Raw genomic sequence first — 219364 nt, 5'->3', positions numbered from 1 at the left:
AAGAAAATCATTATACAACATCATATTTCAAGTACACATGGTATATAAAAGGCTGTGATGATGTTATACTCCCAGATCGGGCGCAAGAGGCAAATTTTCCTTTTGATTACATTGGATTTTACCATGAAATATCACAAAAAAAGTCACAAATTTTGAACCGGATCATTTCTATTATTAATTAGACTCAAGAACTCGCTGTATTACAAAAAAAAGTCTACATTTTAATTATATTTATTTAGTTTGCCCGTCATCAGTCGTAAAAATATACCCTATAGAATGATGTGATGAACACTTTATAATATCTGTACCATTGACACTTATTCTGATGTTTTTGTTGGATATATCTACCTCTAGACTATTTTATTTTTAAGCACATCTTTTTTTAACTTTTATATTATTATTATTCAGTGTTTTATGTTGCACTTATCACAGAAAAAAGTCCCTAGTTCGGCCCGAGCCCATACAAGGTTAGAGTTAGGGTTATTTTTCACCATATGCACGTATTCCATTGTGAATATTTGTTATAAGATTTGCCTTTTTCCCCACGTTTATCATTATTTACATTTTGGACAATATCTACAACTAATTCAAAATGTGTCTTCCAAAGTCTCACGTCATTAACTTGAAATCATGGAGAAATAAAAAAAAAAAAAACAGCACTTTTAACAATAGCTACTTTTGTCCGCTTTATCAACTCGGCAGGCCATATGTATTGATTGCTATATAATCTGCCAACACCAGAAGGACTGGGATCACTCTTGGTCTGGGGAATAAATGTCGGGCCAGTGGCACTCAAATGGGGGGAATCTGACAGATACACAGAGATTAGCTGATATCCAGACGCACACATGCACGCCGGAGAGGGTCTGGATGGGGCCCTCGGAGGGGTGATAAGGGTGGGCGTGGGCGCATGATGAGGCCCACTCACCGACGCATTGTTCTGCTAAAAGGGGCGGATCTCCCCTGCGTTGGTGGTTATGGAGCGGCTGTGGAGGAGCGGGGAGAGGGTAATCATTATTGCATGTGACAGTGGTGACCTGACAGCTGGGCCCAGTACTGCTCCACTGCTTGTTGGACAACAGACTTCGGGCTCCGACATATAAGAGGGGCTGTGTTCTCATTCAAACGCACAAATAGTTTATTGATGGGTTTTGCTTGTTGGTTAGAGCGGGACAATGGTCTTAACAAATGCATGCAAGCTGCTGGTGTTATTAAAATGTACTTTGGGTTTGTCAGTCACAGTCTGCGCCTTATGTTGTACAAGTTAACGTAGTACCCGCAGACTGTTTTTAGTATTTGCATGCAGTCTGGGGAGCATAGCACAGCGTGTACGGTGTCATAAAACTCAAAGGGTTTTTTTTAAGTATACAGTTTCACAATGAAGTAAGATGGATCGGATGGGGTTTGATACATCAGAATACATTAACCACAATTTAACGATAAGATGCTGATGATGTCGTACACATAATTTTCACATATTCCCAAATCTACTACCTTGTTTAGAGACACAGGGGGCATTCATACTTGCGCGTACACAACATCGAAATAGGGACATGGTAAATTGTCACATTTTTATATAGCGTTTTTCCACTTTCAAAGCGATTTACATCAAGAAACATCCACATACATCAATGTAAACAGATACTGGGCATGGTGGGTTAAGTGTCTTGCGCAATGACACAACAACAGCATTGATTCGTGGCAGCTAGAACCGCCAACCTTTGAGTCAGTGGATCTGGCCGCTCAACCGATGACGTTTAAATCGAGAGCGAAGTTCAAACTGCCAATCTCCACTAGACAAACACTCTGCTACTCTCCTCTGTCGCCACACAACTGCACTAAAACCAGAACTAAACCAGGAATGGGACCACACCAAGTCTTCTTTGGGGGGTAGGCCCAAATCAGGACCGAAATAGGACACGTTTGAATGCAGTCTTTTTCTTGTTTTCTTCATCCGTGTGTCTCCAGTAGAGGAGGCCTGAGCTCCTCCTTGTTAGTACAGCTGCCTCAGACCAGCAGCAGGAACAGCTGGAAGGAGCAGAGTCTCAGTGGGTAAGGACTGCTGTAAGTGATACGAGTCTGATCACTGCTGTGGAGGGAGGCAAGGGCACCAGCGCTGGCTACTACTACTGGGGACTTTTTACTGTCTCTGCTACACTCAACTTATAAAATATTTTGGAGATAACGGCTGTGTAATGTTACCAAACACAGAATCGCAAGTGAAACGCTGCTTGATTTAGTATTTGAATGTTTTGCTTTTATCGTGATTTTAATGATGGTAATAAAAGCAGCAGCTGTAGTAGTAGTAGTAGTAGTAGTAGTACAAGTAGTAACAGTAATATTAAAGGACAGTGGGGGCGACATTAGCTCAGTTGGTAGAGTGTTTGTCCTCTGATCTGAAAGTTAGTGGTGCAAATCCTAACTCACAAGATGGCGGTGCGATTCTAGCTCCTACGGATGAATGCTGTCGTTGTGTCCTTGGGCAAGACACTTGTGCCTTTCCTTGCCCTCAGTGTCTGCATACACAGGCGTATGAATGTGTGTGAAACTGTGACCATTTACCAAAGACTCAGCATTCATTCAACACTTTCTAACTCACATTATGTTACGGCAAGCCCCATGTCCTGACTGACTCTGTTCTCTTCCTGATTGTGTTTGTTTCTTCCCCTCCCTCTTCTCTTCTCGCTCTCCTCCCTCTCCCCTCTCTCCTCTCTCTTCTCTTCCCTGCTGTCACCTCACACAGTCTGGCAGCATCAACCTAGCTTGCATTTTAATTTGGCCCTGAAGTTACTTATTTCATTATTGATCATCCGTAATGCTGAATCAATGTTCATCTTGTTACATGGGCCCATACCCGTGTAATACAGTGATAGTGAGGCCCAGAGTTACTCATTCCCTTTACAAAGTGACTTTACCGTAAAATCAATGCCTTGTGTTACTGATACAGGGAAAACTGCAGCAGATGGGGCAAAAAGGAGTGGGCCGACAGGAAGCAGAAACACACCTTGAGTGCAAATTTGCTCCATAAAAGCACTTTAAGATCACAATACATGCTGATGTCATCGTTCTTCTGAGTACTAGCTGTTAAGGTAAAAGCGTATATACAACATTATTATGGATTTTTCAACTTCAATTCATACTCAACATAAAAGGTTACCTGGACAAAATACAAATTGTGCTATGTCCTACAAATATAGTAAGGAAAAATGAAACCACTTTTTACAGTCTGGTTAATGGTGGATATAGGGCAGTATTATCAGTTGTACTAAAAGAAGTAGTAGTAACAGTAATAATAGTAGTATCTGTGGTAGTAATTGTTCCAGATGCCCTTCCTGTCTTAATTTATCCTGGCTTGTGAGCAGCACAAAGACACTGGCTGATGACCCCTTGTGGTTGCATTAATTATAACAGCTTGTTCCTCTTTTTTAATTTGATATAAAGTGTCAAACCTGTTCACATAAATAAATAGATTTTACCACATTGATCAAATCACGGTCTCTTAATTCCAAATTGTAAACTTTTGTATCATCTTGTGTTACACCTCATCCAATAAATGAATGCATTGACACTGGCACTGCACTTGGCAAGGAACAAGCGGGCCTTCACATTTGGAGGAGCAGCCTCTGACCTGTACATAATGAGCCATTGTAAAATATTTAAGGTAATGTGTTAATCCCAGCTGTCATAACCTACTTTAATAAGTTGCACTCCATTGACTGTTAATTTGTTTCCAAATGATGTGAGCTCCAAAATGTTTCACTTTGCCACTTGCGCAAATCAAACTTTTGGCCTGGTCTATCTATTTATTATGCATGAATGGCTTGGTGTAATGCAATTAAAATTATACCATTAAAATTATCCGAACACTGAAAAAAAATTAAACTTCAAATGTATTTTCAAAGTACACTTGCTGCTGCTGCTAAGAACAATTAATTTCAGAAACTAATTCATTTATTGGATTAAGCCTCGCTGTTCTTTAAACACCCAGATTTATTGGCCCTTTATTTCACCCTAATGGGACATGAGTTTGACAGAGCATATTTGGAGACTGAATGTGTTGCGCAGCAGTTAGTTTCTGGGTTAACCACGCATTTAAGTTTTAAACCCGCTGAGAAACATTGCTGATTAACAACATTAGTGATGTATATTCCCCAGCAGCTCAGATTCATTTTGGATGTAATAACTTTCTTTAATACCAAAAGTTATTTGGAAAAACTTCTCTTGGAGTTGATAATAACTTATTTTCCATTTGTTGAAAGTGTGTTGGGCTGTAAGTGGTCAGGTGTTTGTCACTGTCAGCATAAAAGCATGGAGCAGACTGTGCGTAATCTATCAGAAAACTTATATGTGGCGCATATCTCTTAGTGCCAAACTGGTTTAGCGTGATGTATTAACTAATTATTCTCTCTCTAAACACACAATGTTTATTAGCCACTTAGAGGTTGATTTCACGTGTGATTAAATATCCGATTTTTTTTTCTTATTCCTGTCAGTGTGGCGGTGTGTGGAGACGATCCAAACGTGTAATTTGAAGAGCCTCCGTTTGAAGCCTTTGATCTGACGTGTTTTGCAGAGACTCCGGTTCATCATTTGGAGACGTGTCGCTGGTGCCCTGTGTATTGCATAAGGAACTACTGTTGAGCGATAGGCCGTGTATGTTTGCTTAGGGAGAACGTGAAATTGTGAAAAAAAATCTGCATAATTAGAGTCTGAGAAGTTTTTACCGCTGCTTTTACGCACAAACATGGAAAACAGCTGTGCGTAATAATAATAATAATAATAATAATAATAATAATAATAATAATAATAATAATAATAATAATAATAATAATAATAATAATAAGAGGTGATGAGGGGTGCGCGTGTGTGCGGAAGTCAAGCAGAGGTTGCTGTTTACTGAGAAGAGCAGGAGGCAGCACGTCTTAATGCTTTTATGGCTCAGGCAGTTTCCCGCGTCGGTGTGAAAGTGATTGGTGGCAATAAATCAGCCATAGGAGGGGTTTGTGTGCGCGGTGGGGCCAAACAGACGTGGTCAGGGGGATGAGACACGTGTCCATCCCTGCGCGCCGGTTTGGAGGACTGCAGGGGCCAAAAGGCTGCGGTGTAGCTCCTTTTTCTCCTCAATATATAAACTTTGCAATGTTCTTTGTTTGTCCTGCGCTTCCTAAATGCTAAACTGTACTGATGGAAGTTGTGTGTCTGGGCTCTGGACCCCTCTCTGTTTGTAGGTCGACGGCATGCGCGCGCGTTCGAGCATGTGCGCCTCTGCTATTGACTATGTAGGCTGGTGATTACCATTCCGGTCGGATGGCACCAGCGAGCCGATGTAATTAATAACCCCATAATCCGGGTTAGGGTGGATGTCGAGGCAGAACACACACAGATCCAGGGCAGGACTTTGACAGAAACAAGGCATATAGTTCTGTATATGAAATTATAGTTATTATTATCCCTCCCAGACAATGATAACTATCTGCTCCAAAAGAAGATTAAAGGTTTAGACAAGTTGAGAGTTCCTGGAAAACCGGAGCGCATTATCCTAAGTGTGAGTGCGATTGGTGAGATTTGGTGTCGCCCTCAATATTGTTTTTAATACTTACGCCACGTCCACACATAAGAGCGTTAAGTAAGAAGGAGTTGTTTTGCAAATGATTAGCAAAACAAATGTTGATATAAAAGTGGGTTGCAATGGCATTATGGTTGTCTTCTACATGGTTTTATTTATTGATTCTTGGAAATTTCATTAGAGTGTTGTCAAGATTAATCCGCATTATTTTTATTATAATTCCAGGTTCTATCATATTATTATTATTATTATTATTATTATTATTATTATTATTATTATTATTATTATTATTATTATTATTATTATTATTACAGTCTTGATCTCGTTTCACATCGTGTTTAATAAATATCTTCAATAAACATTCGTCCCGTGGTGAGATGCTCCATTGTTTATTGGAGCACGTATCAGCGCAGCGCCTCTCACTTGAGTCCTGCTTTTACATAATGCTCCAATCATTGGTGGTTTCTTTGATGCCAAATGGCTACGCGACGCAGCACGTTTGATGTCTTTAATTAGGAAAACCAGAATCATTTTCATGGCTCTGTAAAAGCCATAACACCTCACAGCGACACAAGGAAATGTCAGGACTGCATTCAGCATAACATGGCAAGGCTTCAAATAATCTCACTTCAAAATTAAAAAAATGATTTAAATAATAATAAATTCATATATTATTGAAATCAAAACATCTAACATTTATTAGTAACGTTTTCTTTAAGCGAATAAAAATGAACAAACTTTAAAACTGTTATGGGCTGTAGGCTGCTCATCGTGAAATCAAGGTAATAATCTTCAGTCCTAAAACGCACAGGCCTGTCTCCCAAAACCAAAGGATAATTGTGGTATAAGGCTCGGGCTGTATGAATAAATACACTTGCCGGGCATAAAATGAGATTTGAAACCTAATTCAGAAGTGAGCTGACGACGACGGCGCACTTCTGCTCCAGAGAGGGAGAGAGAGAGCGAGAGGGAGAGAGAGAGGGAAAGAGGGAGGAGAGAGAGCTGTTTGGTGTGTGGTGTGTGAGAGGGGTGAGATTTGAGAAATGGGAGGGGCTTCTAAACGACTAGAAATGTCAATCTGAGCAAGGGAGTCCCAATAATCTAAAGCAATCTGTAAGGACCTGACCTTAGTCCATCCAGATCAATAGGGAAGTGAGGCTGGCAAGAAGAAGAGGAAGAAATAAGGGGCGCAACCGGATCGTTTACACTGGCCGTTCCAGAGGAAATATAGACTTGTCTCGCGCGCACCTTTTGTTGCCCACATGCGCTCACTTTAGGCGAAAGTGGATATCGAGGCAATTCTATTGCTTTGTGTGAGTGCAGCAGACTTTACCTCTACTACCGACAGCCATGTCCTTTCCTCAGCTGGGATATCAGTATATCCGGCCAATATACCCGCCGGAGCGCCAAGGACTTCCCAGCAACGCCAGGACCGGGACAGAGTTGAGTCCGTCTGGTGCGCTCTCGAACGTCCTCTCCAGTATGTACGGATCTCCATTCGCAGCCGCGGCGCAGGGCTATGGAGCCTTTCTCCCTTACTCCAGCGATATATCTATCTTCAACCAGCTGGTAAGATCATTTCTTCACATGTATTTTCTTAAAGGTTCGCGCAATAGAAGTTTTTAAAGTAAACATTTGTCGTGCTCTTGGTGAAAGTTTTTCAGCCTCGAGTCTAAAACTTTCACAGACCTGTGAACTTTGTCATAAATTCGTTCGTTAAGAAAGTTGGTAAAAGTGATTCAGTAAGATTGTTGTTCACTTTAAAACATAATTTACATAGGTATTTTGTTTTAAAATTGCCAATATTTTTTTTCTTTTCTAAACACATTACTCTCGCAGGAGTGCGGTAAAAGTTTGTAGTGCCAGAGTTTTAGAACAGTGTGTAAATAAATGTCCAAATAAACAGTTATCTACTTGATTTTAATGTTTTAACTTACTTTGTAAATATCTGACGCTCAATGTGCACATTGTTCCTTTTTGCAGGGTGCTCAGTATGAGCTCAAAGACAGTCCCGGAGTGCAGCACCCAGGCTTCGCCCACCATCACCCTGCCTTCTACCCCTACGGCCAGTACCAGTTTGGGGATCCGTCCAGACCCAAGAACGCGACGAGGGAGAGCACCAGCACCCTGAAGGCCTGGCTCAGTGAGCACCGCAAAAACCCCTATCCCACTAAAGGAGAGAAGATCATGCTGGCCATCATCACCAAGATGACCCTCACACAAGTGTCCACCTGGTTCGCCAACGCCAGGAGGAGACTCAAGAAGGAGAACAAGATGACTTGGGCTCCCCGGAACCGAACCGATGAAGACGGTAATGTTTACTCCAGTGACCACGAAGGGGAGGAGGGGGACAAGAGGGAGGACGAAGAGGAGATCGACCTGGAGAACATTGACACAGAGAACATCGAAAATAAGGACGACTTGGATGACCAGGACGACCTGCACTCTGAACTCAAGCTGGACGGGAGAAGTGACTCTGAGATTTCTGATGGCTTTGAGGATTTACAAGGGCCTGAGCAGAGGTTTCTAAAAGCTATGGGCAAAGACAGTAAAGTCGTGGACCGAGAGCACTTCCACAGTCACCACCACCACCATCACCCCTCACTGGACATTAAAACGGCCCAGTCCAACGGGGAGCCGTTAAAACTGAACGCGGTGTCTGCAGGCTCCCCTCCCTCAGAGAATAACGCGGCCCCGGCTGCCCAGAAACCAAAGATCTGGTCTTTGGCAGAGACAGCCACGGCTCCTGACAATCCACGCAAATCCCCACCACAAATAAACGGAGCTAACTCCGCTGGGCCCGCGGCGCAGACCATAATCGCCCCTCACAGACTCATTTCTTCTTGTCCCGTTGGGAAAATTCAGAACTGGACAAACCGAGCGTTCTCCGCGCATCAGCTGGCTTTACTGAACTCTAACCACTATCTGGGACTGGCAAACCAGGCCACAGCCACAGGCCTGGCCCTGTACAGCAGCAGGCAAACGGAGGACAAGAGCCATAGTCCAGAGACTCCAGTCACAGGTACCTGTCCCCGACACTGAGACGTGCATGTAGAATCAGCCCAAACAAAGACGCTACCCCACTGCTTGTCACTCATTATTTTAGAGCCCTTTTTGACTGACTATGGATTGTGTCTGTCTAGGCCACACAGAAGACCAGTATTACAGTGTTACTGCTTACAATGTGTGTGCGTGCGTGTGCGTGAGTGCGGATGTCTGTCAAACCAATTCAGCGCTTTTTACGCATTCAAACAACGTTGGTTGAGGAAGAAGCTGAGGCCCATATCTGTTTTTATTTTATGATTCACATATTACAATGCAAGTGTAAAATCCTCTCCAACCCTAATCTGGTTTTATTTATTTATATTTTTTCTACAAAATAATTAATTCATTACCACTGTTTCTGATAGATCTAGTGCCTTTATGGAGAGAAATTGTAAAAAACAAAAAACAAAAACTTTTTTACGCAGTAGAAAAAGTGCAAGACACTGTCAGTGAATTATGCTGGGAATTTGTTTCTTTTGGAGCCATATTATTTGATTATTTCTTATTGTATTTTCAAACGCCATTTTTGCCCAGCTTTTATTTCCTTGCGTTTTTTTTTTTTTTCCAGGCCTGTGTTATTCGTTTGTGGTCATGCAAATTAGTTGGATGCATATTCTAAAAGCAAGTGTCTCTTTTCTATCTCTTTGTGTTGAAGCTCTTGATGCGGCTATTATTAGTACAGTGTTTTCTTTAGATCTCATTTGATTCCAGGCCTCGAAACAGCGCTGGCTCTAGTCTTTTTTTTTCTTTTTTTTTTTCTTTCCTCTCCTCCACAACCCCACGTGCCCATATGATTCGCCCCTTTCATTTGAATATGGAATGTAAAATAACTATAAACATCTGTGTATACTGACATTGTAAGCATGTCCCGTGTAAAACTGCTAATGTAATAATGTATGAACTGTAGTCTGTGAGTTTCCCCTTTTCCTTTTCATTTTTGTAAGTTCTGTGAGGAATTGATGTTCAAACGTTTTGTATATAAAGTTGAGAATATGTACATACTTGTGAACCAAATTGTACAAAGTCTATATTTTGGCTAATAAATGAACTGCTGCAACTTTAAGACGAACTTGTTTTTCCCATGTGCTGTTTTTTTGGGGGGGATTTGTGCCTTTTCCTTCCTGATTTTTACCTTTTTTTTTATTTTTAGCCACTGTGAAAACATTTTTACGCTTTTGTCAATCCTAATCCAACAATAATTAGGCTATAAATATTTATGACTAATCAACCACAATTACCCAAACGCTTCTTCAGCAGGTCGTTAGTTTATCCTTAGAGTCAGGAGTGCGCACGTTTATTTCTCTTAAACAAAATAAAAGCGCGCAGTTTCGAGAGTATTAGTGTAATGAATGACTTGCTGGGGAATCACTGAGGCTCGGTCACAGCGGTTTGACTTGATCCTGAAGATGGATTTTTGGCTTTGTAGAAACGCAACTCCCACATCTCCTCATGCGCAATTTGTAGCGTCTTTTCCCTTCACGTACATCACATGCCTCCTCTCCTCCTCCTCCTCTCCTCTCCGCGCGCTTTAATTGTAATGTATAGCCACCGCGTATTTAATAACCCCGTAATTTATTTGGTTTCTCCCTCTGTGATGTTATCATATGCACTGCGCTTATCACAGGAACTTAATGTAAAGTTTGTGTTGGAGCTCCCTCTACAGTCCCCGCGCGTCACACTGCTCCCCTCCACATCCACACCAGAGCTGGGGGTTATTCGTTTCTTTACTTGTTCTCACTCTGGCTCAAACTGGTAATGTCTTTGTTGAATTTACGCAAATAATGTTTTTTTGTATTGAAGATGTTTATGGGAATAGTTGAAGATTACAGACGGGTTGTTAAAATTGTCCATCAGTAAATTTATAAGAAGAAAGTCTGAATTGAGGCCATATAAAACCGTGGAAGGATATGAACAAAATGTATATGCAGACTATACAAGTATTGCAACAAAATATATATAGATATCTGTAGGTTAAAGTATGAAGGCCATTTGAGTTCAATAGAGTTTATTGTGTTATGCTGCATGTTGGGCCTATATAAGAGACACAGTATAGGAAAAAAAAAGAAAGAAAAAAAAAGATTTTTTTTTTAGCACACACACACGCACGCACTCACGCACGCACACACACGCACACGGAGAATTTAGGAGTAAAATCTTTGAAAATGCAATCACAGCCCAATTAGGAGAGAGAAATAAAATATCGTTTTGGTTTGTAAATAAACTTTTATTCATTAAGAAGTTTTTATTTATTTTTATTTTATTATGTATTTATTTTTATCCTTTTTTTTTTCTTTTTTTTTTTTTTTTTTTAAACAAATTTAGCAAAGGTCTGGTGGCAAAATGTCGCCCATTACCCAGTCCATGTTAGCCCTGCAGAAAAGGCGCTAAAGCGCGTGTGTAAATGCGGCTGGAGCTGCGCGCGCCTGGCCGCCTGTTCTCTCTCTGAGGCTGGGATCGGCGCTAAAACAAACCCCAGCCCCTGCAGCCGCGGGAACACTCCGGAGCAGTTCGCTGCTCTTCTCACTGTGTTGCCTTCCTGTCTAATCAATTATCTGCCTTCAGAGCCTCATCTAACTGCGTCATGCATATTAATAAGTGCAATCAGCCAGCTGCTTGATGTTAGACCAGTCTTTTTCTTTGCACTCTCTCACCCTGCTATGTTTTTAAAAATGATTATTCGTGGAGGGAAATGCCCTTAAATGACCAAGATTACACAATTGCTAAAAGGAATGAAAATTGACACTGACAGATTAAAGATAAAAACATCACAAATGTTTGAAAGAGAAGCGTTGTCTTGAACTGTAAAAATGGTGCGTAAAAGGACGCGAGGGACGCATTTTCTCAAGCACCATTCACAGGATGTTTTGTTTGATGGGACAAAACTACCATAAAGGGGGCATGAGTTAAACTACACCGAAGGGACAGTTGTTGTGTGTGCGTGGAGCACGTTCGTGCGTCACTGAGTGGAGCGCAGGGTCTCGCCTCTGATCACTGCATGAAATTACGGATTAAAATGGCTCGGCAGAAACAAAGTAATCACGCCTGCTTATGTCGCCTTACGTGTCCAACCTGCTCCCTGATGCAAAGAGTAAGTGGAATGCATTAGCTAACATTTCGTTCAGAGCGACACGCGCGCGCGCACGAGGGGCCGTGTGAGCGCAGGGTGTGGTGCATGTCCTTCTCGCTTAAGTGCATTAGTTCTAACTAATGGGCAACAGGCAGCATCGAGGCCAGTTTTTGTTTTGAAGTGAATATCAATTGGGATCACAAATCTTAGGTCAGTTTCAAAACAAGTGTACGCCTTTAGTCATTAAAGGCTTTCAAGAGTCGATTGTTTTAATGCTTTGTCAACAGTGATCATTTAAAACTCCAAAGTTTTTAAAAACTTTTTTATATATTATATTGGAGAATATGGTGATTCACTTGTGTACACACATGCTGGTGTATGTGAGATATATTTTCAGAACATTTCTTTTATATTTTTTGAAATAGCAAATTCATTTTTGACACAAAAAAGAAGAAGAAAAAAACTTTTGGTTCCACCATAATCTGTCAGAAAGCAAAGTATTCCTACTCTTTTTCCCTTCTCAAGACCAGAGCCAATGGAGCCATCAGAGAAGCAAATAAGAGGAGTAAATAAACACAAGAGTGTCCTATTGGTCAGTGCTGGCCTGTGAAAGAGCCCCATGAAAAAGGGTCAGTCGTGTTTTCACCTCATCCTGGGCCTTCTGTCAGACCCACCTCCTCCTACTCTGTATTCGGCTTCTCTTTTCTCTCTCTCCCCTTTTTACCCCCACGGTGGACATTGTACCCCTTCCCTCCTCCCCTCGCACCGGGACAAGCAAATGTCACCTCTTTTGTGCATGTAGTCACGGGCTCAGAAGTGGCCCACTGTCTTTGTGCGCTGGACTAATCCTTTTATGAGCCACTGTTGACTGCGCCCCTCAGTATCCCATACAACCCAGAACGTGCACGGGGTTGTGTTAGCACGAGGATGGGCTGGAGATATGGGAACCAGTGTCATCAAACACCACACCGCCATATGCGAGCTCGCGAATAAACAGGAAAAGCAGCATGTTTTGGTCAAAGCTGTGCAACTTCGTCCATGTTTTATAGCACATTCATTATTCAAGCTAAGTGCAGCATGTTAAAGAATAGCCAGGGTGGATAGGGGAGAGGAGAGCTGTTGGACAAAAGGCCCAGAAGGAGTGACATTCTTTGGGTTAGGAGCGGGAGAGAGGGAGAGCACTGATTTCATGGCTTTTGTTGATGGAGGATACAGAGGGGAATTCTTTTAGTAGACGCGCAAAGGCAACAAGTGGAGAAGGGGGCGACAGGCTGACAGGCCAAAGGGAGCAGAGGCGTTGGTAGGTTGGAGTGTTTTGCTTTCTTTTTGCCATTCACTCAGCTGAAAGATTGTCCCAGCATTGTTCCCTTAGTTGCTTCAGACAGAGCCGAGTTACAGGACAATTATGGAAATGCAGCTTTGAAGGCAGGCATGGTTTCCATTCAGAAGAAAACAAAAGGTGTTTTTTGTTTTGTTTTGTTTTGTTTTTTGTTTTTTTTGTCAATACACATTTTTATAATACCATATATTTTAATAAAAGATTACTGTTCGTGATTTATAATGTAGAGTTCGTGAAGACAGTTGGAAAGTTAGAGTCTCAGCTCAAACTACACTCTATGTAACTTTTCTGATTGTCTCCATGAAGCTGTTACTGATTTTCCCAGAATGTTCAATAGTGTGGCATTAAACAAATCTCTGTACACGGAGACGACGTCACCAAGTTGCACGTCGGATCTGCAGAGAGGCGAATCGTCTCACAATAGAATGCATGCTTTTAGTGGTGTGTATATAGGCAAAAAAAAAAAAAAAAAGGGGGATTAAATGCAACATAGATGATTTTAATGTCTGTGGTGGTCCTTGATGTGAGCAGTAAAGTTAAATAGTGCACCTTTAAAGTGTGTAATTAAGTATATATATGTCAAAAAGTTGAAAAAAAAAAAAAAAAAAGTGGTCCGATATTGTCATTACTGTTAATCGATTTTCATTTAAAATTTTGAACTGATAAATTGTGTTTGGTAAAGTGTTGCCTTCTATTTCCTCCACCAGCTGTGTTACTTAACCGTACGCCCCCCACAGTCTCCACACCCTCCTTCTCTATGCACACGTCACTAGCAGAGACCCAGCAAACCATCAGCACTCGGCTCGTGGGGCTTTGTACATTAGTCAGCGGTGTAGCACAGAATTTCGCCACCTCGTGTGAACTAATAAGACACATTTTCTCCGTCTTCTGAGAGGATCGCAGTGGAGTGATGGCTCGACATCAGCCGACACAGCGGAGGCCTTGTACAACACCAGTGCCTTTACACTCGGAGCATATCTGACAAATGCCAGTGCTCCCACTTTCACCCATCACTGATAATGAGACGGACATATTTGGGACAGTTTCAATATTTGGACAGACTTCATACATGACGAAGGGTCTGTTCTTCTCCACTCAAAGACGTGTTGGAACAGTGGATACTACTGAATTCTGGGGTTTTATTATGTGTTTAGATTTGATTCATAGGTTTTACTGGACAGGGTAGATGTGAGTGCGTGTGAAATGGGGTGGAGAGAGGGGAGAGACATTCAACAATAACAATAAAAATGCACAATTATAATTAACAAAAAAAAAGAATTGTTAATGTAAGTTTATTTTAATTTCACTTGGGCTTTTGTTGATAAAAAAGAAAAAAATATATATATAATTTCTGTAACTTATAACAATTTCTTCCACTTGTCGGCGGTATGTCAACAATTTTCTTCTTGGGGATGAATAAAAGTAATTCTGATTTGGAGTATACGTTATAAGTTTTAGCAGTAGTACTTCCACATGTAATAATTCAAGCTGAAATATTTTCCTCTTCATGATCAAACATATTCATTAGAAGCAACAGACTCCTACATAAGTAGACACAGTGCTCTGTCCAACTCTACTTGTGAGAACTAGTTCGGAGAAGTGAATAAATCCTTCCTCTGTGGAACACTGTCAAACCAGTCCTTTCTTACATGTCCCATGAATACATTAGCGAGCTGCGGGCTGATTGATTAGAGACCCTCTCCAGAGGCTGAGCCCATGAACCCACTCCCTCGGCGTGATTAATAGACTTTATTAACAGGCCCTTCTCCTTTTTAATAATGCTAATGTAAAGTTAGCTGTAGGCATGGGCAGAGCAATCTCACAATTATCACTGTCCCTCTTTAGAAGCAGCGCACTTTCACAATACCCAAGTGGTTAAATCCATCGCCTCCCCTTCAGTAGCTACAGTTTCATATAGTGTTTTCACTTTTGTGCCAACATGAAACTCTATAAAAAGTCTAATGTCTTTAACTTACTGAGCTCTCTCTTGGGTAATATGAGAGGCAAGATTGATTTAGTTTCCACTCGCAGTTTACAGCTAAATGAAATTGAATCAAAATCCATGACGCGTCTTTAATAGGCCAGGGGATAAAAGTAATGGCAGCATGAGTTTGCACCTGATGCCTACACATAGAACCAAAATAAACAGCATCACTTTCAGTCATACTTTCCATATAAAGTCATCATTCACACGAACATATCCAGTTTGATACTTACATTACACATTACCTCAGTCGTATCGCAGAAGGTGAGTCACTAGATACTGAGGAATGATAATAGTTTAATGGAAGTCACTGGAGTCATAGCAAAGGTTTCTGTATTTGATTTTACTTTTTTTTTTTTTTTGCTGATACTAGAAATAGTCTAGACGCAGTAATGAAAGGGATACAGAAGAATTACACGTAGTAAAGAATATTTTTGGACGTAACTCTGATCTGAACATGATATTTTAATGATAAGTTAATTCAGCGTCACCGATTTTGCGTAAAAATGTACATAAGCATTTTGGAAAACAGTATCAATATAGTAATAGTTTGACTGACCTCTGATTTTAAGCGTGATTTTTAAATAATAGTGCTATATTATGAGCTAATTGCAAGCCAAAAATATGCTTTATCACACAATTCTTTCTTTCTGCCCTTCTATCTGTACCTATTACACTTATATTTAGAAGCAAACTGAAACAGAACGCACTGAAATAATGTAAAACTTTTGAATCAGTGTCGAAGAGAAGGCAATTCAAAAATCCTCTATACACATATCTGCACATTTATCCAACAGGAAATCCACAATTGTTTAGTCACTCACCGGCCCTGCATTCTTATCACCCAAACACCGGAACAACAGACTCTTACCACCACTAGACACGGCTGTTCCAACTTATCAGGGGGCTATATTTCACAACAGCCCAGTCCCCGTAGCCATTTATTCAAACACGGATAGTTCAGATAGGGCTATTCACACTGCGGCCACACTCCCGCATGCCCCAGACAGGTTTTGTTTGCTCTGCTTCTCCAAACCAGACACGAGCTGTATATGACATCATCCGACAAGCCGAGTGCTGCTCACGGCGGCTGTAAAGCGGGGGAGAGTGGTCGATAACAGCAGGTGAGAGGGCTGTGCGCTGTAATGATGATGCGTACCAGTGTCCAAGTTGTAAACCCCAGCTATTGATTCTGCTCAGGTCAACCGGGTAGGCGCGAGAATCAGCCGTCCCGGGAAGTTTACCGCTCTGAGTGCAGGGGAGGTGTCACGTGGATGATATAAACTTAAATACATGCTTTAAAACTTAGTAAATACATTGGTGGAGTAGAGTATGAACATAATCGTAATAGCAGGCCTCTTTATTGTTATTCTTTATATTAGGGATAGTAGCAAAATGTTGTTTATGATCTTTTTTTTTTACATTTCCCACATGTTAGTGCCATATGAACCATCTCGCACTCTGAGGATTTAAGGGACCGTCTTCCTGCTCGTGCCCAGAGTCAGGACTAAACATGGAGGATCAGCGTTTCCGTTTTATGCAGCTAAAACCTGGAAATGTCTTCCTAAAGATGTGAGACAGACCTCTACTTTGACAATGTTTAAATCCAGACTCCGTTTAGCTGTGCATATGACTAAAATCTCTTCTCTATAATGTTAACTTTACGATGATTATTTATGTTTTCATTTGTTGCATTGTGATTTTAATGTCTTTCTTCTTCTGTAAAGCACTTTCTTTCTCAATTTCTTTGTGTACAACTTGTGCTGTACAAATAAACTTGCCTCGGCTTGTCTAATTAAAATGTACTGGCAACATTGTGAGTAACTTTATCAAGTGTTGTCTGTGTAATCCCTCAGTCATCCGGGTGTGAGCCGTAGCAAAAGAAAAAAAAATCGGTTCTGTTGACTGGGCAAAAGTTTTAGAGTGAAGACGAATTTTTCAGATTTTTTCTTTTGCTGTTTGTCAATTGTTTTTTTTTCAGTTTTTTGTTGTTTTTTTTTTACCTTTGTCTGAACCTGGGTGTGTTTTGTTTCTGTATAATTCAGACCATGTACTATTTTTGGACAAATATAATAGTTATGATTGATTTATTTCCTTTTTTTTGTGTAAATTCATTGAAAAAAACATTGTCCAGATACGTTTAGATCTACTACCGCTGGACGAATGAGCGATTACGATGACATTAGTTTAAATCTATCGCGTGAGATCTTTTTTACTTACACAATTTCTGCAATCACGTCAAAAGAAAAGTCAAGTAGTATAGCGTAAATAATGTCTTTGTCATGGATCTGACAGTGAAGAGTGGCAAGCTTCCTGTTTTCCGTGAGCACTTTCACTGGTCCGAGAGGAGAGGGCCCCTGTCTAAAGTAGTGTCATTAGATAAACTTGTTGTCAGGTGCATTGTCGGGCTCCACAGGCACGACTCCCCGCAGACATATAATGGTATAGCCATGCAAATGAGAGCGCACCACTGTGTCAATGTGGCAGGGCATTTGTGTGCATCCAGGCCAGCATTTTGTAGGCATTTGTCAGAGAAAGGGGAGTTATTCACCAGTGGAATGAGACTGTTGTAAGGAGAAATTGCTTGAAAACGTTGAGAAATAGCAGATTATTTATGAGCAGTGAATCTGAAACTATTACATTTAAAGCGCATTTAGGTTAGACTACTAATTTCTAATATATAAAGTCATACACAGTTGGTCATTTCCCCCACGTAGCCAGTTTGTGAGTGTAAGACAACCAGAAGTGCAGCGCGCAGAGGCTATATACTTCCAGTCCAGAGAAGTGCCTTTTCTATCCGAGCGTCCCAGGAGTGGAACACTGCCCTCGGAAAAATCTGAGAGCTCGCCTCTTACCAAAACATCTCAAAACATGGTTCATAGAAAATCAGACCTGACATTAACCCACTGAATCTGACTTGTCTTCAACTTCACCTTACTGCTTTTTTTTTAATCATTGTCTGTCTGTTTTAATGTAGTTCTTTAAATAGGTTTTCAATTAGATTTTTTGTGTAATTGTGTGATGCTGCTACTGTACACTGTTTTTTTAACTATAGGCCTTAATGTATTGTCCTGCTCTCACTGTATTATTATGTTGTCTAACTGTATTGTTTTTTGGTAGATTATTTTAACATCTGTTCAGGGACAACAGGGGAAAAAATTGACTTTTGGGCAATTCTGATATATTTGGAGTTATGTTGATCAATGTACACTGTCCCCGTCAAGTAAATACAATAAATCATTTCACTAACTATGGTTAATATAATTTTTTTCTCTCTATTTTTGGTGAAATTTGACGGGTTGGACACAGCAGCAGGTATAACATGTGTTACCTAGCAACCATAATGTAAACAATGGCCATAACATGTATAAAATGAACAATAAAAATAAATGACAACACCTTTAGTTTGTTAAATAAATGTTTTAACTGCTAGAAAAATGCCTTCCTTATGTGTAAATTGTCTTTATATTTTGGGTGAAGTTTTCTGTGTTTCTGTCCATTTTAAAACTCAACTTCCTGTATAGTTGTACTTTTTTTTGTTCTTTTCAACGTTTTCCCCACAAACTACCATTTGACTTTAAAACTTTAAAAATATATTCACCACAGGTACTTTCCCACCAAACCAAGTAATAATAAAAACATAAAATTCTGCCTTATTCTTCACCTGCTTCATTTACTTCATCTGTCAAATGTAAATAGTATGGGCTGGGTTTGTGTATTGGACTATATGACAGGATCTTTATGTTTATTTTCGACATTTTATGAACTGCATACAGTAATCCACAAATGACATACTAATAAAATATGAACAAATGGATGAGTCAAATTGCACACTATTATATACATTATTATTCATGCAGTAGCACTAGTCCAATACAATTATAGGAGTATTTGTTTTACAACGACAGGAGCTGATAATTACAGGGATCAAGCTAAACTCCAATCAATGCAATGTAATTATACAGGATTTTTAGTGCTGATGCCACATTTCCATGTTTTATTTATGGCAAACGAAGAATTACAACTCGTCCTTTGTGCGCAGGGAAAACAATACTTCCCATCCGCACAATATGAAAAGTCAGAGCTCTCGTCGGGGGAACAGGAAGTAGGAAGTGGGCGCTTGTGGCTCACGAGGCAGTGAAGTGGCTGAACAAGCTCGCCATTCAGGCTCAATGGGACCCACCACCTCCAGCTGTGTAGGGCTCCCTGCCTGTGGAGGACGGGGGCACAATGAAGTGGCACTCTTGCAAATAGTGAAGGGGTGTGCCCGCCCACTTCACCCCGCCCACCGCTCTGTTGTTATGCTAAGACCCCAAGCACTCAATGGAACTCTGCCCCTATTCAAATATATACACACAAACATGGCCGCCGCAGAGAGCTCGCTCCAGCGGTGACACTTTTGGATTCATCAGTTGTTTTATTTTTTTAATTGCATTTTTTGGATGATAGATTGTAGTGGCGCAAATAAATAAATAAATAGAAAATAATTAAATACATAAATAAATAAATAGAAAATAATTAAATACATAAATAAAAAAATAAAAAAATAAATAGCAATAAATAAAAAATAAATAAATAATAAATACATATAAATAAATACATACATAATAATTAAATACATAAATAAAAAAATAAATAAATAGCAATAAATAAAATAATAATAATAATAATAATAATAATAATAATAATAATAATAATAATAATAATAATAATAAATACATATAAATAAATAAATACATAATAATTAAATACATAAATAAAAAAACAAAAAAATAAATAGCAATAAATAAAAAATAAATAAATAAATAATAAATACATATAAATAAATAAATACATAAAATGAATAAATAACTAACTAGCAAGTTTTTAGTATGATTTTAGAATGATTTTTGTTTATTGCTATATCAAGATTTTATTTAATTTTTTTTAAGATTTACAAAAATATTTTAGTCAACAAGTATACACAGTATTCCTAGATCATTATTTGTCAGTTACCAAAGAATTACTTCTAAATGTGTAATATTTGACGCACTTACCCCATAGCATATCCCCATAGCAACTGTTTTGCGGTTAGTTTATTAAACGGCGCCATGCTTTGGAACGCAGCTATTCTGGTCACTAACACTAAAGAAATATAACAGGCGAACCCCTGCTTGTGCACGTGGCTCTTGTCAAAAGAGTAAAACCAACTGGGAAAATTTACATAGCTCATTCAGATCTGTGAATATACGCCCAGTTAGCTAATAACTTGAGGGCAAACGCTGTGGACCCGGGATCTCCCATGGGCCTCATCACGCCGAAGCACACCCAGCCTTCATCTCCAAAAGAGCACGCGAACAGCCATATCTAATGCCATTTTACAGGTAGATAGAGCGGGAGATTGGGGAGTAATTGGAAGTAATAACAGATAGCTCTCTTTCAATCCCACAGGACTTCCTCTTCTCCTGCTAATTCCCCCAAGATCTCTCTCCCTCCTCCTCCCTCCTCCCTCCGCTACCACCGCCGCCATATTTGCTGTCTTGCCGGTGAAATATACAGTGGGTGAACTTTGACCTTTGTTCTTCTCTTTTCCCCCCCGAAGGTTAGTGGTCAGCTTTACATACACAGATGAGGTCCGGAAATGATAAGACAAACACTGCAGGAGAGGTAAGGTCAGTGGAGTTAAACCAACAGCTAGAATGACACTTAATTGGCCGGAGGGTAGTGTAACTGTCATCTATCTCCCCATGGGCTGACTGGGGAAGACTTCTGCCGGCTGCCTCTGCTCCGATCTCCAGAGCCTTTCTCTCCCCACACACACACATACAGACGCACGCACAGACACACACTCCTCCGTCTCCTCGCAGTTCAACCAGTGGACATCATGGGAAAACATAATAATTAAAACATCTCCAATTTGATTATTACTTCATCATTATTGTTTATATTGTCGGCGATGCGTAATAAAAGAGCGGTGAGGAGATGAATGTCCAAGTGAATTACAGGCATATGCGGCCGGGGAGCTTGGACACAAATCAGCTGGCAGAGCTAAAAGGTCTTCCCTGCTAATTGCTTATATCCTAGCAGCAGTGAGAGGCGTCCAGCAGCTGTGCGGTGGGCCGGCGTAGAGTGAGGGAGAGAGGGAGTGAAAGAGGGGAAGAAGAAACATAAGTGAGAGAGACAGAGGGAGTGGAAGAGGGGAAGAAGACACATAAGACGCGTGTTACCGACCATCCAAGCGCAGCTCTAATGACTTGTTTAGTTCAGTGTGTCAGAAACGGTGACATGTAAAGGGTGGCACGGGGAGGCCGGGATGAAATGTAGCACATCTGTGTGAGGGAGACAAGGGCCGGAGAGGGGGACGTCCCTCTGGGCCTGGATGTGCTCAAATGAATTGTCATAGAGGTGATCTGTCACTAAACCTTCCCCAAATTATCAGTGCTTTGTATTTCCCATTGCTTAAGTTGATGTAAAAATGGAAAAGCTGCAAAGCAATATAAAATAGCAATAAAATGGAGAGTCTGATGAAGACATATGAACATATGAGTATATGAGTATTTGTTCACGAATAGATTTTTGTACAACAAATATATATAATTACTTTGTACCAAAATTTCATAAAAGATGAAATCTCATAAAAGTATATGACTTCACTGAGTAACACACAAATTAACTTAAAAAAAACTCTTTAAATTACCATATTAATATATTGATCTACTGTATCTTTTGTATTTGGATATCAAGGTCTATTTTTTACGTTCTTTTAACGCATGTCCTTATTTTTATTTTATTTGGTCATAGTTTATATTCTTATTCTTTGCTTAATGTTGCAGCACACTGCTGAAGTAAGTTCCTAGTTTGTGAATTTTATTCACTGACACTGGCAATAAAACTGATTCTGACTGATGTTCTGGGTGATGCTAACGTCTTCATTTTACCCCAACTGATGAGTTTTTTATAAAATACAATTTTGGGATAGACAGGAAAAAAGGCTTCTTATTTGGAATGTCGTCACTTTATCTGTTTTTCCTCAGTTCAAAGAGCCTGTGCTCACACACACAGGACTCAGGACAGTATATAAAAACCTGTCTCTTAGATAAGTGTGGTGAAAATGAGCACACTGGTCAGAGACAGATTGATGGATCCAGCAGGAGTTGTCTGTCTGATTTCTCGGGGTGTGAAAACACAGAGACATAGGCGCTGTGCGTGTGGGAGATAATAGGCTTTTCTCCACGCCACTCAGCGCTCCAGTGGCACACAGCTGGCACACAGCTGGCCCCAACTGCCCAGCCCCAACCACTGCTCCCCGTTCTGACACCCACCCCCTACTGGAATTTGGACATGCACAGTAAAGGAATATGAGGGAAACCGGCTGAGGCAGAAAAAACATTAGTGTTAATGGGAGAGAGGAAGGATAAAGTTATGACGGGCCCATTGCTCTTAGATCCATGAGGGCTGAGGGAGGGGCGGATCAGTCAGTGACGGACAGGTGCTCCTCAGGCTCCTTTGTGCACACAGAGCCAGTGGGATTAGATGTGTATTTTCACAGCAGTTTTCACCACCGCTTATATCAACCAGATCTGAACTACAAACAAAACAATGAGATCTCTAGACATAAACGCGACATAGATGAAGATTATCATGAAAAACTCAATTTGTTTCAGTAGTGAAATGCATAGCTTTCGCACAGGAGGAAGCCAAGATTCTTCTGGATTAAGGTTTAGAGTTAATACGAGTGGAAACTTAATTCAATGTTCTCTTAAATTTAATATGGCATACATTCAAATCCCCAAGACGACATAAAGTAAGTAAAACTGTGTGTTCTATTTCTTTATTAAAGCCACTGTAACTGATTTTTACTGCTTTAAAACTAGTTCATGTGGTCCAAAGTTTCTCACTTACCTTATGTACTCCGGGCATTCTAATTATTCACCACAATGAGTTTATAAGTGCTTTGCAACCTTCCAAGACCAGAGCGGAGTTTTCCATCATGGTAAAGCTAATAACTGGCATGCTAAAACAATAACAATAATGAAAAAAAGACAAAAAAAACACTATAATTAGAAGCAGACAGTACACAGTTGACTTATTTTGACCTCAAGAGCTGTTTATATCTTTACTGAGGCAATGCGACTGCTAAATTACATGGGAAAATATTAGGTACAGACCGTAGACTGTATAAAGACGAGGACTAAAAGAGTTTGGCTTTGTCTGTTATTTATGTTCATATCTTGATCTACGGACACAATGGTGAAATAAAAATACCAGGATCAAGTAGAGCAGGTCAATACAAACATTTTAAGACCAAAATGACAAGGCTCACTGCAGTAGTTACAGAAAGAACGGTGATAATTTTTCAGTATAAAGTGAATTGGAGCCAGAGTCAATAGAGCCGGAAGTGCGCCCACGTACAGATCCTTTATCTGCTTTTTTTTTTTAGAGAATAAGAATTTATGAAATGTTTACAACCCAAACAGAGCTAAAATGAAAAACTAAAAACCGACGCTTCAATAACGGTAAAGTAAAGTATGTTATTCGTGAGATTTATACATTTTCGATTTAAAGCGTGTAATGCTTTGCTGACCCTTGACCATTTTGTTTGGGTGGAAATACTGAATTGTTGACAGGGCAACGATTGTGCAGGTTTAGATCTCTGGACATATCAAAAGAAATCAGAGAAAAAGTAGATTTCTTTGCATGTGTATACAGTAGACACAGTGGTTTTAAAAACAGTTGGATGTAGAAAAGCACATCCAGATGACTAGAGCACAACAATGTCAGAGAAACTTTTCACCCTGAGTGACACAAGCAACAGCAGTTTATACAGAGCTATAATCTAAATCGAGATGACTCCATGCCGAGCTACAAATTAAATAAAGCCCAAATCTGGATTCAATTATCATGGTTTCCAATGCCTCCATTTCGGCAACATTGAAATGGCAAAATAAACACGAGCGTCGCTGTATCAAACAAAAGTCTGACCAGTGTTAGTTTTGTGGGAATGCTCAGAAAATGAAAAGCTCTCGCGGTAAACACAACTTCTTACTGAAAACTGTGAGTTGCAGCAAATGTTTTGTGAGTGTAGTAATTGTTGATGTGTACATGTGTTTGTACATGTGTGCTAATTAAGCCTGACAGACTGTTGATGGCATTCGACGAGTCCTTCAGCAGCGAGACCGACAATGAACAAAATATGGATGAAGAATTATGACACTTTGCCTGACTTTTTCCAAATAAATACGTCTAATTGATTTCATGTTTGGCCCCTTTTTATTTATTTGGGGTTTTGGGAAACTGTTCAGGCCTTGTGGGATCACTAAATTTATAGGTGAGCTCCTAATGTCCTCAGTATGCCTTGAGTTCATTTTAAGGTTAAGCGCTACGATGCTGTTCTTGTGTCCTTTGGCAAGACGCTTCACCCATCCCATTTTGGCGGTGGTTGGAGCATCTGTGGAGCTGATGGCGCAGATTGGCAGCCACGCTTTAGGCAGACATGGCTATATAAAAATATCTTACTACGTGCAAGTATTGAGAGAATGAGCTTGAAAAGTGATATAAAACTAGTGAATTATTATGATTTATATTGCACGTGAGTACCGACCTTGAATGCTTAATCCATTAATACTTGTAAGCAGACCAACATTTTTACCACAATTGCACAAACAGTATGGAACTGTTATTCTTTTCAGAGTGCTATAAATATAAAACCAAATAAAAGTACATTTAGACAAGCTGCTAATAAGACGTCTATTTGAAGTGCTTGGCTAAACACATCATCTTCTAAGAGCCATCATAAACCTGTTTTAAATATACGCACTGGAGCCAGAAACACCAAATACAAGACTTATCACTTCTTCTAATCCACACACAGACACACACACACACACACACACACACATGCACGTCTTCTAGCCTCCCTGCAGCTCCAGTCTCACCTCATCCACTCCTGGCTAACACAAACCTGCTCTTATGTGGTTCCCCTCTCCTCCAGCGGGCCGTCCACACCGCCCAGACGCAGCCGCCATCCCGGGCCGCTTTCTCCCCATCTCCAACCGCGCGCACGCCACGATTTATTAGCCTCTTCAACCAGAATGTAATTTTCACCATGTTAGTTTTGGTGAGTTTTTTCTCCTGGTTTTAGGAATAGAGGGTCCACTCTATCCAACAGCAATAGTCCAAACCCACAGCGGCAGCTAAGTGATTTATTGGCTTCTTTTTATTGAGGTGAAAGAGAATGTGAAAGAAACACAAGTTAGAATAACAGCAGAAGTGAGAGTGAGTGTGAGGCATAACGATAACACACATGGAGCTGCTTAAAAATCACTTTAATGGCAAATGATTTTGGAAGTACGCTTTTTAAAATATTACATAACCAAATATGGCTCCCTTTTCACCAAGTGAGGAATATTTCTAGGATTTAAATTTATAGTTTCTATTCATTTGACAACTGAATTTAATGTTGAACTACTACTGGGGAAGTAAACAGTATAAACTTACCGCTTAAAAGAGGTATTATGCAAAGTCGACTTTTTGGAGCTTTCTACCATGTTATAATGTTCCCTCATCAAAAAACATGATTGAAGAGGTTTACATGTCATCCATGCATGTTTGAATAATATCGTGATCTTTTTGTCCAGGCACTTTTCGAACCCTCATTATGGTTGGCAGTATGGGCCTGTATGAAGCCCAGCCCACAAGCTCACGTCACCCATGCTCCATCCATCCATTTTCTTCCGCTTAACCAGGGCCAGCAGTCTAAGCAGGGACTCCCAGACTTCCCTCACCCCGGACACGTCCTCCAGCTCCTCCGGTGGGACGCCAAGGCGTTCCCAGACCAGCCAAGAGACATACTCCCTCCTGCCTCCTGGTGGGACATTTTTTTTTATAAATATTCAAAAAGCAGAATTAAAAAAACAAAAAAAAAACTGTAAACTATGACTTCACAAACCTGATGCGATGTGTAGTACTTTAATTTGCATAATGCCTGCCGATTGTCTCGTGTGATGCCATTCGGAGCGGGGATTTGGGCTGAATTCAATGGAACTAAAACAGGCTAACATTGGGGATGGGTTTTCAGTACGTGAGGTGTTTTTTCTAATGCTTCCCTGACAGGTATGTTTTGTCAACAAAGAAATCGAGTTGAAAGTAGTCCAGAGCAGCTTCTTGTGGATTAACCGCTACTATCCCTTATTTAAATACACTGTCCTGCCAAGCTCTGTCTACTGTTCGCCTTGATAACTCACAAACGCCGTCTTTCATGTGAGTCCAACTTTTATAATGTTCTCCAGATCCTTAGACGTTTGTAGCCCTCACTTGGCACATCCCCAGGGCAGATAATGGTTTCCATGTAGAGGACCGTGATGCAAGAGACAGATACCGCGAACCAAAAGAGCATGGTTCAAACTATGGCAGGGCGAGTCAGTGCACCTTATAAAAGTTTGGAAATTACATGTAATCGATGTGATGTGCCGTTCTGTGGCCATAAACCAGAGACTACACAGAGACAGCTCATGAGTCATAAGATTTCAAAGAGGGAGAAGATTGTCTGATGGCGAATGTGAGGTGGAAAAGACAGAATATGAGACAGAGTTGTGAGCAAATTATATGGAGAGGAGATAAAAATCCCACTGTGAATGGCTTTGGAGAGACAGATGTCGGGAGTGAATAATAAATGGACCGGTGCAGTTTCACAACATGATGTGAGATAGGCGCGTCTTAATCCAGGACAGTGGCGGTGACTCACAGTGATCTTTGCCCCACCAGAACCTCCAGGCTGTCCCTTCACGCCCCCTTGTGAGGACATGTGACTATACAGGGGTGATATACGCGGGGTCGCACCGCTCCGAGAACCAGTGTCCCTCCCTTATGACTGACCAGAGCTAAATATACACATTCTAGCAGGCACTTGATTACCGCATCATCCACTGGTCAGAGGTGTGCCAAAGATGTCAGAAGGTTATTATATCTGTGCTTTATACGTTTGAAATAGAGATGCTTAGTATGATGGAAAACACATGAAAATATCGAAAATGGTATTTTTGAAGGGTGAATGTAGTTTTCATCGCATGATTCACACATCTTTCTACGCAATGAAGTAATTACGTATTGATAGGTTATGTTCATGTTCTTGAATTTGATGATGTCATGATTTCAGATAAACAACTGTTTTTTTTAACTCACTGAGACTGAGACTCACTGTGTTTGAAAATATCGACCAAGCTTGTGATCTATGAATGTTTACTCTATTATTTGTTATGGATTGACCCCACAAACTTTCCATATTAGTTTTATGGCCTAAAGTCTTTTCAACTAAACAGTAGCATCTTAGAGGTTGAATACAGACACCAATTTATGAAGATGTTGTGAAAAAAAAATTTACCTTTTGTGTTTTTGCTGACAGAGAAGATGTTAAACTTTGTACCAGTTCCTGTTTCATATAGATGGGCCCAGTAATTAAACCCCAGGTAAACCGGGGCAGAACATCCACAATCTGACAATTAAAAGACAAACTCTATAGAATTCTGACATGTCCTCCAGCTCAGCGTTAAACTCTCGACAAACACTGTAGATTGTTGTGATGAACGCAACCAAACCAGTGCCAGTTTGGTTTCATTCTATATGTATGGAAGCAAGTTACAGAAACATGTGTTTTGTCTGAAGGCCCATATACACTCTATCAGCCACAGTGAATAGTGTTAACGTGGGTAACATATCCAAGTGCGTTATTGCATATGTACTTGAATGTTAGTAAAAAGTCACTTCTGTGCAGTATCCTTTTGAGATAGTCTAAAAGGTCTTGAAAGCTTAGACACATGAACGCACAAACACAATTACATTTAGACATATAAACAGACATTCTCCGCAGAGCGCCCTCAATCTTCTTATTTGTGCAAATCTAATCAAATCATTTTCTCAATAGCAATAAAGCACTCTTTATTTTGCTTGGCTGGGCACCCGTCCCATATCCTCCCCTCTGTATCCCACTCATGGCCCTCCAACCGTACCGCAGCGGGATCAGCTTTCCCCCCAATCCCACTGAAGCCATGCCATGTCGGCTGGAGACAATCAGCACAAACGCTCCTTAGTTATTCCTGCTTCTTTTCAAAAGCCCCAAATTCAATTTATGGACACATTTATTACCATGTCTGTCAGGGACTAAAAGGGACTTCCATAATCAGGAGCACATATCTGATCTGGTCACAGCAGGCCGCTCCACTTGGCCACAATGCGCTCTATTACACGCTCTGAGCCAGCTGATCCTCACAAGAGAGGGAAAACAAGAGCAAACAAAGGACTAGGTAGTTAGACATGGGAATGGGGAATAGCATGTAACATTTTCAAAAAACTGATCAGATTTTGGAGTAAGCCATAGGGAAACATCAGCGAGAGCAAAGGCTTCTACCATGTAAAGGAGGATCGCATAGCAGAGAAATACATCTATCCCAATGGCACGCTCTGCACTTTTACAAGTTATTGGAAACATAAGTGCGATGTTTGTGTTCTATAATGATGTTTCTGACTGTCTCATAGGAGCATATAGACTTGGAGAAGTTGCTGTGGATGTTTTCATTGTTTGAAGTTTTTCTTTGACGATGTCAAAATTCCCAAATCCACTTTTAACTCGACTAACAGACTAACAGAGAGAAGTTTGTCCAGAGCCAGCTAAAACAACACTGAGGCTTGAGCGATTTACTATCCCTGCTCTGCTTGTGAAACACTGATTCTAATGAGGAGTCTTGCAGGCAGCGTGTCAGTCAGTCAGCCGGGGAACACAGGGGCACGGAGTGGACCGAGAGCCAATGATTGAAGGCTTTAGTCTAGTGGTGTGTTATGGGACAAGCACATGCGTATATATATATACCCACAAACCACAGCCCCCAATCGTTGGTTCAGTACTGGGACAGAGTGTCACTGATGCCTGAAAGCCACTGTTAACATAGGCTTGTGTCTGGGCAGGCAGCTTTCCCCTAGAGAGATGCACACCTTATACTGCACCATAAATCAATAGACATTCACTAAGGTTGACTTAACCCCTTAACGCTGCAGCAAAAAAACAAAAAAAAAGGGAAAAATAAACTCCCCTAGAGTGCGCTCTGAGAATCGAAGTGTGTCTGTCATTAGCCAAAATATGACATGTTAGCACAGCACATTTATGGGTGTTGAGGGCTGTGTGAATTCTCTATGAAAAAACCCTGTCTGTTTGCTTTCCAGGCTAATTAGGAAGGCTATCACTGGACACTCTCTCAGGTAATGTTCTGGACACATGCCACCACTACCAGATTTCATCATGTTTTACCCACAACTGCAGCGCCACTGGAAAAATGTGCAAGGAAACAAAAAAAACAAAAAAAAAATGAAATTGCCTGCTTGTCCCAAGTGTTAGTCTTGGATGTAGTCACTGCACTGGGGCTTAGGGGCTCCTCACACTAGTGCCAGGATTCTTAAAATGCAGTAACTGATATGTACCTTTTTTCCCTCCCTTAAACAGCGTGAAATGTTCTGTTATTAAAATAAGAGCAAATCCCGCCGGAATGTTTTACACGCTTACTACGTGTACGTCAAGGTGTGATACGACACCAGTGAATTGTGGCTTGAATTTGGACTTGGGGAATTTGGTATTACAGAGGAGAGACAGGCAAGGACGGTAGCTGTAATTCATATTCAGGTTTGTTAGAATATGAACACAAGCTTTTTATTTGAACATAAACCATTCTGCCCCCTACAGCTTAAAGCAAGACACTGCTGTTTTGTTTTTTTGTTTTTTTTGGGGGGGTTGTATTTTTTTTTAGCCAGTTTGCTCTTTCATACATACTCCAAACATTGTAGTCTGGTATTTAACAAAAGTTTGACGGACTTTACAGAATAATTTTTTGATTTCAAATATAAAGCCTGATTTGATCAAAGTCTTAACTCCAGAATATTGATTTTTTACACCAGTTTTCAGCAAGATATCCAAAATCCCCTCTGTATTTTTGCATTAATATGTCAAGCAGGACATTTGAACGTGGCTATATACATTTTTTCAGATTTATATGTCCCAAACACCCAAAATTATCTATTTATAAATGATGAAAAACTTGTAAATACAGAATAACTTTCAAATCAATACTCCCTTGCACTGTCTCGCTTAAAAAACTGTATTGTCCTGTAATCGTCATAAATGCCAGCATGATGAATAAAACAGTATCAACAATCCTACAGCAAGGAACTGAATAGAAAAGATTAATGCGTGTGTGTGTCTACAAGGAGCAGGCTAAAAGCATCCCTAGCATCTGCGCTAACAGTGGGCGGACATGGCGCACTAATCGCCTGTGTTGGTTCGTGTTTGAGGTCCGGGACGTCCAGCCGGCTCTGTGACAGCTGCACGTTCTAGCAAATCTGAACCAGCAACTGCAGACTGATGACAAATGCTCTGTTTGGAGACGAGACGCTTCCCTTCTTTTGCTCTGGCGTGTTTTAAAGGGATCATAAGACTGGATGTACTAATGGGAGAAAGGGAGCGGCAATTAGAGATGCAGACCATGTTGGCCTCAGTGATTTCCAAAGCACTTAAAATGTGTAATAAATGATCAAATGAGACAAGTCCTTTTAAGCGTGCAGTCAAATTGTGTTTTCCTCAGAAGCAAGCAGTAATAAGAGAGCACGGCTTTGATTTGGCGCTCGCTACACACGCAGAATTTCGGTGAACTTGTGGTGGTGGAACACAGCTCAGAGCACGCAGACCATTTCAACCTGGAAAGAGTTAGACGGACATGAAAGAAAAGTATTAGTAGGCTTTATTGAATGAGTTATCTTTGGCGCTCAGACCCCGACAGAAGACATTTCGATGAAGGGCGTGCCGGTTACATGGCGTTTAGGAGATGTCTTCGGCACTGGGGTCTGGACTTTGGAGGTGGTTAAGGTGAGGCTGAGGCGGGACGATGAAGCGAGGGGGTGCTGGGGAGGTGGTGGGACGCGGCACAAACTTAAGCAGCCGTGGGGTTTAAATACTGGGCGCTGGGGAGGAGTAAAAGGAGGCGGTAATGAAGGCTGAGGAGCATGTAAGCTGTGGAGAAGTGATGGGTAAATGCTGAATTTACACTAGCTTCATTAATATATTTACTTCAGTACACCTTTTTTAAATAATATTTTACTTCTTGGGGTAGTTTTCAGACACCATACCTTTACTCCTACTTGAGGATGTAAAGCAACAGTACTCTTACTTGAAGTTTCGGTTACTCTTCCCTCTATAATTCTAGACATCATACACAATATCACGACATTAACTGGTTAGAACATTTGTGTTTCTTGTGCTGCTCCTTCAGATATGATTTATGTACTTTTGCTGTGGACTATTATTTGAAAATGCCTGATTATTTCCTTTTTTTCCAATTGCGTTGACTTCAAATTCATAAATCAGGTGTTATGTCCAGACAGCTACTCTTACATGTTACGCTTACTTGAGTAGTAGTTTCCCCAAATACTTTCTTTATACTTCACAGTACTTAAATTGAGTAGTCCAGTTACTGCATATGGCTGGTTGCAACAGACGATCTGTCAAGGTGTGATTGATTGGCTGTGCGGAAAATAGAAAGCAAGTCGATAAATAAAATACAAAAAATAAAAATCTGAGTGTAAACAAGTCAAAGCAGAAAGGAAGAGAAGAAATTCTTTGGTCAAGGCTGGAGTCAAATCATTTTAAACGGATCAGTTTTTTTCCACTGTAATCTATAGCCATGTGTAGAGTTGTGTCTATCCATTTGTGTTATAAGTTACACACATCCTAGACATGTCACAAAAAGGTTTATTCTGATAAGAGTTGATCCAGCATGCACATGCCACTGAAAACCCCTTTTTATGGCAATAAACAACAAAAAATAAAAGCAAACAAAGAAAAGCACTAGTCTAGAGCAAGAAACACAAATAAACAAATGTTTTAATATCTCTATATCAATAACTACATCTTAATTAGCCTTAATAAAGAATGAACAAAGACTTTCATAATGATTAATTCATGATAAAGTGTGTGTGTGTGTGTGTGTGTGTATATATATATATATATATATATATATATATATATATATATATATATATATATATATATATATATATATATATATACACATACACACACTCTCCACATACTACACCACATAGCGCACATATGACATTCCTCAGTCATTCCAAGGGACCAGACCACTTCCTCTCCATATTACTGCATGTGTGTGTTCCCGGCAGAAGATGTCACTGCCGCAGATTGCTTTACAGGGATCACAGGGACATCTGTTAGGAAATGGAATAACAAAACTCCAGCACGTTTTTACATGTTCAACAGAATTCAATTAAAAAGTGATTAGTGCGCGAATTAGTGGACCAGCTTAGTACAGCGTAGCATATTTGGGGCCTACTATCCACCAGTGTGGTCAGGTTACTGCAAGGATTACTCTTAACAGGATGACCTTTGACTCCAGGACAGGTGCCCATGGAAAGGATGGGGGACAGTTCATGTCACTATTCCGTTTGGGATTCACAGGCTTTCCGATTTACTTCATGCCATTCCCACTTTGTAATCACACTTGCAAGCATGCACATACTTGGAATGCTTCACTAATGGAGGACATGTACTAGGATTGCAAGAGGTCCAAGGTATGCTCAGTTGTATTATTTTCACGGTTTCATTTATGCTATTGTGGATCTTACAAAATGTCCCTTATCACATGCATTTAAATTGTATTCTCTAGTACAGTGCAATATCCACAGTGATGAAAGGTGGACATGTACATTTGAAGGGAGCTCTAGTATTGTTTAAAGGGGGTCATATTATATAAACTCCCTTGTGTTAGCTTGTAACTATGTTTTAACAGTCTTCCCTTTGCAGTAGCTTCTCATGCATGTTTGAGTAATCCTAGATTGTCCTGCAAAATTTCTGTTTTCACCTACCCCTTATCCCTGCCCACTTCTCTGTACTTACTTGTGACTATTGAAAAGATTCAGACGCTATGTCAAACAACAGGATTCAGACATGTCACATAGTCATTTTCAGTAATAAAAACTATGAAAAGGATGTTTAAATAGGATGTTTTAGTCAATATTGTGCACTACAATGATCAAAATGTAAAATAATGATCTAGGTTTGTTATAGTTTTATAGTTTAAACCCACAGAATTATGTTTACTTTTAATGTCACATTCTGCTGAAATGTTAAACGTGTTCATATTTAACTTTTTTCCCGAACTAGTTCAAAAATTAAACTAAATGTGGCTTATCAGACTTAAATGGCTGAGTTGTGTGTATGCCTTGTGAGATAAACATACAATTTCAGAGCTCACCATAAACTCTACATGCATTGAAACATGTGGTAAAGATAAAGGCTGAACTCTGTCCTGTTATTACGCGCTGGGTCAAACATAAAACAGTATTCAGCTCTGTGTAAAAAGGTGATTTTCATATCGTAATACCCCGTGCCTAAATGACAGGGCCGACTCTGCTTGTTCATCACACAAAATGCTTTATTTCACCAGAATGACTGTGTAAAACAGATGTATGTAAACACGAATACAAGACAATCATAACCCCAGCTGCTTTCATTCCCCACTGTTTACTATGGTTATGCCCTCCAGACTAAATAGGCCTGTTTGTCTTTACCATGCACTACACAGCACCCCATCCCCAGACCAGTACTTATGCAGCATGTGGAATAAACAGCTTTTCCCCAGTGGACAGAGTGTGGGACCATGGGTGAGTTCACGGCTGGTGGAGAGGTGACTGGAGGTCTTAGCGGATGAGCCTTATCTAGTCCAAAACAGTGGCACAGCATGGATGTCCCAACACTTGTTTTACTACACATATTTGTTACTGGATAATCACTGTGGTCTACATTCCATGCTTGGCTGAGTTTAAATTATGTTAAGACATAAGGCAGCGGGTAGGAACTGCATGTAGTTAAACCTAATACAGTTTGTGACCAAGCCTGGAGGTTCATGATACTAGCATCCAATGATTTCACAGTTTCAGGACCAGTGATATCTCTTTGACAGACATCGTAGACTGGTCTTTTTCAGTAACACCTTGTTTTATATGTTTCTGCCATAAATTGGAAAATGGAAGTAAAAAAACAAAAACAACTCAGATTACATTATTGTTTGGAAATGGTCTAATTAGACGTCGACAGTGCAACTTTGTAATTTAGAGTAAAACGTCACTAAACTATTGCAAATACTTTCCTTAAAAAGACCTCCACCACATGCTTGTTTTCACCAACCAGCCTTACTTATCAGACATATCCTAAAGTATAACTACTGTAACTTGGTAGTCTGTTTATGAAGGACAGTAAATACACCAGACCACTGGGAGTGAAATTCCCTAATTTAGGGATCATGACCTGTTTTCAGAAGTGCATTATCTCTGGAAGAAAGCTTGGCCGCTGCAGAATCAATTAAAAGAGCCAGAGAGAATGGAAGGATTAAGAAAACTACTGCGAGTGCACACAAGATAAGGCTGTTTGAAATCCTCATTTATCTGATAAAATGATTATCCTCCAAAGTGGTCGAGGTAGCCATTAAAAACAATAGCAGCAGATTATATGTGGCTACAAAGTTTACTGTTAAATGCCGAAGCTCATTGATTGTACTGTGACAAATATGCCTAATGAAAACAAACTGAAAAATGTTTTATATTGGACTTAAAATTCTCTTTTGATGGAAAAAATCTGTGTGGCATTTAAAGCAATTGTCTCAGATTACAAACCATATGAAGGCACTGAAATGTGATTAATCACCCGTTTGAGTTTAATATCCATTTAATATCAGACAGATTTAGTCTTATTCTTTATCAACACAAGCAGACCACTCAAGCTTAGCAGAAAATCTATACACGCAGCACAGTGCGGAATGTCGCCATGTCCTTTTAGATCCATTAATCACTCACCGAAGAGGCAACAAATGAAATGGCAAACACAAAGAAAGCATCATGGATAAAATTCAGCAAGTGTTTGTTTTGCTTTGATAGATCAAATCAATAGTTTCTAACATATGCTCAATCCACATTTGGGCAATGTGTTTTGTTCCAGTACAGATATATTGTAAAAGCAGCATTCAGGGTCAAAATAAGACCGCTGTGTGAACGACACTGTTAGAAGGCTAGGAGCTTTTCCGGTGATGGCAACATTATGTTCTGGCCACTGAAAGTGCCTGTGAAAAGTGCTTATGAACTCACTGCAGTGAATAATTAGAATTCTATGAATACATTAGGAGGGAATAATAACTTTGGACTGCAAACTGTTTTTAAGACAGTAAAAATCTGGCACAGCACCTTTGACATATATGTCCTTTTACTGCCCTCAGTACTTGATATATTCAATCATTAGATTTAGCTATAGCCCAAACTTTGTCCACCATATTGTTTTCCTACTAAACAGCATTGTATTGCAACATTTTTTTCAACAGTGTCTACTGCAGTGAACAAAACCTTTCATGATTTCAGAAATAATTCATGAGCTGGATGTTGGCATTGTGATCATCTTTTGACGTTCATCTTAGTTTATCGGGCTTTTGATTTGGCGGTGCATGGCTGGCCGTCGGAAGCCGCAGTGGGGCGGAGAGGTGAGGAGAAGAGCTTTGTACTGAGGTGAGGCTGACACTCTCTTTATCTCCTGCTGTCAGACAATATTCTGTTTGATCCAAAACTGCACATTTCAACAACTCTAGTTAAATGGCCACAACCTGCTATCTAACGGCTCGCTTTTCAACTCTCACAATACTTGAAAGTGACGTTGAACTGGCTTATGAAATGGTGTGTTTAGTTCAATACTATATACGTATATCAGCAATATGAGTAAAATGAAAATAAAGGCGACAAAATTAGTAGTTAACACAGTGAAACGTAAAGTGTAATTTTGAAAGATGTCTAACAAAGCTTAGCCATAACATATACCTAAATAATAAATTATGCATTTTTTCACACTATGGGTGGTATAAATTGTAAGTTTAGCACCTCGACCATTGCCTCACATGTGTCTATCAAAAGGTGTTCACTGAGTGGCTGTCGCTATGACGATATTGCTCCTCATTTGCATAAAGTTGACTTCACTTCAACTCTGCTACTTTCAGGTCGCTTGGATAGCTCCGCTCTCCTCTCCCCTTCTTGTAGTCTCCTCCCTGATCCAGCAGCATAGGAAATGAATGTGAGGTTAAAGTTGGTAAAATGTCTTGCCCAAGAACACAACAACAGCATGTAGTGGTCAGAGCCAGGATTGAAAAGTCAGTCCTTGGGTTTCTGGATGAACGCTCTAACCACCAAGCCACCACCGCCCCAAGAAAGTACATTAACATACATCTGAACTATTTTATATCACGACAACATAATATTGATCTTTTTTGCCTTTTACTAGACAGAGACAGTCAAGCAGACACCAATTCAACGAGAAAGACAAGGAACAGCATTGAGCAAATCCGACTGCACCAGGAATCAAACAAGCTCATGTTATACTCGACTAGGTGAACCGCAGTGTGCCCCCGAAGTCCTCATTTACGCTTTTCAAAACTCATGCCCTCCTTCACACTTCCACCTTAACTCTCGGATACCGGATCTAGACTGAACTAATAGAGACTTGAGTGTCATCCGGGTTATAGACACAGTCCCCACAAGATCACAAATCTCCCACACATTACACATGTTACATTTGCTTGCACATAAATTGATGGGACACTTCTAACACATCTATATATAGACATGTATCTGTATGTAGTGCAAATGGTAACACTTTGGCCTTAGTCACATGTATACCTCCAGCTAGCTTCGTAATGAGTACCATTCTTTACCTATGCTTCTTTCTTTTTGGTCCTTTTAAGGGATGGGTGTCTTTTAGCGGCTCACATCACAGACTCATACAAAATGCAATTAAAACGGATGTGCTGCACTGGTTCTGTGTGGGGAGAGAGAGCGGTGTAAAAAAAAATAGAGCGGAAAAGGAGAGGACGTGAACGAGTGAGACGTGACGAAGAGAAAGAAAGCTCTAAGTATGCAGGGGGAATGTACAGCAGCACCTCTCCTTCAAAACCACCACTGATACCGTTGTCTATTGATCTTTATTACAATAGCGGCAAGCTGTAAAATGTTTGATGGTTTTGTACAGATCTTAGTCCCCCTCATTCATAATTACTGCTACACATGTAGAACCAAGGGCAACTTCAGAAGGGGCACTGTTTGAAAAGCCGCTGCCAGACTGTAGGGATGATGAGAAATCTCAGTGGGGCCTCGCGGTAGCTCCGAGCCCTAAGGCTATCATTCCTCCTGTCAAACACCTGCAGCAACTTAAGTTTTACAAAGATAAAATTATGGAGTTGATTTTTAAATAAAAAATGAGACCAATGTCTGTTACTTTGTACATAAAGAAACTCAAACTTGTGATTTTCAGCTTTTAACAGACAGAAAGTGGATACAGGTGTAAACAAAATACTGTGTGAGTGAGTTCATGAGTGGCTCAGCTTTAAGCGGGGAACGGTCTAAATAATAGAGACCGTCCAGCTTGAATTTCACTATAGTTTTTTTTAGTTTTAATCATCAATTTATACTGTGTTTTTGGTATTTTTTTTTTTTTTTAAAGTGAAGTTTGGTTTGATTTGAGCTGTTTCTATCAGAGAATACTTTATCCTTTGCATCCTCTCTCAAAAACATTACTATTTTTATGACATCTGTACATGTTTCTGCAACCTAGTTATTCTCAATTCTTGATTCCACTCACAATAACTGAAAAAAACAACAACAAACAAAACACTTACTGTACACTTAACAATAAATTAAACCCAATCTCAGTCATCTCAATAATCTAGTGGGTTGCATGACATTTCACTTTTGGCCAGTCAAACAATATTAAACAAATAACTGCTATTTTTAATGTTGGTCGTTACTACAACATTTTATTGTGTAGCCTATTTACCACTGTAAAAGCCAAACAGCTGTACAACTTGCTCAGGCCTTGCTGGTATTCTGGGACAAAAAGTACAGAACACCCCAGGACCCCCGGGCTGGCCTTGGCTTTGCCTCTTTCCTCTCTTGTCAAATTTTAATGTGCTCTCTAAGTGGAAGCCATGGGAGCAAGAGAACAAAGCGTAGGGCGACAAGTGAACCAGCCAACAAACAAGTTTCAGTGACATTTTAGAAGAGCAACGAACAAAGGCAAAAGGGTAAAATATGGGGCAATGTCGCGATAGATAAAAACACATATTTACACAAACCGCTTATTATACACATACACACGGGGACGCAGAATAGGCATACAAAAGAAGACGGAAACAATGTCCTGGTGAGAATATTGTTGTTCCTACCAGCCTTGAACAGGCAGAGGAGACCAAAAGTGGCACAGCCTAAATAATGTATCAAGTTCTTTTTAGCTGTGCAGTTATAAAGAGAAGGACTGTTTTTGATCTTCATGCATTGTTTAGCAAGTAAATTATATTATTCCACTGCAATAAAATGAATAATAACAGTTCCAAAACATACACTGACATAACAATCCTATTAAAAGTCGGTGCATATAATAGTTAGCAGTGATCTTGCAAGGGTCCCGATACTATCCCTTGCGGTACACCACAAACAGAAACCCAAAGCTCTCGTGTCACTGTGCAGCCTGCCACTGATTAACATTTAACAGCCAGGAATACTTTTGTCCAGGAAGAGAGCAGCAAACTTTGAGCTCTTGAAAGAGTGCGAAAGACGAAGGGGGTTAAAATAGAAAAAAACAGAAAAGGGTATGATCGGAGCCGTATACAGGAAGCATTTTCACATAGCATGTCATGTATAACTTATGAAGTCCTGACAGAGCTGCGTGCACATTCTCCATTCCCTTTGGCTGTCTCTGGCTGGCAGTCCGCACATGCCAGGGATGAACAACTTGCTCTCCCCCCTGTCCCTTCGTCTATTCAGGTACTTCCATATCTCTCGAGGTTGCAGTTATATGGAAGTGGCAGCTGGAGTTGTCCGGAGTTGGAACACTACAGGGGCAGTCGGGTGTCTTATCGCTGACCCAGTGCCCCACGACTAGTTGCCCAGTTGCTTTACCTTGTGTTTAGACATTCTGACAGAACTTGCAAAACCACTAGAAACCAGGGAATCCTTATCTGACACACACAACCTCCTGACTGCATTTACATCCCCCCCATTTCACCTGTCTGTTTTTTTTCCAGTTTTTTTTTTTCTAGTTTTGTGCTTCTTTATCCCTCTTCCATGACTTTTCCAGCTCCCCTCCTTCAACCCTGCTCTCTCTCATTCTGTCATGTATCCCTCCCTGTCTCTCCTTCCTGTGTCTTTTGAGATTCAATAAGAACCCCGGAGGCAGGAGAGAGAAATACATAGGGGGCTGTAAAAACATCTATAGCTTTATTTACAAAGGACCCAGGTATTGCCCGGCGTTAAATCCGGGGGAAATGATTTATTTTCCGCCCGTGTGTGGCACTGATCCCCGAGGCGTAACTCAAGCAGTGGACCGGCTTGGTGCCTGCAATTTACGGTGGCTGCAGAGGCTCATAAAGGAAGAATGGATTAATCTAGAACATGACATAAACAATACAACTCTGACAGCCCTATTAAAAGCTGCGCTACTCAGCATCAATTTTTTTATTCTCTTTTTATGTGACATAGTGGGAGGTTCAGGCTATGCTCTAAAGCTGGAAAACTGACCGGAATTGTCAGAGTTTGTTGTTGTGATTCCCAGAGTATCGAATTTGGGAAGGGGAGGTCCAGAGTCCATCTACATATAGCTCCTGGACCTTTGCACTGTTTAGCCGTCAGACATCACCACACGTATCAGATGAACCAGGTCCAAGCTCCCACATCGCTCGTTAGGCTGGGCCAAAAAGGTTTCCCGTCCCAGCGCTGGTGGCCTCTTCGTTTCCGAGAGTTGGCTATGTTTTGGGAATGCGCTTGCTTACTTTCTCTTGGCATTGACGTCCATCTTTAAATGCTGTTGAAGTTTGTTGGAGGAAACATGACATGAATGTGATATGCGATAGGGATAGAACACGGCCTTCAGCTGCTCCCTGACCCCACAAATGAAGAGGTCACTTAGCATCTTCAGTGACCCACAATGGCACATGCAGTTTGTCATATTATAAGGTCATCTTCTGGCAGGGACAGGTGCACGCTAATCCATGCAAAACACCCAGGCACGAAACATCCATCTAGGTTTTTAACACTTTTAGAACAAGCATTTCCCCGACAGCCCCCTGCAGTTACGAAACAGAAGTCTGAAGACAAGAGTAACTAATTTATTCTCTGCAACGGATGAAAGCGTCAGAAGCAAGAGGAGAAGAAGAACAGCCCTGAAATTGAAATCAATAAGTTCATTAGACTGCACACTCTGTTCACACTGCGCCCTGTGCTTGCCTTGCAGACAGACACAACAGCAACAACAAAAACAGGGCTGCAACACGGCTTGACCTATGTCCACTGGCCAAGCATTCCATTTATTTAGCCCTTATCGCAGGCCTGATCTGAAGAGGCAGCTACACACTGATAACACCCCAGGATAATAGCAAGACCAGACAGAGCCTGACCAAAGGAAGACAGCCTGCAGAAAAAGAGAAAGGCAAAGAAAACTGAAGCATTGGGGATCTTCTGACGTTCATTTCTCTATACACACAGACAATGGTGAAATGTGAGAGCTTCTTATAGGAAACTTTTATAGGGGTTGTTTTTTGCTGCCACTCCTCTTGTTTGAGTCTGTAATTTAGCGGATCCCCATCAATAAGTGAGAGCTTTGTGGATGCACGGCCTGACAGTTAACAAGACCCAGGCTCTATCTCCAACAGACAGAATAACAAATGCTGTTGTCTGTGCATGCACATTGAACAAACTGTGAATACACCTCATCACTCATGCGCCAGTTCAGTGTTGTCAGGGCTTCCGTTCAACACATTGTACAAAATGAGTGTGCTACAGGCAACTGTAGAAAGTTTTACCATTCCGGTGACCCAAATAATGTTTCTGCGTGTACAGTAATCATCTCTGGAGGCCCGCAGGCTTGCAAAGATCAGTAAAGCTGATGTCTACCTCCACCTAACAGCTCCCATTATAGCTCTAGTCCAAAGCCCTGCAGCCTGTCCCAGTCAGATTTTACTGCTGACTTATAACAAAGTGTTAGCATACTGCATATTCTCTCAGTGACATGCGCATATACACACTTGCAAAGGCACAAATTGTTCTCGACCCAAGCTCAACCTGCTGCGCCGGAGGAGGCCAAACCTGTCTTCAAGGGCGCCGTTATCACACTCCCATTGCCCTTTTCACCTGCAGATTACAGCACAGAGCTAAGTGGTCTGGCTAGACCAAGATTCTATCTCCATTCACACAAATAAGACAGAAATGGATTTATATTAAATCTAAAAAAGAAAATCTTATTCAATGTCTTATCATAATACTTATGGAATTGTGCCATTTTCTTTAGTCTTTTTGTTTCTCATAGAAATGTATTCTATCCGGAAGCTTGGGGAGTTACTATCCCATGGGGTTTCTGGGAACACAAACACTCGACTGCAGTTGGCAATCCACTGTGTGCGCTAAAGAGTTCAACAGAAGCCAAAACATTTGTTACGCACTCATTTCATTTCCTGGTAGAAACATTCAGACCTGCAAGGCAAATGTGAGAACACACGTTTACATAGGAAAGCACAAAGGAAACCAAGTGTCAAAATTTTCCCTTAAGTGAAACAAGAGCGGTTCAGGAACTTTGGGATGAAGGCTACTGGCAGAGTGGAGGGAATTAACTCTTAATGGAAGGTAGAAGCATGCTCTGCATACAGCAGAGTAAAAGAGTGGTTAGACTGTGTGCCCTGTGGCTAACACTCAGGTGAAATCTGTCTCATCAGGAGCTAATGCGGCATTGGAAGTGAAACATGTTTGACTGGACACTAAACCTGTGCCCGCTGGCATCAGGTGCAAGCGTAATGAGTGAATGTAAAGCATATTTCACCTAATACTCTTTGCTGAGCTCGTACCTTTCACCTGACAGTCCTGAATTTCCCAAGATGGCACAAGGATCGTACATTCTCTACTCAAGGTTTCTTGCTGAGAGCACAGCTGAGGTTTATTCAACATTATACGGACTACATAGGAGAATGTCCAGAGGCGTTTCAAAGCTTATCCATATTTAAGGCCTGGAACTTACTGGCAGGGCTTTGCCCCGGGCACACAACTCAGCCTTATATATGAGTATACAGAAGACGAGCCGGTCCAGAGGCCACTGTTGACCATTTATTTATGAAGTCAAAGCTCTGTGGCAACATGCTCTCCACTCTCAAACACCTTAAAACACTTATATCCAAGCTGAATTTTTCATCTCAGTATTGCTGCACCTTTGGAGTCACTTTCCAAGGCATGAGGAGAGGCAAAGAACAGAGGGCGGCAGGAGGAGGGAGAGGACAGTGCAGGTGATGCAAGAGCCCGTCAAAGTAAACAGGTAGAGCTGAGGAGGGAGAGGGCTGCAGGCTGCCTCCTGCAAGGTCACAACAAGGATACCATTAGTATTCTTCAACACAATGCATTGGGTCTCCACTTTCATTCTTACAGTAAACTATTGTTCAAATACAAATAAAATACACTTAAGTCAATGATTACTATGTAAACTAACCCATTAGTGCCAAGGCACCATTACTCATTTTTAATATGCAGTGAAGTTAGAAATGCCCTAAAATGTAAATTTGGCTTGGAGGTCTGGTAAGCCTCTTTCTATTCAACTTTTTTATCCAGCGTCTTTACAGCTCTCTCTTTCATTTTGATCCGTCTATCCTTGGTGTGTGTGCAAGAGCAGAGGCAACTGGCAGGTGGCTGTGTGCACAGGTATTGAGGCCTATGAAATATTTACCAAAGCAATAATGACTCCCTGGACAGAATGAGTGAAGGAAAAAGGCAGGGAAAGGTAGAAGGGGGATCAGGAGAGAGGAGAAGGGGAGAGTGAAGACTGGCTGACATTCTTTTTTCTGTCAGAAGTGAGCATGAACAAAGACCAAGGCAGAGGCAGACCTGAGACTTTCCAACTTCACTGGTTCCCTAAGCACAGAATAAAGATTAGCAGTGTCACATGATAGGACTTCAATATCAAAGTGCTGACAGTAATGATAACAAATTGAGAATAAAGTGCAAACGGTGACACCTGATCCATTTTTATGACCTTTTGAAGAATTCACAAAAGAGAAGAAAAGTGGTCTCACAGCGAGCTCTCGGAAATCAAATACAAAAACAACCTGTTGAAGTCAAATCCACCTAAATATCCAAAAAGTACCTCACCTTCATGTGAACCTCATTTTGCATTTTCCCAGAGGTTGAACGTGAGTAATTATGTCACGTGTCATGTACCGAAGCTTCTGTTACATGCAACGTATAATGTAAATACTGGCTTGAAGGCAACTGAGCCCAGGATCAGTTCTTAAAGCTGCACTATATGGCATGGTATAAATGAATAAACCTTTAATTTATTTAATTACAGCCATTTTTATTTCCAAAGATACTCGGTTCCATGGTGTAGCCTGTTTATCTCCTTGGTGAGTGCTTAGTTTTTTGCCATTTTGTGGAAAATTCCAGGCAAAACAGCAACACCTCCATGGAGAAAAGAATGTTTTGGACCCTTCACCTTTAAAGTACATAATGACCCTTTAATATTTTACGTCAAGAGCCACAGAAAATATTTGACAACGCTCAGTATTAAAGTCATATCGAAATAAAATTTGAACTAGAGATATACCAGGCAGTAGCTTATAAAGTTGTGGATTATGCTTGATAAATACAAAATAATGACTTGATAATGAAAAAAAAGGCCTGATGTACTACTACATACTCGCACCACAGTTTGAGAAACACTATAGTTTAACAATTTCAGGTGGCACATGTGCATCTATCTATCAATCTAGAAAAAACAAAAAAACTTTAAACCTCTTTAGTTAAAGGGAAAAGGCAGTGCTGAATAAAACATAGTCTGCAGCTCAAACACACACACACACACACACACTCACTCACACAGACTCCGTGTAACACAAGCCTCTACAGGGCAGATGCAGAGTCCAACTTCTAGGACGAGTGGCCCTGCGGCGCCTCTTTAATGCTGCCTCTTCTCTTGTTTGCAGAGAGCCGCTCGGCATCACACTGCGGGCCAGTTTGATCCGGACAGCCAGCAGAGTGGGCCTCAGATGAGACAGGGGGAAAGGAAACTCCACCGCCGCGCTGCTGTTTTCTCTTCATACCACTGGCAGGATGCTGGGCTGGCTCAGAACAACAGTGAGTCGTCTGTGAGAGCATGCAGGCCCTGGGTGAGGGAAGGATGGAAGGAAAGGAGCAGCTCAGAACAGCGGAGGCAGGGGGTCTATGTGGATGTGTCTACAGTGGGATACAGCCACATGATACGGAGCAAGGGTTGGGACAAACAAACATGAACCTTGCATCATCTGATTCGCTGTGAGACCTCCGCTGTTACTGGTACAGAAGGACAGAAAGGACTACTACTAAAACTTTGACTTAGAGGATCAAGGAAAGTGCACAAGTTACTGTATGGGATGGTTGTTGTGCTTTGCTTTGACAGGGATTTTCAACTATGGCTTTGACTCTTCAGATTCAATTTATTATAATAGACTATAAGTAAGTCATTATTTCATATTTTGTTCACTATATGTTGCATTATTAAGCTCAAATGGCTTAAGAATAGAAACAGGTGCACTGACGTTATGTTAAAAACTGTAGAACTTCACAGACATGATGCTAATGTAGTGGCATTTCACCTTAATAAGCAGCAGATTTTTTTATTTGATTGTTGAAAATGGCTGCCCATATGTGTGAGTGACAGTAGCCCAATTGGTAGCATGTTTGTCCACATATTCGAAGGTTGGTGGTTTGAATCCCCACTCTCGACGTAAACACAGTGCAACTTCAGCTTCCAGAGATGACTGCTGTCGTTTTGTCCTTGGGCAAGACACTTAACCTGCCTTATCCCCACTGTTTGGTGTAGATCCATGCAGGATTGTTCAAACAGAATCGATCTAAATAATAAAAAAGTACCACAAACGATAATACGTGCAACAACTTTATACAGTATAATTATGATTTCTTTGTGTACATTTACATTTCTGTTCAGAACGAATCTAATGCAGTAACTGAAAACATTTTACAATCACCTGAGACAGACAACAGTACCACAATTTACTCATAACAAGCCAAAATCCCCCTTTTTCTGGAGGGATGTGACTTGACTCTGTTTGGACGATTTATGTCAAAGTGCAGCATGTGTCCAAAACATGACACAGCCTGTGTACTCCCTGAAGCGAGAGGCTACACTTCCTGCTCTACCCGCCTGACACACTGGACAGCTGACCTTTGACCCACGGTTTCACCTGAGTCTCGGGGCAGCTCCACTGTCCGCTCTGTGCTCCGGGGGGTCACGGAGGGTCAGTGGGGGGCAGCGTTGACACAGCAGTCCTGTGTTATGCTGAGCTATGAGAGTGTCCACCACATCAGCATCATGCCTTCACTCCGGAAACAAGTGTCACACCAAAATGGGCTCTGGGGAGATCTGAGAGCAGAAGATGGATGTGTAAGGGAGGTCCAATATTTATTTGACTTAAACGCTGACAATAACAGTGATAACGTTAATATTGCTTTGGTTATACATAGTGTAATCTATAATATAGCTTAGATCATGGAAATACTTAATGAAATACAAATATATGTTGTTGTTTTAATACTACTATACACATTTTTAGTACAGTATTAGTACAAAGTAGTAACCTGTTAACACCGAATTATGAATATTTCTCCTCACAAATGATTGAGATTTATATGCAGTTATGTGATGTTGATAGGAGTTAAAGTTGCCACGTTTTATTGAGTTTTTATACAGTTAAATCCTAATTTTCATTGTTTAATTCATCAATACCAGTCCATTGATTAGAACATGTATCAGATATAAGACGTTTATTACTATTATTAATGCCAAATGATGAGAAATTGCAATTCAGACATTTGATAAAACACACATTGTCGCACATCCGCACTCACAAAAAACGAACAACTAACAAACAACTACAAGACCTTAACCTGACCTACACACATCTTACAGAACAACAGAACGAACGCATGAACAAGAAGAAGAGGATGTGAGTGGAAAATCCATGCAGCCCAAGTGCAACTGCATTAAGTCTGATGAGCGATGTTAAACAACAACTGGACCGGCGGGCAATTATCATGATTGGAGTGCTATTCCCTTTGAGAGTCATCACAGAGAGAGAGAGAGGGAGGGAGAGAAAGAGAGGGAGACGGTATCCCACCTTCTCGCAGTGTTCACATGGGTCCAAAACTCATTACCATGCGTGCTTTTACAGGCCTGGCCACAGCAGTCGATGCTCTCCACTTTATTTATTAGTAAATAGAGACAGATGGCAATGAGAAGGTGGTATTGACTAGCCATTGCATTTTAAACAGGAATCAATGGGAGGGGTGGGGCACGGGGAAGAGGGGCATTAACGCACTAATATAGTCTTATGAAATGAGTTGTAGCCTTAATGTGTCATCTAAAGCTTTAGGCGTTTCCCCAATTTAACCAATACACAGCAGTAGTTTTGGTTTTGTTGCTAATGACGTGAAAGTTGATGATATGCAAGGTTCGACAGCTGTCATTACATTTAAAAGATGAAGCGATAGCCCATTGATCCCATTGATTAGTTTTACAAGTGGGTCAATTTGAAAGTGACAGGACGGCATAAGTAGCGGAGGCGAGTTGGAAATACACCCAGATACACACCATTAAACACAGAATTCGTCATCGCTGTCTTAGCTAAGAAACATGGGATGGGTGTTGCTTGCGTTAACGACGATTTGTTGGTGAGGATGTGGCTAATGTAAATCCAGTTGCGATCATAGTACTAGCAGTGAAGTAGCAAAATACACACCAAAAATACATACTCGGAACATTAATTTTGTGTAACTGTATTCTGGTACAATTTTTTTTTTTCATTTGGTGGTGTTCAGACTACAGTTACTTTAATAAAACCAGTGGAATAACACTTTCACTCTTCTTTTTTCTTATTTTCTTAATGGTGTTTTCTTATTTTCTTAATGGTGTGTTGATGATTGTGCTGAAGCCTTTTCAGTCACAATCATACGGACAAAATATATATCAACAATGGGGGCACTGGTTTTGGTGAGTCCTTGTGCGTTTTTCTTTTTTAGATTAGTGATAAATAAATGCATCACAAATGTAGCAACAAACATAAAGCTTTTTTTTGTTTTTTGTTCTTAAAATGCAGTACTCTGATTGGACAGCTAGAAGTGTTTTGAGGAAGCCACAACGTTATAATAAGCTTTATAATTATGAATGATTAGTTAGCTGATCCTTCACGTTTCCTGGACTTGCACAACCCGCACCATTGCAAGATCAGACCAGCACCTTTGCAGAGGTCTCTTTTTTTTACCAACATGGTCTGACAGTGTGTACAAGCTACAGTCCGCCAGCCCGCTCTCCTCTCCCTCTCCTTCATAACCTCTCTGCCCTCTGCATGGGGAGCAGGTGGGCTTCCTTAAACCACCCACCACAGAGGCAATTAAGACATTAACCTGGATACTGCCTGGTGAATACACGAGAGATACACTGGATAGAGCAAAGCCATACAAGCAGAGCACCAGAAGACAAGAGTCAAAAGTAGAATCTGTTCATCCATAGAAAGGCGCGGAGCTGTGGTGCCGAGCGAGACTGGAAAATGGATGTGAGCAGAGTGTACACAACCGTCCCCTCCATAGTAAGAAGGTCACCGGTACTCTCAGAGGACTCCCTTAAATAAAGTCCCCTATCCTGCACTTTTCTGGGCAAACAACCTCCTCTGCTCTTTATTAACTAAATATGAGGGGACTTTGACCAAGGGGACAAAAATTCAATATTTTCCCCCCACCAAATATTTAAACCAAGCAAATAAACAGACAAATAAATAGATCTCCTCTGCCAGGGGAGACGAGGCCAGGCGGTCCCCTGGATGTAATTTGACGGCCCACTTACTTGGAAGACCAGAGCCCAGTGCAACTCAGACACTCATTTGAAGAGCTGTCAATCACAGGGCAGCAGCAGCAAGGTTGGCGTGGAGATGGGAATATCTTTAAGTATTTGTGTGTGCATATGTGGGGGCTGTTTAATGTGGACCCGCTAGATTTTCAGCACCAAGGTTAGAGAGGATAAGGTGACGTATGCATCCCACCATCTGATTTGTTTACTGTTTAAATCTTGACTTCTATTGCTTCATATTAAACAACTAAAATGTGTTTAAACTGTATTGTTATTATTTAATACAAGAGGTGGCAGCAACAAGAGGCCACCAGTCAGTTGGTGCTATAAATATGATTAAATGAGAGGGTAAAGAAGGACTCAAATAGGATCCAAATCATAAACCATGGCTTTAATTCAAAATCATTTTCTTATAGTTTTAAATGTGTTTCAAAGGCCCACAGTGTAAAGCGTTTGAGTCGCTTGAAGATCGAAAAGAGATTAAAAAAAAAAAAAAAAAAGCTCCATGGTTTTAGTTTTTTATTTCCAGGTCACATGCCACCTCCAGAAAGTTGCGTAGTGTTGCTTTAATATGAAACATTTAATAGGATATGGAGATATACGCCTCAGGGAAGTGCTCAAAAAGAGTTTCTGTATTTGATTATTGCAAAAAGCACTGATTTATCTCAAAAAATAAACCAATGTGAATGCAAATGCTCCTTAGTTCTTTGTTACGCATCAAGAGTGGTACATCCAAGGAGTTTGAACAAAAGACAAACACCTTATCAGAGAATCTATTTTGTAATACTTGACTAGTTATGTAAACTTCCTTTTCACAGTATTTTGATGTCTTTGTTCCTGTTCCTCTCTTATCATTCCACATGCAAACAAACTCCTTCCTCCTCTCCTCGTCTCCCTCTGCCCCTCTAAACCAGACTGATGCTGGCCTAAGCCTCTGCTCCATCCTGCTGGGTAAAGCCGTGGTGAGAGACTGGCGATATCAAAAAGTCTTTTCATCCATTTTAGATGAGATGCAGATGACTCAATTATGCTTGGCCTGACATCAAGACCACTTGGCGGAGGAGCTGCTAACGCTGGAAAACGATCCATTTAATCCCACTGATATGAATGGCAGCGCACTAACTGGGCACGCAACGGTAAGAGGGGGAGACAGGTGCACGGGAAGATGCTTCAGAACTGCAGAGGAGAAACAGGACTGATTATGTGGCAACAATGTAGAGCAACAGGGAAGTAGCTATTAGCAGTTTTAATGTTGCTACGCTAGTTGTAAGAGTCTCGTAACCAGTCAAGAGTCATTTGGTACATGGATATTTGTACATTTCCGAACCAATGCCAGAGTGTGTGTGACTCAGAGCAATGTATCTGTCACCTAGAAACATGAAGCTGAAACTCACGAATGAATAGTAAGTGCACAGAGATTGTTCATGGCTTGAAAAGAGAAACAAAAGTATTTATTACCAGTCATTCTTAATTGAGAGAGTTTTATTGTAGTAGTTGCATGCCTGTCATAAAACACTGGTGTTTGTCATGTACATTTGGATAAAAAAAAAGATTAAAATTTGAAATAGGTCAAGCACTAAACTGGTGGTGAATGAGTGTTGGTGATATCCTGCTGGACAAATGCTCTCTCAGACGGTTATCAGAGCCAGAGTTCTGGTCTGACCCACTAACATGCTCCACATTTGATCAGAAGTGTGTTTAATCTATCCGCCCTCATCTCCCATTGGACTTTTCCTCTCTTCTCTACACACTATACCATGCTATACACTGCGCTCTGCTGTCAGCATCAACATCAGTTTCAGTATTTTTTCCCAATTCTTGGTGAACCGAGGCTGGTGAACATGCCAGCAGTGATCAGGCTGCTAACAGACATGGCAGTTGCTAGCCACATATTCTGGACTTTCCGAAATCAAATAGTGCTTTTGTTTTGTTGCCTCGTGACTGTAAGCCTTCATAAAATTAGATATAATTGTATAAGTCTAATTGCTCTTTGTAATATTGACGCACATTTGGATATAACCAATGAAGGGCGCACACAGTGACACGTGCACAATGAACAATTACACCTCTCATGGCTTAGTGATTCATGCTAGCACAATTTGGCAACAGACAACTGATCCACTTTTTAGTATCGTTAAGATCTAAGTATTTATCTGCAAGACTATTATTTCTGATTTCTGCTCTGCAAAATTTGAAAGATTTTGTTTTGATCACAATAACTTCAGGCTTTATATGGACAACTATTATTTACTAAATGTGTTTTATTATACTTTTTTAACAATAATGCATTAATCTTCTGTTTTCCGTGGGCCTTCTAGTTGTGTGTATTTGTCGTTCACTCCCCAAGTTACATTTAAATGTGCCCTATATATATTTTCTTGTGAGGAATCTCCAATGAGATGTTATTGCTGTGCCAAAGATACTCCACAGTATGGCATTATACCAACCCATCCTTCAATTAAAGACATTTTTACAGCTATAAATTATTTGCGAAAAACATGCATTCATACTGTGAGTGGGGTCACCTCTTCACAGATCTGACCTGTTAGTTGGCTTAGTGGCTTAACTTGCCATCTATCCATCCAGCCAGCCATTTTCTTCCAATTATCCAGGGCCGCAGTCTAAGCAGGGACTCCCAGACTTCCCTTCACCAAAGAAACTTCATCTAACTCCTCCGGTGGAACCCCAAAGCGTTCCCAGGCCAGCCAAGAGGCATAGTCACTCCAACGTGTCCTGCGTCTTCCCTGGACATGCCTGCAACACCTCCCCAGGGAGCTGTCCAGGAGGCTTCCAGAACAGAAGCCCAAACCACCTCAGCTGGCTCCTCTTGACTTGGAGGAGCAGTGGCTCTACTCTAAATTCCTCCAGTGTGACTGTGGTGCTCACCCTATTTCTAAGGGAGTGCCCAGCCACCCTGTGGAGGAAACTACTTTTGTTGTATTTGCAATCTTGTCTTTTCGATCATTACCCAAACCTCATGACCATAGGTGAGCATAGGAATGTAGACTGACCTATCATATTGCCAACGACCTCAATCCTCCAGCTTGGGTGATGCATGAATCTGACTCTAAATCCTCAGTCTGTGCTTCCTCATTGGAAGACCGTGGGATTGAGGAGAACCTAAAAGTATTCCCACTTCCCTCACACAACATCCCCAGTGAAGGTGAACAGCTTTCCACCAGCACTGTAAACAGTGTTGGTGAAGCACTTCTTCCCTCTCATGAGGTGCCGGATGGTTTCAAAGAATTTTTTTGAGGCCAACCGATAGTGCTCTGTTGTTGCCCACATGTGCATTGAAGTCCCCCACTAGAAAAACGGTGGGTGCATTGTTTAGTACCCCTCCCAGGGACTCCAAGAAGGCTGGGTACTCTGCACTGCTGTTTGGCCCAAAGGCCGACACAGCAGTGCAGAGTACTCAAAGACGCAACCCTCTCATTCACTGAAGTGAACTCCAACATGCAGCGGCTGAGCTGTGGGGCAATAGGTAAGCCCACACCAGAGAGAGAGTCCAACCCCTCTCAAGGAGCTGAGTTCCAGAGCCTAAGATGTGCATGGAGGTGAGGCCGACTATATCTTGTTGGTAATGCTCAACGTACTGCCCTCAACCTCGCCTTTGTTTGCCACCCAAATCTCTGACACTTGTCACATGGGGCTTTTGAACTGCTCTCAGTCCTTAGTCCTTAGACCTAGAACCTGTTTGCCATCGGTGACCCTACCAGGGACATGGTTAACGAGCGCCCCATTTGCTTGTCTTCATGGAAATTGATACATTTAATGCCATACTGTAGAACATTCTAGGCAAAGCAATAACATCTCCATGAAGATACGCAGATGAACCATCCATCTGAAAGTTACACAGCGTACCTTTAGGGATAGAGGCCCAACATAGAACATACGTCTTTTTTTTTCTTTTTTTTTTACAACATTATAGAACAAAACAGTTATTTGTATTCTGATAATTACTAGGCAAAAGTGTCATCCAACTTTCTATTACACACACAAAATTGAAGGCATGTTTGTGTGATATATTTCTCACCTTTTAAAGACAAAGACTGAATTATACACATTGAGTGAAATTATACCTTTGCAGTGTATAATTTAGAGCAATGACTGTTGAAGCTGCCTGGTATTTACACGACTGTGGAACTTTTGCTGCGTGTCTCTTTATGACCTCTGCTGCAATTATCAGTTGCAAAACATTAGGGCTGGTGTTGCTTCACATGTAGTCAATCAAGTTGGTGTTTTGTCAGTGCCAGCTGACAAAGAGCTCGTCTGTGTAACTTGACAAATGAGTTGGGCCCATCCCACTGCTAACAGCCTCCCCTGAGCGCTGATGCTATCTCACAGCTCCTCAGCAGCTTCTACAATTACCACTGCATGGCTTAGGGGCCCCGGGGCCTCTAACACCGGCTCTGCACTCAAGAGCAGGCGCGCACATCCACGCAGATCCATTTGTACAAACAGGGTTTACATGTGTGTTTTACATGTGCTGTACTGTCGGAAAAAGAAAAGGGTTTTGAAAGAAATGTTGGTATTTTAAGTGGGCGTGCGCATTTTTTCTTGATGTAGTTGAGCAAAACTTGTTGTCTCCATGCAATACTAATATACTGTGAAAGCAGCTGTGCACTGTCTGTAAAGTGTTTTATCTTCAGAGTCAGGAAGTGCCCCGTTAGTATGCTAGTTGTTGTTAGGATTATGGTGATGCTCAAACTCTGCTCTGCCCTTTGAAAAACAGTACAAATCAGGTCAGTGCCTTTAAAGTATCCTACTGTAAATTGTTACGGAGGAAGATATAAATGTACACAGTTAAAATTCAAACAAAAAAATAGATGTGTACTGAGATTGAGGTACCACAATTCTTCCAGTTCTAGGCACCGAGTCATAAAATACTTCAAAATGTTTAATCATTTGTAATAAGTAATATTTGTACATTTGTTTGAACACACTCAATATTTTCCCACTTAGCTTAACTAGGGCTCAATAGTCTAAAGGGGATAACTGTGAGTACAAGCATTTCCATCTGGACACCTGTAATGAAAATGAGAAAATCGGATAAATCAGATTGCACACATAAAAATATAAACCCAATTTCCATTTAAGTGGCTATAAACAGTATGGCACACTTACCTATAGCTTATATAGCCACATAGTGTCACATTTGACTGATCCATGACCCCAAACCGATACCTTTTCGCAGCACACACCTGGTTATTTTATCTCCCTGAGCTCCTATTGTTGGTCTAATTGAGGGTGGCTGGGCTGGCTGTCTGCAGGTTGACCCCATCCAGAACAATGCATACCTGTGGCTCTCTCCAGCTCTGTGTCATTGTCTCCTCAAGTGGGGCCCTTTTCAACAGCGCACCCCGAGGGAAGAGCACGGCGTCCGTCATCCATCACTCAGTCACCGGGCCGCTACAGGAAGTGGTTAACTCGGTCAACCTCTGCCTCGAAGGTCAGGTGCGCATAGGGTGGAGGAATTTTGGAGGGACGTAAAAATATAATATAGGGCATCAGTTTGTCTAAATCGGTAAAATACCTCAATCGATCATGTCATCTGTCATTGGGACATACAAGCTGTTTGCTCCGGTCTGCTCTTTGCTGCTTTCAAGATGGATAGGCAAATTGATCATGAGTCGATGCAAAATACCTTCTTGTCAAAACAAAGTGAGGTCATTTCAAAGGAAAAAAAGGTTGCAAATTACCTTTCTTAGTTTTAATAAAATGTATTACATGTATTGTTTTAGTTACCTTCGCAGCAGATCGTGTCGCTGCGTCTTGTCTACTCATTTAATCAGTTTTAATATCAAACACTGTGATACTTGGGTGTCTACATTGCTCATATATATGCTTGTATGTGTTACACTTATAGGCCCTGTACCTGATTTATGTCTATGTTTCTGTGCAAAATGTCTCGTCTTGCCCTTATACAGTATATATATATATTGTATCAGCAGTTCCTGGGGTTAAAATAAGACTGCTGCAAACTGTCTGCATCTAATTATAAAGCGTTATATTGTTTGAGTAGTACGACGTGTGAAATGAGCCTGCTTGTTAGCTTCTGTAATGCCAAAACTCCTCTTTGGCTTTGAAAATTGTGAAACGAGATTATAAACTCATTGTTGTGAATAATTAGAATGCTTTGAATTAAGTGGAGTAAAAAGTCTGGACCCCTGCAAACAGTTTAAAATGAAATAAAACAGTAAAAATCAGGTACAGAGCCTTTAAAAGACTCCACGACGAGAATCAAATCATGCATTTTGACTATCGATGTTTGTACAACCACAAAGCAGTCAACATTTTGTTCAGTACATCAACACTATCGCAGTGAAAACGCTGACACGTGGCATGTTGGAGAAGATTTTTGTTTTTATTTTACTGCCATTCCTATTGCTTACAACAGACGAGCTGGGGCACAGGGAGCACAGACGGATTCAAACTGTTTTAACGCTACTGCCAATCTACAAACAAATCTCAGACAGCAAACAACAGACGCAGCAAAGAAGAACAGCATTTGGCAACCATTAACATTTTGAAAAAAGAACTGTGAAGTAAAAAGGTTCATTCTGCATTTTTAATAGTAAACAGTGTCTCTGCTTCATCATGAACTAGATAGAGGAAGGGAAATCAAACAAGGAGGGCTGCTACACTGCTTTGACGTTGGCCCCCTTTTTCCACCCTTTTTAGCTTCTTCTTTGAAAGTGGATTTTGTCTGAAGCGCCGGATCCTTCTCTCTCCCTCTCTCTCTCCCTCTCACTGTCTCTCACATGGCCTGCAGCATTACAGGGGCGCGTGGTACTCTACACACTTTAATAGTAATTAAAAGCGATAGAACAGCTGTAATTATGAAAAACGGCGGCTGTGTTCTGGGTCATTCTATCAGTACTGCTTTCATCCCAGCAGAGGCAGAGGGACCCACGCTTGCTAGTCTCCCTTTTTCCCCCCCATATGCACATCTTCAAGAACAAACAACTGGCAGGCTGCCTACAGGCCTCTAACACACTATCGCACTCACACACAAACACGCACACACTCACACACATGTTGGGTGTACATACTTCTTGGGAACATTACATAGACTTACATTCATTTCCTGGAGACCGATCCTAACCTAACCATAGTTACTACTTAGCCTTTTATTTTTAACTCATAAATGAGCTTTAAACCCTGTTGTTTTACGTCACTGGGACCAGATTTTTGTGAGGCAGGTTCACACGAATTGACAGTATCCAAATTTTGTCCCCGCAATGTAATAAATACCCACCCACTGTATTCCGGCAAATGTGAAAGTGAGCTCCGCCACATGGGACACATTTACACATACACACAGGATGAAACTAAAAACAATGATAGTTACACGCCATAAAAACCATAAAACGTCACATTCTTCATAAAATCTATTTGTTGACATTCATAACTTTCTTATCGTAGCTTACTTTGGTCTCTTCAGTCGCGTTCTACCTCCGAACACAATGAATAGAAATACATTATACACAATGAAGTAATGGAAGAGAGCAAAAACGCAGTCTATATCTTTGTATGATATTATAACACTATGAAGAAATCTGAAAAGTATATATGCACGTACGATACTGTGTGAGAATGACTCAATCTACTGATAAAAGCGTCTCTGGGTTACATGAGCATGAGTACACTGAAATAAATACACAATGTATGCTAACACTGAAATGCGGGGTTTGTTATACTAGCTTGATACACTTGACTGGTAGCATATGTTACTGAAGCACTAGTGTGATAATATTGTGATACTTGTAGTACTGTGAGTATAAGGCTGGGTCAGGTTTAGGTGAGAGGGACTGTATACTGTAAGTGAAGCTGTATGCAGATGGTGTTGCGAGATGCCCCGGTGTCAAGATACATCCATGGTCAGATCATGTTGGTGCTGTTAGTGGTCTCTTCCCTCCATTTCATTGGGGCCATTCACAAAAGCTGGTGGGTTACTTCAAAACACCTGGGATACATCACATCCTGTACAAAAAAAACAACACAAAAACAATACATGGTTTAATATTGTTGCTAGATAGACTGAAATTGATGTGGAAAATATAACTTAAAAGTCATATAGTGATAAAATAGTTCTAAGGGCAACGTCTCATAATAATGCAGTGTAGGTACATCACTTTCTCAGGGGGGAGACAAACATTTCTCCACAGGAATTTTGTAATAGTTAAGAGATAACTTGTGCCTCTATAAGTGTTGACATGATACTAAAATTTAAAACTCGATTTCAACACAAAATAATAATATTTGTTCATGATACAATGTGGTCTTTCACTACTCTGATAAAACTCAAAATGAAACTGTTCAGGAAAGGTCAAATTGTATCCAATCTAATGTATGTGATTTTTTTCTGTATTGATAGGTGACAGGAGTATCTAGTTTCAATACTAGTTTTAGTATCAATATGATTTACTATACTTTTGAGAACTCTAGTATCTATAGGTAAGTCCTGTTCTTTTGGCCATTAAACAAAACCAAAAATAACCATTAGATTTTTTGCTCATAAACATTTGACCATTACTGTGGGAGATTAATGGGACATTAAGGTAAGGTAGGGAAAGCAAATCTATCATATATTTAATATGGTTCAGTCATTGATATAAAATGATCTGTATGCATTTCATCATCTGAGTGAAATGCATTAAAGGTCAAACCCCGTCCAGTTGCCAGTTTCATGTGACACACAATAAACACAAACAGCTTCTAAATTGGGGCCACCTCCAGAGCAGCGACTCCACTCTGTTGATGATGTCCGCCAGATCAAAAGGCAGAGGCATGCTGGGGTCATCCACTCCCCAGAAAGGCCGGTCCACGGGGGCTTCCTCAGGGGGCAATGTCTGGGCCAGTGTCGAGTGGCACCTGAGGCGACAGGACACAGGAAACAAGCAGCCATTAACTCGTCCAACTCATAAATCCAGCAGGTAGACAGCCACTGCTCTGTTCGCATGTGGGTGAGTGTTAGGATGCCCTCAAAACACCCATCTCCGGGCATGTGGCCCGATAACCAAAGAGAAATGTCAAGGCATGCATGCTACATAATAGATGAAATATAATAAGGCCATAAATAAATCTGTCTGCTGTCGATCAGTTTACACCACATAGTGACCTTTAACCTGGGGTCAGCCGTGGCATGCCCTAATACAGTCGCAGCTGCGTCCAGGCTTTTCAGCTCTGTGGGATGGATAACTTAATTAATAGCATTTTTAAAAGGGTGGTATTTGTCATGGCATTATCAAGTATTTGACACAATCCAACCTTCGGCAATATCATCACAAAGTCACAAACTGCATTGTATTCACTAAACAGCGGCCTGATGACTAATTTTGGGGAAAAGTGTTTTAGAAATGAAAGGATTTACTGTTGCTTATAAAATGCCTAATTTAACAGTTACAAAATCAAAATATTTTTGATGTAGTCTTATTCAGTAGTGACCTCTAAAATCCCCTAAAAAACAAAAAACAAAAAAACTCCAATATTATAATCAGAATAATTACAATTAAATTAGTATGATCATAATGAAGAATAGATAATAACGATGTGAATAGGTGATGTAACCACTCTTAAAAGTGGGTCACATAAGTTGTACCACCCACACACTGGCTTCAACCTAATTATATTTGATGTTAATCATAAGTCTTGGTATTTTAATAATACATCATCAAATTCTTGGAACTTGACTACGTAAATGCTACCAAGCATTTAGTTTGCGTTCTTTGACTTTACTTTGTAGTGTATCTATGCAGTGACACCTGCATCAGTAGTTAGTCCACTGATGCAGGTGTCACTGATGAAGTTGACTCTAAATAGTAGACTTGAGAACTTGTGACCAATTCCTAAAACACACAGTAGGCATGTTTGACCAGCAGCCAGACGACGTTTGTTTCTGTTGCATTTTACAACACCTAATGATGTTGGATGCAATTAGAGCCTGAGGTGATGAGAGTGTGCACCTCGTATAACTTGCTTCATAAAAGTCCAGCCCTTTAAACCTGAGGACTTTGTTTGTTCATGTCATTGCAATGGTGGTTCTTTATCACTTGAATACATTTAAAGCAAAACTAATTATTGATTCGGCCAAATCTGCAAAGTAATGTTGATTGATTAAATTAAACAACTTCTACATTGTTTGAGTCCTTATTATATGGCATATCAGTTTCAAATTAATTGTATTGTAGACTTGGGTTCACTTGCTGAATACCCGGTCTGTGCGCTCTTTATGTCTAAAGTGGTAATTAAGTATTGTATTCAGTGAAGAGGAGAGACTGACTAACAGCTTGTTCCCAAACACAAACAGCTGCAAAACGATCAAGTTAATAGCTGTGATATCACGTCTTTGATGAATGCCTCATTCATCTCAGGCACTCGCTCGGCCACACACAAGATGATTTCACAACAGTAACACTCCTCTTAGCTGGAAGCACTATAAAGCCTACAGACACCTGCGTTTGATGTCATAGTCTGATTTTGATATGATTAATAACACAGAGCCGGTTGATTTGTACAGTGTTTGGAAGCCCATAGACCTCCATGCCACATCTTTTGTCAAACCAGTGTAAATATTTACTGCAGTGACTTGGTGTCATAGTAAATCTGCCCCCACCCCTCTCACTCTTGACAGATGGGGGTGACCCTTGACCCCAGAGGTGCAAGAGGGGAGAGCTTGAAGATGGCATTTATATGTTTTGTGAGGTGCGGTAACTCAAGAATTTCCCTTCAACCGCAAAGTCATGAACAAGTCCTTAAAAAGACCACCAGCCACCTGACGGAAAAAGTATGGGTAGTAATAAAGACACTTTTTTTTTAAACTTCTACTGAGTAAAGTGTACCTTTTAAAGTGACAACACTCTTTAAGTGCAATATTTGAATATTCACACAGAAAGCATCACCAGTAGCAAAAAATTGACCAATATACGTGTAGCTATATTTGTTTTCTCCAACATATTGTTTATGTCAGTCATCCAGGAGGGACCCAAAATATTAAAAGGTAAAAAACCAAAAAAACAACTTTTTTCCCGTTGACTTGAACCTTATTTTTTTGTTTACTTACTTGAAATGTTTTGAGTTTTTGACAGTTAAGGTCAGTGGTAAAGCATACTAAACATACCAAACAGTTTATCAGTAACAGTAATTTGAACAAATACTTTACTGTAGTACATTACTATGGTCTGGCATTTTGTCCGATGCTGTAAATTAGACCTAATAGAAGACCCACAGGTCATGCATGGACGACATGTGTTGCCAGGGAACAACTATGGCTGCCACACTGTGGTGGTTATATATTTCCAAGGCTCTTAATGTTTGACCAGCTCTCAGGCTAAGTGCAGCGTTTGGGTGCAGTTAGCCCCCTTAAAGAGCTACTGCATTACGCTTAGTGAGGAGCAGCATTAACATCACCAGTTCCAATATATCTTGTGCGCTCTGGATCCGGGCCTGATAATAGCATCTGTTAACATGCACTAAGTACCATTATGTAGCACATCACTTCATAAATAATACGATTAAGCGACCTTGGGGCTTTGCGACGAGCCGTGTGTTTAAATGTTCTCATCATTTATTTAGGCTGCGAATTAAAGGAAGCAGCACTTCAGAAGAGCAGGAGGACATGACTGGAATACATATCAAGAGGAGAGTGCAAGTGAGCAAAATACATGCTTAACTGACCCAGACACATTCACGTCTGTGGGAGCAATACATAAAACATAATGTCACTTTAGATAAATATCATGTTTGTGTTTCCTTCTACCACAATTCACTCATTATCTAAGAAAACCACACAAATCCACCTTCCACAAAACCTTCACAAATCCATTCTTAAGTTCCAGATACCAGTTAAGTGCATTGTCTTGCTCAAGGACACAAAAGCAGTATCTTCTTCACTTATTTGAATCAACTGACCGGAGAATTACAGCTATGTCGCATAACCATTAGACCACATGAAGCTGACCGAATAATCAGAATACAGTGTGTGCCAGTTATTAGAGAACAAGGCTGTGCATCAGCTCAGCAGTACACACAAAACTATACTTGTAGAACTGAATCAGTGGAGGTAATTCAGAACACACTTTTACAGAGCCTACTGCTGTTCACCAAGTAACGCTCCCTGACTGCTAAAATGGAACCAAACAAAAAGTCAATATCGAGGCGAGGTTCCTTAAGCTCTCTGGGGCTCTGACTAAATTTTCAGTATAAGCTACAATGGCGTACAAACAAGGCTCACCAAAAGATTTTCCCATGGCTGAACAGTCCACCTTAAAGTTAAGGTCAAAGACAAAGAGGTGTGAGGAGAGGAGGAGGTGGGGGTGAGGTGAAGAGGGAGAAAATGTGTTTGTGAGTCCAAGCTGTTCCAATGGATTAACCCGAGACAGATATGGGCCTAACTATCCCATCTGGCGCTCGGTCAAGTGAGATTGGCAATACAATCACTCATTTCAATTTGCCCTGAAACCTTATAGCTCGGCAGGCCCCCACTTAAATGGTATGCTAATGTGAAAGGTATCTAGGATTCTATCGCCTGTATTCCACTGAGGCCTTTTCTTCCACACAGCACAGAGCACTTGAACTGCAGCTCCACGGCCCTGGCGCAATAAGGGCCTGAGCCCCCTTTGCGCTCAAACTAACCACTTTAGCTAAAGTGAGTGTTAATTATGGACAGGCAAAGCAGTCAATAAAAGGTTAATGTAAAAGTCAAAGGATAAATTCCTTTAAGCATTGCATCATTCCACCATCTCTGCGACCAACACGCTGCTCGCAGGTCTCCTAATCAATACGTTTTACTGTAATGCGCTCCCCATCGATTTCCAACCCCCCCTCTGCTGCAGTCTGGGCTTCATCACTTGGTTAAAGAAAGGAAAGAGAGGCGGGGGCTTTAGAGAGAGAGAGACTGGTAAATAAAATGATTAACCTCGGTTTCACATTGTTGTTCCACTCTTAGTCTCCATCTGAGAGGCTTGTTAGGAGGGTGCAGTGTGGTCTAATATCACTGCGGCCATCGCCAACATCGCAATCATCAGCATCATCACCCCACTCAATGGGCCGGCCACTTTGTAATTGTATGGCTGTACACTCAAGCAGGGCCATACATTAAAAGGCCCTCTGCTCTTAACAGGGTGGAAATCCGCCTAATAGACAACATCAGTGCTTCCGACTCATGCAATTACACTGATAAATGCACAATTGTGTCAGGCCAAGTGAAAAAGAATCCCGACGCAGATAAGAGAAAACACTTATTGCATTATTGCTGCAGAGGTCGTTTGTAACCACAGGGGGAGTGGTGAGCATGGATCATCTTTTGGCTGGGGCGGGGTCCTAAGCTAAATTTTAAGTGTACTACTTTATCTTTGTTTAGTTTTTTAGTTTTTTTTTTTTTTTGTTTTAATTATCCGTACCTTATATCAGTATGTAAATTTGCCAAACAAGTACAATTTCAACTGTGCATTTTGTATTGTAAGTACTATATTACTAGTTATCTAATAGTGGTGGGTTGCAGAAGTGTTAACAATCACCATGTAACCAAACTGACTGCATAAACACAACTCTAATGGTATTGAAATGATTTAAGGATTTAAAGTAAACAAGCATCTACTTTAAAAAGTATGCAAACAACTTTTTAATATGAGTACAATAAACAGTACACATTATCTCAACAATCTCGTGGAACATGTTGGTCTGTCAGTTAGTCATTGTGTGTTTGCATAAAACATCCACACTACTTTACATAAAATTGAGTCATTAACAAAATATGTGCCAAACCCAATGTTCAAACAAGAAAATCAAATCTAATGTGTAATTATCCGATGATATGCGTAAATCACAAATCCCTGTCAGTTTAATAACGTATTATGTATGTCTGTCTTAATCAAGCCAAACAAAATAGCTGTGATCCTTTTCTTCCTCGTTGCTTCATGTGACTCTCCGGTAACCCTGTGCAGGTGTGAATCTTTATGGTTTTGGCAACTGGAGTGCCCCCGATAGCTGAGAATGCAATCAAACAAGTCATGAAAAAACAGGCATGTGTCACATAAATCAGCATGGCCCTAAAGGTAAAGCCGACCGTCAAGTCTCAAACAGAGGTAAGCAGCGGCTAACTGTGTTATACTTTAAGTGCTCTGAGGAATGAGCAGGTATGAGAACATGCGTGCCATACTGTTATATAAAGCTCAATTTGTACATTATGTCTTGAATTTATGTTTTAGCACTGTGACTGGTGTAGTAGCTCAGCCACAAGAGCTCACAAGCCAGTGCATGCTTTGTGCTGGTCCCAACCCTGGATTAAAATGCAAATGACAAAAACAACATGGCATCAAAGCGGAGGAAAGTCAGAGCTGCCAAAAGGTACATGAAAAGCGTTAATTGCTACTAAATATTTCTCGTTAAAGTCAAGTGCCATTTATTAAAAAAAATCTAGAACAACCTAAAAGTGCACCACTAGGGCCAAGTTACAGGTCAGATCTGTGTAGAGGCGATCCCACTCACAGATGAAACCATGTTTGATTGAACAAAGACAAAGTTTAATGCCTTATTGTGTAAGATTCTAGCCATGGAGACAATCAGGTAGCAGAAACTCCACCGGAAAAGCTACATAGTGCAGCTTAAAAAAATTACATAATAAAGTAAAAAATAAGTATATGTTTTGTGTAAGTAACTGTGAAAATAAAAGACACTGTAAGAAGTTTAAGACTTAATTTTAAACCAGAACACTTGTGCTTGTCGTCCTTTAAAAGACTTAGCAGTACCTCAGATGTGTGCTTGTTAGCCCCCAGCTCCCATTATCTCGATCATTGCCACATTGAGCGATAAATTTCAAGTGGTGCAGAATGTGGGCCAGCCAGAAAGCGTGGGTCGGGCCGCTCTGTACTCATTTCTCCAGGATCAATCAAACACTATTGTGTCTGCAGACGGCTGCTGACTCTACACTTTGCGAGTGTGTGAGGTGGGCAATGTGGAGAGAGAACCAGAGGAGGGGGGTGGACTTCAAATGCATGACATATGTTCCTTTCATTTTGATTCCCTCTAAGGAGCCTTGGCTAATAAAACTAACATCTGATGCACTCTTTTTTTTCTACATGTAATTAATGGTTCGGCAAAACCACAAAAAATGCATTATTATGAAAAGAGAGGAGATGGGCTGTGCGTAGGACTTTGAACACTTCCCCCACGTGCCACCACCACAAGTCTGCTGCAGGAAACAATGATCCTGCACAGAACCAGGCTTTACCTTTGGGTGGTGTAGGGACCTCCTTTAATACTGTGAGGTCTCCCTTTAGCCAGCTGTAGTCTGGCTCCTCATTAAACCACATGAAACAAATAGGGCCCATTATGGCGTTTACAGCCAGTTGGGAAAGCATGAATGAGTGAGTGGTTGTATATAGTGCACTCTAAAGTTAGTCTAGCTGATCACAGATGTAGCAGCTTTGTCATACCTGCCTGAAGGTTTCATGTGGCTAAGTGTGTCTTCTTGTGCAAGGCGGTCCAGGTGTAACCCAAAAAACACACAAAGGTAGGTTGCTTCTAAATAGGCCTCATAATTGGGGGTCGTAAAACACTATAGCACTTTGGAAGTGCAAAGGAGTCACGGCCCTGGCTTCAAGCTTCTGCTGTCAAAAATCCAGGTGGATGTCCATTAGGTGCTTAACAGTGTAACAAATTACCCAACACCGTGAGGCTGGTCCTTCAGCACCTCAGGCAATGGACGGAATGTGGCCTTATGTCAACACAGGCGCAAAATTTACAACCCGACAACTATAGCTTAAACGTAATCAGGCTCTAATAAAAAAGGCAGGTAAAAGAATAAACACAAAGAGCCCTGCTGGCCATTTTAGCCTTCCAACAGTGTGCTGTACAGACATATCCCGCCCTCCGGCTCTGGCCCGGTGCAAAAAGTGTGTATGTTTGAGAAAGGGTGAGCAGGAAATCAAAGAGAAGCAGTTACAATTTGTGTGAAGGCTGCAGGCATTGAGCACTTTGGGTGTCTGAGAAGCTTGGCCCTACAGCGACTTGTGACAGGTTTCAGCTAGCTCGCCCAAGCACCTGGCTGGAAGAAGGAAGGTACGAACTGCAAAACTATAAATGAAGATGAGTAAACAGATATCACACCCAGAGACATATTGTGCTTTGATGAGGATAGCTCTGAATTCAGCATGTTTAGGGATATATAATGTTGTAATTTCGTAAAGAAATCAAGACGTTTGTGTAATCTCTGTCATCCAGGTATGATCCATAGTAAAACAAAAATATAAAATCTGTTAACTGGATAAAAAGTTGTAGGTGTGACGACGTTTTCACTGCTTCTACAAGTAAGAAGCAGCTTGGATGAGCAGTGAAACGTCTTCGGAAGGCGAAGCTAATCAAGGTTGATTTGAAAGTTATGATAGTTATCGATCCACAAGGGACATTACTCGGACACTTACCTTATTTGACACAACTACTTTAATTATGCTACTTTTATTTTATTTTGTAATTTGTATTTATTACCATATTTCCTTTTGGCTCTTGGTTATTATTTTGTAATGTATGATCAACTCTGTCCAAGCATTTCCCCTGTGGATCAATAAAGTTGGTCCATTAAGTCTAAGTCTAAGTTATGACTGGTGGCAATATACTTGTAAAGCCCTGGCAAGCACAATTTTAATAGCTGTAAGAGAGTCAGGAAGATGAACTGAGAAAGCTAGATGAGTGGTGAAATGTGTTCACTCTAAAAAACTTTTGTCCAACTGCTCAGAATTCAACCTTCTTTTGCCATTTAAGGAGATGATTATTGTGACACTAACTCCTCATACCAAGAAAATGTCAGGTCACCACAGTGAAAACTTCATGTTCTAGGTGAAAACATTTATTTATCCTCCCCCTACCCCCTTCTGGGCAACTCTACAATGGTACAGTAACACACATGATGGATGAGACTAGACTGGACCGCTATACAAACAGGCCACTGCGGCGACACCTGACCCCAGCCATGCAGTAAGGTCGATGCACGTGGGCATGGTTCCAAGCTGACTTCAGGTGACAATGGAGGGTCAAACCAGCTGCTCTAATAATAGCCTAGTGTAACTTCTCGCGGCTGCTTACAGGTCACTGTGCTGCAGGGGATGTAGTGTCAAGTTTGCAGGCCTTGTAAATAAACTGCTGCAAAACAGATATTAGGTCCACAGATTAGTTTGATAACCTGTTTAGCAAGAAACTTACATATCTCAGCAATGAATTAAATATGGAAACAATTGTCACATATGCATGCGACCTGAAATTATCAATGGGTGAATGAAACTTAATGAGGCCAAGGTAAATAGGTAAATAAAGCAGAAAACACAAGTCAGTAAGTAAAACTGTATTATCCGATCTCCTTTAGTGCAACTGTTTCAAAATGTGATCATTTTAAGCACATAACCTTAATCGTAGTAATTAAATGTGTGTAAAACTATGACAGACTATTTTCACAATTGCCTTAGTTTATTTAGTCATTTTTTAGCACAAAAAAGTACAAAGCTATCAATTATCCCACATCTCCTAAACAAGACAAACCCAACTTATGATTCATTTTGTGTAATTAAATTAATTTGTATTTATTTATTTGTATATTCACATTTTCGAGAGTAAACCAGAAAAAGTTCCCAGGCTGAATGAATAGGTACAGTCAGCCAAAGGCCTTTGTTGGGCTTCAGCACCAGTAAGATGCACATGCACTCATGCATACTATTGTGTGCTCATGCCAGAGAAGTGCTTTCTGCCAGGTGTTTGAACTTCTGCATCACCTGCTGCTCCCGCTGCGTGAACACCAGTTTTGTTTCACCCTATTAAGTAAATAGTGTAATTAAAGGGCCTGGGTATTTAAAATGCTGTGAACAGGCAGCAATTTGTTTGGAGGAGCAGTCAAGCTAGGCCCTGAGGCAGTGCACTGAACAGGATGCAGAGAGTAAAGCCAGCCAGGAACACACTCCAACATTGTGTGCTAACTACATACATTTTGTACCAGCCTGTTCACTTACTTCAACTGTGTTTGTGTAGGTGTGTGAATCAATCATTAAACAATGTTCTTTATCTTGGAAAAAATCTGTTTGTTGTTGAACAGGTACTTAATAGTGATGTGTTTGTATTGCCAATATGAAACTTTGATGTCATAACTGTCATAACACCTGCATATTACAACTGTTTTAAAAGACAGCACTGTGAGTGCACTCAAACACACTCCAACGTGGGATTGTGATAAAACAAGGGGCACTGTAAGAGGTCACAGAGGTGTTTTGCTCAAAGAAACCAAGAAGAAAAGTCTATTGTCAGCAAAAGTGAAGTTCTCAACCCCACTATGTCTCTTCATTATTGTGTCTGTGCAAACATCCCTCCATACACCACCTATCCCAGTCAATTCTGTGCCGTCACTGTTGATCCCGGGTCAGCTGTGGGAAAAAGAGGGGATAACCTCTTTCTGAGCAGCAGAGAGGCCCAGATGGCTCTGCAAAAGCTCTGATCCAAAAACTAGCTTACAACTCAATCGCCGCGGCAATATCTGCGAGTCCACAGTTTAACCCTCCCTGGTGTCAGCCAAGGTCACAGACGCAGACTGGAGAGGCGAGAGAAGCCAGGAGAGGAGTGCAGCCAGAGGAGAAGGAATTAGACCCGGGCTGAGTGGCCCTCATCTGGCTAAGCCTGGTAAGTAGCAAGACTAACAGGCTGAGGCATGGTGTTTTGGGTTAGCACACACACTGCTTCTCTGCACACAATAGACATACATAAGGAGGCAGGCACACACACAGGAAGTTGGAGGGCTACAGATGGCATGCCCTGGGCCTGCTGACTGGGGCTCTCACAGAGCTCGTCTTAGATCCACATCCACTAGAGGCTTCAGGAGCTGGGAGTGGAGGACAAAGAGTACAAGAACACCCTGCTCCTACCATTTTAGGTTCACATAAACGTGGCACTATTTGTCTAAGTGTCCATACATGTCCAAACCAATATTATGTCCAAACACATTTAAGAGAGCTCGCTATAAACACACTGTCATGACCAGTTGAGAGGCACGAGTCCCTCAGCTGTGATTCCGCCTGACTTCTGCTTCAGTCTGACGGTCAGGACACAGGCAGTGTGAGGACAACAAACTGTGAGTACAGGAAGAGACAGAAAATCATTCACAAGCTTGCCTTTATGAATGTTTGATGAGAGAAAGTGGGGGTTTGAAGGTCCCTTTTGCCCCTGGTTAAATCAGAGCAGGGTGTGTGATGTGTGTGCCTGTGTGTGTGTGCGTGTGTGTGTATGCGCGCGCGCACGTGTGTGTGTGTGTGTGTGTGTGTGATTGCTTCCTAACAGAGGTGGATGTGACCAGGATTTAGACTAGACCCAGACTAACGCAAAGTGCACAGCCAGATATATTTCCAAGCGAGCAATTAGTCCCTGCCTCCCTGTTCATGTTTCAAGTAAGCACAATTATAAAATGAACTCTTGAAATCAGGGTGGTGACGCACATTATTACTATTTTTTGTACAAATTGAATGGATTGTAAATATTTAATTACGCAGCTGGGAACAGTTCATTATACCCCCATTAATCAATCAATCAATGCCACACTTGCAGCACTTAACACATGCATGACATGACATAACATGCAGTATTCCAGGAGCGCCTTGTATGTGGTGATTGTAATGAATTAATTATGCATTTACGTTTGTATTTTTTGTGATGTTTAACCTATATTAAATATTGTAAGGCAGATGATTAGATTATGAGTTATACGTCAAAAATCATTAGATATCTCGTGCTTTAAACTTGTTTAAAACATATATATATACATATATATATATATATATATACACACATATATATATATATATATACACACATATATATATATATATATATATATATATATATATATATATATATATATATATATATATATATGCACACACACACATATGTTTTAAACAAGTTTACGTAAGAACATTTTAGAAAATAATATGATGATTACCTTGATTTTTTTTTATTACTGAAAGTAATTACATCATGTATTTTAGACATAGTTAATTATGGGGTTAATGACAGCTTGTTTCAAAGCAATGATGCATGAATGTAGATATTGAATAACCCTTTTCATAGAACCGGTTTTATTTATGTATGACAATAACTCATGTTACAGGCAATAGCGTCCATTCTTTCCTTTGAAAGCAAACTAGATAAACCTATAATAAAAATTCTGGCATTTGGCCATGACAAATGAGATGTAGCTATGTGGGAGCAACAAACAAGAGGATGACTTGTGTTATGTTGTTGTACTGAGCAAGATTCTAATTAACCATCATAAAGTATGCTTCAGTGTCATTCAAAAGGACTTGTGACATGTTGGAGCGTGGGAAGTTGTATTACACCCACACCCAGTGTCTGTTCATTGTTCTGCCTTCACACCTGTTCTGGCTTCGGACACATTAAAAGGATGGCGGTGACTCATTGTGGCTTGTTTTAATTAAAAAAATACAAGACAAGTTACAGCAAACCCTCTTTTACATCTGTGAAACTGCTCCTTAATAGATGTCAAGCAGGTGCCAATTTCGCCTCAACACGACTTGGCTTATGTTACGAAACAAGCAAAGCAGCATACTAGCTTTATCTCATCTGCCACTTGTGACAGGAGTGAATCCTGAGCAGCCCGTCGGAAATTCACCTCATGTTAATGTTCACAATGAGGCGTTTTGATGAAGACCTTTCATCCAACTGTCAGCTAAGCCAGAGATACCACTGAATGACTTATGATCAAATATCACTACTGTCTTAGTCTGATCAAGAGTTGCCCTGGTTCTCATTTACATCTGTCAGGTTCAAACTTTTACACTTCACTACACAGGTGGATCAAATACAGAAAAGTACAGGCACAAGTTCAAATCTCTGCACTAATCTACTTTATGCTTAAGTAACACCCAATACTTCAGATTGGGAAATTGCAGTGAAGAGTTGACTGACACCTTAAGTTGCTTTCACACTGTTTGTAGATGTGTACTTCTGCACATGTGCCAAATTTGGGCTTCCTGCTGCCTTAGGAGAAGACCATGAAGTGCTTTGCCAGTTCTTTCTAGGGTAAGAGTGAGTCTAACAGTGCCCCCTGATGGCTCATCCATACTTTATATCCGACTGACAAGGTATGAGGCGGACATGTTTGCCAAGGACAGTGTTGAAGTAACTGAATACATGTACCCAGAATACCTCTTCAGAATACAAATTATGAGTAACTGTATTCTGGTACAGTTACTTTTTCATTTGGTGGTACTCAGAATACAAGTACTTTTGTTTTCTCCTCCAATGAAATATAAATAAATGCATAATAAATAATGAAACAAACGGAAGCTGTTTTTAATCAATTTGTTGTGTCTTTACCCCACAATTCCAATGTAACTTGACGTATAAGTATTCTGTGTATTCAGAATACACTACTGTGATTGGTCCATGTAATGGAATACACAAAATTACAAAATACATTTTAATGCAGGCATTGCATTTAGTAATCTGTGGCAATAAATTTCCAAAGTATTCTTCCCATCACTGGCCAAGGAAGCTGCATCCCCTGACATCAAGTAGAAGCATTGTCCAGTCTTTGTCAGACAGAGGGAGGTGAAAAGAGTAGTACTTAGCACAGCAACTAACCTGTGGTCAAATCAATAGAGTCTGAGTAGCAGAAGAGTGCTGTGTGCTGGGGGGGTGGCTGGCGGGCCAACCCCTGGCCCTCTGCCCCCCGGCCTGCTCCTGGGGGGAACCTGAATGTCTCATCAGCCTCCATCTCTTCTGCTTCACTGTCCATCCCATGACTGGAGAGTGGTTTGCACACACAAGCGTTCAAAAAGACAACATGTACAAGTGCATGGCTTTGATGGATAAGGGCTCAGAATGTCTTAAAACAACACAAGTTTAAGAAACATTTTATTGTAGCACACCCATGCATATGCAAAAGTGCAAGTTAACAGATGCTTTCCTGAGGTTATGCATAGTCACACATAAGGGGAAATACGTGAATCAATTGCTACTGACCAACACAGTATTTATAAATAGGAAAAGACCAAATCCTCTTCCTTCATTTCTCCTCTGTCACTACTGCCCTCATGCTTTCAATCACGGTTAACATCACAGGACATGAAGTGGGGTGGGATGGGAGGAGGCAAAGCACAGCCCTGCTGTACAATGCACTAGTCTGGCAGCTGCTGGCTCTGACATTTGAGGCCATGGGGACCTTGTTGAAAGAGCAGATGCTCACTGATGTACAGGCACAGGAACACGGCAACAACACAAGTGGCTGAGGCAGAAAAAATCTGCACTAACATATGACAGGAAAGAACAAGGGGATAAAGCTAAAGATGGCTGCCCCGCACTGAGAATTGACCGAGACATAAGCAGGGACACTTCTGTTGATGGACATGGCACACTGATCTGCTTAGTTAATTAAGACATCACTATTTGTCAAATGGTGAACACAGGAGGCTTTCGGAAAGACATTTGTTTTTAGATTTCTCTAATATTTTTTACACTGTAGTTCAAAGTGTTACTAAATTTCAAAATCCAATTCCAAGGACAAGAGAAAAAGAAAGGATATAGAGATAAAGATAGGCGTATTAACAGACAAAAGACTTGAAACACTAGACTGAGAATGCAAAGTGAGAGCTTGACTATTGCATGGTGCATCTCCGGCATAGAGAAATGAGTTTCCACAAAAGAGCTGCAGGCTTCGTTATGGAAATGGGTGGCTGGCAGCGAGTTCAGCTGACTGTAAACAGGATCTTGGTAAGGCATATAGCCCCTGGTGAGGCCCTTAGAGCCAGGCCTCACTCATAGAGTAGTTCTGAGTTGCAGCACTCCCACGGTCCCTCCTTCTAACGCTGGGTTCCGTTGCTTAAACCTGCCCAAACTACACTCGTGAGTAATTTATGAAGCCAGGCGGGGGTGGTGGCGGAAGCAGTATGTGCACATCCTGACACCCAATACATGACATGTTCCACGTGTCTTTGCACTGAACTACAAAGAGCCCTTTTGTCTCTACAAAAAAGAAGCAACAGTGAAAAGTAGTAGAGGCATTTACTGCCTGTGTATCTGTATGCAAACTGTGATCCCGGGAACATCGTCTTTGCTAAACATCTTCATTGTGGTACAAGATTAGTACGAATACTAACCACAGTGGCAAAACAGGAGAATATATGTAGCACCATACACCACTGATGTGGCACTTTCCAAATTGCTTAAAGTGAAAGTGACCTTTCTTATTCAGATAACTTTGACTGTATGTGTGGCTTAGCAGAACTTGGTGCCTCTGGAGTGCACAGGCGGCTCACTCTGACATCTCTTTTCTCCTGCTAATAGCTGTTGCTGGGACAATTAGGCCTGCATTATGTTTTCCTTGCTGCAAAACAAAGTGTGGTGGCGTAATGCAAGGTCTTACACAAATGTAAACAACTTCATCTTGTGTCTGAAATATGTGTCACAACAATTGTTCCAAGCGGCCCATGGACACAGGCGAGCCGGGTTGAAGGAGTCCTTCCTAATTAATGAGATAGTGAGAGAGCCGGTGAAAGAGACCAACTCTCTTCTCCAGAGGTCTCCTTCAAACAAACACTGCCTACGGGACACCATTGTTTGGATTGAAGCATCATGGGTAGCCTTATTTACAGATTTTAATTGCTCTGGTGATCTGAGGGTAAAACACCCTGTCGTAATCACCCCACAATAGAATTGTTCCTCATTCAGACAATTGTAATAAAATGCTCTACAGAGTCAGGGGGAAAAATAAGAATATGAAAGAGTGAAAGATGAAATGAAATTATATAAAAGTAACACAAAAATCTAGAAAAATATATATGTTTTTAATGGAAATTTTCTTTGGTGCAAAGCATTAATCCAAGCAGGCAGAGAGCAGGGATAAGGATGGCACTGTTGTCCAAGGAAATGATTGCTCTCCCATCTCAAAGTGACAACCATGAGAAGCTCCACTGTGCCTAGACCTCCGGAGCGGAACCACACAGGAGACATTCACTGCAGTCCTCACACACAGAACAACTCACCTCCACTACTGAGGAGCTGGGTCACCTACACAGATTAGTGTCAGGATGGGCAGGAGTATGAACGTGGCTCTGTCAGTCTTGTACATGAGAGCAGCCACTGGAAGAGCTTTTACATTACATATAATCAGGAATGTTTCTAGAGTGATATAACTAGTAGAATATGGTAATTTATAGCTGCTAAAACAAGGAGTGGTGCATAGTTGTGTAAAGGCCTAAAGGAATTGCCTTTCATACAAGCCAAGAATTAGTCATTTTAATAGCGAAACTACATTAATGAACATTACCCCAAGATCATGCCACAAAAACCTCCACAGCCTTAGTGAAAAAAACAATAATAAATTCCTGAGCTGGGTAACCTTATATCTACAGTTAAAAAGTTGTTTATGTTTACCTTTGCTAAAATAATAAGTATAGCAGCTACACTATCAAGCCAAAATATAATGTGATTTATTCTACTTAAATCTGCCATATTCCGTCCCATTAATATGCCTGCTGATAAAGGTAACACAAACACCCTGTGCATCAAAGGTGCATAAAAAATTAATCAGCCAATCAGCTGGCAATTATTCACTTTAATCTCCTGGAGGCAGCCAATGGGGAAGTGCCTCTGGTGATGATGGCCTGGAAGGTATTTTTGCCTTGGGTTTTAGCACATTCTACAGTCCAAACACTTACTTTGCATTATGCTCTGCTCAGGCTTAAATTAAGTAAGGCAAACTTTCTTAACTCAATAACTTTTTTTTTTATTTGACAATATAGCTCTACAATATTGGTCTGGTGGATCCATTTTGTCTCTGGTTCTCTATAGATTTTTAAAGAACACTGAATGGGATATTGATGTAGTATATAGAGTGGGCCAATGATTACTTTTATGCAACACAACACAGTTAAATAATGGTTGTTTTTTGCTTTGTATATCTTTGTGTGACCATTTTAATTGTCAACCGCCTCCTTGCCTATTTAAACATTTTGACCTTTTTCCAGCCATTTATTTTAACTTTCCTTCCACCACCATAAAGTTCACAGCTATTTGCTTTTGAGTTAAAAGTTTTTCTAGGTTTGGGATTAGCACAAAACTATCTTTACACTGCCCCATGTGTAATGACAAATTACTAATAGAGGTCTTCATTTACAAAACCCCATTTATTGTTCAATTACACTGCATCAAAACCCAAATAGAATGTTCCTTCCTGTGTGCCATGATGGATAGGCGGTGCACAGCTGACAGCCTCCTTAGCTGCTCCGTCGAGTGTATAACCAGAAACATTAGCAAGCATCCACACCCAAGGACCCCATCAAAGACGAGGGTATTTAGCCCGCTGTCTGGGGAAACGCACATGGACAGATGTACGTACACGTGTGTCTGAAACTGGCACGCACACACTGGTTTTATTGGCACATGTGCACATCGACAGACTGTAGGTGTACTAAAACATATATATGGATGTACACTTTGATATGGCCGCAATAACACGCACACACAAGCACACAAACCAGGGCGGGTAAGTCAATAGTGCTGATTTTCCTTGTCAGCTCCTGGGCAGGCACTGGTTTAAAGAGACATCAATCTGTGATGTCAGCACTTACCTAATGAACCTGCTCGGATCGATGGCTGCACTGGTCCACTGCAGCCTGTCTCCACTAGCCGGCCTGCTGCTTTTATGTGTGCGCGCTGACACTTCTGGGATCTATACCGCACCAGGCCGCGGCAAGCACAAGTGTATCCAAGTGTGCACGTACCCGGAAGACATGGGGACATTGATTGTGTACTACGTGGTTGTGATCACCTACTTATTCACTGGCTTAGTTGTAATACTTTGGACTGAATTGTATTTACTAACAGTATTTACTAACTGGGATGGGTCCTACACTGGTGAGGAGTGACAGAAAAAGTAAAAGATTAACTCATATAATTGTTTTTTTTGTATTTCTAATGTTACTACTTCCTTACTTTATCATTCAGCAGAAAACACAGAGTTAAGTTTAAACAACAATATACTGCCAAAGCCCCGGTTTGGTGATGGTGACAGTGAACGTGTAGCAGTGGAAGATGCTGCACAATTGGATTAGTTCCATTTGCTTTGATCAGCCCGGCCCTGTCCCATCTCACATGTGACACTTCAAATGCAAGCGCCTTCCTCTGCCACTTAATTGACCAGAATAAACATATTATATTGTGATAAGTGTCACGATTGTAATAAATTGTTTGCCGTGACTGACACAAATCACAGCATTAGCTCTGCCTTTCTTATCTGGGGCCTCCTCGCGCCTCCTCAATAAACAAGCTGGTAGACAGGAGAGCAGAGGACGGGGCATGGGGAGATAGCACGGAGAGCAGAGCTGGATTGATGGTGGCTGAGGAGAAAAGAGTGCTGTAAACGTGATAGAAGGTTTTACCCACTTAACCATTCAAAAAGTCATCTTCCTCCATCAGCGCCCCACTCTGCGCGCCATGAGAAACATTATCTTTCCACAGGAACTATCACTCACAAAGGACTCCCCTCAGAGCAGCACGCCACTGCTCATTTCAAACCCAGTACACTGCATTTCTGACATCTTTGCATCGCCTCTTTACCTCCGTGTCCCCTGGTAGTACGATGGTAAATGTAAGAGACAAAAATATTGTTGAAAAAAGAGGATAATATGGTGGCTTTCCGTTGTGTATATGTGTAGATTTAAAGGGAGGATGGTGGACTAAAAGCAGAGCTGATGGCTGGGGGGAGGATGCAGGGAGTCTGACGTGTTAATCAGTGAATCAGCGTCCATCCACTAATGTCTGCCACTGTAAATAAGGCTTCCTCTCCTGCAGTCACATACGCTGCCTTTCCAGCCCATTAGGCGCGAGCTGGTGGGCTGAGGCGGTCCTGTGCTCGCTGGAGACTCATTTACGTGTCTATAGGCATCTGTGGCTGGTGATAGGGAGCCCATGTGAAATTAATGGGACTGTGGGTGCTGCCAGTCCTCCAGCTCCTCTGCCGCTCTCACACACACACATACACTAACAGTATTTACAGAGCCTAATCATACGCATGTACGCTTGGGTGCGTGCTGGCTCACCTACATATGTGCACACAGACACACACATGCACTGTTTTTATGCATGCTGGGTAAACTAACCTTTGCCATAAAGATTTAGCAGCTTTATTAGTTTAGGAAATGGCTGTAATTAAGGATAATTCATAATGGCTGCTTCTCCCCTCTCAAAGGTATTAAGAAGACCAGCCTAATTTAACCAGCCTGCATTTGGGCACTAAGGCAATAAACTAGTTGAAGTCAGTCTTGAACAGGCACAGACAGTATGGGCAATAGTTCAAATGTGCCCATAATATTTCATACTGTGGATTAGTGCTTAGTGTCCAGTAAATACTGTGGTAATCTCTCACAGAGTTTCGCCTTGAGTATTACATATCCCCAGTGTATTCTGTGCTATACATGATAACCTCATAACCTTCACTAACAGCAGAGGCAGGTCACACTCTGCAGCTCTGTGTATGAGGACTCTTTTGCTGTTTTCATTTTCACCACCAGAGGTGAGACATGCAACCACACAGCGAGATCAATAAACTATAGGTGTCGTCACATCTTACGGCACATTATCACTGATGAATAAAATAGCACAAATCTCCTATCTCCCAAAGAGTATGTTTGCTGCTGATACACACACATTAACACATATTGAGATATGGCATATAACTCACATGATGAAATCAAATGTTAAATTGCCTTATTGAACAGAAATAAGACACTGTAAATGTCCACTCCTAGTGTAACAACTTTGAGCAGTGAAGATGCACTGACCCTCTGCACTATACAAAAAAGAAGCAGGAGCTTAATGAAACTGCCGATCAATTATAGAGCTGAAACCTGTCCAAAAAGTGATTTCCACACTGTCCGCTGCATCTTCCACACCATTATTGATTACTTTGGCTTGTAACGTTTTCTGTTAATTCTGTTCACCCACACAAAATCTATATGTGTGCATTTCAAAGCAGGCATTTGAGCTGAGCCCAAGCTGCCTCAGCTCCACAGGCCAGACAATCACTGTCAATCTACCTAATGACCATGTGTCTGCTGATGCATGCTAGTGAACCGCTCCAGCCCCTGGGTCTAACATGAAGCAGAATCAAGAGCATCCACGGCTTCTTACAGTGTTGAAAGTAGATGTAACCCCCCTGCTGCAGCTTTCCCAATGTGTTTCACTTCTCCTGAACTTTAGTTACATCAAAGGGAATGGGACCCTTAAGTAGAAATAGTACAGATCAACCTGGGGTAAGTCACATAAGGATGCACTGAGAAAGTTGAATGATAGACTATTCTGTTAGTGTGATTCTTTGGCTGATGGAAGGCTGTTTTTAACAATGTATGTGCAAAGGTTCCATGAAGAAGGAGCAAAGAGCAGGAAGAAAGTTGCAAGTCTTAACGTAGAGTGTGCAACCTCAGCTGTGTCCAGTACACCAGCCCCAGGATGTATGAGATTGAATCAGACCATGCTGCTTCGCTCGGGTGTTTCGCCGGCAAAATAAATGACAAGGCATGTGCTGCCGAAGAAACAGCCAGGGCCACCCAAAGGTGTGACCTCACTGATGAGATGAAAGTCAGTCCGGAGCTGCCAGGTGCACTATTAAAGTCCAGACATAGGACAGGAGATGGAGAGAAAGAACGGGATAGAGGGAGCCCAGTGTCACTTATCAAATTCCTCCTAGTACATGGTAACAGGGGTCAGGGGAAGAGAAGCATGGGGGCAGAGTGTAAAGCTGAGTGAAAACACAGCGCCACTCTAATACCTTTCATAAAGAGAAAAGCCTCCTCATACAGCTGCCATGATTAAATATAACCTGAGTGCTGGAGAGGTAACCCTGCCTTCACCCCTACGAGGCCCAAGTTTGTGTGTACACTCTGATGGGGTGAGGAGGCTAAAAGCAATTTGTGGAGAACTTGTTGGGTGAGTGGAGTTTTTGGTGTCGTGGTGGGTGGGGGTGAGGTGGGTGCTGGGTGTTCACATCTTGGCCCGCAGCTCCCCCTAACACCAGCCACAGAGCGCTTAATGTGAGAGACTGCTGCTCACGGGAAATTAGTGCTGTCATCAGCAGCTGCAAGAACTTAGGTAGAAGACTATGTAACTTTTACCTGAAAAGACAGGTCGACAAAATTTAAAGTGCATTTAATTCCAGTGCGCATCCTTGTGAAAAATGTTAGATAATATATAAGTAAATTTAGGAATAAACCTTTGGAATTGGCATACATATTAACATTTAAATGTTAGTGTTGTAAGTCATAGATAATAGATTCCAAGCATTTGCCACAAAATGTACCATTTCCATAGATTATGCAAAGAAGAATGTAATTAAACAGCGAAAAAGTAATGTTTATACAGGGTTCTTAAACATACATTAAATCAATAAAATAAAAAAGGAATAAAAAAGATAAATCAACACGGTGCCGTCCAAAGGCCAGTGAACCTCCTGATGCCTTCTTACAGGTCAAAGAACATAGATCAATAAAACAAACTAGAAATGCAAATATTTATCTGAGAATCTTCCACCCTCCAAGCAGAGGCATGACAAAAGCAATAGCACACGGCTAATATTCTGATGTGAAAGGCCAATACCTTACAATAACCTTATTTCATATGTGCCTATGCAGCCCTCTGAGATCGGCAGAAATTGGGCCATCAGTGTCACGGCGAGCCCCTGTGTGGAGCCTTGTTTCTTGATCTAATAGAAGGTAATGATCCAGAGAGCGGGCCCAGGCGCTCCTCCAGCACAGAGCAGGCCTCTGGGGGCTACTCCACCCCTGACAGAGCCACTGCTTGTGGCAGTGCAATAAGAATAAACACATGCAGGCGGGGAGTCTATTTGGTGGAGAGTGATGGCTAGCTTGTTGCTTATCCAGGCCCAATAAATCTCCATACAGGGCCGAGAGATGAGCAGCGCTTATCTCATCAGCCACGACTGATGCCTCTGACCGCACGCTGTCGCTCCAACCCCTGATTTATCACAAACAGGGAGGGGAGCAGTTCCCCGCCACTGTATGCTAAAACTAAGCAAGAGCATGGGCTACGAGATACAGCTGGGACGTAAAGAAGCACAGGGAAAATAGAATAAAAAAGAGGGATGAAGAAAGAGACATACTGAAAAGCATAGGGCAGAGGCAGATAATGCAGAAATATAGAGAGCAAACAGAAAGGCTTTCAAGGGAAAACAGCCAGGCTTTGGCATGAGGCGGGTGCAATAAACTAAAAATAAAAACTCACAAATCCAGAGAGGAGGAGAGGGCAGCACAGGGTAAATGTCACCGTGCCCGTGTCAGAGCCAGGCCGATTGCACTTGACGGCTGGATTCTGTGGGATTCAGCGGTCTTTTAAAGGCAGTGAGCTGCACCATTTAAAAATAGGCCAAATGCATCTTTCATATTGCAATACATGCCCTTCAGTGCTCGTATGCCACAGGATCACATGCTCAACATCTGTCTACACTCTCAAAGATGATGCCCAAGATCACAGTTCATTTAGGTTGAACAAAGAACAGCTGCAAAAGAAACACACTTTGTGATTGTTGTTAGGTCATCTGTTTCTTCATGTAATTATAATTCACATTTTTGTTGTGTCAGAAGAATGTTATCAAAAGTGTTCATATACCTTAAATCTGAAAATGTCCTACTTATTTACTTGCAGTGATGCAACAGACATGAAACATGAAAATGGATGTTTTTAAGGACTGAAAAGGAGCAAAAACCCTGTGAGACAATGCTAAAACACATTCTTTAGTTTTACCAAACTAAAAACAACTAGACCTGCCAAGTTTAAAAATAATTATTGTTTCAATTCAATTCATTTAATGAATGAAAGGAAAATCCACTTGAGGATTCACCTAAGACAGTGGATTATGCTATGAAAACAAGTGTACAGATCAGAGTAGGAGAGGATAAAGTGTGTGTGTGTGTGTTCGGTGGTTAAGATAGTGATGACAGGCTTTGTCATAGGAGGATGAAGCCGGAACAGGTCTTAAAGAATGACGTCAATATGACTGTCACCCATGGGTTGCCGGGAGTCAACGACAGCTAACTGGAGCTGCGTCGGTCTCTGGCTCTTTCCATCTTGTGGCCATATGAATTAGTGTGGTGAGGGCGCAGGATGGGGCGAGTGGGGTGAGGGCGCAGGATGGAGGGGGTGGAGGGGAGGATGTGGAGTGACGGAGAACAGACGGGTCTAATATTCTCATCAGTCTTCGCTCGGTGCTCGCTGGTGAGGAGCGTGGCCCAGGGCACTCAGCGGGCCTAGCCAGCCGCTTCGCAGACCCGGCAAATATTCCTAAACTTCAATTTTTCATATTTCCCTGTATGCATAAGGAGATGAAAAATCATCCTATCATTTGTATTGTCTGACTGAGGTTATACACAAATATTAGTTTATCTAGCGCACCTAAGATTGCCTCCCTAAGCAAGACGGATTGGTCTTTCAGAGAGGGCAATATTCCCCGGGAACATATTCAGTCCATCTTTTATGTGCTGCAATTCACACAGCAGCAGGTGAATTCCATCTGCAAACAGGCCTGATAACGCTGAGCACTCAGTAGAGACACAGCTCATTATACACAATTCGCTTTAATTGCCACACAATTTACAGACTAAAATGTATTGTTTTTTAAAACTTGACATCTAATGCAATATTCCTTCTTCACAGTTTATGGACACTTACCAAAAAGTAATATTAAAACAAAACAAGCTGAACAATCAATTTGAGTGGAGAGAAACAAAATAGCTCCTCAGATTGATTTCTGTTATATTGCATGAAGTACTGAGTGTCTGTTTTCTGAGCAGACAGAGAGAGGGGGGGAGAGAATGGGGAAAATGACACGAAGAGAAGCTGTGGAAAGGAGTTCTGGGTCAGAAATCACCAAGTCATTATTCACCACTCAACCATGTGTAAAACTCATTAGACAATGCATAATGCCTTTAATCAAATCAATAGCACAAGCAACTTGAGAGTGAAAGGACTCATCCAAACTTCCATATAGCATGGAGAATTTCTCGTTTACTTATAAGACAGGGGAATTACACCCAAAATGGCTCTAATTGTGCTCTGCCGTGGATCAATATTGTGTTGAGAAAAGGAAAAACAATAGAAGCAAGAATATAAACAAGTAGAGATACACTTACACAATTCAGTAAAGAAGCAGGTTTAACATAAGGAGTGACAAAAGTTCTGTTAAAATTCAACAAAAAACTGTCATATTACCAAATAACTTAGACCGAGATAATAGTATCTGTGTGTGTAAGCATTACCAAACAAATGTAGTGTACAATGACAATATGGTTGTCCCTGTGAGTGTGGAGGTGCTGACAGTCTATAAGCGCTGGGGCAGGAGTGTGAGGGTAATTAGGCGAGTGGAGGTACAGATGTTGAGTTGTGGAGGAGCCTTACTGGGACACCAAGAGGCACTGGAGCACACATAACCTGCATCTGCCTCCTTCTGCCAGCTCTAAGTACCTTTCTTTGTTAAGCTACGGATCTTCATTTTTTACTGGTGACAGGCAATGTTATTTCCCTTATTTTGTGGCATCTGGTGAGGCTGGCTGTATAAGGAGGGAAACGTGCTAACACACACACACACGCATGGTGCACTTTAATTAATTGCGGAAAGATTACATGGTCTTCCAACCGTGTAGTTTGTCATCAGAGCCCATTACACACTTCTATTAGATGTTTCTTCACAGTGTCAAGTGTAATTTGAAGGAGAGTCTTGGTGGAAGATCTCTAACTACAGTACCAGGCCTAATCGGGGCCACTAAGGTTCATCTGAGCTTCGGAAAAAAAATAACAAACTCTGCCACACCTCAATTAGCAGAAAGCAATGTGTAAACAAGTAAATCTTATTGGAGCTATGCCTATTTCATGGTGTGTCAGTCACTCATGCGCCTGACATGGAGCACTGGTAGTTTCCGGGCCCAGAGCTGGTCGGCCTCGTTTGCTCCGGTGCTATTGCTCTTCATTTCTTTGGGAGAAGCTTTATTTTCATTGCCAAGCAATGAAGTGTCTTTGTATGACTGCAGAGCACAGCACAATCAATCTTACAGCAGCAGAGTTAACAGGACAGAAACCAATGCAGCCGTTATTCGGCACAGAACATTACCAGTGTATGGACTCATTATTCATCAGAGGCTCCATTAGACACCACTCACTAGGCTGCCACACTGGATACACTGCACACAGACAGACTGCCAGTAAAGGCTGGGTTACATGAAAACAATACTGTCACACCAATGTGGATTCATAGACTACATTTTCCACTATTACCATAATACTGTTTTTCTTCATCTGTTATCACATAAATCTAACCATACTGACCAAACACTATGCATAATTTGTGCGGGAGATGTTAAAAGATGAAAGGCTAACTGCTATGTGCTTAAGCATTTTAGATAAGTGTACATTGGGGAACATACAGCTGTAATGTGGTTCCTGGTTTACTCTAAAATTCGCTGCAAAGCTGTCACCATTTTGCAGGCACATTCCTGCATTGGCCACCATGTGCCCACAGAGAAATGTGTGTGACAGACTGTGCGCCTTCCTGTGCTGCCACCGCACTCGCTAAAGGAACTAATGACACAGCAGTTAATGGTCAACATTAGGGAGGAAGAAATAATAGGCTATAATCCATACATCAGCCTCGTAACCTCCAGCTCTAATTGGCCACACATACTGAGTAAACTGAGAGAAATGCACATGACTCCAGTTGCTGCGTCACATTGAAGCTTTTACAATATCAGACTGCTGTAAAATTGTGGTTTGGGAGACAGACAGGGGGAGCTGGCTGCTGAGCTTAACCAAGGTGGCAACACAGCACACATGACACGTCCCCTACACAAGTGTGGCCTTCATCCTCCTCCTCTTCTTCACTGTCACCAATGCCAGTGTACCCTTGCCATGGCTGCCACGGAACGGGACAGCTGCTCGCCAGAACGACGCACACGCACAGAGCTGGTGGGCCACAGACAGTGGGCTCGTGGTAATTGGGCTTTCTCACTTCGACAGTCAACAACAAGCAATGGCACATTCCTGTCTTGCCACAACGGCGGTTAAAAATGGCATAATAAAAGACAGCGCAAACAAACATCCCCATGGACCCCCGGGTGCAGCGTCGAGCTAGTTGCAAAACAGGCATTAAACAGGACCACTAGGGAACACCCGACCAGAGCGCAGGGCTGGGAAAACAGGAAGTACAACCGCAAACAGGAAGTGACACAAGGAGTTGTTGGTTTGTAAATGTGAAGATGCTAATGACAGCTGAAAAGAGGCACTCAGGGCAGGCACTGTTTACAAGTGCCTGCCCTGAATGTAAAACTTAAATGAAAAGGAAATTCAATCATTTCTTCGTTATCAACTTCCAGGCTTGTTTTTATACCCCGTTGGTTTATTGTGAAGGTCTAATTTTAGATGTGTATTTATTTTTCTACTGTTACAACCATCCGATGCGTCCTCATTCTTCTTTTCTGTCCCACTTACATTTTTGTTTATCTCTTACCCCAAATGTTTCCTGTCAAACTTTGAATCTACTTTTCATCTTAAACAGAATTCTGAAGTGAGAGAATGCAGACAGTCAATACCTTTTAAATGTTCTTTTTCTTCAAAGAACATGGGGGGGTGTTGATGTCTGCTAACTTCACCTCTACTTTCAGTTGAACCTGCAATCACTGCCATGTCTATCTCTACCTTAAACATTGCTTAACAAGAAAAATATGCCAATATGCCGCAAAGGCTTTCATTTGAGCAAAGAAATTAAACAAGGTGCTCCGAGCAATGTTGTAAATTACCACAAGGAATGTGCAACTGGGGCAGACACAAAGAACTCATCACATCATTTCCCTCAATAGCTGAGCACTCATAATTTGTAGCGTTTTAGAAATATTTATTCTTTTTCAACCTGTTCTTTTGTCCCAGTGGCCTCTTGTGGCCTTGGGGTGTAGCGCTTATCTGATTACTGTGTCATGTCAGAGATTTGTCACAAAGCCATAACATACACTTTGGCTTCCCAGAGAAGCAGAGGCAGCTCCTCGGCAAGTGAAGACATGGCCCCACACACCCGCCAGTGTACTGCCAGACAGAAACACTTAAATGCCACTGTCTCAGTCGAGCTTTCTGTGTTTCACACAAAGTAGATGGAAGTATGTTTAAGACATGTCAATCTCACATGCACAAAGTAAAGACTTCTGCATTTTTAGAATACAGTAAGCATAGTTAACAGTCTGCGGTTTCAAATACTGAATATTTCCTTTGATTTATCGGTCGTTTTTATTATGTCCTAGTTTTTTTCTCAGTATTTTTTGTCTTACTTCCTGTGTGTTCAGTGCCTGACCCTGGTATTAACCCTACGTTCTTCCCTGTCCTATGTCTCCATCTGTAGCTATATTGTTGTACTCCACTTCTTCCTTATTTGAATGTTTTGTGACATTCATGTTGCTCGAGTCTATAGGGACAACTGGCACAAAAACAAATAAAATATAATATTACATATAAGGAGCGTAGTTACTGAAAATACAATGCCACTAAATTAATAACTGTGTGGGCAACTAGTTTCTAACATAAATATTCAACACAAATTTTACATTTGCAGTTGGGAATATAATTGTAAACAAAACTAAGCATACGCAACTTAATTAACCCTTGATAAATATACTAACATTTTCGGCTGCTACAAAGGCATGACAAATGAATATCCAGTTTTTAATTTGTAGCCAAACAACACTCAGAGCTGCACCTTTGCACAACACATTTATTACATCAACACAGAACCAATTTCAACCAAAGAACACTGGTCTGCTCCGTACACTGACCACTGCAATAACCCAGCATCTCCATCACGCCTGCTAATGACATCAAGACATTACTCTACACAACTGAACCGTGTTTGTGGTGCTTTGGCTGGTTGTTCATTTTGAGTCTAGTTTGCTCCAGAGGCAGGACTGGGGCCCAAACAGGTCCTAATACCTGGCTTCCACCACCTCACGCCTGGAGGTGCTGTCAGCCCAATGACTGATGTGCCGCACCTGATGGCTCTATCTCAAACAAGCATCTCGGAAACCTCATCAGAGCTCTTACTGAATCGTGATTAATTCCCTCCAACGTTGCTGACAGACAAGGCGCTTCATCTGTCCCTGCTTTACTTGCCTGGTTGGCCCCCGAGCGAAAAAACAGAAGATGGAGCGATACAGGCAGCAGGAGAGGTAGGAGAAGCTTTAGCTGCTGGTAAAACAAACAATATCTAGCACAAGAGCTCTGTAAAAAGAAAGGAAAAACAAAGACTTGAGTGATGTATTGGTAAACCTTTCATTTGAACAAAGGGAGTACTGTGAAACCAGCTCAGGAACTCAGTGTAGGAGACAGAATAATGTTAAGTTAAAGAAGGATGACAAGATGAGAGCAGGAGGCAAAATGAGCCAATGGCAGAGGGAGAACAAAGGGATTATGGAGGAGACGTGACAAGACACAAGTGTGTGATTTTGTGTAAGGAAGACACAATCAGTGCATTGCCCCTTTTTACACAAGGTGGTGACAGGAGGCGTGCAGTGGACAGCTAACAGTACAGGGCGTTTAAATATTTAAGGTTCATTATGTTTTTTTACATTATCATTTAATTACTTATACTATATTACTATATTATTTTTATTTTACATTTGTCACCAATCTTGTTTGTTATGTTAATGTGTGATATGTGAATGTCAAAAAAAAAAAAAAAAAAAAAAAAAAAAAAATTCATAATTACTTGTTATATAAATAAATGACCTGTTATAATGGCTATAGCTCATTATAATGTTTTTGTATAGTTACTTTGACGGATCACAAAAACTGTTTATATCAAATTTACATAATTAAAAATATGTCTCAAAACTGTGGTTTATATTTTCTAATTATAAGTGTTTGTGTCTGGCTAATGATTTCTGGACAGTCATGTTTGAATGCTGATATTACACACATCCCCGTGCTGTGGTGCTGGGTCTATAAGGCTGAAATGGAGAAACGCTGAATCGATGGTAGCTGCTTTAGCCCTGTCATCACTGATATCATAAGAAAGCACTAATTGACTTACTGCAACCCCTGGAACAACTCTGACCAGAGGGCTAATGTAGCATAATCGTATGTGCTTACTTCCCCTGGACTTTCTCCTTTCACAGTCCGAGTTAATCGATTGTAAACTGCGGCTGGGGTCACAGCAACCCACAACTTCACAGCTGACCCTTCCACACCCCAAGGCAGGCCCTTAATGGAGCCACGTTCTCTGGAAATCAATACTCAAACTGGGCACGAATCACTATACGAGCCTCCAATCCTGATGGGATCTGACAACAGGGCTTGTGTTGAACGTCTAAATACAAGAGGCAGCGTCTAATATTTATAGCTTATAGCTTTGGTGTTTCCCCTCCTCCACTGGGCAAAATAAATCATTCCAAAAAAGGATATTTGTAGCTTTACAAAAACGAACAATGCAACATCACGGTGCAACCTTCCAAAAATAAGACGCTTCCTCCAACTTACTTATGTTTCAACATGGCGTGCGCTGGAAAACACATCAGCTACAAGCTAATCTAGTCTATTGAGACGACTAAGCCTGAGTGCCGCATGAGGAACAGGCTGAAAGACAACACAGGCTAAAAGCAATAACGGCGCCACTTTAATTCCTCCTCACCTTGGGAGGACCTGTTTGAGTGGCTATGTCCCGTTAAGATTAATTTCTGCCTAATACTAATTGGTCCTTGGGCTGGTGCGGCCCTGGGGAGCTGGCTCCCTTTGGTCCACTCTCGCTGGGGCTCGCTGCCATTGGAGGGGTGCTGATGAGCTGGCGTTTTTATCAGCCACAACATTCCGCCAGAGCTCCCCCAGGGCCCTGCACAAGCTATAATTAAGTCTCACACAATCCATAATTGCTGTGTTTACAATTACAGTAGGAGAGCAACACATAGCCACAGGAAGAAAGAGATAGAAGAGGGAGTGTGAAAGAACCTCGCCTGGCCGCACATGAAAAGGTACAAAATTCATATTAAAATCTCTTTTCTGCCGCCCCATCTCACTTCATTTTGCCTTAATAAGCTCTCATGGCTGTTTGGCGGGGGTTTGGCCCATCACTTATTTATTTTTCTCAGATAGCCCTATTAATTTTCCCCTGGCCTGGAGATGTGGACTGGATCTCAAGTCCCCTGGGTGCTCCTCCAAGGAAGAGCCGTAAATGACCCAAATAAAGGGTACTTTTGAAGGCTGCTGAGAGGCGCCGGCACTATTAAAACTAAATGAAGTGTTTATTAGCCGTGCCGACAGCGCTCTAAACACTGCCAGATCAAGGGCAGTTACAGTTAATGTGTGTCTCCAAAGCATTGGCTGTTTGTTTAGCCTCGCCTATGGGCCCCAAAGAGCTAGAGGACACACTTTTCCATGCTTCTTATCCATGCATTTTTCTCTTCTGTGCTGCATGCTATTCACACACCTTGTCCCCCCTCATCTCCCTATTTCTATCTATTACTTTTTCCACATCGCTGCAAAACGTTTCCTGTCTATCCAGTGCAGGGAAAAGCCTTTATTTTGTGGTGAATCTTGGATCGCAAAGCCACGCAGTGAGGTTAATGTAAGGTAGGTGTGACAGCGGGAAAGCAAACCAATTGAAAGTAAAAAAGAAAAAAAAACTTTGAGGTGCTGTGTGTCTGCTGTCTTTTGGTTTGACTATGGAAAAGGGGCCTATTACACAAACTGTACCAACACAGCCTGTGGCTGGGCAGGAGACTCTCTGATGGGGGACCAAAACGCTCCCTTTAAGGCTTTGATTGCTCCGTATTCTGAAAATTCCCCCTTAAAAGTTTCCTCTCCCTCTAATTACATTCCTTATTTCATTCCCGCTTTGAGACGAACTGCCAGAGAGACGCTTTTGGAGAAGAAGAGAAAAGCTCAGTTTCACTTTGTTATTTTTTATAAGGTTTGATTTTGTAATGAAAAAAGAAAGCCGCAATTGCATGAAATGAGCAATAAACTGTCCATTTATCTTCTTTATATTTCCCTCTAATAAGCAGAGTTATTATACACACGACATGGAACAGACACGTCCATTCACACAAGCATTTTTCACCGCATCTGTGCTACCTGAAGGGACTCTACAGCAGTCTCTCAAACAGCAGCCTCAAATCAACTAACTGTTATTTTCTCATTAACTCAGACTTCACCATTTTTTTTAAGTATAAATTTCCTCTTCGTAGATGTGGGAGTGAGAATAATGACACTCATTTGGAGCCGAATTAAAAGTTCAAACAATGAAAAGTAGAGAAAACTTTCACATGCCACCTCAAAACATATTCTTCCACAGAAATCTCTAATTATTTTTTATAACCCCAAGCAGTTCATGGTTAATATCACAGTCGCTCGCCTATCAACTGTTGGGCTGACACCGTTTAAGGCAGACTTCTCGCCCTATTTCTCCTCGCACACTTTACTTTCGCTAGTTCCAGCGACTGCTAAACAAATGAAGTCCCTTTACCGAAATGCTAGCTTTGGTATGAAGATTGATGTTGGACACGGAGCACTTGTGAAGAGGGAGAGCTTGCAGTAACTATCCACAGTGATTATCCTTGCCCATTAATAGCAGCCGATAGAATGTCACAATCAGGGATGTGCATAATTAATCAGTGGTTAGTCTTTGCACCCTCCTCCCCACGCTCCCCAGTTCCCCTTCTCCTCTGGGCTATTTTCAATGTAAAACAGGGTTAGGGACAATTCCAGCAGTGTAACTAAATGCACCGCCCAAAGCTTACAAGGCGATGCGAGTCCTGCTATTGACGAAACATCACACACTGGTAATGAACATAGTGAGGGATCGGACTTAATGGTAATTTCTTAATTTTTTATTTGTTATCACACTCCTGCACCTCTGCAATTAACATTTGAGCATGCTATTATGGAAATCATGCACTAGGTGATAATGCGGTTGAGTGTTGCTCTCGTGATTTGACTTGGCAGTTATTACCTCTGCTGCCATTTGATTGTTTGTTGTGCTGTTGTAAAAAAAAAAAATAAAAAAATGCTTAAAAATATTTGGGGGGAGGGATAGTGGAAAGTCGATTGATTAATGATCTAAGTTTTGTGAATACATTTTAAGTTTCACAAAGGTAACTCCTGCTACAATATATTTAAAATAAATAAATAAATAAAAACAAATAAATACATTAATAATAATAATAATAATAATAATAATAATGATATATTATTATTATTATTATTATTATTATTAATGTATTTATTTGTTTTTATTTATTTATTTATTTTAAATATATTGTAGCAGGAGTTACCTTTGTGAAACTTAAAATGTATTCACAAAACTTAGATCATTAATCAATCGACTTTCCACTATCCCTCCCCCCAAATATTTTTAAGCATTTTTTTATTTTTTTTTTACAACAGCACAACAAACAATCAAATGGCAGCAGAGGTAATAACTGCCAAGTCAAATCACGAGAGCAACACTCAACCGCATTATCACCTAGTGCATGATTTCCATAATAGCATGCTCAAATGTTAATTGCAGAGGTGCAGGAGTGTGATAACAAATAAAAAATTAAGAAATTACCATTAAGTCCGATCCCTCACTATGTTCATTACCAGTGTGTGATGTTTCGTCAATAGCAGGACTCGCATCGCCTTGTAAGCTTTGGGCGGTGCATTTAGTTACACTGCTGGGAATTGTCCCTAACCCTGTTTTACATTGAAAATAGCCCAGAGGAGAAGGGGAACTGGGGAGCGTGGGGAGGAGGGTGCAAAGACTAACCACTGATTAATTATGCACATCCCTGATTGTGACATTCTATCGGCTGCTATTAATGGGCAAGGATAATCACTGTGGATAGTTACTGCAAGCTCTCCCTCTTCACAAGTGCTCCGTGTCCAACATCAATCTTCATACCAAAGCTAGCATTTCGGTAAAGGGACTTCATTTGTTTAGCAGTCGCTGGAACTAGCGAAAGTAAAGTGTGCGAGGAGAAATAGGGCGAGAAGTCTGCCTTAAACGGTGTCAGCCCAACAGTTGATAGGCGAGCGACTGTGATATTAACCATGAACTGCTTGGGGTTATAAAAAATAATTAGAGATTTCTGTGGAAGAATATGTTTTGAGGTGGCATGTGAAAGTTTTCTCTACTTTTCATTGTTTGAACTTTTAATTCGGCTCCAAATGAGTGTCATTATTCTCACTCCCACATCTACGAAGAGGAAATTTATACTTAAAAAAAATGGTGAAGTCTGAGTTAATGAGAAAATAACAGTTAGTTGATTTGAGGCTGCTGTTTGAGAGACTGCTGTAGAGTCCCTTCAGGTAGCACAGATGCGGTGAAAAATGCTTGTGTGAATGGACGTGTCTTTCCATGTCGTGTGTATAATAACTCTGCTTATTAGAGGGAAATATAAAGAAGATAAATGGACAGTTTATTGCTCATTTCATGCAATTGCGGCTTTCTTTTTTCATTACAAAATCAAACCTTATAAAAAATAACAAAGTGAAACTGAGCTTTTCTCTTCTTCTCCAAAAGCGTCTCTCTGGCAGTTCGTCTCAAAGCGGGAATGAAATAAGGAATGTAATTAGAGGGAGAGGAAACTTTTAAGGGGGAATTTTCAGAATACGGAGCAATCAAAGCCTTAAAGGGAGCGTTTTGGTCCCCCATCAGAGAGTCTCCTGCCCAGCCACAGGCTGTGTTGGTACAGTTTGTGTAATAGGCCCCTTTTCCATAGTCAAACCAAAAGACAGCAGACACACAGCACCTCAAAGTTTTTTTTTTTTTTTACTTTCAATTGGTTTGCTTTCCCGCTGTCACACCTACCTTACATTAACCTCACTGCGTGGCTTTGCGATCCAAGATTCACCACAAAATAAAGGCTTTTCCCTGCACTGGATAGACAGGAAACGTTTTGCAGCGATGTGGAAAAAGTAATAGATAGAAATAGGGAGATGAGGGGGGACAAGGTGTGTGAATAGCATGCAGCACAGAAGAGAAAAATGCATGGATAAGAAGCATGGAAAAGTGTGTCCTCTAGCTCTTTGGGGCCCATAGGCGAGGCTAAACAAACAGCCAATGCTTTGGAGACACACATTAACTGTAACTGCCCTTGATCTGGCAGTGTTTAGAGCGCTGTCGGCACGGCTAATAACACTTCATTTAGTTTTAATAGTGCCGGCGCCTCTCAGCAGCCTTCAAAAGTACCCTTTATTTGGGTCATTTACGGCTCTTCCTTGGAGGAGCACCCAGGGGACTTGAGATCCAGTCCACATCTCCAGGCCAGGGGAAAATTAATAGGGCTATCTGAGAAAAATAAATAAGTGATGGGCCAAACCCCCGCCAAACAGCCATGAGAGCTTATTAAGGCAAAATGAAGTGAGATGGGGCGGCAGAAAAGAGATTTTAATATGAATTTTGTACCTTTTCATGTGCGGCCAGGCGAGGTTCTTTCACACTCCCTCTTCTATCTCTTTCTTCCTGTGGCTATGTGTTGCTCTCCTACTGTAATTGTAAACACAGCAATTATGGATTGTGTGAGACTTAATTATAGCTTGTGCAGGGCCCTGGGGAGCTCTGGCGGAATGTTGTGGCTGATAAAAACGCCAGCTCATCAGCACCCCTCCAATGGCAGCGAGCCCCAGCGAGAGTGGACCAAAGGGAGCCAGCTCCCCAGGGCCGCACCAGCCCAAGGACCAATTAGTATTAGGCAGAAATTAATCTTAACGGGACATAGCCACTCAAACAGGTCCTCCCAAGGTGAGGAGGAATTAAAGTGGCGCCGTTATTGCTTTTAGCCTGTGTTGTCTTTCAGCCTGTTCCTCATGCGGCACTCAGGCTTAGTCGTCTCAATAGACTAGATTAGCTTGTAGCTGATGTGTTTTCCAGCGCACGCCATGTTGAAACATAAGTAAGTTGGAGGAAGCGTCTTATTTTTGGAAGGTTGCACCGTGATGTTGCATTGTTCGTTTTTGTAAAGCTACAAATATCCTTTTTTGGAATGATTTATTTTGCCCAGTGGAGGAGGGGAAACACCAAAGCTATAAGCTATAAATATTAGACGCTGCCTCTTGTATTTAGACGTTCAACACAAGCCCTGTTGTCAGATCCCATCAGGATTGGAGGCTCGTATAGTGATTCGTGCCCAGTTTGAGTATTGATTTCCAGAGAACGTGGCTCCATTAAGGGCCTGCCTTGGGGTGTGGAAGGGTCAGCTGTGAAGTTGTGGGTTGCTGTGACCCCAGCCGCAGTTTACAATCGATTAACTCGGACTGTGAAAGGAGAAAGTCCAGGGGAAGTAAGCACATACGATTATGCTACATTAGCCCTCTGGTCAGAGTTGTTCCAGGGGTTGCAGTAAGTCAATTAGTGCTTTCTTATGATATCAGTGATGACAGGGCTAAAGCAGCTACCATCGATTCAGCGTTTCTCCATTTCAGCCTTATAGACCCAGCACCACAGCACGGGGATGTGTGTAATATCAGCATTCAAACATGACTGTCCAGAAATCATTAGCCAGACACAAACACTTATAATTAGAAATATAAACCACAGTTTTGAGACATATTTTTAATTATGTAAATTTGATATAAACAGTTTTTGTGATCCGTCAAAGTAACTATACAAAAACATTATAATGAGCTATAGCCATTATAACAGGTCATTTATTTATATAACAAGTAATTATGATTTTTTTTTTTTTTTTTTGACATTCACATATCACACATTAACATAACAAACAAGATTGGTGACAAATGTACAATAAAAATAATATAGTAATATAGTATAAGTAATTAATGATAATGTAAAAACATAATGAACCTTAAATATTTAAACGCCCTGTACTGTTAGCTGTCCACTGCACGCCTCCTGTCACCACCTTGTGTAAAAAGGGGCAATGCACTGATTGTGTCTTCCTTACACAAAATCACACACTTGTGTCTTGTCACGTCTCCTCCATAATCCCTTTGTTCTCCCTCTGCCATTGGCTCATTTTGCCTCCTGCTCTCATCTTGTCATCCTTCTTTAACTTAACATTATTCTGTCTCCTACACTGAGTTCCTGAGCTGGTTTCACAGTACTCCCTTTGTTCAAATGAAAGGTTTACCAATACATCACTCAAGTCTTTGTTTTTCCTTTCTTTTTACAGAGCTCTTGTGCTAGATATTGTTTGTTTTACCAGCAGCTAAAGCTTCTCCTACCTCTCCTGCTGCCTGTATCGCTCCATCTTCTGTTTTTTCGCTCGGGGGCCAACCAGGCAAGTAAAGCAGGGACAGATGAAGCGCCTTGTCTGTCAGCAACGTTGGAGGGAATTAATCACGATTCAGTAAGAGCTCTGATGAGGTTTCCGAGATGCTTGTTTGAGATAGAGCCATCAGGTGCGGCACATCAGTCATTGGGCTGACAGCACCTCCAGGCGTGAGGTGGTGGAAGCCAGGTATTAGGACCTGTTTGGGCCCCAGTCCTGCCTCTGGAGCAAACTAGACTCAAAATGAACAACCAGCCAAAGCACCACAAACACGGTTCAGTTGTGTAGAGTAATGTCTTGATGTCATTAGCAGGCGTGATGGAGATGCTGGGTTATTGCAGTGGTCAGTGTACGGAGCAGACCAGTGTTCTTTGGTTGAAATTGGTTCTGTGTTGATGTAATAAATGTGTTGTGCAAAGGTGCAGCTCTGAGTGTTGTTTGGCTACAAATTAAAAACTGGATATTCATTTGTCATGCCTTTGTAGCAGCCTAAAATGTTAGTATATTTATCAAGGGTTAATTAAGTTGCGTATGCCTAGTTTTGTTTACAATTATATTCCCAACTGCAAATGTAAAATTTGTGTTGAATATTTATGTTAGAAACTAGTTGCCCACACAGTTATTAATTTAGTGGCATTGTATTTTCAGTAACTACGCTCCTTATATGTAATATTATATTTTATTTGTTTTTGTGCCAGTTGTCCCTATAGACTCGAGCAACATGAATGTCACAAAACATTCAAATAAGGAAGAAGTGGAGTACAACAATATAGCTACAGATGGAGACATAGGACAGGGAAGAACGTAGGGTTAATACCAGGGTCAGGCACTGAACACACAGGAAGTAAGACAAAAAATACTGAGAAAAAAACTAGGACATAATAAAAACGACCGATAAATCAAAGGAAATATTCAGTATTTGAAACCGCAGACTGTTAACTATGCTTACTGTATTCTAAAAATGCAGAAGTCTTTACTTTGTGCATGTGAGATTGACATGTCTTAAACATACTTCCATCTACTTTGTGTGAAACACAGAAAGCTCGACTGAGACAGTGGCATTTAAGTGTTTCTGTCTGGCAGTACACTGGCGGGTGTGTGGGGCCATGTCTTCACTTGCCGAGGAGCTGCCTCTGCTTCTCTGGAAGCCAAAGTGTATGTTATGGCTTTGTGACAAATCTCTGACATGACACAGTAATCAGATAAGCGCTACACCCCAAGGCCACAAGAGGCCACTGGGACAAAAGAACAGGTTGAAAAAGAATAAATATTTCTAAAACGCTACAAATTATGAGTGCTCAGCTATTGAGGGAAATGATGTGATGAGTTCTTTGTGTCTGCCCCAGTTGCACATTCCTTGTGGTAATTTACAACATTGCTCGGAGCACCTTGTTTAATTTCTTTGCTCAAATGAAAGCCTTTGCGGCATATTGGCATATTTTTCTTGTTAAGCAATGTTTAAGGTAGAGATAGACATGGCAGTGATTGCAGGTTCAACTGAAAGTAGAGGTGAAGTTAGCAGACATCAACACCCCCCATGTTCTTTGAAGAAAAAGAATTTAAAAGGTATTGACTGTCTGCATTCTCTCACTTCAGAATTCTGTTTAAGATGAAAAGTAGATTCAAAGTTTGACAGGAAACATTTGGGGTAAGAGATAAACAAAAATGTAAGTGGGACAGAAAAGAAGAATGAGGACGCATCGGATGGTTGTAACAGTAGAAAAATAAATACACATCTAAAATTAGACCTTCACAATAAACCAACGGGGTATAAAAACAAGCCTGGAAGTTGATAACGAAGAAATGATTGAATTTCCTTTTCATTTAAGTTTTACATTCAGGGCAGGCACTGTTTACAAGTGCCTGCCCTGAATGTAAAACTTAAATGAAAAGGAAATTCAATCATTTCTTCGTTATCAACTTCCAGGCTTGTTTTTATACCCCGTTGGTTTATTGTGAAGGTCTAATTTTAGATGTGTATTTATTTTTCTACTGTTACAACCATCCGATGCGTCCTCATTCTTCTTTTCTGTCCCACTTACATTTTTGTTTATCTCTTACCCCAAATGTTTCCTGTCAAACTTTGAATCTACTTTTCATCTTAAACAGAATTCTGAAGTGAGAGAATGCAGACAGTCAATACCTTTTAAATGTTCTTTTTCTTCAAAGAACATGGGGGGGTGTTGATGTCTGCTAACTTCACCTCTACTTTCAGTTGAACCTGCAATCACTGCCATGTCTATCTCTACCTTAAACATTGCTTAACAAGAAAAATATGCCAATATGCCGCAAAGGCTTTCATTTGAGCAAAGAAATTAAACAAGGTGCTCCGAGCAATGTTGTAAATTACCACAAGGAATGTGCAACTGGGGCAGACACAAAGAACTCATCACATCATTCCCTCAATAGCTGAGCACTCATAATTTGTAGCGTTTTAGAAATATTTATTCTTTTTCAACCTGTTCTTTTGTCCCAGTGGCCTCTTGTGGCCTTGGGGTGTAGCGCTTATCTGATTACTGTGTCATGTCAGAGATTTGTCACAAAGCCATAACATACACTTTGGCTTCCCAGAGAAGCAGAGGCAGCTCCTCGGCAAGTGAAGACATGGCCCCACACACCCGCCAGTGTACTGCCAGACAGAAACACTTAAATGCCACTGTCTCAGTCGAGCTTTCTGTGTTTCACACAAAGTAGATGGAAGTATGTTTAAGACATGTCAATCTCACATGCACAAAGTAAAGACTTCTGCATTTTTAGAATACAGTAAGCATAGTTAACAGTCTGCGGTTTCAAATACTGAATATTTCCTTTGATTTATCGGTCGTTTTTATTATGTCCTAGTTTTTTTCTCAAGTATTTTTGTCTTACTTCCTGTGGTGTTCAGTGCCTGACCCTGGTATTAACCCTACGTTCTTCCCTGTCCTATGTCTCCATCTGTAGCTATATTGTTGTACTCCCACTTCTTCCTTATTGAATGTTTTGTGACATTCATGTTGCCTCGAGTCTATAGGGACAACTGGCACAAAAACAAATAAAATATAATATTACATATAAGGAGCGTAGTTACTGAAAATACAATGCCACTAAATTAATAACTGTGTGGGCAACTAGTTTCTAACATAAATATTCAACACAAATTTTACATTTGCAGTTGGGAATATAATTGTAAACAAAACTAAGCATACGCAACTTAATTAACCCTTGATAAATATACTAACATTTTCGGCTGCTACAAAGGCATGACAAATGAATATCCAGTTTTTAATTTGTAGCCAAACAACACTCAGAGCTGCACCTTTGCACAACACATTTATTACATCAACACAGAACCAATTTCAACCAAAGAACACTGGTCTGCTCCGTACACTGACCACTGCAATAACCCAGCATCTCCATCACGCCTGCTAATGACATCAAGACATTACTCTACACAACTGAACCGTGTTTGTGGTGCTTTGGCTGGTTGTTCATTTTGAGTCTAGTTTGCTCCAGAGGCAGGACTGGGGCCCAAACAGGTCCTAATACCTGGCTTCCACCACCTCACGCCTGGAGGTGCTGTCAGCCCAATGACTGATGTGCCGCACCTGATGGCTCTATCTCAAACAAGCATCTCGGAAACCTCATCAGAGCTCTTACTGAATCGTGATTAATTCCCTCCAACGTTGCTGACAGACAAGGCGCTTCATCTGTCCCTGCTTTACTTGCCTGGTTGGCCCCCGAGCGAAAAAAACAGAAGATGGAGCGATACAGGCAGCAGGAGAGGTAGGAGAAGCTTTAGCTGCTGGTAAAACAAACAATATCTAGCACAAGAGCTCTGTAAAAAGAAAGGAAAAACAAAGACTTGAGTGATGTATTGGTAAACCTTTCATTTGAACAAAGGGAGTACTGTGAAACCAGCTCAGGAACTCAGTGTAGGAGACAGAATAATGTTAAGTTAAAGAAGGATGACAAGATGAGAGCAGGAGGCAAAATGAGCCAATGGCAGAGGGAGAACAAAGGGATTATGGAGGAGACGTGACAAGACACAAGTGTGTGATTTTGTGTAAGGAAGACACAATCAGTGCATTGCCCCTTTTTACACAAGGTGGTGACAGGAGGCGTGCAGTGGACAGCTAACAGTACAGGGCGTTTAAATATTTAAGGTTCATTATGTTTTTTTACATTATCATTTAATTACTTATACTATATTACTATATTATTTTTATTTTACATTTGTCACCAATCTTGTTTGTTATGTTAATGTGTGATATGTGAATGTCAAAAAAAAAAAAAAAAAAAAAAAAAAAAAAATTCATAATTACTTGTTATATAAATAAATGACCTGTTATAATGGCTATAGCTCATTATAATGTTTTTGTATAGTTACTTTGACGGATCACAAAAACTGTTTATATCAAATTTACATAATTAAAAATATGTCTCAAAACTGTGGTTTATATTTTCTAATTATAAGTGTTTGTGTCTGGCTAATGATTTCTGGACAGTCATGTTTGAATGCTGATATTACACACATCCCCGTGCTGTGGTGCTGGGTCTATAAGGCTGAAATGGAGAAACGCTGAATCGATGGTAGCTGCTTTAGCCCTGTCATCACTGATATCATAAGAAAGCACTAATTGACTTACTGCAACCCCTGGAACAACTCTGACCAGAGGGCTAATGTAGCATAATCGTATGTGCTTACTTCCCCTGGACTTTCTCCTTTCACAGTCCGAGTTAATCGATTGTAAACTGCGGCTGGGGTCACAGCAACCCACAACTTCACAGCTGACCCTTCCACACCCCAAGGCAGGCCCTTAATGGAGCCACGTTCTCTGGAAATCAATACTCAAACTGGGCACGAATCACTATACGAGCCTCCAATCCTGATGGGATCTGACAACAGGGCTTGTGTTGAACGTCTAAATACAAGAGGCAGCGTCTAATATTTATAGCTTATAGCTTTGGTGTTTCCCCTCCTCCACTGGGCAAAATAAATCATTCCAAAAAAGGATATTTGTAGCTTTACAAAAACGAACAATGCAACATCACGGTGCAACCTTCCAAAAATAAGACGCTTCCTCCAACTTACTTATGTTTCAACATGGCGTGCGCTGGAAAACACATCAGCTACAAGCTAATCTAGTCTATTGAGACGACTAAGCCTGAGTGCCGCATGAGGAACAGGCTGAAAGACAACACAGGCTAAAAGCAATAACGGCGCCACTTTAATTCCTCCTCACCTTGGGAGGACCTGTTTGAGTGGCTATGTCCCGTTAAGATTAATTTCTGCCTAATACTAATTGGTCCTTGGGCTGGTGCGGCCCTGGGGAGCTGGCTCCCTTTGGTCCACTCTCGCTGGGGCTCGCTGCCATTGGAGGGGTGCTGATGAGCTGGCGTTTTTATCAGCCACAACATTCCGCCAGAGCTCCCCCAGGGCCCTGCACAAGCTATAATTAAGTCTCACACAATCCATAATTGCTGTGTTTACAATTACAGTAGGAGAGCAACACATAGCCACAGGAAGAAAGAGATAGAAGAGGGAGTGTGAAAGAACCTCGCCTGGCCGCACATGAAAAGGTACAAAATTCATATTAAAATCTCTTTTCTGCCGCCCCATCTCACTTCATTTTGCCTTAATAAGCTCTCATGGCTGTTTGGCGGGGGTTTGGCCCATCACTTATTTATTTTTCTCAGATAGCCCTATTAATTTTCCCCTGGCCTGGAGATGTGGACTGGATCTCAAGTCCCCTGGGTGCTCCTCCAAGGAAGAGCCGTAAATGACCCAAATAAAGGGTACTTTTGAAGGCTGCTGAGAGGCGCCGGCACTATTAAAACTAAATGAAGTGTTTATTAGCCGTGCCGACAGCGCTCTAAACACTGCCAGATCAAGGGCAGTTACAGTTAATGTGTGTCTCCAAAGCATTGGCTGTTTGTTTAGCCTCGCCTATGGGCCCCAAAGAGCTAGAGGACACACTTTTCCATGCTTCTTATCCATGCATTTTTCTCTTCTGTGCTGCATGCTATTCACACACCTTGTCCCCCCTCATCTCCCTATTTCTATCTATTACTTTTTCCACATCGCTGCAAAACGTTTCCTGTCTATCCAGTGCAGGGAAAAGCCTTTATTTTGTGGTGAATCTTGGATCGCAAAGCCACGCAGTGAGGTTAATGTAAGGTAGGTGTGACAGCGGGAAAGCAAACCAATTGAAAGTAAAAAAGAAAAAAAAACTTTGAGGTGCTGTGTGTCTGCTGTCTTTTGGTTTGACTATGGAAAAGGGGCCTATTACACAAACTGTACCAACACAGCCTGTGGCTGGGCAGGAGACTCTCTGATGGGGGACCAAAACGCTCCCTTTAAGGCTTTGATTGCTCCGTATTCTGAAAATTCCCCCTTAAAAGTTTCCTCTCCCTCTAATTACATTCCTTATTTCATTCCCGCTTTGAGACGAACTGCCAGAGAGACGCTTTTGGAGAAGAAGAGAAAAGCTCAGTTTCACTTTGTTATTTTTTATAAGGTTTGATTTTGTAATGAAAAAAGAAAGCCGCAATTGCATGAAATGAGCAATAAACTGTCCATTTATCTTCTTTATATTTCCCTCTAATAAGCAGAGTTATTATACACACGACATGGAACAGACACGTCCATTCACACAAGCATTTTTCACCGCATCTGTGCTACCTGAAGGGACTCTACAGCAGTCTCTCAAACAGCAGCCTCAAATCAACTAACTGTTATTTTCTCATTAACTCAGACTTCACCATTTTTTTTAAGTATAAATTTCCTCTTCGTAGATGTGGGAGTGAGAATAATGACACTCATTTGGAGCCGAATTAAAAGTTCAAACAATGAAAAGTAGAGAAAACTTTCACATGCCACCTCAAAACATATTCTTCCACAGAAATCTCTAATTATTTTTTATAACCCCAAGCAGTTCATGGTTAATATCACAGTCGCTCGCCTATCAACTGTTGGGCTGACACCGTTTAAGGCAGACTTCTCGCCCTATTTCTCCTCGCACACTTTACTTTCGCTAGTTCCAGCGACTGCTAAACAAATGAAGTCCCTTTACCGAAATGCTAGCTTTGGTATGAAGATTGATGTTGGACACGGAGCACTTGTGAAGAGGGAGAGCTTGCAGTAACTATCCACAGTGATTATCCTTGCCCATTAATAGCAGCCGATAGAATGTCACAATCAGGGATGTGCATAATTAATCAGTGGTTAGTCTTTGCACCCTCCTCCCCACGCTCCCCAGTTCCCCTTCTCCTCTGGGCTATTTTCAATGTAAAACAGGGTTAGGGACAATTCCCAGCAGTGTAACTAAATGCACCGCCCAAAGCTTACAAGGCGATGCGAGTCCTGCTATTGACGAAACATCACACACTGGTAATGAACATAGTGAGGGATCGGACTTAATGGTAATTTCTTAATTTTTTATTTGTTATCACACTCCTGCACCTCTGCAATTAACATTTGAGCATGCTATTATGGAAATCATGCACTAGGTGATAATGCGGTTGAGTGTTGCTCTCGTGATTTGACTTGGCAGTTATTACCTCTGCTGCCATTTGATTGTTTGTTGTGCTGTTGTAAAAAAAAAAATAAAAAAATGCTTAAAAATATTTGGGGGGAGGGATAGTGGAAAGTCGATTGATTAATGATCTAAGTTTTGTGAATACATTTTAAGTTTCACAAAGGTAACTCCTGCTACAATATATTTAAAATAAATAAATAAATAAAAACAAATAAATACATTAATAATAATAATAATAATAATAATAATGATAATTATTATTATTATTATTATTATTATTATTATTATTATTATTATTGTTATTATTATTGTTATTATTATTATTATTATTATTATTGTTATTGTTATTGTTATTGTTATTATTATTATTTCCCTGCAGAACTACCAGTTGTGAAATACTATGTAATATAATTTGTGTTCTTATTAGAGACATGTTGGTGACAGATAATGTATACTGAACTGTGTGGGATTACCAATAAATGCACTTTCAAGTATATTTTGTGACATAATCATTTTAATTTTTGGGTATGACAAAAAAGCTGAAAAAAAATTCCATATTTTAATCACGTTTCTAATGAGAACACCATGATTTTGTGATCTTGTGCTATATTCATTTTTTCTCTGGTATCAAAACAAAAGCCCTTCAGGCAACGCACAAAGATGGTGAGGAAATTCACGCAAACCTGAGTCTCTTTTTCTATTCTTTGTAACTTCACCTGTCCTGGTCTAACACCCTGTTTGTAGATTACTATCAAAGCATTCCTCTCACTTCATTTGACCTTCCTCCTCACAAGCAAACCTCATGGCTGATTCTCTTCACAGCCAAACAACACTGTCAAACCGAAACCCACGCTGACTTTCAAACTTTTCCTCCAGCATACACAAGAATTTCTGCTTGCTGGTCCTCGAGAGATCCGGGCCTTTCCATCAATGCCAAAAAGCCCAAACCATGGAGCTGTGGTTTCGAGACTGTGATTTATATAAGTTATTACAGCCCATTACGGAACAAAAACAGGACAAAAACCCACTTCACAACAGAAGCTGGCCAAACAATGGGACCACAGTGGTGAGCGCTGGCATATGGGTGGGTGAAGTCCAGAACACGCCGCAGCCGCCACTCAACACACATTGTCTTTAATCTAATTCTACACATGGTTTCGTTTCAATCCGAATCAAAAGCTCTCATGTTAACAAACCATAACAGATCTCCCTTAATCCGCCTGGCAACAAAAGATGGATGCTAGAGACACTCTGCCTCTCCGTCCCTGGAATCACTGCTCATTTGCATACAAAACACTCGCTGGAGGTAAGGGCATATATTAAAGCCATTATTTTGTGTTGTGATTCCATACGCGAGGAAAAAAGTTAGCATAATTGTATTGAAAGCTATGTGAAATGGAAGCGCACTATCCAAGAGCAACTTAGTAAATCCTTCCTGTTGCTGTTGGCTATCCACACTTCTGTGTTCACATGATAATGCAGGGGTAGACAAATGAGGGCACACCAAGAAGAAGAGCGACTGTGGTCCTTCAAAAGCTCGCTAGCTTTGTCACTTCTAATCCTGCTCAACTAAAGTATGTGTCCTCTACAAAACTACTGTAGCAACCGGCATATGTTCTCCCGAAATGTACTATGCAATAATGATTGATCAAAGGCTTCAAAATGGAGGCTGTGCGATTGTCACTTGCATCTGAAATGAGAATATAAATAAACAAGCAGCAATCAAATATGACTCCAAACGCTCGTCTGTCATTGTGGACGTTGATAACTGACTATTACTGTTGTAAAAAATGAGCTGTGTTGTAGTGCGGAAAAGTGACATCTTTGGATGTTCTCCCAAAGTCCAAATGAAACATCAACGCTATGAAGGAAAAAAAGGCCCATGTGATTTGTTTTCCTGCGGCAAAACACAAATACCAGAGCTCAGATTGACAAGAGTGGTTGGGGCATGTTGCTTCTTCAAGGATTAAAGATTTCACTTAACTATCATAATCATAGTGTTAAAACAGGCTGGTGGAACGTGCACTGTCTCCAAAGCCACAGTCGGGGGAATTAGTCAGTGCTAATGTGGCCACTTTGCTAGATCAAACGGTGGGAAGGGCAACAGGGCTGGGTAATAAGGATCCACAGGCATGTCAGTGCAGGAGGTCTGATTTGCACAATCTTCATAGCCCAGTGCTAACAGTAATGATGAGAACCTGACTTGTACATCTGTTCATGACAGCCACCTCGGGCAAAATACGCAAAGCTTGAATCAAAACATAATTCATTATGTTGATGTGCTGCTTTTTTAACATTTTACAACCTGCTCCACTCTTCTTTCCTTTTTTAAGCTGATGTGACATTTGTGGTGATTTTATCTCACCTGGTCTGACTTGCTGGACCCTGTTGGATCCCAGGTGTGCCTCTAGGGGCTTTACCTCACACCTGTGTGCTCAACAAGACCCAAGCTGTCCATGTATCTGCCTCCTAGTGGCTTGGAATGGCAAGCACCTAAGCATAAAAAACATGCACAATAGCTCTCATCAAATGTGTACATAAGGCCACGAATAGATGCTTTTATCATGTGGCACATTAGGCCTGCCCCGTTCATATGTGTGAAAGTAGTCCCTCAAAGGTGTTCATGTGTGAGCAGCCCTGTCACCAGCATAAACACACACACAAGGCAGCTGGGTGTAAACTGCATGCGAGTCTAGTGTAATGAGGACTGATGGCTTATGCCTGCTGTATATTCCAGAAGGGTGTCTTCTGACAGCTTTGGGAGCCGATAAAGTAATAACTAATAATGTGCAGATAGCAGCGCCACTGTGTGACAACTGTGCTAACGCTGAGAGTGCGAGGGAGCGATAGATAGAATGAAAGAAAGAGTGAGAAGAGATGAGAAGAAAGGTGGGGGCCGATGCTGTTGGGGGCTTCCTTTCAAGTTTCAAACACAACCTCCGGTGATGGATTCAAACCTAATTCACTAGCTCCAATAAACACACAGGCAGAAAGAGAATACATAAACTGTTTAACAATCACTCACTTTGAAAAAAAGAAAAGAACAGGGGGGAAAGGGAAGGTATCCATGTGGTATTGCTTTTTTATAATCCGTCAAAACTATAAACAGAAATTGAAATAAGAAGAGAGATAGGTGTGTGCAAAGAAGCACCAGGGACAGAGGCTGCTCTCTTTTCCAGCACAAGTGAGTGATCCTCCTCAGAATACAACATGGAGACTCCTCCATAAATCATAGTGGCCACTGCTGGGAGCCTGCAGAGTACAGTGGCAGGAGCCTGCTCCTTAACTCCAGCTCCTTTACTGTTACTGTGTGTTCCTCTGCAGTAGTACAGGACTACAGCAGCTGCCCCGCTGGCAGGTCACACTCAACTTCACCAGCACTTTGGCTTCACTGGAACTACTTACGTATACTTTTACCTGGATGCCCTCCAATATGGTACACATATCAGATTCTGTAAATATCTCATGGTGCTGTCATTAATTTCCACACTCAGTACAATTATATACAATGTAATAATCTATGCATACACATATTGGATCCAAAAGTTCCATATGTGGCTCAGTCAAAGCTCCTGGCAAGAATCTCACAGCCCATTTGAGAAGACACTAAGTAGTCTTGAGCCATGCGTGCCATCCATGCAAGCTGCCAGGCCAGACTTGGCCCTGGTGTTAATCTATTTATTTGCAGATCTGTACAGCTGCAATATCAACTTTGATCAACTTTACTTTTCAAAGTGAAAAGTCATGACAGGAGGTAGGAGAAACAAATGAGTGAGGAAAAAAGTAGGGAAAATGAAGCTTGAAGGAGCATGGTTATATTTCAAGAGGTAAACCACAGGTTGGGTCTGGTGTAGCACGGCTGATCCGTCTTTCCCTTTGTGTGATTGGGTCTCTCATTAGGAGCCAGGCCCTGAAACTGGAGCCCACACTAATGCCCTGCCATGTTTAGAAAAGCACAGAAACCATTTGGCTATAATAGTAACCTTTTCAAAAACAAACCTCTGAAATGAAAGAGGGTCTGAATTGCAAGAACCGACAGGCGATTATTTTGAAAAGGAGGCAGGGGAGCCATGACCATGAAAAATCATAAACTGCAATAGAAAATTGAGCCTGGCATGTCGCATGCACCACCAAATCCCCTCCTGCCATGAATGCCCACTCCTCTGCCTTGTATCTTTCCCCCATTGTTGCGATGGCTGTCTGTGTGAACCTGACTGTAGTGTAGAATATTTTGAGGTGTAACATGTACTCACCGGCCCTTCATTCTGCACTGATGCTGTTACATGATAATTAGCCTTCTCTGAGGTTTACTAGTAATTTATTATTACTGCTTTTTCCAGTTATGACCCACTCTTTATACAAGTGAACTTGTTTAGCCTGAAGCTAAAGACGAAGCATGTATCCTCAACTCTTTTTGACACACTAGAAGGGGATTTTCCATGTATTTGGCAGAGGAAAAAATTTGTTCTTACAACACAGATGTCCACTTGTTTAAACTTGTCCTAATCAGCCTAACGAGCATTAGTCTGTTGTGTCCATGTACCTGTGTGGATGCTAATGGTGGACATACCTGTTCAAAAAACTGAGCTGATGGCAAAGTCAAGAGGTAACTGGGTCTGAGGTCAGAGGTGTGGAGTGCAGACCTAGCCTGAGTTCAGAGCTCGGAGCTCGGGGCGACAGGCTATCAAGCCAAGAAGGCCACCCTGTTAAAGAGCAGCAGCCTGGGCCCCAGGGGCCCCTGTGACAGCTCCCATGACACAGGCAGCGCTGTGGAACACAGCTAATGTACCCTGGGGGCCGGCTGTGGAGAAAAAACACACCAGGACACCTGTGTTTGAAGCTGTAATTTGTCTTCTCTCATGTTCAAGGTGTTTTATGAGAGCAAAAGGACAAGGTGAAACTACGAACAAAACAAGCAAGCCCATGTTCCCTACCAAGCAGCTTTATTCTAAACGTGGTTGTTCCATGCTGTTAATTGTGATAATTGTCCGTGTAGCTGTGGACTCAGACTAGACCTATAAAGTCTACAATAGCAGGTCATCTGTACAAGGCCCAGGCCCTGAAATGTCTGAAAACACGAGCTGGGGAAAGTTTATGGGAGTACTTTAGAGTTGTCAAAGTCAGTGCAGATCTATGTGCATGCATGAGCGTGTATGGCTTGGGGTGTCTGGTGATCCCTGCCTCTTCCTGTATATTTGATGCTGCAGTATTAGTTAGGGTCCCTCCCAGAGGCAGTGACTACACTAGCTCTTGAGAAGACGCTCATCAGTGCCATGCTTTCAAAGGCAGCTTTAGCCAGTGCTATTCAAAGCAATCAGCCCAGTCAGGGTCTTCCCATCCAGCCCAAATCCCTTCATGGCTATCAGAAGAACTGAGCTGGGCCTGCTAAGGGCAAGGCACAGCTGGGGAGAAAGATTTACACATAAGGAAATGTTAAAAGGCCGTGACACGTTCTTATTTATGCCCCATCCTCACCCTCCGACCCCCACTCAAAAATAAAAATACCAAAAATAAAAATATATACAAATGCACATATTCTTTAAAAAAGTTATAGATGAGTATTTTCTACTTCATGATTTCAGTAGGAAATGCAGCCTATACCTTACTTAAAGTAATAATAATAAAATAAGACCAATAGTTTTGATACAGTACAGAAAAAGGTTCTACTTTGTTCTATGTCTTCTTGAAAGGAAAGCTACAACTTCAAATCTGATGAGTAAAAGCTGCTGTGATTCTGAACAGTATTTATCATACCATAATTGATGTGTTGGGGGACACTGGATTGCCTGGTTTTGAGTATGTACAGTGTGTTTGTGCGAGTGTGTGTCAGTGTAACGGGGAGTTCACAGTAAGCTGATTTTACCCATGAGAAACAATACAAGAAGGCTCAGAAGTATGTCAGAGCGCCCTCATATCTGCATAGTGGGAGCACACGAGGTACAGAGTGCAGGGAGGAGGTCAGCCAATTTTCTATCTGCATCCAAATCTGGTGGTTGTCTGTGTTTTGCTGTGATAAAATGCATAACAAAAGCTCTTCTTACGAAACCTTGAGCCAATCATGGTACGCATCAGGAGGCATTTCAAGTTTGAGGTTTGTTCTGTGTTTACTAAACAACTTCAAGATTCAAAGTTTACGGTGGTTTACAATAAAAGTAAAAGAAAAAGTAGTTCCAGAAAACGATTCTAGCTTATTTTATTTATTTATATATTTTGAAATCAAACAAAAATTTCAAATAATTATTACAAAAACGAAAGTATTTGATAAACTATTAAATCTGGCTCAAAATATATTAAACAAATTAAAAGTTAGGTATAAATTTTGTGGGGGTTTTTTCTGACGCAGACAAAACGCTTTCAGACAATGCATACTGATGTGGTTTTGGCAGGGCACATCATGTCTGTTTCTTGTTGTTTCTTGCCGTCTATGGAAGTCTTAAAATATTCAAGCCAATAGTTAGGAAACAAATAGTTGTACTTTAATCACAGTAAAATAAAATATATGGAGTGATTGAAATACATGTTTAAGATGTGATAGACGGTAAGTCCCTTCCGAGTTTCACCAGAGCCAAGGCCAGCGTCCCATTCCTCAGCTGCACCAAGAAGAGGAACTCCATTGTGCCATGGAATAGTTTACGGCTATGAATCATAATAATGCATAAACATGGCAAAAGAACAGAGGACACCTTGACCTAACACAGGACAGGGGAAGGGAAGAGCTCACACAGGAAGGAGGTTATTGGCCCAAACTATAAAACAACTACGTGCAGAGGAGTCAAAAGGAGTTCTCAAAATCCTACTACTCAAACTTCAGAACATTGGCGCTTTCAAGGCCCGGACAGTGGGGATATTAGGAAGGTAAAGGGCCTATTGAGTGCCGGGCTATCTTGCCCTGGCACTTAATCAAAGGGATTAAAGCCTGGGAAGCCGAGCCCACAGGTTATCCTCCAGGAAGCATACCAAGTAGTTATCAAAAAACACAGCAGTTCAAAGCATTTTAATTCTTGCATATTAGACGAGTTCTGGTCATGGCCTGCAGGCTGGTTTCTGTGTTTCAAAAATGATCATATTCACCGGACAAGGTTTTAACAGTTACTTTGCAATATTATGATGACCACCAAAAGCGAAGGCAAAAAGCTAACGGTCTAACTGACATGCACTCATTACACTGCAGGAATGAATCTAAAAGTCGAGATCCGCTGTGTGTAGTGGCATTTAGCATCCATCTCACCAGAGTTGCCAGTTTTGTTCAAACATAAGCGCATGTTGTGGTGGATAAGACATGTCAATCTGGTTATTGCTCATTCAGTAGCTTTAATGTGGCTGGTTTGGGCAGAAAAGAGTCCCAAAGTACAATGTGACTGACAGAATTGTATCTATATTTTTTTTATTTTGTTAACACATTAAAATTAGCATTACCAAACGGTTTGAAAAAGCACTCTGACACGACCTGTCTTGATTCATCCTCTAGAGTCTAAAGTAGTAGCTATGGAAGTGTGGTAGCAGACCAGAGCAAAGTAGGATCAGGCAGGAAGCATAAGGCTCGCTTTGTAGCAGCAGTTTAGCTCTTTAGACACATGCACGGCGTGTAAGGGATCAGTGTGATGTGTTTGCTGAGATTCCCTCTGACAGTCATAATTGAGCCAGCACAGGGTCAGTGGTTTGAAGCTTAATGTGAAGAGTTTGAAAGTGAAGTCATCTGACAAATATCATGACTGTTCCAAAGTTGCAGTGGTTTCTTCAAAGTAGGAACAGACTCACAATTGCACCAAAAGCTAACTAGCAAGATTCGATTTAGCGGCCGAACAGCGTGGAGTAAAAATTTCCAACTACAAAAATAAGTATGAACGTGTACAAAGTATTTTAATGGAAGGTCGCCGAGGCTAAACATGTAAAATGAAGTTAGTAAAAAAGATACTTAAAAGCACATCTATAGGTCAGTGTTGATGAAATCAGACTTGTAGCGCATTAGCAGGTTCATTACCGAAGCATCAAACCTGCCAGAGACTTGCGTATATGGCTTCAATAGACAAACTCCATCTGTCTGAGGTTAGGACCATTGGAAACAGATGGCTCTTTAATTGTACTTTTTGTCCAAATCGCTAAATAGCTACTTGGGAAAGAAGCTAAAATAACATACAAACAACAGCAACTACGATAACAACTGTGACTGGAATGGCATGAGTACAGTAAGAGATCAAAAACATAAGGCGAACAAATTATATTCTTTTGAAAGGGGATCCCCATACCAATACTGGGGCCCATATTGATTTACTCTGCAATTTCGTGTACCATGCCAGGTTCACAATTTCTGTCAAGCAGGAGGTCCAGCAAATAGCTCTCATCAGATCTTTTTTTTTTTCCAAAACATAAAAGATTGATATCATGCTTCTTTTCAGACAAAAGAATAATTGAGGAAGGGATGAAATTGCTATTTGGAGAAAGGAGGCGCAGCAAGTGGAAAAAGATATCTAGGCCCTAGAGTTAGTTTAATAAAACATAATGGGAAAATGTTGCGGAAAGGGCACGTCTAAGATGAAAACGGTGCACCTTTAGTAAAAAACAATCTAGTCTGTCCTATTAGATTGTTCAAATTTAATCTTAGCTAAATGTGCCGATAGTGTAAAACAAATCTGGCTTGGGTGCCGAATCGGAGATGACAAGAAAAGTGAGTAACTCTAAATTAAGTTAACATTAAAGGGACACAAAGTTTTTCAGTTCGCTTTTGGGCAATAACAAGGAAAATACTTCCTTTTCACAAGTAGTGCCAGCAGTGTACTATATGTGAATAGGTTCTCTGTGCTAAAATGCGCACGATTTCCAACCATGGACAAAAAGGGAAGAACAGATGCAGGCTTTTTTTTCATATTTCAGTCCAAATCACATCAAGGTATAAACACTGAGCCCAGAGCACATCTCCTATTCTTTTTCAAAGTAAGTCCTGCTGTTCCATTTCAAATACCTTGGGGTTATGGGTCATAATGCTGCCTTCCAGCTTCAGAACACGTTTATTCAGGCATCCTACTGTAAATAGGGGGAGATTCAACATCAAATATCGCTATTCCCCATGCTGGCCCTTTCGTCTGTTCTGAGCCGATGTGTGCTTTTGGCTAACAAAGTAATGTTTTCTCCTCTTCTCTTACCAGACTCGGAATACCAAGTGGCGGAATAATTGAAGCGAAAGTGTGCGAGCGGAGTTGTGTTTGGTGTCACAATGCATTAGAAAGAATCCCAAACAAGAAATAGCGATGAAAGCAGTTGAGTTGGCAAAATATCCTAAACCTAAAGATAGCATAAAGGCAATATATGTCAGGGAATTAAATTAGTGTTCCCCTTATGTTATGGCTCACAGCTTCTATAGGCCATTAAAGTGGTAATAAATGTGTTATAAAGATCTTACAAGCCCCTTAGGCCATTAAGGGCTGAGCTCCAGAGCTGTTTACGAGATTGTTTATTACAGCCACAGCTTATCGTCATTTACCATGTGGAGGTGGCTAAAATGAGGCCTATAAATAGCATGGTGGCTGGCACAAGGGCAGGCCGCGACTGTCACAAGTGTGTCCATGTCAAGGTGCGGCAAAGAGACAGAGAGGGGACAGGCCGAAGGTAGTGAGACAGGTGGCTTTGTACTGTCTGCGTCGACCTCATGCACTATCCACTGCTATGCTGACAGGAACGGACTCTACCAGGTGACCCCGGACCCCCTAATAGAGATAAATATAGAGATAGGGTTTCAAGCAAGGATATGAGTGCTGGTGCTCCAGAATATATTATTTGTTGTTTAGATGAACCTAGTATTGCCTATAATCACAAGTTTATTAGTAATAGTGCTGGTTAAGGAAATTGATTAGTTTTGGTTTGATTATGTCCTGGATTCAGCTAAGATTTTGTAGAATTATGGGTTGATTTTGTGCTATTCCATATTGTAGTTTTTAGTAGTAGTAGTGATTTGGTTTTGGAAAATGTTACTTGTAGTGATTTGTGGTAAAAGATTCTGATGTTTACGATGGGCTTCCATCTAAAGGGCTCTGTTTATAACCAGAAAATGGAAACTATTCTGTGATATTTTGTTGTTTTTTTCATCATTTTAGGCAACAATCGATTATAGCTTGTCTTTGCATGCGATCGATGCGACTCAAATGATATTCAGTATGGGTTTTGGCATATGGGAAACCTATTTAAAAAGCCTTGTCTATAATGCAGAAGCACTTTTTGGAGTCGTGTTTACGGAAATACTCCTCCCACTCACAATTCACACACATGGTTTGGATCATTTTGTGAGACATACCGACTGTAAATTATTCAGTCACTCATCTTCGACATTGCGCCACATTTAACAAACACTATACATATTCGCATAGAAAGAGACAGTAGTGTGGCCTGTACAAGGGTACCTCCACATCGCCGCGGTTAGTCCCTTTGGAGCGGCTGTGAATCCTATTATCTAGCCGTCAGAACCTGTCGGATGTCTTTCCCTGTGCCATGGCTTCTTTGTTCACGGGGAATTCGATGTACACCACACGTCCATTTAGAAGCTGCCTCCGCTGTGTACTTTAATGGGCCCGCGGGCTTTGAGCGTCGCAAGCAGAGGAAAACACAGTTCAATTTTCTTTCGCAAGTGCACAAGACAAGCTTCACCACTGTACCGGGCCCCATGCATAATTCACTGCAGTTGATGTGTGTCTTAAACGCTGCTGAAATATACATGGCGTCATATGCAAATTTGGCAGCGCTGTACTTGCTAAACAGACAACAAGAGAATAGCATGCCACAAAGACAGCTCCAATCTGGACACACGCGGTTTGTACTACCGAGTGTTAGCCCTGTAATTTCCCCCTCGGTGTGGTGGAGGCGGAGGCTGTGCACAGGGCCGTGTTGGGAAATGTGTTACTTGCGCTGTTCTTAAATGTCCCAGTTTTGCCCAGGGCTATTTAAATTGTTTATAAAGTCACACAATGTTATAAAAATACAAGTGGTGTTATGTTTAATAGAGAATATTCTACGCTACGGTGGTGTGGATGGTGTAGTGTGACTTTAGGTACCAGGATCATATGGTGGATGATTAGAAACTGAAAATAACAAAAGATGACTTGAGAGACGAGGATGATGGAAGTAGCTAAAATGGTAAAATATGTTACGGTTCCTCCACCTTGTCTGTTGTGAAGTAACTTGAACAGTCAATACAGTAGAAGCATCGCACCATATCATATATTAAAGGAAGGAACATAAGCTCGGTAGCTGAATATCTTGTAATGCATTCAACTCTTACACAAAGGTCAGCAAAATGTCCCTCACTGACTTTCCCATTCAATCATCCTTTTACAATATGGCCATGAGCATATGTATGTCTGTAATTCTAGCGAAGGATGTTGATGAGGGAAAGAAGAGGACAGATTGCTGGTGTCAGGTTTTATAAATGAGGAAGAAAATGTCTTTATTGTAGGTCCATGCAGACCCCCACTCCAGTCTTGAGTGGTCCCTCCTGGAGATGATCCGTATATATATGTGGGTGTGTGTGGGTTTTGGGCCAGGCGCTGGCTCAGTCTGGTTCCCAGCAGAGTGTCTTTAACAGGGCCTTCCCGCCGGGCTGCCAGCCTGTATCCTCCCCTAACGGGACAACAGCCCAGCTGACACTCCCACAGCCCTGCCAACACAAGCCATGCCTCCGACCCACAATCTGCTGCCCTCATCCTGATGAAAGGAGGGTGGGGAGTCATTACAAAAGAAAACAGCAGAGACAATGAGCAAGAATGAACAACATATTCCAGCCTTTAACTAAACAGCTATCTACAATGAGCAGACACACTGCTGTCATGCTAAACACAAGTCTTGTGCATTTATACATATTTATATCAAGACCACCATGGTGTACTGGGTGTGCAAAACATTGACATCAAGTAAAGATATGCATACAATCTAAAGGGGAAATTACTTTTCTTTCAAGAACTCAGTGACTTCAAGTAAATAGAAGAGTGAAACATTCTACTCTTACAAGATGATTTCATTTCAAAAGATATAGTTTCACCTTTTCCAATAATAATTCGTAAACTGAACCTGAAGGGTCATGTGAGCTGATCTGATGTAATTAAGTTATTAACATGCTGAATCCATTGGGTCTTAATTTATTGTCTCTTTTTTATTTGTTTTAAAATTCCCACCTTGTGTTGTTTTCTATTTTACTGTACTTAGATGCTCCTTGTAAAGCACCTGGTGTTTATCTGTGAAAAGCGCTTCATACATTTTTTACATCAATAGACTATTACAACAACAAAACAATATTTAAGTCAACATTATGTATCAGGACAAGAAGTTAATATTTCTGAACATAACCCGTTTATAAAAAACATGAGAGCAGTATGGTAGAGTCAATGCGTTGATACCTAAGCTGCCTTTCGTGTGGCTGCCAGGGCTGCGGTGTCACTGATGTTGGCTGGTGTCGAACAGTGTGTTAACAGGATGTGTAATGTGGTGCGCCAGGGTTGGGTGGCAGCACTGTAGGCTAACAGTAGGGCAGTTATCATGAAGCACTTATGTAGCTGCTCTGCTGGGCCAGTCTAATTACAGGAGAACAGCGTGCACCAGTCTGGGCCTCCAAATGGCACCATATGTTTTCCCAGACTAACCGGCTGAATAAATGCCATTTACCCATTCAGGGTGCGCTACGCTCGATGTCTGGAAATCAGTCACTCAGTCTTGTATAAAACCATTGAAACTCCGGAGCAGCCCGCCACCCACTCCATCCAGATCACTCAGCTGACCTGTGATTTAGCATGCTCACCCCTCCATGTATTCTTCTACAGCTTCCTGTCCTGTTTAACCATTCACTAACGCTATTGGAAATGTACAAGGATGTGCATAATGGAACGTAGTGTTCTGCTCCAGCCACATTAGTTAACCAATAAAGTTAGTCACAAATGTCTTTTTATTGTAAGTCAACCAACCAAATGAGAGGGTGTTTTTTTTTTGTTGTTTTTTTTTAAGTAAAGTAGAGAGTGAGAGTATCTGTATTAAATCCTGGAGAAAATAGTAGTTATTGTAATTATAGTAATATGATAATTACAGAAAATTCAGTGTTAAGGATTGTTTTATACAATTGCCATGTGCACGTTATACTCCATGTGTCATATTGCATAACCTTAACTGTGACAATTCAAAATGGAGTTAAAATGAAATTTGTAATCATGTTTCAATCTGTTGTGCTTTTCCATTAATTTAGGAGAAATCAGTATGTTCCCCACCAGCCGACTCTAGTAAACAGCAATTACAGAGTCACTGATAACACGAACATAATTCTTTTGGTAGCAAAAAGCTGACAACATTTGTATCATGACCTCTTTTTCTGAAAGCTCTCAGTATCATCATTAGATAGACCTATCACATTTCATCAGTTTGTTAATGAGAAGAACCCAGGCAGAGGCTCACAGATGCCTATCGAGGGCACTAAACAAAGAGCCAATGTAAGTAAATATGGACTGTAATTAGTATGACAAGGCTGAAAAAACAGATAACACGCCGCAGCCGCCTAAAGGCCGACTCTTTCACACATACGCTGGCACAGATGGGCACACACTTACACACAAACAGAACAAGTCAACTGTTTTAATCAGCCTGCAATACAACATAATGAGGAGCCACTAAGCCTCAGATATCAGCCGCCATAGGCCACTTGCTGGTGCCTTTGAGGAGGTGATTTTCACTTCTCTCTTTACTAGATTAACACCATAACAAATATGCATTCACAACAAAACCTGAAAAGTATATTACTTTAGGAAGATGATACCACAAGGATTGGAAGTTATGAACAATCACAACATAATTTACAGTACGAAAATATTTATAAATTAAAAGATGATCGTGATAAACTACATGCCAATAAATAAAATGAATGGAACACCCCACATACTCAAACACAATCTCATGTAACATCATATTGGCAGAATGTACACACTTTGACACACAGACTGCACCTGGGCCAGCCACCGCACAACTAATCACATGAAACTGTCAGTCAGGTACAGGCAGACTAGTTTCCACAGAACAACAGGTATGTTGGAATTTAGATCTGATCATCCAGGTGTGATGTATAGAGTGTGTGCAGGTGCGCTGTCTTTGGCCTCCATGCACAGGTCTCACCTCTCCAGGGGGCACACGCAGTCATAGCCTCCAGCGGGAGAAGCGACTTAAAAACATCCCACTGCCCTTGTCTTAAACAATGTGCTTTGACCGGACAATGGACATGAGAAGAACGTGGGCCATACTAACTGTTAGTTCTTCAACTGTCTGTAGTTTACAGAAAATTAAGACATTTATTGAGCTTAATGTCTAAAATATTTACACAAAAATAAATTAAAAAGCCAAAGGGGATGTGCAATGTATCCAACCTCTTACCTGAGTTTACTCAAGCCTGTGTTGCATTATCTACAATAAATGATGTTGTTAGCTGCAGTCTTGCATCTGAAATATGCTGCTACAATTATTCTAATGCCAGGATGCCAAATGCCAGTGCTACCAAATGCTGCTGTCAACCCAGGGGTTTAATTAGTTTGGCACGTGTGCCACTTATAATCACCTGCCATTACCAGTTCTGGCTGCATCTGCTTACACGTCTGTCACTGGAGAACAGACTGTGAATGCAAGTAGACTTAGGCTAGGACACTGCGGGTGACTGAATATGTGAGATAACAATACAGCTGACCAAAAACAGCTTCAGCATGAAACCCACGGGTTATTTGAATTCATAGATTGGAAAATATAGAGCAAAAAAGTAAGAGAAGGAAAAAGAAACAAAACATATTTCTGACACAGTTTAGCCAAAGTAATGAGTGACCAAACCAAGACATGTTTATTAATGCACAGGCGTGCCCGTGTCCGCCTATATGGATACACTGTGAACACAGAGGGGAGCAGGGCTTCATAATGTCAAACTGCATTGTGAATAGAGCTACACCGCAGGCTGAATACATCGCATTGTGATTTCATGAGATCTGGAAAAGAAACTTCAGGGCGGCTGGTGTTTCTTTGCCCAAATTGGAAGGAATCGAAGTTAAAAGTGAACCGTTCACTCCCCGTGGCAAAGAAGTGGCTACCTCTAGGGCTAAAGGTGAAGGAGCAGGATTGTAGGATTGCCTGAACACTACATGAGGATCTACAATAAAGAAATGTCTAATAGTCGTGTATAATGGCAGCTCAGACATCACATCTAGAGCAGTACAAAAGCTCTAACTCTCACTATTATTCCATGGAAGTTCCATACCAGGCTTTCAATGCAGCGCCGCCTAAAAACATCTGTCTGGGACTTGTGTGGCTACACTAATTACAAATATCTGCAGTAATCCTGCACCGATAAGAGAGTCATTACTCCAGCAGACATTTATCACTATGGGATTGATGACCCATTTCACACACAGTCTTTGTACAGGGAAGTGAAAAACGCTGATATTCTTTTTATCCCATAGCACTGCTGAAACCATCCCATTCGTCAGAACACAAGCTAGTTAGACTTGTAATTAACAGCTATGGACTTTGGCCCTAATAGAATTTTTGAGGAAAACTAGAGATTGAGGAGGACGAGGAAGGGTCTGGAGGGTTTAGTGTGTTTTTCTGTCTTACTAATTGACATCCGGAAAAGCAGTCGGATGTGAAAGTGCCACAGTAGCACTACGGCAGACCTTTTGCTATTCTATTCTTCATTTGTATATAGCATGGCATCTTAAAGACACTAAGGCCCACCACTTTATGGTAATAATCTGACACATATTCAGTCTAACTCCTGGGTCAAATATAAAAAAATGCACACGCTTAAGTTCATAAGTTAGTTCTCGCGCTTTTTCAGTTGAACATCCACCCACCCGCACAGCTGCCGAGCGGAGTAGCAGATGATCGCAGTAGGTAGCAGCTAAAGGTCTGGCCACCTGCCGGCCACGTCCCATTTCTGTAGCAGTAATGAACAGAGACAGCTTGGGGACCGCCCTGTGAGTATTTCCCCCCTCCTGGTTCTTCCTGCTTCGGGGCAGAGCTGAGGGCCCGAGGGTGACAGAAAGGACCAGAGATGTTCCCTACACTGACAGGTGGGTCTTACCTGGCCAAGTAGCGGTACACAGGGGCCCGGTGACTCGCAAGGGGCACACAAAATGAATGTCACCATACACAATGATGAGCTGTATATACAAGCACACTGTAAGTACTCACACATGTTCCTGTACCATATGCATAGTACAATGCGTACGCACGCGCACACCCCCACACCCCCACACACACACCCCCACACACACTGACTGAGTGTAATTCCCATTCCTGCACAAGCCCGGTGACAGGAGCAGCTGCGGCCACTACGGCAGACAGATGAAATTTTCATAACTATCTCCTCCAACTTCCATTCTCACCTTCAGGATAATTTATGACCTACCTGCCAGCGTTGAAAAGACAATATGCTGGCTATAAAATTAAGTGTTGTAGTGGCGTAGATTATAATTAACACAAGAGCAAGAGGAAGATGCGTGTAATATCTGAAGTGGGCTAGGCAGAGGTTAAGAGAGTGTAGCTGGTACCAGGTGCTGTGTATGAAAGATCACAGAGGAAACAGTTTAGAGACTGCATGCAAATATACACAAATATACAACATTGTGTAGACCCAAAATACCAATATCCCATATATACATTAATCAGTTTTACACACAGGACATATATAGCCTTTGGCTATAATCCAGTGTGTACTTTCATGTGGAATCATGCCTGTTCATTAACATGCATTGTCCCAACCAAATAAATAAATACAAAATAAACATATCGATGGAAAGTGACTGCATTTGACTACACTATTTGTAAAGATGTGAAATGTCTATCGGCAGGACCTATTCTGTGTGCCCTCTCTCTGCAGTTGTAATGCTTGTCACACATCAACTCAATCATGCATCCACATCCACCCAATCAGCACACTGGGATGTCAGCTTGACCAGAAAGAATGTCCCTGGTTTCATGACTTACCAGTAAAACAGGCCCAAACTTGGAGCCATAATGTTTTTCCAAACACAAATCATGTTTCCATATTAAGAAAGCCACCATTTAATGGGCATCTGTCAATGCAACAAGTGTGTTTAAATGTCTGCGGGACATTTAATGACACTATTTTTCTCCTCAGTGCCATGTGGCCCTGACAAGGCCTTACTGTGAAATCATAAAAAGTATCTATTAAAACCTGTAACCAATAGGATGCAGTGGTGACTCACTTAAGGAAAATGAGAAAGTTTAACAGTGAATGTGATACTGATTTGTGCCAGCCTCTCATTCCCACACCCAACCACAAAACGAGAAAGAGCTTGTACCTCAGTGGTTAATTACTGACATGCTGAGAACCAAACAAGGCAGAAGTGAGTATTTACATGGGAACAACTCGTTAGAGCTGTAAGTGTAAGGTAAAGTAAAAGTGTAATCGTTTGTCTTGTCCAAAGTGCATTCCTGCAGAAAAGACATAGCCGGATGTATGTTCCAGCGTAGAAGCAAAGAGGACACAGCAGCTGTGAGGTACGTCTGAGGTCAGGGAATGTCATGCATAACTGACTGATTGCTAAACAGGGGTGGATGCATGAGAGAGCTATTCATAATTTATAATCAAGAAGACACAAACACACACCTCACAAACACCCAGGCCACAGGCTATCTAACTGCACTGTGGAACACGTCGCAGGACCACACAGACATGTTTGAGATAAAGACAGACAAATTAGACGACACTGTCTAAGGCTAACCACTGAACTTCGGCTAATTACAAGCTGGCCAGCGATCAAAGAGACAGATTACATGTCCTTATTTGTTTTCTTGTCCTGAGTCCTGCACTGGGTAAACACTCTGATGTTGATGGTTGTTAAAATGGTGGTACCGGAAAAACATAAATGACAAAAGTCCCAGCTACCACACAGGTGTTTCTAGCACTTTCATGAACAAGCCCTGAGGTAAGAGAAACAAGGGCACAGCAAGCAAATATTGGCAGACAATGCAGGCCACGGCAAGCGGACTTTGCTTCCAAAACACAGAGTGACTGTTGTGGGGTGATGATGAGGCAAATGTGGGGCCACTGCCTGAGAGATCTGATGAACCAGTCACCTCAGGTTACATCTTACAGCGCACATACCCACCTCCTGCCCACCTGCATCATGCGGGTTTATGATAACAGGCAGAGAGACACTTGCAAGCTAACATTATTAAAACACATAGATTTTTACCTCGTACCACTCCAAAAACTATGCGCCAGAGCCCACAGAATGCATAAGATGACCAGCCAATGTATTCTCCCATTTACTGACAGGGTAACAGTTGGTGAGAAACCAGGTCAGGACTGAACCCAGAGCTGAAAATGATGGCCATCAATGAGAGGAGCTCATTGGTTGTGATTTGGAGGTCACATTAAACAAGGCTGTGCTTTGTCTATATTTGAGCATTACATCGACAACATGACGCTGACAATCTTTCCCGTCCCATCTGGGACAGCTGACCCCTTTTGTCCACTAACTTCTGGGTACACCCATGTGTTGGAATGGGGGTGGGGTCTGTCAGAGACAACACAAAAGAATGATCACCACCCCCAGAATGAAATGCAAGGTCCCTCTCTTTTTCTGTGCGTCTCTATGCATCTCCACAGGGGTGCAACTGGTGGTTGACAGCATTGGTGAGGTCATTCTTGGTAATACAAGCTTCAGCCTAAACATGCTGGCCTGCACTGGCCTTTGCTGACCCTGGGTTTTGATGACAGCCTGGGTCTTTTGTGCAACAGTGCCCTGTCCAGGTGAGGACGAGAAAGGATGACAATAGAAGGAAGCATAAAGGCCAGGCGGGCTGGGAGAGAGGCCAGGCAGGTCAAAGGTCAGGCTGGACAGTTGAGTGATGAGTGCAACTGTTGACTCCCTGTCCAAGGGCTCAGTCTGCCATGTCAGCTGATGTTGTCTTTGTCTTGGGATAAAGCCTTCACTAAGTCACAACAAGCTGGAAAAAGTCATAAACAGAGGCAACAGATGTAGCATGACACATGCAGCCAGTGTACAACTATTCAAGAGACACTGCTACGAAAGTGAAGGACAATTAGCAAATGAGAAAGATCTTTAAAAAGCAATCAGACTAATGCTTAGCCATTTGGAGCAAGAAAAGCTTCCTTAATAGAGAGGCTGATCTGACAGAGCATTCTTATACTTCAAATACCAACTTTTGAGTTTATTTTTGTGAATCTTGTATCATTTATCAAATCGGCTTGATATATATTTCACAAGCTCTATACCCTTTAAAACTTAAAATCTGCACTCTTCCTAATGATACCTATAGATCTTGAATCACACATCCCCAAGGTGTCCAACCATTTGCTAAGCCAAGGGGTCAATAGCTGCCTACTCTCCTACCAGCCCACATTGAGAGATGGGAAGACAGACTCAGGCCAGCCAGGCACAAAGCCCCGCTTTGGGTCATAAACATCTCAGTCTGCCCCCTCCTCTTTTCTCCTCCACAGAGGTGAGCCGGGTTTGCACTCTGTTAATCTTTCACTACAGGTCTGCCCGCTTTTCAAAACCCATCCACGAGAGAACAGAAGAGAGGAATGAAAGAGGGGTAGTAAAGGACAGGAGTGGATAAAAGAGCAGGAAGAAAAAGCCATAGAGGGCCAGATGGGCACCTTCACAGTCCATTTATCAAACCCAATGTGGCCATCCCCTCCCCTTCCCACTGCTCTCATGTCCTAAACCCCCATGTAATTCTGTAATGATTTTCATTATCATATAATGACCTTACAAAGCCTACAGCAGTTTGCATGGTCAGTACAAAACTCACAGCTGTTCCCTTCAGTGTTTGCTCGCCGCCTGTGACAAAGCTTTTTTGGGGCTTTTTAGATGGTCAGTGCAGGGGCCGCTTCACTGGTTAATGTCAGAATAAGGTCAACTCAACAACACGTTTCTCTGCAAAGTAAAATGCATCACACACAGAACCATGTTGCATCTGAGTGGGTTCACATTTATTAGTGAGTCTAGCAGTTTTTGAAATTTTTTAGATTTGATACATGCAGAGTATCAGGTATATAATAAGTATAAAGTAAAATTCATGTTATGCATATTTTATATGCAAAACAAAAGCTATGGACCGTCTGTTCCCTGGTGGTTGTGCTGCTCTCCTCAGTCTACACTATGTGGCTTAACTCCGCAATAGACCAATCTCCAAACACATAATAATTCATCTATTTCCATGGTACTCACGAGGCGTATACCGAAGGGACACAGAGGGCAGCATCTATCAAAGACTGTGCGTTGTGCATCGGGAAAACCCAGTTACCAGAAAAGCTCATAAGAATAAAAAAGCTCTCATAACTTTGTTGGACTGAATGAATGGACTGCTGCAGCGTGCAGGGGAGTCGCAGCATCATTCACTCTGAGTGCCTATAAGTCAGAGTGAAAAAAACACTGGTCAACAGGTCCAATTTCTCTTCTCTTCTGTGCTCTTGCTAGTGTTAAAATGCCCCAGAGGTAGGAGCAGCAGCAGGCAGAGCCACGTTCCAGTGCACAGCTTTAACCGGTGTTTAAGAAACAAAAGTCAGCTAGAAATGTAATCAATCAGTGCTGCTTGTTTATGTTTATGTGCCGCAAGCTAGAGTCATCAATCATGCGTCCTTTATTTTTTATTTTCCACGCTTTTGCGAGTATTATGTGTGGAATGAGGACCATAGAAAAGAGAGTGTATAATGATAAAAGCTTGCCTGTTGCATATTGGAAGGAAACCTAATTAGGATGCCGGTTATAAAAAGGGAGAAAATGAATCAGCAAATTAATTTGTTTTTCGAGAGCTTTTATGAAAATAAAGGATTAGATGCATTTCACTGAAGTTAAATGAAACACAAATTAAATTCAGCCATATATTATTGCCTATAATCCAAACAAATCCTTTTATGCAAACAACATCACTAACCACAAACTGACTAAACAACTAAGACATTATATTTCTCTTAGTTTCAGATCAATCCTCATCATCTGTTGAATACATCCAATCAATATCAGTGTGTCTCACTTAACATTACATAGCGCCATGTGTTTAGTTTTGTTTAATGCTATCTGTTGACAGCCACTTGACAGTATGACCCTTGCTTCTTTGTGAGAAGGGACGCTGGAGGCTTGGCCAGACATTTTGTGTGTGTTTAAAGGAGAGGGGAGATATTGGGAGCAGCTGGAGTTCAAACACATTGTGTGAGACATTTGCCCCCCTCCCAAACTAATCTAATCAGTCTTTCACTGCTGATAGGGTAAAGGTCTGTCTGCCCGTTGACAAACTCAGCATTTCCTCTGAACATCGGAGCATCTAAGGGAGGGCTCTGCTCCATCTCTGGTTAAACATGTCTAGTAGGTGGTACCATTGCATTGTGGGTGGTGGAAGATAGCAGGAGGGTGTATGTCTATAGGGTGCAATGGTTTGTAGCTTTCAGCACCTGGAGCTGGAATGTACTATCAGGGCTAGGCCTACATCAGAGCTGAAGTGGTGGAGGACATCCACACAGCAAAGCAAGGTATGTGGAAAAACAGTGTTTACAAGACTCATCTGGCTGGACTGCACCGGGGTCAGCCGAGGGTGAGAACAGAGGGGCGCCATGGAACAAAACAATAACACGTACGTCCAAGAGAAGACTCCATTCTGCCCTAATCACTTGCAGCTTTCTCCCTTGTACAATGTGAGCATATGTGACACAGAGGTCAAAACTGTTGATAGTGAAACATGTGGATTTACATACATTTCATTTTGTGACTTTTCTTCTGGAGCTGAAGCAGAGCTGATGAGAGAAAGAACAGCTAAAATAACACAGAATGTTAGTGTGAGGCCCGCCTTACTTTATCTGCATGGATGGCTTATGTTCTCATCTTTGCCCTCTCAGTCCTTATCAGGGAGGAAGGAAGTGACCATGCTTATCCAAAACACACGTGTCTTTGTGATAGCTGTGATAGCTGCCAGGCCCATGGACCACAAACAAACACAAAGCAGGCCAAAGCATACCAGTATTTTCAGTAAGACTGCATCACACCAACAATAAAGTTGATTTAAAGATCTTGTGCAATAATGAGGGATTACACCAACTGATAACGGTATTTGTAGTGTCCATACAAAGTCAGGTGTCAAGAACAGTAAAATGGACAGTGTTACTGTTGAAACTATAAACCTTGCACTATGAAACTTTTCTGCTGTAGATTGGCCACCTGCTTCTCTCCAAGGAGATATTGTTGTTTTGCCTAACCCTGTCTATCTGTCTATCTGTCTATCTGTCTATCTATCTATCTATCTATCTATCTATCTATCTATAAAACACTTGTAATGGAATAAATGCTGGATTGCTATATTTAGTGCCAAACAGCAGAATATTCCAGGCAAAGCAATATAATCTCTATGGGGGCAAGCAGATAGCAGACCATCCACCAGAAAAGTTACATATGCACCTTTAACTTTCTTCATGTGACTTTTCATTTTTTGAGCAGAGCTGGGGTGAGGTCTAAAAGTGTAGCTGTTATAGTTTCATGTCTGTTAAACAATAAAGTACAGGATGTTCAGTGGAAGGAAGAGTAGCTGGTACAATGTGTTACCTGTCTCTCCATGTCTGTCTTTGCTGGTGTCTGTCTGTCAAGGCCGACAGTAAGGTTTCCGCCATGTCCCTCCGGTTGTCCTCTGCTCTTCCATCATCCTCTACCATCGCCAGAAACAGCTTTGTCTAAAAAAAAATCATAAAATGAAAATTTGTGGTTAAAAATGTGTTTTAAGATGCCATCTTGATACATGTTGGACAATATCATAAACATTAGGAGCCAGCTGAAATTAATGGATATGTCAGTTTGAGTGAGTCTGACAACTTTTGAAATGACGAGGGGTCACACAGGTACATCACAACCACAACAGTTCAGGTCTTGATATCTTCCCAGTCTAGTTAGCGAGTGAGTGGTTAGTGCCAGGAACTGCTGGTGCTCATGGTACAGTGCCAGGGGACCCATCTTCAAATCGAGAGCGACAGGTTTTCTCAAGAATGGTGAAGTAAATGAACACATGTAACAAAAATATATATTCAGTATATTGATGTTTGTGTTCAGAATACAGTTATTCAAAGGAAAACATTGGGGCACTGGTAAATGGTCACATTTTTGTATAGTGCTTTTCCACCTTGAGGCTTTACATCAAGGAACTACTCACCTGTGCACACAAACACTCATACACCAGTGCACGCAGATACTGAAGGCACGGTGGGTCAAGTGCATTGCTCAATGACACAACGACAGCATTCATATGTAGGAGCTGGAATTGGACCGCCACTCTACCAATGATGTTTATGTTGAGAGCGGGATTCGAACCGCCAACCTTCGAATCAGTAGATCAACTGAGCTACCGTCACCCAATTTTTCTTTTGAAACGGAATACATTTTAATGCAGGTATTTAATATTTTGTAACTAAAAACATGGTCATAGTATTCATCCCAACGCTATCATGAGTACCTAGCAGAAGGATAAGCCTAATTTACATGTTTAAAGATGATGGATGAACACGCAGAGAGAAGCCCTTACCTGAACCAAGAATCTGTGAGCCTTTAGCTGTGAGAGAAGAGAGCTAGTCACTCAGCTCTCATGCCAACAGTAACTGCCATCCATGAGTTTCTATCTGCATTTTGAAGATTTCCCTGCTCGGAGACTATTATAACATCCCTGGGACGGCGACATACAGTAAGTCTAGTATAAAGTCAGTTTCACATCAGCGGACGGGCAAATTACCAAATATTAGAGTGTGAGTCAATTAATCACGTCCTGCACAGCGCGGTGTAATGTGTGAGTATCCCCCTGTTGAACATGAATTACAGGCCGGCTTAAAGTGTGACGTGGCACATCAGCCCTAATCTGAGACATCCTGGCAAACCCTACCCTCCAGTCCTCCCCAGCCTCTATAAGCTGTTGAGAGGAAGTCAAATGAAAAAGGCTCTGGCAGTCCAAATTAAATGCAACGCTGTCAGCCGCCCTCAAATCCCTCTTTTCCCCCTCGCCGTCTCTGTCTTCGTCTTCTCCTCCGCCCTTCACACAGGCTCTCTCCCTCTGAATATCCTTAAATGCACCCCTCCTCCTTCTGGCTGCATGCATCTGAGGAGTGATGGATGTGGAGCTATGACGGACTCTGACGCCTTGTTAAGAGCAGTCTCTTCCTGTCACAACCACCAGTCAAGAACGTTCATTTCTCGCCATTAACAGTCACCCACCCTGGCGCTGCATCCCCCCTCCTCCCATGCACGCTATTTCAAAACAGAGAAAAAATACACAGTGTAAGGCGATCTTCATTTCTTCTTCCTCTTTTTAAATCTCTTTCTCTGACAATCCACCTGTCTGTCTTAATTCATGTGAAGATAAGTCTGATTGGCTGTGTGTGTTTTTAAAGGAGAGCGGTCTGATTTGCAGACAGAGTAATATGCTTACTTCCACCAGCACACACAGGAAATGTAAAAAATATGTGGCAGCGTGTGACTGATTACACCTGACTCTGAGGAGACACCAAAGATTACAGTGACCAGGAGGAAGCAGGGCAGGATACACTCCCTATGAGAACTGTAGCTTTCGCTTTAGATCAAACTCCATCCTCTCTGGGTGACTGACAGGCTTAGGAAGTAGCAGAAAGTGTGTTGAGTGTATAGCACCAGCTCGGTCTGAGAGAGCTGCCATGCTAGCTGTGTAACTGGTGTGGACGGCCTACTGCTCCACATTCAACATGGACCAAAGTCAATGACTTTTGTGCCTCTTAATGACGGTGCCCTGCACTGTTGGATTTTTGGTGGTCTGGACATTTGGGTTAACCGTGTTAAGACAATAGAGACACAGGAATATTGTCATATTTCATGGTTGAAGATGGCATAATGCTAGCATAAAGAGGCTTTGGTTTGGTACAGAGAAAGATATCAAAAACGGTGAAGAGTGTTACACTTCCTAAAACACAAGAGTTTCCAGGTGCCTTCTTCAGAACTTCTTGACAAAATGTTGAATCTATTTGGCGGCCCAGTACTGCTGTATTGTGCTCTGGGCAACACTGGACCAGCTGTAACACTTGTGCTGTCCAATCAATATAACAGCATAGAGCAGATCCAAGACAATAGCACAATTTTCAATAACAGACAATAACAGAATTATCAAATAAGAAAAAAAAAACTTTAAAAAGTCAAATATGCAGCAGGAATCATTTATTTATTAGTGACGATCAGAAAACAATAAGTGTTTTGTGTGTTGGAGAAAACAGAATCCTTTGAAAGTAGTGTTGTGAGAATATTCACACCAAACATCCCATATGCGTGTGTGTTCAGACCGTGTGTATGACCTTCTGTTTAAAGAGCTGGTGCTGAGAGAATCCTTCAGGTTTAGCCTGGGGCTGATCCCCAGGCCTTTTCGACTCCCCACTGGTTGTTTACTGGTCAGGCCATGCCTCGTCCACATCACAGCCCTTTATCTCTGAGCCTGTGTTATTACTAATCAGGCTCCTTTTTTCCATTTATTTACACCTTGATGACAATAGCTGTCTGCGGCCTACTCCTCTCTCATCGCGTGCTGACCACAGATGTCCCTCTGACCTTAGCTGCAGAGGTGAGGAAGGGGACAAAGAGGACCTCAAGAAGGCCTTGTAATAAATTGATTTTTTGTAAATTTATTACATCCACAAAGGGGGTTGTGTTTGGATTTTCATTAGTTGTGGGATTGTTGGTTACTTTGTGTGAGTACTGAGCAGAATTTGAATAATATTTAAAAGATCCTGGATTCACTACAGGGTAAAAACAAAACAAACAAAAAGAAAAACAAGCTATACAACATTTTCTTTGCTGTATATAAGAAATACATCATATATTTTTGTCATATATTAAAAATTATATAAATTTTATATTATTTTGTGATATAGTTATAATATGTCATCTCTTTTAGCTGCAAATGCAATATTCCCAAAAGCAAGACACAGACCAAAACTGCAAGCAGGGCATTAGAATATTGTTATTGTGCTATTGCATTTTTAGACAGGGTCATTGCATATTGCATGTTTACCAAATGTCATCTCCAGCACACAGGTCATGTTAACATTTCCAGCAGTGTGCTGTGCATAGGCAGCGCAGGTAAACAAGAATTCACCTCGGCTGAGGGCTATTTTGCCTGGTGGAGAGTCGGACTGATGACTGCCTTCCAAAAGTGAAGACTGGCTCGAAGGCAGCCCGGGGCGTCTCACTAACACCTCGAGCCAGCACTGTATCTTAACACCAACAAGCATCTGTCCATTCAATCACACAACTACATGTCACTCATTCAACACTGGAAGAGCCTGCGATGCTTACTCTTTGCGATTCACTGCACATCACATGAAACTTTACCGAATAGCTGTCACACCGATCACATAACAGCAGAAGAATGAGCTCAAAGGCAGAAGGTTAAAAAAGGATGCAGAAGTTGAAGTTTTACACTCCATAAATGGAGCTACGAGCTGCCCACCAGAGTGTCTCAGAAACAGTTAACACCCCATGAAATGCCTGCGCTGACTTCAGACTGGGACGTTTGGTGGGCCCAGAGCACTCTTAAGCTCTCTGGCACTCACTTACACAGACTGGAGGCAGCAATCATAGACCAATGCCAAATTTACCTCACCTTATAAAGCATTTTACCACCAATGACTTATTTCAGTGCTTTATATGATGTTGCCAAAAAAGGGTGTGGTAAACAATCTGACCACTGGACGGTGGTAATTTGGCCTGTTCCAAGTTGGTACTTTTTTACCTCGCTGAAAGCCTGACGGTTCCTGTTGGCCAGAAGTGCATATAGTACCTTAATTTAATGCTTTTAGCTTCTGGAAACCACCAAAGTTTAAGATAAATGATCAAAGGAAGTCATTTGGATGATTTTTTTTTAATTTTGCACCATGTAATTTCTCTGGTGAATGGTCCGCCACCTGCTTTTCTCCAAGTAGATATCTGGAATGTTCCTCTGTATTGTATTGCATTTACACTGTCTTCATTGAAACGAGCAGGTAATTCCTTCAAGCCTAGTTATAAGTCATATCTGTGGAGAGGCGCCCCTTAGAAGAATGCATATTTTTTTGTATTTTAGGCAATAACACACCTGTTACTGAATTAAGCAAAGGTAGTAAAGTTTAATGTCATACTGTTGAACATTCTAGTCATGTAATGATGTACTAATATCCATGGAAACCAGTTAAAATGCACAGTGCCGCTTTAAGTTGAGAAGTTTCAGCTAACCATCCAGAAGCCATTATCAATCTGAAAGTACTAGTCAGAAGAACTATATCTTCACTAAGATAGAGAAGTGAAGACAATTTAATCATATTAATATGTGGTATTCAACCTTCACCAGTTTCTCTTGTAAATGTTCTGCCAGTTCCATTGCTCTGTAAAGTTTGCCAAACTCTGTCTCACCTCGGACTCACTTCTAATACAAGAAACCAATATGAGTTTGACCAGGATTAGAAAAAAGGCACACTATGCTGGAGGTAATGGATAGTTTCTGCTCAGTGATATAAACAACTGGGGAGCTATGATTGTGTCAGGACTACTTTCAGTCTGGAACAATGTATTAGTGTTCCAAGTTACTTTGCTTCAGTGGGGGGACTCAAAGCTGCAGCAAAAAATATATTAGCCCTAGAAGAAATAGACCCAGACAGCTTTCACTTCTGACATCACACATGGAATCATAAAATGTGTTTATATATAAGTGTGTGTGTTTGCTTTTCCACCTTGACTGCAGCCATACAATTATAAATGTCTTTACCAGTTAATAATTTAATCCTTTTGGGCAATTTGAAACTAAAGACATTGTATCTCGCACGCAATACTTCCTTTGCGCATTCCTTTGACTAACCCTTTGTAAGCTCCAATTTAAGGGTCCATTACAAATGTTTTTACAGCATGTCTTTTACCATAAGTGTCATAAAAAGTCAATAAAAATATTTCATGCTGAAATTTTTACAGTATTAATTACCGGCATAACATTAGTTATGGCTGCTGTAAATGGGCTATAAAATCTATAAAGTCTGCTACAAGGATGTCTCGAGATCAATAATGTGCAGAAAATAAACAAATGACTTCAAGTTTCTTACAAAGACGTACAGATTGGTCCCTCTATGTGCTGTGTTTAGGTTAATGTGCTCTCGTCATCTCCGTGGTGATACAAATGTAGGCCTTTTGCTGCCAGCTTGACCCTTGCAAGGTCACGAGCCCCATCAATTATGTCAACCACTAAAATGGGCTTCAGCACGCAAAGCAGATTATATGGAGTGTAAAACATTAGAAAAATGTGTCTGCAACATCAGAGTAACATAGCTGAAGTGACAAAGGAGTGGAGGGGCCAGGACACTCCCAAAAAGGGAAGACTCCTGACAAGTGATTTTGTTTGAAGGTATTGTAACAACTCAAGTGGGCAGGGATGCTTTCTATGGGCCCTGATGGCACTCCATCTTCTGGCCAGAATACAAGCTAGATAGAAGGAAAATATGCTTTCCAGAGGGTCAAATGAAGCAGAAGTCAAAGGCCTTTGTTGGGATTCCCTTTGGTGGTGAGAAGAAAAGGCAAATCTGTTGTTGGATGGTAGTCCAATAGGCTCACAAATATCACATAAGGATTCACTGGCCAATTCCTCGTAAAAGCTTTTGACCCTGTCCAAGCATGAAGAGTGTAGATTGGGTTAGTACGTTCTTAGACTGCATTAGCCCTGCAGTTGGCTGGGTCATGGGATTTATATATAAAATAAACCTGAGCAGACCTCTCCAAGCTCTGGCATGAATGCACCACCATCCATCACAGGGAGCTTTGAGAGGCTCTTTTGCCTAATTCAGGACAATGAAGACGGAGCGGACAGACATGTTTGTGATGGGCGTGACACCCAAGCACCTTTCTGAGGCCCTTTCACTGCCTCAGTTTATGAAAAGCGAGTCGAGATTCAAGCCTGATCACAGATAGTGATCTGGGTCTCACTCTCCTGCCACTAAAAGCTTTTTGCTGACTGGGCCAATGCCAGTACTTTTTCACTCCAAAAACTTGACTTTCAGGAGTTAGCACACCGTGCCACACGACAAAAATGCTAAACCAATAAAAATGCTTTTCAATCTACAAAGGGAAATGTTGTTTTAGAAGAATGATATTGCTGCCATATGCTGAGAGGTGTGTAAGATTTTGCCATTAAGCAAATATGAAAAAAGAAAGTGGCAAAGTAAAAACTGAAGATTGACCAATAAATAACATCGAATGAAGTCAGAAGACAATGTGTTCAGTATAGTAACATAACATTAACATCAGAATTCACTGGCTCAAATAACTGCTATGTGTAGAGGAGGGATTTGAGATTTACCGGTGGAACTATGTACTATGTCTAAGTTCAAGTTACAAAGTGTATATTATTATGAAATCCATTTGTGTGTGCGTTTTCTACCTTTTATCTAAGCTGTAGAGAATTCACATAACTTGTGCAATAAAAATGAGAAAAGGTGATGCCATATGCTTATGACAGTATAGAGTACACTGAGATTGTAAATGTGGCAATGCTAATGGGTTGTTATGTGTCTTTGAATCCGGGGGTTATGCAATAAGGAACCCAAGCAATTATTTTAGTTAAGATGTGAATCATCTGAGAATGGTGATTAAGCCCTGTTATTACTGTTGTCATCTGAAGTTAGCGAAGAATAAATAGCCCTTGAGTCTCAAAGCACACCTGACTTCCACTACATTAACAGTGTAGTGTCCCCCCCTGCGTGAGCGCTCCCCACCCAGGGAGTCTGATGAGTGCTGCTAAGAGGTGTTTATGAGACTGTTAGCCAGGAGAGGATGCCGCCCTGCAGCTCTCGCCCAAATAAAAGAGCCATTTATTACATCCAACATGACCCTCTCATTACACACAAATAGGAATTAATGAGCGCTATATCTGGCACTCCCAGCGGAACAAGGCGGAGTTTGCTAAAGGACTAGCGTTAATTACACTGTCCTACATCTCACCCATTTAACACCACCCATCAGATGCACTATCTAAGGAAAGGAAGAGTGGAAGTGTGTCTGCAAGGATGCTCACTTGCTTCACCACAACGAAGCCTAAACACGCTTCATTTTATTTTATAACTTCATTCTGCTTATATGCTAATCCTATCAGTCAGGGTGTATTGACACTTGGCAATCATTACTGTTCCAGATCCAATTTGACCTATAAGTTTATTAGATTGAAGGGTGAGAGCTTATTAAAGTACGCTTTAGCATACTTACTGTTCTTTCTACACTTCATTACTGTTCATTCATTGGATGCATGAATTATTCCAATTTAATGACTAATTGCAGGAAGTTTAACACAGTTCCTGGATTTGTAAAGATTATTTTGCTAACTACTTTGTTCGAAATGAGGGCGGAGACTAAACATGAAATCAGTTAAAGCATTTAAAACATGCTTTATGAAATGCAAACTAGTACTGTTGACATTGTATTGATGTGAAAAGATGAGTGCGAGTTCACAACACGCCCTAGAACACAAAGCTGCCCTGTAAATTATCAAGTACAGTATGTATTAAAGGAGGGATTTACAGTGTCTATTCTGATGTTGTCAAATCCATCAAAACTACTCATGACCACAGTTATAGCTGTGCAAGGTGCCATTAAGTGATTAGAACCATGACAGGTGCAAGTAGGCCAAACCACAAAATCAAACAGCTCAATGTAATTAACTTTTTTTTTTCATAATATTTCAGAAACCATTAAAAGTTATTACTAAACAACATTCAAATGAGATGCTGATCCTTTTCTTATCTCTTTCTGTTCCACCTGTTTACAAACCTGTTGTTACGAACATCTCTTTATCACCAGCCCTTTTATTCAGGGACTATCAAGCATCAAACAATTTTACAGTGTCTTTCCTTCAGGATTAACCTAGTTTATCTCCTTGGTGTTTACAAAGAAGGTTTTAATGCGTTTGTCACTCAAGTGATTGTGACGAATTAGTGAAGGAGTTGGGGTATTACGCACATCATTCGTGGGGGGAAAATAAATCTTGATGTCTTTATATTGTTGTCATCATTTTGGTTCATGCGCTGCACAGCTTAATTTTATTTTAGAGATGTGAATGGTAAATGGTCACAGTCTTATACAGCGCTTTTCCACCTTCAAGGCACTCAAAGCGCTTTACATCAAGGAGCCACCCACCCATTCATAAACACGAGGTGGGTTAAGTGTCATCTGTGGGAGCTGGAATCGCACCGCCAACCTGTGAGTTAGTGCATCTGACTGCTCTGCCAATGATGTTTACGTAGAGCGCGGGATTCGAACCGCCAACCTTTGGATCAGAGGATGAACATTCTACGGACTGAGCTACTGTCACACGTCATGTTTTTTTTTGTTTTTTTTTTAAAACAACCATTTATTCAACACATACTGCAGCTATGTTTACAGATTTTTTTTTTCTTTTTTTAATATATATCGGTAATACTTATAACAAATTATGGATGTTAGCATTGCTCTACTTATGACCACAAAGCAACCTAAACCATACAGTATAAAAAACCCTGAATACAAGTAGTAGTATTCTTTTTTACGTCATTTTGACTTAATTCTGACATATCATTGCTTATATTTCTAAAGTACTTTTACTTAACTTGATCTGTTTTTATTTAACTTGATCTACCACAGATTTTTACTCACCGAATCACTGTAATACCACGCAACAATTGCTACTTCCACCTACGCACGTTTCTGATGAAAGACCTGCACTTATAGATTTAATATTCAGTGTGATCATCTGGTAGCGAAACATATACATCGAAGAGGTTGTTTTCTTCGCTTCTCGAGTCTGATCATTGTCATAATTTCCTCTGTCTTCCTCTTTTCCTCCCGCTCTGACACGATTGCCTGCGAGAGTAAACAATTACACCTGGATCAAAGTGTTGTTATAATTATACGTCAGGAGCCGGTTAGCGCTAATGTCTGTAGTCAGCCGCAGGAGGGGCGGACTTTGCTGCGAGATGCTCTTGAAATCTCGCTTTCATCTTTTTATACTTTTCCCCACCATCAAGGCACTTTTCCAGGCGCACGCTACTTCTTTGCATCTTCTCTGAGTGTTGGTATGACACAGGAAGAAGCTAGGCCCCGCAGCTAACCCCCGCCGTCCGCTCTGAATGCGATTAAGCCGAGCAGTGATTAATCTGGGTTGCCCCATAATTCCTTTTTACCACTTTAATGGATGTTATCTCCCCTCCTCTGAAGCCTTATCTTGCTGATCGGGGCCAAGGATGAGAGAGAAAGAGAGAAATAGCGAAAGGGGAATAGCTCTGAGTGGTGAAGATGCGAGGGGGGATCAAGCCAAATCCATACAGGGGTAAGTAAATGAATAAATAAGTAAATAAGTGAGTAAATAAATAAACGTGGGGATTGAGGGAGCGGCTAAGAGGATAAAGCAGATCAGTCTCTGTAAAGTGCTCATTTGTTTTCTAAGAAGACGAGAGAAGCCGCCTTCAAAGCGAGCTGATACTGTAAGAAAAAAACGCTGTCAACACAAACAAAATAAATTATCCAAACCGGTGTCAATAAATGCTATCCCGCCCCCGTTTTTGTGAAGGTGTAAGCCAAGCTGACAGTTGTGAACAATAACAATATAGTGTATGTTTGTGAGATGAGCTAATAGCAGTGACGTCAAGCTGCAGTATTGTTTTATTGGTGGTTTACACGGTGTAGCCATAGGGCGGACAGAAAGTCAATGATGGCTAAGTTCCTGTAATATGCTCCAAATTTAATCATCCCCTGGTCTAAACAAGTCAGCGCTGGTCTATTGTTACGGTGAACACGCTGTACCTCTCTACACCTTAGCTCGCAAGACAATGACTTACATCCTGTGATTGAGAAATAATTACACACATACACTATATGATGAATCGTTTTAATCATTTCCAATGAGAAAGTGCTCCGCCAGGAATTGCGTTAAAGAAGAAAAGATGAGCTGGTGAAGGGCATTGTGCTCCAACAGACAGTAATGTATAGTAAAACACTATCAACTCTGACAACAAGAGCAATTACAAGCAATTGTGTGTGCATCTGCTGTACGTGTCTGACACTGTGTATTCTCGGCTGTCTCCTGTGCAACCTGGGAGACATTTAGCGAGATAAACTTTTTTTAAATGGCAAAACTTCACTAAGATTTTTTTGGTGCATTTTCTAGTCAAATTAGAGATTGGGCAGCAATGTTTTTTTCATAGCTGATGCAGGTATCGATTGTTTGTAACACAGAAAAAAAGGTTCTGCCGATATTTCTGGGCCAATATGTAGGGACAGTTTTGATTATATTCCCAAAATTATAGAATTAAGAGGTACTACAAACTCATCCTCAAACCTATTTTACTGCAGTGGATAGAACAGAAGTGTCTCATCTCAAGTATAGACTCATTATCTCGTCTACAACAAAGTGACAATGTTCCAATATTGTCATTAGTTTTCAATAATGTCTTTTTTCAGCTTCAGTGGCCCTTGTAACTCTCTAATCAAAACACACTTATTTATTAGCCCAGCAGTCATACATTTGTAAGTCCTGTGCTGAGGAGTGACAGGGTTAAAGCTGTTGGTAGCTCTTTGTCCCATGCCGGCGAGCGTGATGTTGTGGAGAGATTCTGTCATAGACAAACCTCAGTGGGATTCCATTCACAGGCGCTGTACACCTTTAGGTACAAAGCTGCAGGCTGCATTGGCTCCAGGTAACATAAACGCTCCCTTCAAGCCACTGCGTATCTGCCCGTGAAAATTCTCTAAAGGGCTTTAAGCATTTAAGCACAACACTATCAGGCACTGCCGAAAAATTCAGCTTACCCTGTTCAATGGGGACTTCAAAGAGAATTGCAAAATACCTTCGCACGGCTACACTTTCTCCCCATCGCTGTCGCCTCGCAGTCCTATTCATTTTATATTTCAAAACACAAGCGGCGGCATAATGTGAAATGTATCATCATCTGTATATTTCCTTTTTAAATGAATAATAACAATAATCTTTGGGTAATTTCGTTTTCACACAGTTTTTCTTAAATAGGAAGCGCATGCAAGCCACAGGTAAACAAGGCCGTGCAATAATGAACGTGTGGATTAGGCCTTTATCTATCCCCTGTGATAATAAAAAAAAAAAAAAAAACTGGTTACAGCTCGTATTGACTGTCAGCGAAGGCTAAACTAGTGTGTGGTTATGCATTTACTTTTTCTATTCACACTGTGGACAAACTGCACGGCACTACCCCCAGTGCACAATCCAGCGCAGCAGTTGTGTGTGCCAATTGCTTCCACAGAGAATATAATAAATCTATAAGCCTATTTGCATGGTATAGACTTAAAAATGCAAAACAATATGATGCATAAACATTGTGTGATTGAAAATAAGAGCATAATAAATGGTTTCATAATGAGCAATAAAAGGGGGTCTTTAAACAGTTTACTGCTTAGTTCACAGTTATAATTAATCTGGCTTCCATGTGTGCATATAAAGTGGGTATAAAATTGCCAGGGTATGTGAGTAAAGCAGCGAGCGGAGGAGAGGAAATATGCTGGTAAACTTATTCGACATGATTCAGCTGTGGCCTTTTTGCCGGCAAACTGCCCTTTTTCTCCTCTAATCTAATCAATATGGCAAGCTCCCCAAATAATACATTACAAAAAATGCTCCCTGAAATTATTTACAGTGAAGCACACACCAGAAACCATAACATTTATTATGTTTTACAAAGCCATCAAATAAGTGGAGAGGGGATTAATTGCCCCAGCCCGACCTTAAAATAATTATTTTGAGCGGTGCAACTCTAAACTCCAATGAAATTGATACACTTTGATAATTAGATTCTTGGCACTGACCCGCTGAAGTCAATAAAGGTTATTAAGGCCAATTGCTGTCTAAACGCATTACGGGCAGGGTAAACTGTCCGTCGGAGGCCCCTGCTACTCCAACGCCAATATGATAATCCATTCTCCGTCCTGGGGGTTTCTTCCCTAGCGCCTGTGTCTCCACTCTGCCATACAAAACCAGATTGGATTCGCTTAACCTTTCCAGGACTTTGATCAAATGCGCTCACAAGGCAATAACATTTACATTGACCCCCCAGCCCAACACACACAAGCCTCTTCACCCTCCCACCTCCTCGTGCACCTCCTCATGTGTGTCTACAGTCTGTCCCTACTGCGCACGCCCCTCCCTCTCCCCTCGAAGCCACTCTTCACACGCCAGGTCAATAACCTAATCAGCTATCGATGGCACCGGGCTAGTCAGTGTATGATTGCAGTGCAGCCCTCCACAGCAGCCCCAGAGTGTTCCTGCAGACTCTTATTAAAGTGAGAGAAGAAGATGAAATGGTCACTAAGCGCATCCCGGCAAGACCCCGCCTCTATTATAAATCAGAGAGCCCACAATTTGTCACACAATGAGGAAGAAATAATATGTCATAGCGTAAATGTGTAGGTATATGACCAAACCATAGGAAAACACAAAGTGACAGGCCGGGTGCACATAGGAGAGGGAGACACGGCCCTGAGACTACTTCCTGTTTTGTACATCTTGAAGTATACAAATGTATTCATGTGTGCCGATGCCGTTTATTATGAAAGTAGATTAATTTCCTTGATATGCGTTGAAAAGGTTTCCATCGAGGAGGCACGTTCTGCTGTCAAATGAGGAGGAAACTGTGCAGGAGAACAAGAGAAAGAAGAAACATAAAGAGAAAGGGAAAAAGCCAGGGAGAGACGGAGTGCATTGAAATCTCTTTGCATCCACGCTAGCTTTTGAAGTCGCGAGATGAGCGGCTACAGAAGTCAGAAAAGTGACAAATTAGGGAAAGAGCTGTACTGTGCAAGCGGCGCGGCTAAATCAATTAAAGTCAAGGCGAGTGCATACATTAACATCAATAGCGCCTGCACAGACACTCATACAACACAGGATGGGTGAAAAAAAAAAGACTGCAAGGCCCACCGCTGTCGTCCTCCCCACCGCATCGAAGAGATAAAAAATACCACACCGGTATTTAAAATATTCTGCATAAAAACCAAGGCTCTAAGTCTATTGTCAGTCAGGAGGAAGCTATTCATTGTTGCTAGTTTAAAGAAATGTCACCAGTGTATGATCATGGTGATAGCAGTGTCCTAGGGGAAAGTGAAGCGGCAAGATGGAGGCTTCTAAACAGACTTCAGCACCCACGATCGCCAGGGAGAGAAGACCCTTAAAGGTAAAGCCTGTACACAGACCCTATACATACAGACAAATTATTCAGAAGCCCTTTGTTTAAAATCAGCCATCATGCCCGTTATGGTGAGAGAGACAGAGCAAGTGGACCTATTTTGTCCAAGATATTCATTTATTTATTTGATGCATTTTATCAGAATGTCATTCAAATGGAAGGGTGAGCATTTGCATGACAACAGGCTGAGCTGAAGAGAGGCAGCCCCAGGGAGCGGTATCCATAAACAGGAGCTTGCCCCCCCATCCCTCAATATTCCTTCAACAAACTAACAAATGCATACATAGGCCTGCGCATCCCATACCGCTCTGTGCTAAATATGACAACTACGACTTGCTGTTAATATTACTATTTTGGCAGGAAAAGACAATGTGTTTTTTATTGCTACAGTCTCACGCATAGTAAAACATTGTGTAATTTTATAAACTCTATTGAAGACACGTATTTTATTATTTTTAAAATACCCACCATAAAATCAGATTCGACAAATAAAAAATGGCGCTGGTATTAAAATAAACTCTGCAAGCGAGAAAAGAAAATCGAATGAAAATAAACCGCATATGCACTTAGCGGGTCACTGATATTTCCCTGAATTATTCTGTCAGTTGCCAGTCTCAAAATGTAAAATATGAGAGAATATAGATGTAATAATAAAATCTGAATGCTTAAAAGTAATCATAGGAATTGTGTTTTAATTTAACAATGGCCCAGTAGCCTGAGCTATCTAAAGCAATGAGAGGAAAAAAAAAATCTATAAGTCACATCTCTGAAGTGCTTTGGCTGTGGTCGATGCATGTATGTAAATATTGCTTGTGAGAGCAATAATGCTGCCTTTCATCACAATAGTGAATCATTATATTTATGCATCCGCTTGTGTTATTATTTTTGAGCGGGTTCGATATGCATTTGTGCGCAGGGAAACAGTTGCTTTTGATGCTATTTGAATAATTGAGTTGGGTATAAATCAATAGCAGATATAATGTATGGTTCAATTTGGTTTAATAACAGCAAAGTGTATTTTCAATAAAGCATTTTGTGGTTTCTATCTAATAACTTATTGGAAGCATTGAGCAATGTACCAAATTAGTTTTAGTAAACAATATAATTCACAAATTGTAGTGCACACACATTAAAAAACATCATTCAGCTATAAACAGTGTGTCATTATATGTTCATAACTGCAGGTAAATAAATAACAAAATATCTTAGTTGGTATAGTTAAAATATTAAGAAACATGTATTATTACCAATGCATTTAAAACAAACTTCACTCTCTGTGCTATTCAAAAACATTCTTCAATATTCTTATTTCACTATACATTTTAAACATAATATAAATCTAGTCTTTATGGGCCCAGGTATTTGATTATACAGTAAGGTTGGCCTATTAGAAAGTGATGACAGGTCGAGAAAAAGACCTCACATTTCACCACTGCCCTTTTCTAAATACAGGTCCGAATTGCACACTTCATCGAGGGCCTTAAGGTGGAGCCGGAGATGAGTTTGAACCCCCCTGTTCTGCACACACACACGCACACACACACACACACACAGTCCCATATAGTCAGGCTGCTGTAGTGCGCGGAGAGGAGAGAGTGAGCCAGCCGCGCAGTGCACTTCTCCTCTAGCCTCCTGTCTTTATCCCCGCCTGAGCATTAGATGTGATTACTGCTCAGCGGCCGACACTGACAGAGACAGAGAGCTCCCAGAGACAGCGGGAGCAGGGCCCGACCAACGGCATGGAGGGAAAAGCCAGCAAGAGAGGGAGAGATGAGAGACGCGAGCCTACACAGTGATGCAAGAGTGCCCCCTGCTGTTTTCCAAAGGCCTCCATAGACATACTCTTTGGAAAGACAGGGAAGTACAGTGTGTCTGTGACTAAGGTATCATAATAATCTGTCTTCTATGACTGATTTCTTTATAGTGGTGTCGGACTAATAGCTGCGTGCCTGCATTCCTTGTAATAAAGGTTGTATGAGGCTTCAATTAAAAAGTATGACACACTCTGAGCTTGATAATGTGTTACGGCAAGAACTTAGACAATATATCAAGTCATTTTAAAGAGCTATTTTGCTCAAGGGGAGATTTTTGGCCAGTAGATCATTAGGTAGTTTGTATAAGAGGCACAAGTAAAAGCACGTTAAAAATAAGTCTGGGATTTAAATAATGTCATTTGTCTTACTTCAAAGCGTGAAGGAATTTTATATAATAGTGTAACCTGGAAATTACAGCGTTTGAACAAAATAACATGTGTAGCCCTAATATGTCTATGTCTGTGTACACCGTGTCTGAGGTGGCCTACCATGGTTTCCATAAGCCTCCAGTCATTCTCCAGCTGCTCCATGGGTCCGCTCCACCAGCTGCAGAAGCGAGTGTAGCGCCTGCCCTGGAACCAGTACTGCCGCAGCCACTCAAACTCTACCTGTGTGCACAAGAACAGTTTACTCAATGAAATATTATTATTGTACTTTACATCTTAAATTACAAATTACATAAAAACAAATGAATGTATGCTTTTAAAGTGTTTTTTTTTATTTATTTTTTTGCTTTTGAAGATCTCTTTGTTTCTTTCATTCTATATTTGTTCAGTAAGTTTTAGTTTAGATTTACATATTTAATTTTAATTTTTCATTTTATTTTTCAGTGAACTCATGGTTATTATTTTAATGCATGTTTATGTGAAAATGTTAACAATATAATAAATAAAAATGACTTTTATGTATTATCATCATTTTAAATACATCAAATATCAATACGCAATATAAAATACACAGAAAATTTCAACATCTGTTTCAGCATAATGAATGAATAAAGTTGGTCAGCTCACTAACAGCAGTTAACCAAAGTCCTTACACAGATCTGGTTGTCTCAGACAGAGCACACCTGAAAACTCCGCCCTCTTCTACTTCGCCTCATCCTCATCCCTCCCTTTCTGTGCCTTTCCCTGCTCCGTCTGGAAATGACAGTCTCTACTGCTGAGCCGCTCCTCCGCTGGGAGTGTTTTTGTTTCCTGTGCTTTTGAAGTGCTGATTTAATCCTCGCAAGGAAGCCTCATGTAGCCAGGTGTGGCCTATCTCGTCGCTAAGTGCGTCTTTGCGTCTGCATGTTTATGTTGATGCCATAGCACTAGCATGCGTATGAGTGTATCTGTCTGCACAGGTGTGTGATCCCTTTGTTGGCGTCTGCGTACCTCTGCCACTGTGACTCTGTGTGTCAAAGATTGCCCCAATTGCCGCCACCAAGAAACTAAAGCCTGTAGTCGCCCACCCCCAAAACGTCCTACAAAGCATCTTCCACCCAAAACAATGCCTGCTGTATTTCTGCCTGACGTAGACAACTGTACAACACAGAATCCACTTGCATAAAGGGGTTCATATCAAGAAAGGACAAAGGCAGCTATTGTTGTTTTCTGAAAACTATTTTGTTTACTGCAAGAAACAAAGCAGAGCAAATCCCTTCTGGAGCTGCCGAAATGTCACAACAAGGTTCAAGCATGTGTTCTAAACATTATGCCATTGTTGTTTGGTGTTATTATTTTTACTGAACACAATCCTGACAAAAAATATCAGTCTACTTTTCAGTTTACTTTTATCACATGCTTTACTAAATATTAACTGAATTTAAAAAAGTATATAACTGAACATAGTAAAATCCTTATTCCAGTGTTTGATTAGTAGAGATTACGTGTATTATGTATATGCACTGTTCTGGTTAACACTATTGAACACAGCACAAAATATATCACAGCACAAAAGATATTATAAAATATGCCATAACTTGTCTTTATTAGATTGTTAGTACATTTTAATGTCATTAAGTAGCTTCCAGCTCTTTAGTTGACACAAACTGAAAAACAGCCTCAATAGTGGCAGCCATGGGTACACAGAATCCTCCTGCCATTTGCTTTCAAATGCTCTGATCACAGCGGGGATGACATGCAAGGACTGGGGCATGTCAGGAAAAATACACAGCCAGTGGCAGTGCTCAGCAGCCCCTCAGTCACTCCATACAAGCCACCCTTCAAAGAAATGTCATCCTTTATGGTCCCTTCAATACTCACCAAATCCACTCCCCTTCGATCACTACAGCTCAAACACACAACAAAGAGCGGAGCGCCGATATCGGACATCCCCTTCCCCTCTCTCTGTCCCTCCTACTATCCCTCTGATTGTCCGCCTGTCCTTTAGTGACGAGAATCTGACCTGTGTCTCCACTTTAAGTTGACATGGCTGCCTGTCCCCTACTGTGCAGCGATACAGCCAACCCAAAGCAAGCTACAGAGGAGTGCAGCCACTGTGGCATTTGGAGCCCGGCCACCCAGCTGTGAGTTACCAAGAGAGGAACCCAAAGTAAATGCCATCTTATTCCTGCAGACAGATCGAATACAGGTGCGAAAAAGAGTGTGGTTGTTAGGGCTAGTTTTTCTCTTAGAAGGCATGGGTGAGTGAGAGAGAAGCTAGTGGCTCCCCTGTGGCACTTGCTGTCATCCCTACAGGTGATGGACATACTAACTACACATTAGGCCCACATTAGACGCCCGGCCACCCGCCATGGCAACTCTGGAGTTAAAGCAAGCAACAACGTTTTCTCCATTTAATGAGGCACATTTTTTCCAAACCTCCACAGTATTCCCACAGCGGGTCAAATCAATTTCCGGACCAGAGCCCTGAGGTGGGAACTGATGAGAATAGGATCGATCCCACTCTGCCCTCCTCTGTTTACTTTTTCTCTCACTTCAGTCTGGAAAAGTAGTCCCCCAGACTCACTGTAAAAACTGAACATTTACACTCATGAAACTGCCACTGTGGAGTACACATAAGCAAACACTATTAAGAACACATTATGGTTCTTTTTCTTCAGATGTCAAAGAATGCTATTGGTTTACAATCCATCACATGAATCACACAAGGCATAAGACATCTAATTAACCTCTTATTTGTCACATGCATATAGTAAAAAGGTATAATAATGTCATATTCTCTATTTCTGCTATGTACATTTTGACACTATTTTCCACCATCACATTTAGAACAATAACTAAAGCTAATTTCCACATTCATATAAAGTACTGTATTTATACACTGTGCCTTCTACAAATGTCAAATAAATGTTGATTTTCTTGCCATTCTATTTAATGTTTTGTTTTGTTTTTACTGTAGACAAAGTGCATGTGTTGGGAGATTCACAGAGATTACAGTGGCATCTGAGACTAAAACAGCTAGTGCTCTGAAGACAGATCTGGGAGCCTGGGGAGATACGGTGCCCTCGAAAACAGGACACTACAAGGTCAGACGCTACTGTTTCCCCACAGTTTACTTTCAGTCTGAACATGTGGGAAAAGCGTCCCTCCCTTCAATATTTACTGTTGGGGACTAGCATCATTAGAGGGGTCCCTGAGGGCACTCTGTCACACACCCACCTGGGAAGTGGCACAGTGGCTTTAAATGAGACAAGACATTTGCGTCTGGTATTAGCATTTCAAAGGCAAACATGCACATGGGGGCCACGTGGTAATGCTATGGCACGCCCCTCCATCCTCCACCTAGGACGGGGGGCCACATTAAAAAGAAGGCTGTGAGGGACTGTGCTTAACAAACAGGTGGGATCAGGACTTTTCCTCTTTCTTGAGGATGACTCCCATCACCTGCTACTTTTCTGCTACTTCTTCAAACCCTCTTCCTTAGAAGGCAATGCTCATCTTCATCATCGTCAGACCTGCCCACATCCTGTGACAAGTGTCACACTCTTCCTCCTCCTTCCTCCTGCCATTGCACCAGGTTGCACTGCATCCATGGCACGTCACCAGGTGCAATCTGGCTGTTTAGCACTTCTTAAGGAATGGCCCATAAGGTGGTGTTCAGGTCAGCCTGCTCGTGCGTCTCAGGCTTGTTCACTTCTTGGTTGTCCATGTCAAACACGACCTGCGCAATGTGCACCCGCCAAGCACCAAAGTGGGCCGCCATCATAAATAACTCCACCAACAATACATCATTAAGTGGGTGTTCGTTCTCATGGGCAACTCAAAACAAATGGCCACATCGATCATTGCGAGTGCCAGGTAGGGTAAGCTTGCACCCCAGAGAGCCCCCCTCCTACTTAAACACTTGCGCATACATACGCACACCTGCTCTTTTATAAATAGCAAATAAATAAAGCAGGTCTTATGTGATCCAAACCAATATGCAAGCCTAGCTGGAAGTGTGCTCCTCCTGACACTACTTCCCTTATTATTGGGTGGTTTTGAATAATTAATATGGTGTACAACCTTTAAACAACCTTACGTCAGGCTCATCTGTCATGGATCCCCGCTGTGGGTCTGGGTGCTGGCATCATCCAAGATGTGCGCTGTGAGCCCAAGGGTGCAAAGGGGAGAGGGGAAGTGGTACATTAACTGTTGGCCTGTGGCAAGCCAGCACAGGGGGCTGGTTACGGCCTTCGTGTTGCTCTTTTTTAACCTCCCTCTATCCCTCAGAATCCCAAGCCAGCATCACTCATTGTTGTGTGTGAAAAGGGGTTTGTGAATGGAGCAGGTCATGACTCCATCTTTAGATAACATATGGAGAGGCTATTGCCTTACAATCCATCACAGGCCAGGACAAATTAGAGCAACCTGGACTTCATATTGGAGGCATTACCAGGATAACAACAACCATGTAGGTAAAGAGAGGGAATGAGTTTGAAATCTTCCATTTATAGAAGAAGCTTGCTACAAAGAGACTAGAAAAACTTGTGTATAATGGTTAACAATTACTGTAAAAGAAAAAAAAGTCCTGTGGAACTTAATAGCTTCCTTTGTTTTGATGAAAACATAATTAAGTTAATAATGGAAGAAATATAAAACAAAGTCCAACCAGTAAAACAATGCCATTTGTTTCATATGATTGGACTATGTGCTGCAAACTTGTAGTCTATTTAAAAATACATTCACGTCCAATGACACATGTAGAGTCACAGGTGAAGTTGTTGGCTTGTGTATGTACCTCATTGTGAATCTCCTCACAGTGTTGCAGAGTAGTGGGCAGAAGGGCCAGCAGGCTGTGGGAGCCTGTCTCTGGGTCTGTGCACAGGTTGGACAGGGCCTCCTGACACCGCGTCTGGATGTAGGCCAGCGTCCCTCTTGAACACTGGTGTGAAGAAACAAACTTTTTTTTACTGGCTGTGTATGATTAAACTCTCAGTACAAATATAACTGAGCTTTTTAACAATTGCATGCTTTATGGATTTGTTATATTGCTGTTTATGTGTGGGGATTTTGACCTGCATGAATCTATAAGGAACTGTGTTATATTATATTATTATAGTTTGTACATATACAATAAAGCAGTTTCATTTATTCAAAACTCACAATGTTTTATGTTTTACCAATGTTAAATTTGCCACAGATGGCTGTTTTACTACTAGGTTTTGACCTCATTACAAAGGCCAAATGACCAGACAGCATGCTGGCCTCTTCTAGACATGTTGGTTTCTCACCTCGGCCACTCTGTGTGTGGAGCTGAAACGAGCCGTGTCTCCAGCAAGGACACAGTGCTGATGGGTGGTGTTCAGGTCATCTGGTAAACAAAGCAAGAAAAATAATATCAAGCACAAGGAAATAGTAATAATTTGAATCTAAAGACAGATGAAACGTGGGGCGTGAATGAATATGACAACTAAGTCATCTTGTACTCCCAGACAGATTGCACTCGGTCCAGTCTTGATTCAAATAGACTGAGCTGCATTGTACCATAATTTTAATTACCAAACAAAACCAGATAGTGCTCAATCTGTCAAGATGGAGGACCCACACCAGCAAACATTTGTCCAATATCACAGGGGCTTTACACAGAGGCCTTACTGCTGTTTCCAGTGTATCCCTCCATGTGTTTCTTTGTGTGTATAGATGTTTCGCAGCCCTGCCATTATTTGCCTCATACCAATAATTAATTTAGCCATGACAGGGCTGTCATTCACAGCACATGTGCATATTTACACCCGCCTTGAGCAAGAGTACACTGGCTAATGCCTGTGATTTGAAAGTCAAACAGCCAAATGCTTTGGAAGGAAGATATTATTGTTTGGTGGAAGGGAAAAAAGATGGTGACAAACAAAACAACTTGCCGGTGTTTTCTTCACCCTGATGAGATTGTGAAGGATTACGTCTCTGGGCAGAATTACTCTGCGTCTTTAAAACTGTTTATATCCAATAACAAATTATCTCCATCAATCTGCTCTTTTCTTGGCGCGTCTGATGCGTCAGTGAGATCAGGAGGGAGTAGAGGCAAACTCGATAACTGTAATAAATATTTATCTTTCTTTCAACCCCTGCGCCTGCTGCCACTTGTCCTCCTTTTCCAGGAAGCAGGCTTTTAAATATATTGGGTCAACTCTTTTCCTCAATCCCCCTGTGCATTCGGAGCTGGAAATCAGATTATTGAACAGGCCTGGTGTCAAGACTTGCATTGTTCTTTTTTAACCAGTGAAATTCCATTTGGGTGGAAATGATGGTGATTCAATTTGCCTCCAGCAGCTCAGACATTAGCAGTTCAAAGGGGCAGTCAGCGACAAAATGTGGTAAAAAGACATTATGGTGCGTGTGGTTATATGCTATTGTACTTTCCGTCTAATACCACAAAACTACTTATGATGGGCTGTATGTCACTGGGATACAGGTGCAATGTATCCTGCTTTAGTGTTATGTCTTCAAGTCAGGACATGAAAAACTGCTTGGCTCAACGCAAAACGCTGCTTATAGTGCTCTAAAAGGGTAAACATCCTTTCATAAAGCATTGCATCCAGTTAGGAAGCGCTCAAGAAATAGCACCGCTTTTCCAAGAATTGGTAAGTTATAGTATTGACAATATTAATCGTGTTATTTTTCTGGGACAGGACTGTCTAATGTCTATGTGCAAGCATGTATTTAATATAATCTGTAAGAAAATTGTGAGCTGAATACAAGCTAAATCTTAATCAATGGTCTGTGTAAAAAGAGGCAGTAGTAAAGGATTATGTATCTTAGTATCATATAGTAGGTCAATCTCCTGTGTATAAGATGCTATTACTAAAAGAAAACCAAAGAAGAAAAAATATTTATTTACTAGATGAATTCTGACATGAATGAATATATAATGTACTGAGTAATTTGAATTTATTTTAACATTATTTGTTAAAAATAAATCTGAAACAGCTCAAACGATTCTGTTTAGCCGCACATATGACTGAGAGGTTCTGTTCAGCTGTGCATGACTGAATGTTTTTTTTTATTCTCAACTCTTCTCTTTTCATGCAAATTTTATGATGATTACTTATTATTATTATTATTATTATTATTATTATTATTATTATTATTATTATTATTATTATTGCGATTTTAATGTTTCTTATTCTGTAAAGCACTTTGAGTTAGAGTATTAAATATAAACTTGCCTTGCCTTATATTAACATTTTGCTTTTATTTAAATTGGTCAAAAATATTGTTTCTGTGACAGTTCGCTATCCTCCCATTTGTAAAAACCATAAAAGCTGTCCTTAAAAGAACAAGTCTAACACCCGATTAACTTCATAACTTCTTATCCATCTGAACATTTCCAGCTGCTGTAGGCTGTGGATACATGCCCTCACACTTTGACCCTCTTTATGCTTCCTCATTATTTTGTCTAAGAGGGGTGTCTATCACTGCCGTCCAAAGCATTAAACTATGATTTACACTCCTGTGACTGGTCATTTGTTCTCTTAGTCAGCACTGGGTCAAAACTTCAAAAACATAACATTTTCCTAACCTCTCCACACGTCATTACACGGGACCTTAAAGTTGCTAAAAAAGTGTCTCTCTTGCGCACAGCTCACTCAGACACATCATCACTATTTTTCCATCAATTTCGGTCAAATACCAAGCCGATGTGGTGTTAAGTGAGGCAAAAATACAAAAGGCAATGGGAGTAGGCAAAAGTACAAGAAAGTGTATGGAGGGCACATGGAGGGCTGGAGCATTTACAATTCTATGGGCTTGGAATTGCTTTTGGAATTGAAATAGTCCATAAATGTTGCACCTTATCATTTTTATTAATTACATTTTTTATTTTTTTTTATTTTTTTAACAAATTTTAAGGATTCAACTGACAGAGAATACCCTTTTGGACAGTTTTTGTTTGTTGTGGAAAGGTTCAGTATCTACAGAGATATTAACCATATATATCTGAATTTGGTAGCAAACTCAAAATTTTACTGAAGTATTCTGACCTGCCCGCCAACTCAACTTTAAATAGAGCGCAGGATTGCATTTTCACTTGATAGTAATTTCAGTTAGCCAAACCAATGGAGATTCCAATATTCTGACTTCATATGGCCCAAACCTATTGAAGAAGTGCATGCATTGATCTTGTTTGTGTGGTTTTATTACCTCTCATATAATAACAGTCCCCGGACTCGAGCGGCAGTATTAGGCCTGGGGTGTGGATGTCCCAGGCAACTTTCAGCCCGATTCTCCAGAAGGTCCTCTCGCTGCTGCTTCCTTCGCTGCTCTCACCTGTCAATCACAAAGCACCCAACTCACTGCAAACTGTGTGATCTACATTTAAATTCATATTTCAGTCATAGAAAGTATACATTTTGTCCAACTTTTTGCAACACAAAGCAAATACTAATACATTTTGTACTTTCTGTTGTAATGCAATAGGATTAAGTGCTCTCCAGATAAACACGCGCAACACCACTGACCTTTACAGAAAAAAAAAAAAAACATCAATATCAAATATGTAGCACTTTAAATAGTAAAAGGTGTTATGATTTAATCCACACCACTTTTACAATGGTGAGAAGATGTCTGCCATTGTCTGAGTAAAAATCACTTAGCAGAGCAAATGGAATCTGTGTTCTTGTGATCACATTGGCTGTAAGTACAGGATCTTTATGCTATCATTATGCTGTGCAAGTAGAAAGAGTCAGATAAAAGCCCTTGATATTATTTAGAGTGTATTATTGGTCAGCTGGTCTGCTCTGATATTCCTGTCTCTGTAACCGCCTTCTCTGCTCTCCTTTCCCCTTCCATTCTTACAAGGCACAGGGAGAAAACAAGATTTGGCTCGGCTGGCCAACACCCTTCAGAAAAATCAATACTAAAGTCTTTCTGGGCCTCTCTGCCCCACAGCTGCCTTTTCCTTTGCTCAGCACGGATAAATAGTAACTTAATTTCCAGCCATTGTGCACTGAGAGCCGGCTAATGACAGCACTCCCTCAGGCCTCAGGAATGGTGGAGGATCATCGCGGTGCCGGAAAACTCTCATTCAAGGCAGATTCCTTTAGATGAGAACAACCCGTTTCACTACAACAGTCTGAGGTCCAGGAATAGGGCTCAAAAACAGCATCTTCATTTCTGGATTAAGATTTAACACTAGGTTTCAGTTCACAATAATATCAGACAGTGTAAGAAACGTGAGGCAAAGATGTAATAGTTTGAGCTTAGTTCTGTGCTGTCCTCTTTCTGAAGTTGTAGGGTCGCACAAACCTAAAAAAGACACAGCTGTTCAGAGCGGCAAGGTGCGATAGCCTAGTGTTTGAAGCTTGTGTTCACAGGGTCAGAGTTGAAACAGTCTAGAACAAATCACTGAAACAGACCTAAAAAGCAGGTGTTTCTGGTTAGAAAGTCCGAATGAACAAAGTCCAGCTGTGAAGTGTTGAGCAGGAATGGGATGTCAAAGCAGTTGACACTGCACCTGCACAGTACAGACTTTATACAACTTGCACCTTTTAGTAATCTCTGAAGTGCCCATTTTGTGAGAACATCACAAAAAAGTTAGGCATGTAACGTGGGTGTTTAAAACCACGTAAGAATGGTTAATGCTGAATGCATTCCCATGAATATTTTCTGTGACACTAATCCAATATAGAACTGAGCTTTGAAAAGTGAAATCTTTACCACCTTTCTGAGGTTCATTTGTTTTGTTAGTTGTGTATTCTCTAAACAGTTCTCCTCCAAAGTTCTCTCGAAGAATGTCTGCTCCTACTCAAATGCTTTATCATCTCCATCGGCAAATACTATCAGCCTCTTGAAAGAGCGCACGCTCCATAATTAGCAGACATCGCATTACACTACAGTCTAGGAACAGTTATCAAAGCCAGGCTCATTATTCCATATCAGATAATTGCACATCGATCATTTCTTGGGGAAAAGATTTGAGATGAGATTGCAAGTGTGATAAGGTCTGTTTATTAGGCTACGCTATTGAGCATGTGTTAAGAGCTCACATCCAAACGTCTGTGATCTCCCTTAGCAACGTTGATGATAAGGCTGTCAGCAGCAAGCTGGTAGTGACATTTGATAATACCCTGACACTATCACATAGATGGATCTGATGACGCCTCACCAGGGGCCATGTCTACAGATGCCACACTGCTGCTGCAGGGCCAAGATGCACAAGGTTAAACACATCTGATCTGCCATAAAACAAATGAGATCACTTGATGGGATATTGATGTGAGGCAAAGCAGAATATTAATTTGAAAGTGTTACCACCCATATTAATGATCTAAGTTAAATTCACAGTCAAAATACATTTTAATGGGCCTATGAATGGATATTGGTTCTGTTGTTTATAGCTACTTACCTTTCTGATCAGGACAGCAGCTAAAGCTATAAACAGCCACCGGAGAATGAGTGACAAGGTTCTCGTCGTGGTGCCACCCAACTGCCATTTTCCCCATGCCATAGTAAGGCTCCTCCTTCAGCTGGCTCATAGCAGCTGGGTCCATATAGTTTAGTAAGGTCACATTGAACTGGACTGGGCCAGAGCACAGAACTGGTGAGCTGGGTGGAGAACACCTACTTTCCCGATTCTCTTTATCTTCAATGTGATAATCTGACAGGCTGTGCTTGAGCTGGGCCACTGGTTTTTCACTGTCCTCTAGTCCCATTGGCTTAGGGTCTGAACCACAAATGGTCTTGGGCACCCATGTAGGACACTTAGCTTCACTGTGTGAACTAATACTTGTTTCAGATTGTTTGATTTGTGAGGATGACTCTCCCTCCTCACTGCTGTTTTTAGAGCCTGTCTCCCATTCGCCCTCTGCTTTTGTCCCAGAGCAGCCCTCATCACTGTGTTTGGACTCTAAGTCCCACTCTTCGCTGTGCTTGGACTCAGTGTCTCCTTCCTCACTCTGTCTGGACTCAGAGTCCACTCCTTCACTGTTCTTGGAGTCTTCACTGTCCCCCTCGTCACCTTGTTTCACTTCTGTGTTCACAGCTTTTGCACCTTGTACGAGTCTGTCTCCTTCTTTGAGCTGAGACACATCGGAACAAAAAAAGTTATTCAGTTCCCATAATGCCTTGCATGCAGCCCTGAAATCTGGGTCACAACAGGTCTCTCCTTTGAGTTCATTGTCTTCACTATGCCAGGGAATGGCAAACAGTCGTGTGTCCAGATAACGGTAGGTATGTCCTGGCTCTCCCAGCAGAGCTCGGGACACAGCAGTGAAAACATCCCTGTCCCGCACACGCACCAGATCTCTCAGGAGAGAGCCTTTCTTCCTCAGTGTTAGGAAGGCCGCCTCCACTTTAGCATGGAGGTCAACAGGAAGTGAACAAGATCTCCTTAAAACAAGTCCAGTGTAGCTGGAGTCCCACTGCAAAAGAAATAATCATTATAACATCAACGGTACAGATGAACCATTAGGATGTGGATCCACTCACCAGCTGCTGAAAGCCTCGCTCAGTAGGTCCCAAAAAAGGGATCTTCTGGTCTCCCAACTCCTGCAGAAGCCTCCGCCTCTTTAGACAGCAACACAGACAAATACAAAATATAATTGATTTCAGATTTTTACACAAAAGCTGAATTTGTTAAAACATTTTCAGATATTGTTTTAGACATTTGTTAGAATTTCAACACATATTAAAAACTTTTTTGTATATATTAAACATATTTTACTTTTAAGTCTATCATTTGAGGTTGTTTGTTTTTGTTTTTTTTAGAGAGCATGTTATATTGACAGTAGAAAAGCCATCCAAAACTACCCCTAGAACCACCATGGTGCACGCTGACTTCTCGTATTTTTATGATTTTGAGCAGGCTGCCGAAGGGTTCCGCACAACCTTATAAAAGATGCCCTGTGCCATACAAAGCTCCTCTAATAAACCTGTCAACCTGGTGGTGGGATCAAAGTGGCTTTCATTGGGCTGCATTCCATTCCGACCTGTAAATCCAATGGCAACTGGCATAAAACTATATGCCCAAATAAATTTCACAACTGTTTCCCCTCACTATTTCCACACGCCCTCCCTGTTGTTCCTCATGTCAAACGGCTATGTGCATAATTCATAAAAGACATCTTAAAGAATTAAACTTGCTGATCTCCATGGACAATTAAAACATTCATAAGTTTATAACAATGTTGCAATGGCTGTAGGCATGTCTATTTTCTATAGTCACAACACACAATTCTCCACCCCAATAGTCCATATATGCAGAAGGAAGAATGAAAACCAAAATATGCCGCTTTATAGTGAAATAAAATGCGCCCTTAATAACATTAAAGTGAAAGTATAAACAAGGTAAACGAGCTCGGCACCTAAAAAGGGTGACTAGACGCAAGGCAGTGATACAGAAAAGCAAGTAAAAGAAGTTGGGACGGCGTGTGATGTGAGGCAGTTTGGCGAATTTACCTTTAGGGATAAATCTTTACCTTAGGCTAAACAACACAACACCTGCTGAAAGTTTTCTTAAAGGATGCACATGAGTGTACAGGCCTCTCCAAGTTATTCTGGAACAAACAAAAACAGACTTGCAGACAGTTGGAATCTGAAAAACAAAACAACATACACTATTCATGGCCAGACTGCACTCAAAGGCAGTTGGAAAGAAAATTGACAAGCTGACACATTCACTGGTGTCGAATTCCGACTTATGACAGAAGCTGGAGATATCAAGGTGAGGCTCTGGGCTAGTGGTGTAGAAGAAGGCAGACGGGTTTTCATCGGGGTTTGTGTGTTTTTGTATCCGCCGTGAGTGTGTCCAAGTCCGCCTACATAGATATAGGTTTATTAGGATCGGCTTTATTCGCAATGTCAGAAGCGCAACTACATAGACAGGTGAAATGCCCATCTGAAAAAAAAAAAAAAAAAGAGAGAGAGAGAGAAAACGCACAAGCTAGCAAGCTCAAGATGATGTTTCAACCCCTATCGCACACAGCCAGCCTTGTCACACACATGTCAAATGCATCAAGCAACTCCAAAATTCCACTAGAAAAAAAGAAAGACAAGGAGTTACCGGAGCCCTCAGAGGAAGATGGACTCTTGCTGTATTATGCGACTTTATCCCTGTCTGCACCTGATTTGTGAAGGGAAAAAAAAAAAAAAATCACTTTCCACGCAAACCCTAGAAATGAGATTACCAATCCCATAATAATGCAGATGCTTGGTGGTCGCTGCGGCAACCATCTGCGCTGAGTGATATATCTGATGCTTTCTCTCCCTCGGTCTATTCCTTGATAGGATTATTCCATCAGCCACACTGTTTATCACAGAAAACATATTTGTTAGAATAGGAACCAATTGCCGAGCTTTGATCAAGCCTCTAAGAGATATCAAACTGAGCAGGATGTAGTTATTAATTTAATTTAATTCTCCATCTGTGACAGTTCAGTGGACACATTCTTCAAAGTGTGAGTAGATTAGTGTCCAGTGCTTAACATCAATGGCTGAAAATATCCAGATAAGTTGACCAGTTAGGGGGATAAATACATGGCCCTAGAGAAAACTGCTGGAAGTAGGTGTTATATGAACAATAATTAAACAAGAACAGAAATAAAAAAAGGCAGTACATTTGTAGAAAAACTGTAATTTAACCTAAAAACAATAGGCCTAATAGAGAAGGTCCATAACAGACTTTTATGTGTGGTTAGTTCTAGAAACACAGACATTAATTGCTACTAAAACTTGTACCGAATATGGATACTCTTTTCAGCAGACAACAAAACATTGTCTTGATATTTTTCAGAAGTAATATGACCACATAAAATGATAGAAACTACAATAATTCTCTATTTAAAATGACATAGTATAGTTATAATTATGATATTCAGATGGTAAAGGACCCAGGATTTCACCAGACCAGCATACTTCTTATCGTAAAAGGAAAGTTATTTATTGATTTTCGTGCTATCAGAATTGGTTTTGAGTACTGAGGTTTTTCCTGGTATTGAAAGTGGAAAAGTTTGCATCATGACAACACAAGTTCATTCCACAACAAAAATATATCACTGTTCTTTCAAACGTTTTGTCATATCTACAAAAATGCCATAAATCCAGATTGTAGACGGGCCCTGGGCAGGCCTGGGTGACGTGATGAAAGATAGCTGTGTAATAGAGTTTTGAAAACCACTGGTACTTGTATGACACCTGGTTCCGAACTGGTCCACCCTGCGCATAAGTGATGGTGAGTCAACAGTTTTGACAAGCCCTCTGTAAAACGTCCGGCTCAAAAAGAGTGAAAAGAGGTGCACATCAAAGCTGCTTCCGTCCTGGTGTATTTGGCACAGGGTCGCCAAATCTGATAGGCCTGTGAGAAGAATTACAAAGAAAAGCAAAAAGTTTCCATTAAAGCTTAAGTAACCAAAGTTTTTTTGTTGTGTTTTTTTATCCTACATTATTACATTTTGTTTTTTCTCTCTAAAGTGTAACATTTTATATATAGCAAACAGCAAAAAACATGTTCTAATCCTGTGTTAGTGGTCAAAAACTAATGTATGTGACGAAAGATTTGGATTGATTAAAATCTATTCATTCTATTTTCTTGGTTTGAAAATCGACCCCAGCTTCAATTGAGGCTCAAGGATCCAAAGAAGCATTTAAATAAAATTAATAAATAAAAATGTAGGAAAAAAAAATCTTTTAATTGGAAGTTAGGAAAAGGTTACGTATTATGCCACTTAATATGCATGTGACACCACCACAATGTGATGATTAACCATTTGTCACTGCTGTTATTTCATTTGAGGCAACTTGTGAAATTCTTTTTGTTTAGTACAAGCTGAGAGATTTTGTGACTATGTGTGATGGCTTACTAGGCGGACTGGTCAATGCTTTACTGGAATGTGTGGGAGTTAAAGCAGCCGCTGGTAATATGTAACTCTTGGACAACAACATGAATATGAACAAGTCAACAAGTACCGGTAATGTGTTTGTGAACTCTAATTATCTTACTTTTGCCTTGGCTTTAATATTGCTGTTTGTGCGTCTCCTATCCCATTTTTATTACGTATGAACGTGGCATCTCTGGAAATACAATATGGTGCAATCGAAAAGATCAGGCATAGTTAAATTACATGGCTACAAAATCCATAAACTTAAGACAGCCTTAGGTAAGCTGCGTGACAAATGATAGGCAGACTGCAGGCCTTTTAATTGTGCTTAAAGGCTGAAGGCTGCACTGTTCATTTCAGCTTGTGACATGCTGGATGCTAACATGATCCTTTATATTGAAATATTTACATCGATCAATGAGAACAAGTGCTCATTCATAAAAGCAGCAGTTTGTTTGTTAGTTTTTTTGGGGGTTTTTTGTCTTTTGTGTTTTTTGTATTTTTGTTTATTTTTACGTACTTGGACTCTGAATTTCAGTGCATTTAGTTTACATATGCCATTTGAAAGGTGTGATGACAGAAAATCTCCTATAACCTTTTTATATTTATTCATTGGTGCCACATTCTTACCCAATTTCACAAGTTGGAATTGGATATTACAATATAAACATCTTGGGACAATGCCATTTGCCTGACTACATTTGGTGGTGTGCTAGGACCCTTTTTTCCTTAACTGTTATTTTGCAGCCAGGCCATAATGTTTCCATTAGGATTATGTCGATCGAGAAAAGCTTTTTAGTTTTCACCTTCAAATTACAACATGAGCTTTCATGGGGTCAGCTGCTTTCCATGTGGAATGGCCAGTTTTAATGCTGGCTCATTCCCTTGATATTCAGACGAGGTCTGGTTCACTCAGGGGAAAAAAGAGAGGGGTGCTAAAGGAGAGGGGAAAGAGAGTGTTGATTGAAAGACTGTGATTAGCAGTTTTCAACGGGGGCGCCAGGGCCACTGAGTTGTTCTAACAGGGTTGTCGCGTCTCGAGGTGCAGTCAAGGAGAAGTCAGTGCTTTAAAATGCTCTCCTGATTTCTCTATTCCCCCTCCCATGCTCACTGACTCTCACCGCCAGCCACACTCTCCTGCCCCTCCAAAAAAATCAATATAGCTGTGCAAAGTGCAGTTAGGCCCACGGGGAGGGACAGCTAACTGTAAGGGGCAAAATGCAGCGCTTACAAGGAGAACAAGAAGCGTCCTACAGGCTTGTCCCACAGGCAGTGTCAAGGACAGACCTGAGACCAAAGGACTGAGGGTTCCAGATTGGCCTCATCATGCAGCTCTCCTCCTCTCGCTGCTGCCTCTGGATGGCTTGGCGGCCCAGTGGGGCAGAAGAGATCGATAAGCAGGTGGAGCGTTTAAAATCCTCAGCTCCAGAGACTGCTGTTACGCTCCTCAGAGCACGGTGGAGCAACACATCGCTCAGCTGAGCCGTCACATGAATACTATTTGTCCAGTGGTTGGGCCTGGCCATTGAAAGGTTTACAATTTGTGACAATAAAAATTCAATAGCACTTAGCTGTACAGAGTGTACGAGGGTGTCCAGACAGCCTTCACATCTGCTTTGCTATTGGCTCAACTTTACCACAAACACACAAGACTACGCATTAAAAAGAGACATTGAGGTGTCTTTGTCAACAGTGGTGTTTCTCATTTCCATACAGTAGGCTTGAAGAGAAATCCTGTAAAAGATATGGGTGATGTATGCAAGGAGGATTTGAGTGCTGCCATGTGTCTCCTTGTATGAGTGACTGATCACAACTGAAGTGGCTTGTGTCTCTAATCCAGTACCACTGTACGACAGTGCAAAGACCCGGCTCTGTGTATCTCAGCACGGACTGATCAAGCCCATCATATGACAAGCAACTTCTCCAAATGATGATGATTTCCCAGTTCCTGTCCTTCCCGCTCCATATTAGATCATCTCCTGACACCAGTGAGTCTGGTACTTCATGGGGGATAAGGATAATGTGCAATCCAAGCCCAGAGGTTTGGAGACAAGAGAAAACTGAAGAGCTAAGGCTGGGTATTCTGCTGCATTGGCTGACATCGTAGAAATGATCACAACTGTATACTTAACATTGGATATGATCCATTACAGTGGATGACAAAACACTTCCAGTGTCACTTCCATAAAGAGGATGGCCCAAAAGATTAGTTTTCCAGGATCCATCTCAGTCTACCACAATATCCTGAGTTAAAAAAAATCATGTTATGTCTCTGGCCCGCTAAATCTACTGTCTTATGTGGATTGTTAGCAATATTTAAATATTAACTTGCTGAGCACTACTTAGGCTTTATTATAATCCACTGTAAAAAAAAAAAAAAAACATATTGCGGCTCAAAATTGTGGTCAAACATCTAGGACAGGTCTAAATCTATCTCCAGAAGCCTTTGACCCAGATAATCTGGCATTATGAAGTGACCTCGGATTAATATTCAATTGATTTGGGACTGTTTCCACATCTGTCAGGCTCCAGAAATCAAGAAGCAGATAACTTTTCAGTTATGAACATTTGCGGTGATGCATCCTAAAAGGAAATATACTAGATTAGAAAATAAAGACTAATCCTCTTTTCACTCCCCCAATAGCTGGATTGGTGACAGATTAACATGCTGCAGGTTTGCAAAACTAGCCATTTGAAAATGTAATTGCCGGTGGCAGAGCAGATGCAGGTCTAGTTAATAATAAACTTTGAAGTCAGAAATTGTAATGAACTGTCCAGGAGAGTTGAAAAGCTGTCCAAAAGTCCTGTTAATTCTTACAAGGTTTACAGGTCAAATCCTGGGTAGACCATGTTCTGCAGCATTTAACAGCTGGCAAGAACGGAGGTGAATGCATTATGTGCTGCCCTCATCCTATAAAATATAACACCCTGACATGTGCAGCGTACTTAGCACAGTGGGGAGAGGGAGAGGAAAATGGTGAGGTGAAGTGAAGCAAGTATCTGATAACATGATGTCCAAGTGCCACCTAGTGACAGATATCAAGTCTCTCTGGACATTTGAAAAATACAAGAGCAGACGTATTTCTTTCCAAGCCTGTCAAGTTGTATCCATATATTTTATGTAACAGGCAACCAACTAAATTCTAATCAAACAAACAATCTCATCTGCTTAAGTGAGTTTGTTGGCTTGTCGGAGGTGGCCTGTAACACTGCGGCCCTTGGCCTCTGGGCTCCTAGGTCCCCTCCCCTCATTAGCCCAAGTATAAATCACACTCTGCCAGTGCCCAGAGGTGAGAGGGATGAGAGTGGAGGTGAGCTTGAAATAATGCTTATGTCACGGCGGGTCAGCCCTCCATTATGGTCGTTTCAAAAACTATTAATCTTTCTTGTAGTCACTGGCCTAGAAATAATTACTTCATCTAACCCATGTAATACAGCATGACCAGCAGTCGAGCCTGGTCAATTTGAAGCTGAGGAGGCAAAGATAGAGAGAGTGAAAGCACAGGGTAGTGGGGGGTGGAATGGAGAGGAGGGCCACAAATTACCAGGTCCTGTCTTGTGCTGCCGGGTGACTGATGTTCTGCTCACTTCAGCTGTGGCCTTTTACACTCGTAACACTGATTTAGATAGATACATACACACGCTGTAAGAGCCACATCATGTCTAGGCACACATGTATGTACACATATTAATGTATGATTACACACACAGTGGGTGGGACGCCAGCAAATCACATCATTTATAAGTCGCCCCGAGCCCCAGTTACAACATTCATTTATAACAGCTATTAGGGCTACTTCTATTATAAGGCTGGGCAAATTCTTAGTTACTCTCCACCTCATAATAAAACCAAGGCTTCATCATTATTATTAATCACTCAGTGTTGCAACACTAAACAACTTTCCTGAGTTCACTTGTACTAATATTCTGCAACAGACACTGCTTTATGCACATAAGAGAAAATTGTCAAAAATGTGGTTTGTTTGTTGCATCATAGATCAGATTAAGCCAGTTGTAGATGGTTGCATAAGAAAACCATTAAAATGAAAAATGGTTGTTTCTAATGTGCTTTGGAATGACTGAGCTGAATAGATTTGCATGTCAAAATATTTTGACAGCATCTTGTAGTGACAAAGATTTCACAATAGCTTTTACATTCCTCAACACTATCGTTTAAACACATTTATTTACAATAAAATGATAACAACAATTCCTCAGGTTGTATTCCTGCATTGCCTACAAACTGTCATACTATTTTGATGAAAAACAAGGCTATAGTATGTTGGCCGAACAAAATAAATGCAACCGTTGGTGAAAACCCACTAACAGCATAGAGCTGCAAACTCAGCCCCTCTGAACGTCACAGGAAGTATGAATGGAGTGACACAAATAAATGCAGCCCTCCAGTGGCTGTCACAGCTGGCATTGCAGGTGCAAATTTAATTAGTCAAGGTGAAGTCCCCCCTTGTTGTCTGAGATGAGGGGGTCCTCACTATGTGCGACTGTAAACACGCATTATATCCTAATCAGGTGTCACAGCACTGTTTGATCAGCCCGCAAAAACTTGTCACGAATTCCCGGCAGAGAGTGGGCCGAGGGGTAGAACAAAGGGAAAGAGCTGTCAGGAGAAACAGGGAGGTGCTGGTGATGCCAGTACCTCTGGATGAAGAGAGTTTGCCCATTAGCAGTCTCTGTCGCCTAGCATCCTCCAACTCTATTCTCTCCCACTACCACTTTTTTATACCATGAACAGTTCAACTTACCATTCCTCAGGAGCAAGCTCTGTATCTGTAACTCCACTCTGCAGGAGTCTCAACCTCAACTGTGTCTGCCATTTGAAGCATTCATAAAGAAGCCCAATTTATCAGAACAAACAACTTCAGAATAGCAATTAGAGTTAGGCGATATCCTCAACAAGATCAAAATTGTTGTTTTTTTTGTTTTGTTTTTGTTTAATAAGAATAAGGTTGCAAATCTTTTTAAAAAAAATAGCTAATTTTTCCTTTTGTGTTTAATTTTACAGCTCATTCACATGTTCGTGGGATGAACAAAAACAATAATATATATACATGTCTAGTCAATGTACCCCGCACTAAATAACAGAGACTGTCCAATAAGCATTCTTTTGCAGCCACTTCTTCCAAAACAACCAGATGTGGTTCAAATGATCATTTGCACTAACATGCCAATACATAGTTCACATTTCCGTTAGGTGCACTTGAATACATTAGCAAAATGAACCTCATAAGAACTTGCTGCAACTGACAAGCCCCAATCTTAGACTACCATGGAAATGGAGAATACAGCCGTACAAAGAGCAGCACAGAGTGATTTTTTAAAACCTAAACAGTGATACATAAATTAATTAAAGGACAAAAAACAAGTAGAGAATTCAAGTTGAAACATCTGTCAGCGACTTAGCTTCCTAGCGTAATACCAGTGTTAGAACATTTATACCCTTGAAGTTAATGATCCCCTCTTTAATTGACAGTCAAGGAAAGCGGCAGCAGCAGCATCCTGCCAAGACGTCGATAAGAGCCCCCTTCCCTCCCTAAAAAAGAAAAAAAAAAAACAGTTTAAAGAACCTTGGCACTAATCCCTATTGTCATCCCAGCACAGCAGAAGGACTTACAAACAGAGATAAGTGAAGTGAGGCTGTCTATTCCTCTGGAGTTATGGGGACAGGCGAGCCGCTATGTGCCTCAAATCAGTCACTCAGATTAGCCCGATCCCTCTGTGCTGTCACTCAGTGGAGACACAGCCTTGTCAACGCATTTACATGAGTCCATATCATACGTGACAATGCCCCATATAAATATATATATGACAATACATGCCGGGAAGGGGGCCACTTGTCTGCAGATAGGAGTACATTAGACAGGCTGTTGTTGGATTAAGCTCATGAAGTTAGCTTTGTTTCATGTCACCTCTCTGAGGTCCCAACAAGTTTAAGAAGTTGTACCAGCGCTGCACAGAGAAATGCGACTTACACATTTGGTTTTGTTTTTGACATTTGACAAGACAAGACTCCGCCTCCACCTTGCAACATTAGAAGAACAAAGAGAAAACAACTGTCAGGCTAAGTTTATACTAACATTACCATAACCAACACGATTAGACTACTTTTTTTTTTCTTTTCTTTTTAAAAAAACTCCAAGCTAAAATAAAGCACCTCAGCGAACATGTTTTCAGTATATACTATGGGATCCCACAAAGTTTACAAAGTGAACCTGTGTACTGGCTATTCCTGAAAGACTTTGACTCAGTGGCCCCAAAAGGCACCTTAAAACTAACAGAATGCTGACTACTTCTTATGCTTCCGTGACTTATTTTGCTTCAAACTGTTCCGCAACAAATGACAGTGGATGCCTTCTACATAGCAGGGCCAGGGCAAGCATGACACATGGGCTGACAGCTGAACCCTCTGAGTCCCTACCCCCTTTACCCCTGCCATGGCATACCCGCACATACACCCAGTGCTACGCTAACATCCCTGACAAGACCGCTCGGCAAACCTCTCTAACCCTTCTTTGAGTGTGTGTGTGTATTTGTCTCATCCTCACCTCAGCGCAGACAAAGCTCAATTCAAGACCTTTTTAGCCAAGCAAGTGGATGTGACCCAGTGCCCCCAAGTCAGGTTCATCTGAATAAACAGACAGGGGATGGGAAATCTGCCTACATTATGATAGAAGAAGAGACGGTACGATTCAGCCAGGGGGCTCCTTTTCTATGCACGTTTGATCAAGTGCTTGACAGCGCCGGTAGATGGAATTACGGACTGTTGAACAAAAACTTGTGGAATGGGCATGCGGGGTTCTGTATGTGTGTATGGACAGGTTGGTTTTTCCTGGCCTGACAGTGCTGGATTGTGACAAGCCTGCCGCACCACACCACCGCAAGTACAACTCGCACCGGCAGCCTTTGCAGCCCATCACTCAGGCTAGCCGAGCCAAGTGCCGTGAGAAGAGGTCAGACGTGGAGGAAGATGAGAGGGAGGTGTTGGTCAGGGGTTAAGTGTAGAGAAGACAGCAATGAAAGGCAACTGTCATGCACCAGTGCTTGCCCAAGAGCACCTGTCTCCAGAAGAACATGCAAAGTGTGCCGGTCACGTCCTAGAAATACCCGCACTTTTTGTTCCATAGACACACGGCAACAGCGAGACAAGCTCTTAGGAAAGGGCCGCTGCAGAGGCATCGCCAGTCTGACAGCATGCCAGTCAAGCTGTCGTTGGCTCGTTCGCATATGCAAAGAAAACTTAGGCAGATGAAGAAGAAAAAACACCACACACAAGGATGGGGGGGGGGGGGTTGGCAAAGGAATCACTGAGACATGAACAAACTGAAGTTCTTAAGAAATATGCGGCAAAGGCTCGGACTACAGCTACGAAACCACCAAACTTTTCAAAATTTCAACAGCTTCTGACTAACCTACCTACCTAATTAACAACAGATCAATCAACACCCTCCCGCAACATCTATGAAACAAACAATAAAATGACTTAAAATCCGTTGTGCTATTTACATACTTTAAATATCTGCATTTCCAATACCTTTTAAAACCCTCAAACGCAATAGGTCTCCAATACCAATGAGTAATTTAGTGAAGAAAGCTACTGTTTATAGAAAATTACCTACAACGTTCAAATTAACAGTTACTATTTACAGACGCTTGTGAATGTGATCCCATGCAGGTTTCTGAATGAAGGGTTTTGGACATTTCATGAAAAACAGATGTTGGGCAACACCGTGGCAGTAGGCACTTTGCTTTTTATTGGCAAGGTGAGTCATAACAAGCGAAAATAAATTCACAAATAAACAGCATAGAAACGTGTCTGTTGCAGGTGGCTCGGCATGCTTACAATACTTGGCTGAATTAGAACCAACTACTGTAGCGGTGACATATTGGAAGAGATAGCTCGAGTGCAATGCAAGTTTAATATATTTTGTTTTGCTGTTTTGCAGAAACCGTTGTAAGGATTGAGTCCACATCACACACGGCCAACGCAATACCAAACAAACAGAAATATGACCGCCTGGATCCCAGGCTTGAGTGCTTAATGAATCCCCTGGAGGTATGAGGTGAGAGGGTCAATCCCATGTTTATTCAGCATGAGTCCAATGAGCCACCACCATCTATTGATCCAACTGATTATTCTATGTCTCTCCTGTGACGAGACACGTGCATGACAGATGAACCAACACTTGGACAGGTCACATTGGTTGTAATCTCATTGAATGTGACGGCTGATCTGGTCGGCCTGTTTGCTCGATCCACACCGCGGCCTTGTTTGCAAAAAACAGTGACATCTGCGGATAATGCCTCAACACTAATATGGGCTACTCACTGGGCTGTCACACACGTTAGCTGTCAAGAGCTGTTGGGGCAACTCTAGTGACTGCTGCCATCAGAAAAAGAAAAAGAACGCGTATGGTGGTAAATAAATGGGATTACTTATTGGGAGTAAAGCAGTGTAATGGAAAACGCTTGTATTTCGTCAAATATCTTGCAAAAAAGAGCCTTTGACAACTTAACTTAACACAAATAAGGAAAAAATAATTGGAGCATGGACTAATGAAATGCAAAAAAGCTACAATCCACTGTATTTTCACAGAAGCACACTCACAAATGTCACAATAACAACCTTTGAACTGGGTTAAATAGCAACAGAAAATATACAAAAGAAACATATATTGAATACCACTACATTTGTCATTCAGTGCACGATAAATTCAGTTGAATGCCAGGACTAACACATCAACTATGCACATGAGCTATAGAGCTGCACAATAGGAGAAAAATTATGCTACATTTGATAACTATGTGAATGACAACAATATTGCAATATTTGTTTTCATCTTTACATTTGTATTTTTGACACAGTAAGTTCAGTAAAGAAAGGATGATTTATGACTAAAATTAGGACAAAAGAAAATTAAGTGACTAACCATGAACAGTCCGGTATAAAAATCAATTGTAGCTACGCCTGCCATGATAACTAATTTTGCAGTGCGATATATTGCTTAAGAAAATATAGAGGATAAATGATACTATTGAAACTAATTTGTCCCACTGACACAATAACCCTGAAGCAGAACTACCCCCCCAAAATAATACTCTAAATGTAGAATATTGTTAAAACCATGAGCTGCAAATAACAGAAATGAAACACTTTAGTAGTTATTTTACATATACTGAGTCATACTGAGAAGTTATCCATTAAACACAGTCAAATCAGGAAAATAATGCAAAATTCCACACTAGTACAAAGAAAATGTACACACGATAAATACTGACCCCCAAGTATTCTCATTCAAAGTATCATTCACTGAATGATCAGCCAATATAGTAATCACCGTACTAGCAGGCATAATTGTAATCCTATTTGAAAATTGTCATCATCTGGTCTATACAGACTCTAAAACAAATACCTTTTTTTCTAGAACAAACACAATGGCATTATTAAGTCTAAATACCAAAAATGCAGTTCATTTGTAAATATTATCTATTTAGAAGCCTAATAATGTATTTTAAAAATCCCAATGTACAACACAAATAATAGCCGACTAGTCAGCTACTAAAATAATAGTTATAGCAGCCCCACATTTAAACTGTCACTGTCAGGTATAGAAAACCATAGAGAAACTACTGCAGTATATTTAGTTTCTTACAATATAGATTATTGCATTGGCAAATATCGCAATATCAATAATTATGCGATATATTGTGCAGCCCAATGAGCTATTTATCTAATGTAGAAGAAAAGCTCAAGCCAACTAATCAGCCCCCCACTGAAGCTTTCATAGCAGATCAATGAACGACCCGGGGCTCTGGGCCTGTGCTATATTACACACCAAAACTTCATATTCATTCATTGATTTTACTTTTCAGAATAGTATATCACTGAACTCCAATGGGAACAAAAATAACAGAGGGCTGAGGTCAACCCTTGTGGAAGGATGTTTGCACAATATTGATGGCGCGTGCAAAAAGAAATGACTAAATATGTGGATCAATAGCTGGTTTCCCTAGCCACGACAGGTTGTTTCAGATGGATATATATAAATACATCTTTATAGCTATAGCTAACAAACAGTGTTAAATACTCCCCTGAAGGTAAACTCTTTGATTAGAGAAGGCCAGAGGTGACTGAAGCAGTCTCTGGATGCATCAGTGCTATTTGCAGTAGCTGGGGGACACTAATGCCCAAAGAACCCATGACCAGCAGGTCACAATGCTACATATATATCTATTTCCTGCATTAGATAAGTTAAGAGGTTGCTATTTTTGTTTTATTCTTGATAAATAAATACACTGCAGTAGTCTCTTCAGAATGAGACAATGTGTAAGTAGACAATGTGTAAACATCTTTGGCATAGCAGTGATTAAAAGCAAGAGGCCATGTGTGAATTGGGCATCTGGCTACAGCAGCTAATGTCCAAGGTTGTCTTGCCTTATTTACAACAAAACACAATTAGTGAGAACAACAGCCAACCTAACAGCTTCCACTGCACCACTACAGCCAGTAGGGCCATAAAGAGGGAGGAACCACATCATTGCCTGCTCCTTAATTAAATGAAAGCTGTTAGCTTCATTTGCTTCCTTATTTTACACATTGGAGAGGCCAACCCACCACTGAAGACCTCCCAGACGCCATCCCTGCTTGGCCTTAAATCATGAGAGGATAAACGGCTCGGCAGGTCCCTGCTGGACACCCAGCAGCCGCCCGGCGGCTAGACCAGAACAGAGCATGTGGTGGATTGACACCTTCCCAGCGATAAGTAATTCTGTAGAGGATTAGCAGCATGATAGCCTGATCAATACTGTGTGCTCAAGCCATTAGGAATGCAGTGAGGAAATGACCCCCTCCGGTAATAAAGCAGGGCATCTGGGTTCTCCTTCATTTGCCAGCTCCATTAGTGTAATGGTATCATTATCTGCCATAGCCGTATTTTCTGAGCTCATGCTTTTCCACAGCTCCACCAGCGGGGGTCTGATGAAGCTGTGTGCGCCCATGCCGAGTGTTCCCTTTTCTGCCATTCTATTCAGAGGCGAGGTGTAATTCTAGCTCTGCCTGAGCTTATGTGCTACCCTGCCTTAGGTATCGATAGCCTTGTTTTATGTCAGTACCCAACACTATTTCTCCATTATTGGCTCATTAATAGAGCAAGCAGCATGTAGCTTTGGTTAAAAGGGAGAAAGTGATGGCCAGTAAAGTGTAAAGTTGCTTACTGTGCTAAATGTGAGACCCCCCCTCTCACAAAAACACTGGGCCAGACATGACCGGACGTCAACATTAGTTGCCATAAATCGTTTCCTCTACACTAACTCACAAGCTAACATTTTGTGGGGGAGAATTGATTAACCATGACTGGATGTGTGGCCACATAATCAGCTTTTACTCCGCTAGTTGTTAATGTAACAGAAATGCCAGGGGAAACACAAACCATTTTAATGAGTGCTCAGAAATGAAATACCCTAAACAGCTTGCACAATGTGCCACAACCAGCGCAAACCAATGAGGCTGATCTAAGCAATGAGCTGGGCTGAGCTTGAGACCTCACAACATCTGGTGACCCTGTGTGATCATTACTTACCCTGCCACTCACACACACTCGCTCACTTCCTGTTTGGACACAGCTCTTCATACTTGTCATCGCGGCACAAATGGCAGTCCAGCATCAAAGACGACACTAAACTTGGGATTAGGGGACATGGCCAGAGTCGTTTTCACTCTGCCAAAGCTTAGGTAGACATTCGACCATTTGTTAAACATGATACAAGTTAAATATAGTTGAGCATGCATTGCATTCTGATTCTGTCTTCTTCTATAAACACTGGCATCCACCTAGTACAAAATTTGGTGCACAGTATGGTACCCCTACAACTGTGCATGCATTGCAACATTTCAGGACATTTTTTAACCATTATTTCACAGAATGCTTGTTATTGTACATTTGCTATGTGCTCATCTTATTATTGAACTAAAGAAAAAGGAAGCTAGCCCATTAGGTGTGTGCCGCTGTGCCTGAGAGCCCGAGGGCCAGCTGGAATGAGTTCTATCTCTGAGCTGCTCATCTGGCTGCCATGACTGCTTTCATAAACAGGAGGAACCACGTCCTACATAGTTTCACTGCTGTCTAACATGATCCAAACACATGTGCCACAGCAGACAGCATCCAAGCCAGGAGATAAGAAGAGGCAGAGAGGCAGACAGATAGACAAATGGATGACTAGAAGGGAAAGCAGCTCAGGACGCCTTGAGCTCAAGAGCAATCCCTCTCTTCCTTTTTCTTACTGTCCACAAACAGAAAGTCTCTGGTGTTTAGCATATGAAAGCTACATTAAGCCCAGGTCAGCACGGAAAACACCGCCAGTCTTCATAGGTTATGAAAGCACACATCTGTCTTTGAATCACAGATAAAATCTCTACTCTGTCTTTTTTTTAAATGGGATTTTTGTCTATTTACACAGCAATAATCAAAAATATGACAAAGTAGTAGGCAATTTTATTTATATGCTTTCATTAACATGCTTATAAAATAATTTGATAATACCAATATTTTCTAAGATCTGTTGCCCATAGTTTATAGATATACTCTTGTTGTTTACAGATTGAACGGGTTCAAGAGTTACTGTACTTGCCTGTCATGAATACCTAATCAGGCCTACAATTATTTACCATTTGTTCTCTGTAGGTCATAGTGCATTTTGTCCCAATAACGCAATGGTGAGAAGGCCCTAGTGGCTATGACGTTTTAGCAAAAAAATTGAACTTTTTTTTTTTTTTATCACAATTTTGTATTTTTACAAAATTACCTCAAAATTAACGTAAATATGAGTATCCAATCAGATTTGATGGTTTGATGATTATTTTGGGGGTTACACATTCACAAATGTCCTCTGTTTTCCTTTGGGTCTTCTTTTTACATGCTGCTGGCCCTAGGGTTAAAACTGACCAATCAGATTGTATCTTTGCAGTTGATTGACAGGCAGACAACAGCACTGGTGCATCGGTTTAGTCCCGCCCAGTCCAGCTGTGTGCTCAGCACTGGGCCTGGTCCTGTCCTGCCATCACTGCACAGGCCACCAGTTGGCGTCAGATTGTTTGTTTGGTTGAGTGACTAACACTATGTTAGTCTGTTTCACTTTTGGTGGAGTTTGAAAAAACAAAAGACTGAATATGCTTTCATTTGGACTTAATTTTTGGACAAATAATGGGATTATTTTTCAGTTGATGTTTGTTACCTACCTAAATTTGTTGCAATTAAACGTTCAGAAAAGCACTTAAAACAATCAGGCTACTAGTTAAGGATTTACTGGCACTCAGACCTCACAGAGCACAGAATGAACTGTTGGATTCATGGATCCACACTTTCACGGTTGGATTACACATCAGATGGTGACATGTAGCCAGTACATGTGAAAGTACTCGTCTGTTGAAGACAGCAGCAGTTAGTGAGGTCCTGGTGTTATGTGGTTTATGCGCAGTAACTTGGATCATAGCTTAATGAGAAAGCATAAAGTTAAAACGTGTCCATTACAGTTGTTTCCAGTTGTTGACGGTGATGTGCTTGCGCGTTCTGTCTCTGCGTATGAACTCGTGTGGTCGTAGTTAGTGTCGTCAACAAAAGTACAAAATACTTCAGCACTTCAGCACTGCATGTCCTGCATGCATTAAACTATATTGTCTCAGGCCTGTCTCCTCCGCAGCTCCGCAGGTGAGCGCACATCTACAGGCCTGCGGATAGTTCTGTCTGTAAATATGAGAAGCTGCCCCTGGTCTCGAGGCCACGGTCACCACTGTGACGTGTTATTTTTCCCCCACATTGAGCTAGTACACATTTAAGCAAACAAACTTTCAGCCACAGCCACCCCCTGGCAGATAAACTTACTTGACCCTGTGAGTTTCCTACATCCTCAGCAGACCTGCCCGTTGTTATGGAGACAACTGTCATTAACAGCACGCGCCGCGGCTGTGCTGCTGCTGCCCGGGCACCTGGCCAAATCTTACATGAAAATCATCACTGTTGTGGCCTATTACAGACTCATTAACTATCTTTATTAGTTTGAAATAACATAGAAACCACTACATCTCCGACCTGCGAAGCATGACTGCTGTTTACTTTCTATGTAGCTACATTTAAACTAATTTAGTCATTAGCTATTTTTTGCCTGGTCGCAGTCAGTGCACAAAGACGACACCGTGTACTTCATCCTATCGCACAATCATAAGGGAATAAACCCCGTTATATGACAACATACATATTTGTCCATTATTGTACACTGAAGGGGGAAGATGGAAAACACAATAAAGGAAAGAGGCAAGGTGAAGTGTGCGCTGATTCGCAGCTTCGCAGCTTTGCAGCCTTCAGATCGCAGCCAGCAGCATCACATTTGGAACATTAGATATTCATTGAGCGACACGGGCTTAGAAATAAACCAGAGCTAACGGAGAAAAACGCTATCAATACCTTTCTTCTCTTCTCCCCCTCACTGTCACCCGATCTTTTCATGTTCCTGGAGTTGTGTTTACACTGCATCGCATTCACAGGCGGTGATGCTGGTCGTTGTAGTGTGCAAATAAAATAAAACGCATTTTTTCATCCATTGTACTCAGGATTATGCATATCACATACACAGTGAGCTCTTGTGGTTGGCATTTATGCATTGTTTAACGATAAAAAACAAAATCTGTCCGATTTACAAAAGGGTAAGCGATAAAATGAAACAAAAAGACTGCACATCCCATAGTGCTCCGCGGCAGTAGGCGGGAGCTCTGACGTCACATCAGCTGGAAACTGACAGATTTGCAAAGCACAGTGCGCACTGAGCGCAAACACACGGGTACGCTTTAATAACATAATTATATTGTTTTCTAAGTTTATGAAGGAGTTTCCATGCGTAATAAATTAACTATGTAAGAACTAAAAATGTTTATAGGCCCCTAAATTTTTACCAATCATTGTCCGTGTGAAAGGAGTAGCCTATCAGTAAAAGGAGTTTTTAAATCTACACACACGTTTTAGAAACATGTGTTGAACATTGATATTCCTTGTGCTTTATCCCTTTTCTAAATCAAAAGCAGTGGAACTTTCATCTTTGATGTGTAAAAGTACCAATACTTTAAACACGCTCCAGTTCAAGTTCTGCCAACCCTCTTTCAACTCTTGCATGCATCTCAAATCCAGGTGTTATTCGGACTGTGTGGGCTTCTCCAATGTCAGCCCCCTTTGGTTCGCTCCTGATCATGAAAGTATGCCATAATGTAGGTACACAGATTGCTAACATGTTTTGAATTTTGCTGAATTATACTCTTTCCATTGTTCCAGTGATTTTCACGGATGGCGCAGTGGCAGTATGAGGCTATGGCGTAAAAACAGATTTCTTTCTTCCAAAACACCTGTTACATGTTACTACACTTTGATCAGTGTCGTCATTAGTTCCCTTTGTAATCGCTTTTCTTTGATGGTAGAGCTGACCCAAGTAAGCTGGCTGGGCACCATGTTTTAACGCACATTTCCTTTTACCTGTCTTGTAAAATGCTCAAAAGCTCTCCTCCGCTTTCAAAGATGGCCATGTCTCCGGCATCCTTTACTAATAAACAGATGGGGTTCCTTTTGATTCCTATTTATAACATACATTTCCTTTACCCTGTCCTGTCCTTTCAAGGTGGAAATATGCTTGAAATATATCCTTGTGATCAGTTTCTGAAAACTAAATCCATATGCACTTGCTCTTTTTCCTCACAACCATATGGAAGCCTATAGCACCTTTTAATGTTACAAGCAAAGAGGAAAGTCTTATGGCATTGTAAATTATTTCTTTGTTTTATCTTATAATGTCAAAATGTGCCTTTATGTGGCATCCATCACCCTATCCCATCATTACTTTGTTCCGTATGTGCCAAACGATCATCCGCATATTTCTGTTGTCAATCATTTTTATGGAGAACATTTGAAAGAACAAAGTGTTGGGTTGGGTTTTTCAGATCTGGTGTTCTCTCAGAGTGAACATAATGTATTAGATCTTTTATGGCAGCCAGATTTGCCTAGCTTGTCCTACATGCTTGTTTAAAGACTCTATAGGTGGCCCTTGTCTGGATTTGTGTCAAAGTTATAATGTGCATGATGTACCGTGCAGATGGGCACTATTAGTTTTTTTGTTCAATAGAAATTTAAAGTAGTTTTCGAGTATTTGGAATCACTAGGCTAAGTCTGTACTGTTGCCTCTATAATTTTCTGTAACTTTCTAAAATTCAGGAAATAGTACTTCAGTTTTTGTAGACTAAATCACAAACTTAGCCCAAAATAACAAAAAAAGTTCAGCATATTTGAATTATTTTTGAGGTATAGACGATTAAGCAAAGTTATTATATACTGCTTTGTTTCTAGTCTAACTTCATATCTACGCTGCTGTTTCAATAGTTGTACAGAATATTGATGCTTTTATATTGCAGTGTTTCCTATTAAACAAAACCAGCTCTTTAGTGACCATAATTCGCATGTGCTTTCTGTCAATCACCGTGATAGGAAGCATGTTGTACCAAAAGTATTCCTTGGATGTTTGAAGCTTGATAGTCACATCTGAGGATCTGTGAACACTCAGGCCTAATACATGGAGAGAAGCCAATTACCTATCCTAGCAATACTTTACAGTGTCATTTTTCCTGTAAAACTCTGAAGCTTGCATCTCCTTTGACCTTTGACCTACTCGGCTTAGTAGGTCAAAAAAGGGAAAAAAAAGTACACTTGTCATGTAGCCATTTATTCTACAGCACGGTCGAATATGTTTATGCTTACCGTAGCCGCATGTTTTCTTTTAATATTTTGCATAGCTTCAACCCAGGATGACCCACTAGACAAGGACTCTCTCTGTGATACAATGGGCCGTGAAAAAAAGCTTGGAGTAGAATAGAAAAATGAAGGGGACACATTGCCAGAATGTGATAGAGCAAAAGAGGACAGAGACTATTTTATTGTGGTTGTATTAAACCCAGAGCCAGCAGCCTTGCAATAATTTCCTCTCAGTGCATCAAACTATTGTACGGCCTAGAAAATCCAAAATACAAGAGACAGATCACTTTCTGAAAAGTGTTATAGTTTGGGAATGTATTTGATTGAATTTTTGTGTTATCGGTTAAAGCTGTGGATACTACTGCAAAAGTGATAAACCACAATGCTTTGTCCTGTTCCACACATGGCTACAATAAGGATGGTAATTGTTTATATCCAGAAATGGAAAAAAGTCATGTGTACTGAATAAAAAGTACTAAAGGCCTGTAGACTGTGACGGTTTCTACACAACTTGCTGCACAACTACTACTTCTTGAATGAATGTTAAAGATGCAGCAGGTAACGTTTCTGTTTAGGGGTCCACCGCCTTATCGCATGGACTTATTTGTCTATAATGTGCCGCAGTACAACATTAAACTCTATTTACCTTTATTGTGTTATGGCTGCTTTGTTAGTTAAAAATACCTTCGAAATGCAATCTGTGTGCAGGGTCGCCTCATCACAGATCGGACCTGTAACTCGGCCCGTTGGCGTCTCCTGATGAAGATAAAAAAGTTTGAGATTCTAGGTAAATAATAGGTAAATAATAACATCTTCTAGGTAAAGCAATAACATCTTGAGAGATAAGCAGGTTGCGGACCCTCTCCCAGTAAGCTATGTAGTGCACCTTTATACAAATTATTGAATGTTCTATGATTCTATGGTGTCTGTTTGATACAATCCATACCAAACACAAAATTCTTCTTCACTAAGTTTAAAAATACAGCCATTGCGGACATCCAACCCTTTCTTTAAGCAGACAAACTCTTCCATTTTATTTCTATTATATGAGCAGATGGCACAAGTATGTACCCCTTCTCTGCTCGCTAACCCTTAATGCTTAGCCCTGAGGAAACTGTTATTTGTCAGTGCTATAAAGCAGATTGCTGCCCAATGGTTCCAATTAACATCAAAGAGTGCTTCACAGGCAGTAATAGTTATATCAAAACCTGAACTGTATTATTAAGGCTATGCTTCCCTCCTGAAGATTATGGCTTTTGTTGAAGAAGGGGTTTTCTTTCTCTGAGTTTCCATCCCATATGCTCCGCTGACAAAGTTACGCTGTGTGGCTTTGAAGCGCCCCCACATTAGGCTCAAGTCTTTCTGTATGACTGGGATACCTGCTTGTCTTAACACCCAATGGCCTATAGTCACGGTAATAAAAAGGTGCGACTACAAGAGCGATAGTAAAGATTAAAGTGCAGTTTGCTGAGTGGGTACAATGGGAAATGGCTTTTTAAATATTTCCAGGTGTGGGTATTTTAAGACCGCATCAATGCATATGTAAGCATGATGTGTATTTTATGACTCTAGTAAAATCGGTGTAAAATGGCCAAATTACTAAAATGTTGAATGCATTTAAATCATAAATCGATTTGAGTTTAAATAAAAATGAGCGAGCTAGAACATTAATAACAAAAACATACAATCGCTTGATCTGATTTTCATTCAAATTTTGTAGATATGACTTGATTTTTACTCCAACAACAGAATATAGGTGGAAGCTGTGATCTGTTTTTTTTTTTTAAAGGAAAAAATGTCTAATATTTACTCATATTCAGGCGCAAACCCATACTACTCTTTATTTTGCATAGGCATTGAGAATATCCAGTATAAATCTTTCACTTCTTTCGCAACCTTTCATAAAATGTATATTCTAAAATCCACACTTTAGACTCAATGTATGGTCGAATCATTTGGCCAAGTCAAAACCACAGAGGTCTCTTATAAAGTGTTTGAATAGTATGGACATTATGAGATACAAGTTGATTAAGCAGCAATAAAGGGTTATACAGCACCACAGGAAAAGGCTTTGGTGAGCGAGCGAGCGGCCTTATAGTCTAGAATGTAGTACACCCTTTCAAATGGAATAACTTCCAGACTTTGAGCGCAGGAAGCCCTTTTTTACTTTTGCTGTGTTTTCAATACCATGATCACCGCTCACTTTTATTGGAAACCTATTAAAAATGAGCCTTTGACATATACAAAGCACCCCTGTTTAAATTGCACGCACAAAGACATTATAAAACTCAATACGGAAGCACGTGTGTGTCCCGTATCCCACTGAGGTGACCCGGTTTCAGTGAAAGCCTGCGTACTATCCCTCACCACCGCGTCGCAGATTAATGGCACATTTGTTCAGCATGAGACGATCACTCAAAGCTGGACTTAACTTTAAGTTTCCAGCGTTTGAAAGATACTGATTTGTCAAAATAGTCTGTGATCTAAAGAAGAAGGGAGGGTGCGTGTGGCCCGGCCTGACCCTGAGCTCCCCGTCTCCACCTGCTCCACTCGGACCAGTGTTTATAAAGTGCCAACTCGTCTCATTAGTGCTCCCATTAGCCCGGAGTTATGGCCGCGGTGTAGATCAAACCAGCAGCCGGCGGAGAACAATGGACGAACGGGCATTATGATATGTAAGAGTTGAACTATTATTTGAAGGGAGCACTTTGATGCAAACTGTTTCATATTAGTGGTGTTTTATATAGGCTTTTCTTCTTCAACTTTAATGTGCATGTTTTCCCCTTGAGTCAGTGTTGCCAGTTTTTTTTTTTTTTTTTCCTTTTTTTGTCGGACTTATGTGACCAGTTGCTCAGTTTTAGTGGAACATAAGGCATTTGTTAAACTGAGCAAATAAGGGACATCAAACGACGTCATGTACTCGTTCCGTCAAATAGGACACAAACTATTCAAATGAAAGTCAGATTTTATTGGTTTTCAGATACAAAACTGCATAATGTTTGTATTTGTCTTTTGAGATATGTAGTGAATACAGTAAAATGAAAAAAAGTGACTCGGAGAAACCAGAAATCGACCCCAAAGTTTCTACGGAGAGAGAAAAAGCACAGCAAATATGTAACGTTTCTTTGGGGAGGGGGGGTCCAAAACCTGCTCGACTCCATGGAGATGTTATTGTTATGTCTCGAATGTTCCATAGTATGATGTTAAACTCATCTACCGTGCATGCAGTTTCATTATGAGTGTTTTTATTGCTCAAAAATACCTTGAAAAAGCATTTTTTACTGGAAGCGGGGTCACCTTTCCACAGATCTGGCTTGCGAATTGATCTTATCACATCCTCTACTTTTGTACGTTACATGTTGTACCTTTAAATCATGTCCCAAACTTTTTGAATCGTGATTAATTATGCCATTTGGTTCAGATTTTTGTTAAAACGATCAGAATAATACAGTAATATAACCACTTGTAACAGACAGCCTCAACCTTTAGAGAACACCCAAACCCAGCCGAAGTGTTTATTAATTCATGCACATTTTTCCTGCTCTCTGAATGAGCCGACATTAGCGAGCATGCCTCTGATGACAGATGTATTTAACACACTCTGAAAAGTATAAATCACACTCCACGGTCCTCAATCGGAGCTTCTCGTATCCACACCGAGGCCGCCGTCACCTCTAATTACCCAGCCGCTAACTGAATGGCAGCTCGGTGTATAATAGAACACTTTATAGCACCTCGATTTAAAAGGTTAAACTCAGATTTTGTTGAATGAGCGTAACATAAATTCTGTCTGCTTTGGTTTCCGTCTTGCGTTTCTCGACTTTAAAAGTGTTTTTCTTTTCCACGAGTGGGAATGAGGTGCAAAAGAGTGAAGCAGGCCCGTCCTGAAACATTGGCTTTTATATAGATGAACTGTTTGCATTTCAAGTCTAAACTTTCTTAAACCACACTGCCCCTGTTAAACTTGGCATAGTCCTATTTGAAGACTTTCCCGGATGATTCTGTTCCATCCACTGCCTTGACTGAGATGTGCTGCTATAGGTTAGTGAAGTGGGATGAATTAGATTAGCTGTTATTAGAGTTCTGCTGTAATGTGTCTATAATTCTGTAAGCTGTATTGAAAAGAATTGGATGCAGTGCCACATGTGTTTGCATGTCTGTTTGGTTTGGCTACAAACTGACAGCGGCTTCTGGTTATCCAGAACCTATTAGATGCTTTGATCCCAAATGGGTCTTGTTTTCATTTGCTGAAAATAGTGTTCTGTATTTATCCTGCGGTGCATGGATCGGACCCCTGTGATTTGTTCTTATGTGTTAAATATGATGTTTCGCCAGCCCTTTTCAAGCAAAGAGATCTGTCATTCTCCAGGCTCTCATTAAAGTCATCAATAACAGTCTTCTATTATGATTTTGTTTTAATGATTAGCTGTTTCCATGGCAGTGACACTGGTAGTATAATTCATTAGTGTCTCTTCATTGATCACTGAGATTGTTTGTGTCATTACTGATGTTTTGGTGATGTTAGCATGTCGCACTAACATCCTGACCTCCGACGATGTGTGTAACATCCGTCACACTTTTACCACACACCTTGAGTTAATATGTTCCATGCAGCACCAGCACAAAGGCGCCTGTAAACTATAGTCTACAACTATAGAACAATTCTGCAAATGATGTTGTTTTGCGCATACGGTTTAGACGAATAATAAAGATCGTGAGCTGGAGCCAGGACAAGCTTCTGACAATATGGAGGGAAAAGAAAAGGACCACAGCTTTTTTACACATGTAGATCATACGAGTGATCCAGCCAAGTCCCTTTTTCAACAGAGTGTCAAAGGCTGCTCTGGACCACATCCCAAGCTCTTTGCTTGTTTGTCTTTTGTAAAAAAGGACAACTAGCCCAGCAGTGCCAAAGCACCCCAGGCTCTTTGATATGTGAACGCCTAACAGTGGGACAGCTTCACGCTCAGCTGGGACGCAGATGTGTGTGTGAGTGTGTAGGGAGGCCGCTGTCTGAACCCAGCACAGATTAGTGACTTCTATTTTATTCCTAATAAATAAAGCCCAGTGCATGCTGGGCTATGTGTGAGAGGAAAATAACATGCCACTAGTCAACCAGAAGCAGGTGGTAAGGCTTGGTGGCTCCAAAGCCTGAAGCCCTTATCATAAAACAACTGCACTTTTAACTTTAATTGCAGTTGTGGATATATTTTGGGGTTTTGGTTAGAAGTGTTTTATTACAGCAGACTGGAATCAAAGCAACAGAAATATAATTATGTTAAAAACAGGCAACAATTTTGTTGTAGTGAAGGGTGGCCAAGTTTGAAGGCAAAGTCTTTGATAAGCATACCGCCACATGGAACCAAAAAGGGAAAATGACCTGTTTTGTACATAAAATGTACAATGTGTATTGTGGACTAAATCAAAACATATGGTATTTTTGCGCTGTTAATTTAAATCTTCACAATCAAACATCATCTATATTTACTACGTTTTACTGAATTTGTTTAGTTTATTAAATCCTTAATTTCTTATCTTACATATATGAATATAACCTCACTATGCAACTGTTTGTGTATAGAGCTCTTCACAGTTGTACAGCAGCAGTGGTCACACACACTAGTGTCTCGTCACATTTGAATCCTGGACTACAGTGTGGTGTATCGACGTGTTTGTGAAAGGGCAGGTCTGCAGCTCTCCTCAGAACATCGTGGGGGAGATTGTGATGAAAGCAGGCCAGAATGAGATGACACACCCTGTCTTCATAATTCACTGCTTCATCATGAACAGAGGCATTAGACCACGGCCATCTTTTTCTACTGAAGAATAGTACAGTACCGCTCCTACAGCCTAGCCTGGTTTCCTCTATCAGAATGACATTGTCTCCTCAGGTGTCTCACTTTCACATCTGACCAGGCTGGAGGCTTGTCAGACCTTCATCCAGAGCACCAGATGAGGACACAGTTGTTTATTATTATTATTATTATTATTATTATTATTATTATTATTATTATTATTATTATTATTATTATTATTATTATTATTATTATTATTATTATTATTATTATTATTATTATTATTATTATTATTATTATTATTATTATTATTTTATTTTTTTTTATTTATTTATTTATTTTTATTTATTTTTATTTATTTTATTTTTTTTCAGAATGTTTTTTTCTGTTAAATTGTGTCATTCAGTTAAATTATGTTTACCGTGCACTTAAAATAATTGTTAATTTTTGAGACAATTAAACAATTTAAAAACTGATTAATAATAATGTAATGCTGATATTTATGGTTATTCATTGTTATTATGAACTATATTTAATACATTCAGTTATCCGTATGATAGTGAAGGTTTAAACGTTTATAAGCATTGAATCCCACAAGCTTCCGGCATAATCACTTACACAATCTGCTAATAAAATATATTCACATGTAGATTTTTTGTACATTTTTATTTTTATTTTTTTCTTCTATTGACGTGTGGTCTAATTTCATAAAAGAATTTGTTGACATTTTGACCTTATTTTGACCTTTTGTTACCCCTGACCCCGGATTCACACGTATAAATTAACAAACAATTAAACCAAAGCAGCGTCAGTCCCAAAGCTAAACCGCAAACGCATCAGACACCATCTTTAGGCCTTTCCCATAACCCTGTGCTCTTGGTAATTAGTCAGCGACTGGAGATAAAGAATGTGATTGGGATTGGAAAACAACATGGGGATTGCAGACTGCGGTTTGGAGCGGCAGATTCCTCAGGGAGACACAAGTCTGTCACAAAGGAAAGGCTTGATTTAAAGACGTTGATACAGTAAATTACTCTTCTCCCAGAGACAGTGCAAGAGTTTTTAATTGCAAACATGAAATTACAGGCTGGGAAAGTGTGGCGTGTTCCAGTCTTTCTATACCTGGGTAGACATGCAGCTGCAGCTTTTATGTGTCAGCGTCATCCAGATGAAAGTTAACATTTGTGACAATATCAAGTGTAAAACCCACAGCTCAAGGGCAACAACTAAGAAGTACTAACTCTATATATCATCAAGTAATCTAATACTAGGTGTCGTATTACTAACCAAAAGAATGCTTTGATCGGGCCTTTAAGACAATTAAAATATACAGTTTTAAGTACTTCTTAAATGTAAAATGAATTCATCTCTCAAACTATGCCCAGATGTGACTTTATGTTTGTTATATTTGTAATATCGTTATCAATATTGTCAACGTATTTGCTAGTAAAATCACACTTACATACTTTATTTCTTTACTTTAAATTTATTCAAGTAAGATTTATTTATTTGATAGCATATGGCACTTAAATTCAATCTCAAATATTGATTTATCCAGCCTTCATAATTAGTAGCTTAACATTTCTTTGCTGTTTTAGCACTTCCTCTCATTCAGTTTACTAATTGTGAACTACCCTTCACCAGAATAGTGTTCTTTGGTTTTCACAGCAGTTGTACAAATCTCAGCGGCACCAAACAGATTTGTGTCTCCATATTGGGCTGACTAATGGTTACCACTCCTTAAGTTTGTGGACGGATGTGTGATTCTATGGCACTTTAACCCCAGTGTTCTGATGTGTGTGACTGGGCTGCACATGTGTAGTACCCGGGTGCAAACGAGCGGCACTGCTCTGAACGTGTGCGCTGCGTGTTGTGGACGGAGTACAAGTATGTAATGACAAACAAACAAACAACGAGTACAGTTCTGCTGGCTGCCGCTTTAGCCTCAGCAATGTTGTAATTAGAAGTGGATGAGAATGTGGGACAACTGAGCCTTTAACCATAACCAAACATTTCTCTTAGGGAGAGGATTACAGGCAGAAATTCAATGCGGTTTGCTCAAGCCTATTCTGTGTGCCACATGTTGGGGATGCTTTGGCCAGAGGTTCCCAGTCCTCTCCTCTCCCGATGGCCGTTTATCTGTGCCCCAGATGTGAAGCATGGTCACCTTCCACCCATCAAATGACTCAACCTCTATGAGAATGCCTGCAAGTGTGTGTGCACCCTGTAATGCTACTATCCTCCAGTCAATGCTGCCTCCTACTGGCAGGGGAGCAAACTGACTTCACTGACGCATAGGCTATATTTGTTAAGAGACATATAAAGTTAAATATATGGTTTACTTATGATTTAACAACATAATTCATATGTCAGGGGCACTAAAACACTCCTTTATTACGTTTCCCATGGCAAATCTCAACCTAGAAGTTAAATAAACGTTAACAAGGAGGTGTAAATCCAATGTTGCCTCATGCCTGTGTTTCCCTCATGTCACAAAATGAATGATTTTTGGGTTGCAGCTGGAGCTAAAACTAGACCGCCGCGATGCATGAATGAGTGTCAGGCTTTGAGTCCTCTACCACCGTGTCCTGGCATGGAGAGCACAACTGAGGAACTTGTAAACAGTCAACCATAATCATATGTATACCCTTAGCGGAGACATGATTAATCTAATCCCCGCCTGTCTGAAAAGCCCAGAAAATGCCTGTCTTCTGGAAAGTCATGCTTCATCTTGTGAATAAACACCGTAATTGCTGTGAACAGATAGAGTAAAAGAGATTTATCCAATTTACTAAGTTGATCGGGTTACACTGAAGCCGTGCTGCGTTTAAGTGTCTGAAATGTGCAGCTTGGGGATTACTGATATCTGTTAACTCCTGCCCCTTCTCTGATTCCACTACACATCTCACATTGACCTCTGTGCATCCTTTTCAAAAGACACATATCAAATTCTGCTTTAATTGGTTGCAATAAAACAACACAAAGCCCACTTTGTTTTCCAAGAGCGTGTTCCAAATAAGGCAGTGCTGCTGCACCCTTAGCCACGAGTGGGCTCAGTGGGGGACAGAGGGCTAGAGTTGAGTTTGGGCCTGACCCGGTACATTCCTTTGGTCGGCGGTGTCCTCCGCAGCGTCCCGGGGGTTCGGTCAGGTGGGAGTCGCTCCATATCTCTACAGCAGTACTTAGTAAGAGGGGCTTTCATTGTGGACAGAATGGTTTGCTCAGCAGCCTGTTGCTTTGGTTTGTTTGGAGCTGCGGTCCTCTCTGGAATATGTAACTGAATTCTTTTCCCTGTCCCACAATCAGAGTTTGTTGCCAGCTTCTCTGGCAATGAGGCCCTGAATGAGGGCCAGTCCTCCTGCTCATCCCACAGAGCCTTTCATGTTCCCAAACCGCAGCCTGAGCGAGGCGCCTCGGTTTCAACAGCAGCAGACCAGCATATGTTTGCCTAATTCCTGAGACATGATGACAGTGGTCTCCCAGCCACGAAAAGACAGCACAACTTTTTCTATTCCCCCTACGCTTTAATTATTATTTTCTGCTCTTGATAACTTCCAATAGTTACACACCACATGTTTTCTCATTACATATGTTTTTATTCTTTTTTATGAGCAACCCCTCAACCCACACCCTTAAACTTTTCCTCCATTTCGGTCACCCTTCTCTTCCCACAATGCTTTGCTAAGTAGCGCGTGACCCTACAACTGGAACAAGCGGCGGGGAGGTTTTTCATTGCCCAGCAGGAGATGGAATTATGGTTGGTTATTACCCACAAGTGTTAGGTGTTAGAGAGGATCACAGAGCTGCGAGGTGGACACAGTGGTCCCGCCACAGGTCACAGCCGCTCACACAAACCAGGCTGAGCTCATAAAGACTGCTGTTGGAAAACTGCACCCAGCTATGCACTTGCCGATGCCCTCTTGAACTCAGATTCACACGAACTGGCGCCATTGTCTAGGGACGCACGCTAATTTAACAATTTCATAAAATACAGAGCGCTCAAATTAAACTCCCTCTATGTCTGTATACAGTAGTGGAGGAGGTCACACAGCAGGTTACTGTTTGGGTCGGATCTACTCACGCAAGCCAAGAATAGATTGCAATATAAACATGGATTTCACTACACAGTTCTATTTTATCCTTCTCATTTATTTTGTATTAAATTGCCCACTTCCATTGTTTCCTTGTTTAAAATTCTGGTATAATTTTAGAGTTCGGGCTGTAAATAGTTTATTTTTCACCATCAAATCAAAATCTGAATAACAAAATAAATAAATATACGGTTATATATATATGGGACTTTTCCCATGCAAAATATATAATTTCTTGTTTGAAATTGTTAATCGGTACAGCAACGGTCCTATTTTTGTATATTTCTGTATACACACTGAAGTGGTGTTCTGACCTCCGCCTCACACCGTCTGGCGCCTGTAGTAGCATACACAGTTATGAAGTTTGTCTTTGGTGTCTGTTGAGGTTTTATTGATGCTGTGATGATCAGACAAGCCACAAGGAGCACTACCTCTATCTACTGTGTAATCTCCCCTTTCTGGTTTATTAAGCACAGTCTTTTTGCTGGTAAGGTGAAACAGCGTGCCGCAAATCCGTCACAGAGCTTGAAGGGGGCTTGTGTGCAGCCAAAAGAAATAAGCAAAGGAATCATAGTGAAAATAATGTGAATTTAGTGGCACATAATGGGGTCGCTTTGAAGGGAAGGCATTCATTTTTTGCAGCAGTTATCAGTAGCCCTGTTCCTTCTACCCGCAGGCCAGTCTTTTGGGAGCTAAGACTCTTTGGCTCGCATCGACCGCCTGTGGCTGTCATTGCATGTGTTGAGTTTCACCGCGAGTTTCCTATGGCTTACTGTGGCCCGGCTTTCTTCTCAGATGGCGTGTGACACACTCTTATCCCCGGCAAATCTGTGCCATCCGCGCTGCCAAGTCAAACAAGCCTCCGTATATTGCTGATGTCCAACCCAATATCTTTAGGCCGCTTCAGAGGTTTTGCTTTTTCATTTCTTCATGTACAAATGGGACCAGACTTCCAAATAGTCAATCATTAAATTCTCAGCACTGCTCAGCCGAAACATTCAAAGTTTATTTTATTCCTGCGTGTACAGACAGCCGCAATACAATTTTAGCAGCCGCGCCAGAAGCCATGTGTATTTTAACACGGTGACCATATGTGGCACCCTGACCTCTTTCATAAACACAAGAGCCAGCAGTGTACCAATGGGCTGCTTTCACCCGATTAGGGAAGGAAAAAAGAGGGTGGTACCGGGTGCTTTACGACGGGGCACACACAATAGACGTCATGTTGGAGCCGTTTCCCTTTTGAGGAACAGGGTCCAGCACGTTCTTGTAGCAACAAAGCCAAAAGACTTCATCCGTCTGTTCACCAGAAGGTTGACAGAACTGAAAAGGATTCGCTGTCCTTAAACTGTCAGGCAAAATCCAATCCTTCAGGCACATCCAGATATATTGGACTTTTTGGGCTCCAAGTCTGGCCAGGGTGTGCTTTGTACTCCAGTCTTGGCCAGCAAACAGTGGATTAGTGGAACAATTAGCTCTGGTGAATAAAGCGTTCCCTCCCGTAACAGCAGATGATCGCTCTGTATGTTAAAGGCACTTTGATGGATGTGGGTGGCCTGGATGGAGTACTGGTTACTCAAAGCAGAGCCATGGGCCTCTAGGGGCCTATCATGGCCGCGGTCCTTACCTGCAGGTATCAGGTGTAGTAAGCGCTTTCGGGAAGGCGGGGCTGGCTGTAATTACACATGCATTTGAAGGGAGAGGGCCTCTGTGGGTAATGAGGTTTGAGGATGCAGGTCTCTCAGAGGGTGGTCCCGAATGCTGCCCTTGCTCCTGTGTCCATGCCTGCTCACGCGAGTCGCCCTGGGCCCCTCTGTCCCCTCCTCTGTCCCCTCTCCGGACAATTGGTCCAAGCTTCATCAGGGTCCTGGAAGTGGCGCCCACCCCACAGTCCCAGCCAAGCGGTCTCCCAAAGCTGCCTCCAGGCATTTCATCACATTACATCAGATCAAAAGCAATAAGCTAATTACAGACGACTGTGGGCATACAAGCAGTAAATACAGAATCAACATAATTGATTTAATCCTCTCAATGCTAAGTGAAAACCTTATCAATACCCAAGTCTAAATTACAGCCTTGTTTTCCAAGCCAACGCTGACTATTGGATAAATTAGTAGATCACATGAAGTCTATTCAACCAAACTAAACTCTAGTGACACCGGTGCAGTTCATTCAAAATGCTTGGCTAAATGGAAAGTGTGTAATTTCAGTCCTCAGTGCCGTGCCCCTGCCGTACACATTCAAACTTAGTTGTTGTGTTTGTTCTTCTGTTTTCTAGTGCTCTGAAGAGATTTTTGACCACTTTCCTCCATCATTCATTGCAGCTACGAAGACATCGAAAGTGGGGGTGTGACGATGTTTTATGCATGCCTCAATATGCATCTTAAAAGCAGAAGCATTAGGAACGATAGTGAAAATGCAAAAGGTTTTCGTCAACGTTTACTAATTCATGACGCGCTCGAGAAAAGCTGCGTTATTTTAGAGCAATTCCATGTTATCATTGGAGAAGCTCAACCACAGAAGTCATTTTCCACCCGAGGACATGCGCTTTAATGACAGTTTGAGGTGATGCTCCTGGAACGGAGATGCTGCCTCTATGTTCACAACACATGCAATACCAAAGAAGAGGGCGAGGACTGTGCCGTGTGGATAGCTGCAGCCACATCATGATCCTATGTTTTTATAATACAACATTTTTGTACTGAGGTCCTAAAAGGAATAAGAGATATTTCTGTAGCTGTAGTGAAGGGACAAACAAAATCAAATCATGACAAAAGGTTAATAAATCTTACAAATATAGGCCTATAATAATGTTCTTTTTAACTGAATGGATAGCATCTGCTGCAGGTTTAAATACAATGGTCTAAGATGGCCCCTGTGAAGTCAAGTGGCCACTAACATGTATTATACTAAATAGTTGGTTGCTGTCTACCATCTGTCACGCACTGTAAAATCTATTTGTCAGCTTTATTATTATGAGTATGTAAGATTTGTTTGTGCCTTCATTTAGAGCTAGTCTAGTCTGACCTCTCATAAGTCACACATCTCCTCTCCAGTATTGTGTGCAACAGTTACTGTGGCCTCTTCATGAACCGTGAGCCTCTCGTCTGTGCAGGCAGTACAAGTCAGCCATCTATTGGACACCAGTAGAATGTGTGCGCTATGTTGTTTTCAAAAGATTAGGACTTAAAATTGGTGTGAGCATATCCAAGCTACCATTTTATTGAATATGTTGGTCTCATTAGTTTTTATGACTTTGCTGCAAATAAACTTCTTTTTTTATTTTAGTTTTCCTCATTTTTTTAACTGTATGAGCCAAAGGTGAAGAAAATCTATGGTTTACATTTAAGCTACATTTATTCTATAAAATCAGAAAGTCATTTTTTTGGAATAGCTTGTCTCATGACGTAACTATTACTTCACTATATTGCACAAGCTTCAACTTCCACTGTCCACATATCCACATATCCCCTGCAGTGAATTCTCACGATATTTGTAATACTTTTTTTTTTTTTTTTTTTGTCTTTTTTATGTCAAGTAATTTTATTTTTAGCCTATAAATAAACGGAATAAAATACATTTCTTCTCACCACTAGTTTGGTATCTAGAGAACAGCTGTGTCACTTTGAGTCCAAATTGACCAAAACAGCCCTTTGTTTTCAGTTGAGGACACATTGTTCCTAACTGCTTCCATGTGGCTTCACTCTGCATGGATCTAAAGACCAAGGTGGCAACAGATGATAATGCAAATAAAACGTGTGGCACTTAAATCAAATCTAATGTCGCGCTGTTTGAAATGGCTCGTCATCACTTGGCCAGCTTTGTGTGGCTGTGCATCCGCTGGAATGGTCCGGAGAGCGTGCGGTGATAAACTTACACTTATGGTAATGTTTGCATGAGCTCCTGATGGATGAGCGCCGCTTGTGTTGCACGGCTCTTTAAAAAGGACTTTGCCTATGTGTGCGCCCGGACCCGCAGCCACAGTAGCAGGTGTTTAATGCAGCCATTTTGGTTATTCAACACATGAGTCCATTATAACCGCTGAGCCGTGAGAAGAATGGGGGAAGGAGGGCTGCTTCCCTTAAATGGAATCTTTAATTTCACAGGCCTCTTGATATCCCTCCGTCGTCGCAATTGTGTAACAGAAAGGAGGAATCAAGGCTTTTGAAAGCACATTAAGCAGAAAGCAATTAACCAACACACAGTAGTTAATTTTTGTATTAATACTTCAACAGCTGGTGCAGATTGCTTCCTCATTGTTATCTCCGCTCCAGCTGTTCTTCCACCGACAAGAACATTATAGAGGATTTGTCCGTAATAAAGTGGCTCCATATATAGACACCTCGCTGAGAAACAGACCCGTGGGGAGAGTGGATTTACATTTAAAGAAAGTTGGAGAAAAACCCACATCTTTTCAATACCCCGCTGGTCCCCGCCTCTTTTAGAGACTATAGCTCCAATGGGAGAGCTTTCAAAAGCCCTTTTTCCTTGTCTAGTAAGTGTTGGCACCAGTGTACATTTCAGAGTTCTTTAGTGACATCCTCCACAGATGTGCTCCTCCAAGGGAAATTTGTTATATAGTGAATTGAGAACCAAAGGCGAGGCCCAGGAACATTTGATTAATACGCATACATATGGTTTCGCTGGGCTCAATTGACTGAGCATATCTGTGTTCTCTTCCACGAAGCCAGAAGGCACAGGGATAAAGAATAAAATTAAGGGACTTTTATGTTTCTCTGGGCAACAGATTTCCATATTCGTAGGATAATGGGCTCTGTCTCTGGGAACCAAATGTGGCAGCGGATGGGGCTATGGGGTCCCTGGTCACTGTCAAAACAAACCAAGAACCAGTTGCCAGCAGTGCCACATTTTTCTTCTTAAGCCAGCACGACAAACCACAGGACAAGCACTCATGGTTGCCACATAATGCCACATGCTTGCTTGAATAATTGAGCACTCAGAAATATTTACAGAAGCATCCGAAGATGTAACATAATATTGTTCCCAACTGTTTTCTATATATGTGACACAGTATATAGTTATTTGTATTTATTTATCCAGTCATTCCACTCATTTATTTTTATAATAGATTTCAAATACATGAAAATCATCGTTTGGGCATCTGTTGTCATCACATAAAAAGGCATCATTATAATTAAAAAATCTGTTTTTGTTTTGTCCCAGTGACAATCGTCTGCATAGTTGCCATTTTTACAGCGCGGAATTAGTGGGAAACATTATGAGTCATTAAAACGAGAATTTGCTCTTAATTTATTTATTATTTGGTCTGTTTGTCATTCGGTTGAGGCTACTACATTGTTGCTTAAGCATGTGAGAAATAATCACAGAAACACTAAGTAAATAACAGAACAATGGAGATGTTTTGTTTTTTATTGTTATTCAAATCACATGTTGCCTTGGTCTGTTAAAGTAATCTTTCAATATTTATGTGTAAGTGTATGTTTGTATAATGTTCATGCGTGCGTTACAAAGTACGACACCCACACTTTCTTTAGTTTTGCAGATAAAGCTGTGCTGTCTGTTATGCATATGCTGGCGAGATTTATTGGTGACAGGTTACCCGATTTCACCCTGCAACTTCAAATCAAAACACATTCTTTCACTTAAACAGACACAGACGCAACAAAATCTCCCCAACACCTCACCTCAATATTGTGTTTTGAGCGGCTGGGCTCTTCTCCACTGCTCACGTTTGTCTGGTAATGCACTTGTAGTTGGATTATTCAGAAACTCATTCCCGCCTTGGCCACGCAAAAGCCTGCCACGGCGGCCATTGCTTTCATAAGTCCAGAATGAGACCCCGGGGAGCCAGGTGTTGCTTCCTCATAGTTCTTTCAGGATGAAGGAGGTGGCAATGGAAGGACTGGAAGACATTAAGGTCTCGGCGAAATCGTGAGTGAACCGATGGGCCAGCTGCTAAGGATGACAGGGAAGAATATAATGTAAAGAGGGGACCTTTAAAAGTATATGAGCGTATTATTAACTGATTTAGAAGTTGATTTTTACATCTGTACTTTTCCAGACATCTGTTTAAGTTGTACACTCGAAATTATTGGTTTACGCATTAACACAGCTATGTCTCTCTATGTCTATCAGTTTAAATTGAAATATTTTAATTGCTACAGCCATGCATTGTTAGAAATTTATCTGAAATATCTTAACAAATCTTTAGCATCACATGATATGCAACCCAACGTGGAATACACAAAAAGCCCTATTTATCCTATTTATTTATGTATTTATTTTAATTTTTTACACGGTTTGATCATTTAAAATTCTTCATTATTCACTGATTTAATGAAAGACTTAACACTTTTTTTTTATTATTATTATTTGTCAAATTAAATAATAAAGGTAATAACTTTTTCTCAGCTATATTCTAGATACCTCTCATGAGATGTAGTAAAATTGCCACTGTTTGAGCCACACACACTGTTTTAAGACTCGGTGACCCTCCGTCTTTTTCGTAATTCCCGAGTGTTGTATTAACACTTTATAGGCCTATATCCATGTCTATGTGAGCCCAGGCCGAACATGCCAAAGCAATCTGGCCTTTTTTGTACTCTGTCAGCAGCTTCCATTGTACTTTTTCCATGACTGCCTTTATTCTCCCACCATGTTTCCTGACTTCTCTGTGATCACCTGTGATATAGTAATAGAGCACAGATCCTTTGATGGCTTAAAACAACTGCCAACATCATGATTATATACCACGCCTGGTCATGAGGAGACAGACGGCAAGAAAGTTCACATTTTGTTCTAAAAAGCTTTCCTTTGATTTTTCCATTTCAAAGTCTAGTATCATACAAATATGCCGGGCAAAGATTATACCACCCCTCCTATTTTTCCTCTGTTTTGTACATGTTGCACTCATCATTGAGAGCCGAGTGTGTCCGTAATAACTTGCACATGTCCCACTTTTGTCTTTGCGGTTTTCATTTGGCTATAAATTGAAGGTAGGACACTTTTTTTCTGGGTCTCTTTGGGTGATGTGTACGACAGGTTTAAATGGGTGTAATTTCACTTTGAAGCAATTGTGTGAGCCATTAAATGGTGCCAGTTTGCTGAATATTGCTGGTGGGTTTTGGAGCGGCACGAGGGCACTCCGACTTGCCGTACTTCAAGTTCGGCAACCCAGAAAAAAGACATCTGGCAGCCATTCCGCGGAGGAGTCTACGGTGCCAACACGCACACATTAGGCGACAGACCAACTGCTCTCAAAGCTACGGTCTAACACACGGAGCGCATGGCGACCACAATCAAAACCTTTCAGGCAAACTTCAGCTTTTTGCACTTTAATTCGCGTCATGTTCCTCAAAAGATTTCCCCTTCTTTGACGCCAGTGCTCTCTACGGAGAAACTGATCCTTATTGAATTATGAAGGAAGCATTCACAACCATGTAGCTTAGCCACTCTCAAATCCGCTGTGGTTGGCAAAAAAGAGGATGGTTAATTTGTACATTAGGGAGAATAGGGATGATTCGGTGAGTGGCATGTTGTCAATGTGCACTCTCCCAACAACCCCAAAACCCTGTTTTTCCCTGGTACATCAGATTTACAGCTTAACCGCCATCCCACATGTTCCATTAGTATCTTGACTTTCTGTACATTCATCATTATTAGGATAGTTTTGTACCCAGAACATAAATAGTTATGAATTATTGAATAATAAATGTCTGAAATCATGACCCCAGACCAATCCAATCCCAATCTCAGACCAATCCTTTCATTTTTTTTTCTAATGTCTTCTTGAGTGTGATCATTATCCTCCCAACATTGATTTATTTCAATATATAGTCCAAGCATTTTTTTTTTTTTTTTTTTTCAAACAACACATACACACAAGCGTTGGCTCAATTAAAAAATGCAAATATTTGTAAGGTTAGTATCTACAATTAACTGATTGTAAATTCCTACTGCTCCTTCTGGTGAGACAACATTTGATCTTGATAGAAGATCTAATTTCACGCTAAAACTAAAACATCTTGAAGTAAGCTTTGACCTCAGGGAAAGGCAAACGTTGTGGCTTTGCAGAGATTTAACAGTTGTCATGAAAATATTCAGATGAAACCGTGCATCTGGCGGTCAGACATCAATGCTACAACATCACAAGGACCGTGCCGAAGTGCCAATAACTATGGTGACTCATTCTGATACACATCTGTGTTATAAAATAAAAGTGTGGTCATGCTTGTGGATCGACATGGTACAGTAAATATCAGTTATGCAAAGACGCCATATTTTCACCCTAATATAACTTGAAAACAGCTGCAAAATATTGGTGCCATATATCTAAACCAGGGGCACATGTTTTAAAATGTGTAAATGGTGTAAGTGCTAACTCCAATGGGAAATAATCAGGCACAGACAAATTAAATGACCTCTGAATCATTCATCTTTCGCTGTGTTATCTAGAGCTGGCCAGATGAGACACATCAGTCCCTTCAACATGTCTTCCCCTTGCGCCTCCCGATGGAACATGCCTGCAACCCCACTCCAGGTACAGATCAAGGAGCATTGTTTTTACTCCTCACCTGGGCCCGGTCACCGTAGGGAAGATGATTTTGTGTAAAAAGTGAAGTAGGATCACAGCTCAGTCTGTCTTTACTACACGCATCCAAGTTCATTTTTGCAGATGCACAAACTTCCTGTGAATCTCATGCTCCATCCTTGACTTTCTCCACTTGAGATTTCTAGCCTGATTAAGCCAACAAAACAACAGAAGTCAATAGAACCTGTTGAAATAAGCTATCTCCATGACTGCAATGAAATGTTAGTCTTAAAGGGTCCTACCTTTTGCCAAAGTGTGTTCTGTTATACGCAATTAGAAAGAGTCACTGTGAGAAACTGGTAATCAATAGCTTTCCCCTTTTCACTTTAATCAGGTTGCAGTGCTTTTTATTTGCTTGTTTGTTGCAGAGATACCGTACGTAACCACACAACTCATTTCTCCTGGTTTGATTCAGCATTTTTGTGTTCCCAGAGGAATTCTCTAATGACAGTCACAATTTGGAGCCATAATGCAGCACTAAACACAAATCTCTTCTCCTCAAACGACTGGAATGAAAACAAGCCTGCATTTCAGAGCTAAGCCATTGTTTTACAAGTGGAAAACCCAACGACAATTATGCCTTACTGGTTACGGTTTGGCCGGGTGAGAATGCACAGACTTCTGCTTATATGATTTTTCACACAATGCGGCTATCCACAGCTAAGGCAACACAAGTGTACAAAAACAAACAAACAAAAAGGCGAATAGATCGAAACTTTGTCAAACCAGAAGGGGATAACACCGCACAAACACACACAACATGGACTAGAGTTCCCAAAGCTGTCATTCTGGTCCCTTCTGAAGATGCAATAGCGTACAGAGATGGAGGATTAGTGGTCAACCTTGGAAACACATGTGCTGAAAGCAAAGGAAGTGAAGCGGAGTAGGAAGTTTTGGCACGTGCAGCAGATGTGCGGTTTGGTGCGCTGCGGGGCTCTTTGATCTGCTGTACTCAGGTGTAACAGGACCTTGGCAGGCGCAGGACCAGGGCGAGATGAGGCTGCAGACTGGACTGGCCATATACTACAGTCCAGAGCGTGAGAAAGGGCACCGGCCAAATACAGAGAAACAACAGCACAATCTTCAAACTTTAGCCAAAAAACTTCTGAAGAAATATTATCACACAGACCTGGACAGCTGATGTCTGGAGTTAATTTTAGATCTTCATGTTGGAGCCTGATGGAAACAAGAACGCAATGTGAAATTAGCATGGGATTTTACATTAGCTACTGACAAACCCTTGTCAATACACAACAGTGTCATAATAAGAATTTGCAGAGCACACTTTTTAATCCGAACACTACAGAGGATGATTACCCCTGCATTAGCATAATAGGCTAAGTGCTGATTCCAGCTGTCATTGTGTTGCCCTATCATCAGCAGTGATCAGCTAAAGGGGCCTAATAGGCTGTGCTATAGAAACATAGTGCCATCATCAACTCAGCAGATTCACAGCTCGCCTGGTAACACATCTTATAGTCTTTCATAAATCAGGATTTATGAAAATGAGCGAGTCCAGCCAGAGGTCACAGGCAGTTTAATTTGATACTTGGCAGTAAATCCTCTAATTGTTTTTCAGTGTGCCTTTACAGTGTACAATAAGACCACAAGAATACTAGCTTGCATATTTGGATACATAAAAGGAAACAAAATATCATTTTTATGTGCTGTCTGCAGGACACACCTATTTTTAATAAAAAGTTTGCTTTTGATTTTGTCCAATAAACCTTGCCAGCAAAATAGGGAATTAGCCCGTTAGCCTAATACTTAACGAGCTGCATGTTTTTAAAGAATCTATGTGAACCATTACTGCCATTTTGTCATGATTTGGCGGGTTTGTGCTTCAGTTCTGGGTGCTATTATTTCTTATGGGCTAATTAAGACATTAGCCATTATAGAAATTCTTCCACTCACTTTGTGGAGCGAGTCTTTTTCTGATTCCAAGTGTTGGGCAGAGCAGAGGCCTGAGGTTTTTCTCTCTCCACAACTGAACTTTAGTGTGACAGGGCATTGTGCGAACACGGTGACCTCTGTGACCCTGCCGCTGTGTCCAAAATGACAGACGGGTAGAACTAAGAAACCTCAGGAGTAAAAGGCCTTTCCATTTCGGTTACAGTCTCACTACACTCACACTGCAGTTGGTTAACTCTGTCATTTGGAGCTAGGAAGACTTTACAAAGGTCACTGTCTGTGTATTTTTATTAACAGTCTGTCTGTGCTCACTCCTCAGTCGGATAATGAGAACCATCGCCTTGGCAGATCTGAAGAAACATTTCTGGTGTCAGCAAATGTCGCTGCTTGATGGCATAGATGTAATTTATCAGCGTGTTTATGTTGACGATTTAGTAGGACATTTTTATGCCCCAGTGGAGCAGCAATGCTGTGTCAGTTCATAATGACAATGTCACTTGCAATAACACAGATTCTGTATTTGTGGCGTCATCTCATAAAGCAGCTTTGCACAATATGTGGACTGTGATAACTTTATGATTATATTTCACTCCCATAACACAACTCAGTATAAATATACTCTACGAGAACACAACGATTGTATCCAACTATATATTCATGTTTTACAATTTCTTTAGAAACCAAGACATAAAAGACATTGTAACTCAAACCACTAAATTGTGTCAGACTAGAATTCTCCAATGGAATTTTTATTGCTCATTTTGGTATTAGACATGGTCTTGCTATTTTCCTTGTAGCCTTTGGAACATACATTTCAAATACAGTACTTTTCAAACAACATGAGCGATTGAACTTCCACCACTCTCACATTATGTCTTTCAGTAAAGGAACACTTTTATGGCGGCACTAAAGAAGCTGGCCCAACTTGTTATATCCTGCCAGGCAGGGGAGGAAAATGAGGATAATGCTTTAATCACTTCAATACTTTTTGTTGTGGTGGACTTAATGTAATAACTGTAAGAATTATTGTGTTTAATGACAAACTTCATCGCTGTTCATTTTAGCTTTGTCTTTGTTTCGAGTGCCAAACTGAGTTGTCATGAGCAATTAAAATGACAGCACAGTGGAAACTTTATTGATTGTAAACAACTTGCAAAATGGAAAAGTATAGTTTTAGTCCAAGCAAATAAGGTCTAAGATGTCCCTGTCCTGCAGATCAAAGAGTTCATACTATTGGAAAATGGCCAGGCCTGAAGTCCAGCTATTGGCAAGCTACCATGGAGTGGCTTGATAAGAGAACTCATTTGAATTCCTGACAAAAGAGTGCTTTCATGCCAACTTATTCATGAGGTGTGCATTCCTCACTGCTGCTGTCATTCCTGGAGAGATGGCTTTCACATGGATGGCTGCCATTGTATCGGAACCAGAGCGGGCTGACAATTATCACTTTCTTAAACCAATGTTCCCTACTTTCATTTCAGCTCAACAAAACCAAATACTAAAGGAGAAACATACTGAAACAATACACGAAGGGAAAAATCTGAAGACCAATGACAAACAGAGCAGCTTCAGTATAATCATAAGTCTTTTTTATGTGCCAGATGTGATTGATAAGTAAGCTATTTCAAGACAGTTTCAATTGCATAATAATTCTCCTTTATGTTCTTTAATGCCGTGCAATAATGTGAATGTTGGCCAGGGACAGAGAGCATCCCAGAATGTAAAAAAAAATACTTGAACTGAAAACCAAAACAAACTAAAGTTATCCTTGTGATTATCAACTACAAGTAAATTAGTAGTTGATTCCTTTGTACTCCTTCTAACCTTCAAGCTGTGTTTGTTTTGTCATGTTATTGGACGTCAAACATATCACAGTGTGTATATCATCCTGTCTCCTGTGTAAAAGAAAGGCTGAGTTTGTCCACTGCGCATGAGCCTGACAGGTCGCTTTAGCAGATCACACATTTTGTCTATCGTATGGGAACAATAAACTGTTTCTTTACTGCAAACATGTATAAACTGTGAACGGAATAATAGCCACATTTTGTTAAAGGCACTGTATCTGATTTTGGTCTTAAAAATGTAAATGTTCATTTCAAATTGTTTGCAGCTATTCACTTTCCCAACACATTACTAGCATTTAATAATTCTCCATAATTGTATATAGTTATAATTGCTTTTCACAGTGTTTTAGAGTTACCATCGTGGTGAAGGTAAAAATAATTAGCATGCCAACAGTGTGCTTCCTGATTCGCAAACAAGAACTAAATATAATCAGCACAAAGACAACACACAGCAGTCTCATTTTGACTTTTTTTTGTGTTTAACCAGCTGCGATTAATTTATCTTTTTGTACATTTGATAATTACGTTTGTTCTGCAACACTTAGACAGCCCAGCAACACTTTTGTGCTAAAAATAAAACGCATCATACATCTGTTAGAGGAAATGCTTTCAAAAGTTTAGTGCAGTTCCGAGACAGAAACAACACAGACATAAAACTTGGGCCCAGAGCGGATAGTACCTGTGTCAAAATGCTTCACACATCTTCACAAGTCTTTCCCAAGTGCAAGCTGTGGAGCTGAGTGAGATTTCAAAGAGTTACAGCGAGCACTGTGATACTACACGCGGCAGGCTGTGTAAGTGCTGAATCCTTACAAAGAGGCCCTCGGCGTCCCTGGAGATGTCCCTGTCTTCATGGAAAAGAGGTAACGCAGAGGACAGGAGAGGATACTGCAGCTATCCCTCTAATGTATATTTATAGTGGCTCGCTTGCATTTAAGAGGTTTAAGAAGCCACCCGAGAATGGTGAGTGTGTCTCATCTCTCTTTGAGTCAAATGCAAACAGATAATTATGCCGGCTTTATGGGCCTTGATGCATACACTGTCTTCTGAACTAAACGCATGTTATCAAAGATGTGCCAGCTTCTACAAGGATGATTTGAGACGACTCTCTAGTCTGCAATTTGTCCATGTGGTAACTATTTTTTCTTTAATGTTTACAATAATTTCATTTTCTATTTAGATATGTATTTTTGGAAACATAATGATAACGCTTCACTATTGATGGCATCACTATTTACTGTATCTACATGTAAATTTATCACCGTTAACATGGCGTGGATAGTGCTATGAAGTATAGAAGAGAGTCAATACGTTTACATGGTAAGAAAATCTACATTTTGGCCTGCTCTGATTTGAAGAGGATTTCAAAAATGCGTTTTAAATCAGCAATGTTTGTCTACTTCTGTGTGTTTAATTTGAGCGTTTCCTTTCAAACCAGCAATTCTAGCTAATGTTTTAACGCAAATGCTAAAATACTAGATGTCCCATGTCTCTTAACCTTCCCGTTCACAGCTATTCTGCTCTTTGACCATGTATAAACTACAATAAGACAGGTGTTCTCGAGAAACAAAATGAAAATCCAATCATATAAACGTAGTGATTGGTCACTGTGCAGTCATTTTTGTTTTCAGGGCAAGCAACACTGCAATTGTGTCATGATGTCAGTTTCCCTGTCCTCCCGTGCTCTCTCCCCCTCCCCTACCTGTGTGTCTGGAGCTGGGTGGAGTGCCTGACTCCTCCCGTGCACACCTGGGGTGCATCAGCCTAATCACCACCACCTGCTGCTGAGTACAAGAAGGCTTGGCAGTCTACACTCGGTGCCAGACCGTCCGCGTGTAAAACGTGAATGTTTCTTGCTAAGCTTTGTTATATGGTACTTTCCGGCAAATGCTCATTTGGATTTATGCACCCTCCAGATTCCTGCCTCTACTCGCCCAGCTCCTGCCGCCACGTTCCAGTCCCGGTATCGCTTCCAGCTCGTCTTGTCTCCTGCTCGTCTCGTCTCCTGCTCGTCTCGTCTCCTGCTCGTCTCGTCTCCTGCTCGTCTCGTCTCCTGTCCGGTCCTGGTCTCTGGTTTGTCACCCGCTCCCCGCTCTGGTCTTCGTCTGATCCGCCTGCCCTGGTACCGCACCTGCTTCTATCCCCGTCCTGGTCCTGTCCTGCCCGCCTCTACCTGCACCGCACCCGCCTGACCCGTCTCCCGCTCCCCGGTTCCTGTACCTGCTCTTGTGACCTGTTTAAAGACTGCATTTTCACCGCTGTAAATAAACACTGTTAAAACTGCTCTGGTCTGCATCCTTTGGTCCTATCCGCACCGTTACGACAGAACGGTCTGGCCACTATGGACCAAGCAGGCTCAGATCCGGACCAGACGCGCCGCCTCACGCACTCTCACCCCGAGGCGGTGCTGGGTCAGCATGAACAATCCATTCGAACTCTATTGGAGCTAAATCAGACATTGTCCCAGCAGGTGGCACAGCTTAACCACCAGGTGGCCGCGCTCCTCGTCACCCCGCCTGCTGCAGCCGGAGCGCCGCCACGCCTCCCGGAGCCGAGAGGCACGGATCCGGAGCCGTATGCTGGACAACCTCACCTCTGTCGCGGATTCCTGTTCCAGTGCGAGTTCATGTTCCAGCAATGCCCTTCTCGTTTCAGCTCGGGGGCCACCAAGATCCGATATATATGTGGATTACTCCGGGGCAGAGCTCTCCAGTGGGCAGAGGCGCGCCTAATGAAGACGTCTGTGGATAGCCTGGATTTTAATGAATTTGTGTCCACGTTTAAGCTGGTGTTTGACCACCCGCACTACCAGGACAATGCTGCCTCCCGGTTATTGACTCTCAGCCAGGGCTCCAGGACGGTAGCGGATTATTCCATTGAATTCTGGACACATGCGGCGGAGCTGGACTGGACGGACAGCGCGCTGCGGGCTGTGTTTGTGCGGGGCCTGAACGAGACTTTGAAAGATGAATTGGTTTCCCGGGACGAACCCCCCGACCTGCGGACCCTCATCTCCCTCACTCACCGTATAGACAACCGCCTACGGGCTCGTCGCCGAGAGAGACGCCGGTCACCGGTCCCGCCGGAGCCACGCGCTGCCCCGCCCCCGCCGGATGAGCCCATGCAACTCGACAGGACCCTTGTGTCGGCCGAGGAGCGTCAACGGAGGCGTCGTCTGGCCGGGGCTTGCCTCTACTGCGGTGAGCGCGGACATTATGTGGTCACTTGCCCAGTTCGGCCAAAAGGGGGGGCCCACCAGTAGCACTGGGAGTACTGGTGGGCGAGCAACACATCCTGGACTCTTCTAATAGACTGCGGCTCAGCGCCACCCTGTGCGTTCGCACAGAGACCTTATGCGTTTCCGCCCTTATCGACTCCGGGGCTGAGAGGGACTTTATTGATGCCCAAGTCGCGGAGCAGCTCGGGGTCTACCTGGAGCCCCTCGAACGCCCCTTAAATGCCCAGGGGCTCAATGGACGTTTTCTGGGGCACATCACTCACATCACAGAACCTGTCACCGTGATTCTGTCCGGCAACCACCAAGAGAACCGTCAGTTTCATGTCCTGTCCTCCTCCGCTTCTCCTCTGGTCCTTGGTTACCCCTGGCTACGCGCCCACAACCCTGTTTTCGATTGGGCCAGGGGCGGAGTTTCGGGCTGGAGTCCCGATTGCCACGCCAAGTGCCTTCGGTCCGCCCTCCCTCCGGCCGGGAGGTCCGTTCCTGTCGCTGATCCGTCCCCAGACACCCCCAATCTGTCCTCGGTGCCTGCTGAATATCACGACCTGGGGGAGGTTTTTAGCAAGAGCAAGGCCCTCTCTTTACCGCCCCACCGCCCATATGACTGCGCCATTGACCTCCTGCCGGGTGCCCCACTACCATCTAGCAGGCTATATAACCTGTCTAAACCTGAACGCGAGTCAATGGAGGACTATATCCGTGGGTCCCTGGCTGCCGGAATCATCCGCCCGTCCACTTCACCCGTGGGAGCGGGGTTCTTCTTTGTGGCTAAGAAGGACAAATCCCTGCGGCCTTGCATTGATTACCGGGGTCTGAACAATATAACTGTAAAGAATAAATACCCGCTTCCCTTACTGGACTCGGCATTTACGCCCCTCCACGGTGCGACCATCTTCTCCAAGTTGGATTTGCGGAATGCGTACCACCTGGTGCGCATCAGGGAGGGAGACGAATGGAAGACGGCCTTCAAGACACCCCTGGGACATTTCGAATACTTGGTTATGCCCTTCGGTCTCACCAACGCCCCTGCCGTATTCCAAGCCCTCATCAACGATGTGCTCCGTGATTTCCTTAACCGATTCGTCTTTGTTTACTTGGATGACATCTTGATTTTCTCGCGGTCCCCCCAGGAGCATCATCAGCACGTTCGCCAGGTTCTCCAGCGCCTCCTCGAGAATAAACTGTTCGTGAAAGCTGAGAAATGCGAGTTTCACGCAGAGGAGGTCAGCTTTTTGGGCTTCATTGTGGGGCGGGGCCAAGTAAGAGCTGACCCTGAAAAAATCCAGGCTGTCACTGAGTGGCCCGTTCCTACCAGCCGGAGACAGCTCCAGAGATTTATCGGCTTTGCCAATTTTTATAGACGTTTCATCCGGGATTTTAGTAGGGTTATCTCGCCCTTAACTAAACTCACCTCTCCTGCTTTGCAGTTTGCCTGGTCTCCTGAGGCGCAGACAGCCTTCGAGAAGCTTAAGAGACTATTTACCTCCGCTCCCATCCTGCACCAGCCCGACCCTTCACGGCAATTCATCGTGGAGGTTGACGCCTCCGACTCGGGAGTGGGGGCCGTGCTTTCGCAGAGGTTCGACCCCCACAACCGCCTCTGTCCCTGCGCCTTCTTTTCCCGGCGATTGTCCTCGGCCGAGGTCAATTATGACGTGGGGGATCGGGAGCTCCTTGCCGTAAAGCTGGCCTTGGAGGAGTGGCGCCACTGGCTCGAAGGGGCGGAGCAACCATTCATCGTCTGGACCGACCATAAAAACTTGGAGTACATCCAGTCCGCCAGGCGCCTCAATCCCCGTCAAGCTCGTTGGTCCCTCTTCTTCAGCCGCTTCAACTTTCTCCTCACCTACCGCCCCGGATCTCGGAACGTCAAACCCGATGCCCTCTCCCGCCAGTTCGCCCTGGAGGATAGCCCGGTCACCGCAGAAACAATTATTCCCTCCTCGTGTGTGGTGGCCGCGGTCCATTGGGATATCGAGGACACCGTCCGAGAGGCCCAGACCAACGACCCCGACCCAGGTAACGGCCCTCCAGGTAAACTGTTTGTTCCCGATTCTGTCCGGTCTCAGGTGCTCCAGTGGGTCCATGCCTCCCGTTTCGCCTGCCATCCTGGTGCCGGTCGCTCTCTCTCCCTCCTCAGGAGACGCTTCTGGTGGCCCACGATGGACACAGACACCCGGGCTTATGTCGCCGCCTGCCAGGTATGTGCTCGGGCCAAGGCCTCCCACTCACCCCCTTCTGGTCTCTTGCATCCTCTCCCAGTTCCTCGTCGCCCTTGGTCCCACATCGCCTTGGACTTCGTGACGGGCCTTCCCCCTTCCCAGGGGAACACGGTGGTTCTCACCATCGTGGACCGCTTCTCCAAGGCCGCCCATTTCGTTGCCCTGCCTAAGCTCCCCACAGCCAAAGAAACTGCCGACCAGCTGACCAGTCATGTCTTCCGACTCCACGGCATCCCGGTGGACATCGTGTCCGACAGAGGGACCCAATTCACCTCTCAGGTATGGCGGTCTTTCTGCGACGGTTTGGGGGCCACGGTTAGCCTCACGTCCGGGTTCCATCCACAATCTAATGGGCAGACGGAGCGGGCCAACCAAGACCTGGAGTCGGCCCTACGGTGCACAGCCTCCGCCAACCCCGCGACCTGGAGTACTCACCTGCCCTGGATAGAGTATGCTCACAACTCCCTCGTGAGTTCCGCCACTGGTATGTCCCCCTTCGAGGCATCGCTGGGATATCAACCCCCTCTCTTTCCCACGGAGGAGAGGGACCTCGCCGTCCCGTCTGTTCAGCGCCATCTCCAGCGCTGTCGCCGGATCTGGAAGAAGGCCAGGGCGGCCCTTCTTCGGGCTGGAGCGCGCACTAAGGCGACGGCCGATCGCCACCGTGTCCCGGCGCCCGTATACCAACCTGGCCAGATGGTTTGGCTCTCCGCCAAGACGGTCCCGCTGAAGACGGACTCCCGTAAGCTGTCCCCCCGATTCCTGGGACCGTTTAAGATCATGAGGATCATAAATCCATCGGCGGTGCGCCTCCAGTTACCCCCGTCTCTCCGGATTCATCCGACCTTTCACGTCTCCCAGGTTAAACCAGTCCGGACCAGCGACCTGTGCCCTCCGGCCGATCCCCCACCGCCCGCCCGAGTCATTGACGGCCACCCGGCGTTCACCGTCCGCCGCCTGATTGACGTTCGTCGCCGTGGTAGGGGCCTCCAGTACCTCGTCGATTGGGAGGGTTACGGTCCGGAGGAGCGATCCTGGGTGCCCAGGGCACGCATTCTGGACCCCGACATGGTGAGAGACTTCCACCGCGCTCATCCTGACAAGCCTGGGGGTCCACCAGGAGGTGGACCTTAGGGGGGGGGTACTGTCATGATGTCAGTTTCCCTGTCCTCCCGTGCTCTCTCCCCCTCCCCTACCTGTGTGTCTGGAGCTGGGTGGAGTGCCTGACTCCTCCCGTGCACACCTGGGGTGCATCAGCCTAATCACCACCACCTGCTGCTGAGTACAAGAAGGCTTGGCAGTCTACACTCGGTGCCAGACCGTCCGCGTGTAAAACGTGAATGTTTCTTGCTAAGCTTTGTTATATGGTACTTTCCGGCAAATGCTCATTTGGATTTATGCACCCTCCAGATTCCTGCCTCTACTCGCCCAGCTCCTGCCGCCACGTTCCAGTCCCGGTATCGCTTCCAGCTCGTCTTGTCTCCTGCTCGTCTCGTCTCCTGCTCGTCTCGTCTCCTGCTCGTCTCGTCTCCTGCTCGTCTCGTCTCCTGTCCGGTCCTGGTCTCTGGTTTGTCACCCGCTCCCCGCTCTGGTCTTCGTCTGATCCGCCTGCCCTGGTACCGCACCTGCTTCTATCCCCGTCCTGGTCCTGTCCTGCCCGCCTCTACCTGCACCGCACCCGCCTGACCCGTCTCCCGCTCCCCGGTTCCTGTACCTGCTCTTGTGACCTGTTTAAAGACTGCATTTTCACCGCTGTAAATAAACACTGTTAAAACTGCTCTGGTCTGCATCCTTTGGTCCTATCCGCACCGTTACGACAAATTGTTTCTTTCTCGTGGCCTACTACACATTGGACAAGAAGCCTTCATTAAAGTTTGGCTGTGATCGGTTAAGCTTGTGATTTGAAGGGGTCCACAGGTATGTCCACAGAATCGCGTGACTAATCTGAACGCTCTAAATGTTTAAGTACCACATTACTTATTCAAGTGCTTTAACTTTGAGGTTTAAGCTCCATCACTGCTGCCGGCACCATGTCTGCTCAAATGGAACATCAACCTCAGCTGAAGAGTATACTGTATGTTAAAAGATGTTTTAGGCAGATGTCCGTTATTAATAAAAAAAAAAAAAAGAGTCATGCTACGAGGATAAAGTCATAACAAGCTTTAAAATATAAGAGGGACATTGTGCTGGGAGTTTACCTCTGACAGCTGATCAGTCGCGCTCCTTCTCCACACTCTGATCTGCTCTGTGCTTCATGCTAGTCAATCATGTACAACAATAAACCATGTGGCTGCAGGCGTGACGGCGTGCAGCGTACAGTGGAGCGTGGTGGCTACTCGACAGACTAATTAACCATACAGACAGGGCCTGGCGCCATAACCCAAGACAATTCCAATCTGAGGGGCTGTAATTGAAGTGACAAGTTAATTACAGTCTGATATTATCGTGCGTTCCCTGTAACACTTTTCCAGCCCCCTCTAACTCATGTCTCTCCTTTTTGGGAGACTTCCTGTTCTCTCCAGTCTGTGTGTCCCTCCGTCTTCAGATGTGTTAATTAAGACAGCAGCCCAACAGGTTTGGAGCATGTGCTTGTGACCTCCTGTACCTCTGACCTTTTCACCTGAGTCAGGTGTATAATTAAATGGAAATAAGTCCACTTTGTTTCATTTTCATTTACATTTATGAGCTGCACTTTGTAGATGTGAAACTGCCAGCAGTCATGACGACAGCAGTGCCACCACCAGCCCCTTGGCTCAGCTATCTCCACCCAGTCCCACCCAACACCTCTATGCACCTCTGTAATTAGTGTTAGCATCTTCTTTAAACAAGCTACATAAAGTTTAGTGGCAGGATTAAATCAGATCATTACCATAATATGGCTGTGCAATTTGCCCCTATCTCTGTGCTTTTCCGCCACATCAAAGCCCGGTGGAGCACTGGTGTAATTGGGCCATGCCGCCTTGTCAAGATGATTCAGCCTGATGGCTGCTCCTCTCCCTGGAAAACCTCCTGGGCATGATAATTAATGGAGAAGAAAGTCAAGTCAACGTGAAGAAAAGAAGTAGAAGAGAAAAGGAAATGAAATAAAAAACTTTGGACAGCCACACATAAATATTTCACAGTACTGACTTATTCAAAATTAACATTATTGATTTGATGTATAATGGATATTAACTATGTCAAGTCTCTCTTCTATTAATTCCAATGTGTTTTTAATTAAGTTTTCAGATCCAAGTCCCCATGCTGTGACCTTTTGAGTGGTACTAATGAAGTAAGTAAAACAAAATCAAAGTTTGTTTGGCTCATAGTATGTCTCGTATATTAGTCTTGTCATTTGTGATGTGGTGCTGACATGAGGACAGCTGCCATTCAGTGCATACAAATGATTGTGAGCTGATTTCCCTTTGGAGTTAAGGTAACAAACAGAGCCGCGTGTATCTATTATAATTTCCTTTTTGAATAGTCTCTCGAGACGAAAGCCAATGGCATTACAACAACCCTCGCGCCTTACACAAAATCACTTTTCTTTGATAATTTACATCATTATGTCACCTTGTCGAAAGAATGCAAATGATAAGCCTGCTGTGCTTTTGTTGACAATCCTTGCCAACGCTCTTTGGTAATGAATAAGGCAAGGCATCAAAAGTAGACAGGTGCAGCTTGTCTGCTTACTTGCACTATGAATATCTCTCATAGAAAATCAGCCTGGGTCACTGTTGATTTGTTGCAAATTAGCCCCATATGTTTTATCTTGGAGTTTACATATGAATGAGTGAAAGCAGCAAGAGGAGGGCTGGCTTTGGTGGAGGGCATGAATATCGATGATCCCTGTGCATGGCGGGTCGCGGAGAGGCGTGCTGGGGCCAGAGCTCTCCTTGCCATTCAGATGTCCATCATGTGTTCAGCCAGAGAGAGCACGGAGACAATGCCACTGACAGTTGGTGACAGAGACAGCTGGTTGTCCTGCAAGCCCCAGTCTGTGATCCACTGTGGGGTGACACTTGAGCCCCCGAAAGTCCAAAAATGGGTTCATCAAAACAGCAGGTCAGGCATTGTTTCTGTGTGCCACCCGGAGACCGATGCCATGAGGCCGGTTGGCACGTCACACAATACTTGACCAGTTTTCTTGTTTCTCCCATCTGCCCTGAGTGTTCAGCCTCCACTCAGGGCCACTGGGGGCTGCAAGTAACCTTTTTTGGATTTCATTTCTCCTGTCCTAAATTTGAATATGAAAAAGGTCTCTGTAAAAGACCATCACTTTAATGGCATTTGGCAGTCATTTGATTTATTAGATTTTTGAGAGAGGGAGACGCAATCCACTAAATATTTCATATGCCATGCTAATCCGTGTAATATTGCCAGCTGAAGCCATGTACCTGCACCGCTAAGACAAGAAGCACATGGATTTCTCGCCGTGAGAAATGCCTGTGAGTCTCCTGAATAATAAAATAGGGTTATTGAAATATTTAGTCTTTGATTCCCATTAAAAGAATCTTTAAAACATGAAATTTACATTTCGAAAAGAAAAGAATAGTCATAGGGGAGACAGCAATCAACCACACTAGCAGAAGCAGACCTGGAGCCAGTTAGAAAAAAACAGTGTCTCTGCACTTGCTCTCAAAAGTAGTTTTGGGGAAGAAACAGACAGCATAAGTTCAAACAAAGGCTCTCTACTAAGGCAGAACAAATGATTCACAAGAAGCCGTTTGCGTGATAGCATGTGTTGGGTTTCCGCTGTTGATGTCAGGTGAAAAGCACAAGTGACAAGAGATAGGACCTCCACAATATCTAAAACATTCTGTGACAAAAGTAGCGTCAGAACTGGGAATGAAAGGAAATGAGGTGTCAGCAGTTTCATCCCACTCACGACACTTCTCTCATCTCAACCCTGTTTGACATTTCCACAGCTGCTCCAGAGCAGTGAGCGCGGCACTGGGGATAGCAATGCGCCCTTTGTTTCTGCGCAGCGCTTGGTCCATTTGAGTGGGCTCCAGTGAGGAGACAGAGAATGACAGAGACATAAACGGAAGCATGTGGTTGACTGTGTGCATCCCCGAATTTGAGGCCTGCAGTTTGGCTGACAGCACACAGGCCTGACACGCTGGTGCGTGGGCGAGCGTGCCACATGGTGCCTTCCTTCTTGCTTCCCATCTCAAGACACTTATGTTAAATTTGTCTCTCCCCACAAGTCCTTGGCAGCCATCGCTCGTCTCTTTCAAATGTGACATTGACCTGGCTGTGACATCAGCCCTCTGGGTGCTGTGGCATCACTGAGCCATATGATGAAAGCGTCCAATGGCAAGCTACCATGACTACACACAAAACAGACGCTGCCTTTGAACTGTCTTCCTTTGTTTTCACTACAGTTTTAAGAGCAGGGGTGGTCAGGGGCCAATACTTCTCCACATAATATGTGGTTCACATGTGGCCAGAGACTGAGTAATCCTGCTTTTTGGGTTGAGCCATGTTGAGAGACATGCTGTAAAAATCTGCGGACTGAAATAACAATAAATGTTATAACATCAGAGTTGTTTTTTTTTTTCTTTTTTTAACCCAACTTTACGACTACAGTGCTCTGTTCTGACAATACTCAAATTCTTAGCAGCTAGTATTGGATGACAATTCGTTATGTAAGTATTTGTTTTGCCAAAAAGATTATGCCATTTAAATGTTGTACTCCACTGTTTGGTTATTAAGAAAAGCTTTATCAGCTAAGATGGAAAATGATTTCTTGTTAAACTAAATAATAAATATTTTCTCCTTTGTAACACAGCAGGTTGAAGGCCTCTAGGAGCCTCCAAGCAGATTAAAACCCAGCGGAAGACTTCTCCAGGAGTAATGAAGCACATGTGTTTTTGTGTGGCACCGTGTACTACACTGTAAATGATGTCTATAATTTTCACAGTACTTTACTGTAATATGAACAGTATCATACTGTAAGATAAATATTAACAGTAACAATACTGTAAACATTACAGTAAGATAGTACACTACTGTAATAACTACAGTAAGGTTTCTCTAAACATTACAGTGGGTTAGGGGGGAAAAAACTGACCAATCACAGAAGAGATTAATAGTAGGCTATTGTAAATATTACAGGCTGGCTTAGACGGGGGGGAAAATAAAAATCAGACCAATCACAGGGGCGCCTCACTTAACAGTGGATGGAAGGCAGAATGAGAAAATGAGTAAGTATATTTACTTATTTATTACTGTTTACAATATATCACTAGTAACAGAAGTGTGTTCAGTTCAGGAAAGTTAAATAGTAAAAGTTACTGTTCAACTATGTCAAAATGTTGATAATTCCATTTAGTCCTAGATCCTGTAGCCTATGCTGACCTGACAATAATGTATAGACCTGATTCCATCATGATTCTAACACGTGCTGTTATTAGGAGAGAACCAATGAGAGTTCATTGACAAATAACTTACATTTTCATGTTATTATGTCATTTTCAACCTGGCCCTCACTGAAACAGTCAGTCGCAACTGTCTGTATTACGCTAGCGAGTTGGAAAGTTGCGAGTCTTGTAAAGAGGTTAAACTATAACTAACTGTATGTAAATGAGAAATGAAGTTCATAGTGTAGTCAGTGTTTGTACTATTGTAAATGATAAAAATCATGTATATTCTTATATATTCTTATTATCTTATAGTCTTGATAGTTCTACTGTGGATGTGATGCATGGTCAGTGACACGACAGTTGGACTGTTGTCAGACTGGTGAGTATCTGCAAACTGTATTTTTTATGTGAACTTTATGTATTTCTGACTTCTGTTTTACCTGAAATTTTTTAAATGATTAAATCTTTCTTTCTGTCGTCATTTTTTCAGCAACTCCAGAGCGATCAAAAGGCCATTCTTTAATCAGCCTAAACCTGAGCTCCAGAAAACTGTCCAGAACAAACTGTGGATCACGTCTCTCATTATTGCTGCATTTATTCATCAGGGCACATTGGCATTTGTTTATTCAAGAGTCTATTTTTGCTGTTTGTTGCAAAAAAGGAATATGTTTTGTATATGCCAGAAGTATTTGGTAATATTACTTTGACATTTTGTAAAAATGTCAATGTATTTTTGTAAACTACACTCACTATAGGTACTACTAATGTGCTCACTCTCTTGGAGCCAACATACTGATAATTTGTTGATTATGAATGTTTTAAAGATTAAAAGGTTCATGAACAAATATGATACATTTTATAGCAAATAATCTAAGTATAATGTTTTGCCCACTGTACAAGAGGCACACTAAAGTCAATGTATAAATGATGAATATGTTTATATCATCTCTGGACCACATTTGAGATGGATCAATGTTTAATTTTATTGCATTACCAGAATTTGATCTCCTGTACCCAATAAAGTGAAAAAACATGGCAACTAACTACAATAAAAATAAATCAATTAGAGAAAATTTATGTAAAAATAAATAGTAATCTTGCCATGATTTTACTGTTATTTGCATTACTGTACTACTGTCAAATATTACAGTAACACTAGTGTAATCTTTACAATAACTTACTGTATGTTCAAAGTACAGTAGCACATTAAAGTTCATCTACAGTATCACTACAGTAAGTTATTGTGCAAATGAATTACAGTATTGATATTGTATGTTCAATATACAGTATCATTCGATGTACTATAGATACACTTTACCGAAATATATTACTGTAAAGTCCATCTACAGTATCACTACACTAGAGTTACCTGCATCCAGCTGCCAGTAACTTACTGTAATATCTGCTACAAACTTTTTACAGTGTATATCTTTCACGTGCGTGGATGCTAACGGCAGAGTTGCTAGTTTTACATGCTAATCACAACTACAGTGTGTGTAATTGGACATAACAGGCATCATGCGAGTGGGGCGGGTGGAGAAAGAGCACAGTGCAGGTCCTTGAAGGCCTAGCAAGCTAATTTGCACACGGTGATATTCACAGTTGACAACTGGAGGCAAATAAATGAGATGGAGAACGGCAGCCAGACAATATGCCACTGTGCACCCACTGCTTGATTTGCCACCAGGGCCTCGGCACCCAGGTAGCACAATTACTGCCCATCCTCTCTCCCTAAATTGTGAAGCGGAAAAGAAGTGACACCCATAAGGCGTGCATCACTGTAATCGAATCTAAATGAAGGCTGTGCATAACCAGAGCTCCCACCTGAGACAGTGGGAAAGATGTGACCGCGTCAGCCTGTCAACACCGTGTCAACACACCCGTTCACAGCTACGTCCGCATGCATAATCACACCCATCATTATGGTGTCAATGACAATAATGTAAATATAAAGAGCAGCTAGAAAAAAAGCCAGGAAGCAGTAACGATTGCACTGCTCCATATTAAACTGCACAAATAGTCAACTGTAACGAAATCTGAGGCGACAATGTGTAGGAAAATGTTTAACTCCAATTTTTAAGGGGAGCACTACATTAGGTCATCTTGCATCAGATAATATAATGATAAGTGTGCACTGCCAACCACATTGTATTATAGATTAACTTATGTAGTTATTATGTAAAAGTATACTTTTTGGACAATTTTGCACAATTGCCTTGGCAATCTAACTTATTTTTCTAAGTCATTTTTGATTCACTTATTAGACCTTTAGTACTAATCATACTTCATCAATGAGCAACTACACAAAATATATATACTGTTTCAAAAGTAATTGGATTTAGTTGGTTTTGGCGACATTACTACATTATTTAGATACAGATTGTAAGTCGGCCTATCTTCTTCTGCTGTGGAAATGTGAAATTTAAGGATTTTACTTGATTTTATTTGATGCATTTTCAGTATGCTTGGTTGTTGCTGTTCAGTCTTAATATAATGTTAGCATAGCTGACTAAGAGACTGTAGTAGTAGTAGTCCAATGTTTGCAACTAACTGATATATAATGTGACAGCTAAATCTAATTGGACTTCCTCTTCTTAAAGATGACTGAATAGCATGTTACAATCTAATATAATGAGCTATATGCATACAGAAAACGTCTGCCTTATTGGTTTTTTTGACACGTGTAGACCGTGACATGTCGCACAGGTCATTGCACATGGTTGTGTGTAATAGCTGCTTAGCAAGGTAGCTTGTTAGCTCAAAAATGCCACACACATATTGAACACCCAGGCCACCAAGCCAATTAATTCAATTGAAATATGTAGAAAAGAGCCATCACATTAGTCCTTTCAATTCTCCCTTCCAGTGCTTTGCTAGACTGCGAGGAAACACAACTAAATAGCTCACCTGCAGTATCAGACAAACTCACTTTTACTGGTCCTATAATAATGAGAATAAAGCTAAATTTTTATAGCCCACATAAAATAGTAAGGCATAACTACTCATACTCATTTTTTTTTTTTTTGTTTTTTTTTTTTTTTTAATGCCTACTAAATATCGACGGTCATATCACTTCATAACATTACTTGAGCAAATACTAAGGTGTGAGTTACCAATCTCACGGTACACAATGGCCCATAAGCGCACGTGTTACTCTTTATGTGTGTATGAACTCAACATTGCAGGAGTTTAAATCATTGCTGATGTCAGAGAGGACACGCTCCATGCCACCGAGCGTCATTATCAGTACTTCCTGGCGCTAAAGGCGAAGCATTAAATCCACTCCACCATTCCAGTGATTGAGACTGTCACTGTTATTAAGCTGAGGTGACGTCGGTGCGGCCCGCTCACCCTGTTAAGCATCATCCCCGCTGACATCTACACCCTGCTAACCTGGCAGCAACACAAATGTACTGTAGGCTATGTCTGTACAATGTTCACACCCTAAACCTCAAGCCTGTTCGCTTACTCATAAACTCACAAATAGACAACTATGTACACATTATTGACTTCTGGTTAGAAAAAGTGTGGATGTGCAGATGTTTTTTAAGCCTGAATGACATCAACTTGTTCATTGGTGAAAGAATAAAATGTTATTTGTACTGCATACATATCACTCGCCTGAACACGTCTTTGAGTGAGTGACGCCTATGGCAAGGAGAAAAATTACTCTTGTCAACACTGTTCTGGTACAAAAAGGAAAAAAAAAACAAACATCAACAACAGTTTAACAGTAACATGAACGTGTAGTTTGCCGTTAGCATAACACAAGATTGAGAGTACAGTGGACTTATTTTACGGGATCCAAAGCTGCTTGTGGAGTGATGATGAAGTGTCAGACTAGGGACAGAGGAAGTGGGCCAGTCTCTGGAGGCTTTGACCAGACAACGTGTTTTTCTCTTTCTTTAGCCCCACAATTAGAAGCCATAGTCTCGCGCTCCTGTGACGGCTCCCTCTCCTTCGCCCAGATATATTTATCTGAGGATAATTGGCCATTAAATCCTCACTTGACAACTGTGAAAATGCCACCCCAAGAGTAATCTGGCTGCCAGAAAATGACAACGCTTGGCAGAGCTGTCGACTGCTGGGAGCCACATCAGGAAAAGGATGGATCTATTCCACACATTCACACTCATTCAGATCGGATACACAAAAGCACCTCACACTGTCCTAATCAAATTCTCCCCTGTTCACGGGCTTCTGATATGATTTTTTGTATATTGTTTGAAACCTCTCATATTATGATCCTTATTAAAAGATCGGTCCCAGTGCTTGGATAAAACAACACCCCTGTAAACCCTTCCGTCACTGGGAAGAAGAAGCTGTTTTTGTATTATTTTCATTAACTTTGCAAGCTCCCTGCTTTGATCAATTCATCACCGTACTCTCTATTCAATTACTGATGTGGCAGTTTTCACAAGCTCTTGTGTATAAATTTGATTTTTCTTCATCGTATCTGTCTGACTCTGATCCTTATCCTATGGTTGAAACTATACATTTATTTTTCTCATTTTAAGCTGTCAGAAGCTTGGCCAAGTCAAATGAGCAGACAAGGATTCCACTATATGTCTGTCCTTTTTCTTCCCTGCTTCTTGGCTGTCTCTATGGCCGCTAACTCAAATCAGACAGAGCAGCAGCTACAGTATGTGTAATTATTCTCAAAGGAGACGCTCCACAGCTTTGATATGCTTTCCAACACTGGCCGTAGTTAACCTCTGTGCGAACATTTGCCTGTATACAATATGTGCTTTTACGTAAACCTTTCTTTTATTTGATTTCATTTTTTTTACTGAAACGCTGAATAGGAAAAATGGAACGATACAAAGGTGATGCGCATTCAGCAAGACTGGATTTGTACTTGTGGTTTGGTTATTGACATTTCCCATCACTGTACATTTTGTGTGTTTGATTTTCTGGCAAAACAAAATGACTGACCATGATAAAGCGGTCGCAGTGGAATGTGAACATTATCTTTTGCAGAGACGATTGAGAAGATCTTTTTCCACTTTGTCTGGTAAACATGTGTGGGGAATAGAAGCCTGCTGAATTATTTTATTTGCAAAGGAAGTGTGAGGTTATGGCAGTGTGATGAGAATTCGGCAAAACTGTTGCTAAGTGTACGATGAGTGACTGAGCTATTTTAAAAAGGGCCTAAATCAGACACATTTAGAGGTATCTTTTTTTTTAAATAGAAGTAAGAGTTGGAGTATATTGACAGTGTAGCATGAGTGATGCCAAAAATGGTGTCAGAAAAATTAATAATAGGAACTGCATCTGCAACTTGTTTACTTGTGTTTTCACCAGTACAGATATATTGGAAAAGGCAGGTTTTAGGGTCAACATAAGCATCCGATTTTAAAGTTTTTTTATTGGCCTTGAACCAGGAAGTAATGCAGGTACCGGTCACCTTAATAAGCCATGTTTGCACTGTTGTTCGGATGCTGCTGTTTTATATATTTTCTACCTCTAAGTATTTTATTTTATCTTTAAGCGTATCTTTTCTAACTCTGTGCATGCCCTTATTTGTATTTATTCAGTGTGTTTTTTTATGTTGCACTTTATCACCGAAGTAAATTCCTAGTCTGTGAGCTGTGTTCACTCACGATGGCAATAAAAGTCTTCTGATTCTGAGGTACACTGTTAGCATGCTAGTCGTTAACAGCGAAGTGATACTCAAACTCTGACCTCTGAAAGTTGTGAAACACTCTTAGAAACTCATCGCAGTCAATATTTATGGTTTAGGATGCTAAGAATGCTATAAGAAAATGAGATATAACTTTGGACTGCTGCAAATATTTTCAAATTAACTATTTTTTCGAAATTTTGAGGCATTAAAATTTCTATATTTTCCCTCCGTGTTGCGTTATCTACTTTTTACTCAAGTACAGATTTTTTCCTCGCTCAGCTTTGAATAGAACAGTAAAAGATTTTCCTTGTCAATCTGTGTTTTTCAGTGGTTTAAGGTCAGGCCTGAGACTGAACATAACATTTACGCTCATGGCTCTTGTAAGATAGTGTGCTTTTAGACCGCATGCTGTGGAATCCGTGCCTCTCCACATCAGTCATTTGTGTCGCTGAGGTTACATGGTCCACGGCATCCTGCCTGAGCACATCTCCGGAAACACCCATCTCTGATTTCCATCCAGGAAGTTTGAGAGCTTTCTCTAATATTAGTCAGATGGTACCGGACAGACACACGAATCTGGGATGCAAAAGCAATATCACTTTTATTATGTTGAGCCCCGGGAAAAAGGGCGGATTCTGCCCTTAAAAGCTCCAGAATATGTTGTTTATTAATTCAGAGCAGTGTTTCGGTTTCACAATCCATGTTATCAAATATTCCGACATTGTCTTGAGTGCAATCTCATGTCAGAATGCTAATGGTGCCGACAGGACAGCCGAGGTGAGTGCAAGGTATGTCGCATCAACTATTCACCAGAGAGAATTGTATAGGAGGTGAGCAAGACATTTTCTTTTTACTCCAACCCAAAACAGACACTTTTTACACATTTTAACAGTTAGTTGAAGAAGCTTTTGTTTGTTCCGCTGTGTTTTTTTTGCCTTTTTTCATCCCTGTGCCTCCTGCCTTTCCCTCCGGAGACACAACAACAACGCGTTCCCAGTCCGTCTCTGTTTGATGACCTACATTGTATTCTCTTTGCGTGGAAGTACAGCGGGGCTTGCATGTTCCGTGTGTATACATTGTGGTGTGTAAACTGCTCTAACAAAGGGAGGAGCACAGCAAAGTGTTGAAGCATTGGTGGGATTTCATCAAGATAATTTGTGCCACTGATATAGGCTGGAGATTCCTTTAGGTGCGTGTGAGCAGTGGATAGAAACATAGAGAGGACATGTTTGCTCATAATACGTGTGACGGTATCGCCGTTGGGACTCCGCAAAGACTTCAATGGAGGTTAAAAGAATCTATAATGTTGTGTTTCCTTTCAGTGGTAGAATTTGAAGATGGCCATCAAGTGTGGACTAAATGATTCGGAGCATTTCGGGGATGCGCTTTGATTGTATGTCCCAGTATTGTACAGGCCCCGCAGCAATCGGCGTGCATGGAGAAATCATGTTCTTGCTTCTGTTGTATGATTGTCCTCAAAAAGCTAGTGTGCGTCTTTGGAGCAAACCACATATATTAAGTACACAAAGTCAACTGCATGGTTTTTATTCTGCCTGCACTTTGATTAACGTCTTTTAGGTACGCAAAATTTCAGTAAGGGATGCATGCACAACAGCATCTTTGTAGTAGCAAATTAAAATGAATAATATCTATTTTCATGCACAGAAGTTGCCTGAACCGATCAAACAGAGACTCTTATACGATCTGAGCCAGTTAAAGCAGAACTCTGGATTAAATTAGACCTAAGCCTACAAAAACTTTAAGTACTGAACAATCTTTAATAAAATCTCATACCTCAGCGTTATATGTTCCTGTATGTCTTTGAAAGCCTCATTTTTACACATTAAAATAATAACAACAAGAAAAACAAGAAGGTGACGACACCAGACCAAGTTATATGTCAGATCTATGGAGAGAAGATGATAAAACATGGTAAGAATCCATGTTTTATCATGTTTTGTAGGTTTTTTTGCAACACCTGTTAATGAATAAATGCATGATAACAAGTTAAATGCAGGCGAAGAAAGAGACCCGCTGATCATACCTGTCTTTCCTAGCAAATAACACATTTCGTGAAGCAGAGTAGGTCTTCTCATATCTCCAGTTAAAGATCGCTGTGTTTTAGCAGAGGCGTGGTCACATCTCCATCTAATGTGTTACAGAGACATTCATTTGAAAGCGTATGAAACGTCATTAAACACCTTCATTTCCTCATATTTGAAAACCTAAAGTTGGGTGTTATCCCTGAGAGCACTAAAAGTAAATGCTAGTTAAGCCCCATTAGGAGCCCGTGTGCTGTGACGATCTCATTGGGAAGTGCTGGATGAAAATTGCCCGGATTAATGTGTTAATCCACCTCTTTAAAATGCTAATGTCCATTTTATGCCCATTAAATCTCAGTGTGCGTTTTCTTTGATGCGTGCAATTTCTATCAATTAAACACAGAGGAGTGAAACAGGCAGAAGGGAGATTATTTTCTTCGCTTCAAGCATGATTTTCTCCTTTTGGTTTCATATTTATCTTGACTTTGGAACAGGGAGGGGGTTGTTGTTTGGAATGGGTTTGGGAAATACAGAAGGCGCACTGTGGAGATATGAGGGATTCTGGAAGCCCTCTGTGCCATTCAGAGCTTACTGTACAACAAACCCCCAAACAACTCCAAGGAAGAATAAATATGTAAACATATCTCAAAATTACATGCCAACACCAGCAGGAAATTGTAAAATGGAAAACTAAAAGAAACTTGAGAGAAGTGACTGAAGTGGAGAAGTTTACACATGTAAGTTGTGCTTAAAAGTTGATACCGGAGTGAAATAGTGCTCAAAGGAACCACTACTACTACTTAGCAATATTTTGTAGGCCTACTATGGACATTTTTGTTATTAGCATTTAGAATCATTGAAGTCTACTTTAACAAATGTGGGCTTTGACTGAGTACACCCTTTTTTTTAAATCTGACACATGATTTACTATTTAAATACAACCAATATCGTTAGTTCAAGTGTCTGTAATTAAATTTTAAATAATGTTTTGGACCAGAGAGGACCCAAAAAGGTAACACAAAACGTCTGGTATCTGCAGGATTATTTTCACCACGAGGGAGGCACAGATCGACTCTATAAAGTCAGTTTGCAAACATATTCATTTTTCCAGTTACCCTACTTTATTTGAGTCTTGCCCCAGTACAATACATAAGCAGCTCAAAATAAGTCCACAACGGGCTGTTTGCATCGAAATAATTATGTCGTCCTGTAATCAGGAAGTGTGCATTAGTTTGCTAGTTGTTGATAGCTTTACCGCCTTTGCAAACTCTGCTCCACTCTGCACTCTGCTTATAAAGAATAATTAGACAAGGTAAGTATGGAATAACTTTGAAACACTGCAGACCATTAAAAATAAACTAGTTATGTTTTAGGTACAGCGCTTTTAAGCTAAAGTTTATTAATATGCTCAAATAAACAGAAAAATACAAACAGCTAAAAGGATTTAACATAAGAAGATTGAAAGATCAGGCTCAAGATTGGAACTGAAATGAAGTGAGTTGTGGATCCTGAATTCCTTGTTCCACAAATGTGACTGTCGGATGCCCTCGATGTTGTGCAAATCCCTTTAAGACCAGGAGTGACATCGCTTGTCCAATCACATAAGGCTTCTGCGGCTGACCATAAACTGCTTCCAGATTTGTCACACATAGACATGCACACACGCCGCCATTGTTCACTGCTAAAACACTTCCAGTAAACTCGCATTCATCATGAGCGCACTATTTTTGAGGTAGGAATGATTTATCGAGGCATCTAGACTTCAGCCTTCACACCCTCCATCATGTGCAAGATACGCCGCTGCAAAAAGGACACCCTAAGCTACATGCTGAAAATGTACTAACTTATATTTTATTCACTCAGGCATTGTGTCAAGTTCCTTTGTGCCAACGCAATGGCCACTATGCTTTTTATGATGTCCACTTGTCTGGAGGGAATACATTATTTAAAGGTGCTGTACCTGATTTTGCCTGTCTTAAAAGAGTGAAAAAAGAACTGGTTCATTTTAAAGGGTTTGCAGTGGTCCAAAGTTATTCCTCACTTGCCTTATGCATTCTGAGCATTCTAATTATTCACTGTGATGAGTTTGGTGTGTTTCACAACTGTCAGAGGCCAGCGGTGAGTTTTGCCTTCACGTTATTGCTAACAACAGCTATCATGCTAACCAACAGCTTCCTGATTACCGGACAATAAAACGCTTGGTAATTAAATGCAGACAGTACACAGCAGAGTTATTTTGATCTTAAAGATCTGCTTATACTGGGGCAAGACAAATTTTGCTCAAATACATGGAAAAGTAAAGGGTGCAGGCCCTTTAAGTTTAAGTGTGCAACCCAAAGAAACTCCACATAAAAGTTCAAAACCAGTCAAGTGAAGAAATCCTCCAAACCACTAGTCCTTATGTAAGCTTTTCATTGGAGTGTAAGCTTTTCATTGGAGTGTGTAAAAATATTAAAGTCAGCCTAATTTTCAGAGATATATTAAATCTTTGCTTCAGTAATCGTGAGCCCATTCCATCGAACAAATTAGGTGCCCACTGCTTGGTGCAATCAGAGGAGTGGCAAATGAGAAGCAGACTGGTATTAGGGAATGTTCACAGACTGCTAATGGTCAGGGGAATTAAACAGATTATCATAACATTCAGTACAGTGGAGTTGAGCAAACTTGGAAAGGCAACTATGGCTATATACTACCGGAGGTCAGACTGATAGTACATGTAATCGTGCCAAGTATCTGATACTGATACCAATGCATTTTGTATTAAAAAAAGCATTGAAACTCCTTTACCATAAAGACGTTTTCCTCGGCATTTAGAGGCCATTATTATCTTAGTTCTGCCCCAGCTTGAACTGATCTAAAAAATACATATTTGTGCAGATAACCAAAAATATAATTTAAAAAAATGCAATATTTGGAAAAATATTTTTGCAAGACAATAGAAACTTTTTCAATAACTCAGTCAGTATTGAAATATTGATATTTGGTATATTCAGTACACTTGGTTTGATGGCTTTATTTCAGTGTATCTTGTCTACACTGAAATAAATCAAAACAAGTCAAACATTCAATAATAAGATAAAAAAAAAAAAAAATTAAAATCCCAGTGATCCTGGAGCCCAATTACAGTTTTACTACAGTTCATGCAGCCTGCATGTACAGGTGAATTAAATAATCAGTTTCTTCTAAAAATCACACTTTTGTAACTGGTTAAATCCATCTGTCCTTCATTGTTTGAGCGTAGAGCTGCATGAAACAGAAAAGCGCTGAATATCACCAATGAAGAATATCATCACAGGGATGATCATGATTCGAGTTTTCATCACTTTATTAGCCAACCTTTCTTCAAGCCTCATAGTTATAAAGACCAACACACACAAGTTCTACCAAAAGCAGACAACTGCACATATCCAATGGGAGCCAAACCTCATGGACCACTCAGGCAGGAAACAAACAAAGCCTGGTTCTTGTCATGTTCTTCGGCTTGTTTTGGGGTTGAGGCGAAATTAGTTGCAAGTGAGTCTGAGGTCCTAAAACAGCACGCTCCTGCAAGGTCCTGGGCGACCATTGTCATTATACAATTTGTCTGTACTGTCTTTCCAACAAAAAACAGGAAGTCAACATCGCGGGAGCCTGGCAGAGAGGGCTTTTTCTACCAACAAGCTCGTAGTTGATGATGAGAAGAGACAGATTCAAGATGGTGTGGTGGAATCTGATAGCTGGGACTTTTGAGCACAAACCAGCACACTTGAATGACCTGCCAAAATCTATAGAGTGCATCCCACAAAGTACATTGTCATTCTTGTTTTTCCTGCAATCCAATAGGCAACATTTTGGATTTCCATTACTTGCCCTCCCCTCACTGTCTTCCAGTGGTTCCAGCTGGTGTTGTCAGATTTCCTGTTGCACTGTGATCCTTGAGAGGGAAAAGGGAATTGTTATGGAAGTTGGAAGTCTTACCATCTCTCCTAACTCGGTTCAGCATCCTCCCGTTCTTTAACGCTGCAGCCGTCAGGGGTGTCACTACATGATGAGCCGTGACACCAGCGGATCGAGCTGTGCTTTGTCACCCTGATACACTTAAGCATTGGTTACAGAGCTGCGCTGCGGCAAAGACACGCTGTCAAGGAAGAGGAAGACCATTATCGCCAATAGATACAAAAGTACAGGGGGACTGCGGAGACATAAAGATGATTCTGGGCTAAGTTACATTCTCCCTTTTTATTTATTTATTTTTTTTTTGTTAAAGAGCTGCATCTGTTACTACTGTAAAGTTAGACAGACTTGCAAAGGGTTTATGGTCATACTCTGGTGTGAATTGTTAGGTTTACTACAAACAACATAAATATGAGAATGAACTGAAACACATTTGAGATGTTGAGAACCAGAGTGTTTTAGTAATACAGAGGTGAGTTAAAGAGGCTATTTTTATTAGGAAAGACAATCCTTCTATGAACAGAAATGGAGGCCTTAGACATCATCTGCCTACTATTTATAACTCCATCCTCAGACCTATATCTAAACAAAGAAAACAATAGGGCTAGCCAGTATGCAAATATGTGTGAGACACCCATTAGGGTCCTGAATGATTATACTAAATATGATTCAGGCACAGTTCACACTGTAGCTTATTAGACCTACCCTACAAACAGAAACTGTAAACAAACAGGTGTGTTTGTTTCAGTGTAGTTAGCTCCTCCCTTCAGATACATATAAGGCAGAGTCCACCAGTAATCTGACCAGAACTGAAGAAGTGGCTTGGATGAGCAGCAAAACGTCTTCACTATTACAACTTTTTGTCCACTTGACAGATTTGAATTTTTCTTTTGTCATAGTTATACAGTAACATATAGTTCCATTGTTCATTTAGTATACACCTGTGTGATAGCCCATACAATCACACAAGTGCACATGCGTTAGACACCACATCTGTATTGCTGATAATATAATCCAATGAACATGAAGTGTTGTGTCACCCCCTTATAATCAACTTCCATCTGACATGCTGGGGGAAAATGGTTGTTCTTGTTCCTAAAACTGTCCATACTATATCAGATTTTTGATAACACAAAATACTCTTCACGTTTGGTTTATTGGCATATTTAGGGTACGTTGAGCAGACTCTGGGCAGTCTGAAATTTACCCATAGTCACAGCATTATTTTTAGATGTCAGCCAGGATTCCTCATTGATACAATGGCAGCTATACTAAACCAGTGTTACCTTATATAAACCATCCCTGAAAGATAATTCTGAGCTCATTTTATTATGTACTTGTTTAGCGGCCCTCATTTTTCAACCTCCTCGCTATAACTGGTTAAGTGTATGGTATTGAGATTCCATGAGAGAGACAATTAGGCTCCAGTTTTATCACTCAGCTTTTGTAAAAATCACATCTGAGACAAAAACAAGAATCAATCAAAAGATTGCTCATTTCTAGCGTCACTCAAAACAACTTTGCTCTTTCAACCTACACTGTGGGTATCAATTGTGCTCAAAATAATGAAAGCAATTATTCCCCTGAACAAAGACACATGAGTAACACGCCTTAGCTTTATTTTTACCCCCAAAATTAAAATAGATTTTTTTCCATGTTTATGTTTGCGGTTTTGCTTTTTCTAGAGTGTCAAGTCAAGCTTAGGACAAATGAGGTGTAAGTTCATTTAAAAGAAAGAGGAAAAAAAAGTTTAGTTCTCGAAGGAAACTGAAGCAACTTGGATTGTTTTCAGATTAATTAATCAAGGGTTAGATTCTATACCCAATGTCTCTGTTAGAAACAGTCACATCAGTGCTTAGTGTGAGCACAGGAGCAATAGAGATCTGCAAAAGTTGTAGAGTTATTGTTATAACTACCTCAAAGGAAATTATTATGATACATTGTGAAACAAAACTAAATGAAAACTCAAGGGTAACTGTGCAAGTAATCAGTTAAAGAAATTTGTCAGTATGAAAATATTTTCTTTTTATGAGAACCAACAAAAAAATGTTCCGTTAGGTCATATTTTTGGCATCCAGTTTGTATAGTATGTGAGGCAGGCTGCATGGCCACTCGACAAAGTCGTGAACTTGATGACTTACAATGGAAGGAGACAGCCACGTCTGACACTTTGATTGTCACATTTTTGTTGCTGCTAAAAAAGTATTTTATGTGTTTGTGATTTGGACGACCACAGCGAGAACAGGCTGTTTGCAGGACTGTGACATGTGCAGGTGGATGTGCATGTAGTATGTGTGTGTGTGTGTGTGTGTGTGGGAGTGGATGTGTGTGTGTGGGAGTGGGTGTGTGTGTAGTCTTATGGTGGCGGGATGGATGGGGAGGAGAGTTTAGGGCCTTTGTTTGCGGCGGCCGCCACATGTCTGCCTGTGTGGCAGCACAGCCTCAGCTCCCGGCTGCGGAGGCTTGACTTTGGGGAGATGATTGTTATAGCACTGGTGTTGGCTTTAAAAATGCCTTTTTAATGGGAATGCATTTCACAGGCGAGAGCAGGCGGGTCTATCCAGCCAACATCACAGACTGCACTGTACAGAAGTTCAGCATGTGTCGCTGATGTTTCAACAGTGGAAACAGCCTGCCATCTGCTGCTGGAAACAAGTATAAAAACATACTGCCAGATTCTCCCAAGACCTCGCTCAGGCTCTTACAAGACTTGCTTTTTGAAACAAATAAAATTATGAATACTGTAATAGTACATGCCCACAATAGCCTATAAGATAATTACAGTGTGTTTTTCACACTATGCTTGGATCCACTCAATTATTTCCATTGACTTCTTGTCATGCTAATTCCTCTTGTAAGCAAACATGAGGTGCATGTCATCAGTGGTGTAAGAGTTCTTGTAAAATAGCTTAATTAAAGAGACATTCAATGCATGACCTTTTTCACTTACCTCCAGCACTTTTCCAGCGTTTCAGTTAAGAAATAAATAAATAAATGAATTATGCAGTAACCACTGGCTCAGCCAACAAGAGCTTAGGCTGCCTAATGTGTTTGCCTAAACAGCATGAGGAGGAGGCCTACCTTTTAAGTGGATAAGGTACCTCTGCTGGGCTGGCAGTAAGTGTCTACTTTAATTTAATTCAATAATCCTCATAAATGAAATAAATCCCTTCTGGGACATCCACTCCTTAAGTAGTGAGATAATATAAAATGAGGTTGGGGAAGAAAAATTAGGACATTATGGTTGATTGGGCTTTAACAAAAAGCAGAAATATGAATACTGAGATATTCTTTATGTTTATAATTTTGCAATAATGAATGAAGGCACCCATGTGGAAAACAATCAGAGCTCAGAATGGATGACAGTGATTGTGAGGCTTAGTGAAAGAATGCATTAGCATTTCCACACACCCCCAATGCAAATTGTTTCACTTCAACTTTTTAAAGCATTTGTGTTCTGACTCCATTTTAATAAGTCGATAAGGAGGCACATGCACGCAGCTCAACGTCCCTGCAACACATTTATTTTCTGACCGATTCACCAGAGGAACGGATGGGAAATTGAAAAGAATAAAGAAACATAATTTTGTCCATGAAATAATGCATTTTTGCTGAATGAACATTATTTAAATATAATACAATATCAAACATTGAATTGAATTGTGATACTAAAAAATTCAAATGCAAAGTGAATAGGATCTTTGACTAGTGAGTGGAAACTGTTGTGCTTATTATAAAAAGTAACTTTGTTTTTATGTCATAAAACCAAAAGTGAATTTGTGACACAGTTATATTTTACTGGATTAGATTACAATAGGACCAGAATTATTAGCTTGTCTCTCTGAGCTGCCAGTAAATTGTACTACCAAGTCTTGTGATCATT

General features: G+C 41.4%; 2 protein-coding genes across 2 annotated transcripts; one reads left to right on the top strand and one right to left on the bottom strand.

Moving 5' to 3' along the window:
* The first annotated feature begins 6637 nt into the window (after positions 1 to 6637).
* On the top strand, positions 6638 to 9674 carry irx3a (iroquois homeobox 3a). The gene is made up of 2 exons (XM_033991680.2): positions 6638 to 7135; positions 7550 to 9674. The coding sequence occupies exons 1-2, from the start codon at positions 6917 to 6919 to the stop codon at positions 8606 to 8608; spliced, it is 1278 nt and encodes a 425-aa protein (XP_033847571.1). The 5' UTR covers positions 6638 to 6916; the 3' UTR covers positions 8609 to 9674.
* A 44663-nt stretch (positions 9675 to 54337) lies between these two features.
* On the bottom strand, positions 54338 to 167653 carry fto (FTO alpha-ketoglutarate dependent dioxygenase). The gene is made up of 10 exons (XM_033983944.2): positions 167539 to 167653; positions 149682 to 149759; positions 148600 to 149614; positions 146397 to 146522; positions 143492 to 143571; positions 142999 to 143142; positions 138321 to 138440; positions 122379 to 122503; positions 56721 to 56861; positions 54338 to 55970 (listed from the first exon to the last, which is right to left on the bottom strand). Exons 1-10 carry the CDS (start codon positions 167605 to 167607, stop codon positions 55964 to 55966), a joined length of 1905 nt encoding a protein of 634 aa, XP_033839835.1. The 5' UTR covers positions 167608 to 167653; the 3' UTR covers positions 54338 to 55963.
* Between the last annotated feature and the right edge of the window lie 51711 nt (positions 167654 to 219364).

Source organism: Periophthalmus magnuspinnatus, chromosome 3 (genome assembly GCF_009829125.3).
Source record: "Periophthalmus magnuspinnatus isolate fPerMag1 chromosome 3, fPerMag1.2.pri, whole genome shotgun sequence".
In the NCBI taxonomy this organism is placed as follows: domain Eukaryota; kingdom Metazoa; phylum Chordata; class Actinopteri; order Gobiiformes; family Gobiidae; genus Periophthalmus; species Periophthalmus magnuspinnatus.
Note: the sequence above shows the minus strand (reverse complement) of the source record. Positions and strands in the feature narration are given on the sequence as shown.

Bases quoted from the DNA above. Each gene is read 5' to 3' on its own strand.
- irx3a (XM_033991680.2), top strand. From the start codon at position 6,917: ATGTCCTTTCCTCAGCTGGGATATCAGTATATCCGGCCAATATACCCG. The intron at 7,136-7,549 runs GTAAGATCATTT...TCCTTTTTGCAG, and splicing joins TATCTATCTTCAACCAGCTG to GGTGCTCAGTATGAGCTCAA.
- fto (XM_033983944.2), bottom strand. From the start codon at position 167,607: ATGCAGTGTAAACACAACTCCAGGAACATGAAAAGATCGGGTGACAGT. The intron at 143,572-146,396 runs GTAATAAAACCA...TTTGTTTACCAG, and splicing joins GGACTGTTATTATATGAGAG to ATGACCTGAACACCACCCAT. The intron at 138,441-142,998 runs GTACATACACAA...TTGTGCACACAG, and splicing joins GTGAGGAGATTCACAATGAG to GTAGAGTTTGAGTGGCTGCG.